Below are 260839 nucleotides of genomic sequence, written 5' to 3'. Positions count from 1 at the left end.
TCTATTTCTAATTACTTGTGGACTGTGGAAGGAATAAGTCTTTTTGCTATGTTAACTCAAAAGTTCTAACTGGACTTACTAGGGTTCTGCGAATCCACATGCTGGCAGAGGCCTATTCGTTGGTGGTGATCTTCTGCGCTGTATTTAATTTCGGTTTACACTGAATGATTAAATTCTTAAGGTTTTTGATATATTGCTTTGAGATGACACCGATGTTTTTATTTTGTAATTGCGACATTTAATAAATTTTGACCAATCCAAACTTTCTTTTTTGCCAAGAACGATTTTATACTGGACTGACAAAGCCCATACAAAAAAACCGGCCAAGAGCGTGTCGGGCCACGCTCAGTGTAGGGTTCCGTAGTTTTCCGTATTTTTCTCAAAAACTACTAAACCTATCAAGTTCAAAACAATTTTCCTAGAAAGTCTTTATAAAGTTCTACTTTTGTGATTTTTTTCATATTTTTTAAACATAATTATGGTTCAAAAGTTAGCGGGGGGGGGGACGCACTTTTTTTTCCTTTAGGAGCGATTATTTCCGAAAATATTATTATTATCAAAAAACGATTTTAGTAAACCCTTTTTCATTTTTAAATACCTATCCAACAATATATCACACGTTGGGGTTGGAATGAAAAAAAATATCAGTCCCCACTTTACATGTAGGGGGGGTACCCTAATAAAACATTTTTTTCCATTTTTTATTTTTGCACTTTGTTGGCGTGATTGATATACATATTGGTATCAAATTTCAGCTTTCTAGTGCTAACGGTTACTGAGATTATCCGCGGACGGACGGACGGACGGACGGACAGACAGACATAGATATACGTTTATTTGTTTGTCACAATACACACAGAATACACAAAAGAAATAAGTTACAAAAAAGAATTAGAATACATAATAAGCAAATTGGAAAACAGGAAATTACACAGATTTTTACCATAGCGTACTATGATACTGTGCGCGTCGCAACAAGACAAAAGGGTTACGGCTCAGTATTACGCTACGCCCTGAGGCAGCAGCACTGATATTCTGCCGGAACCGGATCAGATCACGATAACACATAATTGATTGAATAAGAAATATTGTAAAGAGATGAAATTATATACCTAAAATATCTATAAATAATTGCCTATGAAACGAGTGAGATGAATGCTATGATGAAAAGAAATGTGTGTTTGATCTGTTAGATCGATAGATAGTAAAATAATTGCTACAGCTAGAGCTAAACCTGAAGCTAAATCCGGTAATCTGCAACCAGGTAGCCATAAGGGATACCCAAACTTTGTTTTTCTAAAAGACATGGCGAAACTATAAGGGTTCCTAGTTGACTACGCAACCCTAAAAAGCGTAACTCTGAAATGTACTGGCCTTTTAAGGCTTAAAACTAGATGGGCTGTTCGCAGCCTGGAAGTGGCCAAAATCATATTTTCCCCAAATATTTATGCTTGTTTTTGCTTTTTATAAGAACAAATGACATATTTCCTTATTTTAAAATCATGATTTCACGTCAATACATATTTTGAAAAATTAAATTTGTAGGCATCATGAGTGTATAGTAGGTATTTAATAGGTGGCGCTAAAAAATCGAGGTACGATTCTTAGTATGAAGTATGTAAATCCTATATAAATATTCCTTGGTTTTGCTAACAAACCTCTGTGCTGTGACCGCTTCTCCATTGTAAAATCCTAATTTAACAGAGTATAGCTCTAACTTCACAAGTCTGCTATATTGTAGATGATATTGTATATGATAACTGTATATTTATTGTATATTTAAACGGGAATATATTATTAAGCTATAAATGTCAATATTTTACCAGGAAATCCTCTTTAATCTATATATACAGTGGGCTGCAAAAGTGCATGGCGAATTTATCAATGAATTCATTTATAGTTTCTCCATGCAATTTTGCAGCTATCTGTACGTACTTCGTATGAAAGTATTGAAAATATACACTCCCTGGGGAATTCATATTTAACTGATATCTCTTAAAATATTTCATTGAAAATTCTAAATTTAAACCAAACATCGCATTTCAAAGAACGCTGGGAACAGAAAATTGATTAGAGCCGGCTTATTTACTTATACCCAAAACTCTAAGTCAAAGTATGAGGGTCTAAAATCCGATATTTATGCGTTAAACGTAAGCACGATAAGCCTATCTCATCACAAAGCCCTTCAGGTTCATTAGGCATTTTCGTTTGAAAACGTTTCCCAATAAGCCCACCTCCGAGTGATCCCGCAAATTGCCTATTCAGTAAAGCTACAGGCGGCCTAGCCAAGTGGCAATCGTTGACGCTACGTGGCTCTGTCGCAATACGGGAGAGCAATAGCACAGTATAATAAAGAATACAGTGGGCCAAGAAAGTGGTCTACCAGTTTTGACAAAAGTTTCTGTGAGCTCTAACGATCGCTAAGGTTGACTTGACACATGGCATGACGTAAGTATCATATATAGTATAGACAGAGCAATTGTCACTGACATAATATTATTGCAATGGGAAATCGACCTTGTTGTCTCATGACGTTCAAACGAACCTCAACCGTAGGGTGGTAAACCACATTTTTGGTCGACTGTACCCTACAGTATGGCCACTCCCGCTCCCCGCTGAAAGTGCCACCCACCCGTTCTCGGTTAGCTCAGTTACCGCCTGCCAAAATCGCGACCAGTCGACCTGTCATATCTCACTCATACAAGCATGGTACGCGTTCACCTACACGAGCTTCGACTGTGTGCGTAGGAACGCGCCTCTTTCATTATATGATCGCCATTATCCGAGGTGTGGCGATATGGATCTGAGTGTTTTTTTTGCCACTTTGTTTAATGTGATATTTTTGATTTTGTTATGTATATTTAGAATCATTAGATTTCTCAATCCTAATAGGTAAATAAAGTGTCCCCAGTGATTTATTCTTTTTTTTAATAATTATTACCTAATTAATTACCATTCTTGAAGCATTTTGTATGTGGTAGTTAACAAAGGAGGAAAGTAACAAAAATGCATGGAAATTCTGGGACACTTTTTGTCTCCTATTCAGAAAGTGCTCGTGATTCTGATTAAAATTGACTAAGTTCCCTAAAAATATCAAAATAAAGAAATAGCAAAAAAAATGCATATCTAACTAAAAATGCTTGACCTACAATCCACTAAAAATATCAAAATTTAAAAAAAGAAAAAATACTATGAATGTATACAAAGCGTAAGCGATTGTGACGTTGGCTAAGTCCCCTGTGCCTGTCATCTGTGATAACCCTAAAATCCTCACAAATATAGCCTCTAATAACAAGACATTACGAGTCAAAGGAACCGTCTTTGTGAATGACACAGTCACGCATCATCAACGATTTTCATGACGGCGCTGAAATTGTATGGAAATTCTTTCCGGTTAGGTTTGGGGAAATTGTGATATTGTTATCCTCGTCCCCTTACTGCAAATACCGACTATGTGCAAAAAAGTGATTTTGAGATAATGCGATTTTAATGTTTGAAGGTACGATTTCATATGAAAACATGAAAAAAATTACTATTTGTATACAGCATTCTACAGCCCGTATTGTGTTGTTTAATACTTAATCGTAAACAATATCCAGGCTTGATTTGATTGCCGATAAAACTACGATTTAAAAAAAATAGTAGCAAACTTAGTTGGTTTTTCCTGTAGAAATAAAAATTTGTATATTTCTCTTATTAATACATATAAAGCAGTGTTTCCCTTTGATTAAGCTTTGCTTTTAATACACTTTACTTATGATTTGCAAAAAAAGAAAAAAATATACAAAAGTTTTGAACTTATTTCAAAATATATTAAATATTCTCAATGACATAGGCGGTTTTAGTTGCAGGAAATATAGCTGCTCTAATTTTATGTTACAAAACTTCACTTATCATTGTTAATTTAACTGGTACATTTGTAATTAAAAGTTTTTTAACATTACTAACCATTAATAATACTTTATTTATGGTTTTGAAGAGTTATTCTCAAAAAAAATTTTGAAAAAAATCCTCTTCAACCGGTTTTAGGAGATTTTTCACAAAATACTTTAACCGATTTCAGTAAAATTTAACAAGAAGTAACGCAATAGCATTCCCTTGAAATCACAAAAAGAATTTTACAAATCGGTTAATGCGTTTTTGGGTAATAGCATAATATGCATAGGTACTTACTACATACTAGTTCACTGTCTCAGCAATCCGAAGTCCGCCATAATTTATGTTCGAAATTTCACTATCTACACTGTTACATTTAGTATAGGTAAATAGTTTTTGTACGCTCAATAACCTGAAGTAATAGTTTATTTAAAGTTTTGTAGTATTTACGCCAAAGTCACTAAAATGTAGGCGTAGATGAGGTAATAAGTAAGAAAAAGTAATGTGTAACGGTAATTACATAGGTTTCTGGGGCGATTTAAAGCAATCATGTTTGCAATATTCTTACGCCCCCAGTTACATGCAGTGTTTTTCATCACACTTGCAATAAAAAGATAAAAAAGTATTTATGGTAGTCCAAAATACAAATTTAAACACTCTTTTGGGAAAAAGTTTTTTCTTTTACTCCTGATACGCCTTCGTGCGATTGCACACTTACTGCGCAAGAGTGATAAAAAGTTATTAAACAACATCTTCATCGCTGGTGGAATTGGATACAAACACGTCCGTAACACGGCTGACAATGCTAGACTAACTAGGTATTAAGTGATTGGAAGCACTCATGGTACTATTTAGTTACGATACCTTTGTCAAAAAGTCTGCGTAAGTCCATTTTCTTGAACGCAGAGATAGCTAGTTGTTTATCGAGCTTTAGACCGAGATAGAAATATGATATGATACATTAAGAGGTTTGAGGTGGTTCTACTGAACTGGAGTTTAATTTGTGGCGTTGATTTTCTTGCCTTGTGCTACGTCCAGATCTCGACATGAACTTAAGCCTAGTGCCCACTAAGCTCGCCGAGTCGAATCTCATTAATTCGCCTTCTGCATTTCTTATGAAACTACGTCCATTAGCGACGCGTCGAATCGGATTCATCGTTCATTGTAAATGTATGCAGGGCTCGATTCGACGTGCCTCGACTCCACCTAAGTGTCCTCAAGACTTTATTTAGCCTTTGTGACAGAGATTTAATACCTAAAGGGTACCATGAGTGGTTTCAACCACTTAATACTGCAGTTGGTGAAGTGGTACACAGTTGTGACATCTGAAGTCTACTCGTACCGTAGGTATGCTAGTAAGTAAAGTAAAGTAAAGTTTATTCATTGTTAACTGTGTACATAAGATGGTATGATATACAGGAAATACAGTATCAACAGTGCCCATTTCGAGCGTACAATATTCTTAAAAACTACTGACTATATTAGCTTACTGGCTAACTTATAATTATTACCCGGTATATTTCAGAAAAAACTCATTTAGTTTGTAGAACATCGTATGAAAAACGAAGCTTTATTTAAGACAAACAATGGGTTATAATTATGTATAAAGAAGAGAAATATGCAAACATTTATTTCTACAGGAAAAACCAACTAAGTAGGTATTCGACTGTTTCATTAAATCGTATTTGATCGTCAACTAAATACATTCTGAATATATATACGACAAAGTAGTAAACAAAAAAATATAGGGTTTAAAATGCCATACACATAACGTAAATTTCTTCATGTTTTCATATAAAACGTGCCTTCAAACTTTCAAACCGCATTATCTCAAAATCGCCTATTTACACATAGTCGGTATTTGCAGTAATAGACCGTTATCCTTTCCTTCGTCACACCACATGCAAAACTAATTATAGTCCCTATACAACTTTTTGGTAGAATGAAATTGCTGATGTTTGTAAACAAACATCTTCTGGAAAAACATCTTAAAGACATTTGGTGTATTTAGCCTGGCTTAAAATAAAGAATTTTGTTGATAGTTTTATTTGCAAAAATCAAATATGTACACATTAAACTTTTTTGTAGAACATAAGATGGCTACTTTAACAAAATGTTTAAATGCAAAAAAACACTATACACCATTAAAAGGTTCTACTTGGCGGATAAAGCATAAAAGTTTATATTAAATATTCATATTACATTCTGGCAGTTTATAATGCAACAAATTGACCATTAAGTAACTTTATGCGGAAGCTATCTTTTGAATGCAGCGTCGTATCAATACATGGGTTTTAACATATTGTAGCCCTTGAAAACCTTATTCTATAGGTGCTAAAAACTCGATTTCGTCAAAAAGTCACTTAGTCGGTATTTGCATTAATGGGACGTCCTTACAGTTGATTTTTCATCTGTGAAGCTTTTTTCGTATTTGTCAAATGGCGTTAGGGATCATCCATAAATTACGTCATACTAAAAATCATGATTTTTGACCCCTCCCCCAGACTATCGCCTACTTTCGTCTTTTTATCCGGTTACCGAACATCCTGTGTTTGTATATGTTTATGAGGTTTTCATAAAGTAACAGTTTAAAGTTCGTGTTTTAACCCTTAGAAATTTATGACAGATTTTGAAATGTGACGTCACCAAATTTAGGACCCGTCACCAAATTTAGGACCGTCGACCCCCTCCCTCCCCCCTAACCTGTGACGTAATTTATGGATGAGCCCTAAAGTACAATTGATTTAAGGTACATCGGGGCAAATCTCGACCGGTTTCTCATTTCCCATCATTCCTCATCTCCGTCGAACTTACCCCGCTGTACCTTACCTAATAACTAATTTGCGATAAATTGATAATAACTTATCACAATTCTGTTGTCTTTTGGCAACCGGTCAGCTTTTGGCAACCGGCTTAATCGGTAGTGAGGAGTTAGTGACCCTGGCTCCTAAGCCGATGGTCCTGGGATCGAATCCCGGTAAGGGTATATATATTTTTTTTTTATACTACGTCGGTGGCAAACAAGTATACGGTCCGCCTGATGTAAAGCGGTCACCGTAACCTATGGACGCCTGCAACTCAAACAGTGTCACATGCGCGTTGCCACCCCATTAGAAACTTGTACACTCCCTTTTGCTGTGTTAAGTACTGTTACAATTTTGGGGAATACCTAAGGGTAAATAAAGTAAACTAGGTATTTATAAAGAAAATAACTTTTTTAATAAACTTTCTTTTTGAAAATGATTTCGAAAGTAATAATACACTACTTAGTAACGCCTAACTGGTAGGAAATAAAACTACCTTTATTATACTACTTATTGTAAATGATATCGCTAGCTCAGTCTATTTACTTAAAAAAAAACAAATACCTAAAATTTAGAGCATAGGGGTGAGTCAGTAGTTCTGGTACTGGAAGACCGGGTAAAGGGTAAATATATTAATTCAAAAAATAATTTATGTTGGGCGCCTTTAAAAAAAACGAGGAACGCTCTGACCTTGGTGATGCCTAACCGAATTGAGGAGAAGTGGCCGCTGCAGCCACGGAATGGGAGCTCTTCCATACCGGTCGCCACAGCCTCCTGTCCACCGGTCCAGGCTCGGGAAGCATCAGCTCTGCTCTGTCTTCGAACGTTAACCTCCAAATCTGAGGACCCTGAAATAGGTTGAAAAAAAAAACAATGACCCTGAGGCTTTCACCAACCCTTAGCGAGGGTTAAAATATTACTCAAACGAATGTGAAACGTACCCATTCCAGAAAAGAAGCCGGCTTGTGGTTCCGTGCATTCATGTCAATGGAAGGGGTCCTCAGTAATTTTATAAAAATAAAATCATCTGAAAATAATGGACACAAGAATTAGCACTGAACGTAACACAACAAACTGTATTCGAAGATGGAAGAAAATACTTACGATTATGCGATTAATTCGCGATTTAAAATTAGAATGTGGCGCATTGGCCCTTGGAAGAATTTTGAAAACCACCCGTCTACATCTTTTCCAATATGCAAAGTGTCGGCTGACAGCTCGGCCCACAGATACGTAACGAGATGCATTCGCCTATAGACAACAACTTTAACTTCTGTCTTAAAGAGGGTAATAAAATATTTCCAAAAAGGAACGAAAACTAACAATACAATAATAAATTGGGTTTTATTTTTAATAAATGAAAATTAAAAAGGGATTTTGGAAGGAAATAAATTAACGACGATCGACACGCCATCTTTTGTCATTCTAGCTAACAGCAAACTGGGAAATCAATACAATCCTGCCGATAGATGGCTCTGCCTGTATGAAACCAATAGTTACTTGAATATAATATCATCTAAATAAAAATATACCTACGAGGTTTGAAAAAATATTGTTACAGTACTCCCCTCCCCAGAGAAAATTTTGACGCAGGCAAAATTTTGAGCTGGTCCCCAGCTCCAAACTACAGGAAATATAGGTAACAGCTACAACTCGAAATCTAAAATCGATAATAAAAAAACACCATCAAAATCGAACCCACGCACTAAACCAGATAAGAATAGCTTTTTTTTTAAAAAAAGTAAATTACTACATAACGTCGCATCGTCTATATTTCTTGGCGGCAAACCGAGCTATACCAGACAGCGGGCGGTACGTCCAAGCGATATAACGGAAGACGGCTTATAGCTAAAAGAAATTTCCCTAACAAATATCGGTGACAGCTAAGAATACAAAGAACAGACAATAACACCAGAACAACGAAGCGTATATACCGGCTGCGTCTATGTACGACACAAGACGGAACGTTTCGACACAACATTAGACATAAGTACAAGGGTTGACTGTACAGACCACGTCTCAGGCGACGCAAGTCTGTCGGTCCGACAACACAAAAGAACGCCAACGTTCACGCATATGATTTAAGTCATATCGCAAAGCATCAACAAGGGTACAACACTGCTATTAAGAATTCTCCGTTTAAATCCGCAAGAATCCGACCAGCCAGTGAAGCTGGAATGCTGGTTTAAAACGCCAGCACCCAGAAAACTACGTGAAGAGAACTTTTAAATCGTCCACTCACCACCAAACATCGAAAAGGTAATACTTGTGTACGGACGTATTAGTACCATCCGGACACAATGTACTTAACTCCCACTTCCAACACATAAAGAAAACGCCTACTATACATCAAAACAAAAAAACTACCTATCACCGATAACTGCTAATAAATGAATACCTACTCCTTAACGTAACAACAATATGGAAAAACTCGTGCTAAATCTAACCCACCGGAAAGTAGGTAATAAAGATAACGCCTCGTAAACAACTTAGATCACGATCACTTTCACAACAAAATATTTATTCTAAAGTATTCTCAACCACAAAGGAAACCCACGAATAATATTAAATGTGCACGCTGGACTAATTTAAACAATAAAAGGTCCAAACGATCACCCAATTATTTAAATATAAAAGTTAGGTTAAATTATTATTTTTAACATTTTTTAGAATCATCCTGTATGCTCTTTACATGTTTAACTTTATGTAGTAAAACTCAATTAAAATACCTACATAAATATTTGTACTAAATTTACAACATCAAACTTCAATATCGTTAAGGTAGGAAGAATAAAATAGGTAATTTAGAAAAGAAGACACCAATTCTTACGACTGGCTGTAGGTACTTTAAATTACTTCAACTATTATCATTAGGTAAGAACTATGAACAATTAAAATTAACCACCTTCTAGAAAAAGAGTATGTAGTCTAGTTAAATACAATGTAAAATAAATTTAATTTGCTAATCACACCTTTCACATCAAAATGTAAAAAAAAAATCCTCATTTACGAATTACAAAATGCAGTAGGTACCAAGCGTGTGGTACTATTTAGAATTAAATACAAGCATAACTTCTTACTTTTCACTAAAATAAAGAGACAAAATGGTTTTGTAGGTATATATAGTACTGTTGGCAATGAATAAAAATAACCAGATTTGGTACCCACCAACTAACAAGAGGTAATAATATCTATATGGTACTATACATTTAACACACAAAGAAAGTACGGAACGAAAGTAAATACGGAAACCTTTCCTTTATTTTTAGTAAGGAATTTGTTATTTAAAGTAATGTTTAACATTGATTTTGCCAACAATCTTAGGTAGGTATGTAAATAATCTCTAATACTATGTTTAAGAAAATTAATAAATAGGTAAGCAACTAACGGTCTTCCAGTCTGAACTCTCTAAAGCCCCACGTTGGGCGCCACTGTTACAATTTTGGGGAATACCTAAGGGTAAATAAAGTAAACTAGGTATTTATAAAGAAAATAACTTTTTTAATAAACTTTCTTTTTGAAAATGATTTCGAAAGTAATAATACACTACTTAGTAACGCCTAACTGGTAGGAAATAAAACTACCTTTATTATACTACTTATTGTAAATGATATCGCTAGCTCAGTCTATTTACTTAAAAAAAAACAAATACCTAAAATTTAGAGCATAGGGGTGAGTCAGTAGTTCTGGTACTGGAAGACCGGGTAAAGGGTAAATATATTAATTCAAAAAAAATAATTTATGTTGGGCGCCTTTAAAAAAAACGAGGAACGCTCTGACCTTGGTGATGCCTAACCGAATTGAGGAGAAGTGGCCGCTGCAGCCACGGAATGGGAGCTCTTCCATACCGGTCGCCACAGCCTCCTGTCCACCGGTCCAGGCTCGGGAAGCATCAGCTCTGCTCTGTCTTCGAACGTTAACCTCCAAATCTGAGGACCCTGAAATAGGTTGAAAAAAAAAACAATGACCCTGAGGCTTTCACCAACCCTTAGCGAGGGTTAAAATATTACTCAAACGAATGTGAAACGTACCCATTCCAGAAAAGAAGCCGGCTTGTGGTTCCGTGCATTCATGTCAATGGAAGGGGTCCTCAGTAATTTTATAAAAATAAAATCATCTGAAAATAATGGACACAAGAATTAGCACTGAACGTAACACAACAAACTGTATTCGAAGATGGAAGAAAATACTTACGATTATGCGATTAATTCGCGATTTAAAATTAGAATGTGGCGCATTGGCCCTTGGAAGAATTTTGAAAACCACCCGTCTACATCTTTTCCAATATGCAAAGTGTCGGCTGACAGCTCGGCCCACAGATACGTAACGAGATGCATTCGCCTATAGACAACAACTTTAACTTCTGTCTTAAAGAGGGTAATAAAATATTTCCAAAAAGGAACGAAAACTAACAATACAATAATAAATTGGGTTTTATTTTTAATAAATGAAAATTAAAAAGGGATTTTGGAAGGAAATAAATTAACGACGATCGACACGCCATCTTTTGTCATTCTAGCTAACAGCAAACTGGGAAATCAATACAATCCTGCCGATAGATGGCTCTGCCTGTATGAAACCAATAGTTACTTGAATATAATATCATCTAAATAAAAATATACCTACGAGGTTTGAAAAAATATTGTTACAGTACACAGCAAAAAGGAGTGTACAAGTTCCAAGGAGGGTTCGGGTTGCCGACGACTCAAAGGACAATAGACGGAACAAGTTAGTTCCGTAAGTCCTCCCGTCATCAGCACACCGCACCCTCGTTGAGCTCTGGCAGCCTTACTCACCGGCAGGAACACAACACTATGAGTAGGGTCTAGTGCTATTTGGCTGCGGTCTTCTGTAAGGCGGAGGTACTTCCCCAGTTGGGCTCTGCTCTAGAGATTCGAGCGAGACGATATCCGCTGTGCTGTGCCCCACCACACAAAGCGGAATATCATTCGCTATGCCCTACCTCCTACTTTTGAAATTGCACGGAGATAATGTACCAAATAACAATCACAGAAATAAATTCGAATAAAACAGACAACCTGAGTAAATAACTATTTAAACGACAAAATATTGTTTTCTTTTTTGTTTTTTTAATTAATATATTTTTCTATTAGTTATGAAAGCAAAATATTGTATAACCTAACCACAAAATTAAAATTTTGAAAAAATCCCCGACTGCGACATAGTAGACCGATTTTCATGAAACATGGCTAAGAACACTCCCGACTAACTCTTTCAGGCAAAAAAAAAATCTAAATCGGTTCATCCGTTCGGGAGCTACGATACCACAGACAGACACACACACCGTCGTTTTTGCGTCGGGGGTTAAAAACACAGGAGCCTGACTTGCCAATTGTAATTCAATTAGTAAGTAATAAAGTACCTCATTTGAAATGCTTTTGATTGACTTTAGCTACCTTTTTGGTTCCTTTATCTTTCTGAAAATATTTCAGAGGAAAATCTTCATGGTTCTGACGTGAAAAGAAAGCGGTGGTAAAAGTAATAATGAATGATGACCTATATTGTCCAAGAAAACCACTGTCGGAAAGGCATTTTGGAATTCATAGTCTGTATTTTTTGTTGGACTTAATGTAAAATCCGGATCGGTACCTGTACAAGTTAGAAATTATCCAATAGACAACCCGAGATATATAATGCGATTTTAAAAAACAAAGTTAAACTTATTGGGTTTGACCACTCACCCCTCAAACCTGTGTTGGTTTAAATCTTATTTTCTAATATACCAGATTATAACAGGAAGTTAATCAGTTTTAACAGTCTTGTTCGTAAACAATTTGACCACTATAACAACAGTGTAACATATGTACTTATGTAGACGCTATAAAATTTGTGCAATAATGGCGTCACTTTGTGGGAAAACTACGGCCTAGTAAAAGTCCCTTTACGAAGTATTTATATAGGTAAGTAATTGGTACAAGTGTCATCACCACGATATCAGTTATTTATCGCCTCCTATTGAAAAATTGCTAGGCCTTATTAGATAGGCCTATCTTCTAGTACGCCACTCGTCCCGGCGGGTTAGTCTCTAGAAGAGACCAGCAATTTTTCAATATTGCCTACCCAAGAAGTAGGTATCATGTATAGTTTTCATAACAAGGTAAAAAGTGTGTTCAAAATTAGAAAACTGTCCAATAACCCTTAAAAAAATCCATTACAGTCGGAATCTAATTGGAACACGAGTAATAATGTAATAAATAAAAATCGATATCACCCCGTGCTCGATTTTATGGATATGATTCCGTAATTTGCAAAGTACATTAGCGGAGCAGGTGCGACGTTGCAGTCTTTGCACTGCAATTCTGTGCACCTCGATGCATATTTTTCAGGATATTAAATATAATGTAAAATTCATTTTTATAATTATTTATAATATATATTTTTCAAATTAGAACTAATATTACTTTGTCGTGTTGCAGCGGATGTTCTGCGGGTTCTGATGCACGAGCAGATTATTTAGTAATTTACATAACGTACATCGTGGAAGACATTTTGTCCTATAATTTCAATTGTTATTTTTCCCTATGTTGCTATAGCAACCAAACCAAATAAACTATTTACCAACTTGATACACTTACTTCTGTGAGACTTTCCAACATTATTTTTGTAATGGAAAACATGATTTAATTTTATAAGAATACTAGCTTTTGCCCGTGGCTTCGCTCGCGTATAAAGAGACGAAAAGTAGCCTATGTCACTCTCCATCCCTTCAACTTTCTCCACGTAATAAATCACGTCAATTCATCGCACCATTCGCACCGTCTTGCCGTGAAAGACGGACAAACATACAAGACACACTTTCCCATTTATAATACTAGTACGAGTAATAAGTATATTATATGGATAAAATCACGTGTCTTTAGTGAAAGACATTCCCCTTATTCATAAACGTACTCTAAAGTTATCAAGCCGATAAAGTTCGTTTGTCCTTTTCTATCACACTAATATTTCGGAAAGGGACAAACGAACTTTATCGGCTTCATAACTTTAGAGTACGTTTATGAATAAGGGGGATAAATATTATAAAAGCATTCTAGTTCATAATTTATCAGCAACATGTTTCGCGTTGCCAATTTCTGCCAGCCTGAATTAAACAAAAACTGAGCGCGTCGTGTTCAGCAATTCAGTGTGTACAGAATTCAACACCCTTGCATATTTTAATACGCAGCCAAATGCGACGGAGCGCGAAATGGGAATCTTTCTGGATCGTAACTGCCGGGATGCAATATCGAAATATTTCCTTTAAAATGAATTAAAACGATGGAAATTAATTGACGACCACTTTTGGTCCGTTTTGTTTAAAGTTTGGGAGGAATGGGAATGGCCACTTTTCGATACAAACTTGGTCATTATTTTCCTTTCTTGGACGTTGAGTTATAACATTATCATAAATAAGTATTAAGTATAGTTCGATGAGTAAGCATATTAGAGCAGTTTCGCACTACGACCGATCCGAATCCGATCCGAACGCGTGAAAATATTGCCGTGGAGATCGGATCTAGCGCGGTGCATGCATTACCATAGAAGTAGTTCTATGACTACTACGTACCGGTAGTGCGAAACCGAATAACAGTTAGTACATGGAAAAATGTAATCCCTAGATTAATCTTGATCCCTATAATAATCCCTCAGGTCGATACATGTACAAAATACATGCAATTAACCTGTCAAAATATTCTTCAAAATCTACGGAAGAAAATAAAACGTTTCACGATTATATGAAACGACGGAATCGCGCGTCTCGTCGACTTTCGTCTTCACTTCAATCCAAACTCAAGAAGTTTTAAACTGCACACACAAACAGTTACTTCCATAAAGCTGTAAACACTCCATATGCAAGTTATAAAGCCGGCAGTCAACGCTCAGACCGTAATGCACGCCATAACCATAATTCTGAAGTGGTCTAAAATCGGATGTTTTAGGAAGTTGCATTATTGTTGATATGTAAATTTTATTGTGATGCTTGCGATATTAATATATATCATAAATCAATAAGATATAGATACTTATTGACTGAATCCTACGGTATGCTACGGAATTCAAGCATGATATTTATACAAATAAATCTATGTATTGATATAGAAAACATCCACGACTCGAACCCAGTGACATCGACAGGCCTTATCACACTTGCGATTTACAAGCGAGGCGAGAGCGAAGCGAGCGCGCAGCGAGTTCGTCGCGAGCCCGTAACTAATTCGCAGCGAGTGCGTCGCGAATTCGTCGCGAGCGCGTAACGAATACGCTGCGTATTCGCTGAAAGTGATCTGCGTCTTAGACAGTCACTTACATAATGGATTCCGACGATGAAACACTTCTGTTAGCTTTATTGCTTCGAAGAAGTAAGAAACGAAAACTAAAACAGAAACGGCGTGTTTGGGAGGATCCATTTTTAAGTAATCGACTGCAAGAGAGCGACTATTATGTGCTGTTTTGTGAACGAATCAAAATTTTTTTAAATTTTATAAATGCCTCGATATCGATTCCAACAGTGTTTGATTGTTCCCGCCATTATTGTTACTGTCCGCTCACACTCGTAGATAATAAACTACTACAAATGATAGGATGAAACTAAAGTGGGTAGAAATGAATTTTGCTGACGAAGGTACAGCATATCTAGACGCGGCGAACTCGCTACGAAATCGTTGCGCGCTCGCGGCGAAGTCGCGACGCACTCGCTGCGAATTGGTAACGGGCTCGCGACGAACTCGCTGCGCGCTCGCTTCGCTTTCGCCTCGCTTGTAAATCGCAAGTGTGATAAGGCCAACAGGCCGGGTCCACAAGACAAGGCCAGACCAGCTGTTGTCAACTCGTCATCATATTTATGATGAATAAAATTGATGATTCACTTTCCTCCTTTATTGATAATGTTTTCCACTTCGACGGCCAATCGTATCATCCAATCAATCAATACCTAAAGATTATGTGTGATGTTGAGACGAAATTCAAATTAACCCAATACGATGGTGTGGTAAGATATGTTTATTGGTTTGCTTGCCGAGATGCCTAAAAAGGTAATTTATAAAAAACCGGCCAAGAGCGTGTCGGGCCACGCTCAGTGTAGGGTTCCGTAGTTTTCCGTATTTTTCTCAAAAACTACTGAACCTATCAAGTTCAAAACAATTTTCCTAGAAAGTACTTATAAAGTTCTACTTTTGTGATTTTTTTCATATTTTTTAAACATATGGTTCAAAAGTTAGAGGGGGAGGGACGCACTTTTTTTTTCATTTAGGAGTGATTATTTCCGAAAATATTAATATTATCAAAAAACAATCTTAGCAAACCCTTATTAATTTTTTAATACCTATCCAACAATATATCACACATTGGGGTTGGAATGAAAAAAAATATCAACCCCCATTTTACATGTAGGGGGGGTACCCTAATAAAACATTTTTTTCCATTTTTTATTTTTGCACTTTGTTGGCGTGATTGATATACATATTGGTACCAAATTTCAGCTTTCTAGTGCTAACGGTTACTGAGATTATCCGCGGACGGACGGACGGACGGACGGACAGACAGACATGGCGAAACTAAAAGGGTTCCTAGTTGACTACGGAACCCTAAAAATAGTCGCTGACTCAGGGAACAAAACAATTGTCCTAACTCCTAGGTATTTCATTATATGATCGATTTTACAATTGGCCGTAATAGTCACGAAGACGACAGGCGCTTATAATAGTATAATGTCCATTTAATGCCGCGGCTTGTGTATAGGTGGCGCTATTTGTAGGTATGTGGCAATTGTTTGTATTAATTCTCACGTTTTTAATTTTCTTTAGGAATTTATTTATGCTTAAATATTGCGTTAATTTACTAATCAAACCTATTTCATTCCACTTCTTTTAAGAATTCATGTAAGTTAAAATATTTGAAGGTGAAGTGATTCAAGTGATATATGTGTCAGGGAGTTATTAGAAGTACCCTCAAAGTGTGTTATAGTTTGTTAGTTAGTTATATTATGAACATGTTATAAATAATTAATTAAATCACATTCGAGGTTTTCAACACGGAACGTAAAGTCAGACCTAATATAGATAAACAATATTATTAAGTCGTTGGTCGGCAAAGTTGTGTTATCAATGCAGTGATTAATTAAATAAATGACAATATTTATCAGTTATGCAAACAGTTATCAATAGAAAGATAAAAAAAACGTTATCGCGAGATACTTGAATTTGGGGCGTGGTAAATAAATAGTTAATAGATTTATTTACTCCTACGTTCATAGTTACGAGTAAGTACGCAAAATGTTTTAAGGACTGTTGATTTGATATACTTTATAACGTAGGTATTAGATTTATTTAATTTTGACTTTTAATCATGTATACCGCTCCACCGTCTGTCGATCTCATAAAACGTTGATATGAAATTCATTACAAAACAAAGGTATCCCCTGTAACGGGCTTATCTGTGTCTATGTGTGCATACAGAAGCTACTACAAGCGTGGACACCCCTGGAGACATATTCCAACCAATAATCAGGTCAGACCAGTCGATTTCTTAATAAAACCAGCTTAAACGAGGTTGCCGCATCCCGTGTAGATGATATGGATGTTGAATCTCAAGTTATACTGGTTAAAGCAGCTATAAGCTTCTAATACGTTTGCAAACAATGATAATACGTGGCCAGGGCAGTTCGGGCATGCGCAGAGGGTAGTAACCACACCGATCAAAACAAGACCCGACGTGTCACTGTCCTAAATCAGTCAAAATATCAGCGAACACTGGAAAACTGTGCTTGGTTTGATAAACAAGATACTTTCGGGAACAGACGTGTGTATTTCAGCTTCGAATCTAAAAAAAACAGTGCTTCTACTATGTAAACATGATCGACCATAAAGCATTGGTTTTTATCGCGTTTTTGATACTCTATTGTTTAGATTGCCTCCACAGTTGGTTCTGGCCTGAGAATGTTATAAAAGAAAATGATTTGCCGCCAGAATTCTCTGAGATTCCAGTCCCTGACACACTTCTCCAGGAAGAGATTAAAGTAAAGGCTAAAATAGCTAAAAAGACCATTCCATTGTTTTTCTACAATGCTTGCAGCATCTTGGAAGTGTTTACGGAAAAGCCAGCGACTATACAGAAAAACAAAACAAGACCGAAAGAATTAGACAACAGCAGCAACGCTATAGCGGTCATTGGTATAACAGTATTCTTAGTGGCTTTAGGCGTTAATGCATTTTTAGACGCACTTAAGGCTAAAGAAGAAGAACGGGAACGGAGAAAATTGAATCCTAGTGGGGAGAGAAGGCAGTCATTGGCAGAATTTGCGAATAAGAAACAGTTGCGACGAGAATCTAGCAGATTCGGAATTCAGCTCTTTCAAATTGCAGAGTCTGTGGTCAGTGGAGAGGAAAAGAATAGGCGCCAAAGTCGTCCTTATACCCGGGGGGACTCCACTAATTCCTACTTATCTGATAGAAAGGTTCAGAATGAGAGTTCGACCCCTACAGAGACAGCGGAGCCGAGGCTGCTGAAGAGACAGTCGGTTGCTAAGCTCTTTGGTATGTTTTTATAATTTTGTAATGGTTATTTTTGCTCAATATTCGTTGTTTTTGCGGTTCACTCACAATGGCAAGTATGCTGAAGCGATTTTTTGGTTACTTAAAAGTTTACGAGTAGGTACTTAGATAATTAAATTTATTAACAATTTACAGTAGGTAAATATCTAGTATGGATTTTTCGATTTTAATAACATTTTTTTGCTTGGATAATTTGTAATTAATTGAGTACCTATAAAAAAATAACACAGAAAAAGGATTATGTAAAAACTAAAAACTTCCATTTTAGAACTGTTTGGACTATAATATTATGGTGTGAAAGTCATCTAGGTTTATTTATTTTACCTATGTAATAAAAATAAAACAAAAATATTATCTTCAAGATTGGTTAAATAAATTTTTTTATTGTTTTCACTTTGAAATCAATCATCAAGAAAATATAAATAAACCACACTTCAGCATATTTCATTTAATGTTGATTGAGAATGTTGATGTTTTTAACTATATACATACAATAAACCAATCGGAACCCTAGACCACTCTACAATCATGTCAAAATGACAAGCAGTAAGAGATTTCTTACAATCTGATTTATAAAGTCACCATGACATAGTTCTACAGTGGTCTAGGGTTCCAATTGGTTGACTGTACCATAAATTAAATATATCAAGATCATACCATCCCATATATTAAAATGCGACCGCCTACGAACGCGCTTACACTCCACCACACATAGATGGCGCCACAAAAAATGCCTTGCTGCCACCGATTATTTGTAGATTGGCATTAAGTGTCAATTCCGAGCCGTAAATCTATGTCAAAAGTGACACTTCGCCATCTACAAGTATAATCGAAAGAAACAAGACATTTTTTTTGTGGCGCCATCTATGTGTGGTGGAGTGTAAGCGCGTTCGTAGGCGGTCGCATTTTAATGTATGGGATGGTATGATCTTGTTATATTTAATTTATGACTGTACTTAACACTACATTTTGATTGTTATGACTTACACTGATTACTGTTATGACTAACTTGTTGTCTATGACTATATTTATTGTGATCTATCCAATCTATATCTTCTAAATGTTTAACTTATTTCACTGTTTCAAAACAAGGTCTGTCTGACGACTGAAAAAGATTTTCAGGTAAATATTCATGTAACATTTAACTTATGCATGTTACCTTCACTGCCTTCACAATACATTATACCCAGTTACCATGGCAACCGTATTCTAACAGGCTTTTTTGACAGCTTGCGATATTGCTAATCTTGTACAGTCAGCCAAAAAAGTGGTTTACCACTTTTCGACCTTATGATTTATGAATTATGATAAACACAGAGTCGAAAAGTGGCAAACCACTTTCTTGGCTGACCGTACAGTTGAGTTCACAAATATAGTTACAAATCATACATACATACATACATACATACATACAATCACGCCTGTATCTCATGAAGGGGTAGGCAGAGCACATGAAACTACAAAACGTTACAAATCAACATTCCAAATACATCTATATACACTGGTCAAAAAGAGAAATAAAAAAACAAAGTGTGATGTAAAGCTGCATTTTTGGTATGTTATTTGGGGTCCTTGGGGGAATGTAGGACTATATTTTGCAAGCAAAAAAATGGTGTGCTAACTTCGTAATTTAAAAAAAAAAGTAAAAAAATCAGACTTTTTTTGGTTTTTATTTTTTTATTAAAAAACTATGCGTTTTTGGTCAAAAGTTGCTTTGTAATGTTGAAAGCGCATTAAATTCCAAACAGTTTGACATCTTTTTTATCAATGTCCGTCAAATAGTTTTCGAGATATGAAGCGTCAAAAAAAGAGCATTTTTCCCCTTTCTATGAAAATATTCGTTTTGCTCATATTTTGAGACTGATATATTATCAGCAAAACAACTCAGGCTATTACATAAATTGTAAAATAAAAATGTAGAAAATTTCACTAGCTTTCATTTAAGACGAAAAGAGTGCCAGTTATTAAAAAAAACCGGCCAAGAGCGTGTCGGGCCACGCTCAGTGTAGGGTTCCGTAGTTTTCCGTATTTTTCTCAAAAACTACTGAACCTATCAAGTTCAAAACAATTTTCCTAGAAAGTCTTTTTAAAGTTCTACTTTTGTGATTTTTTTCATATTTTTTAAACATATGGTTCAAATGTGAGAGGGGGGGACGCACTTTTTTTTCCTTTAAGAGCGATTATTTCCGAAAATATTAATATTATCAAAAAACGATCTTAGTAAACCCTTATTCATTTTTAAATACCTATCCAACAATATATCACACGTTGGGGTTGGAATAAAAAAAAATGTTAGCCCCCACTTTACATGTAGGGGGGGTACCCTAATAAAACATTTTTTTCCATTTTTTATTTTTGCACTTTGTTGGCGTGATTTATATACATATTGGCACCAAATTTCAGCTTTCTAGTGCTAACGGTTACTGAGATTATCCGCGGACGGACGGACGGACGGACGGACGGACGGACGGACAGACGGACAGACGGACAGACAGACATGGCGAAACTATAAGGGTTCCTAGTTGACTACGGAACCCTAAAAATAGGATTATATCATAAGTCTAGTATAACTGGATCAGAAATAATCGGTGGATGGTAATGGCTAAATGGGATAGTTTACATAATATTTACAGGAGGCGTAGCGGAGAACGAATTATTATTATTTGGGGGCTGTTCAAGTATTACTCAGACACATATTTGCGTATATCAAATCAACATTTATTTAGTAAGTTAAGTTTACGGTCAGAAAGAGCTCAGGATCGCCGCTTGGCGGAAAAAAATATTTACGAGTAGAAAACCCTCATTAATTGAATCAGATTGTTCCGAAATTGTTCTTGTACGGACTGGTTTTTAAAGCATATCACTGAGGGTCAATAACATCGATGCAATCTCACGAGCGTTGTCGTGAACGTGCCCGAATCATAGTATTCTCCGTTTAACGAAATATGAGTACATAGTATGTGTTGTATTGCACGCGCAGGTCTCTCACCGCCGCGCAGGTGTAGTCGGACCATAACTCGACAGTATACACGCTTGTACAAAAACCGAAGTACAAAAACTGAGGAACTGAGGAGCTGCTGAAGCTGTCTTTTTAGGCAGTCACTACATTTGGCGAATCTTCTAACCAACATGTTTGCCCTTACTGCGGTGGCTCGCCTCTGCCTTTCTATGTCCTCCTGGTCTTTTAAACTGGACAACAAGATGTGGCCAAGATATTTGACTTCGTGTACTCTCCGCAATTGAACTCCATCAAGCAAAAGAGGTGGTACATGTGTGGGCATATGTGCTGCCTCCATGAGCATAAATTCAGACTTGTCCGGATTGTATCTCATGTTATGCTGGCTGGCGTATCTCTCGCATTCTGCAAGTAACTTACGCATAGCTCCCACCGATGGTGCTAGTAGGACCATATCGTCTGCATATGCGATGTGATTTATCATTTGCCCATTGATGGAGCAGCCAACCTCGGTACTGGTCAAAGTCTGCGACAGCCCATCCATGTACACGCTGAAGAGAGCTGGAGACATACTGCCTCCTTGTCTCACGCCACAGTTTAGCCCGCTGGCTGTGGACAGAGTTGACTTCCATCTTACTACGTTCTTCTGCTGGGAATACCACTTCTCCAGTATCTTAATAATTGGCGTGGGCGCTTTCCCTTCCCGTAGTTTATTCCACAGCAATTGGTGGTCAAATACAACTCAAGTGGACTTTCTATCACTACAGGAGTTGTGCCATCAAGATGCAGAACCAGGACCCTCAAAAAGGAAAAATTAAAATGTAACAAATTCTGTTTTGTTTTTCTAATTTACTAAACTTCAAAATTTTACTGTATTTTATTTCTTCATTATCAATAGTCAAATCGATGCAAAGTTAGCTTAGACAATTTTTTCAGATAAACGGATATCAAAGAAAGTAAGATCGAATAGATAGCTGCACTTTCAACCTAAAACTTATAGCGTAAACTATTTTACCTTAACCAATCGACCAGACTCTTGGCTTCTCTATTTATAGATTTTTTTTTTGTTTACCTAAGTAACTATTCGTCTTACTGACCTTTATTTGCACTAAAACTAAAGCAAAATAAATTTTATACAATGTTATATTGCAATATATATCATATCATGAAGTATTTTTCAGATATTTGTCTAAAAATATTGGCAAAACGCTACATTTTATAAATGCGTCAAAAATTAACCTTTTTTGACGCTTCATATCTCGAAAACTATTTGACGGACATTGATAAAAAAGATGTCAAACTGTTTGAAATTTAATGCGCTTTCAACATTACAAAGCAACTTTTGACCAAAAAGGCATAGTTTTTTAATAAAAAAATAAAAACCAAAAAAAGTCCGATTTTTTTACTTTTTTTTTTAAATTACGAATTTAGCACACTTTTTTTTTGCTTGCAAAATATAGTCTTACATTCCCCCAAGGACTCCAAATAACATACCAAAAATCCAGCTTTACATCACACTTTGTTTTTTTAGCCGATTTTCATGTAAGATTTGACCGGTGTAATACAGCGCCTTATTGCCATTGTTTCAGAGACCTGTATATATATTTTGCCATGTTGACTTAAAAAGATGTTTGTGGACTCAATCATACATACCTACTAAAATCATGTATTTAATTATCATTTTGACAATAATTAACCTACATCTATTGTTAAATACGCTGATGATGCGCTCATATTTACTTTATTCAATGTAATAAATTAAAAAAAAAACACCACATGCATACACCAGAAATGTATAGGTTTGTCATGTCACGAGTTTTCATTAAACCATGTCGAATAGGGCCTCTGTCGGGCGGCGAAAAGATAAAAGTAAATTAACTGCGATACTGGCAACCTGGCAAGAGAGGCTTGGAATATGTTGGCGACATATCGTTCCGCTTTCACTGTCATGACATGTCATTTTCCTTGTGGCTGATTCTGTTCTAACAATTCGACATCTTCCTTAAAATTTAAATTTACATACATATAATCACGCCAGGGTGGCTAGCCGAATGGCACAATCGCTCACGAAACGCTCACGAAACGAAGCGCTAGTAGATATCTATCTCTATCGCGCTTGCGTATTGGCGCGACAGAGCCAGCGGCGTATCGCTTTCGTTTGGCGTCGGAGAAATGCCATTCGGCTACGGGGCCAGGCCCCGTAGCCGAATGGCATTTCTCCGACGCCAAACGAAAACGAAGCGCCGCGCCAGTTAGTCGGGCTCTGTCGCGCCAATATGCAAGAGCGATAGAGATAGATATCTACTAGCGTTTCGTTTCGTGCGCGTTTCGTGAGCGTTTGTGCCATTCGGCTACGCACCCTGTATCCTATAAAGGGGTAGGCAGAGCACATGAACTACTAAGTTTTAGTGCCACTCTTGGCAAAAAGGGGTTGAAAGAAATCCAAATTGTGAATCCAAATTTAAATTTGTCTCACCAAAATACCATTTTGATCTCTCAAAGTCATGCTGACTTTCCTTATGGTGTTTCCTTATAAATGTTATATTATTACTTACATAATAAGGTGTGACAGGGACAGCGCGCCATCGCGCCATAATAACGCTGTCCCTGTCACACCATGTTATATAACATTTATAATGCCTGAGGTTTTGTGTGAGATTGGATGCTAGGCCTTCATCTGTTATTTAGTATATTTAGTGTGTTATGTTATGTTTAATTTTGCTGTTTAATATTTTATTTTGTGTTACTTGTTGTAATGTTTATTTAAAATTCACGGTGCTTTAGTTTTATTTACTGTCATACTGTGTAATTTTCTTTGTGTAAATAAATAAATAAATAAAAATAAATAAATAAGTATAACAGCATGTTACCTACGGGAGATTATAGATTGTCTCCTTCAAGATTCACGAAGTCCCTCAGAATAATTCTGAGGGCCCAGAAATGATGACATACACGGACTTCACTGTATTTTAGCTTGGTAGTGTTGGCACCATTAACCCTTAAATGCATGGTGATGTATATATGCATCATATATTTGATGGCCCGTGGCTCGAAATGTAGCTATACAAAATCACATTTATTGCTTAATTATTATTCATTATTTATTATTATTTACTTAATATACAATTAAACAAATTAAATAATATAATGATTTTCTATTTATTATTTAAGGATTAAGATGAAATGGCGGAAAAGTGTGAAAAAACAGGACGATGGCGATTTTTAGTATGTGATTTAGGCTGAATTTTTCGGAGTTAGTAATTAGTTTATTTTTAAATATTTTATCATAAAGGTTTCGCAAATAGTGTACCGTGTACCTATTTAATAGTAATATTTTTTTTTAAATAAAACTTACCAATTACGATATATTTGTATAAATAAAATTTGGCCTATTTAACTTCTAACACTGATTTAGTATAAAAATCGATCTTAAATATTTTTTTAATTATTTTTCCCAGGGTCAGAAAATCATTGTCTATCACACATATTAATATCTCGTTAAAAGAAAAATTCATGCATTTAAGGATGCAAATTGGCTATGTTGGCAAGACTGCTGAGTCGTCTCATAACCGCTTGGATTTTATAGTGATTTAAAAATGTCAGAAAACTCGACGTAACATCAAAACAAGATCAAAATGTTTTTGAAATTGTTAAAACACAGTCAGCCTCCTCGTGATTCACGTTATTGCATAACCCTAAAAATATTAATTTCCATAAATAATTTCTTGATTGCTTTAATTTCTTTGCTGCTATATTTATTGCTTTTCAAGCCCGGTAAGCTTATCTTTTTAATTTATTCTCTGGAGCATCGAATATTCGAATAATTCTTCTTTATCTATAAGTATTTTGTATTGACTAATGAATAATTTGATTATGAGATAGAGTTTATTATTTAGCATTTTTAATGCCTGATTGATAATTCATAGGCATACAGGGAACATTATTATTCTGTTAATTCCTAATAGCTATGTTATCCGAGGACTTAACTTACTAAATGACCGACCAAACCCAAATTAAAAAAAAAATCTGGTCAAAGACGCCTTTTGAAGATAGCACACTAGAAATTTAACGCCGTGTCTTGCGTGGGCGACGGTCGCGCGACCGTCGCGCGACCGTCGCCGACGCGTCTCATACTTCCATATCGATAAGGTTTGATTCCGTATGCGTCGCATCGCCGTCGCGCGACCATCGCAAGCCACGGCGTTAGAATTAGAGTAGGTACCTACTGCCGTGGTTGTGGTCTAGTGGTCAAGAGTGCCAGAAGTTTAGGACGTTACCCGCGGTAGTTTAAGGTGCCAGTTCGTTTCCGGCCTCCGCTAACCATATAATTAGTCACATTTTCTTTTTATATGATTTCTGTTTGTATATTGGTATTTCAGTTTATAATTAAACCTATATGTGGTTACGTAATCAGTAGCCAGTAGCTATCATTAACGACTGATTAGTCTCCTAAATGATGTTCCAAATGAGTGATCAAAGGCCTCATATCGTTTCACTAATTTCCACAGCTATAATTATGGTGCTCATTAGGTACGTATTTCTGAATATATCGGTAGGTACTTAATAAATTGAACTGGCAACTACGGGAACAAATCAAATTATTTTAACAAATATTTTGATTTGTGTTTTTATGTAGTCATACTACTATATATATAAATTAAAAATCGAAATAAGATGTCATAATATATTAAAGAAAAAATGACGAGCACCACCAGTGGTGAAGGCCGGATTCGAACCGGCGTCTTTTAGCAATCCGGGCCAAACGCCATGAACCCCTAGGCCACCTCGCCACAGCGGAAGCAGTCGAAATTTCTCTTCTATATGTCATATTTGTAAGACTAGGCGTCTTTGACCAACTCTAAGGGCAAGCAGTAGGTGCTTGCACCTCTTATACGAAACCTTTACAGGTTTACGATATAGCTAGAGAGACTGGTGCTGCCATCTATACGCAACTATGGGAACAAATCAATTTTTTAAATTGAACTGAGTTTAAAATTATAGTACAAAATTTGACAGACAAGGCTGACCCAGCGAATTTTTATGGGATGTGTATGACGAATGACATTGTGACATTGAAATTTTTTTGAATTCTATTGACTTCAACATTTCAACAAATAACAGACTTCATCATCCTCCTTGCGTTATCCCGGCATTTACCACGGCTCATGGCCTGGGGTCGGCTTTTGACAACTAATCTCAAGATTTGGCGTAGGCACTAGTTTTACGAAAGTGACTGCCATCTGACCTAACCCGTAGGGTAACTAGGCCTTATTGGAATTAGTCCGGTTTCCTCAACAATATCACAGACAATTATTATCAATTAATGATTGATTAGCTGTGTTGGTTGGTTTTATCTGGGCCAGCCATGAAAAGCTTCGTTACTTTTTCTTTATCCATACTTCCATACTAATATTATAAATGGAAAAGTGTGTGTGTGTGTTTGTTTGTCCGTCCTTCACGGCAAAACGGAGCGACGAATTGTCGCGATTTTTTAAGCGAAAATATTTGAAGGGATGGAGAGTTGGAGAGTGACATAGGCTACTCTTTGTCTCTTTCCAACGCGAGCGAAGCCGCGGGCAAATGCTAGTTTATTATACATTTTATTCATTTTTATGCCCGCATATATTTCACAAAAGGTGTACCTACAAAATGATACTGTTATATTCTGGTAAGAGAACAATTAAAACAAAGCATGTCGCTTCTTTAGCTAATAGCATTTAGGAATACCTCTAAGTTGAATAGTAGAATACCACAGAAATAGACGCGTCTAGGAATTAAATTAATTCATGGGTATGCTTTTCGAGATTATAAAGTGGCGTTCACATAGGTTGGGGATCACACAATCGAAGATCTTTCTGGGACAAAAGTGGAATTTATAAAAATTGGATCAAAATCTGGCTGTCATATGTTTACCTATAAATTTTGAGGCCTTTTTCATTATTTTCCCGAGTTTTTGACCTTTGCTTGACATGAAAAAAAAACACGATTATAAGGTAACATGCTTAGGTTTTTCTAGAGGTTTAAGATGAAACATATTCCATATAACGAATCACTACAGCGGCTTTCTATCGAGAGGTAAAAACAGGCGGTTTTACGTCTAAAATTGAATTGAATAAATTATAATTCATATTTCACAAAATATCTTACTTGAAGAACTTACTTTAGTAGTTCGTTTTTTAATTCGTAACTAATTTTTGTAGAAAATTAAATATATTTTTTTAAACAGGAGACCTGCGTAAAATTAACGATACGAAAAAAATTGTGTCTGCCTCTATGTGCACGAATATGCAAAAATATGGAACACAAAATTGATGCATTTGGTTTTCTTGGCGTTCAAACGAATATGCAAAAATATGGAACACAAAATTTCCGCCTTTGTACAAATGAGGGTCTCAGAGCAGTGTATCCCAGCAGTTCTCAAAAACTTTGTAGAAAAATCAAGGAAAAAGTTAAATTTGTTTTTTTTTTGATGAATTGAGATTTCAGTAAGTTTTATTCCGTCATTAAGGTTCGCTAGTATGTATCTATATTTTCTTAATTATAACAATTATCCTGTATATATCTTACGAAAGTCGACTTAATATTACTATATTATGTTAGTAACAAAATAGGATCAATTAAAATTTGCTGACGGGGCTATGTACAAACTTTTTAAGAACTGCTGATCCAGTGTGTACCGTGCCTAATAGGTATTTCCGGGAATGCAATAATAGGTGCTGGCAGTATTCGTGCACTTTGTTCATTAAGCTATTACAGCTGTGTAAAGAAAAGCCAGTTTTGTGTTACGGGTAAGTCGGGGAACATAATATTCGTAGATAAATACTAAATTTGCAAGTGAAACTTAAGTTTCACTTTTAGCAATTTGTTAGTAAAAAAAAAAACAAAATCGTAACATGCATGGACATTAATGACAAATTAATGCAATTAAATTTAAAGAGACAAAATCCTTTAAGGTACAGCGGGGAAAATCTCGACTGGGGGGCAAATGTAACTGGTATTTTTTTTCCATATTTTACAATGTTTGCTCTATTAAATAGAGTGTAAACCAGTTATACAGGGTGTAAACCTAATACGGGCGAACCTCTTAACGGTGGTGAGTATAGGACCTATAAAATATAATTAGATAACCTTTACTTAAAATTGAAATATTTTTTTTATCCATACAAATTAATTCGGCCCGCAACGTAATGCAAACACACTCCCGTTAAACGCTCGTTGACAGTTGTCATTGATTGTCATCGCAACCACGTTTACGGTACATTGCTGCTGAGATTTTTTTCAAAAATTCATTATGGGGTGAAAATTAAGAGTAAATCAAAAACACCTCATAATTAATGATAACAATATCGAATTATACGCCTGGTTTCATTTATCGCCCTTATTACGTTTACGCGCTGTATATGGTAGGCGTGTTCAGTGGATACATGTATGTCATAGTGTAATAATGGAAGTAATAGATTAGTTACAATTGCCCCCCCAGTTGAGATTTTCCCCGCTGTACCTTACATTATTAGTAGAGAAGCCTTTACATTAGTAATAATTTGACTACTTAGGTGCTTAATACTAATTGAGTTAGTTCATCGGCTTAAAAAGTTAAACCATTTAACGTTCACGATGCTTAGATACCCTGTGAATCATCCTAAAGTAAACATATAATAATTCCCAGCTTAACAATGAATGTTCTATTATATTTTACCTTAGCCTGTAAATAATCCATAAAATCCTTTAATTGTTGTCGAGTAATACAAGCAAATCAATTATCCTTAGGGGCCATTAACGCGGCGCGCGAACTCGCATGCGGTTTTAGTTACATTGCGGACTGGTGAGGTTATATACAATACAACACATTAATGAAACAACGCAATGTAACGAAACTCGCGATTGCGACTGACCGCGCGGAGCGATTCGCACCGGACGGACTAATATACCTCTGCCACACTATGCTCCTCGCGCTGCTCCTCGCGCTGCCGCGATGTTGCCCTCATCGGCCACACACTGCCCTACTCGCGCGATGAATCGCACTAGGTTGTTGCCGGCCCTTTGACTCGCACCAAAAAACCGACAAAATAGGGAGCGGTGGGCATGACGAGGAGCATGACGAGCGGCATGTCGAGTAGCACGGCCACACTATGCCTCTGCCTACTTCCCTCGCTACTTCCCACGCCGCTCGTCGTGTGGCAGAGGTAATATGTATTTCGCGCGGACGACAACATCAGCTTCAAACAAATCATACGAATCTAACCATCTCTTTTTATCACAGGACGTCGCCCAGTGCCGATGGTGAGGCGATCCTCTTTCCCCGCCCTGCCCCTCAACCCCGACGTGCAAGCAATCATGCTGAGCCACCGGCAGCCATCATTCGACAGTGACGATGAAGATGGGAAGGGACGACGCGTGAGGATCATAAGAAGATATTAGATCTTAAGTCCTATGGAACTGTTTACATCAGGAGCATCGCCAGGTCGCATAAAGTTTAAATTAGAACGCAGGTTTTAAATTAGGACGTACGCCAAGATGCGTCATCAGATAAAGGTCTACTGCGAAGTCCAATTAAGGAGCATTTAGAAGAGGGAAAGAAGTGGTCCAATTGCGAAAAACGGTGTTCGTGGTAGGTGCCTCTTCTCTGATAAGCTAATGGGGGGCTACGGGGGGAGTTGGTACAGCTACTCACCAAGGGAGTGGAATAGAGTACAATTGGAAACAAATGTTATTCCCCTGACATTTTGACCCCCTTCATAGTGAAGTTTGCGCCTTTGCGCTTCGCGCATTAATTGACTTTTTTTGACGGTCTAACCGTCAGACCTCATAAAAACAACGAGTGAATAAAATGAATGAAGAGACAAAATAAAAATTACTTTTACATTAAAATGTCAGTCAGATGCCGCTGCACTCTTGTGACATGTTGTATAATCACTTGTTTCCATTGGTAATAAGTTGTAGCCACTACTTAGAAACAATCTTTCCATCTTGTACAAGCAACCTTAGTTGTAGGAGGACAATTTAAAACATAACCCTTTCAAGCGAGCAACGTTTATAGACGTCGCCGCATAAGCGTTAACTGAGTGTTTTTCAAAATAAATCTCGACAATCGAATTTCGCCAAATCTGGACGTGTTTGGGCTCATTCTTCTCAGAATCATCCATATTAAAAATAAAATAAAAGTTATTTAAACAATAATTAGAACTTTCGTTACTTATTATGAATGCTGTAGATATCAATGAATAATTGGTAATTTTGTCAAAAGAGTAATCTCGGAGTATTTATTTACTATTTATATAGAAATACTAGAAGAAAGGAAATGCCTAGTGGGCAATCGAATTTTGTATAGCAAAAAAATAACTTTATTGTTGAATTATTAGTTACTTAATGATGTTCTCTTATTAAAGTAGGTATTTTCATATTTACTCTTACTAAGAATACATTTATTTTGTTTGTGATTGACCTATACTTTTATACGAGTATATGAGCGAGTCTATGAGTGTTAAATATTTTTGAATCCTAATTATGCACTGTATGTTTTATCTTATTCAGTGTTGTTATTCATTTATTTATATAAAAAAATAATTATCGTTGTGTGATAAACATAGGTCTAAAAATGTATATAACGTTAGTAAAGAATTTAACATATCTTTATCTATTTACAAGTCTGATCCTGAACTGCGAATTATAATTGCGATGTGATAAGCAAAATTGTATTATTCTTTGGCGCATCCACTTTTCAGTAGATGAAAACGGCAAATAATAAAATGTAAGAACGTTAATTTAAAATGATTTAATTATTTATTTATGCCAGAGAAATTTCCTAGTTTCAGACTGGTTGAAACAGTTTTTTTTCTATCTAGGCACCTTTATAATAAATTAAGAATATTTAAAATAATTCAGGGTAATGTTGGCCGCTTGAGTATTTAATCTATGTAATAAATGTAATAATACAATACCATATACAGTAAGAAAATAATGAAATTCTTCTAGTAGGTAGGTACTTTTTAATACCTATTTTTATCTTTACATATTATAGGTACATAATAGCAAATGGTTATTAATAGGTAGATATTCAAATACAAGATATATCTATTTATACACAACACATATAGGTACCTATCTGTACTGAATGTATGTATACTACTCGATTATGTCCTATATTTCATAATGATTACATTGTATCTTATCTAATTGTAATATGTACATATGTATTTTCCTACTTAGAAGACACGTTTATACCTTCGTAATTACCACAGATTCTAGAGTAAGTACATAATCTGATTCCAATTATGTAATAATAATCAAATAAAAAAAATTGAAAAATATTTTTGTTTTATTCAAATTCGTAAAGGCCATCTCAATTCTTCAAAGACGGATCATCAGGGCATTCAGTTCAGGGTTACGTAGCTGAATGACACAAACGCTCACGAAACGAAACGCTGCCCTTGCGTACTGGCGCGGCAGAGCCAGACTACCTTTCGCGGCGTTTCGTTTTCGTTTCGCGTCGCAGAAATGACATTCGGCTACGGCACCAGGGCTAGAAAATTATTGGCGCGAGATTTTGTCGCCAAGAGACAGACTGCACGTCCTTATGCCACTAATACAATTAGAAAAAGACGTATAATGTTTGTCGCAGCGAGATACTGTGGTACTTCGTAAACGTCAAACAACACTGATATTATAAGATCACAGAGCTACTATATATATTCGTACGGGGCCTGATGAACTTATTCATCCGAAGAGCTGTCGTAACTAGGCCTACATGAATAAAGATATTTTGAATTGAATTGAATTGAACAGCGCGCCAAGCGGAACGAATGGCCACGGCTAAAAAAATCACTAATGGCTCAAAGACAAAGTTTCTCAAAGTGTTCCCGTTACGTAGTTACGTTACGAAAGATGACGTGGAGTGTCTGGCGCGGGCCCAACTCGCGCGAGGTCGGCCGAAGGTAAACAAACACACGCCACTGGCTAATGGACGAGACACACAGAAAATGTACGGTACAAGAACGAAAAAGAAGAAGTCACGAGTTACGAATTTCCTTTTCGCAAGTGTATTGTCTCTTCTTCCTCGGTTCCTCATGGCTGAGGGTCGCGACCACATGAGGTCGTTATTTTCCGCACCAAAGCTCTCCACTCCGCACGGTCTTCTGCAGTCCTCATAATAGGCGCCTGTGTTAATCCCTAGCAGGCCTTCTTAACGCTGTCCACCAGCGGGTCGGTGGATGGTGGATGGGAAGTGTATTGTAGGTACGACGTTGTTCAGTACGGATGGCCGTCTGAAGTTCCGTCCTGACAAGCAATGAACCACTTCGCGCAATCTTCATAGTGTGGTCTTCGCTTTCTGCACTGAAAAAGTTTGTATTCAATGAATTCCGGAATTCAGAGATAAATTTTTCAATTTTTTTATAAGCCAGGAAGCAAACGAGCAGACGGGTCGCCTGACGATAAGCTATTGCCGTCGCTCATGAAACACCAGAGGAGTTGGAAAATGAAAGTACTTTGCCCGTCATAAGGATGGGAGTACGACTTTTTTTATAGTTTGAAGTTGAAGGTTGAAGGTCATCACCCGCTTCGGTCCAGGGGGCGTAGCCGAATGGCATTCTGCGACGCGAAACGCCGCAGAAATGTAGTCTGGCTCTGTCGCGCCAATACGCAAAAGCGATAGAGATAGATATAGCTACGAAAGAGATATTATCGTGAGCGATTCGTAAGCGTTTTAGCATTTAGTTACGCACCAAGAGTCCACACAACAAACTCAGGTGTAGGTATTTTTTTTTTTTAATACTACGTCGGTGGCAAACAAGCATACGGTCCGTCTGATGGAAAGCGGTCACCGTAACCTATGAACGCCTGCAGCTCAAGGCGTGTCACATGCGCGTTGCCAACGCATTAGAAGCGTGTAACACAGCAAAAAAGAGTGTACAAGTTCCAAGGAGGGTTCGGGTTGCCGATGACTCAAAGAACAATAGGCGGAGCAAATTAGTTCCGTAGAGAAGCAAGTTTGTGCGTTTTCCGCAAAGAAATCCCCATTCGACATAGCGCCTAAATTCCAGGACATTCCCCTTACTATCTCTAAGAGTATCGGGATACTCGGTGTCGACATTACAAAGGAGGTCCAGTTTCGGGGTCATTTGGAACTCAAGGCCAAACTGGCCTCTAAGAAGCTCGGGGTGCTCAACAGAGCGAAACAGTGCTTCACATCGGGTCACCGGCTTTTGCTATACAAAGCACAGGTTCGACCGCATATGGAGTACTGTTCTCATCTCTGGTCTGGAGCACCGAAATACCAACTTCTTCCACTTGACTCTATCCAACGTCGGGCAATTCGTATTGTTGGCGATCCCGATCTCACAGCCGGTTTAGATCCTCTTAGCCTTCGGTGTTCCCCTTGCGCTATGACATGGGGTTCTTCAAGAAGCAGGTATTTAGGGTTCTCAAAGGTCGGCAACGCATAAGTGGCTCCCATGATGTTGCTTATGTCCATGGGCGGCGATGACTGCTTACCATCAGGCGGCTCGTCTGCTCGTTTGCTGCCTATTTCATAAAAAAAAAAAGCCTTCCGTCACCAGCACACCGCACCCTCGTTGAGATCTGGCAGCCTTACTCACCGGGAGGAACACAACACTATGAGTAGGGTCCAGTGCTATTTGGCTGCGGTCTTCTGTAAGGCGGAGGTACTTCCCCAGTTGAGCTCTGCTCTAGATTCGAGCGAGATGATATCCGCTGTGCTGTGCCCTACCACACAAAGCGGAATATCATTCACTATGCCCTAACTCCTACTAAATGCCCTACCTCCTACTAAATAAAGATTATCTGTGTTATGTGCAATTGCAGACTCTTGAGAGTTCAGACCCTGTCAAACTTTTGTAAACAAAAATATAGATTCCACGCCAACGAGACCTTACATTTTAACCCGGTTACCTCATGTAATCAAATGAAACAAGTTCATTATACATGTAGAATTTACTAATAGACGTACTATTGCAACCGGCAATGTTTCGCGTGCGTATAATCGATGCATGACCTTAACTGCAATGAGTGGGTGCATAGGTAATGTATGAACATTTTCTTTGTTAACGATATCCAGATTGTTACAACTCATTGTTAAGTACTTTTTAGACATAATGTATTTGTATGAATAGACTTTCATACTAAAGTAATGTAAATATTTGGATAGTTTTGAAAATAATCGAAAAATTTGATTTACCATTGGTAAAATTGTATTTTATGCAACCGGTGTTTAACCCTTAAAAGTCAAAACGGGCGAGTGGCGTGGGTAACAATTTATTGCACTGTAAATGACAAGTAAAAGTACGGAAGTAGAAGAAATAATTAATCCTTGTTTGAATTTTGGGTGATGTTTTAAACTATGCGGTTCCATTTAAGTATTTGTTTTCATTTTTTCTACTTTTATTTTGACAACGAATTATTTATTTATCACAATTAACGCCAATACGATAATTTATATATAAACATAAATTGATGCCATACTTAATAATTGATTATAATTAATTTACATAAGTAACATACATACAATCACACCTGTATCCCATAAAGGGGTAGGCAGAGCACATGAAACTACTAAAGCTTCAGGGCCACTCTTGGCAAATAAGGGGTTAAAAGAAAACGAAACTGTGGCATACATAAGTAAATACTTAAAAAACAGCAAACAAAAGTTAGTATTTTGTTTTATACAGAAGGCACCTTAATGCAATTAAATGCACGCAAACATTACTAAAATCTTTACATTTCTTAAAATTTAGGTCAGTTATTTCACTTTAAAAACTCAATCAAATGTTTTATCGTTGTTAATAGGTACGTTGTTTCGCCTATATTCTGTCTGGCAGAATAAATTCTTATGCCGACCTTGCTATAGTTTTAAAAATATCACGCTTCGCGCGTTCGCAACCACGGGATGCAGTATTCGGCCGACGGGATCAAAGACAACATCGTTTTGTTTTTAATTTTAGACTAAGGCTGCGCTATTCAGCCAAAAATAAAAAAGTGTGAAAGTGATGATATTTAAAAATGGATTATAGTGATAAACAGATACAACCAACAGTAGTTCTCCATTGGAATTACAGAGGCTTCACTGAGTTCCCTTTACATCTACTAAAGGGTGAAGAGTCAGAAATAACGGATATATATCTAAAGGAGAATCTAATATCTCGTCTGCCGAGCGACATCGGTAGATTGGAGCATCTAGAGAGCCTTTACTTAAGCGGGAACGATATATCGGCGTTGCCTCGAGAGATATCGAAGTTGCGGAGTCTAAAGTGCCTGGATGTTAGCGGGAACAGATTGACGAGCATACCGGATGAGATAGGCGAAGTGAGGGGCTTGAAGTTTCTGATATTGGATGAGAATGAGCTAACTGAGCTGCCGCTGAGGGTAGGGGAGTTGAGAGCGTTGCGGTATCTATCGGTTTGTGGTATAGTCCTGTTTATTATAGTATACTATGTTGATGTTGTGGTGCAGCTTTTTTAACTGCAAGTACTAAGGCCCTTTCCAAATTTTCGAATAAAACTTTGCTATGTGATAGCATAAATTAAATATAACAAGATCATACCATCCCATACATTAAAATGCGACCGCCTACGAACGCGCTTACACTTCACCACACATAGATGGCGCCACAAAAAATGCCTTGTTGCCACCGATTATTTGTAGATTGGCATTAAGTGTCAATTCCGAGCCGTAAATCTATGTCAAAAGTGACACTTAACGTCATCTACAGGTATAATCGAAAGCTACAAGACATTTTTTTTGTGGCGCCATCTATGTGTGGTGGAGTGTAAGCGCGGTCTTAGGCGGTCGCATTTTAATGTATGGGATGGTATGATCTTGTTATATTTAATCTATGGTGATAGATATCAAAGTTATGTAATATATTTAGCTGTCATGATCTGATCACACATGCATTTCGCTCGTAGGTACTGTTGTTACTGAATGAAAACTTTAACAAATTAAAACAATACATAACGATATCTTTTTGATTTCAAATTGCCATTTAAATTAGACCCCTATTTGTATGTATGTAATAAAATAACACCAATTTTTCGTAAGAAAGAAACGCAAAATTGAATTAATCTAAGTACCTATTATACAAATATATTATTATTTTGAGTTTTAACTCTCCCAAGAGTACATAAGGTCGCAGAACCAGCGTGTGTAGCCGAATGGCATTTCTCCGACGCCAAACGAAAACGAAACGCCGCGCCAGTTTGTCTGGCTCTGTCACGCCAATACGCACGAGCGATAGAGATGATATCTACTATTTCCGTGAGCGTTTCGTGAGATTCGGCTACGCATAGGAATCCTAATTAAATGATAATATCCTCAGATACATTTTTTCTGTAGGTTAAGCCAAAAAGGTGACATATGATAAGAACCTTTTGTTGTTTTGTTTAGTCGATTTATTTACTTCACATACATAGACATGATATACACCGTGAGCCCAAAAATACCCAAAAGATTTGACTGTGAACTACGTATATTGTTAAAGGTTTTTTTTTTAATTAAACTACTATTCTAGTACAAAACAAATCAAATCAATTCAGATTCAGATATATTTATTGACAAATGTACATCTCATTTACATGTCAAAAATAAATTATTATAATTAAATTAAAATTAAAATAACAACAATATTACAATTAGAAATAAAATTGACCGCTTCTTTGGCTTCAATATTCATAACCAATTAATAACAACTTTTTTTCAAATTAATAAGATATTTTGGAACATTATTAAACCCTTTAAATAACCTACTAGAGTTAGTAAAATGGTTGTGAACTTGTTAATAATAATTACTGCGTCGTTTTCTTTACATTTGTGGTCGCGTGTTGTCACAAAATGCTAATAAAATAACGGTTTTAATCTAATGAGAGTATTACAATTGCGTGTGGAATCTAAGTACTTACGACGCTACAGGAGCGAAAATGCTAAAATGGAAAGGAACCCCCTTTCAATTTGGGAATTTTAGTTAAATATACTAGTGTTATTAACTAGATTTATCGAAAAAAAATCCATTCCATTCAGAACAACTCAGTTAAATTAAAAGATATTGCGAAAAAATCTTTAAAATCGAGGTTCCGCTCTCGACTGTTTCCTCCTTCAAAACTTAATCAATCGTAACGAAATTTGAGAATCTGAATAACAATGAAAATATCTGTGTCAGATCGTTTAGTTTTTTGGCTAATTGTTACCAATTTTCAATACCACACCTTTTTTGGCGCCGTAATCAATAAGGCCGTTTATAGAAAATTTTGATGGGCTTTAGCGTCTTTAAAAATAAGAATATTAAAAAAAAATCAAAACGGTCCGACAATATAAAAATGATAATAATCTGTGTTGAAAAAATCAGTGCTCTATGTTCAAAAACCAGGGAGGAAATAGTCGAGAGCGTTTGTATGGAGAATTGACCCCTCCTGTATCGTCTTAATAATTTAGGTAGATTACCTTGAAATCGTTGGAATTTTTTTTTCTTCTTGTTTTTGCTTCCAATAAAGTTTGTTTTAAGTACAATAAGTTCATTCTCATTTTTTTTGCTTCCAATAAATTTTATTCTAAGTATTCTTAGTACTTAAAATAAACTATATTGGAAGCAAAAAAAATAACTTATACTAGCAATGGGTCCTATTTTCCAAAAAATTGCAGGTTCGTATCAATCGTGTCTTGATGGAGGATGGATACTACTAAAGCTCACCACTCTTGGCAAGTGATTTACAATCGTGTCTTGATGCAAATGCATGTCATTTTACATATGTAGGTCAATCGGAAACCGCGAAATGGGTCAAATTTAGCTTCTACGTTTTGACCCAAACTAACATACTAAAAAGACAAGACAATAAAAGCTTGTATGTAATATTACTTGGTTGCTTGCTGTATATGCAACAAAACATCATCGTCATTATCATCATTATTTGCAAGTAGTGTAGAGGAGATATAATTTTTTTATGTATTCCGGATTCCAAATTACAATTACAATTAGAATGTACGAAAGTGATTCGATATGCTAGTTACTAATATTATTTTGAAATATTCATCAAAGTTTGCAAAATATAACAACCGGTCCATGTCCGGCACCTGTATTAAATGGCCAAGAGCGTGTCGGGCCACGCTCAGTGTAGGGTTCCGTAGTTTTCCGTATTTTTCTCAATTTGTGGGGATTTTCTTCAATTTGTGGAAACCGGAAATTTTTTTTTGGTTCCATACTAGCTTTTCCTGGATGGAAATACGTCAACTACTGAACCTATCAAGTTCAAAACAATTTTCCTGGAAAGTCTTTATAAAGTTCTACTTTTGTGATTTTTTTGCATAATTTTTAAACATATGGTTCAAAAGTTAGAGGGGGGAAATAATTCACGCACTTTTTTATCCTTTAGGAGCGATTATTTCCGAAAATATTAATATTATCAAAAAACGATCTTAGTAAACCCTTATTCATTTTTAAATACCTATCCAACAATATATCACACGATGGGGTTGGAATGAAAAAAAAATCAGCCTCCACTTTACATGTTATTTGTGTGCAGTCAGAGACAACCTCCTCCCACCACGCGCAGAGACTGACTGAGGCAACATAAGTCCACTGGACTTATGTTTGTGGCGCAAACTTTTTGGGGGTAAGTACCCTAATAAAACATTTTTTTCCATTTTTTATTTTTGCACTTTGTTGGCGTGATTGATATACCTATTGGTACCAAATTTCAGCTTTCTAGTCCTAACGGTTACTGAGATTATCCGCGGACGGACGGACGGACGGACGGACAGACAGACATGGCGAAACTATAAGGGTTCCTAGTTGACTACGGAACCCTAAAAAAGGAAAAATATACTATTGGTCAATGTTTTTAACAACAGTGTAAACATTCAAGTATCGACAATTTTGATGGAAATGTATATTTATTTAAATCCGATACAAAAACACAGCAGTAAAATATTTGATAGTATTTGCTATAAACTCAATAGTTAGATACAGCGGTTTACGGTAGTCAAGTTTACTCGCCCCAGTTACTTGCTTGCTTTTTACATCGATCGTAAAATTCAACTAAATTTAATAGTGAAACGTATACCTTTCGTCCATTAACTTTCATTTAAGAATACGGGTCAAATTGTCAAAACTGTGGACCGTGTCGAGACAGAGCAGAAAATGTACTGTGATTAAATGTTTTTCTCCCCCTAAAATCCGTATATTTATTCGTAATAGGAATATACAGACATGGAAACTGTTATTCATGAAGTCCACTACAACCATATAAACCATATTATAATGAAAGTTACAATTTAAAGATTTAGGTACAGTCACCGGCATATATATGTGATGATTTCTATACCTTGTCACATTAACGTCTTGTTTGAAATGTCATACGAAATTGTCAAACGTTTTAAAGCAACAAGATACAGAAATCATCACTTATTTATGCCGGTGACTAAATGTACCTTGCGTTACCTACCTGTAATAAATAATAATAAGGAATATCATGGCAATATTCTGCCGCTAGTGTACAGCATTAGCTTACACATACATATGTCATCACGTGAAAACATAAACATGTAATTTACTTAATGAACGATTTGGATATTTTTGTTTTTCGCTGGCTCTGTCGCGCCTATACGGAAGAGGCAACAGAGATAGGTAGAATATTATCGTAAGAGTTTTTGAATGTGGCTACGTAAGTAAGTACGTACCAAAGAGGATCGAGTATTATAGAGAGTTACTGTCAAAGTAAAATGTGTAATCACAGTGCATAGACTGCCATCCCTCGACACAAGCTTAAAATTTTTGAACCTCAGCTTCAACATACAGCAACAAGGAGATCAAGATATGCTGGTAAATAATTTTAAATCGAGCACTAAACGTTTTATGGACAAACCAGCCATTTCACCGACGAGACCGCCACATTCTACCTTGAAGATATGGACTAAGGTTGAAGTTCGTATATTTGTTGTAGTGGTTTAATGTTTGGCGCCTCGGATAACTATAACTGTCTGAGATAAATCAACGTTTCCTCATTGATTTGGTTGACCTGTTTCGGTGGTGATCGATTTATAACATTTGTTGGGTAGCTACTTGATACTGGAACCTTATCGGGTTTTGGATAAGAGGCCTTTGGGTAGGACAGTAGGGCTACCACTAATTCTCGCATTTGCTTAAGTAAGTATATAGATTTCTAGGGGAACATAATTATGTACTGTACATTTCAAACGTTAATAATTAGGGGCGGCCATTGGAATAATTTAGACTTCATAAGATTTAACTAAAATAGCCTAATAAGCTGCAAAGTGAGCGTAGCACGAATCGACTCCCATAGTGGGTTTATTAAAAGAGATACATACCTATTTAAGCTCATAATCTTAAGTGATGTAACATTACATGAGATACCTCTATTTAAGGGTTTTTCTTGAGGAGTAATATGAAAAATTGACATCCTTTATTGCGAAGAACCGCTTAATAAGAACTGCTTGCTTGTTGCTGTAGCTTTATAAGAACTGCCGGCCCAGCTGAAACCGAAGTTTTTTTTTTTTTTTAATATTGGGGGAGACCTTACACAGATCAACCTATAGCCCCAAACTAAGCAAAGCTACGCTACTAACTATGGGTGCTAGGCGTCGATATACATACTTATATAAATAAATACATAGAAAACATCCATGACTCAGGAACAAATATCTGTGTTCATCACACAAATAAATGCCCTTACCGGGATTTGAACCCGGGACCGCGGCTCAGCAGGCAGGGTCACTACCAACTACGCCAGGCCGGTCGTGACAATCAAAACGCAGTTTGGTTCTGTGGTGCCACTACAGAAAAGCAACAGGGGGACCTAGCCACGGAACGTTTACGAAGCGTAAGCGATTGTGACGTTGGCTAAGTACCCTGAGTTTGAAGTTACCATTGAAATAGTTATTTGTTATACAAGGGGGCAAAGTTGTATTTTAACGCCGAGTGTGGAATTGAAAAACGAGCAAGTGAAAGGATTCTATAGTTGAACCACGAGCGAAGCGAGTGGTTCCAGAATAGAATCCTGAACTTGCGAGTTTTTCAATACACGAGAAGTAAAATACGTTTGCACCCGAGTGCAACACAAAACTTTTCCCCTCACTATAGCGAGGAAACTACAACGCAAAAAATGCGTTTATCACTGCTTCCAGTAGTTCCACAGGTGGTAAATCATCTTCATTACTAGATTCACCTACTTTTATCAATTTTAAAGCAGTTAATTTGACTATATTCAAGGTCAAATTACTTTACCCACTAGTGGATAAAATGCGTTCTTACCCGCTGTTATTAAAGGATAAAACACGTGTTTCCGAGCTGGTGAGGGGAAAATAAACATATCATTTTCTTTCTCGACCAGTCTGGCCTAGCCCGTAGTGACCCTGCCTGCTAAGCCGCGGTCCCGGGTTCGAATCCCGGTATGGGCATTTATTTGTGTGATGAGCACAGATATTTGTTCCTGAGTCATGGATGTTTTCTATGTATATAAGTATCTATTTATCTATATAAGTAAGTATATCGTCGCCTAGCACCCATAGTACAAGCTTTGCTTAGTTTGGGGCTAGGTTGATCTGTGTAAGGTGTCCCCCAATATTTATTTATTTATTTCACTTCCAGATAACAATTTGCAATGGCTGCCCCAACGGCCCGTGTACAACCAGCACCACTGCGAGTTCCGTTTCTGGAGGAACAACCTGAAAGCCATACCTTTCTCTCTGTGGTACCACATGTTCAGAGACCAGCAGACCAGGAGCTTCGCGGTGGGGTACGTCGCCTTAGTCATTTCTAATCGCTAAAGTTGTAAGCATATCGTTACAACTTCTTTTCACCACCCCAAACTGGTAAAGGCTCACTTTGCTATTCGAAAACAGATAGAAAAATTGCATTACAAATTTTAACTTGATGTCTGAAGCGGGCTGGTAGATTTTACTTATAAATGATGATTTTTAAGCATTTAGTTTTATGTTTTATAGTCAGTATTTCGTTCGTGTTCGTGTGGTGAAAAATCTTGTGTTTCACTCGGTGGCAAAGTTTGTTTAACCTTCGTGACATTGAAACCATCGCAATGCTCAAAACTTCCACTTTTTAAACCACTCGCTACGCTCGCGGTTCAATACCTATTTGAATCTTTCGCTTGCTCGGAGGTACCTCCTTGTAAAACAAATAACTACCTATTTCACCACAACAACTGGTAAAGGCCCTCTTGAGAGCCTTGAGTCTTTCAAAATGGCTGAAAAAGTTGCATTTTATCGACAAGAGGGCAAAGTGATTCCATAGAAATTCTAACTTGTTATCCCGAGGTGACTGGTAAAATTGACCTTTAAATAGGCGAGACAACTAAAAAAACTAATTTTCACCACACCAACTGATAAAGGCTTTCTTTGCTATTCGAAAACAGATAGCAAAATTGCATTTTATCCACAAGAGTGCAAAGTAATTTCATACAAATTTTATCTTGATGTCTAAAGCTGGGTGTTGAAATTCACGTATAAATGATGATTTTGAATCATAAACGTTAAATAAATTTAAGTATTTTATTAATTTTGATGTTTTACAGTTCATATTTTCATAGTGTTGGTGTGGTGAAAAATTTTGTGTTTCACTCGGTGGAAAAGTTTGTTTTCCCTTCACTAGCTCGGAAACACGTGTTTTGTCCTTTAATACCAGTGGGTAAAAACGCATTTTATCCACTAGTGGGTAAAGTAATTTGACCTTGAATAAAGTCAAATTAAGTGCTTTAAAATTGATAAAAGTAGGTGAATCTAGTAATAAAGATGATTTACCACCTGTGGAACTACTGGAAGCAGTGATAAACGCATTTTTTGCGTTTGTAGTTTCCTCGCTATAGTGAGGGGAAAAGTTTTGTGTTACACTCGGGTGCAAATGTATTTTACTTCTCGTGTGTTAAAAAACTCGCAAGTTCAGGATTCTATTCTTGAACCACTCGCTTCGCTCGTGGTTCAACTATAGAATCCTTTCACTTGCTCGTTTTTCAATTCCACACTCGGCGTTAAAATACAACTTTGCCCCCTTGTATAACAAATAACTATTAACCTTCGTGCCTTGATACCCTCGCAACGCTCAAGATTCCACTTTTTGAACCACTCGCTACGCTCGCGGTTCAATATTGGAATCTTTCTCTTGCTCGGGTATCAATATTGGCACGTGCGGTTAAACAACAACTTTGCCCCCTTGTAAAACAAATAACTATAGTCCGTCAGTTAGATTATCAAAGAATTTTAGACACGTATTTTTTTATTTTTTCTCGTCAACGAAAAATGACGACGGTACCTATACACTGGTCAAAAAGAGAAATAAAAAAACAAAGTGTGATGTAAAGCTGCATTTTTGCTATGTTATTTGAGGTCCTTGGGGGAATGTAGGACTATATTTTGCAAGCAAAAAAATGGTGTGCTAACTTCGTAATTTAAAAAAAAAAGTAAAAAAATCAGACCTTTTTTGGTTTTTGCCGTTTTATTAAAAAACTTTGACTTTTTGGTCAAAAGTTGCTTTGTAATATTGAAAGCGCATTAAATTCCAAACAGTTTGACATCTTTTTTATCAATGTCCGTCAAATATTTTTTGACATATGAAGCGTCAAAAAAGAGCATTTTTCCCTTTTCTATGAAAATATTCGTCTTACTAATATTTTGAGACGGATATCAGCAAAACAACTCAGGCTATTACATAAATCGTAAAATAAAAATGTAGAAGATTTCACTAGCTTTCATTTAAGACCAAAAGAGTGCCAGTTATTTAAAAAAATAGGATTATATTATAAGTCTAGTAAAACTGGATCAGAAATAATCGGTGGATGGTAATGGCCAAATGGGATAGTTTACATATATTTACAGGAGGCGTAGCGGAGAACGAATTATTATTATTTGGGGGCTGTTCAAGTATTACTCAGACACATATTTGCGTATATCAAATCAACATTTATTTAGTAAGTTAAGTTTACGGTCAGAAAGACCTCAGGATCGCCGCTTGGCGAAAAAAAATATTTACGAGTAGAAGACCCTCATTAATTGAATCAGATTGTTCCGAAATTGTTCTTGTACGGACTGGTTTTTAAAGCATATCACTGAGGGTCAATAATATCGATGCAATCTCACGAGCGTTGTCGTGGACGTGCCCGAATCATAGTATTCTCCGTTTAACGAAATATCAGAACATAGTATGTGTTGTATTGCACGCGCAGGTCTCTCACCGCCGCGCAGGTGTAGTCGGACCATAACTCGACAGTATACATACACGCTTGTACAAAAACTGAGGAACAGCTGTCTTTTTACGCTGTCACTACATTTGGCGAATCTTCTAGCCAACATGTTTGCCCTTACTGCGGTGGCTCGCCTCTGCCTTTCTATGTCCTCCTGGTCTTTTAAGCTGGACAACAAGATGTGGCCAAGATATTTGACTTCGTCTACTCTCCGCAATTGAACTCCATCAAGCAAAAGAGGTGGTACATGTGTGGGCATATGTGCTGCCTCCATGAGCATAAATTCAGACTTGTCCGGATTGTATCTCATGTTATGCTGGCTGGCGTATCTCTCGCATTCTGCAAGTAACTTACGCATAGCTCCCACAGATGGTGCTAGTAGGACCATATCGTCTGCATATGCGATGTGATTTATCATTTGCCCATTGATAGAGCAGCCAACCTCGGTACTGGTCAAAGCCTGCGACAGCCCATCCATGTACACGCTGAAGAGAGCCGGAGACATACTGCCTCCTTGTCTCACACCACAGTTTAGCCCGCTGGCTGTGGACAGAGTTGACTTCCATCTTACTACGTTCTTCTGCTGGGAATACCGCTTCTCCAGTATCTTAATAATTGGCGTGGGCGCTTTCCGTTCCCGTAGTTTATTCCACAGCAATTGGTGGTCAAATACAACTCAAGTGGACTTTCTATCACTACAGGAGTTGTGCCATCAAGATGCAGAACCAGGACCCTCAAAAAGGAAAAAATAAAATGTAACCAATTCTGTTTTATTTTTATAATTTACTAAACTTCAAAATTTTACTGTATTTTATTTCTTCATTAGTAATAGTCAAATCGATGCAAAGTTAGCTTAGACAATTTTTTCAGATAAACGGATATCAAAGAAAGTAAGATCGAATAGATAGCACTTTCAACCTAAAACTTTTAGCGTAAACTATTTTACCTTAACCAATCTACCAGACTCTTGGCTTCTCTATTTATAGATTTTTTTTTGTAACCAAAGTAACTTTTCGTCTTACTGACCTTTATTTGCACTAAAACTAAAGCAAAATAAATTTTATACAATGTTATATTGCAATATATATCATATCATGAAGTATTTTGCAGATATAATATTGGCAAAACGCTACATTTTATAAGTGCGTCAAAAATTAACCTTTTTTGGCGCTTCATATCTCGAAAACTATTTGACGGACATTGATAAAAAAAATGTCAAACTGTTTGAAATTTAATGCGCTTTCAACATTACAAAGCAACTTTTGACCAAAAACGCATAGTTTTTTAATAAAAAAATAATAACCAAAAAAAGTCCGATTTTTTAACTTTTTTTTTTAAATTACGAAGTTAGCACACTTTTTTTTTGCTTGCAAAATATAGTCTTACATTTCCCCAAGGACTCCAAATAACATACCAAAAATCCAGCTTTACATCACACTTTGTTTTTTTAGCCGATTTTCATGTAAGATTTGACCGGTGTACTAGAGTGCGTTGAAGTTTCGCGTGACGTCACGCCTAGGTACAATTTTTACTTAGAAGTGACGTCACAAGCCCCCACTCCGGAACTTTGATGCTCTATATCTTTGTATTTTTTCATTAATTATAAAAAGCGAAAAATATGTTTTCAGTATTTTTGGACGATCTAACTGTCGGACTAAACAGAATGCCATTTTTTTTATGTAGTCGCCATCCCTATTATGACGATGTTCCTGAAGAATTTCATTTAGTTTCATGTTTTACTGAAATGCAACTTTCTCATCCGTTTATGAAGAATCAAGAGTACCTTAACCAGCAGTTGTTATGGAGAAAAATATAATGTTACATATGTGTACATTTGTATACATACTATAGATCATGAGCTTTGAAACTTGTTCCGCCTCGCTTGAGGAACGTTACTTTCCTCAGTAATGGACATGTTTATGGCACCCGCAAACATCCATTATTGCATGTTTTGTTTACTTGATACGCAACATTAGCTGGGAATAGATGTGTTTAGAGTTGCGTAAGAGTCGTTACTGTGTCTGTATCATCGATAATTGAGGATGTAATAAAATACGCTTTTCTTAACAATAGGTACATAACATAAGTATGCATCAAAGACACATGCAACTCCGTATAGACAGCTACAGTCTAAGAAAAAAACGTACCCCATAACCATATAGAAAAAGGTACGGTGGCCTAGATGGCGTTACACCTTTGGGGGACGCTCGGTGGTAATATTAATATTTGACATTTTAACACATATCAAGCTAAGAATGGGCCAAATTGTCAAAACTGAGGTTTAACAGTTTTACTCGTAAGCTTGTGTCGAGAGATGGCAGTCTATGCACTGTGATTACATATTTTACTTTGACAGTAACTCTCTACATAATTATAATACTTGATCCTCTTTGGTATGCATTCACCAATACACAGTGGGGTCTTTCGAGATACATACATATGTACCGATTTTTCCAGTAATGGTGTTTTATGCCCGCACTAGTGCGCAAAATATTTCATTGTTTGTCAGGTGGACACTTCAGAAGTCTCTCTGTACTGATAAACCTCGTAACTCGTTTCGAACTTCCTTTTTTCCGTAATTGTATCGTAATACACTAATTAATCACAAATAATAACTTTTTATCCGGTTTTTGCCCTCATTTTTTTTTTACTATTGTAACCCCTAATTTTGTACATCAAGGAATATTTTGAATAATGCATTATTTTATTTTTTTCAGAAAACCTCAAGCAAATTCTACAAATCAACATGTATGCCGACTGACCATAAACAATGAGAATGGTTCCCAAAAAATAGATATCCAGTGTCCACCGCAACACCAAAATATATTAAATAACACATATTCGCCGCCAAATCTATACGAAATATGCCGAAGAAGACTGTACCAAATAATATCAGAAACTGCCAAAAAACTTTCAACAGACACACCAAGCATTTATTCAGATTATTATAACAGAAATGTGTCAAATATTCAAAATAACTTCTTAAATTTTAATCTGAATACCAAAAATATACCAAGCGAAGACAAAAATGGGAATTACGAATTCAAAGTCATACCTTCCATCTTCAAGAATGGAGTTAAGACAAAAGAGCAAAGAATCTACGCACCATCGGATATAGTGGATAAATACTACAGTTTTTTACCAAATTTTATGAAGAAGGAACTACGTGTTGGACCTATATCGAGCTGTGAGAACGCCGCGTGCAAGAAACCTGTCTTTGACTTCGTGTTATATGAATTTTGTCTTGGGTAAGAAATTGCCTGATTTACATTTTGGAGGCTCATATTTTGAGTAGGGTTAGGATTCACATGAACTAGGCTAAACGAGATGGATAATACGTGTCCTATTTCATAATAAAAATTGGAAGAATTTGATATTTAAACATGTAGGATAAAAATGTCTATTACGTGCACGACTGGTACTGCCCTCATTTTGTGGGCTTTTCTATATTCAATTGTATGGTGTCAGTTCAGCATGTTGGACATGCCCATAAGGGGACAATCAGCACCACTCTGCCAAGCATATTTCCAATAGGTACAGTCAACCAATTGGAACTCTAGGCCACTGTAGAACTATGTCATACTGACGTTATAAATCAGATTGTAAGAAATCTCTTACTGCTTGTCATTTTGACATGGTTGTAGAGTGGCCTAAGGTGGTTGGCTATACTCGCTTTTCCAATCACTATATCTGAATGAGGTACATACTCGTATAACACGCTTGACAATAAGGGGAAAAGTCGTCAAAAATATCTTGGTAAAATATCTTAGGTTTGGAAAAATGAGACTTGAGATTGTCAGAACGCAACGCAAACAACGGTTTAGCCTTACCTTATTCAAGAATTTTCAAATAATTGGTTAACGAAAAAAAAAAAAGATATCAATAGGTACTTACCGATGTAGGGAACAAATCAAATTATTTTATTAAATACTTTTTGATTTGTTTTTTTTTAAGTAGTAACACTACTATATATAAATTATAAACTGAAATAAATACCATACACTAAAGAAAAAGCGATCCAGCCCACTAGTGTCGCCACTAGTCGCCGGGAATCGAACCCGGGTCTCCAGCTATCGCGGCTGACGTGCTAAACCGTTACACCACCTCGACCGCCGAGGTACCCGTCGAAATTTCTCTAGTGTATGTTATCTCTGAAGGCTAGCCTTTGACCAACTCTAAGGGCGAGCAATTTGTGCTTTCACCTCCTATATGAATCCTTTTGTCACCACCAGAGGGTTTGATCGCTTTTTCTTTAGTGTCTATTTCAGTTTATAATAGGTACTTACTTTTTACTTCCTGTGGCACTACAACCCGATATCAATACCTGCAGAATATATTTAGACGGTGGATAATCAAAATGTTAATTTCTTCTCTTTGCAGGGAAATAATCCTCATTGACAGAACGGAAACTGTCATTCTGAGTGCTGTGTTCTGTTCAAAAACCTGTTCAGAAATGTGGAAGCGAGGCAGAACAAATATTATACCATGGACCTTAGTACAAAATAATTAAAATACAAAAATTATACAATTATTTTGCGTTTTATTGCTTGCTTAGTGGATATCTACTTCTCTCCAATCTCAACTGCCTGTTAAAGTCACAAAGGTAGGCCGTAGTTATTGCGTAGTTAACCTCTATGATCCATACAGACATCATCATCAATTTGACAGCGGATTATTTTTAACTTCTGAAGTATGGAGATTATTACCTCTATTCTCCCTGTTTGAAAAGATCAAAACATGTCAACTGAAAATAAAACTGATAAAGAAAACAATAAAAAACCCGATGAAAGAGGTGACGAGGAATGGAAAAAATATTATAAGGCACACAAATGTTCTCTGCATAGGGATAGGGTGAAAAATAAATATGAGATTAAGTGTAATGGCCTCAAAAGAATCATTATGGAAATAACCACGGTCGACTTTGAGGATATAAGAGCAATCACTATGTTTAAGTAAGTAGCTTATGTATGGTGTAAAATGTGAGGATCGTCTATGATGTCTTAGTGTTCTGAACAGTTCTGTTCTGAGCGAGCATCCATTCGTTCGTGCACCGACAAAGGCATATTTTTTTGATACAACGTCGGTGGCAAACAGGTATACGGCCCACCTGATGGAAAACGGTCACCGTAACCTATGGATGCCTGCAACTCAAGGGGTGTCACATGCGTGTTACCGACCCATTAGAAACTTGTACACTCCTTTTTTGAAGAACCCCATACTGTAGTTCATCGGGAATCCCTCGACGTTGCAAGGTGTGTGGATGAGCGCCTTGTCGATGGCGACCGGTGCGATGATGAAAAGTGGCCGTTGGCATCATGTCAAACAGTTCTTCAGAACACAACCCATTGTACAGGCGATAGAACACACATATAAGGAGGCGAAGTCTCTCCTTAGACTTAAGGGTTCAATACCGCCTGTGAGTTTGGGATCGTCGACAATTCGTACAGCGCGTCTCTGGATCGAGTCAAAGGGTCCAAGCTGGTATCCAGGTGCTCCTGCCCAAAGGTGACAGCAGTACTCCATGTGGGGTCTAACTTGCGACTTGTACAAGAGCAGTCTTTGCCCCGGAGTAAAGTATCCCCTCGCTCTGTTGAGCACACCGAGCTTTTTGATGCCAACGCAGATAGATAGATCCATTTCGCCCTATCCTGTGCCTACTTATGCCAATTAGGTACTTCGAGCAATCTGGGACGCACTCGTGTCCATAAAAATATCAACCGTATCTTTAGTTTTTCTTAAAATTCTTTTTTAGTTTAGGTTTTTTTAATATTAAGCGGGACCAGAATACAGCAGCGCATAATGCCCTGTCCGTCACGTCCAGTAGATTTTCCACGAAGCATGTGTGTGGATTCGCTGGACAGCTCAGCATGATGTGTGTCATGGTTTTGGGGAGCCGTGCTACATGTGCATATGATTTCTGAGCAGCTTAGGCTGCCCCATTTTCCAAGCTCTCTTTACTCCGGCCAAGTCCTTAAAATTTCAATTTCAATTTCAATGGTTTATTTGCAGAAAAAGGGTTAGTATTGGACTGAGAGCCCAGGGCCGCCAGACCTTCCTGAAATTCTCAAGGATGAAACTTTGGGATAATGTAGAGTTCGTATCGACGTTTAACGTCTGCATATTTTCTAGTTCTGCCCATCGGCCATCTTTTTTGCTATTGGATGCTGAAGATGAAAAAAAAAGTGCTAACTTTCCTTAAATTCTCAAGGCTGATTTTTATGTATCTGTTAGAGCATGTTGTTAGAAATTGGTCAGACCGTTTGCGCCGGCCGTAACTTGTACCAGACGCGAAAAAGTTGACAAAAAACGACTCTAACTTTCCTCATTTTCTCAAGCCTGATTTTGATATATTTATGATACACAGGGAACTATAACTAGACCGTTTGTAAGCAGCCAGACCAATCGGATGGACCCAACCATCCGCCAGACCGACTTAAAGTTTCGCTATGAACATCAGTAAAATTGTGATTATAGATAGTTAGCCGAAACTACAAAACCTAAGAAGTTGAATTTTGCACAGCAGTTTACGTTTATAATGTACATTATAAACGTAAACTGCTAATAATAAAATGAGGAAAGTTAGAGTCGTTTTTTGTCAACTTTGTCTCGTCTGGCAAAAGTTACGGCCGGCGGAAACGGTCTGGCATTGATGATAACCAACTTCTAACAACGTGCTCTAACACATACATAAAAATCAGCCTTGAGAATTTAAGGAAAGTTAGCACTTTTTTTTCACCTTCAGCACTCGATAGCAAAAAAATGGCCGATGGGCTGAACTAGAAAATATACAGACGTTAAACGTCGATACGAACTCTACATTATCCCAAAGTTTCATCCTTGAGAATTTGAGGAAGGTCTGGCGGCCCAAGGCTCTTTAGTCTATATAGGTCTTAAAATTAACCTTTATCCGCTATCAACCATAACCCCATATCTTTATCGCCATAAGACCTACCTTGTTACCATATTCAAGCAAATAAAGATATTTCATTTCATTTCATTTCATTTCATTTTATTTCATTTCATTTCATTTCATTTCATTTCATTTCATTTCATTTCATTTCATTTCATTTCATTTCATTTCATTTCATTTCATTTCATTTCATTTCATTTCATTTCATTTCTCAAGACAGCATGCAAATGTATAACTCCTTAAAATTGAATAATGAATAAGTACACGTATAGGTCTTATGCAAGCCTCTGCGCAGAGAGACACCGTCAGTACACCAAACACCCGTTCACGATGCACCCGTTCAGTAAACTACGCTTCTGGGCTGAGGTCGTCGTATTCCTGAACCTTCTGGTTATGGTGCTGGGGGAACCCGTGTGGCTCTCCAGCACGAATCCTAAAGAACACGTGAGTATTTTCTTTATTCGGAAAAAAAATTGACACTAGAGAAGTATTCTTTATTATACTGTGCTAGAGAGCAATACCACAGTATAATAAAGAGTACTATCGTACAGCATGGCCACTCCCGCTCCCCGCTGAAAGTGCCGCCCACCCCCTCTCGGTTACCTCACAGTTACCGCCTGTCAAAAACGCAAACAGTCGACCTGTCATATTTCACTCATACAAGCAAAGTACGCGTTCAGCTACACGAGCTTAGACTGTGTGCTAGGAATATCCGGATGTATTGTAAATTAATTATATAAAAAGCGAAAAGCGCACCCTAGCGGCGACTATACGGAGGTCCCGGGTGTAAACCCCAGCTCGTTCCATAGTTTTTCAGAGCTTATGAGTGGAATGTCGCTTTTCGGTGAAGGAAAACATCGTGAGGAAACCGGACTAAGCCCAATAAGTCCTAATTACCTACCCTTCGGTTTGGAAGGTCAGATGGCAGTTGTTTTGATTGAGATGGCAGTTAAAACAAGTCCCTACGCAAAATCTTGGGATTAGCAAAGTCAAAGTGGAGGAGTCCCCATGAGGCGTGACGAATCCCAGGATAAGGCAAGGAGGATTTTTAAGTTTATACAAAATAGTCCGTGTGTAATCTCGTTGCTTTTTTTTAATTTATTCAGAAACCACATAAAAACATTACATATTGGCAATACAAAAATGTACTACAAAAAAGAAAACAGTACCTAACAAAAGACCTGGGAGGTTCATAATTGTATACTAAATAATGTTCACTTAATGAATATAAGACAACATAACGTAACGTAATACAAGAAAATTAAACTGCATATAGAACATAACATTACCTAACGAAATTATGCTATTAAAACAACTTACGTTTAACAATATTTTTTAGAATAGCCAACGAATTTTGGAAACAATCAACATCAAAAAGGTGTTTGTTTAGTAGCTCGTCTGAAAAAGGTATGTCTAGAGTTCTTTACACAAAAACTGATGTGAAACAGCGATCGAGGGCGCAAGGCAGACAACTAAAAGTAACTCGACTTAGCAGATTAGGGCAATTAATACTACCTTTAAGAAGTTTGAACAAAAACATGACATCTAAATAAATTCTACGGTCAGAAAGGGAGGGTACACCGAAATGTTTCGCCGACAAGGTGGAATTAGCGAAATAGTTACCGGTTCTGTAACAAAGATTTAATTAAACTTTAAATAAACTACTTTTTGATTTTAATTAAACTTTGTGATTTTCTAGGACTCGCTCCACGTTATCTTAGAAGGTTGCCACATCGGCTTTGTGGCCATCAATATACCTACTAACCTCTTCACCGGATTCATCGACGGTAAAAACAAACAACGCGCAGAATTCAACCACTTCAAGATTGCAAAGAACTATTTTTTCTCGTGGATGCTAGTGGATTTTCTGCATTTATTCTATTTGTTGCATGAAGCGTTATTTAATGACATGAGCCACGCTCACCTTTTGCGATCTATTTGTGCCATTTTGCCTGATGAGTACTGGGTTATGTTCAAGTATCATAGCAACATATGCACGGTGTTGAAGTTCACGGTAAGATTTTTCGGACTACCATGCAGTTAGCCGGTTAGAAAATTTAGTGTGGTCTTGGAATTTTTGTTACTTATCACCCAGGGTCCGTAAACATAGCGTAGTAGTGGTCAATCGCTAGTAGTCCGTAGCGAGGGACATGCAACTTTCTCTGTTGCTTTTCTAGGCTACTACATTTATGATGATTTTAGTACATAAAGCAAAAAATCAGTATGTTTCTATCCTCAGGTGCCCACAGAAATATTTTTAGAGCTCTTACTATACCTGACCACATTTCTGTCCTGGAATATGATAATCCAATTTGGCATAGAGTTTTACATAGAAGGGAGCTACAAACCAGTACGTCCGAGGACAAGCTCCTGGATTACTATTGGAGACTTGTGGGACAAACCGGGGGAGGTGCGGCTCGCGTATGCTTTGACGAGGGCTGGTGAGTATACATTAACGGCTCAGCCACGACATTGGTCTAAGCGCGACAGCGGTGAGCGGCGGCCATACATTGGAGCGAGACACAGCAATGGGACTTTTCATTCGCACGTATGGCTGCCGCTCACCGCTGTCGCGCTTAGACCAATGTCGTGGCTGGGCCGTAAGGCTGGTTTAGTGTTACGCTGACCATCACCATCCTCCTTGCGTTATCCCGGCATTTGCCACGGCTCATGGGAGCCTGGGGTCTGCTTTTGACAACTAATCCTAAGATTTGACGTAGGCACTAGTTTTTACGAAAGCGACTGCCATGTGACCTTCCAACCCGAAGGGTAACTAGGCCTTATTGGGATTAGTCCGGTTTCCTCACGATGTTTTCCTTCACCGAAAAGCGACTGGCAAATATCAAATGACATTTCGTACATAAGTTTCGAAAAACTTATTGGGACGAGCCGGGATTCGAACGCGCGACCTCCAGATTGAAAGTCGCACGCTCTTGCCGCTAGGCCACCAGCGCAGAGTTACGCTGACCATCATCCCAGATAGTCTGTCCGCAGCTGATCCAACTATCGTCAATAGAGCAGGCTCCAAGAGGATGTTCGTTTGCAAAAATAGCGCACCTCATTCTGACTTCTGATATATATTGTATAGGTCCCAGACATCATATAAACAGATGTTGCCAAGCAGTTTTGTGGTCCCCGTCCCCCCACCCTGCCAATTAAAAATTGTATACAAACAAAAAAAATATTTTCATCAAATCATGCCGTGTAGGGTATCAAAAGAAAGGGCTTATTTAGTAGTAGCCTCATCTACAACGCTCATCTCTCAGCCGACCTAGCCGGATTTTTCTTTGAGTTTTATAATCCAATTCGGTATCGAGTTTTTCGTAGAGAGGAGCTACAAGCCAGTACGTTCGAGGTTTGGTAGTATGATATGAAAGTTTGACGTGAAATCTATTCGACTATCACCACTATTGTATATTGTATTGAATCTGTATAAACAAGTTTAAAAAATACAATCAGTAATGAGAATTGTTTAGCTTTCTCTCTAAATAATTGACAGGAAATTTCTGAAAATATCTACACGTTTATTTTACTTACAGTGAACATGTTAAGAAAGAATTCAAACTTACATCTTCTTCTGTACGACGGGGATTTCGAGATTTTTACTACAGTTTCCTATATTCTAGCTCAAGTAAGTTACACTGGTCAAAAAGAGAAATAAAAAAACAAAGTGTGATGTAAAGCTGCATTTTTGGTATGTTATTTGGGGTCCTTGGAGGAATGTAGGACTATATTTTGCAAGCAAAAAAATGGTGTGCTAACTTCGTAATTTAAAAAAAAAAGTAAAAAAATCAGACTTTTTTTGGTATTTGCCGTTCTATTAAAAAACTATGCATTTTTGGTCAAAAGTTGCTTTGTAATGTTGAAAGCGCATTAAATTCCAAACAGATTGACATCTTTTTTATCACTGTCCGTCAAATATTTTTTGAGATATGAAGCGTCAAAAAAGAGCATTTTTCCCCTTTCTATGAAAATATTCGTTTTGCTAATATTTTGAGACAGATATCAGCAAAACAGCTCAGGCTATTACATAAATTGTAAAATAAAAATGTAGAAAATTTCACTAGCTTTCATGTAAGACCAAAAGTGTGCCAGTTATTTAAAAAAATAGGATTATATCGTAAGTCTAGTATAACTGGATCAGAAATAATCGGTGGATGGTAATGGCCAAATGGGATAGTTTACATATATTTACAGGAGATGTAGCGGAGAATGAATTATTATTATTTGGGGGCTGTTCAAGTATTACTCAGACACATATTTGCGTATATCAAATCAACATTTATTTAGTAAGTTTACGGTCAAAAAGACCTCCTTGGCGGAAAAAAATATTTACGAGTAGAAAACCCTAATTAATTGAATCAGATTGTTCTGAAATTGTTCTTGTACGGACTGGTTTTTAAAGCATATCACTGAGGGTCAATAACATCGATGCAATCTCACGAGCGTTGTCGTGGACGTGCCCGAATCATAGTATTCTCCATTTCACGAAATATCAGTACGTAGTATGTGTTGTATTGCACGCGCAGGTCTTTCACCGCCGCGCAGGTGTAGTCGGACCATAACTCGACAGTATACACGCTTGTACAAAAACTGAGGAACAGCTGTCTTTTTACGCTGTCACTAGTTCACTACATTTGGCGAATCTTGTAGCCAACATGTTTGCCCTTACTGCGGTGGCTCGCCTCTGCCTTTCTATGTCCTCCTGGTCTTTTAAACTGGACAAGATGTGACCAAGATATTTGACTTCGTGTACTCTCCGCAATTGAACTCCATCAAGCAAAAGAGGTGGTACATATGTGTGGGCATATGTGCTGCCTCCATGAGCATAAATTCAGACTTGTCCGGATTGTATCTCATGTTATGCTGGCTGGCGTATCTCTCGCATTCTGCAAGTATCTTATTACGCATAGCTCCCACAGATGGTGCTAGTAGGACCATGTCGTCTGCATATACGATGTGATTTATCATTTGCCCATTTATGGAGCAGCCAACCTCGGTACTGGTCAAAGCCTGCGAAAGCCCATCCATGTACACGCTGAAGAGAGCCGGAGACATACTGCCTCCTTGTCTCACGCCACAGTTTAGCCCGCTGGCTGTGGACAGAGTTGACTTCCATCTTACTACGTTCTTCTGCTGGGAATACCACTTCTCCAGTATCTTAATAATTGGCGTGGGCGCTTTCCGTTCCCGTAGTTTATTCCACAGCAATTGGTGGTCAAATGCAACTCAAGTGGACTTTCTATCACTACAGGAGTTGTGCCATCAAGATGCAGAACCAGGACCCTCAAAAAGGAAAAAGTAAAATGTAACTAATTCTGTTTTATTTTTCTAATTTCCTAAACTTCAAAATTTTACTGTATTTTATTTCTTTATTAGTAATAGTCAAATCGATGCAAAGTTAGCTTAGACAATTTTTTCAGATAAACGGATATCAAAGAAAGTAAGATCGAATAGATAGCACTTTCATTACTTTCAACCTAAAACTTTTAGCGTAAACTATTTTATACCTTAACCAATCTACCAGGCTTCTCTATTTATAATTTTTTTTTGTTTACCAAAGTAACCATTCGTCTTACTGACCTTTATTTGCACTAAAACTAAAGCAAAATAAATTTTATACAATGTTATATTGCAATGTTATAACATATCATGAAGTATTTTGCAGATATTTGTCCAAAAATATTGGCAAAACGCTACATTTTATAAATGCGTCAAAAATTAACCTTTTTTGACGCTTCATATCTCGAAAACTATTTGACGGACATTGATAAAAAAGATGTCGAACTGTTTAAAATTTAATGCGCTTTCAACATTACAAAACAACTTTTGACCAAAAACGCATAGTTTTTTAATAAAAAAATAAAAACCAAAAAAAGTCCGATTTTTTTACTTTTTTTTTTTAATTACGAAGTTAGCACACTTTTTTTTTGCTTGCAAAATATAGTCTTACATTCCCCCAAGGACTTCAAATAACGTACCAAAAATCCAGCTTTACATCACACTTTGTTTTTTTAGCCGATTTTCATGTAAGATTTGACCGGTGTAAGTGTCTAGTTAGTGATATTTTTCAACTGGGATGAGTTCTGTGACACATGAAAATGTTCCGAATACCCATATTGTGTCTGATGTTTTATTTTAAATTATAATATTCTCTCGTATGTTATGGAATCTATTTAATAAGTACACTTAGACGCTAATAATCCTATTTATTCTAAAAATTGAAAAATACTATAAGCATATGAAGACGGCCAAAGTCTGTAGACGAATTAAGAGTCTCTTAGTGTTAGGCCTGAGTGGACACTGGGAGCGGAACGTTCAGCGACGCATGCATACTCCCTCTACTTAGGACACTTGTATGAACTTCACTTGTTTGATATGCACGCGCCCGATTGGGCGTGCACTCAGGCCTTACTCTCCTTGATGATCGAAACGACACTGTCACAGGCCCACTATCACATTATTCTGATTACAGTTCATAAGATTCCACTGCTCCTTCAAGTACATGATAGCTCTTTTCGGCACACAATCGTCGAAAGCAAAATACTACATGATGTCGCATCAGATACAGACTTATATGAACCAGAGAAGATTCCCGCCGTGGATTAAGAAGAAAGTTCTCAAGTTTTATGCGCTTCGGTTCAGATCCAACTTTTTTGTGGTGAGATCTATGTGTAAAATTTAAATACTTCAGTAAATTCTTAAAGTATCAAAGAAGTATTCTTTTGTTACCTTAAAGTCTTGAAAAGTGTAGCAAACTGATTAAGAACAAGAACGATAACGTCGCGTCGCGAGGAAATGTTCTTGCAAGGCTCTGTCGAAGCACGTCTAAATAAGCCTTTTGCACTTTGACATAGGCCTTATTTAGCCACCCAGCGATATGGCTCGCTTCAAGCCGACTGCCTAACGCGGTCCAAAGCCGGGCGCCTAAAGCGCCCTCATAACTTAAGGCCTACGATACACATAAGTAGCTTGCATAAAAAAATCCCGGCAAATGAACTGGCACGCAAGTATTTTGTACGTGGCTTGCATGCCAGTCGTGCAAGCTACAGGCATATCTAGCTGAGCGAAGACCAATTTACGCAGCCCAAAGCCCAGTACCGAAGGCGCCCTTATGTGGATCCCATTAACAATGATATTTGAAAAGACATTGTGTGCGTGCTCCCTCCCCCAGGTCCTTATATCCATAATCCAGTTACCTTTGTGTTTCCAGGAGTCAACCATGCTCGAGTGCATCACCGGCCAACTACACGAAGACATCATAATGCACACCGGGCGCCACATGGTACGGGAAGTGACGTTCCTCAAACAGCTGCCATGGCCCGTGCTCATAGAGATATCTCTCAAGTTCCAGCTAGCTATATTTACAGAGGGGGATATTATTTACCAGATTAATACCTTGGGTGAGACAATGCAACCACTAGTACAGTCATCAAATGTGATACAAGTGTGCTAGGTTGGTCATTAGCGACATTACACACGAGGCGGTATTAAGCGAGCGAAGCGAGCGCTCATAATTTTGCCCTCCTAAGCTGAAAAGCGCTGTCTCAAATGAAAATCCATAGCTAACTTATACTTAAGTATATAATATATCCATAGCTAACTTAACTTATAGCTGACAGTTCGATTTTCAAAATCATTTGGTTTTGAGATAGCACCACTCGGCTTAGCACGGCAGAATAGGGTAGTTCTATCATTTCGTGCAAATCGGCAAAATTTGGGAGAATTTTTTAATTTCCATTTTTTTGTGTGGTAATGGAAAAAGAAACATTTATCAATAATGCATTTTCTATTATACGCAAAATTACCGATTTATGAACAAAAGATTTTTCCAAAAGAAATGGTAATGAAGTATAGAATATGGTAATGATGATAGATATTTATGGGAATGAAAATGCGATGATGGTAATGAAGTGTCAAATAAAAAAGCCAAAAACACAAAAAAGAGAAACAGTAATTAATAATAACATGCTCTATTTTAAATATACCTACTGAAAACGTAGTTTTGAATATTTACTTGTTACTTTCAATAGTCAGGAGCAGGCTAATAAACGAGAATGGTAATTAACATAAAATGATGGTAATGAATTTAATACTGCAATTCATTACCACAGTTTTATGTTCATTACCATTCTCTTTATAGTAAACAGTAAATTACGGTAATGAAAAGAATGGTAATGAGTTTTCTTTACTTTTTGTCGATTAACTCTTTAAAAGCAAATGCTATTCTAGGTATAATTATTCACTAAGCTTTCGAATAGAATATTCATTATTTAAATATTCATAGTTCAATAAAACACGTAACAATTAAATAGCAAAACAGTGCAAATGGTAATGAAGAAAAAACGTACCAAACCCAAATCTCCGGCGCGATATATTTTTTTAAAAAAATGGCACACGTCAGTCCTGTTCACTGTTTACTGGCCGACTGACGTGGTGATCGCGGTCAGAGCGAACGTCGTATAGAATAACACTTGCAATGCCTACTGGCCAATTCCATTGTTGCAAATTAAACTTATGGTAATGAAATTACAGTGTAAACTCCATGTAACGTCACTCGATTTAACGGCACACTCTCTAAAGCGTCGAAACCAATTGACTTTGGTTGGTTTCGCTTGTCTACCATACAATGATACACTCTACATAGCATCACACCCACTCTCAATAACGGCATTAACGGCAACAATTAAGTAATAAAAAGTACCTTTTGAGTTGCAAAAATTAGTAAAAACTGCGCAGCTGTGTACGTTCTTTTGTCGCTTTGTTATCCTAGCCGGCAATAAACTCGACGTCGGCATCAAGCAACCCGAACTTTCTAAAAAAATTGGTTCTTTTGTTTACAAATTGGGATTGCTTCCATGTGTAGGCTGTTTTTGACCATGACTAACTTTTATTACTACTAACACTATTCTGAAATAAACTTTTTCTTTTTCTAATTCCGATATTTCTTCTCTCCACTTAACGGCAACTCTCTATAACGCCATAAAATGCACAGTCCCTTCAGTGCCGTTATATAGAGTTTATACTGTATTTTCTGTACAAAAATATTTTGAAGCGGTGGATATAAATATCAATGTTAATACTGTATAAACCACCAAACTTTTTTTCCCTTATAAGTACTTCATCTAAATTAAGAGGTTAAATTAAAGCAGTACATGTAATAGTTATGTAATTTGCTCTCGAATCTATAAATCTAGGTTCTAACTGGTAATGGTAATGAAATTTTAGCATGTTTATATTTTATTTATATATTTTATATTGCAATAATATAATTCATTTTAGATGCAAAGTATACCTATGAACCTTACGCAACATATAAAAAATATTTGAAATAAATTTAGGAGTTAGTATATGTTTTATATCAACAAACATATGATTTGCACGAAATGATAGAACTACCCAATAGTGCCGATGTGTGTAATGAGTAATGACCAATGCACACTAGTTTCATACGACGTTTTTAACACATTTTTAGAAAAAACGAGCACTGGTTTGTCATTTGACTCATAAGTCTAAAAGCAGTTCAATACGATTCATGTTACCAGCAAGTGTGTTGAAAATGTATATTATAATTTACACAAGCGAATATTTCTATTGCAGGCGATGATATGTACTTCATCAACAAAGGCACCGTTGCACTTTACACATCATCCGGCTGCGAGCTAGAACACCTAGAAGACGGCGACCATTTCGGCGAAGTGGCGCTCGTGTCGGAACACAAGAAGCGATATCTTACCGCCGTAGCCGTCACCAACTGCGAACTGTTTAGTCTATCTCGCAAGAACTTCGATATAATCGAACGGTATAGGATGGCATATGATGAACTCAAGAAAGTTTCTGTTATGAGAAGACAGTGGGCGCTGGTGAGGAATGAACAGTTCAAAGCGCAATTGAGGGAGCGGAGGAATGATAGATATAATTCTACTAGTGAATAATGTAATGATTAATCGTACAGTATGGCCACTTTCGCTCCCCGCTGAAAGTGCCGCCCACCCCCTCGGTTACCTCACAGTTACCACCTGTCAAAAACACCTCGGTTACCTCACAGTCGACCTGTCATATTTCATTCATACAAGCATAGTACGCGTTCACCTACACGAGCTTAGACTGTGTGCTAGGAACGCTCCGCTTATATAATATTTGATCGCCAGTGTCTGATATAAGTAGTAGGGTACCCCGTTACCAGCCCGGGTCTGGGGCCTGCTCCCAGGACCCCACCACCGCCCATCCATGGTCTTGCTAAACCTAAAAAAAAAAAAAAAAAAAAAAAAAAAAAAAGCCCCCATTTAGATTCATTGCGCTGGGTCCCGACGCTCTCAGAAGCCTCCTTCTAGTATTTACAGAATACGTTCTTTACACAATACACCTTGTGCACGACGGTTACAAAAGGATTACCGACCCTTTCTATTGTTCGATCTGGACTCTGCGCTAGACCATTGTTACCCTACCCAGCTACCTGGCAGTGTCATGCACACCTTTTCCTTGTGTGTCATACTGATAGGTATTTTATAATTAATTTTTAGTATAACTTTGTGATCATATGGATTGCGATTCTAACCTAACCTAACCTAATTAAAATACCTAACTTTTCCATTCGTAACCTAACCAAATTTAATTAAAACCTACTCTTAGTTAACCAAAGTAGTCTAGACTTACCTTTATGAAACCTAACTGAGTTTCACCTACTTTTACTTTATTTCTATAAATGTAGGTATTTATGAAATGTATTATAATTACGTTTTAACTTAAGAACTTCTGAGTTACATTTAAGTTTATCCAAATACCTAAACTTAACGATCCTATCTAGCGTATCTTTCTTTTTCTCGAATATTTATGATATCTTATACCTATTTCTATCATACATCTCTTTGTTGTATTACCAAATTTGTACATATGATTAATAAGTCAATTTTATTGATTACGTCTTAAAATAAAAGTTACTTTCCCATCTTATCAAACTTTTTTTACATATATTTCAATGTTTTGTATCTGAATAAACCTCGATAATTTTGTGAAGTTGCATTTTTGCTTAATTGCTTTATTTATTGTACCTTCTTTGAATAATTTACTTACCTATGTCTATTATTATTTTTTATGACTTGTGTATTGTTTAAGAGAATGCATACTTTCAATAAACTTGTTAAGACGTGAGAAACTGAGAACCGGTTAAAACATGTTTAAGGCTAATTCTATGTGAAAAAAAAATGTCTTTTGTGTATTTTTATAGATAATATATATTTATTGTTTCCGTTTATTTGAATAATTCGGGTTTTGGGTAAAGAGATCCTTCGACGAACATGTCAAGGCATGATACTTTGTATTCATATTTAACAAAGAGCATTAACTGGTGTAAACATGTTTTAGACTAACGCACCGGTAATTCTTGTGACTTGAATTTATTATTGTAACAACTTAGGTGCTTTATTATAGATGTTTATTGTATTGTAAAATGACAAAAAGTTTATTGTTTGCGTTCAGGTATAAGATGAACTGGTTGAAACAAGATTTATGGTACGTTCCCCTGCTCTCTACCATATTACGAGTATAAAAGCCAAAGAGAGTCGAGGCTGAATTAGTATTCCTGTAGAGGCAGCCTTCTGTACCAGAGCTCCTTGTATCTAGTGTGGTATATAGAGAAGTGGAGTGTGCGTTCAAAAGTGAAGTGTTTATAGACAGATCTAACAATGGACGTGAGTATGTTTTTCTTTTTAAATTACTGTAACCCATATTGCCTTTTTATAATATTGTTTCGTCTAGTGTTCTTTGTATTTAATTAATAGAATTGTTAATAGTGTTTAAAATATTGTCTTTCATTGTTTCAGTTCTCTGAAAATACTTTCAAGAACTATTACTACCCGGAAAATCAGGGTGATTCAACCGATGAGGAAGGTACAGCTGGTTTCAAAGTTAAGCAAGCCCTCGCAAAGAAACGTCCTGGAAATAATATTGACAGCTTCTTTGAACGACCTAAAAAGCAGTGTAAAACCTTGAAACGGTCTTCGAATGTAAGCAAAGGTTCGCCAGAAGGCGTGGCTAATTTATCATCTGGACAAGATGATGGGGCGTATTCATCTCACTTAATTAAAATAGAGATATATGATATGCAAACAATCAAAAACATCCCAGCCACGGAACACTGGAAGCACGCGGACGTCAGACTGAAGTATTTTGCGTTGGAAGACGACTTGGAATTACAAAATACGCGAAATATTGTATATAATATTACAAAACAATTAGCTTCTAAGGACACATGTGTAAAATATTTTATAGATAATAAAAACAGTGATAAATATAATTTTTAACGATAGCAGTAGGATAGTGTTAAAGTGTTTCACATTTCTTATCTTTCCTTTTTATGATTTAAGTAAATTTCCTTGTAAGATATTCTTTTGCATTGTTTCACATTCCAAACAAAATAAATAAGAAATAAAATGGTGTCAAATGTCTGTAGTTTTATAAAGGTTACTATGTGAGAATTCAAAATAAAAATCATTATTACCAGTACACGTATTTTTATTTATTTCACAAAAAAGGTCTTAAACATATTTCGTAATACTAGATCATTACATAAAGAATTATCAGAAAACAAGTTAAGCATATGTTTCATAGATTTTCCATGAAACTTAAAATACAAATAAACTAAACAATATTCACCACAAACAGAAGTGAAATGGTTTTGAAGTGATTTATTATTGTAAAACCACCGTCTCGTATTTCTATCTAGAAATGACTTATGATAACCGGAAGGTTTCCTGCCAAAGGAGTCAAAATATTCACCTACACCATTTACATCAATGTGTATAGCAACCCAATGGGAACCCGGTTTTGAATCAGGGTCCAAATTACTGACAATAAAGGTAGGTAGATTAACCCGAATAGGTATTTTGTTGGCAGCAAAAACATTTGAATTAAACAATGGGTTTAGTTTCCTCATACAAAATTGAATTTCTTTAGTATCCATAGTTAAGTAACATATACAAATTATTGATGATCATGCAAACAATGATGAATTCCAAATAAAATAAATTAAAGAGAACGGGGTATTTATATGTTTCTTAACTATTGTAATCTACAGATACATCACGATTTTTATTTATTTCAATTATATTATCAAATTCTGCATACACAATACAATTAATGGTACTAGTTAGAGCGGAATCAAAACGTACTTCTATCCGAACGCTACCATGTCTAACAAGATTCCAGTGTGAAGTTGAATTAGCAGATAAATCAGGAGTTAAATCAAAACACAATAAACAATAACCTTGACCAAAATCTGTTCTGCTTATTCCATTACCCTCGTTATGGAAATGAATACCAGTTCCAGAAAATAGAGTGTGATATGCTGCTGCTATTGTACCAGAACTAAATGAAGGTTGTAATGTTTTAGAAGGAACTTCATGACCATCTACGAACAAACTAAATGAATTCATATTATAATGTTGAAAATTAAACGGATTTAATGCTAAATTACCATTAAAACCTGAATTTGATACAAATCCAATAATACATCTTTTAGGAATTTGTCCGAGAAATATATTATCTAATGTTTTACCCTGAACCCCCGTTGGTATTGTGAGAACCTTAACTTCTGCCCTCGTAATGGGGTACTTCGCAGTTGTTGTGGCTAATACTTTTTGATGGGCTAACAAAACACTAGGATTGATTCTCGTTCTCCTTACAATGAGGCTGGCATCCATTATTTGTACTTTGAATTTTTTATCTTGGTGGCAAATAAGATTGAATGATTCTTTTGAGCGAACTAACTTAATACGTAGTTCTACACCATTTATTAAGAATTTCTCTTGATTAAATATATCACCATGTAAATGACCAATCATTTCTACTTCCTTACTCTCCTTGATAAATTCCAGCCTTTTGTTAAACCCTTTGTTGTTAACGTCAACAGTATCCATATAGCCCGGCGTATCTTCATACCACAATCCACAAGTAAGATGAGTTGTTTTGGCTGCTGGTCCGTAGTTGAGAAGATTTTCCATATAAGCACGGTAGGCATATGTATTGTTTGGTGGTGATATGAGTTTTTGATTTAAATATACATCAAGTTGATTAAAAAGAGAATGTAACCAGTTATTGGTGGGTCCAACTGCAGCATCTGCTTTTAATTTAGTACCATCTTGGTTCAACACTTTAGCAGTAATGTGTATCATTGTGTGTGATAGATCTATGTAGTCATCACCTGATCCAGGTACTTGAAATTCGATTGGACCGTCATCGCTTAAAGATGAAATTGGTTTATAATGAATCCACTGTCCGCTTTCAATGCTTGTTTGAGTTGATGGAAGGGCAAATATATCTAATTCAGATTTCGCACACTCACATGAATGATTATGTAAAAATGACATTATTTAGTTTGAAAATATATCGTTATTTATATCTTTTTTATTTTTTTTACTTCCTCTTCGTCGCGATGCTTTTAGAGCAATGAGCGGTTCCCTTCTTTTATTGGACATTTTATACCCAGATCCTGACATAAGGGAATCAATTTTTTCATCGGCCTTTCTTTTCAGGTTTGCACTTGCTTCCTTGAATCGTGATCGTATGGAACTGTCTATAGGGCGAGCATTTACCATATCAGATAAGAGTCCAACTCCTGCTCCTAAAGTTTCTTTTCCAATGGTTCTTAAACCACTAGATAATAAAGGGAGTACGGATCTAAATAGTCCTCCCAAAAAACTGCCTATACCATGTCCTCTTTGATATGGAACTCCCTTATAGACAATTCCTACACCAGAGCCGGCTTGGTGTGAATAATAATGTTCGTAAGGACAAGAGGTTGATGATCTGTTATACATCATTTTACACGTTGAAAGTGTAGTTTCACGCAAGAAGACCCAAATTGAAATGGTACTCTGACACCGGTTGTTGTTCTTATATCTATTTCAATTGTATCAAACTCTCTTCGTAAAACTGGTACATAGTGAGCAGGTGAGAAAATATGTGTTTTATAAGCTCCATAAATGAACTTAGTTGGATCTAAAGGTATTATTCTAAGTAACGATGTTATAACATCTCCAACTACTTGTGGATGAATGATATCTGTATAAACAAATATTTGAGATGGTAAACCTAAATATAAATTTGCTGGGTTTTTTCCCAATGTGATTTGTTTCAAATTTGTTCTTGGTTTAAAACCCATTTGAAGACTTAGTATTGGAGTTGTTATGATAGAAGTGATATCTTTATTTGATGTTGTTACTCCTATCATTTTTGTTAGTTCATCATAACGAAATTTAACATTATTTTTTAACTGAGGTTTTTCATTAAACGCTTGAAGAAAGTGATCTATATTATCGTAAGTAGTGGCTGGTATATGAGCTTTTATATCCACAATTTTTGAAGTCTTGTCAGCAGGCGAAAATACTTTTTCTTTATATAAATTATGTTTTCATGCTCTTGTACATTATACATAGAACAAGGGTATTGAAATTCCACCAAACCAACTACCCATTCTCCATCCAATTTAATGGTCTTTGGTAATTTTGTTAAAAAATGTGCAGTCGTATTATCTGTGTAATAATCGGATGAACTATTACTTAACAAAGTTAAATAAAAGCTATTATCACTCATATTTTCTTTAAGCTTGATTCAGGTATCCAAGAATTAAATTTATTAGGATAACCTTGCCACTTCACTAGTATTTCCTTTCTGCCAGCAACTCGACGTGAACGTAATATTTTATCAATTTTATACTCGTTGGAGGGGAGGTAAGTTACTTTTTGTATTTCTTTTGAATAAAACGTCCCAATTATGCGTTCGCCTTCCAAATCCCTTAGTGTATAAACAATCCGAGGAGATCTTTTAATAATTGAATTAATTATAAATATTTCATCACTCCAATTACTTTCGTAACCTTTTTGAAATATATGTTTGTATTTAGTGATTCTAACATGATCTCCTACGTTTAGTTTTGCAGTTTCTGGTGAGATTTGTCTATCTGTATTGCGATCATATAAATTACACCAAACAGTCATAATATTATTAGAGTTAACATCAACTGGACACATTTTTATGCTTGAATGATAGCTGTGGTTGTAAGAATAAAGAAGATCTTGTAGAACATTTATGTAATTATATGTATTCTTATGAGTGAAGTAACGCCACATTTTCGTTTTAAGAGTTCTCTGGAACCTTTCTACTATACTTGCTTTAATATCAGGGTTATTAGTGGTATAATAATTAATATTTTTACTTTTGAAATAATCTCTTACCACCTTTGAAACGAATTCCGTACCTTTATCAGATTGGATATGACGAGGAACTGAGTTGGCTTCAGTAAATATGCTTTCAAAACATTCTTTAACTGTTGCTGAATCCTTCTTCTTCATGGCTCTTGCAAAAGCATATTTACTGAATACATCGATAACACAAAGAATATATTTGTAACCATCATTAAATTGACTATATGTACTCATGTCACTCAAATCAGCTTGCCAAAGTTCATTAAAGTTAGATAGAATGTATCTATTTCTAGTAAACCGCCTATGAACAGGTTTATGTAGTGTATACGTGTCTTGAGATTGTAACCATTTTTTTACATCTTCTTTATTCATTTGACCTTTCATTTCCTTTGTTAAATTATTTAAACTGCTATAACCAGCGGGGTGAGAGATATCATAGTAGATTCTGTTAATATCTAATAAGGAGTCCATCTTTCCCAATTTATAGTTTTTGCAGATGATTTTTGTACTCGTGTAGTAAGAGGAGTAGATGTGTTGTTTTCTTTATCTAACGAGGCTCGTGTTCTTATAGAAGTAGAGGGGGTAAAGGGCTCAATCAAAGGAGTGTCATTAATAAATGCTAAATTTGTAGGATTACCTATGCATGACTTAGGAACTTTGATATCTTTTAAAAGTAAAGCAAACACTTCCCAGCCAATTGGTTTAGGACGTTTAAGACATCTAACCGTGTCACTCACCAAATCAGTAATATTGCTATTTTGAATAGTCTGGTTGTTTATAACAACTTCACCAGTCTGCTTCCACCAAATTTTAGGTTTACTTAAAACAATGTAATCTAATAGCGTTCTAGCTTTTTTTCATAAGATTTAGGTAATATCTCTATTATTTTTGATGGACTGATCGGCATTGATTCTTGATTTATTTCACCAGGTGTCGTGTTAAACAAAGATGGTGCAGCTATCTCAGTTACATCACCTTTCGCTGATTCCTTATATTCTGTCTCCTCCTTTTTGGGTATCTTTGAATTTATGATATCATTACTTTCTTTGTTGAATTGATCGAAACCCTCCATTACTATAGGTATCTTAAACGGTTTTCGATCTGTTTCAATAAAATGTAGAAACCGCTGCAATGCTTGAGAATAAAGCATCCATTTTTCACGATCGTTCATTTTACTTTTGAGAATTTTTTGCATCTCTTCATCTAGCCGAGATGAGGAATTTTCAGGAGGGTTCTCATTGCGTTTTAACTTTTCAATAAAGTCCGATTCAACTAATAACATTTTTTTCGTGTTTTCCATTTTGTTTATTTATGATAAAGAGTTAACTAAGGCACTTAGAACTGCTCCTAAAATAATAGGTAAAAAGGCACCTCCTTTTTGAATTATAACCGTTTTTCTTAATTTATGTTTACCTTTTGAAACTAATTTCCTTAATATGTCTTTGTACTTTTTTAACTTTGTTTTTTCCTTTTTTCTAAAGGAATTTTCCCATTCAGAACGTTATAAATGCACTCGCATATAATGTTGATCTCTTCATCATCACAAGATTTAAGTAATGCAGTACGATATTTGGGTTTAAGCAAGTGCAATGCTTCTAATAAATGTTTATATGTGTTTACTCTTGCATGCATCATGTAGAACTGACTAAAATTTGTTGATTTTTATCATATTTAAATCCTTTTTTAGGTACATACACTGTGCAATGTCCATCAAATGGAAATATTTTTGTTTTAAAACGACATATGTCATTTGTATTTTGTTTCAGATCAATCATAAGGTAACCATGAGCATCCTTTGTAGCATCTTTGTAGGCTTCATCCACGAATTTTGAATTTTCAGGACAAACTTGTCGTGACAGGTATCGTATTTGAGTTTTATCTCTAGGGTTCTTAAAAAATACAATGTAGCTTGTGTTCAGTGAAATATCACGTTGACCTCTTCCTTGATGAAATATGTTTTGTGTTATATAAAAAACACTTAAATTTCTATGATGACTTCCTTTAGTAAAAATATCAACAACTCGTCCATCTGATTCTCTCATTAAATCATCTATTATTAGAAGTTTAGGTTTTTTCCCATCGAAAATTGAAAAATCTGGTATTCCTTGACTATAATTTACATTTTCTAGATTATAAAGAGGTTGCATTTCATCATAACACCAAATAATTTCATCAAATTCTATGTTACATATCTCTTTAGTATTATTCAAAAAATTTGTAACAAATTGAGTTTTGCCACACCCACTGGGACCTGCGACAATGGTAGTGAAAGGATGATAAAAATGAATCATCTTTGAATGCTGTAATATGTTTAACAGTGTTGATATGAATGCGGATAGACATTAAATGGTGCTATTCAATAAACATATTACTATTTAAACTAAAGTAGAGTAAAAAAAAAAAAAAAAACTGATAAAAAATATGTATATTTATTCTGATATTAACACTTTTCTTTATAATCTATTGTTACATTTTATATACCCAACCACCAATTTAAATTTAAACATAAAAAACAATAAATCTATGTTTACAATATTCTTATTACCAAAACACGAATAAATGTTAAATTAAACAATTAATTAAAATATAATTTACAATTAAATTTAAGTTAACTATTCAAATTTACATACAAAATATATATTACAAACAATAATTCGAATTTGAATGTTCTGTCATTTACATGACAAAATTTAAATTATTTTTTTATTTTACAATGTCCCCACGCAAGGGTGTCACAAGTGTTTTCTAATAAGTAACGTTTTGTATCATCATGAGATAATGATATTTTATTAATTTTTTGAGTGAATATTACATGTTTTATAGATTTAAATCTTAGCATTTGAGCACGTTGCACATTTTTGTTAAATAAACATGTTTTGAAATTATTTAGAGTAAATTTCTTTGTAACACATACATTGACTCCTTTAGCTTTTGATAAAACACCATATTTACCTTTTTTGTCATCATTCTCATCATATTTTTCAACATCTAAGGCATACATTTTAGATTTTAGACCAACGAACTCTTTTAAAATTCTACCATTATTTTCATCTTTGAAAAATCCTAATCGCTTTTTATTTATAAGTGGGAAATTATATTTATTGATAGGAGGATAGTCAGATGTATCAAAATAGAAATTAAGATCTTTTTTTATATCTGCATAAAAATTTTCAGTGAAAATTTGATAAATTAAACTATCCGTATCTGTATAAAGAAGTTTGAGTTTGTTAGGATATTTGATTTTCATGTAGTTGTAGTGAAAGTCATACATTAAAGTTTTTGATATATCTAATACACAAAACCCCAAATAAATCGGTTTATTATAAAAGACTTTAGTTTTATTCAATTGAACAGCTACTAAATTCTCTGAGAATATGGATAGACTGTGGAACTCAGGTCTAGCTATCAAAGACTGAACCCCTGCGATTTCCCTCGATTTTCCCAGTGATTTAATAATTTGACGTTTACACGTTTTGCAACATTTTCCATTGTCTTACCGAACACTGAATTGTTCATTAGTTTAAAAAAATCTTTTTCAAAATCAGATGATGCCAGCGATCTCATGTGGGTATTTAAATCTATGTAACTTTTTAACCACATAGACTGCTGAAATTTAAGAATGCGATGTATTTTACTTAATACCAAACCATTCTTCAAACACTGTTTTAGATTTCGATAATGAATTACATAATTAGTTTTTCTATTTAAATTAGGAATCAGTTTTTTTCTTTACAATTACCCAAACAAACGTTTTCAGGACAGAATGGTAAATCTGAATGTGAGTCATGAATTTCGTTAGGGTATTCGAGGTCAACTTCTAATATGAAACCATGATCAGCGTCATCGGCTATATTGAAGTCTGTATCTACATGAACCCATTCAAATTTACCTGTAGGGAGACATTGAGACATAGCCCATCCGTAAAGGTTGTTTGCATCAAAATACATAAGATAGGACGATGGTATGTTTGAATCAAAATCATCCATAAATTTATTATTAGCTTTCGCATATCTGTTACTACACTGCGATATGCCACCTCGAATATTTTTTGCAATGAATGATATTTTATCTATATCAGTTAGGAGTTCTAATTTTATTTTTGTCGTAAATAACATTGCATCCCAACTTAATCCTGGAGCAGTATAATAATGCGCGGGATCTAAACCATACGTCTTAAGACAAAGGTTTCTAAAATTTTCAAATACGTCAGCCAGTAACAAAACATCTGTTTTTAGATATAAATCGGAATAATCGCCCATATTTTTGCAACGAAAATGGGACCAAACATCTTTTGCATGATTATAATCATCTTCTGAGATGTGACTATCAGTCAAAGAACTAAAAAAATTGTCTTTAGAGGGAAGATCAGTTAACTTTAAAGAATCGTATGATGTCATGTATTCATACGGATACACACCCTTTCGTAATAAGCGTTTAAAATCGTCCTCACAAGTGAAATTCAATTTTAATTCATGAAATTGTTTAGGGAACAAGTTTTTTGCTAGTTTATCAAGACTGCTGGGCATAAATTTAAGTGAATCTACAAACCTCAATTTGATTGTGCGATTATTTATTTGTAACTTCTTAGAAAATGAAATGTATTTTTCTTTGTTCTGTGGAATCAATTCAATGTCCCCTTCCACCAAACCAAGTCCATGTACTATGAAATGACTATCATAGTTACTCAAATTATGAAAAAATACAGGTATAAATTGAGGTGCTTTGTATTTTTCAGTACAAAATGTATGTGCTACGCCTTCGTAAAGACCAGTATGGAAATTATAGGAAATGATAGAATCACTATTTAAATTTCTATCACAAATGTAACATGTCCTACTCTGAGCAATATGTTTATTATTTTCAATGGATAAAGGCAATGGAGTTTTTCCGAAAGTATTCCTCTTACAAATGCTTTTTAAATCTTTTTCTATGTACTTCATAAATACCTGGGTGCAATCTTTACCTTTGTATGTTCTATACACAGACAATTTATCATTATAAGAACACTTAATATAATATCCAAAACTATATACCTCATGTTTTTGAATATTTGTAGTAGAAGATGTTGTAGGGTTATTTGACTGTGTTGCTATTGGGTTTAAAAAGGCTTCAAAATCAGCATAAACAACAAAAGGCACCCTTAATTTACGTTCGTAATTATCGAAGGTAACTTCATTGGTGGGAACGTTTTCATTGAACCAGTTTTTCTTTTTATCTTGTTCTGAAGGTAAATGTGTGCAAACATGGAAACAATCGTTTCTTTGATGTTTCATTAAATTTTCGTGAGTTGTGAAGTTGGATAAGCATCCATCGCAAATATGAACAGCATGCTGTGTATTTGATAATTGCTTAGATACTAATCTAGATAAGTTTTTGATAAAGCAATAATGTCCGTTACTATTTTTGGATATATACAATAAGTTCAAATGGATATCTTTTCTACACTTTGTTAAATGCAATGGTCCTACTATATCATGTTTTTTATTTTGAGAATTGTATTCAATTCCAAAAACGTTTATACTCATATTATTATTATTTTCAAATTTTGGAATATCCCCCAATTTTATTGGAAAAGTTAAATCTCTAAAATTCAATTTATTTATATGAGCAATATACGATTTAGTACAGTTTGAACGATGGTTTGTTGGGGGGTATAATCCTGACAATACTGCCCATCTAAAACATTCTTGATCACTATTTTTTACATTAATAACTGCTTTTTTATTTTGAATATCTCGTGGTAACTCAATATAAGAAGAACCGCGCAACGGATTAAATTTGTTAACATTAACATCTAGATAGTTAAATTTTACTAAACCCCACCCACTGTCTTTTCTTTCAAAGTTAGATAATTTTGTTAATATATCCTTAACCACGGACTCGAAAATTTCATCCTTGTCGCTACTAGTATCAATAATATTGTTACATAATTGGAAATCAAAAGTATTATTGATTTGTTTGCTCTCTTGTGTAAAATCGGCATTTAGAATAAAGTTAACTTTCAATGCAAAATGATTACTAAGGGAACGATCCAATAATGCAAAGATTTTATCTCTATTCTTTTGTAAAATAGTTTCAGGTGTAAAAGGTTGGTAAACTTTTTCATTAAGTAGTATTCTATAAGTGGCCACCCTATTCTTAAACGCATTCTCAATTAATTGAACATCAATCCATTCTAAGTCAGATCTTATAACATTATTTTTATGGAGATTACTGTTTAAATGATTTTTAAAATATCTTTTAGACACTAACTTTTTACATACAGAACATTCAATTTCAGCATTATTATTTGTACTTACAATGACAGAAGGGGTTGGTTTAGATGACGTTGATGATGTAGGCTCAACAGCTAGGCGACTTTTCTTAACAGATACTTCTTCTTCTGTCTCTAAAACTGTAGCCGACCTTTTCAATCCACCTCCTATTTGAGAAGATCTAAAACAACGAAAACATATACATTTATAAATACTCTGATGCGAGATATAATTAAAAATATTTAAATGTTACTTCATTTATACTAACTCAAATCTTTTCGACACTGCTGACAATAGGCTTGCATCATTAAAACACCGTCAATTACATCTTCAGATACAGTTTTCTTCTTGGAATCGTTGATATAATGACCACTACATGGTGTAAAGTATGGTTTAATATCAAAATCATCCACTAATGTGGAAGGTAACTTATTTTCTGTGTACCAGAGCCTTATACTGTTATGGAAACATTTTAAAATAAATTCTTTACTTAATTGTGCAATCTTGTCACGAGGTAAAGTGGGACCAATATGATAGTAAGTAAAAACCATTTTGGAAATGAACGTCACAAATAAGTATTACAATTATTGAAGCACGGTGGTAAAACACTGAATGATAACAATCTCAGATACCCCGTTTATATATGTGGGCTCTCCCACCTCACCATCAACGTAACAATAAGATCAAGTATCGTCTCGTTAAAAAACTATCCTATTGTTCAGCAGGTAATGGAAATAATCGTTACAAGTAGAAACAAGATCCGGTCATAACAAGTTGGAACTCAACATGAAGCAGGTATTCGTTAAATGGTTTGAACATGCAGGAACATGAATATTATAAGTGAAAATAACTTACGTCTCTCCGTGACATTGGCTCACAAGTCGGGCGGCTTCATATAACTCTTCATCTAGTTCGATTACTTCACAGAGTCTTATAAGTTCCGCATCAAAAACATCACAGTTCAGAGAATCCATTGTCAAACGAGGCCGCCTCCCCACATTGAGTTTCTGCGTTCAGTAATTCAATAAAGATTATACATTTTATAAAACAAAGAGGGTTATTACATATTAACAAATGTAATGGATCGACTTAACACTTTTCGTCATTTTTAATGTGAAACAATGCAAAAGAATATCTTACAAGGAAATTTACTTAAATCATAAAAAGGAAAGATAAGAAATGTGAAACACTTTAACACTATCCTACTGCTATCGTTAAAAATTATATTTATCACTGTTTCTTATTATCTATAAAATATTTTACACATGTGTCCTTAGAAGCTAATTGTTTTGTAATATTATATACAATATTTCGCGTATTTTGTAATTCCAAGTCGTCTTCCAACGCAAAATACTTCAGTCTGACGTCCGCGTGCTTCCAGTGTTCCGTGGCTGGGATGTTTTTGATTGTTTGCATATCATATATCTCTATTTTAATTAAGTGAGATGAATACGCCCCATCATCTTGTCCAGATGATAAATTAGCCACGCCTTCTGGCGAACCTTTGCTTACATTCGAAGACCGTTTCAAGGTTTTACACTGCTTTTTAGGTCGTTCAAAGAAGCTGTCAATATTATTTCCAGGACGTTTCTTTGCGAGGGCTTGCTTAACTTTGAAACCAGCTGTACCTTCCTCATCGGTTGAATCACCCTGATTTTCCGGGTAGTAATAGTTCTTGAAAGTATTTTCAGAGAACTGAAACAATGAAAGACAATATTTTAAACACTATTAACAATTCTATTAATTAAATACAAAGAACACTAGACGAAACAATATTATAAAAAGGCAATATGGGTTACAGTAATTTAAAAAGAAAAACATACTCACGTCCATTGTTAGATCTGTCTATAAACACTTCACTTTTGAACGCACACTCCACTTCTCTATATACCACACTAGATACAAGGAGCTCTGGTACAGAAGGCTGCCTCTACAGGAATACTAATTCAGCCTCGACTCTCTTTGGCTTTTATACTCGTAATATGGTAGAGAGCAGGGGAACGTACCATAAATCTTGTTTCAACCAGTTCATCTTATACCTGAACGCAAACAATAAACTTTTTGTCATTTTACAATACAATAAACATCTATAATAAAGCACCTAAGTTGTTACAATAATAAATTCAAGTCACAAGAATTACCGGTGCGTTAGTCTAAAACATGTTTACACCAGTTAATGCTCTTTGTTAAATATGAATACAAAGTATCATGCCTTGACATGTTCGTCGAAGGATCTCTTTACCCAAAACCCGAATTATTCAAATAAACGGAAACAATAAATATATATTATCTATAAAAATACACAAAAGACATTTTTTTTTCACATAGAATTAGCCTTAAACATGTTTTAACCGGTTCTCAGTTTCTCACGTCTTAACAAGTTTATTGAAAGTATGCATTCTCTTAAACAATACACAAGTCATAAAAAATAATAATAGACATAGGTAAGTAAATTATTCAAAGAAGGTACAATAAATAAAGCAATTAAGCAAAAATGCAACTTCACAAAATTATCGAGGTTTATTCAGATACAAAACATTGAAATATATGTAAAAAAAGTTTGATAAGATGGGAAAGTAACTTTTATTTTAAGACGTAATCAATAAAATTGACTTATTAATCATATGTACAAATTTGGTAATACAACAAAGAGATGTATGATAGAAATAGGTATAAGATATCATAAATATTCGAGAAAAAGAAAGATACGCTAGATAGGATCGTTAAGTTTAGGTATTTGGATAAACTTAAATGTAACTCAGAAGTTCTTAAGTTAAAACGTAATTATAATACATTTCATAAATACCTACATTTATAGAAATAAAGTAAAAGTAGGTGAAACTCAGTTAGGTTTCATAAAGGTAAGTCTAGACTACTTTGGTTAACTAAGAGTAGGTTTTAATTAAATTTGGTTAGGTTACGAATGGAAAAGTTAGGTATTTTAATTAGGTTAGGTTAGGTTAGAATCGCAATCCATATGATCACAAAGTTATACTAAAAATTAATTATAAAATACCTATCAGTATGACACACAAGGAAAAGGTGTGCATGACACTGCCAGGTAGCTGGGTAGGGAAACAATGGTCTAGCGCAGAGTCCAGATCGAACAATAGAAAGGGTCGGTAATCCTTTTGTAACCGTCGTGCACAAGGTGTATTGTGTAAAGAACGTATTCTGTAAATACTAGAAGGAGGCTTCTGAGAGCGTCGGGACCCAGCGCAATGAATCTAAATGGGGGGCTTTTTTTTTTTTTTTTTTTTTTTTTTTTTTTTTTTTTAGGTTTAGCAAGACCATGGATGGGCGGTGGTGGGGTCCTGGGAGCAGGCCCCAGACCCGGGCTGGTAACGGGGGTACCCTACTACTATTATAGAACCGTATTTAACCCTAATAATTGCTTTGAGCCAATTGGATCCGTCTTATTAGGATATTTTTGTCCTGGGTTATTCCAGCTTTATAATTAAGTAATGTATAGATTTGTAAGAATAGCGCTGGTGGCCTGGCGGTAAGAGCGTGCGACTTTCGATCCGGAGGTCGCGGGTTCGAATCCGGCTCGTACCAATGAGTTTTTCTGAACTTATGTGCGAAATGTCATTTGATGTTTGCCAGTCGCTTTTGGGTAAAGGAAAACATCGTGAGGAAACCGGACTAATTCCAGTCGCTTTCGAGAAGCTAGTGCCTACGCCAAATCTTGGGATTAGTTGTCAAAGCGGACCCCAGGCTCCCATCAGTCGTGGCAAATGCCGGGATACTTAATGCGAGGCGCTATGACAATGTCAAATGAATTTAATCTATAAAACAGTCATTAAGCTTTAAATCAAATTGATAGCATAAGTAGTTCTCGAGATATTTAGTAATGTGACAGACGGACAGAGTCTCATGTCGCATCATAAGAGTTCCTTTTGTACCTTTTTTGGTACGGAACCCTAACAAGGCCTTCGCGATGCACCGGAGGATAGCTGGAGCAGCAATACAAAGAGACCAGGTGAGCCGAATAGTACAAATGCTCACGAAACGCTTCGTATCGTATTAGATATCATAATATCTATCTCTAACGATCTTTCGTATTGGCGCGTCAGAGCCAGACTACCTTTCGCGGCGATTCACAAACCGTACATTTGCCCGTCGTCGATTGACTCGATTGAGTGATTTATGTTTGTGTACGGAACGAAGTGTAGGCGACCTGCAAAACTTCCCACAGATTCAACTCCTACCACAGAATATACCTCTATAATAGTACAAGTACAGAAGGCCCACTGCTTTGATGTTCGCGAAATGCCGCCTTTTTAAATGCCTACAAAATTCTAACTATGGAGATTAGAAATATCTCTAGTCTCCCTGATTCTAACAAAGAAAAGACCCGCACGTGCGCAGCCGCAGCGTCGGACTTCACGGCGCAGCGCAGCGTCGCAGGGTCGGATAGGGTTGCCTGTGTATTAAAACGAATTAATACTCAGATAAAATGTTATACCATTATATTCAAGTCTTGGGTACTTTCTAGGTAGATACAGTATTTATACATTTTTGTTTAAGTGCCAACGTCACAAGCCTTACTGAACTTTTCCGTGGGACTTAATAGACTTAATCAATAGTAGATCTGTGTTAGATTATCCTATTTTATTTATGATGTCTATTTAACTAAGCATTATTAGCCATCAACACGCGGACATCGCATTGAACCTTAAAAATAAGTCACGACATAAAGTAACACTAGAAAGTGCGAACATGCGTTCCGTGAGAACGCGCGCCACCCCTGATTAGGCCGCGAACTTGCGGTCGCCAGTATGTACTTGTAGCGCGGCGACAGGATCGCGGAGTGAGCCGCCCCTGCTCCTACACGATTCAACGTCCGATCCTAAAGCCCGCTCTAAACTATGCGATCGAATCGTGGCGCCGTGATTCGCGCGCATAGTCTTGATCGGGCTTAAATTGCTATCAAACTTCGATTTTGTAGCAAGTGACCTTTTTGCTCGCATTTTTGCAGTAAGTACTTAGGTACCATAAGTATTATATTATTCTTTGGTAGGTACCACATATATATTATACTACTTTTTGAGGTACCAGTTGGGTATTAGGTACTATTATATTTTATTCTGTACCACATGTGTACCACAGACCAAACACTGACATCAATTTGACAGCTTCCTTTTACATGTTGTGTGACTTTGTCAGTTATTCCGCATGGAAAAAAATCAAAACATGTTTTTTGAAACTAAAACTGAAAAACCAACTAATAGAATAAAAGAAACAATTGTATCAAGTAAGGAACAGGAGGAATATTACAAGTCACACAAATGTTCTCTGAATAATGTGCCAAATAAATATGCGATTCAATGCAATCGTTTCAGAAGATTCATTATGGAATTCACTACGGTCAACTTTGACGATATAAGAGCCACCACGATGTTTAAGTAAGTAGTAGTCTGGTGCCGTAGCCGCGAAAGTTAGTCTGGCTCTGTCGTGCCAATACGCAAGAGCGATAGAGATAGATATCTACGAACATTTCGTTTCGTGAGCGTTTGTGCCATTCGGCTACGTACCCTGCCCTAGTCGGTAATGAGCCTGCCTGCAAAGCCTCAGTCCTGGGTTCGAATTTAATTTATGTGTGTATGAGCACTTTTAGATAAGACCATCTCGAAGCCCTTTGCTGCTTCTAAATCTTGCGTTCCGCTGTGGTAGGAAGAAACACTAGTTGTTGGACATGAAGCATTTCTTTTTCTCGATGATAACTTTTTATGGAGTTAATAAATTTACAAAGATCGCACATTTTAGATGTTTCTGAGAAGATAGCCAAGAGCAGTATCAAGTTGCATTGATTCTGCCCAAAAATTAGAATGGCGTCCACCCGCTACTAATGTAGGCACACAATCACTTACCTGCTACAGAAAGTTGGTAGAGTAAAAGGAGCGTAGCTGTTGCTTTTTGTGTCTAAGCAAAGTGTGGAGTTTTTTTACCTATATTTATACCTACCTGATGGTATATTTCAACCTCTGGAATTGTTTAACTTGGTTCACTAGAGGACTTTGTCACTTTTCCCTTGTCCCACATGATAATTAGTTTAATTTATAAGTGGGTAACATTAATATTAAGTATTCTTAAAATTAAATATACATAACATAGGTCCTACGCAAGCCTGAACGCTGAGAAACATCGTCAATTCGAGAAATATCCGTTCACGATGCATCCGTTCAGTAAACTGCGGTTCTGGGCTGAGGTAGCCGTTTACTTGAACCTGCTGTTTATAGTGCTGGCGGAACCAATATGGATCGCTCGCAGGAACCCTAAAGATAACGTGAGTAGATCTTAATATCATTTTCGAATAAAGCTTTAAGTACTACAACCATGTCAAAATGTCAAGCAGTAAGAGATTTCTTACAATCTGATTTATTACGTCACTGTGACATAGTTCTACAGTGGCCTAGGGTTCCAATTGGTTGACTGTACGTATTTAGGTATGTGCATGTGCAACCATAATCGCTGTGAACAAATAAGCTAACAGACGACTAATAAAAATTAAAGAAATTTTTCTGAGAATGGCGTGGAAATGGCAACGGTGTGTTTGTAGTAACTACAATTATTTATGGTGTGAATATTTTAAACTATGCAACTTTTATGAACAACTCCGAAATCACAAAAAAGAAGTTACGCTAAAGAAATATCAAGATCACGTAGGCCAATAAATGTTTGGGTATAATAAGATTTGGTTTACACGTTATTAAATCAAAAGAGGTGTCCTGTCTTTTTTTTTAACGACCTTGAATAAAGTCAAATTAACTGCTTTAAAATTGATAAAAGTAGGAGAATCTAGTAATAAAGATGATTTACCACCTGTGGAACTAACTGGAAGCAGTGATAAATGCATTTTTTGCGTTGTAGTTGCCTCGCTATAGTGAGGGGAAAGTTTTGTGTTACACACGGGTGCAAATGTATTTTACTTCTCGTGTGTTAAAAAACTCGCAAGTTCAGGATTCTATTCTCGAACCACTCGCTTCGCTCGTGGTTCAACTATAGAATCCTTTCACTTGCTCGTTTTTCAATTCCACACTCGGCGTTAAAATACAACTTTGCCCCCTTGTATAACAAATAACTATTTTTTTTTTATTATTATTTTTTATGTTTGTTCCTCGATATCTCCGTCGTTACTGGACCGATTTTGAAAATTTTTTTTTTGATTGAATGTATATGCATACAGATTGGTCCCATTTTTCTCAGAACCCAGTTCTGATGATGGGATCCTGGAGAAATCGAGGGAACTCCTCAAATCTGAAAGGCATACATATGGTGATTTTTGTGTTTTTAAAGGAACAGCATGCATTTAGGTACGGAACAGTGACATTTGGTGCAGTGGAACTGCTGATGATGGCCAGAACGGAACTCTTCAAATCTGAACGGCACGCTTATAGTGACTTTGGTATTTTTATACGAACAGCATGCACTTTCGTCCAGAACAGTGACATTTGGTGCAGTGGAATTTCTGATGATGGTCAGAACCGAACTCCTCAAATCTGAACGGCACGCTTATAGTGACTTTGGTATTTTTATAAGAACAGCATGCACTTTCGTCCAGAACAGTGACATTTGGTGCAGTGGAACTGCTGATGATGGCCAGAACCAAACTCCTCAAATCTGAACGGCACGCTTATAGTGACTTTGCCATTTTTATAAGAACAGCATGCACTTTCGTCCAGAACAGTGACATTTGGTGCAGTGGAATTTCTGATGATGGTCAGAACCGACCTCCTCAAATCTGAACGGCACGCTTATAGTGACTTTGATATTTTTATAAGAACAGCATGCACTTTCGTCCAGAACAGTGACATTTGGTGCAGTGGAACTGCTGATGATGGCCAGAACCAAACTCCTCAAACCTGAACGGCACACTCATAGTGACTTTGGTATTTTTGTAAGAAAAGCATGCATTTAAGTTCAGAACAGTGACATTTATTTAGTTATGTTTGTTAAGCATAAGTTTTGAAGTCAAAGTTTGTCAAGCTTCGATTTCTTATAATATAATCGGATTCATGAGGAATTGAGGAAACTCCTCAAACCTTAACGTTATACGTATATTCATTTGTGTTGCCATCTAATAATTAAAGCATTAAAAGCAGTTTTAAAAAATACTTACACATTTCTACATAATCCAACATTCGCAAGTAGCTTTCACCAGAACCCGAAAGGCGACGGTTTTTTTTTTCTTAAAAATTATTTAAGTACACTTTTTGATATTTTAGGATGTACTCAACATGTACTTAAAACGTAGCCACACCGCCTTTGTCTTCATCAATATACCTACAAATCTCTTCACCGGATTTATCGACGGCAAAAACAAACAACGTATAGAATTCAACCATTACAAGATCATAAAGAACTACTTATTCTCATGGATGGCAGTGGATTCTTTGCATCTGTTCTATATAATACACAAATTACCAAGCCACGATCACGTTTTACGAAGTATATGCTCCGTGTTACCTGTTGAATACATGGTTATGTTCAAGTATCATAGCAACATATGCAAAGTGTTGGAACTAAAGGTACGATTTATCAGTCTCTTTATTACAAGCTTTTATTTAACTTGCCTTGTTTGTATGTTAGTTTGGGTCAAAACGTAGAAGCTAAATTTGACCCACTTCCCGGTTTCTGATTGATCTAAAATTGTGCACACATGTAAATCACGTGACAATGCAATATTATGTTATGATGGAGCAGAAAGGTGGTCATATGAACTCTATAATGAAACGTCGTATCCCCATCGAGTTAGGGGTTTTTACCTCTAGAAACGCCTCGGAAAGTAGCAGATGACTGTTGAAGGAAAAGTACAGTCGGCGATAAAAGCTTATCCCAAAAATTATTTTTTTGCAAAAAAGTTATAATTTTGATTGCTACATTTGCTGTTATATCGTTTATAACGAAACGTCTTTCTCCATTATCCATCCACTGTACATATCAACGACAATAATCTACTTGCCTCCTAGTCAAATCAGCTCCTTTTTAAGAACTGTCAAAAGGAATTTGAACGACTTGACTAATATGGACCGATTTTCATGAAATGGCTAATTGAACACGTCTAACTCAGCTTTCAAACAAAAAAACTAAATCGAAATCGGTTCTACCTGTTCGGGAGCTTGCCATAAAATACACACATTGATTTACAAACAGACTTCAGACATGACAGACAGACATTACAGACAGACTTTATTTTGACAGAAGACAGACAGACATCAAACTTTAAAGCTTTTTGTCAGATGTGGGCAAAATGTGTCGAACGACTCTAATATGGATTTATATGTCTCTTTAGTCACGGTCAAAAGTTACGATGTCTTTCGGACATTATACCATAAATCGTCTGAAATAGACGCTAAGGCTTTTTCTTATATATATATATATAACATATTTTATTTTAACTACAGTCAAGTTCCCTATTCATTATATTTTTTATTCACAGGTGCCCTCAGAAGTAGTTTTAGAACTCTTCCTTTACATAACCACATATTTGTCCTGGAATATAATAAACCAATTCGGCCTCGAGTTCTACAAAGAGGGGGGATATACCCCGGAGCAACCAAGGAACAGCTCCTGGATTACTATTGGAGATTTGTGGGACAAACCGGGGGAGGTTAGGTTCACGTATGCTTTGATGAGGGGAGGTGAGTGACTCGTAATTTAAACTTACTTATAAGCAAAGTCCGGATGACGGGAGAAATTATGTGTTGACATCTCAATAGTGCGAGGAAACACATTTTATAAGTCGATAAAATATCGATAAAGAGCACGATGTACTCGACCACCATTACGAAATAAATAAAAAAATTGGTTGTTGTACACAATTTTAAAAAGATCTGTTTGTATTTTTATTTTCAATTCTTTATATAATTTTCGTAATAAACAATTAGTATTTTTTTAATATATATTTTTCAATTATTGATGATTATTATAGTATGTAATTAGTTTACTGAAATAATGAATAATAAGCTTAACAATATGACATGTAAGATAATAACTATAATAAAGATCAATAAATTTCTGATTCAAAAATTGTTTCTTATGGATGTCGATAAAATAGTCGATATTTAATTAAGCACTACTTATTGTAAAGTGCATTTTTGCTCCCGTCGTCCGGGCTTTGCTTATAAGTACTGCTTGATTCGAACTTCATATTAGTGCGTATTCACATTATCGGTTCTAAATCTTGCGTTTCGATATGGTAGGAAGTAAGGTATTGGTAGAGACATCTAGCGTCAATCATGCGTTAAATTATCAGTACTGCTACTTGCCAATAGATGTCGCGACGAACAAAAAGTGTAATGCTCAACAATGTTTAGCTAATATTACGTTTTTTTTATTTAATCAAAAAGTAACACAGCATTACATGTAGGACCGATATCCCATACATACATTAAAGCCGCCATCTTTGATTTTTGCCTTTGAAATGCTTCCGACATCCGATATCGGATCGGATAATTATGTGAAAACGCACTTAGGGTCAAAACCATCTGTTACCGAATTTAGCATAGGTACGTAATGTGTGTGTTTTATATCTGTTTCCTATAATTTACCTAACTATTATGACGAAGTTAACGGAATTCAATAAAAACATGGTGTATATCGCTTTCAATAATCGTTTGCACATTATATGTCATACTTAAAATCGGTTCTAAAACATTGTTCATATCTGTTTTTTTTTACAGTGAATATGTTAAGAAGGAACTCAAACTTACATCTTCTTAAGCGTGACGGAGATTTCGAAATTTTTACCACACTTTCCTACATCATTGCTGAAGTAAGTGTCTAGTTAGCGATAGACGATTTTCCACTAATAAGCGCATGAAGATGGCCAGTATTCGTAGACCAATGGCCAATCTCTCACGCTCCGAGACGATCGAATCTGTTACTGTTCCACTAATATAGAAGAGTGATAGACACCAAGGTTTCGTTGTTGAGCGATTGTGACCTTGACTAAATAGGCTAATAAGCGACAGGTCACAATTTTCACATAAGCGAGGCGAGGAGGGAGAAAATGGCCGCCGCTGAGGCCACCATTTGTGGGAATGACAGGTGGTGGAATTGCAGCGTCATGACAGCCACAGACTGGACTCAAGTGGCTTCAGTCCGACATTTTGTCGAGCGATTGTATTCTAGTAGGTGAAGTTTGCTGCGCGCTCCTTGCGTCAAGTCCGCGACCTAATCGTAATATTATTCTGATTACAGTTCATAAAACTCCACTGCTCCTTCAAGTACATGATACTCTTTTTCGGCACCCAATCGTCGAAAGCGAAATATTACATGATGTCTTACCAGATACAGACTTATATGAACCAGAGACGATTCCCCTCGTGGATTAAGACGAAAGTTCTCAAGTTTTATGCGCTTCGGTTCAGATCGAACTTCTTTGTAGTAAGTATTATGTTATCGGGTTTTTGGGAAGTAATTTGAAACGATAGGGTTGCGTGGAGGAAGCAAGGGCAGTGCTTTGTCCAGCATTGGGACACCAAAATAATACCTATAGGCGGCTAATAAAAAAAATCTCTTCCAATCTTTCTGTTTGTCCTAGCGCGTAGTGTCCCTGCCTGCTAAAACGCGGTCCCGGTTCCGAATCCCTGTAAGGGCGTTTATTTTTGTGATGAGCACAGATATTTTGTTCCTGAGTCATGGATACACACAACACAAGTCTTCTTGAGCTTACTGGGGGACTCACTTAATCTGTGTAAGAATGTCCTATAATAATATTTATTTATTTATTTTCCAGGAGTCAACCATGCTAAAGTTCGTCACCGGCCAACTACGCGAAGACATAATAATGCACACTGGGCGCCACATGGTGCGAGAGGTGACTTTCCTCAAACAGCTGCCGTGGCGATTGCTCATCGAGATCTCTCTCAAGTTCCAGCTAGCTATATTTACAGAGGGGGATATTATTTACCAAATTAATTCCATGGGTGAGATAGTGCAACCACTAGTACAGTCATCATTAGCGGCATTACACACGAGGCAGTATTAAGCGAGCGAAGCGAGCGCTCATAATAGTGCCTATGTGTGTAATGACCAATGCACACTATATATCAAAATGTATAGTATCACTTTCTTACACAGCAGAGTATGAGACCAGTAGTAACTCTTCTAACAAACGTACGTCGCGCGGTATGTATGTGAGCGCGCCGTGTACGTACGCAATACATGTAAAGAGATGAGAAAGATTCGTTCTTATCCGCTTACATGTGTTGCGTACGAACCCGGCGCGCATACGGGTGAATCAACTTTTTCTTGCCTGTTATTGCTATGGTTACGGTCCCCTGAGTCACGCTGGTTTTATGCAAAATTATGCTACTTAAACTATGCAAACATGCATTTTTCTGGCGTTAACAAACCCTTTCCTTAAGTTGCCACCTACAAACAAACATGGACTACATGCATACTTGCATAATTTTGCATAAAACCAGCGTGACTCAGGGGACCATAACCATGGCAATAACAGGCAAGAAAAAGTTGATTTACCCATACATCATTACCTTGCGTCGTAGATTTGTTAGAAGTTATTCCTGTTCATGCATACTATGACATGTGACGAGCAAATATTTATATTGCAGGCAAAGTTATGTATTTCATCAACAAGGGCACTGTTGCACTCTACACATCGTCTGGCTTCGAGCTCGAACACCTAGAAGACGGCGACCATTTCGGCGAAATAGCACTCCTATCGGAACACAAGCGGCGATATGATACCGCCGTGGCCGTTACCAACTGTGAACTGTTTAGTTTATCGCGCGAATACGTAGAGATAATTGAACGATATAGAATAGCGTATGATGAACTTAAGAAACTTGGTGTTTATAGGAGACGGTGGGCTCTAGTGGTGGATGAGCAGTATAAAGCGCAATTGAGAGAGCAGAGAAACGACAAATATAATCGTTATTCTAATGTATAGTTAAGTATAAAAATAAATATTAAAAAAGATGACGTGAAACGTTGTGAATCGACCACCGCTATAGAGAAGGCCAAGCACAGAGAACCTCCTATAGAGTGGCAGTCTTGTATATTTGGTTCGCGATACGAGTCACCAGTGTTTGGGGTGCGAGGAGCGGGCGGGGAATGTGTTAAGCGCGCTGTGATTGGCCGTTTCAAGGACGGCGGGCAGTCGCGCCAGATGAAAAGGGACAGAAGTATGACTGTCCCTCTACTGACGCGTAAGTGGCCAATGTAAGTTGACCTATGCCGGCTCTGAATAAATTATAAATATGACTTATTTGTGGAATGTAATGCCGTCTGTTTTTAAATTTGAGCTTCTTGTTACCTTTCCACACCATTTCACACTACAGGTGGACATCTTTAAGGCATCAAAATACCCTTTTCCAATTTTTTTGTGCGAAAAACACGCGCTGCTTTCGGGTCTGTTACTTGGTCGATACTGATCGGGCACGGCGAGCGCCCGCGCTTATATCAGTGCAAATACTAGGAAGGCTGGCCACCGCGAGTCGTCTTGTAATAGATGTCTATAGGAGTTGGTCTGTGAGGCCAAGGAACGAGATCCGTGTAGGGCCGAAGTCAGTGCTCAAACACAGAATGGGAAATGGTAAATGTCTAAAGGACCTCCACGTACTGCAGAATGTATAAGCGCGCTTGAAATGTTCGAATGCCCTGCTGGTGTGATACTATACAGCACGACCACGGATGATTTTATTAATTCTGATGCGGTACAAATTCACGAAAAAAATGTACTTTTTTGTACTGACGTTTAAAAAAAATGTACCCTTATGATTTTGGAGTTTCGACATAGGGCCCGTGGTCGTGCTAGGTAGGTACTCCCTGGCACGACCACACTATATTTAATGAGATTTTAAATTTCTGTTGCAGTACAAATTCACGAAAAAAAATGTACTTTTTTGTACTTACCTTTTAAAAAAAAATACCCTCATGGTTTCAGAGTTTTGACATGGGGTGTGGTCGTGCTAGATAGGTGGTACTTCCTGGCACGACCACACTATATTTAATGATTTTTTAAATTTCTGTAGTGGTACAAATTCACGAAAAAAAATGTACTTTTCTGTACTTACCTTTTTATAAAAAGTACCCTCATGGTTTCGGAGTTTCGACATGGGTTGTGGTCGTGCTCGATAGGTACTCCCTGGCACGACCGCACTAAGTTTTTGAAGTAATTTACATAGTACAATTTCAAAACGCTTGTTTAGTATTCATTTGACCATCAAATTAAACATAAATATAGTGTGGTCGTGCCAGGAAGTACCACCTATCTAGCACGACCACACCCCATGTCAAAACTCCGAAACCATGAGGGTATTTTTTTTTAAAGGTAAGTACAAAAAAGTACATTTCTTTTCGTGAATTTGTACTGCAACAGAAATTTAAAATCTCATTAAATATAGTGTGGTCGTGCCAGGGAGTACCTACCTAGCACGACCCCGGGCCCTATGTCGAAACTCCAAAATCATAAGGATACATTTTTTTTAAACGTCAGTACAAAAAAATACATTTTTTTTCGTGAATTTGTACCGCATCAGAATTAATAAAATCATCCGTGGTCGTGCTGTATAGTATCACACCCCTGCTGAATGTAAAAGAACGCGTCGCTTACTTGGACTTTATACTCCTTAGTGCATAGCTCTGTTCAATCCGTATCCTATTTATATAATCCCCTTCATCCACAATCCACATACGTAACCACCAGTTTATAACCAGTCGCTATAGAAGATTTTTTATCCTTATACGAAACCAGCACAACTAACTGGTGGTTCGGTACGCGGCCGAAGGGCTTAATTTTTAAGGTGAAAATAGGTATTTTTAATTAATATTATGAATAAAACAACTAATTTATTTTTGTCTTTATTTAAATAAAAATGATTGGAACATAAATAAGATGAAATGACTCAGTCATGATCAGTTCGTATGCAATAATAAACAGCAAGTTATTGTACATATTTTACATTTAAAAAACTGCCCTCCATTTAGCCGGTTGAAATAGATGGCACTAGATAGCGCTATGTTTCGGGATTTTTTGTCAAGAACACGTTTTGGTATTTCATTTTACAATTACTACAATCAATGACCTCTTGGTTTAGGTAAGACTTAGTTACATAGTTACATAGTAATCTCTACAGTCTTAAACTTATCTCAACCTAAGCCTACATTAAAAATACCGGGCTATACCTCAATGAGGAGGCACACTGACATTTTATCCAGCCAGGCGGCGCCTGTGCAAGTGTCTAGGCATTATCACTGTCATTCATATGTGAGAGAGAGAAAAAAATATCATCTTCTCGCTCTCACGTATGAAATTCTTTATCTGTGCAATGGACTAATAAGGTGCCGCCATCTGTCATAAACTTTGAGTGTGCTTCCTCATTGGACAAACAAATGCCAATGTATGTATTAGAACAAAGACCAACAACATTGTTAAAATCACAACCAAATATCGTGGAGCAAGTAAGGAGATCTCAGAAAAAACGCTTGTCATTTCGATTATACACGTAACTTTAGGATACCCGCGATTTCTCATACACAAAATGCGGCTCATGCTGATAAATGTGATTTCACCCTAACTCGCCCAGAAAGTAGGCTTGTGCCGTTTCGTTCGTTGATCGGAGCGCTCCGATCTCGTTCAACCGCTCCCACGAACTAGTTCGCTCTTTTAGGTCTTTTGCTCATTTAGTTCAGCCAGACCAGCAACAACTACGGTCCGAATAGTGTCAAAATAATACAAATAGTCCACAGATAGTAACATTCCGGGCCAAAAGGTTGTAAGTAACCGAAGTTTAATATGAAAACTTGACGTTTTTTTGTAGCTCTGCTAAGTAGCTCTCGCTCTCGGTCAGCGCAGTCACACGCTCGTTCTCGATCCAAACCGCTCGCGCTCGCCGATCCTATACTGAACTAAATGAGCAAAGACCGATTCTCAGAGCACGGAAAGATTCAGTTCATTTCGGTCATTGATGGGATTTTATTCCTAACAGTTCATAGTTTGTGAACGGCACAAGCCTACCAGAAAGTGTCTACTTATTCACACCTTCTGGTAGGCTGATTTGAAGGGTGTATGAAACAGTGGGAAATTTTCCAACCAGGGAAGCATGGTTGGCACTTACGAATAGTGCGATAGGGACGGCCTGATGTTTTATCATTTATCGCGCGACCATGCTTGCCTGCCAGGGATTGTCACTGTGACAAGGTACGAAGTTGCACAGAATTTAAATTCCTTTAACATATTTATAAAATCATGAACATGGTTGAATTAAAGCGCTAAGGGTGCAAATGTAAACATGTACTAAACAAAAGTCAGTGTTTTTGGCATGTTCTTGTAAAAATATTTAATTTTGTATTTTATCGTCCAAGATATTAAAAACATTGCAATAGGTGTAAAGAGCCTAAATAATAACTTTCTTTTTGCAATATAACTATTAGCAGCAATAAGTATATGATAGTTTAGATTTTATGTTGTCATATTTCAATGTACTTCGCTATTTATTAATATTGTAAATACATTTTTGTATTCTAATATTCGTGTATTATTTTCATAAATAACACTTTAAATAGCTTTAGGTATGCAAAAATAATAAATACGAAACCAACTTCACATATATATCTTCACCCTTGTAACGCATAAGATTTAGTATGCTGCTTTTTCTCTGAATTGTATCCCTAAGTGCGTTTTCACATTATACGATCCGATATCGGATGTCGGAAGGATTTCAAAGGAAAAAATCAAAGATGGCGGCGTAAATATATGGGATATCGGTCCGATATCGGATCGGATAATGTGAAAACGCACTTTTTTAGGCTAGCAACCTTTGCCTACCCTTTTTGGAAATAGAGGCGTGAGTTTATGAATGTAACAATTTTGAAATCTTTCCAATAATCCTACTACAATGACGTATCTAAAATATCTTCATAATTTACTTCACTTGATTCTAATTTTCCTCTTACAACGTTGTGTCATTTTACGGCAAAACGCCCCACTTTGGCGCTTGCCGTAAGGTCATTTCCTCGGTTACTCGTATAAAGATACAAGCAAATATCGTCCTTATGATAACGGTGCATTGCAGTAATTTCGAGAACGAATATACTCGGTTAATTTCGAAAGGGGAATCCTGATATGATGGAAATATGTAATGGTGATTTTATGTGACTTTAAAAATTAGCCCAATGGGCCCTAACCGACAAAGTGGGACGTTTTACTAAACTTTTACACATATTAAGAGTCAATATCGGCTAAGACTCGTTGTACATACTGTAATGTCCTTCAGCAATTACTTGGTAGAACATCTCGTTCATGTTGTATGGACCTATAGCCCTGTAACAAAAAAAAAACGGTTATAAAATGTCCAACATGTCGTGTGATTGTGCAACATTGGGGTGAAAGTTGAACATTGCTAACGAGAGTAACATATATTTTAAATTAAAGGAAAAATTCACACCTCCGGCAGGACTCGAACCTGCGACCTCTGGCCTTGCCGGGGCCATCTCGCTTCCAACTGCGCCACGGAGGCCTGCTGGATGAGTGCGAATTTATCCATGCCTTCCCTCAATTCTCAACCGCCTCGCCTTAGGGTGGCGTTATAGCAAACATCTACCCGTAAGATCTTAACAGACCGATCTTAACAGGCAGATCGCTCGCAGACGTTTCTGCACGATAAAAAATCAATTTAACGAGAGTAAGTTAAATTTAAAGACTCTAATTTGCAATATTCTTACGCCCGAGACACACAATGTTTTTCATAACACTTGCGAATATTGCAATATAAAAAATACTAGCTTTTCCCGCGGCTTCGCTCGCGTTAGTAAGGGACAAAATGTAGCCTATGTCACTTTCCATCCCTTCAACTATCTCCACTTAAAAATTCACGTCAATTCGGTTTGGGACTAACCGGCTCAGCCACGACATTGGTCTAAGCGCGACAGCGGTGAGCGGCGGCCATACATTGGAGCGAGACACAGCGATGGGACTTTTCATTCGCACGTATGGCTGCCGCTCACCGCTGTCGCGCTTAGACCAATGTCGTGGCTCGGCCGTGATTTCTATATGAGCCTCGCCGTTCAGTAGAGGAGCAAATAAGATACACTTGTTATTGAGGCTCGCCGTGTAGTAGAGGAGCAAAAACTTTTTCTTTTGGCTCGCCGTCCAGTAGTGGTGCAAATGAGATACACTTATTTTTGAGGCTCGCCGTGTAGTAGAGGAGCAAACACGTATTTTTTCGGCTCGCCGTCCAGTAGAGGTGCAAATGAGATACACTTATTTTTGAGGCTCGCCGTGTAGTAGAGGAGCAAATACGTTTTTTTTTGCTCGCCGTCCAGTAGAGGAGAGAATGAGATGGTTGTCTATGATCTCCTGTGCGAGGCTCGCTGTCCAGTATGAGAGTAGGTTATTAATAAACAAGGTAATTTCACTCACTCGTCGCTATAAGGCCCATACTCGGCCGGCTATGAGTCCTGCAGGCTCGCGGACGAGTAGAAGAGCACGCAGGGAGTTTTCCACCACGCGCTGAATTGGACCACCTCGGACGCCGGGACCGGGGTTATACTGTAAATACATACATACAAATATATTAATAGCAATGAGATAATATATAACTCCGACACAGATAAAGTCTAAGAAAAAAATGTACCTCAAAACCATACAGAAAAAGGTACGGTGACCTAGATGGCGAGACACCTTTGGGAGACGCTCGGCTAGATGGCGCTAATATTATAATATTTGACATTTTAACACATATCAAGCTAAGAATATGGTCCAAATTGTCAAAACTGAGGTTCAAAAGTTTTAAGGCGATATATTTCCGTAGACGCTGCGCGCACTCGTTTTTTGAAGCCGTTAAAAACATAGGAAAACGCAATGGAAAAATCTAAACACGATATATGTTAAATTTCAGCATCTGGTGAGTATGTTATGGAGTTGAACAACATGAATGTTACAACTTCGCTCGATAGAAAATGATCCCAAAGTTACCTCTTCTTTAAACAATAAATCGTTCCCATAGCTGGGATAAAAACTTTTTTGACTTTTTTTTTACTTCAATATATAGGTAATACGATTATCTAGACGAATCTGATGAGTTTGTGCCGGTAGCGTCATTAAAATAATATAATATTTATCAAATACTACCAAATCCGCAAAGGAAAGATGGAACAACTATGAACCCAATTTTAAAGATCCGTTACTAATCCTGTTTTTGCAAAAAAAAAATTTTTTTGAAAAATTTTTTGAAATTGAAAACATTTTCGATGGCACTTATGGCCTCTTCAGTCGCGCGGCGGCGCTTTCAGAGGACGGACCTGTGTCAGTTTTCTCCGCGTGGTCACGTGTCATTGAAACAATGGGGAACAAAGCTTTGAGGATACAGAAAAAATAATTGCGTGCTAGAAAACAAATAAATAAAGAAAATTCTAACCAAAGACTGTGAAAAGGTAAGAAAATGATAATTTATATATACTCTTAAGTATTTCATTTTCATATGATGTTATCAAGTGACATTTACGATATCTAAACATCATAGATTGTAGAAACCCCTAGATGACGCGTCTGTGACGTCATTACAGCACAACTTTCCACTTAGAAAATATATGACTGATGTCCAACTAGTGAACAAACTTACGTATAATTTTCATAAACATATTGAGTTGTTCGAAAGAAAAGGCGGCGGTCTGATTGAAGATCAGGTAGGGTAGGTATTTCTGTCTTTCAAAATTTGGTATAAGGTTAATTAGATCGTGCTACCCTCCGTCTATATTTTTTCTATGTCTATGCCAAACATGTGGCCAGCCTGACAGAAATTTTGTTTGTCAACTGTCGCCATTTTTCCATAATAGTTAAAAGATTTCAGTATTTTAACTTCTCAATAAATTTTGATGAAAGTCCATAATCATACATTGATAAAGCTGGACAATTTTTTTTATTTTTATTTGGTGGGTATGATTACGGTACTTTATATTTACAGATATTTGTCTAATTTGCAAGATTATACGAATCCTTCAGCAAGCTGTCTGACTCCTTTGACAAAAGTTGATACTTGATTTGAATATACTTGAGAATTCGAGGTAGGCATAGAATGGTATTGATTTATCAATAAATTATTATGAAGTATGATATTTTATCTTGTGCTGGGTTGTATTTTATTTGGAGATATTAGTGGCGGTAGTGCCCCCACCAACACGAGTCAAGCGAAGAGAAAAGCTGTTTTCTTGAAGCATTTTGTCGTTCTTCTGAATCCTCGAATTTGGGGTCTGGTTTAAACCAGATAAATATAATTGTCAGGATATGATATCAATAGCAACTTTATTCAATAGACAAAGTTTCAATTGCATAGTTTTCATACTTTAGATTTTATTCATATCTTAATATAAATAGCACAGATTTCATCAGTGACTGGATGAGTGATTTCATCATGATCATCAAAATACGTTATACGAGTAAGTAACCTGCTATTAGTAGGTTCATGAACAACAAGAATAAAATTCGAAACTTTGGCATGTATACAGGTTAAAGGCATTCAATATGAAAATGAAAAAGCGTTATTTATTCACGGCTGAAAAAAATAATGTGTATTTTTAAACAGCAGTGACATGACATAATATCTTTTTACATAAAGTTTATGGTCAAAGAAGCTGACGGTTACTGTGTTCTGTTAACAATAGGTTTATAAGAAAAAACTTTAAAATGAAGTAGAAAACTCGCCGAGATGTTAATCTTCACCCTCCTCCCCATTTTTATGTCCCCATTTTCAGTTTTTTTTTATATATTCAGGAAAAGCTACAGTTATGATGTTTAGGAGAAGTAGGTATATTTCCATAAAATTCTCTACACAGTATATATTTGCAGGTAAATAGTTGTAACTCGTAATTTCTAATTAAATCAAATTGTGCTTCTATTTGCTGTGGGACTAATGCTGAAAACGCAAAAAAAAAATCTATTTTATACATTTCGACTGTCATGATACAGCTCATTTCTATGGAACATCCAATTTTTTTTCGTATATGTTTCAGCATTGGACCCTTAATAAAAGTTGTTCATAATGACCTCAAAAGTCACTATGCAAAGTTTGAATGGTCCTTTTTATTTCACCCTGTCGATCTGTAAATAAGTGCGATTACTAGAAGTTCGATAAAATTAATTGTACTTTAGGTACGTCTTTAAAAGCTCCGACAACGCTGACCAAACACACTGTAACTATAAATCATTAGTATTACTTACACAAATGATGAAACCTTTTTTTTTTTATCTAGCCTATAGTGGTGTCCCACTGCTGGGCAAAGGCCTATGAAACCTAATAAAAAAAAAGGCGGTAAAGGCGGTGATCGTTTACCATCAGGCGATGAGCTGCTCATTTGCCTCCTATTTCATGAAAAAACTAAGAAAGCCCAGTTAAAATACGGCGATCATTATGACTGCGATCCGTCTGTGTCATGCTGCCGCGCGAATTTGAGTTCCCGCGTGCGACAAGCGGACATCGCCGCGCGGGCGGGGCTGCCCGGACGCCGCGCACCTCACCCCCTTGGATTGGTTAGTTTGACAGATCATCTCGCCTTAAGCCTGTATCGAGAGATGCCAGTCTATGCACTGTGATTACACATTGTTGACAGTAACTCTCTATAATACTTCGATCCTCTTTGTTAATAGTAAGCTGTAAGACTTTGATTCAAATTCAATATAGTTACGTAAAATATCTGGAGAACCGAACTCGTTTACAAAACATCAAATTAATGCTCTTTTACTAAAATTAAAGTAAAATTTCCCCTGTGGTGACGGGTTAAGAATTTCATCACCCCCTTTCTGCCCGTGGGTGTCGCTGAAGTCGACTGTACGGATATGGGTTATAATGTGGCGTGTCACAATTTAGTGTTCTTTAAACCCCTTCATTGGCAGGAGTGGCACTAAAGCTTGAGTTGTTTCTTGTGCTCTGCCTACCCATTTGGGATACAGGCGTGATTGTATATACACACGAAAAAATAATCAATCTGACACATCTAGGATATTTTTTGTCATCATATGGCAGTCAAGATTTAACCTCCTCATGAGAAGTGCCAATATGTCTGGGATACAAAAAGGACAATAACCCTAAATGACGGGGTAAAATAATAACCCACCTAACGTCGTTGAACATATGCCACTCTTCCCGTATCTGCACGTAGGCGACCAGGTTCTTAGGGTTGTCCTCGACGCAGATGACTGCAGCTGAGAGATTGTATTCCTCTTCAGAAATCGTTGTTACTTGCTTCTTCTTGTGTACTATTTAAGAACTATTTATGTACTACTGCAGTACTATTAGTACTAATGTAGTACTATTATTGTACTATTTCTCACCTAACGTCGTTGAACATATGCCACTCTTCCCCTATCTGCACGTAGGCGACCAGGTTCTTAGGGTTGTCCTCGACGCAGATGACTGCAGCTGAGAGATTGTATTCCTCTTCAGAAATCGTTGTCACTTGCTTCTTCTTGTGTTTGTCTCGGTTGTCGTTTGGTGCTTCGTTCTGTGGGTAGAAATAAATGAAATATTGAAATAGGTAGGTCTCTTTTCTTAACATTGAGTTTTTTTGTTGTTCCCTGATTGCGAAAATAATATTTACAAATGGGAATAAAATACAAAAAAATCTATTTATAAGCATTTTTTACAAACTTTCTGTACCCCAATAGTCTTTAGAAGTTGGAAAAACCATTTTTAACCCCCGACGCAAAACGACGGGGTGTTATAAGTTTGACGTGTCTGTCTGTCTGTGTGTGTGTCTGTGGCATTGTAACTTCTGAACGGGTGAACCGATTTAGATTTCGTTTTTTTTTGTTTGAAAGCTGAGTTAGTCGGGAGTGTTCTAAGCCATGTTTCATGAAAATCGGTCTACTATGTCGCGGTCGGGGTTTTTTTCAAAATGTAATTGGATAACTTCTTAAGTCCTGATATTGACTCTTGGCTAAATTAAATTGCAATATCCATAGGTACCTGATAAAAAAAAAATTTAAAAAATACCCCGACATAGATGACTGCATTCCATCAAACATGCTAATTTAGCTTCCAAACAAAAAAAAAGTAAATCTAAATCGGTCCATCTGTTCGGGAGCTACGATGCCACAGACAAACAGACAGACATGTGAAACTTATAACAGCCCGTCGTTTTTGCATCGGGGGTCAAAAAAGGATGAATACTTTTTTGTTTCAGTCAAACTTTTGGTGGTTTCAGTCAAACCGAGGTGTGATCAGGTAGCGAGATTTGCTGGTTAGTTTGAAGTAGGTACCTTATCATTGATAATGACGTCACCATCCGACTGCAGTCTTATCAGTAGCTGGTGCGGCAATACGCAGTGAGAGTCAGGGCTTTTGGACGAACTTTGGGACGGACTAGGTCTGAAAATTTACGAAATATAGGTGAATCAACTGTTCTAAACTAAACATAATTGGTTTTAGCCAAAAAAAATTAGAGTTAGATGAAAACTGGTAAAATTACATGAAACACATTGATGACGGTAATAGGCTAGTTTCCTATATTTAAAATAAAATATTGTATGCGGTGCACGAAATAAAGCACCACATAATTAGAAGAAGAGTATGGACAATGGTTATGTTTAAACATAATTTCTATTTAATAAGTCAAAGAGAAAGTTATAAAGTAAATGAATTGACCGTGACGTCACTCCTCAGTATTTCATAGTAATTCCATATTAGCAAATCGTTTTGACAGTTCTTTAAAAGAAGCTGATATGACTAGTAGGAAACTATTAGCCTACTGTAATTCTAGGAACACAATCTATAAGGTACAGCGGGGCAAATGTAACTGGTCCATTTTTTCCGTGTTTTACAATGTTTGCATTATTAAATAGAATGTCCACCGGTTATATAAGGTAGGTGTGTTCAGTGGATACATGTAGAACTCAACATCATAGTGTAAAGCTGAGTTTAGACGAGCAAGTTATTGCTGCAAGTTTTGAGACAGAAGTATGTGCAAGAAAGAGATGCAGATATTTGCCACTCACTCTTACATATAGTTGCGTCTCAAAACTTGCAGCAATAACTTGCTGGTTTAAACTCAGCTTAATAATGGAAAAAATGGACTACCGACATAATCTGATATGTACTCATCACGACCCACCACAGACCAACCCCTATAGACATCCATTACAAGACGACTCGCGGTCACCAGCCTTACTTGTATTTGCCATGATATAAGCGCGGGCGCTCGCTGTGCCCGAAAAGTAACGACCAAGTAACCGACCCGAAAGCAGCTCGTGTTTTTCGCAATAAAAAAAATTAAAAAGGGTATTTTGATGGCTTAAAGATTTCCACCTGTAGTGTGAAATGGTGTGGAAAGGTAACAAGAAGATCAAATTAAAAAACAGACGGTATTACATTCCACAAATAAGTCATATTTATAATTTATTCAGAGCCGGCATAGGTCAACTTACACTGGCTACTTACGCGACTCCCTTTTCATCTGGCGCGACTGCCTGCCGTCCTTGAAACGACCAATCGCAGCGCGCTAAACACATTCCCCTCCCGCTCCTCGCGCCCCAAGCACTGGTGATTTGTAGCGCACACAAAATTTACAATATTGGCACTCTATAGGAGGTTCTCTGTGCGACCCACGCACATGACGGATAAACCGCAGAGTATACCCAGCTTAAATTGTGCCCAGATAAATCATTTTTCGCGATTTTTCTTTTCTTTGTGAATTTAGTGAAGACCACAAGAACAACGACGTCCTCATTACTTGGGACGTAAATACGCTATTAAATAGGTCCCGTCGTGTTACAAGATATAATGTGGCCAGGCAGTACAGATGTAGTGCCAAAAGATTTGCCTTGTATTGTTACGGAAACGTACGAACGTGTCATGCTATTTCAGTCAGTCTCAGTACTAAATGTACTGACATTGACTGAACTAGCATGACAAATACGAACGTTTTCGAACCTTTTCGTACTACATCTGTATAGCAGAATTTCTTTCTTCTTCCGCCCGCGGGTACTTGAAGTCGCGCTTGATGTATGGACTTGCGTGATAACGCAAGTTGTGCTAGACCACCGTAAGTCCGTTTTCACATTATCCGATCCGATATCGGATGTCGGAAGGATTTCAATGAAAAAAATCCAAGATAGCGCCTGTAATCTATGGGATATCGGTCCGACATCCGATATCGGATCGGATAATGTGAAACGCACTAAGGCACTGGTCCTACCGCGAGCTAGCAAACTATGAGCTATCGGCTATAAAAACGAACAAAAGATAAGCACTGCTGCGTAAATAAAAGAGACACGGCGATGTTTATAGTTACTCGCCCAGCGGTGAGCTATCAAAATCGCCGTGTCTCTTTTATTTACGCAGCAGTGCTTATCTTTTGTTCGTTTTTATAGCCGATAGCTCATAGTTTGCTAGCTCGCGGTGGGACCAGTGTCTAAAGCTGTAGAGTGTAGGTGTATGTGTTATTTACCTGTCAGGATGTTTGAATCTGCAACCCGGTCTCGCACAGTGCATGCCGTATCGACACGGCTTACTGCTGCTACCGCGTTTCGTCGAGTCCGGCTAGAAAATATAAATTGAGGAGCTGTCCACGCGCCTCATAGACGCATTTGGTGACCAGAGGGCTGGCCAGTATTTCGCTAAGTGGATAAGTATAGCTATCCAGCGTGGCAATGAGGCCAGCCTTCTGGGCACCTTACCCACTGGCGACGATTTGAGCCATTTTTTTTATTTGTAGATAAGTTGTAGTTGTAGATAAGTAGTATAAGTTTTTATTTGTAAGATTTTTAGTATAAGTGTTTATTTGTAAGTTTTTGCTATGTTGTAATTAATGAATTGATTTTGAATACATTTTTAGGAAATATAATTAAGAGGTTATAAAAAATATAAAAGAAAAAATTAATAAAAAAATGTAACTGTTGTCATTTGTGCCTTTTACGACTATGAATTAAGGATAAGAATGTTAGTTTGTACGCCCGGATCGTTTTCCATGATTAACCAAAAATAGATAGAACGATGAGATGACGGGCGATAGCGAGGTATGGAAGGGAAGGACATGCTGCGCCGATCCCAAATGACTGGAATAAGGGCAGGCGAATGATGAATGATGGATCGATTTAAACGAACGATTTAGTTGAAATGTTTGATTCTTAGACAGTCTTACATAAAGATGACGATGTACTAAGTCTGGCGAATTGGTAATTAAAAGGTAATTTAAGAAGTAATTACCGTTTCTTTCGGCGTGCCTTTAGCCCAGTAGGCCTTCTCGTGAGAAGTCACACCGCCACAGTTAATCGCCAGTATCGGTGGTAGCCTGTAAAAATAAAAAAAGCTAGAGGCTAACATGCTCGCTGTTTCCGTGTTCTCGTTTAAAAAAGCATAGAGCCACGAGGTGCGGTCCAAAAGTTTCCGGCCTAACAAAGAAAGGGATTACATATCTTCACAATTTTATTTTTAATTTTTGATATAGTCTTCCCTGACCTCTGTGCGCACTTTTCAAATCTCTTTAAAAGCTTCTCTATCACCTAATAAAAATAATAAAGATTTTTGTCCTTAAAATCGGCCTAAACCGCACGGGTCACGTCGTCAACCGAAGATTTTTTTCTACTTAAATAGAACAAATAAGTTTGGGCACTAACCTAACACTAAACACCGTAATTAAACCTACAGGAAACAGACACCTAAAGAAGCTATACACCAAAAAAGTGGAATAAATTACGAACACAATGATATCCATACTTTTTTTTTTAAATCTTCCGACATATTTATCGGGCCGAAGACTTTTGTACCGCACCTCGTACTAACAAGCTCAGCGAAGTCAAGTCACGTTGCGTTGCGAGCCCATGGGGCATTAAAAATAGTCTAAAACAACTTATGAACATTCATGATACGAGTACAGTGTCCAGTATAAGACATACCGTATGACCCTGCCCTGTTGCTGTGTGGGGGTGAAGCGTGAGCACTGCTCGCACCAGGCGGGCGGTGCGAGAGACGCTCGCACTGTGTACAGCCTAGTACAGGCTAGTATGTATGAACCCTGCTAGTGTCAAGTATAACATACCGTGCCCTGTGGCTGTGTGGGGGTGAAGCGAGAGCACTGCTCGCACCAGGCGGGCGGTGCGAGAGACGCTCGCACTGTGTACAGCCTAGTACAGGCTAGTATGTATGAACCCTGCTAGTGTCAAGTATAACATACCGTGCCCTGTGGCTGTGTGGGGGTGAAGCGAGAGCACTGCTCGCACCAGGCGGGCGGTGCGAGAGACGCTCGCACTGTGTACAGCCTAGTACAGGCTAGTATGTATGAACCCTGCTAGTGTCCAGTATAACATACCGTGCCCTGTGGCTGTGTGGAGGTGAAGCGGGAGCACTGCTCGCACCAGGCGGGCGGTGCGAGAGACGCTCGCACTGTGTACAGCCTAGTACAGGCTAGTATGTATGAACCCTGCTAGTGTCAAGTATAACATACCGTGCCCTGTGGCTGTGTGGGGGTGAAGCGGGAGCACTGCTCGCACCAGGCGGGCGGTGCGAGAGACGCTCGCACTGTGTACAGCCTAGTAGCTAGTATGTATGAACCCTGCTAGTGTCAAGTATAACATACCGTGCCCTGTGGCTGTGTGGAGGTGAAGCGGGAGCACTGCTCGCACCAGGCGGGCGGTGCGAGAGACGCTCGCACTGTGTACAGCCTAGTACAGGCTAGTATGTATGAACCCTGCTAGTGTCAAGTATAACATACCGTGCCCTGTGGCTGTGTGGGGGTGAAGCGGGAGCACTGCTCGCACCAGGCGGGCGGTGCGAGAGACGCTCGCACTGTGTACAGCCTAGTGCAGGCTAGTATGTATGAACCCTGCTAGTGTCAAGTATAACATACCGTGCCCTGTGGCTGTGTGGGGGTGAAGCGTGAGCACTGCTCGCACCAGGCGGGCGGTGCGAGAGACCCTCGCACTGTGTACAGCCTAGTGCAGGCTAGTATGTATGAACCCTGCTAGTGTCAAGTATAAGACATACCGTATGACCCTGCCCTGTGGCTGTGTGGAGGTGAAGCGTGAGCACTGCTCGCACCAGGCGGGCGGTGCGAGAGGCCCTCGCACTGTGTATAGCCTAGTGCAGGCTAGTATGTATGAACCCTGCTAGTGTCAAGTATAACATACCGTGCCCTGTCCTGTGGCTGTGTGGGGGTGAAGCGTGAGCACTGCTCGCACCAGGCGGGCGGTGCGAGAGACCCTCGCACTGTGTACAGCCTAGTGCAGGCTAGTATGTATGAACCCTGCTAGTGTCAAGTTAGTATAAGACATACCGTATGACCCTGCCCTGTGGCTGTGTGGAGGTGAAGCGGGAGCACTGCTCGCACCAGGCGGGCGGTGTGAGAGGCCCTCGCACTGTGTACAGCCTAGTGCAGGCTAGTATGTATGAACCCTGCTAGTGTCCAGTATAAGACATACCGTATGACCCTGCCCTGTTGCTGTGTGGGGGTGAAGCGGGAGCACTGCTCGCACCAGGCGGGCGTGGCGCGGCGAGGTGCGAGAGACGCTCGCACTAGTTCTGCGAAGCCGCGAGCTGCGTTTGAGCCCATTGGGTATTGGAGAGCGCAGGCTAGGACTACTGATGAGCGTTCTTCCTGTGCACAAGTTTTAAAGGTTGAATAGAGTTCTTGAGACGACCGTGTGGTGGCCGGTTAAAATTTCACCACCCCCTTTGTGGAAATCGACCGAGGGATATCGGTTCAATTGTAGCATGCGAGAGTAAATATACCTGTAGATTGAAACCAATTTCGCGTATGGAGATGTGTTACAAATAATACAAAAACTAAAAATCATTGTTGTATTTCCTTGACATATTTATCCTTTCATATGTTTATTTATTTATTTTATTATCTTGCAATGTCCATTGAATTAAATTTAATACCTTTATAATAATCATTTCACTACACTTGTTATTGTTTAATGCATGTTAGATATTAAGAAATATAATGCCAATTAACATGTAAGGTTTAACCGTACTTTAAGAAATTTTTTTACCACGTCGGTGGCAAACAGGTTTACGATGATGGTACAATAAGTTTTTATCTGTTTTTTACCTCTTTGTTGCATTTTAAGCAGCGGTTCAGCTGGTGTCGGCCGATGGCGAAGAGTTGGGATATGTCCGACTCTTCTCTATCCACTTGTTGGTTTGGCAGCTCATCGTTCACCTTGTTTAGCTGAGGATCTGGGGTCACTACAAAAGACGTTTATTTATTTTTCATCACACTCGCCCATAAACGGTGTTATTACATGCCTGCATACTGATTCGTAATGAGCTATTTTGTGGCCCACAGGCGGTAAAGTTTATACCTGGGTGGGGCTTAGGGTTGCAAATAGAAAAAAAAAAACAAATGTTTTTTTTTTTCAGAATTAGAGTTTTTCAGAGTTAGAGTATTAATTATACACAAATATCTACCTATAACGAAGGTATTTTTGGTCAACAACATATTTGTTCATATCGGTTCAGTATAAAATTTTACTATGTCTACAAAGGAAAAAAAATGAAATGTAATTACCTGAGTATTCCACAGGTCCAAATAAGGCTGCATGTACAAATGATAAACATTTATTTTTTAAATCGATGGATTGATTGATTTATTTATTTATTGATAAAATGTTGTTTTACATGTCAATATTTACATTATTAAATTAACATACATACAATCACGCCTGTATCCCATGAAGGGGTAGGCAGAGCACATGAAACTACTCAAGTTTCAGTGCCACTCTTGGCAAATAAAGGGTTGACAGAAAACGAAACTGTGACATTGCAGTGACAGGTTGCCAGCCTCTCGCCTACGCCACAATTTAACCCATATCCCACAGTCGCCTTCTACGACACCCACGGGAAGAAAGGGGGTGGTGAAATTCTTAACCCGTCACCACACAGGCAATATTACATTATTAAATTAAACACTAAAATATCCACAATGTATCCATCACAATGTTCCTATTGTATTGACGTGTACCAGTATGTACAGAGTGTAACAAAAATGGTGGTGATCCGTTTAAGGGCGTACTCAGTATCGTATTCTTATCAGGAAAAAGTAGAAGAAAATTTTTTTTTCGCTAAAAAAATTTTCACTTTTGTATGAGCCGGGCCGCGCGAATCGGTCGAATCTCCATACAAAGATAAAAAATTTTTTTGCGAAAAAAAATTTTTATCCTACTTTTTCCTGATGAGAATACGATACTGAATACGCCCTTAAACGGATCACCACCATTTTTGTTACACCCTGTATGCTACCAATAAGGATTAGCTTATCTATTTCGTTTAACGAGAAGCATGTCGATCATTTTTCTACTTTTTACATGTGAGTAACCCGGTTTCAATATGTTTTCATCACATTTGTTGTTTAAAGGTGAATCTACGTGTACTGAAGAATAATGTACTATTTTATTCCCAAGGCAGTTATGGACAGTTTTAAAAATTAATACTATCCGTACAATACTTCAGGCAAAGGATGTTTCAATCAGCCAAGGATTTTTGTTGCACTACCAGACTTTGACTACTAAGCTATTAAAAATATTATACATAATAAAAAATGCATTTTATTTATGTTTTACAATTATTTCAGTGTGTTTTACATTTATTTCGTAAATTTCACGCAGATAAATCGTTATAATTTGCAATCTGACAGGAAATTGTGACGGCCATCTCGATTCGAGCTTGACCGCGTTGTCAAAGCAACGGGCAGTACAACAGAAACTTCAGAAAATATTGACAAAATATTTCGACGGACACGTAAAATTAGTTCAATTGTATGCTTCTTTGAACATTGCATTTAATTTATATGCAGTAGTTTAGTGCTTGTTTGTGCTCACAAAGCGTTTGTAATCAAGAAAAATGGATTTATATGAAGAATCCGATATAAATGAAGATGGACTACTGGTCGCAGCGGCGCCGCCATCCTTAGAAGGTTTTGCCTTATGACTTTTTTTCCTCTGTGTTTTTTCTTTCAAATGTGATGAAAAATATTGTGTGTAACTCAGGAGGTAAGAATTTGTAAACTCGTGTCTATAACTCTCTCCAGCCTGTGACTGTCGCGAGGTATTAACACTCGTTGACAAAATCCCCCTTACCTCAATTTTTGCACAATATTAATAATTATGTCAGTGTCTCATGGTAGTTTATGTAATACTTGGAAAAGTGGTGGGCTCGTAGGTTTCCTGGAGGTAGTATATTTTCTGTTTCTTTATAATATAAATAGAGGCTGGTGGATACCACAGGGGACCCCAGGGCTGGCGCGTACTTTCGCAGCGTATTGCCTTGGCAATACAGCAAGGAAATGCTGCTACTGCTATTAGTGATGTAGTGAAGAATATTTATAATTTAATTTAGTTTTAGTTTATTGCATGTGTTTGTAATTTTTTTTTAATATCTTGATTGACTGAAATAAAACTATTATATAATAATAGCGAAGAGTCTCGACCAACATCTTGAGAGACTCTCGCTAGGTGGTTGGATCAAGGGCCAGATGCGTGCGGCGGTGATCTTGGACACGGCGCGGATAGTCCGACGGTTCCTCTCTCTGCAGCCCTAACCACCGGCAGCTTGGGCCCTGCCCTGCTGCTGGCGGCACCCTAGGTTAGGTTTTTTATAATATGTTTATATGTTTTTATATTGTTTTGTAAATGTATTTATATTTTATTTTTAGGTATATACATATTGTAAAATACCTAGCCTGAGAAGGAAAATAAATACTTTTTTGACGACCGGTCTGGCGCAGTCAGTAGTGACCCTGCCTGCTGCGCCGCGGTCCCGGGTTCGAATCCCGGTAAGGGCATTTATTTGTGTGATGAGCACAGATATTTGTTCCTGAGTCATGGATGTTTTCTATGTATATAAGTATTTATATATTATATATTATATATATCGTTGTCTGAATACCCACAACACAAGCCTTCTTGAGCTTACCGTGGGCCTCAGTCAATCTGTGTAAGAATGTCCTATAATATTTATTTTTATTTATTTATTTTAAATACTGAGGTTTATAATTTAATGTAGTTTTAGTTCATTACATGTGTTTGTAATTTATTTTTTATAATACCTTGATTGACCGAAATAAAAATATTACATATAATTGATATAATAATAAAATTATTATATATAGCATACGAACGTAATATAGATACCTTCTTATTTAAAATTGCAAACGGGACTTAATCGCGTATTTACTATGTTTTAAACACTAACCTCCGACGTTTCAAGGACGGCATTGCCCCGTGGTCTCGGAGCAGACTGGCTGAAGTTGACATCAACATCTTCTAGCTGTACGAGTTTTTCAAACTACCCGCACTTGGTTCTGACTACCCACTTGAACAGTTTGTGCACTAGGGATGTCACCTTGTCGACACACAACACGATATTCGGTTTTTCAACCTGCGATATCCCTAAGATAACTATAAGTCCCGTTTGCAATTTTAAATATGTGTAAAAATCGTGAAAATTTGAATCAGATACCTTCTTCTTGGCTCAAGTTATGCCAGCCGTCTTCCCTGGGTTCTCCGTCTTCGAACTCCGTGCTGGGTCCGAGGAACTCTAGCTCTGCGTACTGGTATTCTTCTGGGTATCCGTTCACCTGGTTGTGAATTAAGTCATTATCACAGAAAAATACATAAAGTTGAAAATCGATACCGATCCTCTCTTTTCCAGAAAAAGCCTTTCTTGTAATCCTTTTGTATCCATACTAATAATATAATAGTATTTTATGCAACAGGCGTTTAAAGGAGCTCAAAAAAGACGAGTGGCGTGGGTAACAATTTGAGGCGAAGCCGAAAATTGTTATTAAGACGCCACGAGTATTTTTTGACTCAGTTAAACACTGTTGCATACAATACTTTTTCTACGACCATGCACTTACTTTTGAATAGTTTTCTAGAATAACTTTCGTGAAATTCGCACTGTTTCCTATAAGTATTTTGACTTGTCCTCTGCAATGTTTCTGCACTCACCCTGTCGCTCGCACTCCCCCGCGCCGCCGCCCGCCCCCGGCCGGCGCCCCGCGGCCCGCTATATCCCTTAACGGCTACCTAACAATGCTGTAAGAGCTATATCGTATGCGTGGGTACGCGGGGCGCCGGCCGGGGGCGGGCATCTTTTATGTAGGGTTTTAACGATCTATGCACGACACGGTAAATGACGAATAACGACACGGGAGTAGAAAAACGATATAACGAGCGATATAGCGATATAATATAACGAGCTCTTAAAGGCTCCATCGTGTGTTTGCGATTTTATCCATAACCATACTAATATTATAAATAGGAAAGTGTGTGTGTCTGTTTGTTTGTCCGTCTTTCACGGCAAAACGGAGCGGCAAATTGACGTGATTTTTTAGGTGGAGATAGTTGAAGGGATGGAGAATGACATAGGCTACTTTTTGTCTCTTTCTAACGCGAAAACTGAATTCTAATCATTCTAAAATTCGATGACATTACAAAACGTTCGTCCACCATATTGTAATTTTTGACAGGTCAGGCACCGAAGGCACAGGCCCATCCAATATGGTTATTTTTAAAAATTTAAACATCAGGTTCATTTGATTTGACTCCATGAGTTTCAGATACCACAATACAATCCAATTCAATAAAATCTGGGTAACGGAATGGGAAAAAAACTTTGGGAAAAAAGAGTTCGCGATTCTGAGTGGTAAACACATAAAAATTTCCAAATCAAAAAAAAAAGTATGGAAACAATTTTGAAAAAAAAAATGGCGAAAATAGTAAGTATGGAAGACTTACCTGTGTGGCGGGTGCTACTATGGGAGCCGGTACATTGCCTCTGGTAGTTTTTGGGGGAGAGCTGTTAGCGAGTAACGCCATCTCCTTTTCCTTCTTACGAGTTTCTAGGATTTCGTAGTGCATTTGGTGGAGCATGAAACGGTTCCAACTCTGAAATAAAAACGAAATTATAAAGTTTACTATCTTATTCCTGCGGCTTCGCTTGCGTTTAATTTGTAAACTGCGGAATGTTCCGTACAAACTTCCATCCCCCATTTTAGCGAAGTGTCACTCTTCATACATACTTACATACAATCACGCCTGTATCCCATAAAGGGGTAGTAGGCAGAACACATGAAACTACTAAAGCTTCAGCGCCACTCTTGGCAAATAAAGGGTTGAAAGAAAACGAAACTGTGACATTGCAGTGACAGGTTGCCAGCCTCTCGCCTACACCACAATTTAACCCATATCCCATAGTCGCCTTCTACGACACCCACGGGAAGAAAGGGGGTGGTGAAATTCTTAACCCCTCACCACACAGGCCGTATTATACGGTCCTCGATATTAGTATAGATTGTACCTACAGTGTGTTAACCCTGTTATAAAAAGTGTAAGGCAGTAATTAGAACCAAGGAGTAAATTTTCAATCAGTTCCAATATTTTCCACTTGCTCTTCACAGAGATTTTCAATATAGAGTGTGCTGGGGCTAAACGTATATTACCTGTATTAAAGCTTGCAAATCCTGTCTGTCAGGTAGGATAAAACCGAAGGAAGCGGCCTCAGGTACAGTGCAGAACTGCAGAACTGCAGAAGGCTCTTAGGGCCACTTGCACCAACGAAAATGGAGGGTTAACCCACCATTTTATATGGAATTTGACAGATGACAGCCCACTAACCCTGAGTTAAGTGGTTGGCGCAAGTGGGCCTTAGAAAGTTAGCTACTTGACAAGCCGCGCCGAATGAAATATCTATTTTTTTAATTATTATTAAATGGGCTTTCTCTTGGCAACAGACTAGCCAAAGGCAAAGACGTGGCCTACGATGGAGTGAGCTCGCCCAGATCACTGTTTCACGCCCTTTATTTGAAGGTTGCCGGGTTATATGCTTGTATCTGAACTGGAGTTTTTAGGCAGCGGCCTCAGGTACAGTGCGAAAGGCTATTAGGAAGTTAGCTGCCTGACAAGCCGTGCTAGTTTTTTTATATAAGAAGTTATCACTATAGGTACCTACCTGTTTCTGAAGTTTCTTGCACGGGTATCTTCTTAGGTCAATGGTATAGTTATAAAATTACATTATACCTGTATCAAAGCCTGAAGATCTTGGGAGTCCTGTCTATCAGGTAGGATGAGGCCTAAGGCAGCGGCCTCTGGCATGGTGCGAAAGGCTCTTAGGAAGTTAAGTAGCTGCCTGACAAGCGGCGCCGAATGCAATCTAATCTCATTTTTAACCGACTTCAAAAAAAGGAGGAGGTTCTCAATTCGACTGAACGTTTTTTTTTTAATTATTATTAAATGGGCTTTCTCTTGGCCACAGACTAGCCAAAGGCAAAGACGTGGCCTACGATGGAGTGAGCTCGCCCAGATCACTGTTTCACGCCCCTGATTTGAAGATTTGCCGGGTGTATATGCTTGTACTATGAACTGGAGTTTTTAGGCAGCGGCCTCAGGTACAGTGCGAAAGGCTCTTAGGAAGTTAGCTGCCTGACAAGCCGTGCTAGTTTTTTTTTTATATAAGAAGTTATTACTATAGATACCTACCTGTTTCTGAAGTTTCTTGCACGGGTATCTTCTTAGGTTAATGGTATAGTTATAAAATGACATTATACCTGTATCAAAGCCTGAAGATCTTGGGAGTCCTGTCTATCAGGTAGGATGAGGCCTAAGGCAGCGGCCTCAGGTACAGTGCGGAAGGCTCTTAGGAAGTTAGCTGCCTGACAAGCCGCGCCGCCAGATGAGTCGAGCATTCGAAACAAGAAACCTGTAATAAAAAGTACGTCAAAATAAAGAACAGACCTGGGTGACTAGAAGGAGATGCAAATTGTTTGGGACTTGGGACAAAATAAAGGACAGAACTGGGTAACTAGACAAGATGCCAATCGTTTGCGCCGAATAGCGAAAACTTAGGTACAGTACACACAGCTGTGACTACAGAAGAAGTTCCAAAAATAGGTATACACACCTTAATGTACAGGTAATAAAGTTCTTTATACATATTTTTGGCACTTTGTATTCACAGATGTGTTGTTCATTGTACCGAAGAATCTTACTCAAATAAGGGCTTGAAAATTGGAAGCATATTACTAAGTGATCTTTAGGGCCGGTTGCATCAAACCGTCTGTCACCGTTAAAGCGTTCGTTTAATTTTATTGAATGGGAAGTTCGATATAGACATCTGCTGCGTGACGATGATGTGTCTGTCAAATGTGATTGATGCAACTGGCCCGTATTCGAAGATCTTAATTCTACCAACCAGTGTTTTAAATGTGAATCAGAGAAAAAATCGCAACTTTTTTATAAAAATCCAATGAAATTATTATTTGTGACAGTGTGTCATGCTAAAGGACAATATACGTAAAATCTGCATCAAACGACGTATAGAGATGGATACGTACCTAATTCGCAACTGAGACAGAACTCTTTAGCACAAGTGTGGGCTAGCAACGTTGCTTTCACGGCTGGAGTGTAATACAGAACCTAAAACAATAATGAAGATAAATATTTTTAATCTGTATTGCAAAAAAACATAAAGTTGACTTATTATTTAATTTTGACGACCGGTCTAGGCTAGCGCGTAGGTAGTGCCTGGAAGGGGCCTGCTAAGAGTGCTAAGCTGCGGTTCCGTATTCGAATACCGGTTAGGTTAGGGCATACACCTATTCGTGTGACATACACAGATATAAATTTGTTCCTGAATCATGGATGTTTTCTATGTACATATATTGGCTTTGTGCGAAGTGCATGGAGGGGGTAAGCAAAGCGATCGCAGTGCTTGCGGTGGTCAAAATCGACACTGATTGTGGTTGTCATCTATCAAAACTCATAAAATATAATACAATGTGTAATGTTTGATATGGGGCATCAATGTTGTTTCGTTGTTAATTGTAAAAATAATGGCATAAATAGTCGTTGCACGTTCTATGCGTTTCTTAGAGCCCACTGGAAATTGGATCAAAGAACTAAATGGATAGCTACGGTGAAAAGAAAACGTAAGTGACATGTCAAAACAAAACATTATAATAAATTATATTTAAGCTTTGTTTACCTAATATTGTTCAATACGCTGTTAGTATTTTTCCTCCCGTAAAAGATTATGCTTAAAGATTCAGGCCTAGCCTGGGAATGGGCCCGTGTCGGATATTTCTGCGGCCGCGGATATGACTAGGTACTTACGTTTAGATTTGTTTTATATGGCATTAACGGGACGGAGTTTTAGCGAATACCATATCACTAGCTCGAAGAACTTGTACCATTACTCCTATGGTCTTCAAGATTCCTTATATGCCCTGCCAGCACCAATTTATTGACTCTTTCTGTAGTCTGGGGTTGGAAGTTTATACCGTGAGTAATGCTTTGGAAACTGTTTTTTGGTATTATATCCATGTCTTTATAATCTATCTACCTAAATTACACTTGAAATAGTAGCTCTTGTTATTCGATTTATTTAAAATTAACGAAAAATCGTTAAAATATAATGTTTGTTTACATGTCATTTTTTGACATTTTCCACTTCAAGTTCACATGGGAGTGAGCGTAATTGTCGTGCACGTAAGGAAACTAACTGTTGCCCGCGGTTTCGCTAGCGTTAGAAAGAGACAAAAGGTAGCCTATGGCACTCTCCATCCCTTCAAATATCTCCACTTCAAAAATCACGTCAATTCGTCGCTCCGTATTGCCGTGAAAGACGGACAAACAAACAGACACACACACTTTCCCATTTATAATATTAGTAAAATATTTGTATATTATGTATATCTTTGTCTGGGTACGCAGACGACAATATACATAATATACAATTACATCACAAGTCTTCTTGAGCTTACCGGCCAGACTCAGTCAATCTGTGTAAGAATGTCCTATAATATTTATTTATTTGTTCTCTAAAGTTAATACACAGATTACGAGAGATGATCGTGCCTTGGGTTTCGCAGTTGAAAATGATACCGCTTTAAAACTCCATACGTTTTGTGCCATAGGTAATAAGCAATAATTTTGAGACGGCAGAGGATTTGCACTTGAAAATTAATCCAATTACCTGAAGCATAGAGTTGCAGTAAGAATTTGGTAAAATAGCCTCCAATCCAGGGAGGCCGGGCTTGTTCCCTGTTTCACCGTCTTGCTTGTTGTAACGACCATCAGTCTGAAAAGAAATGTATCATATACTTGAGAAAATTTTATGAGCCATACTGCCGGGTGGTTTAGTGGTGATGACGTGTGCCGCGAATTTAGACGCTGAATTTAGAACTTTTTGACTCAGGTAAAGAACGTTGCATACAATACTTTTTCTACTACCATACCACCATACTTCTTTAATCATTTTCTAGAATAACTTTCGTGAATTACACACTGTTACCTGGATTTTGACACAACGTTTGGTGAAAAAGCATGTATATGGTCCACATGACTTTTTTTCTGGGATGTTAAGTTGGTAGCAATGTAACGCAGTACGTTAAACCCCAAAAACAAGTCCCCCCCCCCCCCATTTTACTTCTCGTATGTTAAAATACTCGCAAGTTCAGGATTCTATTCTCGAACCACTCGCTTCGCTCGTGGTTCAACAATAGAATCCTTTCACTTGCTCGTTTTTCAATTCCACACTCGGCGTTAAAATACAACTTTGCCCCCTTGTATAACAATAGTACATTACATCAGAGGCCGGGAAAATGAGGATTTCCGGCCAAGTGGGTATATAGGGATACGAGGCCGGGAATCCGTTTTCACGCCGAGGCATGTATAGTGCTTTTCTCAAACATACAATGAAATAAAAAAAAATGCTCTAAAGGACAATATTTTATAAAAAAAAGTTACTTTGCAGGCCTAGGCCTAAAAAATAATATGAAATCCCTTTACAGTCCTCTCGAGTTGTTGCGCCCAAAAAGCGATACTTCCCAGCCCATTTTAAGGAACGTAAAGACAATATTTCATTGCATGTTTGAGAAAATAACTATTAAGTATCTGTGCACGACCCTGTAAATGACAAAATAAAAGTAGGTACGAGTAGAAAAAAGAAATAACTTACGTTTGAATATTCTGTAAGTCGGCCGTATCTTGAATGTCAATAGCGTACCTTTTGATAGTGCTTGGGCACCGGTTGGTTCGTGAATTTGTTCTCGGCCACTTTTGCCGTAAACAAGTCTTCTAGGGTATCTTCTATGTAGGGAATCTGAAAAAGATACAATTTTCCCTTTGCAGTATATGTGTGGGAACGGAACTTAAGATGATGGCGTGAAACGGAACGTTGTATGATAGTAGTGACAGGTGTGAAAGGCGATGGGAGAACGGTTTGAATGGGGAGCGAGCGAGCTTGTGAGAAATTAATATAAAATTGTATAAATTAGTTTTACTTGGCGAAATAAAACTACTGAAGTGTTTTCCTGGTTTTCTTATTAGAGACATAACAATATCCCACATATGTTATTTATTGCATTTATTGATATTGAACTCATAGTTTTAGAAGCGAGTGGTAGCCGAGTGGATAAGACGCCCGACTTTCAAACCGGAGGTCGCGGGTTAACACCATTGTACACCACATTTAGGGCCGGTAGCATCAAACCCTCTGTCACCGTTAAAGCGTTCGTTAAATTTTATTGTATGGGAAGTTCCATAGGTGTCTACAACTCTACAGCGTGACAATGATGTGTCTGAGCATTTTCAGAATTTGGGGCCCCCCAATTAGCTTGTTAACAAAAATTAACTCGCTGTCAGTTTTGTGACGACAATTAAGCATAAAATCTGTTTAAAAATTTTATTTTTTCGCATTCTGAATGTAGATTATCGCAACTATGGGAACAAATCAAATTATTTTAACAAATATTTTGATTTTGTGTTTTTAAGTAGTCACACTACTACAAGCACCTACTGCTTGCCCTTAGAGTTGGTCAAAGACGACTAGTCTTACAAAGATGGTATATAGAAGAGAAATTTCGACGGCTTCCGCTGTGACGGGGTGGCCTAGGGGTTCATGGCGTTAGCCCGGATTGCTAAAGATGCCGGTTCGAATCCGGCCTTCGCCACCACGGTGGTGTCCGTAATTTTTTCTGTAATATATGACATATTGTTTGGATTTTTGTAGATTATCGCTTAAAGTTTATGCAATTAACACAAAAACAATATTTGTAAAGAAATTTCATGCTCAATTATCGTCACAAAACTGACAGTGAGTAAATTTTTGTTAACAACTTACGCTAATTGGGGTGTCCCAAATTCTGAAAATGCTCGTCTGTCAAATGTGGTTGATGCAACTGACCCTTAATGGCAAATAAATAATTTCATTTCATTTCAAATCCCGGCTCGTTCGTACCAATGAGTTTTCTGAACTTACGTACGAAATATCAGAGTATTTTGCAGCCAAGGATAACAATGGTATTAAGTAATAAGTGATTTCCGTAAGTTAAAAGTAAAATTTAAAATAAATTTACCTGGTTCCTTTTAAAAGTCCTAGGATTTGGTGCGTAGCCAATCGGACCCTGCATTTTCATTGTGTTCAGGACCTCTGGGTCGATCGGCTTTGGTTTTCTGTAGATCAATTTAATATTTAAGTTGTCATATCAAAATACAGCGCTGATGAATCAAGTCCGCAAAGCGAAAAAAATATTAAGAAAAATCAATAAAAATGCTTAGATGCTTACAACTTTGGTTTATATTTGGTTAGATGGTTTAATATTTAACAATCTTAACAGGTACATACTAGTAAGTAAACATGGGTCGATATATATTTATCTAAAGCTTTATTCCTGTGTCGAGAGTTGACCGTGAACATTTTGTGATTATAAAATGCAAACAAGTAAGCGTACGTAATACTCCATACTCTTAAAACTTTAAGTAAAGGCACATCTCGGACACTGGTGATCAAATATATGAAAGAGGCGCGCTCCTAGCACACATTCTAAGCTCGTGTAGGTGAACGCGTACCATGCTTGTATGAGTGAGATATGACAGGTTGACTGTTCGCGTTTTTACAGGCGGTAACTGTGAGGTAACCGAGAGGGGGTCGGTGGCGCTTTCAGCGGGGAGCGGAAGTGGCCATACTGTACAATAGTATTCTTTATAGGCTACTTGACCTTTTTAAAAGTCTGTCTTATATGATTAAACACTGTCCAATTAACCGAAATAAAATATTATCATATTTTATTATGACTTAAAACAGCAAAAAATATATTTAAAATATACTTTTATGTAATCAGGCGAAAACAACACAGCCCTGTTAATCTATTCTGTGTATCCAGGTCATTCTATTCGAAAACAACATTTTCTGACTTTTTAAGTATGAAGGCATAAAGTTCAATATGTCAGTGATTGTTTTGACATGCAGTAAGGTTCGAATTCGATGACGTCACTACATCGCTGACAGCGTTTTCGGTGGCCAAAATAAATAAAAAATTACACACAATCATACACTTTTAATACCCAAAATCTACAAATATTGTTATTTTATGTCAAATACTACAGAAGACAATCATTTATTGGGCCAAATTCGATATGAGTCTAGTAGCCTATACTATGGTAAAGGTTAGGTCTTATGTGTAACCGCGGATCATGCATGCATCTTGTATTTAAGGTGGTACATACCTGTACCCCTTCTTAAAGAAGGCTGGAGGTAGTTCGTTGAACCATCTCGGGCCAGCCGCCAGTGACGGTAGGGGTACCGATGAAAATTGGAATGTTGACTCGTTGGGACCCGCGAACGGAATGTTTGGGGGGGCGTCGGCGAACTCAGTAGCTCTGTAAGAAATAAGGTGTGTCGTTCACGAACTATGAACTGTTAGGAATAAAATCCTGTGATGTAGTATGTATTTACCTATGTCAGTAGTACGTAAGCACTGCCTATATAATCGTGTACCTTGCCTAATATCAGTCAGAATAAATCATATATTCATCGAAGCTGTTGTTTCTCTAATGCCATCCGTACATGGCTACCCTGCCAGTGACCGAAAGGAACTGAATCTTTCCGTGCTCTGTGAATCGGTCTTTGCTCATTTAGTTCAGTATCGGATTAGCGAGCGCGAGCGGTTCGGAACGAGAACGAGCTAGCGCTACTTAGCAGAGCAACACAAAAACGTCAAGTTTTCATATTAAGCTTCGAGTACTTACAACCTTTCGGCCCTGAATTATTATTTGTATTATTTTGACACTATTCGGTCCCATTCGTTCTGATCTGTTCGATCGTATTGGTCGCTGGTCTGACTGAACTAAATGAACAAAAGGCCTAAAACAGCGAACTAGTTCGTGGGAGCGATTGAACGAGATCGGAGCGCTCCGATCAACGAACGAAACGGCGCAAGCCTAGTAAGAAATGATAAAACAATACACTTGTTTATTGGGATGTGTAATCAATTGTACATTTATTTGTTACTAGCTCGCGTTAAACTCGAAAACTGCGAAATGCTCCTTACAAACTTCCACTCCCCATTTTAGGGAAGTGGGGGGTTAGGAAGACACAAAACTAGCTATGTCACTCACCATCCCTTCAACTATCTCCGCTTAAAAAATCACGTCAATTCAGCCGTGATTTTTGCCGTCAAAGACGGACAAACAAGCACACACATACTTTCCCATTTATAATTTAAGTATGGATTACACGTAGCAAATGGAAATACGTAATCTATGCCTAGGCCTAACCCCAATGGAAAACAGGCATAAATATACGTACGAACTACATACGTTCGGACTTCTTAGGTAGGGTTTTAAGGGGCTGACAACACCCAATTGCGCAAAATTGATGTTACTTGCGTAGTTTTTTTAGACAAACTATTAGTTTTAGAAAGGCAAGTAAATTATATATTTTTATTCATTATATTTCAATGAACATATCCGTACTCGATACACGATTTAATGAAATTGGCTCGATAGAAAAAAATTGCAAAGATTAGTTCGTCATTTAACGGTTCTAAGTCGTTCAATTATTCACTTAATTGTCTTTAATTAAAATTACAATAACAAAAATATGCATACCTAAAACGTTAACGAAACATATTGCAAAAATAATGCATCTTTCTATTTTATTTTAATTATTTTCCGTTTTTTTCGTACCTAGCCGCCCTCTTTTAGTGACATCGCGTTCTCACTTACTCCCATACGAATAGACAGTGTCCGCTAGCGTCAAGGTCATTGGGTGTTGTCAGCGTCTTAATCAAGCAGCAGAAATAAGCTTACCTGGAGAAATTATTGAACACCGGCTCATGGTTATGCTGAGGTGAGAACAGATGTAAATGGCCCGCTTGGTCTCCAAAGACGAGCGCCTGGCTTGTGGCCGACACGTCCATTACACTGCAGAGAGAAGATTGCGTGTCGACCTGTAAACAAATAATAGGCAACTTGACTTTACTTAAAATAAAATATTTTATACCATGCACGGAATAAAACATCAGATAATTATAAGAAAACCGGCCAAGAGCGTGTCGGGCCTCGCTCAGTGTAGGGTTCCGTAGTTTTCCGTATTTTTCTCAAAAACTACTGAATCTATCAAGTTCAAAACAATTTTCCTAGAAAGTATTTATAAAGTTCTACTTTTGTGATTTTTTTCATATTTTTTAAACATATGGTTCAAAAGTTAGAGGGGGGGGGGGGCGCACTTTTTTTCCTTTAGGAGCGATTATTTCCGAAAATATTAATATTATCAAAAATCGATCTTAGTAAACCCTTATTCATTTTTAAATACCTATCCAACAATATATCACACGTTGGGGTCGGAATGAAAAAAAAAATCAGCCCCCACTTTACATGTATGCACTCACCTGGAACACGGAGCGGTCGTCGTGGCTGGCGTTGACGTGCAGCAGCGTGACGTGGCCGTCCCCGGACAGAGCCACCGCGCGCCCGGAGAACGCGGGCAGGTAGTGCAGGAGCAGCGGCGCCCCCGGGCTGCTCGCTGGACTAGAGGGCTACTCAGCCACAGGTGACTAACTAGAGCGCTGTCTCTCTCTTATGCGCGAAGCGCATATATCATTTAGAGCGCTGTCTCAGTCACTCTGAGCTCTGTATGCTCTTGCAATAAGCTTGTGTCTGTGTCGTTCTGGCATTTTGACAGCGCTCTAAGTTATATATGCGCTTCGCGCATAGGAGTGACAGACACAGCGCTCTAATTGTTATATGCGCTTCGCGCATAAGAGTGACAGAGACAGCGCTCTAGTAGATCATCTATTGGTCAGTAGCCCTCTAGAGTGAGTGCAGGTGTTCAGACGGCGGCGTGCTTGTGTCGGCTCCTACTCCCAGCACTCACCTGGAACACGGAGCGGTCGTCGTGGCTGGCGTTGACGTGCAGCAGCGTGACGTGGCCGTCCCCGGACAGAGCCACCGCGCGCCCGGAGAACGCGGGCAGGTAGTGCAGGAGCAGCGGCGGCGCCGCCGTGGCGCACGACCACGCCGCCTCGCTGGCCGCGCCGGCGCGCAGCCGGCGCACGTCCCACACGACCACGTACGTCTCCGCCACTGCTACGCCGTTCACACTGGTGACAATGAAAACATTCAGTATGGTAATGACTAATGACTATCAAGTTGCTTTCGTAAAAACTAGTGTCTATTATTAAATTAAAACGGGACTTAAGCGCGTAAACCTTCTACATTTATATTCAACCCGCTTCGGACGCGGCATTACCGTGACCAGTTGACCACGGACGTAATGTCACGTCCGAAACGTCGGGTTAAATATAAATGTAAGTTTTACGCGATTAAGTCCCGTTTGAATTTAATAATATGAGTGGAGATCGTGTTAGTTTAAATCAATACAACTAGTGTCTACGCTAAATCTTGCGATTAGTTGGTGACCCGCAGGCTATCAAGCAAAAAAATTGTCCGGATAAGATAACGCTAGGAAGAAGAGCAGAAAAGGTGGAGGGGTATTATTGCACAGCATTCCGCAGCGAGGTCCATCACGTGGATGCACGTGATGAGCATGTCGCCCTTTTTAGGGTTCCGTAGTCAACTAGGAACCCTTATAGTTTCGCCATGTCTGTCTGTCCGTCCGTCCGTCCGTCCGTCCGTCCGTCCGTCCGCGGATAATCTCAGTAACCGTAAGCACTAGAAAGCTGAAATTTTGTACCAATATGTATATCAATCACGCCAACAAAGTGCAAAAATAAAAAATGGAAAAAAATGTTTTATTAGGGTACCCCCCCTACATGTAAAGTGGGGGCTGATATTTTTTTACATTCCAACCCCAACGTGTGATATATTGTTGGATAGGTATTTAAAAATGAATAAGGGTTTACTAAGATCGTTTTTTGATAATATTAATATTTTCGGAAATAATCGCTTCTAAAGGAAAAAAAAATGCGTCCCCCCCCCTCTAACTTTTGAACCATATGATTAAAAAATATGAAAAAAATCACAAAAGTAGAACTTTATAAAGACTTTCTAGGAAAATTATTTTGAACTTGATAGGTTCAGTAGTTTTTGAGAAAAATACGAAAAACTACGGAACCCTACACTGGGCGTGGCCCGACACGCTCTTGGCCGGTTTTTTGTTTTGTAACGGTGGAGGAATATTATTCCAGCACTCGGTCGCTCGGTATCGGCAACTCACGACTGGAACCCGCAGGTGATGAGCAGGTCGCCCTGCATGTCCAGGTCGGAGAGGCAGGCGGAGTGCGCCCGAAACGTGTGCTGCGCCGTCGCGGGGCTCCGCAGGTCGCGGAGGCTCACGGAGCCGTTGGCGCTGCCGCAGGCGACTATGGAGCTCCCGCCGCCGCGGAGTACGGCGCAGCCTTCTTCTTGTATCGGCTGTCGAGATAAAAAATATTAGTGTTATGTCTGTGTCCTTATGTGCGAGATGTCATTCCCACATGTCATTTGATATTTGCCAGTCGCTTTTCGGTGAAGGAAAACATCGTGCGGAAGCCGGACTAATCCTAATAAGGCCTAGTTATCCTTCGGGTTGGAAGGTCAGATGGCAATCTCTTTCGTGGAAATAAGTGTCTACGCCTCACGAGCCGTGGCGAAAGCCAGGATAACGCAAGGAAGGACGATCATACCTGTGTGTCTCGCCAGATAAATATATCTATGACAATGACAGCTAACATTTATCTGACAGATATTATTTATCTGGCGATTGAAAAACAAGCCCTTAAACATAAAAACTACTTACTAATAAGTTTAAAACATTACAAATGAATAACTAATTTAAATGGTAATAATTCTACCAGTCACTCAAAATAAAATACAAAAAATAGTTGAAATTTCTTATGCACACAACAAACAAAACCTAAAATTTGTGGATAATGTACTTTCTGTCATCCGTTTTTGAAGTATCAAGTGTGTCACTTAACTTCAAACTCGGGTAAATCCATTCTGCTATAAGTTTGATTCTGTTTCAAAATTAAAGCAGAATGGATTTAGGTACCCAAGTTTGAAGCTAAGGAAGACAAGAGTTTCTTTACCAATTGGTGTGTCAATATGTTTTTTTTTTTGACAGAAATCATAAAATACTTATTACTCGGGTTTTCAGCCAACACTCTTATTCCCTCATTCATAAAAAAAGTTACTGAACTGATTAGTTAAAAGTGTTTTGTCCCAGTTATGTTGACTAACATATCTGTGAGAATAATGTGTTTTGGAAACTACTTACAATGACAGTTTCCACCAGCTTCGTAAGGTCCAAATCTATCAGTTTGTCTTGATGTCCACCCATCATCAGTTTGGTTGAATTCACTTGGTATAGGCACTGCATGTCTGTCATGTTGCGAGATCTGTGGAGCAACTGGTGAACTTTTATGATGTCTAATCTGGTTACTAAAAAAGAGAGAGCCTGTCATAGACATACAGTCACCGGCATAAAGAAGTGATGACTTCTGTACCTTATTGCTTTTAATCATTTGACAATTTCGTATGACATTTCAAACAAGATGTTAATATGACAAGGTACAGACTTTACTATTTACTTGATATCTAATGTATCATATGTATTAAGAAAAATGTGTAAGTATTGTTATAGACACACCAAGTCAAGCATTGAATGGCAAAAAGCTGTGTTTGGTGTATTATGGCATGTCTTACACGATTTTATTGAGTTTACGCATAGACATATGTAACTCCGTATAGACAGCTACAGTCTAAGAAAAAAACGTACTTCAGTACCATACAGAAAAAGGTACGGTGGCCTAGATGGCACTACACCTTTGGGCTATGCTCAGCTAGATGGCGCTAATATTAATATTTAACATTTTAACACATATCAAGCTAAGAATATGGGCCAAATTGTCAAAAGTGAGGTTCAAAAGTTTTAAGCCTGTGTCAAGAGATGGCAGTCTATGCACTGTGATTACACATTTTACTTCGACAGTAACTCTCTATAATACTTGATCCTCTTTGGCTTACGGAACACTTTGAGGATGGGTAAAGTTTTTACCACATATAAAAAATCACATTATTGTCCCAGAGCTGTAAGAACCTCTTTTTGACACATGACAGCGTCCACAATACGTAAACTCGCGCAACCTAATGACATTTTAAATAAAATTCTGTAATAACATTTTAAATAATATATTTAAAAAAAATTATACTTTCTATTTGTAGAGGTTTACAATGTTCACAACTATTCCAAATTTCAAGTTGATAGCATTAGTAGTTCTCGAGATATTTAGGAATGTGACAGACGGACAGACAGACGGACAGAGTTTTCCTGTTGTAAAACAAAAATCAATCTTAAAAAACAATATTTCGCTTATTTAAACATAATCTAACACATGTTACATTTTTGCGGATCTTCGTTAGTGAGTATTTTACGATATTAATTTATCTTGCAGGATTTACTTATTATGTCATTTATCATTCATTTTTATTTTTAAACTAGTGCTGTGGCAGAGTCTGTCATTTCGATTCAAATGACATTTCAGTAAGTTGATAGAAATCGTATATTTGTTTAAGCGCCTCCTTGCATATAGGGCCTAATCGATTCAACCAATTCGAAATTAATTGTTAGATTTGGCAAACGATTTGTCTTAGCCACATCGCAACATACTTCAAAACAAATGTGTCAAAAATGTGAACTTACAGATCCAGGACAATAATTACTAATAAAGTTTTTAAAGTTTAAAAAAAAATCAGCCTTGTGTCACTTCCCGGGAACACATAATCTTGGTTTAGGTTGGATTTCTTTTGATGAAATTTAGTATTATCTACTTTGTGTTTTCATTCTATAATAAATGAAACTTTGTTAAAACAAGATTATACATTTAAATATGTTTTGCACCCCTGTTTCATCAAAAGTTTCATTCAAAAGAAAATCTTTTTAAGTTTTTTAAATGTAAAAAGTAGCAAAATAAATTATACTGACCTGTGAGTATGTTTTGGTACTCCTCTTCTTATCTGATGGCGGAGCGACGTTTTCGTCAAAGCGTAAATACCATTCTCCATCGTGAGTATGTCTCTCACTTCTTCAGACTCGTGAACTTGGAAAGATGTGTACTTTTGCATGGCTGGGCCATAGTAAGATGTCACGTGACCCTAAAATATGTAAATTTGTGTTAAAATTTAGTTTTCTACAAGATAACAAATGTGACATGGTATTTGGGGATAGGCTGATCATCTAAGGGTAGGTATTCTGTGGATTATGGAGGTTTAAACCTGCAGGCTTGTTTCAATCAACCTACACATCAAACACAGTTCTATAAAAAATATACATATTTATTAATAATAACATAATTATTACTATATACAATAAATCATACATAATTATTACTATTATATATTAGATATAAGTAGAACATAAAATTGACTATGTTCCGAAGTGGGCGTAAATAGCTGCGACACAGTTTATACTAATGCAGCTGATTACGAACAATTTTGTTACGAAATGTATGTTATTATGTTCAATAAAAATCTTTAAAATAATTAGTAATATGCAGGCTGTTGTAAAAACTGGTATGGCCTGAATGCAATAATAAACATGAAAATTGTCATAAATAATCTTTTATATTTGATTTGCTTGTCTAGTTTATTTTTAAATTAAGTCACACTTTGTGCTGGGCCCCATTTTCTAAAACACTTGATTACTTCTTGCTTGCTTATGGAACATTTGGTGACAGTATGTAGGCTTAACCACGCTTAGCTCTAGTATTGGCAGTGTAAGGGTTAAGCTGTGAACTTGAAACTGTACAAAATAAACAAATATGGAAATATACTAAGATTCTAAACAAAATATACTCACCCCCTGGTTCCCCATCCAGATTAACTCCTCAAACTTGTCAAACTGCACAGCAGAGACGCCAAACCTGTCTCCACCATCCACCAGGATAGTGCTCCGCACTTCATACTCCCCTTCTTGAGACGGCATCATGTACTGCGGAGTGTATTCTGCTGCGTAGGGATCTAGAATAAAGGAGATGCTTGAAGATCTTGGATTTATTAGAAGTTGACAGTGATTTTGACAGCCCATGGCCCATTTCTCAAAGCTGAAATTTCCAAGTTACAAGCAGAAGTCTCTAATCATTTTGTCATATTAGACATTGACTACCACTTGTAACTTGTAACTTGTAGCTTCGAGAAATGGTGTACATGTTTTTTGAACATCAAAACTTCTTTAAAATGATAATGTCCTTGCATGGGAAAAATTCCTGTTAGCTTGTTATGAGGTATTGTGTCTCAGTTGAAGTGAGTACCTATTGGAATAGAACATGCACTTAACAGTCAATCAGTATAATCATTTTAACTTAAAAATATGATAATACAAGACCATCAAGAATTCCAAAAAAATATGGAATATAATATATATACACTGAACTAATGTATATACACTAGAATGCCCTGGTTGGTCTGAAGCACTCAAAGCTCTTTATGCAGAGGGTAGACTCTGGATGGAGCAAAAAGCTAGGAAAGCTAGGCATAAGACACCTCCAAATTATAACGGGGGTGTTCACAGGCCATTACGGGGTCAAAGGAATTTTGGCCAAGATGGGACACGCCGACAACACTGATTGTCGCATGTGTGGCGAAGAGGAAGAGACCGTCAGACATTTAATGTGTGAATGTCACGCCCTCGCCAGACAAAGAATGAAGAACTTCAGAGCAGGCTACCTGGCACCGAAGGACTTCAGAGAGCTACCCATGAGCCTCATCACCCGATACGTGGAAATGGTCGAGAAGCTCCTGAATAGCTGAAGGATCTTAGGATCGTAGGGGGTAATTGCACAAAAGATCCCGATGGGTCGAAGTGTATCCGTAAGGGCCCCCGCAGATTTAAGATAAGATAAGATAATATATATACACTTATATAGCCCAAATATGCACGCTTCTATGGTTTTAATTTAAACTTTAGAATAAAACAAGTAAACAAACAAAAATCAAACCGAAGGGCATGCTGCTTTAATACTCATTCAATTCTTACAAGCCACTTTCATATTGGTATTTGTAAAGACGTGATTTTTAGGCAATATTAAAGATTCAGTAGGTAGTATTGGCAATTTCTAAAGAGGGTAAAATAGATTTTTTTTTTATTACAACCTTCTGTCAACTTCAAGTATGTATCACTATGAATTACTTGGGGTATTGAATGTGTAAATATTCATATAAACATCCCATACGCATGATTTAAAATTACCTGTTAAAAGGTGATCGGCTGGCATACACAAATCGTTAAAATGGTACTCCATTTTCAGAACGTGAATGCGATTTTTATTCAAACACGGGGGTAAGTAAGATCAAAACATTATGTTATTAACACATAATTTAAATAAGCTACCGGCTTTAACGATAAATTAGTGATTTCATTACCCGGTGCAGAATACGCAAGCAAAATCGCATCACAAACCAACGCAAACCACTTAAAATAGTACAGTAAACAACAGTGCATAACCGATGTCGGGCGATGTCAAAATGCTAGTAATTTAATTACACTCGAAATTCTTCACAAATAAGATCTAAAATCTGTGTTTACGTATACAATAGAGCATGATCTGTGTCGCCTACTGTACGTTAGTGACATGGCGTACCGAAGAGACAACGGAATCTTTACGCTATTGTGCACTTATGCAACAACTGTTGCTAAACGACAATGAAGCTTATTACATGTTAGATAGGTTTTAAAATTCTGTAGTATTTTTGGGTCTAATTGATATTAAAAAGAAGTGTCAGCGGCAGCACAAGACCTGCATCGTATGTCAATTGCGTTAGACATTTTTTAGGGTTCCGTAGTCAACTAGGAACCCTTATAGTTTCGCCATGTCTGTCTGTCTGTCCGTCCGTCCGTCCGTCCGTCCGTCCGTCCGTCCGTCCGTCCGTCCGTCCGTCCGTCCGTCCGTCCGCGGATAATCTCAGTAACTGTAAGCACTAGAAAGCTGAAATTTGGTACCAATAGGTATATCAATCACGCCAACAAAGTGCAAAAATAAAAAATGGAAAAAAATGTTTTATTAGGGTAGCCCCCTACATGTAAAGTGGGGGCTGATTTTTTTTTTCATTCCAACCCTAACGTGTGATATATTGTTGGATAGGTATTTAAAAATGAATAAGGGTTTACTAAGATAGTTTTATGATAATACTAATATTTTCGGAAATAATCGCTCCTAAAGGAAAAAAAGTGCGTCCCCCCCTCTAACTTTTGAACTATTATTATTATTATTATTTATTATTATTTATTAATCAGAACAACAACTATAGTTTGTAAAAATTCTTTCATATGTTTAAAAAATATGAAAAAAATCACAAAAGTAGAACTTTATAAAGACTTTCTAGGAAAATTGTTTTGAACTTGATAGGTTCAGTAGTTTTTGAGAAAAATACGGAAAACTACGGAACCCTACACTGAGCGTGGCCCGACACGCTCTTGGCCGGTTTTCTGATTTTTAAACGCAAACGTGTTGGAGTTTAACTTAAATAAAAGTTGTTGACGTAAGTTTATTGGTGTAAGTTTTTATTGTATGAAAGTGAATGTACTTTTATTTCCAATTTTCCATTAATTCTCATCGAGACAATTCTTGAAACCGCAAACACAGTTTGCGTTGTTTTTTTTTTTCAGAGTTCTTCCTAATTCCATCATCAGATCGAGGTCGGATCAGCTCAATAGTCGCATAATATTGCAATGTCTCCCCATTTTGATAACTTGCAAATTTTCAGTTCCATTGGAAGTTGAGAAGGGGGTCAAATTTAACCCGTACAAAAATTACTTACAATTTATTTCAGGATTTGTCATACTCAATCAGTTCCTAAAAGTCATCATATTATTCACATGACAAATAAATGAAGCAGGATTACATTTCGGCCAATTTTTTGGAAAAGTGTTCATATTCCTTATTAAATTAATAAAATAACAACTGTGCTGAAGCAAATATATTTAATGATGATAAGTTACAATAAAAAAAATCTATAAAATATTGGAATTAAATATTATTAGCTGCTTATGTCGAAACTTAATTAACAGTGGTCGGTAGAAAATGCTGGTAGTAGCCCTTGGTGAACTCTGTCATGAGGTCAGGCATCGCTTCGGGCAATGTGGTGACGAAACGGGCAGGGCTGCCGGAGTATCTGGCGAATGAGGGTACTACTGTCTCAGCGGGCAGTACGGAGTTGTCTTCGATCATACAGCAGTCTTTTAGGACACATCTTCTGCCCTGTAAATAGAAATAAATAAAATAAAAATTCCTTTTATTCTAATTACAAGTAGGTAATTAGGTATTACATTTTTTTTACATGATTTTTTATTTAATTATGCTGGCGCATTAGACCCTTTTTGGGTGAAGGCCTTCTCCATCGATTATAGAAATATAATTGTAAAACTCGGTGGACACGAAATGCCTATACGAGTAATCCCATTGTTTTGTCTGTTGTGTCTGGAGTAGAGTTCTGCAAGGTGTTAAATAGAAACCAATGATAGTGAAATAAGTCATTATTCCATCATAACAGCAAGTTTGGCTATATTTTACAATTTTTTTAAATACATCTTATTTCTACAAAGTATTAGGAATTTGTTATTAAGTTGATTTTGTTAAATGATTGTAAGTATAGCCCAAAGGACAGAAAGTCTGAACTTTCTTGTGGCTGACAACATAGTCACTTGGCTATAGTTTCAAAACGATTGAAAAGTCAACAAATACTTACTATAACTACATTTTTCCCAATGTAAACATAAGAACCAACCACTGCGGCATTGACCACAGTATTTTCCCCAACGTAAACATGGTCACCCATTTGAAGCGGGAAGAACGCTACTCTGTAACAGAAAACAAATAATTATTACACACCGTGTTTTTGTTGTTTTCCGTTAAGTTCGTCACGCAGTTGGGTTCATCATCAGGCACCATCCTGTATATTGCTTTTTGTTAAATTCGAAAAAACATTTTTTTTTTCGTTTCCATACATAATAAATGGATTAATTAGTGTGAGAGGACCTTTATCACCTTATGTGAACATTAAAGTCATTGTCAAGTGTCTGACGGCACATTAGGAAGTGATAAGGGATGCCACACACATCTTCAGTAATTAATTTTTTTTTTAATAATTCAATAACCGTAAGAGTTAAGAGGCTAATTTCTTAGAGAAATTGATTGTATTTGAACTAAAAAAATCTTCCCTTAAAGTTAATGGAATTCAATAAAAACAGGGTGTGTAATGAAATGACTTTTCTCATACAAAAATAACTAAACAAAATTGGTGTGGGTTAAACAAAACACCTTGATGGTAATGAGGTTTGTCTGTTAGTTCAATTTGTACATGTTTGTTTGTCCGGACTTGTTTGTACACTCATGAACTTTAATTGTTGAGCCATTTAGAGGCCACAATAATTTTGCTATGTCATAGTTAAGCTATGGCGTGTCCAGTATAAAATGAGCTAGAAGTGGATAAACAATTAAAGTCCGTGACTGTACATAAAGGTTTTGATGCATGATCCTTGACTTATTTATTACTCTAATTGTTTGTCCATAATTTCTATGTCTCTTTTTAAAGACCGCATAGTAAGTAATCAATTAAGTCAATTAGAGACTAGGTATAACAAATCTATAAGTAGGTAATCGTCAAAGTGAAATCAAAGTTTAGAAACAAGTAGAAAGATCACCAACCACCAATTTTGTAATGTTTGTGTTTCCAACATGTGTTACGAATAATATATACAGAAACCAATACCTTAAAATACGTAATATATTATAATAGTTACCAAATAACCTGTCTTCTTTTTTTTGTATTCAAATGTAGGTGGAATTTAATGGACCGGTATTAAATTATGTACTTATTAGGTAATAATAAGTTTAGGTATTGCATGTTTAGTTGTAGTTCACTGGTAAAAGACACCTATGTAAGTTGTGGTTACCCATAATTAGATAAGCATCAGTTAAGACCTTTTGTAACTAGATTTAAAAGCAAGTTGGTAATCCTAAATAAATAAATAATAATAATTCTCAATAAACCCTCATAAGTATTTATGTGTCCCTTTGTTCCTCTAACATAGTTTGTACTCACCCTTTACTGAACTTCTTGAAAGGTGGTCGTATAACAGACCCTTTACTGATGATACAAAAACGTCCTGTCTTGACGTTCGCCAGGTCGCCCCTTATGATTGCTTCGCTTTGAACGATAACTTTGCCGTGAAGAATGATATTTTGCGAACCACATAGCACTGTTTGTCTGCTCACTTTGTTACCAGAAGCCTGCGAAAAATAGTTTTATGTTAAAACTGAGTTTTATGAAATAATTGTTGGAAGAAAAGCGAGTTATGCTCTCTTACTGTTTCCACATATTCAGATTTGTTGTAATAAATGTCTTGAAGCTCCATTTTGTAAGATTTATATTAAATAATTAAAGTAAGTTCCTAATTTGTCGAAGAATTACTCATCAGGCATCAACAAATACGAGTTCAGTAAGTGTCAACTAACTGTCAATGTCAGTGTCAGACATGCTGTCAAAATGACAATTTGTGCTATCTGAGCTACTGTTAAAACTGATGCGAAGTGGAAGAGTTATCTTTAAATATTTAAAAGTTCATATTAATATTTTTAATAATCACACATAGTGTCAAAATTCAAAAATATTACACTTTTTATTAATTATTTTTATATAATTAAGGGTATTTTTTTTTTCAATTACGGTTCACTCGTTGCTGGCAACTTAAAACAAAAAATATTGTATAGCAGCCATTATCTCAAGCAGAAAAAAAAATACTTATTTTTTCCTATGTTTTAATGGCATCCAATTTAGTTTTTGGCTTTGGTTGCCATTACTAGAAGCTATTAGAATTGAATTTATTATTTAATTTAAAATTATTGCATTTACATGTTTAACAAAATAAACCGAATTACTCGTGTATTTATTACCATAAATATATTTATATAAATTATTTTATTAGATTAAAATGTGGCTGACAATATATTCAGCCCAACTTAAAAACCTAGTATTCATACAAGCAAAATAATAATAATTGGCGCCAAAGCAAAACTTTTTGTAACGGTTTTGGAAAACTCAAATTCAAAGTTTTTCATGAATAATTGTTGTCCAAAGTGAATAATTTAAATGGATAGATATATTATTAGAGAGACACGTGGGGCTGGTGAGACAATTATTTCATATTTCAGTTAGTGATCTATAATAAATAAAAACGAGAACAGATATCGTTAGAGTACAATTATTTTTTCAGAGTGTCTACAGGGAAATCAAATAATAGCTTTCCCAACGAGTCCTTCAGGGAATAATATGATGTAAGTATTTTTTTAGGTCCCTTTTATGTAATGAGAGTGGATTTACATACATATTTCATTACGTAGGGAAAGTAAAGTTAGCAAGTGAAAATGTCTCGCCGACGTTCCGTTTGGAAAGTAGCGTGCCGTCTTTAAATTATGCATTTTCTGGTTTTTATTTTTTGTCTTTTTTCATGTTATCGTATTAGGAATAAATCCGTAATCGTACTTTTCTAAGTTTTTATTAACGTATCTGCCTACGTATGAAATTGGTTCTAAACTTTGGAAACTCATATTGTTCATTTTAATTTAGTTGGGAACAATAAAGTTCCTCCTTGCAGCTAGTTAGACCGACACATCAGTTACCATAATTTACATTCCTAAAACCCTAGACCGGTGTGCGTAACGAAATCTGCATAATTATCATATTCCTCTTATACCAGAGACCAGTTATTATTAAATACACAACGTGGACGTACTTAGTACGAATCAAAAGTTTTAATAATATCTACGGTAAATATTGACTAAGAATAAAACTTTTAATGAGAAAGGATGTAAAATATAAGACAAATCGGCTTAATAGTAAAACCATCGCATAGCCAGAAATGCATGCATGTTTCCAGAATTCAATGCATTAAGTGCCGGTAACATGCATGGCGAATTTTTTGCTCGAAGTCGCTTCTTTTTGCAAATTGGCATCGGCAGTCGGCTACGATAGTAGTAAATGCGTTAACATTGATGATACTTATTCTTGAAGGTTTGAGCTCGTACGTATAGGTCCGGCAATATCAAGATTATCAACAGTCTATTTTTTTTATACGTAATCTCTGACACCTTACATTTTCCCAGCCCCGAGCAATTCTACACGCCTTACGGCTCAGAATACCAGAATCTGCGAGAAAACAGATACAGTGTGCCACCTGTGCCACAGAAGTCTTACGCTCCACCGCCAGCTAATGTAAGTGCATCAATTGTTTAGAATTGTTTAGGAAATGACTTATATTTACTGTTAGACGCCTTATAGCTTATATCTGATTAGGTATATCAGAAGTTACAAATAACAGAACACAGTATTAGGTACAGTACCTAACCTACAGCTTGTCAAAAAAAGCATAGAAATTAAAAAGTGTCATCTTTTCTACCAATTTTTGTGATACTTTTTTATTGCCAGGTCCTTACTAAATAGGTTTTGACGACCGGTCTGGCGCAGTCGGTAGTGACCCTGCCTGCTGCGCCGCGGTCCCGGGTTCGAATCCCGGTAAGGGCATTTATTTGTGTGATGAGCACAGATATTTGTTCCTGAGTCATGGATGTTTTCTATGTATATAAGTATTTATATACTATATATATCGTTGTCTAAGTACCCACAACACAAGCCTTCTTGAGCTTACCGTGGGCCTCAGTCAATCTGTGTAAGAATGTCCTATAATATTTATTTATTTATTATTATTTAGGTACAGTCTGCCACAGAAGTTGTTTATTACACTCAAACCGCCTTCTCCTTTTTTGGTCCCAAAAACGATTTAACCTTGAACTGCATTAAAATAGCTATAGGTAAATGTAATCAAACAAATAATTTACTACAACATTAATTTCAGATGATGCCAGGCCAGACTCAAATGATGTCTGGGATCGATCCTAATTACTTGGCAGCGTATTCAAGCTCCAATGTTCAGTACACACCAGGTATGCTTGCTTGACATACCTAGTTGCTTATTAATTGATCGCCTTCCTTGTGCTTGAAACTGACCTAACCTCAGGCTATAATATTATTTAGTTTCACAAATTTCACCTGAAACTGCATTTTAAAGGTACGTAAATTGGATGACTATGCGATATTATGATAACATGCAGCTGATCTGATCATGAAGACAGGAACTGGCTTTAGGAACACTTTATTAGTTATTCGTTTTACAAGGGGGCAAAGTTGTTGTTTAACCGCACGTGCCAATATTGAAGCCCCCGAGCAAGCGAAAGATTCCAATATTGAAGCGCGAGTGTATCAAGTGGTTCAAAAAGTGGAATCTTGAGCGTTGCGAGGGTTTCAAGGAACAAAGGTTAAACAAACTTTGCCGCCGAGTGAAACACAAAATTTTTCACCACACCAACACGAACAAAATACTGACTATAAAACATCAAACTAAATCAAATCTATCACTATCAATTTATTCAATATTTACAATTCAAAATCATCATTTGTAGGTAATTTCTGCCAGCCAGCTCAAGATATCAAATAAAAATTTGTATGAATTTACTTTGCACTATTGTGGATAAAATGCAATTTTGCTATCTGTTTTCGAATAGCAAAGTAAGCCTTTATCAGTTGGTGTGGTGAAAAGATTATTCCCATGTGTAGGTATTACTAAGTAAGGTCAGTGTGGGGAAGACCGTCTACCCGGAAAGACCGTCTATTGACAATAACTTTTGTGTTAATATATCTACGCCTCTCACACCACCGAAGGTATACCGGTTTTTCATCCTTAAGCCATTGGTCTTGAATACATACCCCTAGGACGAACACTAGTTAACAATAAACTTGATTCGTGTTTCGAACTCGAGCATCGAGTTCAACATGGTTCCGCAAAAAATTAAAATAAAATAGAAGCAGTCGGAATATTTGTATATCATGTATGTAACGTAGTCATTTAATAACCGTTCTTTCTGGCTAGTACTATTAATCCACTCAAAACGCGTTCAATTTCTTGTTTTATGTTCTGAAATATGTAACTTAGAAATTGTGCCTACTCAGAAAGTCCGGCATAAAAGAGAAAGGCAAGACCGGCATACGATAAACAAGGAGTTGCCAACCTTTTTTAGGCTTTATTGGAAATAAGTCGAGTGTAAACAATATCAATATATAAGTACGTTTTTGGCTTATGATAGTTGTACCGTTTTTAGGGTTCCGTAGTCAACTAGGAACCCTTATAGTTTCGCCATGTCTGTCTGTCCGTCCGTCCGTCCGTCCGTCCGTCCGTCCGTCCGTCCGTCCGCGGATAATCTCAGTAACCGTTAGCACTAGAAAGCTGAAATTTGGTACCAATATGTATATAAATCACGCCGACAAAGTGCAAAAATAAAAAATGGAAAAAAATGATTTATTAGGGTACCCCCCCTACATGTAAAGTGGGGGCTGATATTTTTTTTCATTCCAACCCCAACATGTGATATATTGTTGGATAGGTATTTAAAAATGAATAAGGGTTTACTAAGATCATTTTTTGATAATATTAATAGTTTCGGAAATAATCGCTCTTAAAGGAAAAAAAAGTGCGTCCCCCCCCCTCTAACTTTTGAACCATATGTTTAAAAAATATGAAAAAAATCACCAAAGTAGAACTTTGTAAAGACTTTCTAGGAAAATTGTTTTGAACTTGATAGGTTCAGTAGTTTTTGAGAAAAATACGAAAAACTACGGAACCCTACACTGAGCGTGGCCCGACACGCTCTTGGCCGGTTTTTGATTTTAACTTCGAAATACAGTTTTGGTAATGATTCGTATGGTGTTACTAATATCATTCGAAAGTATTAAATAAAAATGACATAGTTGTGAAGAATGGTGTGAACAGAACTAAGCCTACTTACACTGCATTACTCATCATCATATTTAAGTTGGTAGTTTTGTATAGATTGTGCAATATGCGGCGACAAATATTTCAAAAGAGAGTTATGTATTTTAGAAATAAAAGTAAGCATTTTGAATCCAATTATTTATTTAAACAGAAAACATAATATTTGCGCACCCTTGACAAAACATATTTGATAAAGGTTGTTCGTCAGACGGCAGAAACTGAACCCTGGAGGCACAGAGGGTCACATCGAAACTATGACTAGTGGCACAAACTGTGCACTTCTCAAGCAAAATCATTTCGTCTTCCTCGTGATATATACGCTGGCGTTAGGAAGTGCATCAAAAAAAGATTCTATCAATACATTCTTCGGAAGATGTAAAGACATGACTTGTATATTGTTTGCTATTTTTAATAACTGAAACAAATATTTATGTATTAAGTATACAAATATTTATGTAAATATTTATGTATTAATGACATCTGAATCTCTACTATGAGTTTTTGAAGTCGTAATCGAGCAAAATGGGGCAAAGGGTGTTTATTGAATCCTGAACGAAGTAAAGGAATCTCTAATCTCGCTACGCTCGGGATCCAAAACTAGAATCCTGAGCGTAGTGAGGGATTCAAGTATTAACGCTCAAGGTGGAAATAATTTTGCTACCATGTGACATATACAATTTTTCACGTCACCTATGAGGAAATTACCAAAATATTAATAATGAATATACCTACTGCAAATCAGTAGTACGAACTTAATCTACAACAATTTATAAACGATCATGAAATATAATGTCAAAACTCTTTTCATTGAATTAATTTAATATGTTATACTGGCAAAAGAACCACTCAGCTCCTCCAAGACTCGAGTTTGTAATATTCATACTCCCCGAGTTACACACAATGTTTTTCATCACACTTGCAACATAAAAATATGTAAAAAGATAAAAAAAATTGAATACGGTACTAGAAATTTCATAACTCCCTTGGGAGAACGATTTTTCTATAACTCACGCTCCGCCTGCGTGTAAAATCACATTTAGTGTGCGAGTGTGATGTAAAAAATTTCGCATTCATTCATACTGTAGTGACTATAGCAAAACCAAGCATTGCTAAGAAATGTTACCAAACTAATTCACGTATCTTAATATCCTATTACGTTTTCTTAATTAACATAGTTTCAAAAACAGATAAGTAGTTGGATTTATATGAGCCTGTAATATCGTGACTAAATTGTATTCGCAGGTGTTCGTTGGAAAAACAGTATTATGCAATATCATATCTGGACCAGGCCCCGTAGCCGAATGGCATTTCTCCGACGCCAAACGAAAGCGATACGCCGCTGGCTCTGTCGCGCCAATACGCAAGCACGATAGAGATAGATATCTACTAGCGCTTCGTTTCGTGAGCGTTTCGTGAGCGATTGTGCCATTCGGCTAGCCACCCTGAAAAGAAAAGGTTATGAACCCCATCTACGACGGGACATATGCCAGTCTTGCCTTATAAATAGAAAAATGCTTAATATGTTCAAAATTTTAACGTTATTTTAATAGTTATCTAGCACATTCTGCCCCGTTATTACGTAAAATAACAATGATCATGATTTTGGAACCTAGTCTCATATGAAATTACGCGACAACAAGCACTAGACGGTCTTTCCGTGCTCATCGCGGGAGGACGGTCAACCCGCCGAGCCTTAAAAAAAGTGATTTTTATCACTTAAAAGTACCTTACTTCACCAAAATACTGTAAAAGCTTTGTAAAATATAATATTTGCTATCCCATAGGACCATGCGTATGTGTGAATGCGAGATCCTCTCTCGAATTGGGCTATACATAAAGCCATGAATGCTAGACTTCTAGTGTCGTTCGTATGCTGCTTAAATCATCTGCCCCTCTACATCCTGTAAGTCATAATGCGCTTGATGTATGGATGTTGTGCTAGGTCTGTAACAAATGATGTATGATTAGGTATTTAGTATATATAAGTAGCCTACGGAAATAAACGTATAGTCAGCTATAAAAAACACACCGACTTATATCAACTTTAAAATGACTGATCAGGTTTCCAATACACTTCTCGATTTGAACAGCTATCACAGAAAATGTAATTTCATAGGGCATCAACATATGCAAAGAGAGGTGCAAATGGAAAGGCAAATGCAATTCCGATCCGAGTCGACGTTCGGAAGCGACTATCAGAATCGCAACTTGACTGGCGTTGAAAGGAATAAAAGTTTTGCACAAGCTCGTAGTGGTGAGTACCTATTTAATACTATCTTCCTTTGGTATTCATTTATTTTTAAATGTTTCGTCATCCTCCTTGCGTTATCCCGGCATTCGCCACAGCTCATAGGAGTCTGAGGTCTGCGGTGACCACTAATTCCAAGATTTGGCGTTGGTTTGTTAGTTTTTACGAAAGCGACTGCCATCTGAGCTTCCAACCCAATGGGTAACTAGGCCTTATTGGAATTAAATAAATATTGGGGGACACCTAGCAAAGCTTGTACTATGGGTGCTAGGTGACGATATATGTATATACTTAGATAGATAAATACATACTTATATAAATATAGAAGACATCCATGACTCAGGAACAAATATCTGTGCTCATCACACAAATAAATGCCCTTACCGGGATTCGAACCCGGGACCGCGGCTTAGCAGGCAGGGTCACTACCAACTACGCCCTGACCGGTCGTCAATTAATCCGGTTTCCTCGATGTTTTCCTTCACGGAAAAGCAACTCTGGCAAATATCAAATGACATTTCGCACATAAGTTCAGAAAAACTCATTGGTACGAGCCGGGGTTCGAAGTTTCGGACCCTCAACCTCCGGATTAGAAGTCGCACGGTCTTACCGGTAAGCCACCTGCGCTTCCGAATTACTTACGAATATGTTTTAAAATGTTTATAGGTAAAATTACTTACTCTTTGTATCACGGATTCATATCAGTTGCCCGTTTCTCGAAAGGTACAAGTCTTGTATTGCAAGTGTGTTTCCATGTTATTTTTGAATGTGCCAGCGATTTTGTTCAATAAAGGCTTGTAATTACTACTGATACTACTACTACTACAAGGTACGAATTTATTTTCCAAAACGATGTTTAAACTAAACTAATGGGATTAGACTCCGTGATAGCTGATTGGCGAAGTCATTTGCTTTTATGCAAGCGACTACCAGTCATTCTAAGAACGGGAACTATTAGGTTCAACTGTGGCTAATTTACGTCGTATAGCTATTTTAATTCGCGAGGTAACATCAGGTGTTCATCAGTTTTATAATATGCGTTTTCTACTCAGATTTAATTTCGTAATCATATTTTGAACATCAGAATTCAGAAATTATGATGATTAATTTGAGGCCGATTTCAATCATGTAGGTTTAGGAAACAATCTCAAAGACGCCCTTAACTCTTCTATCACATAGAAAGTTGACATTTAAAAATACCGTCTTAGAGCTAATTTATATGTACTTATTTAGCCCAATGTTCGGTAAGATTGTTGTGGGCCATTTCAGATTGTTCTTGCAATAAATTCACAGTATAGCCATCAACAAACTTATGCAATAAATAATCAGTATAGCCGGGTATCTAGTATCTACACCATTCCCGTCTACAGCCTGCGAAAGTAAATTCGTGCCTGTTATTCAGTCGTCTGGATAAGACGGATAAATAGCCTGTCCATCCCTCTTGATGCCAATCTCGATATTCTGAAATAGCTAATTCTATGGGAAAATAGTATAAATACTTTAATGAAAAGGTTGTCATTTGAGATTTTCAATTAAAAAAGAAACAATTTCGTCTAGGTCGATCTAAAATAATAAGTTTGATAATAACTATAATAAGAAATTTAACTTAGAACAAATTCGAAAGTGGAAAACCGCTTCCTTGAGTGAGACTTGAACTCACAGCCTCAGGATCCGTAGGCCGTGAGATCAAGACTTATCCAGGGCAGTGGTTTCCAATTTTAAATTTGTTATAATTAATAAGAAATCATAGTAATATTATATAGTGGGCATTATCATAATTTGACTGTTAACTGTATACCTTAACAACATTACGTTTACAAAGACTCCCTCACTTCGTTGTAAACTTGACTGCAACTTAGACGGACTATACCTACTCTAGGTAGGTATATTCGATTTATCAGACCATTTCGTCATCTGTCCAATGAAACGACGCATCAGTCATCACACATCATAGGTAGAACAGAAACACCAACAATCGTCTGCCATAGACGATGAGGCTAATAATGAGTCTTTTAATCTTTTTCTTTTCAGAAATTCCGCGCGGCTTTGAAAGCAAAACGCCGAGGGTGAACAGCAATTGCGATTTCAAGCCAAAGCAACAATCCATGAGCATGCGGAATGATATGAAACCTAAACCACAGACGCCCACTCAGTCGATGCCGCCTCGCAATTCTGGAGGTAAGTTTTAATATTAGCCGAATGACATCCATATATTTATCCATAGGTATCGTCTCTGATATAAACATAAATTCACACCTATATTTTAAAAAGGTAATGGTGGGTTGGGTGGTAAAGGTAGATATTTTTAAGTTTCCAGTCCAGTTTCGGCAATTGAGATATTAGCAAAAAGGTTTTTTCAATAAATTATTCTTACTTATTATTCAGAGACAGACTGCTATCCGAAACCATAATTGGACCCATATTCAACCCACAGTTGACTTCTACGACACCCACGAAAAGGAAGGGGGTGGTGAATTTCTTAATCCGCCGGCGCACGCGGGGGGATTTATCTGTCTGTATACAGTTTAATGAAATAACATCTAATCTTCTAAACATTTTCAGCAAAACGGGGGAAAAAGATAATGAATTAAATTTGTATATTGAATATATCGTTTTACCCACCCACAACACAACACAAGCCTTCTTGAGCTTACCGTGCAGGGACTCAGTCAATCTGTGTAAGGATGTCCTATAATATTTATGTCTGTATTAATTACCCATACGATAACTAATGACATCATTACTCTCATTAGACAACAACAATTTAATATCAAGCATATTAGACTTCTTAAAATAGAACCGTTTTTCCCCCGAAGGGTAAAAACGGATATTTAGGTTCCTGCCGAAGCTTGAACCACTAATGAGATTAACACCTTCATAACTCGGCCCTAATCGAGTGAATTCCTCGACTAGTAGCGCCATCTGGCGCGCCAGTCAAGTACTAGTGTCGCCCGGTTACCAGCGCTCGGCTGCTTTTTCCTCAGTACCTTTAGCCGGCAAGGCCCTTAAGGGTGGTTCAAGCTTCGGCAGGAACCTAAATATCCGTTTTTTACCCTTCGGGAGAAAAACGGTTCTATTTAGGTGTCCGTGCCTTCGCTTGAACCACTAATGAGACGTGTTTAAACCTCTGCCGGCGCTGGTTAGGGCGTACTGTGACTGATATAATTTATTTATACAGAAATGTCATAATAAGAAATAGGAAGGTATACAAAGGGATGTTTCAAAATTTAGCTACTAAGGTTTCATGAGTTGAAACTGATAGCACAGCACAGTTATCCATTATGACTCTATGATGGTGGCGAATCACTTAATTTATGTATAACATAAAACCGACAGGAAGCCAGTAGTTAATAGATCGGTATTACAATATTTACGGAAATATAACCTGTTATTTCAATAACATTTTTGTGAGAAAATATCTGTAGCAACCCAAACTCTGAAGAGCTTCCCTTCATCAATGGGTGTTACATCAACGTCGGCAAAATTTGTCTCACGTTTCCCATACAACAGTCCCTAGTCAGAACAAGATCATATACATGTTTTTGTCTTATAAATTCACCAAGATACTAGTCTTCTTCTGCTTAAGATAACTATAATTATATCATGTAACTATGATACACAATTATATCATAGCACTGCCATGAGCATTATGACATTATGTTGAAATTTTTATTTTTCATGTATATTGATTACTGTACCATAAGTAATGCGCCTATATGTATATCCGAATATGCACATATTATTGTTAGTATACTGAGTAATAAGCAATATTGACATAGCTTAAACATTGTCTTACATAGCCCACTGCCAAATGTCAACATTTCCCATTGCATAATGTGTTATGAATTCTGTATATGAAATATATATTTGCCAAAACAATTGAAATGGACGCTTGAGTTGGGAGAAATTGCACGCTATCATATGTTAATTTGTAATGTATACCCACATCACGATAATGTATGCGTTACTGCTGGACTGGTAGCAAAATTGCAAATAAGATGATAATACATTTTCGGCTTCTGACTGAATTGACAATACCATGGCCATGATTAGCTAAGGATCCATATAATAAAAGGTAAGCTCCTACTCAAAGTCTTTACGAGAACGGAAACTATGCAAATTTTTTCCTATTAAATTAAAATGGGTCAACTGAGCAAAAAGCTTTGGGATACAAGCGATTGAAACGAATCAATGATCTAATGAGTCACACATACTTAGGCGAAGATCAAATGAAGGCAATTATTTCTAATTAAATTGACTTTGATACTTCCATGAATATACATTAATGTTAATGCGGGAATCCTCTCTACACTGTACTCGTCAATTTTATTTAGTCTTTTACTATGTCTAGCTAGTATGCTTTTTTCGATATTTGAAATATTTAATTTGTATTTGAATAATTATGAATATGTGATGCATATATTTTTAGGCTTATCATTTTTATGACTTATGTGCTGACTAGCCGAATTTATAAAGGGAAAATTGTACGATTCGTGAGCTAGTCAAATTCTAAAACATTACGACTTATGGCTCTTTCGTCCATTTCGATATTCTAATAAGAATGTAAGACGACAAATAACTCTTCAAATAAGGGTTAATGATGTACGATTACCCATTTATAATTAAAATTAAGTCATCAGCTTAAGATAGTAAATAGTTTTCTTTTCAGAACTTTCGTAATTTATCACCAAATTGCAAAGCAATATATTCTATATTGCTCTTTTGTGCGAATAATATAAATGTCTCACGTTCTTTATAAACTGATGTATACACATAAACATACGGGTTAATATTTACTGTATTCTTGCTTATTTCCCAAAATCCATATACAGCGGGACTTCCCATAAACAAGATGCAACTGTTATGTAGGGTAATACCTGATTCTACAATTATATCGAGATGAAAATTATTTATTTATCGTATGGCATATAATTAGAATTTTCTTAAAAGTCGTAGGTACGCACGGCTGTAGCATGTAGCGCCACGGACGAGGACAATGGTATTTACACTTGCCTGTCATTCGAGACCAATAGGTCAAAATATCGTAGCTATAAGTACCTACTGCGTACCTTAAGCGCTGAGCTTTTATTTTTCATTTAGGTTTCTAGACCTTACTTCTGATAAATATAGTTCATCAATATCTATTTAAACGGCAATAATTTTAAGTTTTCTGTTACCACTAGAAACCCATTTTGCCTAGAATCTGCGCTCCCTTTTATGAGTGTCCTAACAAATTCTTGTATGTCAGGTATATTAGGAGTCTGAAGTCTTCTAAATTAAGTCATAAGCACAGTAATGTTATAAACATCATATTTCTAGTTCCTTACACTAAATTCAATTGGGACTGGGACTCGTCCTCTGACCTTACGAACCGTTTTTGAATACGTTGTGGCGTCTCCTCTGTTACTGACAAATAGTCGCGCCGCAAAATTCTAATAAATGGCGCTTATTAAGCAACTGCGGAAATGTGTATCGATCCTACAACGCGCTAATGGAGTTCCAAAAGTTAATTGTAAATATACAACTTCTGTTAATCTCTCTAGGCCCAGAAACCTATTCAGAAAACATTTGTCAAATGAAATAAACGGGAACTTTCTGTTAGTAATACCGCAGTAGCGGGCGATAATTTTAGGATGCGAGCGCCTCTTTATTTGTAAGAGGAAACTGTGGTCTAAAATCGAAAGAGATTCATCCTTCAATTTCCATTTAATTTATTATTTCCGAAACAGGTCTCCACATTTAGTGACTACCTTTCAACATTTTATCCATAAGAGTGCCTTAGCAAATTGTGAAAATCGGCTTCTCTCGGAAAATGTATTGCCCTATTGGTTTTAATGAGCTTAAAGTGTTTTCGATATATCATACTCATACAACAAATAAGCACTTTGAATACAATTTACCTACACGGTTTCTTGCTTTGTTTTGTGTAGTTGTTTAAGTTTAGGAGCAACTTCATTTACTTCGGTCTAGAGATGTAAGCCATAGTTCTTCGCTGTAAATAGTTTGAGAATATTGTTCGGTCGTCTCTTTAATCTAATTCGTTAGTTATATAGAAACATAGGATTCGTAATATTACGCCATCGAACTGGGCAACCGACAAATCCTTTTACGACGAGAGTCCGTCCTGAGTAACAATGCAACAAGGCATACTAAAATGCTATTGTACTAAATAACATATCCTTTAAGTCATTTTGCCAAACTATCCACAAAATATCGTATATATTTGGGAGTCAGTTTTCCGGTACGAGTTTGTTGTCTTTGTAATTAACCTCTTCAAGGATTGTCTGTAACCTTGGTCTAGCTAACGTTAGTAATAATGCATGATTGAGTATTCTAACCGTTGGTCGATTAACGGTAGTTTGAGGTCAATTTGTAGTACATATATGTATATATCGTACTTAGAAAACCTTCCGAGCTGTAGCTTTTTATTTCTAAATGAATTGGTTCAGAAGTCTCTACTGGGTCGATTGTTACAGAAGTAATACTTTTGTCAGTTCGGTATACTGAACAACATATACTGGAACATTATCCGCCATTAGTCCGATTGGATGTTTCAGCCGGACAGCTATAAGTTTGCTGAAATACAGACGAATATCCAGGTTTCACAGAGTAATGAGCCTAGTACAAGAATTTTCCTTTGCGGTAAGTTATTTTGTAGCTAATAGTCAACATTTGCTAAGTACCTGAGTGGTTCTTCTGCATTTCTAAAGTCCGTATCAAGACCCAAGACCATGCGTCAATTATTGACGCCCGAGAGTTGATGAGACTAGAGCTCTAATCATTCATTTAAAAGAATCTGCACTCTAGGAATAGCGTAAAACAGTGGCATAAATTAATGGATTTTCTTTTTCCCATTGGTATCTTCGCCGCCCCCTCTCCCTTTCTGATTGGGCAAGAAGGGCTTTGTAATATAAAGTGGTTTTTCATTCTGTTTAGCATCACTATTATGTAAATTTCTTAATTCGCTTAGTATCTGGCAACAAAGTGCTACTTAATTGCTACCGAAGCTCCACCCACACGTTTTTAGATGTGGAAGTGTATTTTCACAACGTCAAACCTGCTAATAAACCTCTATCATGACGAGCATTCTAACAGTTGACATGACAAATTAGGTTGGCAATAACGGCGTTGCTTTACAGTAATTGGATCACACATTCGTCATCATTATGGCCGTTCAGATATTCACGAGTGAGATCAATTTGGACATTCCTCACAATCATTCATCTGTTGGTCAGGTGACCACGCTGATTATGTATTAGCTAATTAGGCAATTGAGACGACGCCGATGTAGTTCACTTTACCTGTCTAAAACGACCCCACTTATGGGAACCCATCACGTGATGATTTTTGTCTAATAAGACAATGACTAAACTGTGTAATTGTGTATGTCTCAGGTTAACACGTACGCTGTGGTTCTGATTCGAAAGACCTTCTACGAAGTACATATGTTTAGAAATACCTTCTACAAAGTATGTTTAGTTAACAGTTGTGCTAATTACCGCAAAGTAGATGTTAAAGCGACATAATCTCATTGAGATTCGAGTACAAATACAACATTTTGCCTCGTGATCATAACGCTCGTCTCATGACACGAAAGGTGAATTAGTGCATAGCATGTAATAACCCAATGGGTTCTCACAGGATGTCGTAAATCATCGCATAGGGCAACGAAATCCAAATTCCAAGTCGCTGCAAAGTTTAATCTTTTACGGGGCGACGCTTGTCAATTTATATGACAGTGTACTTTTTCGCACAGCACAACTTTACTCATGTTGTCTCTAATGACGAATCATGTCTGCACAATGAATGATCTCCTTTGTCATATCACGAGGCGATGCCCTATCGGATCTTGGGCCCTATCTTTTCATAGGCCAGGTTATCTAATGGGACCTCATCTGTCGTTTCAAGACATCTCTTGTGTCCTGTCACCTCACGAGGCGACGCTATGACTTTTCAAGGGACGAACCTATGTCGTCTCACGGGACGTCGCTCTGTCTCGTCTTACGTGAGCGTAGCATTTGTCCCTTATATTCTTTATGACGGTGCATAGGATTACACTGCGTCCCATCGCTGTCAATTTTCTTCATCGTCTCCATGCCACCACACAGGAACAAACCTGTCGTCTCGCGGGACAATGCAATGTCGTCTCATTGGACGACGCCTGTCGTGTCACGGCACGACGCCATGTCGTCTAACGGGGCGACACCAGTCGTCTCACGGGACGACGCTTGTCGTCTCACGGGACTACGCCATGTCATCTCTCTGGACGACGTCATGTCGTCTCACGGGACGACGCCTGTAGTCTCACGGGACGACGTCTTTCGTCTCACGGGACGACGTCTGTTGTCTCACGGGACGACATCTGTCGTCTCACAGGACGACGTCTGTCGTCTCACAGGACAACGTCTATCGTCTTACGGGACGACATCTTTCGTCTCACGGGACGACGTCTGTCGTCTCACAGGACGACGTCTGTCGTCTCATGGGACGACGTCTGTCGTCTCACAGGACGACGTCTGTCGTCTCATGGGACGACGTCTGTCGTCTCACAGGACGACGTCTGTCGTCTCACCGGACGATGTCTGTCGTCTCACGGGACGACGCCATGTCAGTCTCACGTGAGTGAGGCATATGTATCCGCGTACTTATGACGGTGCCTACAGGAGGTCACTGCGTCTCGTCGCTGGGCCAAAGGCACCGAGCGGAATATCACGAAGTTAGAAGTAATCATAATCTAACTTTTTAAGACTTGCTTTTGTAAACGTGTTGCTCGGCCGAGTTACAAAAGCGTACTGAGGAAAAAGCAGCCGAGCGCTGGTAACCGGGCGACACTAGTACTTGACTGGCGCGCCAGATGGCGCTACTAGTCGAGGAATTCACTCGATTAGGGCCGAGTTATGAAGGTGTTAATCTCATTAGTGGTTCAAGCGAAGGCACGGACACCTAAATATCTCACTGGTGCCAATTATTCCATTTGAGTACTTTTAACAAATTGTAGTGAAAAATGCTTAATACGGTTGAGCGGCTTCCAACTTTAGGTACTAACTCGCCCTAACAAGCTCATTACAGTATTTCGTGAAAACTTGTAATGACAAACTTTGTCATACTTTCGAATTATAGATTGTGCATCACTAGATCCCGTATCAAGAAGATTGATGATGCTATAATATAATATAATGTTGAAATTGCTCGGAGTCTGGGCTAAGGCTCCTGACATTCATTTAGGTACTCGTTTTATGTCAGAACTCTCGGCTCGAACCGGATGGATAAGACGGACTATGCATGAAATAAATATTTGTTTTACAAGAAAGTTTGTTATTTCAGATCGTGCTAATATTAATATTATCAAAAAGTGGAATCTTGAGCGCCTTTTGGTTTTGGGTCACACCACACGAGGGCTAAATACATTTTCCCCTCACTAGCTCGGAAACACGTGTTTTGTCCTTTAATACCAGCGGGTAAAAACGCATTTTATCCACTAGTGGGTAAAGTAATTTGACCTTGAATAAAGTCAAATTAACTTTCCCCTCGATGAAACACATGTACTTTTTCACAACCCTAACTGAAAGACATCAATAAAATTGAACCAAATCAAAACAAACGTTATTTAATATTTATGATCCATTGGCAAGTAATCATCTTTTAAAGGGAATTGTACCAGAACACATGAAAATAAAGTCAAAATTTACATCATATTACTTTGCCCCACATGAGGATCAAATGCAACTTTCTCATCATTTTAACTACCACACGAGTACCTAAATATAAGTTTTATGAATAAGGCACCCCTTATTTATGAACGCTGTGCAAGTGTGCATGCTCCATCTAGAGGGCCCACTCACCGTGATCTCTGTTTCAAATATTCCACAGTTTTACTCCATTGGGTTTTAAGTTGGAAAAGTCAGTATCACGGCATTAGCAACGGATAAAACTTAAATGGCGTACTTAGACGTGAGGAGAATAAATATCATTTATCGTGATGACACCTCATTTGGGTCGTTTTAACTTTTGAATCTTTTGATGCCTATTGTACAGTCGGTTATTTATTAATAAATAGTAGTGGATGGAATAACGTGCAAAATACTAACAAATAGAGATACTTATGTCGGTACAGCCCATGTTCAGCCCATGTTAAATTGTTCTACATTTAGAGATATTATATTAATTATCTTCCTTTCGTCGAAAGTTTTTAAGTAGGTAGTAGGTATTATGACTGTACGTACGTACATTTTGATTTTGATAGATGGATAGATATATAAGTAATTTATTTGGCAGACTGCAAACAGACACAATACAAAATCCTGCTCTCCTTTGTTTCTTAAGAAAGTATATATTTGTGTATAGATTTCATATTATTATAATCTCATATACAGGTTGCAAAAATCAAAAAGTAGCATTATTCGTCATTCCCTTCTTATCAATTTGTGTGAGAAAACGAGACGACACGATGATGTCGCCACTATTTACATTATCTGACAATGCTGCGCTTCAGCGTTATCTTTTAAATCACAGTGTACCTACATTGTGATCTTTTCTTTACTGAAGAGTGGCGAAAACTCAAAATGATCACAGGACCATAAATTGTCCTTTTAAATATATCTTAGTACCTACATTTTCTTAGGCCTGATTTAGACGACGTGCGAACTCGCATGCGATTTTAGTTACATTGCGGGCTTTTGAGGTTTCATACAATTTTGCACAGCCATCAAATACCGCAATGTAATTAAACTCGTATGCCAGTTCTCGTACCGTCTAAATGGGCCCTTAAAGTTATTCCAGATTACTTCCAAACACTAGAAAAGTATTTCTCAAAACGATCTTAACTTAAATTGAATTACATTTTCCCTCCCAGTCCCTCCGAAGAAACCGACCGAGACGGAATCTCCCAAGAACGAAAGCCAAGTCTTGACACGGATTGACAAACTTAAGGTAAGTGCCGCAAGTTTACGGATCCTTTGATAAGAAGTTGCGGGAAATGTGATTTGGGTACTTTGTGTAACTTTACGTTTAATTTGGTGTGTCGCAGTTAAGCATACAGTAACACGGTTTACTGGTACGTGCTTGCATTATTATAGCTGCTATCTTCATCATCATCATATCAGCCCTTTATCGCCCACTGCTGAGCATAGGCCTCTCTTTTACGCCGCTTGTCCCGGTCCTGAGCTAGTCTCATCCAGTTGTGACCCGCAATTTTCCGGATGTCGTCCACCCAACGAGCTAACGGATGCCAAGCGCTTACATCTGTGAGCGGCCACCATTCTGTTAACATTTTAGTCCATCTGCCATCACTCTACCTGGCAACATGTCCCGCCCAACTCCATTTTAATTTGATAATGACGAAACCCACGTCTTGGTGTGACGACGGATCTCGGCATTCCTCACCCGATCTTGAATCTTGATGGCGCGCTCCATGGCTCTCTGTACAACTCGGATCTTATGCACAGCCTTTTTAGTGAGCGTCCATGTTTCGGCACCGTAGGTCATGGTGGGCAGGACACATTGGTTACAGAGGCGAGTCTTCAGGCATTCTGGAATGTTAACAGGTTTGAGGATGTGGATCTTACGGTGCTCTTACACGGGCATCACAATTCCAAGCAATTTACATACCATTGCCGCGTTTGCTCCATAGTTAGTTTGTGTGTATTGAACAAACGCGGCAATGGTAGGTATTTGAATTGCTGGCAATTGTGTTGCCCGTGTAACAGCATCGTACAGTACAGTAATACATTTAAAAGAGCAATTCTTGTATACCAGCATTCGGAAACAGCTCTAACGATTTCGCTAAAATTTGTTATGTATGGGTTTTCGGGGGTGTAAAATCCATGCAGCTTAGTGAGCTTAGTCTTAGTTCCCGAGAAACGTGAATTTTCGAGTTTTCATGCGTATTTATTTATAATAACCTAATCAAATAAAAAACCCCCGACATAGTGGACCGATTTTCATGAAACTAACTGGCTAAGAACACTCCCGACTAATTCAGCTTTCAAACAAAAAAAACTAAATCGAAATCGGTTCATCCGTTCGGGAGCTACGATGCCACAGACATACACACACACAGACAGGCAGACAAACAGACAGACACACACAGAGACAGACACGCCAAACTTATAACACCCCGTCGTTTTTGCGTCGGGGGTTAATAAAATAGAACTCCGAGCGAAGTTCGGTCGCTCAGAAGGTAATTAAATTGGGTAATTTCTGCGGCAAGAGTAACATGAGTTTCGATTTTTTGGCATGTTCAATTTATTCACGATGCAAGTTCAAGTGAAAATCTATCTATAAGTCTTACTTTTCCGATATATGCATATCAATTAAGTCGTGACTCACGTTACTTTTCACCCATTCACCCATTAGAATCAAGTAACTTATGTAATTAAAGTTTGGCGTATGAAGGTATCTACTATTTATTAATAGTTTTTAGGAAATATACTATCTGAAACTGCCATCTTCCAGCCGAAATCTAACTAGGCCTTATTAAAGCGACTGGAAAATACTAAATGACGTTTTTGCTCAATAAGTTCCGCAAAATTCATCGCACACACTTTACCACCAGAGCCCTTCTAAAAAATCTCATCACTTCTCGGAAAAATAATGATCTCCAAAAATCCCGAAACGTGTCAAGACAGTGGGCTCATAAAATAAAAACTTAAAGCAATGGATCGTCATAAAAGTAACGGGCCATCTTCCCCTTTGTCTCGGCGGTAATGGCCGCGATTTCGAAAGAGTAAATAAAGTGGCCCTCATCGAGCCATAGAGTAATTAGAGGTAAGATTGACCACTAGCTTGAAAAATATGTTTTAATTTTAGTTAAAAAAGAAAAGTAACCATCAAAATAAGTCACCTACTACTTGTAACAGTTGTAACTATCAAAGTTCCATTCGGGATTAGATGATTATAATATTTGCAAATGGCTGCCACCGGCAGAGCTTCTACATGCCAAAGAGCAACAGTGTACGGTCACGGACTTTAATTGTTGATCCACTTCTAGCTCATTTTATACCGGACATCTCATAGTTAAGCGTAGTTAAGCTATGACGTTCCAGTATAAAATGAGCTAGAAGTGGATCAACAATTGAAGTCCGTGACTGTACGTTGCCGAAATCATTATAATTACGAGATAATTAGATATGCGGAGACTGACAAAATGTATACCTAGCACGGGATATTTTGTCACACATGTGATTAGAAAGTATTTTTGCAATAATCAATATTATGAATACCACGGTTTATCCTGCCAAAGAAGCGCAGGTCGCATCTCCCGCCATGCGTCCTTGAATGATGTCATCAAGAGGGCGCTTGCCTCCGTTAGCGTGCCGGCTATCCTTGAGCCGAACGGTGTCGCACGCGACGATGGCAAGCGCCCCGACGGGATGACACTCATTCCATGGACGCAAGGGAGGACGCTTGTGTGGGACGCCACCTGTGTTGACACGCTCGCGCCGTCCCACCTACAGGTGACCTCCGTCAAGGCGGGAGCTGCGGCTACAACAGCAGAACAAAATAAGCGGCGCAAATATGCTGTCCTCGGCAAGGGCTATATATTCGCGCCGTTCGGCGTAGAAACTCTAGGACCGTGGGGCCCAGCGCGAAATCTCTTTTTAATGAGATAGCCCAGCGCCTCGTAGACGCCTCTGGTGACCAGAGGGCTGGCAGCTACTTCGGCCAGAGATTAAGTCTGGCTATCCAAAGAGGTAACGCTGCCAGCCTTCTGGGCACCATAACATATAGTGACGACTTAGGGAGTATTTTTTATTTATAAGTTAATTTTAAGTTAGTACATAGTTTAGTTTAGTTAATGTATTTTCTTTATTGTATATATTTCTTATCTTTTAGTATTTTATAATTTTATGTTATTATGTTTAAGGTTGGTATATAGGTATTTTTTATGAATAAAAATTGAGTTTAACCTATACGGCAGATAAAAAAAAATATTATTTGGAATTTGGATTTTATTGGAAATCTAGATCAAATGCTTCTCTTGTTATTACAGCCATATCTATAATTTAAATATACCTATTTAGTTTGTTGACAGAACTTTCTTTATATTGTTATTTCTGTAGGCGCAATGTTGAAGGCCGAGCCTTCAGTTGGATGCAATATCCGTTCTTTGTCTTGAGAAAAACGAAGTTTTTGTATTGAATGAAGAAATCGTTAGCTTTATGTCTATGATGATTAGTTTTGTTACCTCGACCAAAATATAGGTCTTTCAAGTTTTTCACGGAAGATAAATAGATTATTTACAATTAATAAAATAAATATTAGTATTACTATTTAGAGTTCATCTAAAAGTATGGTCTCAAGTAGCAAAATGTTACTATACAATACGTTTTATTTGTTTTCACACGACACGAATAAGGTATAGAACATACTGTACAGTAAATACATGGGAAAAGCGCCTCCAAACGGTTACTGTAACTAATACGTTTATGTAATTCAATGGCCCAGGCCCCGTAGCCGAATGGCATTTCTACGACACGAAACGAAAACAAAACGCCGTGAAAGGTAGTCTGGCTCTGTCGCGCCAATACGCAAGAGCGAGAGAGAGATATATCTACGAGCGTTTCGTTTCGTGAGTGTTTGTGCATCAGGCTACGCACGTAGGACTCTTTTAGGCTTTCTTCTAAAATGTTCTTAAATAGTAGAGACCTAGATTTAAATTATTGGTTTCTTTCTAGGCATTACAAAGGAGCGGACCTAGGGCTTTTTCAGGACCCGTCGAAAAGGTCCTGAAGTGGCACAAGGCGCTACAAGATATTGGAGTGTTGATTATCTTCGAAATCGTTGGTAAGTGTCTATGATTGATATCTATATACTAATATATACTAATTTATACTAATATTATAAATGGGAAAGTGTGTGTCTGTTTGTTTGTCCGTCTTTCACGGCAAAGCGGAGCGACGAATTGACGTGATTTTTAACCGACTTCAAAAAAAGGAGGAGGTCTTCAATTCGACTGAATGTTTTTTTTTTGTATGTATGTTACTCGATATCTCCGAGAATCGTGGACCGATTTTCAAAATTTTTTTTTGATCGAACGGGTATAACCCCGAGATGGTCCCATTGGCACCAAGTCGGGGTCTGATGATGGGATCTTGGAGAAATCGAGGGAACTCTTCAAATGTTATAGGCACATGTAATGTTTTTTTAGTGTATTTTTCAAAGGTACACCAGGTAATTCCCATCAGGTACGCCTGATGGTAATAATTTTATGTGGCTGAGCTGATGATGGAAGGTCAACTCCTCAATGGTTAGGAGTTAAAGGATAATTCTTTCACTACTGTACATATATTCGGACTGATACATATAATATCAATAGGAACCACTAAAAATCAACAAATAAATAAACTTTTTAACAAAAAAAAACCGCCTTCAAAAATAAGCGCGTTACAAAACACGGAGAAACTAAAAAGCAAAAAACATTCAGTCGAATTGAGAACCTCCTCCTTTTTTGAAGTCGGTTAAAAATAATAAACCTTTGAATTCAGATTTCTTATCGTATTGCAATAATGTAAACATCCAAATTATAAACAAATCAATTATTTTTGGAGTCGGGGCCAGCCTGGGTATGGTTGGGTGGGGGCAAACAGGCAATAGCAAGGCGACGAACAGGTCTGGTACCGACTACAAAAAAATTGATTTGTTTATAATTTGGATGTTTAGATTATTGCAATGCGATAAGAAATCTGAATTCAAAGGTTTTTTGCTTTTTAGCTTCTGTGTTTTGTAACGCGCTTATTTTTGAAGGCGGTTTTTTTTTGTTAATTTAGGGGAGATAGTTGAAGGGATAGAGAGTGACATAGGCTACTTTTTGTCTCTTTCTAACGCGAGCGAAGCCGCGGGCAAAAACTAGTACAGTATATAAATACATTAACATTTATGTAAACACATGGGCATTCTTACTAGTATGGTGTGTTTTTGGTAGTAGGAATTGTTTTGAAGTGCATGAGCATGACTTAATTTAATACAGTGCGGAATAAAATAATTGGTCTTGGATAAGGTTCCTTAACACCATACTTTGCTAAATTTAACAAAGGGAACTGATATTTGTTACACTTTCACGATGTAGTTTGGAAATCTATATTGAACATAATTTCAACGTGATTGTGACATGTATTAAAGGAACGAGTTTTTAAAACTTTTTTTTTGTGGTGGTGCTCACATGAAAACGTGTTGTTTTTTACGGTGTGGTGAAAAAGTGTAAAAACCCTGTGGTTATGAAAACTCGTATATTCAGGTAGATTTTCCTAGTGCTATTAAAACTAGTGACTGTATTCCCGGTAAAAAAAAACACAAACAAAACGAAGTATTTTCCAGAGGTGGCATAATAGCTGCCCTGTCAATTCCTAGAATTAGTGCCAAACTCTTTTTTCCCGGATTTTGTTTGTCCTGTCTCATAGAAAAAAACATAAAATAAATAAATATTGAGCGAAACTTTACACAGATCAACCTAGCACCAAACTAAGCAAAGCTTGTACTATGGGTGAGGCGAGATATACTTACTCATATACATAAATATTATAAATATTATATAAATATTAAATGTAAATATTATATATGTAAATATTATGATATTCCGCTTTGTGTGGTAGGGCACAGCACAGCGGATATCGTCTCGTTCGAATCTAGAGCAGAGCCCAACTGGGGTAGTACCTCCGCCTTACAGAAGACCGCAGCCAAATAGCACTAGACCCTACTCATAGTGTTGTGTTCCTGTCGGTGAGTAAGGTTGCCAGAGCTCAACGAGGGTGCGGTGTGCTGATGACGGGAGGACTTACGGAACTAACTTGTTCCGTTTATTGTCCTTTGAGTCGTCGGCAACCCGAACCCTCCTTGGAACTTGTACACTCCTTTTTGCTGTGTACTTAACACAGCAAAAGGGAATGTACAAGTTTCTAATGGGGTGGCAACGCGCATGTGACACTGTTTGAGTTGCAGGCGTCCATAGGTTACGGTGACCGCTTTACACCAGGCGGGCCGTATACTTGTTTGCCACCGACGTAGTATAAAAAAATATAGGACATAACTTACACGGATTGACTGAGCCCCACGGTAAGCTCAAGAAGGCTTGTGTTGTGGGTACTCAAACAACGATATATATAATACACGGTGTTTCCGGTACCACTCAAAACCTCAGACACCCCAACTGATTTTTATTTTTTTAAACTCATCTAGAGTATTCATCTTTTAATCTGATCGTTACTTTTTTTTTTATTGAATTTTTAATTTTCTGTACAGCTCTACTTGACTTTTAGCTCTACACTCAATAAAATAATTGCTAACTACCATCATAAACCATAAGACTATTTATTTGTGTACGTTACTGCAACGACATAAGGTTTACCAATAGACAGCTAAGATGTCACTGTAAAACACTTTAAAGCTTTGTCACAGTAAACTTCAAATTGGACAGGTAATAGCAGTAAGCAAATAAACTCAATATTCAAACTGACAAGGTTGTAATTAGGTACGAGTTCAATTTGTTATGACTTATGATAAACATTAAGATTAAACTGACAAACAACGTCAAACTAGTAGCGGAAAAAATAATCATCCAAGTAACCGGCCAGTATTAATACCCCTAAATACTGAAAAAAGGTAACCGACCTCTAGCAATGCGATATACACAATGTTGTATTACGAGTACAATAGAATGGGCACGTAAAAAATAACTAATAATACTAATTTAAATAAAAATATTACCCCCATCAAGATATAGCTCAATCGATTCTACTCTCGATTCTGAACAAACTGTTTTCAGGTTTTTAGTGTTAAGTGAAACACGGTGTATATTAAAATACTTATATACATAGAAAACATCCATAACTCAGGAACAAATATCTGTGCTCGTCACACAAATAAATGCCCTTACCGGGATTCAAACTCGGGACCTCGGCGTAGCAGGCAGGGTCACTACCGACTGCGCCAGACCGGTCGTCAAATAAATACATACATTTAAAACATCCATGACACAGAAACAAATATCTGTGCTCATCACACTAATAAATGCCCTTACCGGGATTCGAACACGGGGCCGCGACTTAGCAGGCACTAGGCGACTTAGCACACTACGCACTACGCAGTAGGCCAGACCGGTCGTCGATATAATAGTGATAATCTATGATGGCGCAGTCTATACCATACATTTTGACAGAAGCTAACCCCATACACTAAGAATATCAGACCCTTTAGCACAACTTACCTTGACGCGCGGGTCTTTACATCAAGCGCCACTTCAAGTATGGACTCGCGCGCGACAAGGCAAGTTGTGCTAGAGGGTCAGGTTTGTCAGTCACAATCGCTTACGCTTACTACTTAATATGTATTCTGTGCTTACGCTTCGTAAGAATTTTGTAGCCAGCTCGCTTTAAAGTCTCCAAGTCCCTATTCTTATGCAGTGACGCGAAGATTGTTACTTCGGCTAGACGAGCTGAAACCTAGACTATTAAGAACGTTCGTTAGTGAAATCTATTGTAATTAAGTGCGTAATCTAAGACAACACTTGTCCCAATCTCTATCCCAAATTACATGGGGTAAGGGTGTAACTATTTGATCCCAGGTTTACTATATTGAAATAGAATACCTAACTATTCGCAGAACTCCGTTGTAACCACTAGGTACTAGCGACTAACGAGTTAAATTTAGGGTACTTGATTGAGCTAACTCCCTTATCTTTAAATTCATTATCATATTATCAAGGATGATTCTAATTTGGAAAGAGGCTAGATCTAAAATTACACACAATTTATATTATTACACTAAAATTTAAAAAAAAGAGAGAGTTGAGTAAAATTAAAATCTTGCCATTACTAGTACCTTGTTTGTACACAAAATTGTGATGAATGTTTCTTTTTATTCCTTTATTTAAAATAATATTATAGGTTTTTAGAGAGCATTCTAAAAACTCCCATTTAGTGCTCTTATACATGAGCCTACTATTTGGTCTCGGTCCAAATTAAGTATGGTCTTTGCGGCGTGCATTTCAGAAACTTTTTATTCTTAGTATTCTTACATAGTGAAAGGGCCCTCAAATTTTAAATTCATATTAGTAGAGAGAAAAAAGTAAACCTATCCCGATAAACACGGATGCGGCTGATGATCGCGACTGAATGATAAGTGTGCACAGACTTAAAACATCCAGCGCGCCAGATGACGTCCTGAGGTCCGTGCACTCAAGGCCACATCCACGGCTTAGGCCGGCAACAGACAGTCTTAAAAATTCATAATCTTAAAAAAAAATTGTATGCAAATTGACAGTTCAAACTGACACTGACAGATCTGTACGTGTCAGTTTGCATACAATTCGTCCGATAGTTTGCACACTTCATTATCGCATCGCGGCAGTGGACGCGCGTCCGCGGACGCGTCCCATAATTTGTTCCCAGCCTTATGTGCGTTGTGTGGTGGTCATCTGATCAGAGGTCACCCTTTTCGACTCTGGTGGTCATAGGTATTAGGTCTATAACCAATTTACCCTGCCTGAATTTTATAAACCAGCATAATTATATACATTATACATTAAAATGTGTCCTAATAATTCTCGAAATACTTTCAGCAAAATGCGTAAGCATTCAGCCAGGAACATCTTGCTCCAAGAATCTGGTGATCAGAGACGACAACGGACCGGCCATGCAAGTGGTTTACTATGAAATCGACTTTCTACTGCCAGAGCTTAAGCCTCCATGTACAGTTCGGTAAGTTATGGCATCGAAATTTAAATCATAATAACGAAAGTTTAAAAACTTGGCAAGAATTTAGTGAGAAGATATGACAACGGTCGGTCATGAAGGTGATTTATTTAGGTACTTACTATGATATTGACCTTGCCAGAGAACATAGCAATGAAGAAACTCACCTAGATAAAATCGGTAACAATCAATTTGACGGCAGCGTATTTACGGTTGAGTGACAATTTTGAAGCAGACGGGCGAAATATTTTACGTTAAAAAGGCAATGCGAGGCAGCCAAAAAGGAAATGACCTGGATGCATTCTACCCAAAGTGGTGGGAAAACGCCGACGACAGGATCGAGTGGAAAAACGAGGGGAAGCCTTTGCCCAGCAGTGGGACACTAAAAGAGGCTAAGAAAAAAATACGCTGTCATTAAATTCAACCGTTATTACCGATCACTAGCTACAGATTTCCACCATTCAACGCTAGAGGCATCGGTATCCTTCAAAAGCTTCACCCACAAATCTTCGTGCCAGTCCGAATTGAGTTGCATCCCAATATCAGCAAATCCTAGCACAGTCAACACCCCAGGCCGACGCAATTGCCGCAGCTCATTTCATTTGGGCAGCGAGTCATATTTCACTGACCTACTTCCATTTCTGATGCCATTTAGATTGCTAACAGAATATGGGTTTCAGACTAAAACATAAAGTAAAGTAAATGTGGGAAGAGAATAAGAGAAAAACAATGAAGAACTTTAGAACATGAGTCTCATCATCAAACACATGGAGATGGTCGAGAAGCTTCTGAATAGCTGAAGGATCTTAGGATCCTAAGGGGTAATTATGCAAAAAATCCCTACGGATTGAAGTGTATCTGTAAAGGCTCCCACATATATAAGATGAGGTGTACCTTTTTGTACCAAACCCTAATACTTAAGGACCTCTTGGGTAAGGGCCACTTTGGATAGATAGGTGTCACGACATAGGCAGGTTTTTTGTTATAACTAAATAGTCGAGGCAAATGCTAGGTAAGCAGTAGAAATAACCATCTAGATTCCAACTCACCACAGCACACAGATTAAAAGACCGCTGCATAGTGACAGTACTTTATGCACAAAGAGGTTTTACTTGCGACTCTCTAACTTGTACCCTTTTAATTTTATTTGTTAAAGTTCCTTTGAACTTGGTTTACTATGAGTTAAGAAAATTGCTTTTGTGTTTGCACAAAATAAACACTGATTTGAAAAGCTGCCAGACGGGCTAGCGTAAGTTACATTCTCGCGTGCGAGTCCTCAAAATCAACTTGAATTCGTGAAAGACTGTCTAGTTGCCATTATGTTCAATGACTGAGTCAAGGTGCGTAGTTCACGAAATATCGCAATATTTTGAACATGATCCTGTCCGGTCCAAACCAAAATTCAATATATCACGACCTATATTATTCGAAGAAATCGAGAATTGGGATTCAAATAATAATGAGGACAAACACAAGGTCGTTTCATGAGATTATTCGAAAATATCGAGTGTGTACAATCTCATTTTAATTACGGTTTGGTAATTATTTTGAAATGATCAAGGATCTCAATACCTATGCTCAGTCGTTCATCATTAATAATCAATTTGCCAAGCAACATCAATCTGTGTGCTACAAATGTACGTTGCATTTTTTAGGCGCTTTGGGCCTATTCGTCTCAATGAACTGGATAACATTGTTTAGTCGATATCGACTATATCGAGTTACGGCTGGCTGATACGATTCTCACGTATATACTTCGTATAAATATATAGGGGGTACTACCTAAACATATCAACTATCATAATGTACAAACATATTTTAAACGACTTTGACTTATGCTGATAATTCTGCTAATTCGATAAACGAGGCCGTCCTTTTCGCAATGTTTGTAAGTGGTGGTTAAAATTTCATCAAACAAGTTTTTTGTAATGTGATTATTATCGTCCCTATGAATGAATACTCGTACAAAAGAAGTTACATTCTCGGATAATAAAGGGGCTTAATAATTTTTAAGAAAAAAAAACCGCTTCTTTTGGGGTTCTGGTGAAAGCTACATCATGTGAATGTTGGATTATGTAGAAATAGGTATTTTCTAAAACTGCTTTTAATACTTTAATTATTTGATGGCAACACAAATGAATATACGTATACGAGTTTCCTCAATTCCTCATGAATCCGATTATAAGAAATCGAAGCTTGACAAAATTTGACTTGAAAACTCAATATTTTTAACAAAAATATCTAAATAAATGTCACTGTTCTGAACTTAAATGCATGCTATTCTTATAAAAATACCAAAGTCACTATAAGTGTGCCGTTCAGATATAAGGAGTTCCGTTCTGATCTTCATCAGCAGTTCCACTGCATCAAATGTCGCTGTTCTGGACGCAAGTGCATGCTGTTCTTATAAAAATACCAAAGTCACTATAAGTGTGCCGTTCAGATTTGAGGAGTTCGGTTCTGACCATCATCAGCAGTTCCACTGCACCAAATGACACTGTTCTGGACGCAAGTGCATGCTGTTCCTATAAAAATACCAAAGTCACTATAAGCGTGCCGTTCAGATTTGAGGAGTTCCGTTCTGACCATCATCAGCAGTTCCACTGCACCAAATGTCACCGTTTCGTACGTAAATGCATGCTGTTCCTTAAAAAACACAAAAATCACCATGTGTGCCTTTCAGATTTGAGGAGTTCCCTCGATTTCTCCAGGATCCCATCATCAGAACTGGGTTCTGAGAAAAATGAGACCAATCTGTATGCATATGCATTCAATAAAAAAAAAATATTCCAAAATCGGTCCAGTAACGACGGAGATATCGTGGAACATTTAAAAAAAAATATACAGACGAATTGAGAACCACCTTCCTTGAGAGATTTGAGGCGGCGGCTAAAAAGTGTGTAGGATTGTTGCAATTTTTTTTAAACAAAAGTAATTTCAATCTATCTGTGTACAGAGTGGTGGGTCGCATGATGGCGGGCACGTGTCGCCTGCAAGCGTTCAGCGTGCGGCCGGCGACGGGCGACGACGTGGCCACGCTGCCGCGACGCGCCGCCGTCGCGAGCCACCACGTCGCCAAGCTGTGCAAGGAGTACGCCAACTGAATGTAGACTGGTTCATCTAACCTTTTAATATGTATTGATTTTGTGTTACATTATTCAATTCCATGATTTCTATTTGCAACTTACTTCAATGACTGTGACCTGTGTTGTTTCAAACCTGTGTTTTATTGAGTGTTATTAAAGTATGATACTAAGAAAAGTAAGCAAACGTAACTACGCAAGTTAAACAGAGTGATAGGTCGCATGATGGTGGGCACGTGTCGTCTGCAAGCGTTCAGCGTGCTGCCGGCGAGGGGCGACTGCGTGGCCGCACAGCCGCGACATTAAAATTCTTGAGACGGACAAGAGTTTTTAGACCATGGTTGTTACAGTAACGAATTCCAAATTTCATAACCATTTATTTAGTAGTCTTACGTAAACTGTAGATTATAGATGAATTGTTCTCTAATATAAATATGTATAACTTAAAATCTATCCACGACTCGTACAAAGAAGCAAACCTAATAACCATGAACACAAAGCTCCTTTGAGATATGATAGTATTCTCATTTGGTTCAATCACGCAATGCAGTCGATACTTCTCGATTGAATGGGGCTGAATGACATCTGTGAAGTATACTGGCTTTCATTAGCGCGAGCTAATTTCAGTCTGGATGCGGGGCTGAAGAAACGAGATGAATTCGAGTCGAATACAAGTTTTCGTGCATTGTTATTTACTAAGGTCATTGAATGTCTAGTGATATTGATTTAAACGGTAAATATATGCTTAGGTAAGTAAACCTGTTAAAGGTGCATCAACATTGTTAGTGTCTTGCGTGTATGCAACATTAATTCATAACTTTTGATAGGTACTTACTTTACTGTGGTGTGTTCAAATCACGATAAACGTAGAGGCGTAGCATGCCATAAGTGAGTGCTACGCAAATCAGCATTTTTCTTTATGCAGCAATGGTTGTGCCTCCGGTACTCTATCAAATGTGACATCGCTGTAGCATTGTTTGCATTATGGCCTTACAACGCGATTGCATGTAATGAGATGTTGTAGATACTCTGTCGTCTCCTTTTTAGGGTTCCGTAGTCAACTAGGAACCCTTATGGTTTCGCCATGTCTGTCTGTCAGTCCGTCCGTCCGTCCGCGGATAATCTCAGTGACCGTTAGCACTAGAAAGCTGAAATTTGGTACCAATATATCAATCACGCCGACAAAGTGGTAAAATAAAAAGTGGAAAAAAATTTTTTGTTAGGGTACCTCCCTACATGTAAAGTGGGGACTGTTTTTTTTTTCATTCCAACCCCAACGTGTGATATATTGTCGGATAGGTATTTAAAAATGAATAAAGGCTTACTACAATAGTTTTATGATAATATTAATATTTTTGGAAATAATCGCTCCTAAAGGAAAAAAAAGTGTCCCCCCCCCTCTAACTTTTGAACCATATGTTTAAAAAATATGAAAATAAGACAAAAGTAGAACTTTATAAATTCTTTCTAGGAAAATTATTTTGAACTTGATAGGTTCAGTAGTTTTTGAGAAAAATACGGAAAACTACGGAACCCTACACTGAGCGTGGCCCGACACGCTCTTGGCAGGTTTTTAGTACTTATAGGTAGTAATACTTTAGTAATGAGTGCATCGTTTGGCCTCCACTCCACCCAATCGATATAGAGCAGTTTATGAACGAGTCCCAATAACGTATTACCTACAGCGTTTTAAATTGCCGAAAAACACTGCAAAGCATTTCCGAATGACATTAGAGTCCGAAAGAAGTACTTGAAAAGCTGCCAAGATGCAGATGGCTGTTCAAGCCGATTTTGAAAAAATACGAGAATTTTTTGCATAATAACTTTGATAGCATGGTTGGGGCCGACTTTTGCATTTCGAGTGCTCGATTTAATCACGCAAAAATCTGTGGTAAACGGTGACATGTTAATAGCGATAGCAATTGAGAAATAAACTAGCCACTCGTTCGCAATTTGGTTTATTAGTACAATTGATTTGCTAAAAGAGAGTATTGAACGGCGAAAAACAAAACATACTTAAACAGAGGTGGCCGAAATAGTTAAATCGGAACCTCAGGGGCCCATTTCTCGAAGTTAGAAGTTACAGTTTACAAGTGGTAGCCAATATCTAAAATGACAAGTTGGAAAGAGACTTCCGCTTGTAATTTGTAACTTTCAGTTTTGAGAAATGGGTCCCAGAACTTCCTTCTCTAATTTTGGGTCTTATTACAAGAACTTGGTCCCGTAAAACCTCACGCTACCTCTATTCATCACCAAAAATTCGGAACAGTTTTTCAAACGTTCAAATTTCATTGCAATCAATTCCCGTAGGATATAAATTTATCAGATACTGAATTCCGGATGCATTAAAACCAAGCGATTTATCTGTTGGACGGATGATATATCGTGTCGCGTGGTCGCTTTGCTCGCTTTATCTGCGAACTCATTCCGTGAGATAAGGTAGTGCACGTGACAGATTGACATAATAAAACTCGTGTTGACAGTTGCTAACGGACTGATTTATTATTCAACTTAATGGCCGCTACCAGAGATGGCAGCACTGGTAATACAATTCTGATTTTGTTACAATTTTAACACCACCACCTAACAAAATCAAAAAATAAACTTATATTTACTACACAGCTGTAATGCCCAGTAATTTAACAAATTTGTGGTGCTTTACAGAGCATAAGCTTTTTGTTAAAATATCTGCTGGCATTTCAGCTGTAGGCATATACTTAATTTTAACAAAATTATTTGCCACAGCTTCACGGACAAAGTGACATCTAATGTCAATATGCTTTGTTCGCCTGTGGAAAATTGGATTGATAGCCAATTTCTGCGCACTTTGATTGTCATTATATAAAACAATAGTGTCGCAGTTACCTAATATCTCTGTTACAAGGTTTTTAAGATAAATAGCTTCTTTGCACGCTTCTGACATAGCTATAAATTCCGATTCCGTACTTGAAAGTGAAACTGTTCGCTGTTTCCTGCACTCAAAAGAAATTACACTATTTGACAATGTAAAACAGAACCCGGAATAAGACCGTCGGTCATTGACATCTGACCCCCAATCAGCATCAACAAAACATTCAAGAACGGAATTATCTCTTTTATATACAAGACCAAAATTTTTAGTTTTATGTAAATATTTCAAAATTCTTTTAGCGTGTTTCCAATGACTTTCATCATGACAATTATTAAATTGACTTAAGTAACTCACACAATATGAAATATCAGGTCGAGTCAAGACTGACAGGTACATTAAGCTACCTAGCAATTGTTGGTATGGATATTTCTTATCTTTACAGAAATTTTCAGCCTTTTCACACTGCAGATTTATCTCCATAGGAGTGTCTGCTAGCTTGCTATCAGTCATATTAAATTTATGGAGTAATTCAGTTACATACTGTTCCTGATCTACAGTTATCATGCCATTTTGAACGTTCACTCTCATCCCTAAACATTGTTTTAACTGACCTAAGTTTTTGATCTTAAAATTAGCACTTAGCTCCTGTACTAATTGATTAGTAGCCAATTTACTGTTGGAGAAAACAAAAAAGTCATCAACAAACAGAGCTATGATAATTTTAGTATCACCATCAAACTTAGTGAACAAACATGGCTCAAATTTAGATTTCTTATAGCCAAGACTATGCAAATACTCCTCAACTCTTTGATACCAAGCCCTAGACGACTGCTTGAGCCCATAGATGGCCCTTTTTAATTTTAAAACTTTATTATTATCATCACTGCAGTCAGGAGTGACAGGCTTATACATATACACTGTTTCATTTAAATAACCATTTAAAAAAGCAGTAGTAACATCCAAGTGACTTACATCTAAATCAAGTTTTACAGCAAGAGCAAACAATAGTCTTAAGGTAGAGTATCTAACTACCGGAGAAAATGTTTCATGGAAGTCGACACCTTCCTTTTGGGTGAAGCCCTTGGCAACTAAACGCGCACGATATCTCACTTTATTTTCTAAGTCTATTTTCTTTTTAAACACCCACTTACACTGAACCACTGTGCTATTCTCAGGATAGTCCACTAATTCCCACGCACTGTTCTCTTCAAAAGATTTTAGTTCGTCTCGCATAGCCTCCTTCCAAAATGAAGATTCAGGGCCATTCAGAGCTTCTTTCAGACTAATCCCTCCTTCAACTGAGCTTTGACTGGACTCCACACACATATTTGTGAAACCGTACCTATCTGGTTTCTTTCTCAGCCTCTTGGTAGGTGTGGCACTGGTTGCTTGAACAGGGGCCTCTTCAGTCGCTTCAACGCTTACCTCGCTGGTGATAGGCTCATGATCATCAGGACCACTTTGCACCTCAAAAAACTCTGCCTCATCAGAATCAACTGACCTATTAAGTTCCTGTTCACCTTGATCTGAGGTCTGGACTAAAGGCTCCTTCTCAGTCTGAACTCCTTCTTCTACAGAATTCACCTTCTGTTCAGGACATGAGATATCAATCTGCACACTGCTGTCCTTCTCAACTCCCTCTTCAATTATAATTACATCTCTACTAGTAATTATATTATTGCTGTTAGGATCATACACTCTGTATCCTTTGACATTATCAGCGTAGCCAACAAGTATGCACTGCTTCGCTTTCTTGTCCCACTTTAGACGACGTTCTTTTGGGATGTGGACCATAACTTTGCTTCCGAAGATGCGCAGGTTACTTACATCTGGCTTCTGCCCCGTCCACATTTCATATGGTGTTTTGTCTTTTAAACCTGATGCTATAGACCTGTTTTTCAAATACACAGATGTATGAACGGCCTCTGCCCAAAACTTTTTGTCTAAACCTGCATCAAACACCAAACTTCTAGCCTTCTCTGCTATCGAACGATTTTTCTGTTCCACTAAACCATTCTGTTCACTGGTATATGGGTTGCTCTTTTGATGTACTATGCCTGAATCTTGTAGACATTTTTCAAAACTTTTATTACAAAATTCTAATCCATTGTCAGTCCTAATGGACTGAATTTTCTTTGAGGTCTGATTTTCTACCAATAATTTGAATTGTTTGAAGTATTCAAAGGCTTCATCTTTTGTTTTCAAGAAATAAACAAATGTCATTCTACTGAAATCATCCACTAAGAGCATAAAGTACTTAGAGCCCCCTATAGATTTTTCCTCCATAGGCCCACATAAGTCTATATGTACCCTCTGAAGTACCTCCGTGCTTCTGGTACCAACGTGAGAAAACGGTAGGCGAGCTTGCTTAGCCTCACAACATACCACGCAGTTTTCTTTGGTTATATTTATCTTGTCTTTGACTGACATTCCTGTAACTGCACCTTCATTCATTTTATTTAGATCATTACTGTTAATATGACCATATCTGCGGTGCCAAATACTTGCCGTCGTCGATGACAAAAAACAGCTGTTCGATTTAAGAACATTCAGCCTATAAACACCTTCCACTAAGTCTGCTGTAGCCACCAGCACTTTATCCTTGTTGTAAATATTACATCCGTTCACCTCGAATAAAACTGTATTGCCCTTGCGCATGAGCTCGCTAACAGACAATAAGTTTGTTGCCAAACACGGTACATATAAGACGTCCGTCACTGGGATCTCGTACTCGATACCCTCGGCTTCTGTGGAGATGCACAAATCACCACTGCATTCAACTGGTATTGTGTTTTTATTAGCAACCACGATCTCATTTACTCGAGGATTGTTAGACACATTTGCCAACCACTCTTTGTTTGGACTCATGTGACTGCTGGCTCCAGAATCCACGTAAAAATCAGACTCGCTGAATTTCGCACTCAAAAATACTGCACTAAATGCGTTTGATTGCTTTCTTTTTTCAGGTTTATCAATCATTTTACACTGATTTCTGTAATGACCCGGTTGGTGACATGAATAACAGGTTATATTTTTCTTGTTCGACGACTTGACATTGACATTGACGTTTCTAGCCATAGACTCATGCTTAGTGTTGCCAGGTTTCTGTTTCTGAAAACCTTTCGCTGCAAACGCTCCGCTAGACTGCGGTTCACTCGATTCCATATCGAGCAGTTTCGACTTAATGACATCTGCGTCGATAGGAATGCCTGAGTGCTCAATAGCCATGATCATTGGCGAAAACTTGTCCGGCAATCCTGCCAACAGTAGCGATCCAATCCATTGTTCGTTTATATCGAATCCCGTACCTTTCAACCGCTGTGATGTTTCAACAACCTGAGTTACGTATGACGTCATTGAATCACAATTTTCCAGCCGTATTGATATCAAATTACGAAGTAGGGTAATTTTTCTGGAAAAACCTCGATCATCAAACATTGATCTTAACTTGTCCCATAATTCCTTCGTGGTCTTCGTACTTTTAATATGGACGTACAAGGTCGGGTCGATTGTTAAAACTAGCTTCGCTCTGGCTTTTGCATCCAACGTCTGGGCTGCCGCAGCCGCTGCCGCCGTAGTCGCTTTAGTCTCCTCGTCTTCTTTTTTGCTTAAAAGGACCTCGGTCATTCCTTCTAAGACGAGCAAGTTTTCTGCCGCAAACGCCCACTCATCGTAGTTTTCACGGCCCTTCAACTTCGGCACATTCGCGATAAAATTTGAAGCCATTATTTAAACAAATGAACACTACACTAACTGAACAATAATTCTGGATTAATCTGATCGTCTTTACTGTATTTTTAGTGAAAATATGCACTGGGACACATAACCTAATAAAACTCGTGTTGACAGTTGCTAACGGACTGATTTATTATTCAACTTAATGGCCGCTACCAGAGATGGCAGCACTGGTAATACAATTCTGATTTTGTTACAATTTTAACAAGAACGATTGAACATTTTAGTATACATATGTGACACCTATGATCCTAAATATTCGTGCAAATAGAACTGTTTATATAGACTTTTTTGTACTAAATTTTATTTGGGTAGGTATAGGTGGTCCTATTATTATTATTTCTTGTTAAGAATCGGAAATACTTAGTTGTTTTTTTGGGAGAACACTTACGATTAAGAGGCCATTCAACGAAAACGTCGTAATAATGTAAAATTGATAGTTTTAGTCGGCAAAATGCTATACTTTCCGTCATCTAACAGACTTATTAAGTTCAAGATTCGATTAGGACATCTTCTTAACTTACATGTTGTGAGACTGGATTTTTGAAAACTAACTCACTTAATTAATTATGATTTTTTTTCTGGTGCATGTTTAGGAAAACCCGCAAAAAGTGCTGACTTAGTCCGTCTAATTTGTAAAATTTGGATAGTTTTGAATGCTTCAAGTGATAAATTTGTATTATGTATATCCTGTACTACAATCTTCTGAGACTACTTCTTTGTTATAAGGCTTTAGAATAGAGTAAATGAGGATATGATGAATCCAATTTGTTTCAGAAATCACCTCAGAATAAGTCTCAATTTCTTCGAAAACTTACGTGTTTTTGAAGTAGTTTTAATATAAAAATAATCTGCAACGCTTACTTAAACAGATTTTATGCAAAAGTTTTCTATTACTTGCAATTTAATATTTTTGACGATTTTTTAAAAATGCCTCCTTATTACCGGTTACGCGCGCTTGCTATGTCAGTACCGCGGCAGAGCTTGTAGAGGCAGGACGTATGTCAGTCCGCTCCGCACGCGGCTCGACGATCGCGAAGTTATTTTGTCATTGTGTGCGGCACCCGCCGTGTCCAAAACCGCACTTGTGTGCATGTTTGGCTGCACTGTTGCATGTATACTGCGACCGAAAACTTTGATCCTTGGGTTGACGACTTTGGTAACTAACTAATTAACTTGACTAATATTTTTAGTAAGTATTATTTATTATTGAATAATTATCATTTTAGGTTAATGACTCGTGTCAACAAAATCTTTGACAATAGATGGTACTCAGGATCTGATGATGAAGTCAGATGGTAGTCATGAGTTCTCATCAACCAGGTCTTGAAACCATTTCGTGTTTGGGCTCGTTTGATTCGCCTCAACAAGATCTTTGACAAGAGGTGATGGTACCCAGGATCTGATGATGAAGCCGGAAGGTAGTCAAGAGAATTCAACAACCAGGTCTTGAAACCGCTTCGAGTTTGGGCTTGTTTGATTCGTCTCAACAAGATCTTTGATAAGAGATGGTATCCAGGATCTGATGGTGAAGCCGGAAGGTAGTCAAGAGTATTCAACAACCAGGTCTTGAAACTCCTTTATGTTTGGGCTCGTTTGATTCGTCTCAACAAGATCTTTGACAAGAGATGGTACCCAGGATCTGATGATGAAGCTGGAAGGTAGTCAAGAGAATTCATCAACCAGGTCTTGAAACAACTTCGTGTTTGGGCTCGTTTGATTCGTCTCAACAAGATCTTTGACAAGAGATGGTACCCAGGATCTGATGATGAAGACAGATGGTAGTCAAGAGTTCTCACCAACCAGGTCTAGTAACCACTTCGTGTTTGGGTTCGTTTGATTCGTCTCAACAAGATCTTTGACAAGAGATGGTAATCACTCTTTTATACTCTGGCTCATCCACTGTCTCAGTGTGTCACCAGTCAATTAAAGCAGGTAGGCGTAGCGTAGAGTTGTATTTCCTTACAAAAATCTAATACATAGATGTGGACCTTCCTGTGCTCCATGCAATTAAAACAACATAATATTTAAGAACCGGCCAAGAGTGTAGGGTTCCGTAGTTTTCCGTATTTTTCTCAAAAACTACAGAACCTATCAAGTTCAAAACAGTTTTCCTAGAAAGTTTATAAAGTTCTACTTTTGTGATTTTTTTAATATTTTTAAATATATGGTTAAAAAGTTAGAGTGGGGGGGACACACATTTTTTTCCTTTAGGAGCGATTATTTCAGAAAATATTAATATTATCAAAAAACGATTTAATAAACCCTTATTCATTTTTAAATACCTATCCAACAATATATCACACATTGGGGTTGGAATGAAAAAAAAATATCATCCCCCACTTTACATGTAGGGGGGGTTCCCTAATAAAACATTTTTTTCCATTTTTTATTTTTGCACTTTGTTGGCGTGATTGATATACATATTGGTACCAAATTTCAGCTTTCTAGTGCTTACGATTACTGAGATTATCCGCGGACGGACGGACGGACGGACAGACAGACATGGCGAAACTATAAGGGTTCCTAGTTGACTACGGAACTCTAAAAACTGTGATAAGTTTAATAATTAAACTAAAAGGTCAAGTATTGATGCACGAAATCATGTATGCAAATATGTAATACATATGGTGGTATTTTTACGCAAGTATCAATAATGGTTGGTCCGCAACGCTACTGACGGCGTGGCGGTACCGACCACGAATGCTATCCCTTTCGCTCTAGCCGCACGTAAGGTTGGTTCGAAGAGGATCGCATGCTATGTCTGTACCGCAGGCTACAATCGTTATGCTTCTGGTTATAGTGTGCGTCTGCACACAGGCGCACGCCAGCGCCGCCGGCGCCGAAATGCGAGCAAGCAGATTTTTTGAAAGCGCTCTTAACATTATGTCAGTGGCTTGAATTAACTGCAAAATCGCTTCAGCAATATGTTCTCGACATTATTTAAAAGTATCGTCACTACTTTTAAAAAACCGGCCAAGAGCGTGTCGGGCCACGCTCAGTGTAGGGTTCCGTAGTTTTTCGTATTTTTCTCAAAAACTACTGAACCTATCAAGTTCAAAACAATTTTCCTAGAAAGTCTTTACAAAGTTCTACTTTGATGATTTTTTCCATATTTTTTAAACATATGGTTCAAAAGTTAGAGGGGGGGGGGGACGCACTTTTTTTCCTTTAAGAGCGATTATTTCCGAAACTATTAATATTATCAAAAAATCATTTTAGTAAACCCTTATTCATTTTTAAATACCTATCCAACAATATATCACACGTTGGGGTTGGAATGAAAAAAAATATCAGCCCCCACTTTGCATGTAGGGGGGGTACCCTAATAAAACATTTTTTAATTCACAAAAACTTTTCAGATTTTTACTTTTAATTTACCCACCTTTGCGGATGTATATAGTACTTCAAATTAATACGAGATGTTACGTAAATCATCTTCTTTCCAATAAAGTAAAAATTGTTTAAATCGGTTAACATTATAAAGAATAATCCCTGAAAAACCAACATACTATGGTCGCGCAAATTAGTTAGCGAATTCACCGAGAGATGGCGCTATACACAATAATACTCATTAGTACCTATACTTTTGTCTTCTAGTCAGATTATTTTAACTGGAGAGTTTGAAAGTTTGTACGGAACCCTCGGTGGGCGAGTCCGACTCGTACTTGACCGGTTTTTTTTAAAAGTAGTGACGGTATTTTGGAAAGCTGATATGAAGTTTGAAAATTCAACCTTTCAGGAATAATCATTCCAAAAGTTTTAAACCGTAATAATTTAAATCGCCACTGTCACCGCGAGTGAGACAAATGCCGCGGGATTCCATTCCATTATTTACAAAAAGAATTCAAAAGAAATGGGACGTCACTCGGTCGAGATGCAGCTGTGGTGTTACCATTGCACACGAGCACAGGTGAATGGAGAGTTCTGATGGTGATGATGATGAACCAACGCTATGTGAGCTCGAGAAGAAATAGATATGTAGTAATAAATGGTAATTAGTACCATCTCTCGCCCTTGAAGAAGCAAGGGTAAACTAGTCTTTCAAATATAATCCTTAATTCATTATAAGTAGTGAGTGTGACTATACAGTCATAATTAGTGTAAGTCTTGTGTAAGTTACTTTCAAGTACTTTCGACGCATCTCGCTCGTACGTGAAAATGAGTTACAGAAGTAGTGCGAAAAGATTTGCCTTCGTAATTGTTACGGAAACGTACGAATGTATCATGCTATTTCAGTCAGTCTAGTACAAGATGTATTGAGACTATTGACATCATTGACTGAACTAGCATGACAAATACGAACGTTTCAGGAAAACTAGTACGAAGGAAACCCTTTCCGTACTACGGCACTGGTCCCACCGCGAGCTAGTAAGCTATGAGCTATCGGCTATAAAAACGAACAAAAGATATAATAGTCGCTCCCGTGCAAATAAAAGAGACACGGCGATGTTTATAGTTACTCGCCCGGCGGTGAGCTATCAAAATCGCCGTGTCTCTTTTATTCGCACGGGAGTGCTTATTTTTGTTCGTTTTTATAGCCGATAGCTCATAGCTTACTATCTACGCACACTCAACCGAATACGTCAATGTTATGTCAGTGTTTAGCTCTTGGGTGTCACACTGTATGTCAGCCTCTGGGTCGTAATGTGAATATTATTGTCTTTTGGGAATACCAGCTCGATTTTACACTGGTCTTGCTTCTCGCAAATGCTCGGGAAGCAATTTTAAGAAGACTCGTTCTTGTGTAAAGGCTTCTTTTCTTACGTTAATGCTTTTAAAGAAAATACTTTCCTTGCCAGTTAACTCTACTCCTAGAGTTTTTCATTGTCTGTGATGTCATTGAAATGCTATTATGATAACGGTTTTACCCACTGCACTATTGTCGATTCTTTTAATGGAAAGTTTCTTTCTATTTGAAGTAAGAGTTGGTTTTGACGGTTCTTGTCTGAGAAAAGAAAGCTTCTACTTATTTTCTTTAGAACATGTCGAATAATCTTGTGTGTTATTTTTTTATGTATCCAGGAAGCAAAGGGCGAACTACCTACTAAGAATTGGTGTCTCAGAAACTAAGAGAAAATACAATTTTCGATCCAGATGTACCTATAACTCTTTTTTCTACTCCCGAACTGTCATTCGTCATTTACAGGGTCGTGTATAAATATTTAAAACACTTCTTAAAAGTTTATTCTCCAAAGCCAGCGCCCGCCGGCTCCCCGCGCATGCGCGCAGTAACGAAAAAATTGAAAACGCATTGTTGGGCTCTGTAACCATGGCAACGCATTGTTATAACGATACTGCGCGCGTGCGCGGTAAACCGGCGGAGGATGGCTTTGGACAGCTGCGCTGGCAGTGCAAAATACAGGAAACAGTGTGAATTTCACGAAAGTTATTCTAGAAAACTATTAAAAACTAAGTGCATGGTCGTAGAAAAAGTATTGTATGCAACGGTGTTTAACTGAGTCAAAAATACTCTTGGCGTCTTTATTAATCCACACCACGTCTCGTCTTTTTTGACCTCCTTTAAACGCCTGTTGCATAAAATACTATTCCCTACTTCCAAATAATGCTCTTTGATATTCATTTTGTGTTTTTAGCATTGCATTTATGTAGATCTAAATATTAACTACCTTTCCACTATTTTAATTACCATCCACTTACTAAATAAAAGCAACATCACTCATAGTATCCTTATGTACCTCCACAAGTTTTATTCCTTGCAAAACACGTACAACATTTGCATACGCGACTACTTTAAGAGAGACACCCAAACATGATTTAGCATTCATGATATGATTTCCCTGTTTTCGCTATTACCCAGAGCGCCTACATCAAAATCAGCTAATCAATTAAGCTGTTTGTGCGATAATTCGAGCACCAAGGGCGGTGAGCGATTCTGAATAATGTAGGAGCAAACACCGAATCCGGGTTATTCACCAAACATTTTGTACGCGACAATCGTACTTCTTTTATTTATACCTGTTATATCACAAACACTTTAAACTATCGAGCGTGTATAGGAATGTTATGAAAACGAAAGAAGCGAAAGTTATGTTGGGACTGATGCAAGTGGAAACCTAGGCTTTACCTCACCAGACCCAAACAGGAGAACCAAACCAGAAAACCATGCCAGCGGTGGCATATCATCGCCAAAGATTAGCGGAAAACGTGTCTAAGTTACACCAAAGTGGGCGGAGAAAATCAGAAAAGCGGACCGAATCACAGAACGAGTTCTTCGCTCGGAGGCTGATGGTAGCACGTGGAAATCCATGGTCCCTGCCCCCTCCACCAAGAAACTATCAAATCTCTATGCCCTCAATCAAGAAGAATATGTCAAAGTGGCTTGTGTAATGTTTATACGTTTATACAATAATTGTATGGTGACTGCTGATGCGATTATGATCAGCACAACGTCGTCAGCAGCACGACGAAAATGTATTTTAACAACAAGCACACATATATCGAAAGCCCGTGACGTCATCGGAGATCAAGTTATACAGGTTTATCCAAAGATGCGAAGCCTTATGCCGAAGTAAACACAGTTCAGGTGGCTATAGGATTTGCCTCGTTACTCTAACGACACTATTGACGCGCATTATTTGCTGCTAACTTTCTACAATACACACACAGAGGAATCAGTGAGGGTTGAAATATCATCAAGTAGCGTTGTATTGTATATCGTCACTACTTTTAAAAAACTTGTATCTTCGTCTGTTAATGAAAAGAAAATTTTAGTAAGTATGTATGGAATGCATATAGACTTACTGCGTTTTAACTTTGAGGAACAGCGTGAGATACGAGATTTTTTAAAAGTAGTGATGATATCTAGTACAGGCATATTCGAATTTTAGTTACCTATTAAACCTGGTTCGAACGTGACTGATAAAATTTGGCTGACAAGAAAACATTTCATACCAATTTAGTAAATTTGACGAATAAATCATTTCTTAAAAGTGCGCAATTCACAAAAATGTATTCAATAGGTACAAATATCGGAAAAACCCAATAAAAAAAGAACTTTTGTTAGCTCAATCGACAATAAAACGGTGTACAATAAAATACTAACTTACTTTTATTACACCATACCAGGATGAAAAATTCAACAAGCGGAATTGCGTTCAGAGATATGTATCTTTGCGCTTACCCGGAGCTTGGAGCTTGGAGACAATTGAAAAATTGTGAAACTGTGCTTAGGACGTGATATGAGAGCTGATGTTACTTAGAAGCTAACTCAGATTTTTAAGTCGCTTTGAACAATACTGAGAAGATTTTAAAGAACTGTTGAACCGTTGTAAATGGTAAAGAAAATTACTCATTGATTGCAAATTACGACATAGAATATAGAAATGGATCGGATCTGCCTCGATCTGTAGCTATATTTAGGTATGTACCTATTCCTAATGCGCGATGAAATCTCGTTCGTTAAAATAATGCGTAATCAATATAAGAATGTAGACCGTAAAGGTAGTCAAAGAAAATCCAAATGCTTCCCGAAACGCAAAACCCTGAGTCGAAACTGGTAACAAATGCGGCGCTATTTGCTCAGTGGACTGTGGGTTCTTCAGCACCGCGAAACAATACGAGTACCTCATGGATACATCTTACACCGTTCTGTAACGAGGCACATTAATAGATTTACTAGCCGAAAAGTTAGCCGTATTTATAAGCAACTTACATTGAAACTGTAAGAACAATAAACGTGTTTTCAGCATGAGCAAATTTCCCTTTGACACCTCATCGCATGGCGACCTTGACAGAACAATATTCTTATGTTGTTCAAGACAAAAGGTGACGCTATTTGCTCAGTGGATTACTAATTTTAACCCACTTTACCAAAAAAAAAAGTACCTACACGGACATATTTTTTACACAGTTTTGCACACTGAACGTTTTTGAGATTGTAGTGTGAGTGCAACGACTAAAATCTAAATGTGGGACAAATTAAAAAAAAAGTTCACAACATTTTATTCTTGTACGTAGCAGTGTAACGACCTACAATTTGGTAGAAACCAGGCGGTTCAGAGTCCCAAGCAGATCGTGTTCCCATTTCATCCCTATACCACAGTATAATATACTCGCCTATCTTTATAACTGTCAAAAACGCCATACCTGTCATAGTTTTGGTCAAAAAGTTTACTGTCCGAGGTGTGCCTATACCTTCATTCGACTACGACAGACCTTTATAACTTCGCCATACCCGCATAGTTTTTGTCAAAAAGTTTACTCATTGTGAACAATTTCTTCCTTGGACCTCTTTTTAGGTTGATAGATATTCGTGCAGGACATCTAGCAGTACAATCGAAGTCGACGATTCTATACACCGTGTTTTTTTGTTTTCCATTAAATTCGACACGTAGCTAGGTTCATTATCAGGAACCACCCTTATATCACTTTTAGTTAAATTCGCAAAAAAAAAATTTCACCGTTTTCATACACATAATAAATTAATGTTTTAGTGTGGGAGACCCTTAAGAATAACATTCAAGTTAGTGTCAAGTGATTGACGGCACATGTCAAAACAAATAAAATTAGGAAATGGTAAAGGCACACACGTGTTCAGTAATTATCTTTATTTTTTTAATAACTCGATAACCGTAAGAGTTAAGAGGCTAGTTTCTTAGAGAAATTAATTGTATTTGACCTAAAGAACCTTCCCTTAAAGTTAACGGAATTCAATAAAAACAGGATGTATAAAGATTGCGTTTGGAATATAAAGGCCAACACTTTCGTGGCTTTGGCTAAAACGGTGCGATTTTGTTGTCGTGCTACTTTTTAGCAAAGCAATTTTTGTACGTAACGTAACTCAGTGTGTCTATCCAAACGTAACTTGGTAAACGGGAATTGCAAGCAAATTGACTAAAGCAACATCACGCAATCCTTCATAGGAACTTTTTCGAACTGATTTTCTAAAAGATTTATGAGTAATAATGGATGGTAACTTTAAATTTTTTGTCATGCTTTGAAGAAAATAAAACGATAGAAACTAATTGAGTTAAAAAGTTAAAGAATTATTCAGTAAAATTCCCGAAGATTGAAATCATAAACAGACCCTCTAACAAGATAATTTCAAGACAATCGCGCCGCGAAGGAGTTAATTTCCCAATCTTCCCTTTTGTAATCCACTACCAGAGTTTTATGTCCAAATTATCCCGCTGTTTAATTAAACTGAAAATATCAAATAGCAAATAAGAAAATATTATAGTGTTGGTGTAATGTTTAAGAGGCGAGCGATGAGGATCCATTAATAATTAAGACTTTCCAATATACTAACTATACTCTTGATGTTTTTAGCAAGTAGATACCAGAGATGGGCAATAATCGATTAACTTTTTATTCGACTAATTATTCGATTAAAAAAATTAATAGTCAAAATTAGTCGACGATTAATTTATTTATTCGCGATTAAATTAATCGACCTAACATACGATTAAAATTGATTTAATCCGTATCTTAATCGATTGATTTCACGATTAATTTTTGATTAAAATTTGACAGGTAGTCAATTTCTACGAAAAGTCGGGCTAAGCTAACTCTGCACTTAGGATTTCAAGTTGCTCATTATTTTTATAATAAGCATTACCTAACAGGGACCGTAAAGGTACCCTTAAAACGGTTTTGACCGGCTATTTTACGGGACTGTCACTTTGACACAAAAGTCGTCATGGGTGTCGTCAAATAGGTTCTCGGGGGTGCTGATTCCAAAATTAATGATCAATCTGGAATATGACATTGCTGACTGTCACTTTGATACAAGAGTCGTCATGGGTGTCGTGAAATAGGTTTTCAAATGCTGATTTCAAAATGAATGACCACTCTGGAATCTAACATTGCTGACTGTCACTTTAAAACAAATGTTGCTGCTGATTTCAAAATTAATGACTAATTTGAAATCTGACATTGCTGACTGGCACTATGACAATAGTCGGCCATTACTTTTTGCCCAACTCTGGTAGATACTTTATAAATAAATAAATATTGGGGACACCTTACACAGATCAACTTAGCCCCACAAACTAAGCAAAGCTTGTACTATGGGTGCTAATCGACGATATACATACTTAAATAGATAAATACATACTTATATACATAGAAAACATCCATGTCTCCGGAACAAATATCTGTGCTCATCTAACAAATAAATGCCCTTATCGGGATTCGAACCCAGGACCGCGGCTTAGCGGGCAGGGTCACTACCGACTGAGCCAGACTTTACTCGTGTGTATGTGTTGAAAAATGTGGTGTTTCTGTTGGTAAGAAAATTTGTTTCCTTTTTAACCTTCCTTCACTACCCTTGCATTGCTTGAGATTAAACTTTTCAAACCACAATGTTGATTCTTGCGCTATCTCGGGAATAGTTCATCATTTGTCTCATAATAGGTGCTGTTGAATCAGGAATCCTGAATCTCAAATATTTTACGGCGTAAAATGAATGTATAAATACGATACGACATAAGCGATTTTAACTATAAAACTCCCGAATCTCAAATATTTTACGGCGTAAAATGAATGTATAAATACGATACGACATAAGCGAATTTAAAAAATAGGATTACGCACAGAAAACATTTCATCAAATTCCAAATCAGAATTTGATGCGAGTAACTCGACGCGCCATGTGACCTTTTGAGTCTCACTTGAGCCAAACGCAAAGGTCGCGATTCACCATCGAGTTTAATTCGAAGCTCATAACAGGAATTAATAAGGCGAAGATTGCACTGGCTGAAGTATGGCGGGATCGGATAACTCGATTAGACGTGGGAACGGATGGATTTCGCTTTTTAACGCGAAATGGGGTGTTGAACGCGATTGGTTTGTTATAACATGTTGTATTTTTTAGCCTCTAGTCTAGACAAATATTACAAGTAAGCCATGCAGTTGCTTATAAAATATTAAGTACCTACTAGGCTATAAAATGAAATAGATATTTATAGTAGTGTTACTACTTAAAAACAAATCTGTTTTAGGCAGACTCAAAATCCTTGGGCATATTTACAAGAGGAGCACATGTTCTAAAACGGGAAACAAAAATATGCTGAACAAATAGATTATAATGATATCGTAAATTCCAAAAATTCTGTTGCGATTATAGAAATATATTGTAAATACCGAGTTAGAAGAACATTACCAACGCGTGTGATGATAAATCGATACAAATTAGCACTCGTGTACATTCCAATTAGGCTGGGAGATAAATGTCAGTCTAGATTAAGAACTAAGAAGATTAATTCTAAATAAGACAGTGTTAGCTAGAAGGTACCTAAATAATTTAAAAGATAACAGACATTTCTAAAATTAAATTATAATATGACGTGGTGACGGGTTAAGAATTATATATATCACCACCCCCTTTCTTCCCGTGGGTGTCGTAGAAGGCGACTATGGGATACCTATGGGTTAAATTGTGCCGTAGGCGAGAGGCTGGCAACCTGTCACTGCAATGTCACAGTTTCGTTTTCTTTCAATCCCTTATTTGCAAAGAGTGGCATTGAAACGAGTAGTTTCATGTGCTCTGCCTACCCCTTCATGGGATACAGGCGTGATTGTATGTATGTAAATTATAATATTAGATTAAAAATTGCGACCTTTTGGAACACCGGTCCAATCGCTCAGACCAATTAAGACACGGAGACAAGGCTACCAAAGGCGTACGATTCCTCACCTTCCCTAAATGTTTAGACGCCTTATTAATAAAATTTTAGTATCGCTCGCAGTCTTTTCTGTTTGATAGAAAAGCATTAGGGTCTGCAAAATTCAACTCCGATCTGAATCTGCTAACTTGCTTATTTGCTTAAAGCTGAATTTGGCTGTACTTAATAGAAGGAAAGATAAATTCAGTACAAATAAGCAGTCGCATGTTCAGCAGTAACGGTTGGCACTAATTTTGTTTAGCACCCTCGTGCGTAATCCTACCATAAAAATATTATGAAAAGGGGACGGTTATTTCTCCATACAAATGCAGACCCCATTTTTCTCTGTAGATATATTACTTATTGACTTTTTAACATTATAAATGGGCTTACTCTTGGCTACAGACCCCCTCGAAACCCTCTTCTTCTCCCAATGCTCAAGATTCCACTTTTTGAACCACTCGCTCCGCTCGCATATTGGAATCTTTCGCTTGCTCGGGATTCAATATTGGCACGTGCGGTTAAACAACAAATTTGCCCCCTTGTAAAACAAATAACTATTGAATTATATTAATTTAATTATATGGGATATGGGTTAAATTGTGGCGTAGGCGAAAGGCTGGCAACCTGTCACTGCAATGTCACAATTTGGATTTCTTTCAACCCCTTTTTGCCAAGAGTGGCACTGAAACTTAGTAGTTCACGTGCTCTGCCTACCCCTTTATGGAATACAGGTGATTATATGTATGTATGTATCTAAAAAGAAAAATAAGGACTACGTTGGTATTTCTGGCTATCGTCTACTTCCTCTTATTCCCGCGCAAATTGCCGATGTAAATGTAATAAAGGCCTCCTTGGAGCGTTAATAAAAAGGCGTTAATGGTTATATTATTTGGATAAGACATTCAAAGGAGAATTATCTCAAATTATTTCAGTACGAAGGGGAGCGAATTGAATTCTGTTTTGTTGAAGAGTTGCAAAATTCCATTGCTACAAAATTGGACTTGTTGACTGCTAAATTGGTGTAATTTGGTTATTTTAAGTAATTTGATATTTTCGGAAACAAAATTGTAATCTGCGATTAAGTACCCATATAACCATAATCGGTCGCCGTTCCTACGCAAATCCTCCTATTTTGTGTACACACAGGTCTTCGGGTCTCAATGCTGAGTCGCAGTACGGTCGACGTTTAGTCGCGGCGACCCAAATGGGGACGATTGGTAACAGGCACAAATGGTCACAGAAGTGTGCACTACGCGTGCACACATTGTTACCGTTTGGCGACTACTTTCCCAAAATCATTCGTTCATTTCATTCTTTTCAAATGGCGACTGTCAGAGACGTCAAAGTAAAAAAGAAATAAAATCATTTGACATTAAAATGTAATGGCGTAAGAATTTGTTAAAGATAAATATTGTTTGCATTTGTAATATAATGTGGGCTAATTACCATGGCCAATTAAATTGCTCGAGTGATTTCATAAAATAAGTCTAAATTTATCAACGCGCCATCAATTTACCTCAGTTTAACCAGTAATAATATTATTGACTACTCGGTGTTTGCGTGTTATGTATATTGATTGGTGAAGTTTTAGTGCTCTGGTGCATATACTATACTGAAATAATAAAAATAATGCCTAGAAAACCAATAAAGTTGTTAAAATATGGATTAAGACGGTAATATTCTATGTAAAAAACAGTCGCCAAACGGTCACCAAACGGTCAACAAACGGTCGCAAAATGGTCGCAGCGTACACGCGTGACCGAAAGCAGAATGGCTTCTTGTATTCATTTTTTTCAGGTATCCTCAAACTTTATAAACAATTAAATATGCCGTCGTACTCAGTTGCCCTCACTAAAGAAGATTAAAAAAAAATTGTAACGTGCGTACCGAGCTGCTGGGTTGTAAAGGATCGGGGATCATATTATTATGGTCTTCTATAGAGCAACTAGTATTGTGCGGCATTTCACAATTGACACTCGTTGAAGTAGTCTTCATTAATATTACTATCAACATTCATTTCAGCGATCTGTACTTCTTTTGTCAAGATTTTTGTATAGATAAGTGTCTACAAATTTGTAATGTTAAAGAGACATAAATAAAACGTAGTAGAGTAAATAATGTGTTTTTTTTGTAACCCAAACAAAATACTTGTAGATACGAGTGCGGAAAAGAGGAAAATCGATACGAGTAGTAATAAATTAATACACGAACGAAGGGAGTGTTTTAAATCGACACGAGTTGTGAATGTCCTTTTCGCACGTGTATCGTACGACGATTTTCAGTACCTAAATCTAAGCTAAGAGTTTCGACCAGACAAGAAATGAATCATTGCTTGATTTGCTCGCACTACTGCGTTAAAAAAAGCAGCATCTGTACTGAAAAAAACTATCATTGCGCAACAGAAATTCTATTAATATCACAGTAAATACTCTATTTCATTTGATTCCTACTTTTATTGTGTAAAGCAACACTACACTTCATTTTTATCAATAAGAATTAAAAATTATATATTTAATACATTAAGTAACTATAAAGTGCTTATCTATTTGTATTATCATTCTGCACTTTTCTTAACTTTCCCACATTTCTATAAAATGTCGAAGAGTGCTTAAATGGTCGTCGTCGTTTATTATTATTTAGTATTTATGGCGCGCAGCTGTGAATTGGCATTTGGACATTTTAACCTAATTATTTATTTGAACATTTTTACATAATTATATTTATAAGAAACTAAGCTAGCTAACTTAAAAGCTAGCTAATGTCTAAAATAGGCCCTTGAGGCATTGTACCAAGGAAACTGGCGACATTTCCTCGCTGTATCGCAATGCTGATACGCTCTGCGAGGAAGTCGCCAGCTCTTCGGTCACCAGTTACCTCAACCAGATGCTTCGCGATTTCTGTGAACAACTTGTTCGCGCTGGGATCCTATGGACTTAGAGTTTCATTATTTATTTTAACATTGCATCTAAATTATTAAAAGATTGAGAGGAATAAAACAATAATCTGAATGTAGGTACTTATATTTATTTTAAGATAATGAAACTAATTGTAATAATATTTAATGGCATATGATACTTATATTTAAATTTCTTCATATACCAGTAACCTATCTACTAGCTACTTCCACATCTACCAACTAGAAAATACAGCTGAAAGCGACCCTAACTGGAAAGAATATAACAAGAAGTAATTATAATTGAAATAATAAATAAACAACACAATAATATTTTTTGACAAACGGAAAAACATAAAAATTCATAGGTATTCTTGGTTGTTGCGCTTTTTGTTTAGGTTTCAGTTTTTTTTAAGAGGGATTCTTTTATTCGGCATACAAACCTACCTAATATAATGACGAACGTCAACAGACAGGTTATTTATGGCCATCAGCAACCTTCTTCAAGTGCTTGGCCGCGGCGTAGAGGTCCCGCTTTATGTCCGGGTACCCTTCCAGTAAGTCCCTCCAGTCTCTGTTACGGAGGAACACCATGTCTACCACCTGGAAGAGTGTAAGGACAAAATAAATAGGTAAGTGTGGTTAAATACATTAAAGTTAACCTTGGTCTCTGGTGTGCATGCTAACAAATTTAATAAAGTATTGATAAAACAAAAAGAAAAAAAAAAAATTTCATGATAAATCACCTAGACATGTAGAATAGTAGGTACCTTACCTACATAAGTACCTCTATATTAAGACGCTACAGGAGCGAAAATGTTAAAATGGAAAGGAGCCCCCCTTTCAATTTGGGAATTACAGTTAAATATACTAGTGTTATTAACTAGATTTATCGAAAAAAAAATTGTCCATTCAGAACAACTCAGTTAAAAGATATTGCAAACAAAAGAGCGTTTGTATGGAGAATTGACCCCTCCTGTATCGTCTTAAAACTGCCACGAATGGATCCGTGTCTAACATCGTAATATGGCATGTTTTGTATCGCACGGTAAGACGTTCGCAAGATATGGAGTCGACATAAGACATAGTCATACTCATTACTTTATTCCAAAAAAACTAAAAAAAGTTTTGTGCCAGAATTAGCTTAAACTCATAAAACATTTTTTGTTTCTTTTGGCCTCAGAAGTGCACGGTTAAAATTATTCGATTTCCTCATTTCCACAGTGTATACACGTGTTACACATTTAATTTGCAACGTTTCGGCTCGTGTAAATATTCGAAGCACGGATAAAACCACACGTAGGGGAGAGTCGGGTAATGTGAGAAACTATAAGCACATTCAACACAATAATTTAGTATTTTTAGTAGGTAAAATACCATACATACATACATACATACATACATACATATAATCACGCCTGTATCATAAAGGGGTAGGCAGAACACATAACTACTAAGTTTCAGTGCCACTCTTGGCCAAAAGGGGTTGAAAGAAATCCAAACTGTGACATTGCAGTGACAGGTTGCCAGCCTCTCGCCTAAGCCACAATTTAACCCATATCCCACAGTCGACTATCATATCAATATCCATACTAATCAATATTCATACTAAAAAAAAAATAAGTTTCACGGAGAAACTCTTGGCCAAAAAGGGTTGTATTGCAAAGAAACATCCAAACTATAACAATCAATTATTTTTGCAGTCGGTACAGACCTGTTCGTCGCCTTGCTATTGCCTGTTTGCCCCACCCAACCATACACATTGGTACCAACTCCAAAAATAATTGATTTGTTTATAATTTGATGTTTCATATCAATAAGAAATCTGAATACTAATTTTTGGCCATACTAATATTATAAATGGGAAAATGTTGATTTTTAGTGGTTCCTAGTGATATTATATGTATCAGTCCGAATACATGTACAGTAGTGAAAAACCTTTAACTCCTAACCATTGAGGAGTTGACCTTCCATCATCAGCTCAGCCACATAAAATTATTACCATCAGACGTAAATACTGGTGTACCTTTGAAAAATGGACTAAAAACATTACATGTGCCTATAACATTTGAAGAGTTTCCTCGATTTCTCCAGGATCCCATCATCAGACCCTGACTTGGTGCCAATGGGACCATCTCGGGGTTATACCGGTTCGATCAAAAAAAAAATTTGAAAATCGGTCCACGATTCTCGGAGATATCGAGTAACATACATACAAAAAAAAAAACATTCAGTCGAATTGAGAACCTCCTCCTTTTTTGAAGTCGGTTAAAAATGGGAAAGTGTGTGTGTCTGTTTATTATCCGTCTTTCACGGCAAAACGGAGCGACGAATTGACGTGATTTTTTAAGTGGAGGTAGTTGAAGGGATGGAGAGTGACATAGGCTACTTTTTGTCTCTTTCTAACGCGAGCGAAGCCGCGGGCAAAAGCTAGTATGGTTATAGTTTCTCACATTACTATTAACATTAACAATACTATAGATAGAGGGAGAACCGTGTTAAATAATTATAATCGGCTTTATTTAGGTAGGACTTCGCTAGACATGTGTCGGAATTGTTAGATTGGGTCATATCTCAAATTGTACCAAGTCCAGTGACTATAGACGTCGATACAGTGTATAGTAATGAAAATCATAAAAAAAATGTGAACATGCCTGCAAAGCACACAATACAATTTTGAAGTGAAACCAAGATAATAGTTTTCACGCTACTTTTCTTTTCTTATTCAACTACAATTTTTTTTTATTCCCCAATCTCCCCTAGTTACATAATAGGCAGTTCGCTAATAAGGCGACTTGTTCAGAACTTAAAGTAGTTACGCCGTAGGCGTCTCGTCGACGACTGGCATCTGAATAACAGGCCGATTCAAACGTAAACCGATATCAGAAAGATATCAGTTATAGTGCAGACGCCTTGTTAAACTTTTCATAGTGACTTTTCTGTTCATAATGAACAATGCTGAAATCGCAATTTTGCGATTTCGAAATCCAAACAAAAACCGTTGTAATAGTTATTTGTTATACAAGGAGGCAAAGTTGTATTTTAACGCCGAGTGTGGAATTGAAAAACGAGCAAGTGAAAGGATTCTATAGTTGAACCACGAGCGAAGCGAGTGGTTCGAGAATAGAATCCTGAACTTGCGAGTTTTTTAACACACGAGAAGTAAAATACATTTGCACCCGAGTGTAACACAAAACTTTTCCCTTCACTATAGCGAGGAAACTGCAACGCAAAAAATGCGTTTATCACTGCTTCCAGTAGTTCCACAGGTGGTAAATCATCTTTATTACTAGATTCACCTACTTTTATCAATTTTAAAGCAGTTAATTTGACGTTATTCAAGGTCAAATTACTTTACCCACTAGTGGATAAAATGCGTTTTTACCCGCTGGTATTAAAGGACAAAACACGTGTTTCCGAGCTAGTGAGGGGAAAAATACATTGTATAAAGGTATGCCATTGTAAGAAACAGCCAATTTTTTTACGATTTTTGCATAAAAATTGTTGATTATGGCCTCCAAGCGACCTATGCAAAGTTTGGCTATTGGTACTTTTTTTTACTTTGGCAAACAAGCATATGGCCCGCCTGATCGAAAGCTGTCACCGTAGCCTATGGACGCCTGCAACTCAAGGGGTTGTACATGCGCGTTGCCAACCCATTAGAACCCTTGTACACTCCCCTTGCTTGCCTAAGGTGTCTGTTCGTTCACCCTTGATTTGAAGGTTGACGGCAAAGGAATTCCACTTCTTGGCAGAGCGCATAAGAAAAGAAGAAGAAAAGCGCTTGAAATATCGACCAATAAGGAACGGTCTAAAAGTCTGATTGGTAGTTAGCAAAATGAAATGCACGATATCCAAATGATATCCTTCAGATGTCCGAATGATGTGTGTAAGTTTGAATTTTCCTGTGGGACAATGTTTGCTGCCCTTTCGTTACATTTGAGCAAGGTGGGACGCAGTACACAGACGATAGCAGTGGGATATCTTATTTTATCTTACCGATGTTAGCGGGATTTTTTATTTAATACAAATCAGAACCATTGCAACCCCTCAAAACTCTGTTGCCTTGAATTTTAAAATATACTTACCCCCTTCAACTTCATCCTTATTCATAAACGTTCACTAAAGGTATCAATATCAACCCGATAAAAATCGTTTTTCCCTTTCTAATACACTATATATGGGAACAGGAGGCGTATCATGCTTCCAATTTTATCACTTATCTATGTAGATAAAGTATGCGTCACGCTTTGGCAAGTATGTCAGTGTGATAGTGATAGATGTCTTATCCACGTGGATAAGTGATAAAATTGGAAGAATAATACGCCGGCTGCAGGCTGGTCTTTAAGTTTATTATAACGGTAAGTTTACCATTGCTTACAAAGGTGTGTTACGATATATTTGGCGCTATCCTCCTCAGTCCTCATGCCCAAATTTTTGTGCATATTCCATAAAATGTTTTTCAACGTTTATTGAATAATTAACAATTAAATAGGTTCCAAATTCAAAACAAAACAAATCCAGGATCCATCAGGAGGTGTGTGTCTGTTTGTTTGTCCATCTTTCACGGCAAAACGGAGCGACGAATTGACGTGAGCTTAGTCACAGTAAAATCCATGAAGACTACTGTGTACATAATCTGTTGACCGTGCCATCATGAATATGTAGGAGATGATTGTTAGGAGTTTTGGTATCGGAAGCAACAAGTTGGCGCCGCCATAACTAGTTTTCGTATTATACTGATTTTAGATTTCACCTTACAATAATACAAATAGTTTAGGCTATTTTTAGACATTGTAATTATACATATTATAAGCAACCACCTATATCCTCGGAAAGGGTCTAATTAATCGTGTGTCCCTTGATTTAAGAATAAGGGAAAGAGTGGTATAGTAAACCAGGGTCTAAGTGTATTGCAGTGTTAGTGGCCTTTTTAGTCTCTGTGTTCGTCGTAATAGTTCAAAAACAAGTTGTATACCTACTTGCATGTAATGTAAAATTTTGCGCGACAGCTCCTGCACTATAAAAATCATCGACGGAAAGTCGCTAGAGTATTTTCCAGGTGTGCAACCTTCGAGGAGTTTTCTGAAGAGCTATACGAGATACGAGCGTATTCCATCGTCCGTCCGTGTTCTATCACTGGACTTCTAGACGCACGGCCGGTTTCCACCCTCACTTGGTAGATATTTCACCGGATTTCTAAACGCACGGCCGGTTTCCACCCTCACTTGGTAGATATTTCACCGGACTTAACCCCTTTACCTTAGATTTTTCGGTCACATTATGCGATCACCAATGCATAATATGGAGAAGTGTATCATCTTGGGACGAATGAATGGTAAAACGCGCTTGGGGTGGGGCTCGTAAGAGATGGTCAAACTGTGTGAAGAAGTCGACTGGCGACGTAATATGCAGTCCACATGACTTACATGACATGACATGGCTTATGACCGCGTTCAATGGAGACACGATACTTGTGGTCGCGATTCTCAGCATTGAGGGAACGAGGAAGAAGACATTTCACTAACCCAATAGGCTATTATAGACAATCGAATGTGGCACAATAAGTAATCACTTACCGTTCTGGTCTTAAAAGTGTACAGGACAGGAGTCTCCGGGAACAGACCAGAGATGAGTCCGAAGAATCCATTCGTCGACAGCACTGATACCAGTTTCTTTTCACCGCTGTAACAGTTTGTTTTAAATAAGTATTAATTTGAACGATGGAGATGAATAGATTACCTAGTACGAAACTACACGGAAAGTGGTTAAGACGCAACAAAAGGGATCTCCTACGCTCTCGTCTATTTCTGAAATATCTTTCACCTGAGTAAAGTTATGCACAACATCCTTGTCGCACCATTTTCTTTAAAAGTCAGTACCTATTACCATATTTTTACTAAGATTTTGAAGGAGGGGCTCCTTTCAATTTCACTATTTTTAGCTCCTATTGCGTCTTAAGAAAATGTTACATGATTTCAAGGAATAAAATATATACAGCTACGCAGTGTAGCTAAAGTAAACCTGAATTAAAAATACAAATAATGTAGGTATTGTAGGTAGATTTATTTTATTATTGAGAATCCCTATCGAGCTACTTAGGTAAGTACGTTCATATTTACAGTTTGTGAATATTGCATATTCTTCGAAAGAATACTGTAAATTAAACAGAATGGAAAATGTTCCAGACATTATAATAGGAATATAAAAACAACTGACAACGAAAGAATGCATTTTACAAAATAAAGGCGCAAAGCATTTCTGTAAAGTATTCGATGCGAGGCGGAAAATCCACAGCTTACTCATATATACCAGAGACATAAAACAAACAGAGTGACAGTTTATTTCTTCGACGGATAGATTTCGTGACATGGTATAGATTTATCTACGTTAGTGCAATATGAACACCAGTCACGAAGTCGACAGGCGTCAGTAACATAAATACAAAAAAAAATATTGCAAACGTACGAGTATTACACAGGTAATGTAGAGGTAATACGACCCTAAACCGAATCGCTAAACTTAAGTGGCAGTGGGCGGGGCACTTTGCACGTAGAACCGATGGCCGTTGGGGCGGAAAGGCTCTGACGAGTGGCGACCGCGGACCGGGAGGCGCAGCGTGGGTAGGCCCCCCACAAGGTGGACTGATGACCTGGTCAAGGTCGCAGGAGTCCGCTGGATGCGGGTGGCGCAGGACAGGTCACTGTGGTAATCTTTGGGGCAGGCCTATGTCCAGCAATGGACGTCTTTCTGCTGATATGCTGATGTTGATGATGATGATGATGATGAATACGACCATGCAAGGGCGCAATCATACAGAGCTGGTAATACAGACGAGATTTTCCCCGACTTACTGATGAGATTTTGTGGAAAACATCTGAAAAGTTCTTGGAAAAATAAAAGTATGAAATCGACGATCACATTTACCGCCCGCCAAAAACCCAGTCGACCCATCATAACTCATTCATACAATCATGGTACGCGTTCACCCACACGAGCTAAGACTGTGTGCGAATTATCAAAGAGGATCGAGGATTATTGAGAGTTACTGTCGAAGTAAAATGTGTAATCACAGTACATAGACTGCCATCTCTTGACACAGACTTGAAACTTTTGAACGTCAGTTTTGACAATTTGGCCCATATTCTTAGTATGAGTTAAAATGTCATATAATAATATTAGCGCCATCTAGCCGAGCGTCCCTCAAAGGTGTAACGCCATCTAGGCCATCTAGGCAACTTTTTTCTGTATGGTACTGAGGTGGCCATTTTTTTTCAAAGTTGTCCACCCCACTTTTTTTTGGATTTGGAAATTTTTATGTGGTTTCCAGTCAGAATCGCGAGCTTTTCAATTCTAATAGGAGAAAAAAAGTGTCCCAAGGTTTTTTCCCATTCTGTTACCATTTTTTCATACATTTTGTATGGCGGTAATGGAATGGAAGGTTCGAAAAATTGTATAGAAATCTTGAGACATTTTTTTCTCTTATCAGATCGAAGAGCTCGCGATTCTGAGTATTAATCGCGTAAAAAATACCCATGTTACAAAAAAAGTGGGGTGGACAACTTTGAAAAAAATGGCCCAGTACGTTTTTTTCTTAGACTATCTGTCTATACGGAATTACATATGTCTTTGGTATTAGGAGCGCCTCTTTCATATATTTGATCGCCAGTGTCCGAGGTATGGTCCCAGTGAGGTTGTTACACTTGTTACCCTGTCACGCTTGTTTAGTCGTACCTTGCGTCCATAGTCAGAGTCTCGACTTCGCCGTCGTGTATAAAGTAAAGTATATTTGATCGCCAGTGTCCGAGTTATGGCCCCAGTGAGGTTGTTACTCTGTCACGCTTGTTTAGTCGTACCTTGCGTCCGTAGTCCATTTCTCGACTTCGCCGTCGTGTATAAAGTAGATGCAGGCGAACACATCGCCCTCCTGTATCAGCTCTCTGCCTGTAAAGGATTTTGAGGAACATTTGTTTTGAACTAGGTAGTACAGTACCTAAGCAACAAAGCTATCGCCGTGGCTTGTGTGGGCGACGGCGATGCGACGCATACGAAATCAAACCTTATCGATATGGAATAGACGATATGAGACGCGACGGCGACGGTCGCGCGACCGTCGCCCACGCAGGAACAGCGTGAGAATATGACTGATTGTAATTAAGTGTATACATATTTTTGGCACTGTCTGTATTCACAGCTTGGTTGGGGACTTACATTATCCGATCCATCGGATGTCGGAAGGATTTCAATATAAAAAATCCAAGATGGCGCTTGTAATGTATGGGATATCGGTCCGACATCCGATATCGGATCGGATGATGAAAACGCACACGAACAAAAGACTGTCACTCCTGTGTAAAAAAAAAATTCTGAAATTTTCACAGAAACCTTCGGAAACTTTCCATACTTTGATGGACAATTTATGGTTTTCCATTTCATAAATTTAAATTCCCGTGAAAGTTTCGATTTTTCAAGAAATTTAAGATTTTTTTGGAAAGTTTCCGCAACTTGCACATCACTACGTATTTTTGTGTAAATAAAAGAGAGAGCGAGCAATTTATAGTTAGTCGCCGAGCGATGAACTAATATATACACCGTATTTTTTTTTCCGTTAAATTCGACACGTTCGTTATCGCTCCATCGTAGGCCAGGGCCACGTCTTTGCCTTTGGCTAGTCTGTGGTCAAGAGTAAGCCCATTTATAATACATACAGTCATACATACATACATACATACATACATACATACATACATACATACAATCACGCCTGTATCCCATAAAGGGGTAGGCAGAACACATGAAACTACTAAAGCTTCATCGCCACTCTTGGCAGTGCCATTTATAATAAAAATAAAAAACACCTTGTATAACACTTTTAATAAAATTCGCAAAAAAAAATTTTTTCATCGTTTTCATACATAATAAATTAATTAATTAGTGTGAGAGACCCTTAAGAATAATATTCAAGTTAGTGTCAAGTTATTGACGGCACATGTCAAAACAAATAACATTGGGAAGTGGTAAAGACTGTCACTCACGTGTTTACTAATTATTTTTATTTTTTTAATAACTCGATAACCGTAAGAGTTAAGACGCTAGTTTAGAGAAATAAATTGTATTTGATCTAAAGAACCATTCCTTAAAGTTAACGGAATTCAATAAAAACAGGGTGTATGTAACTCACTCGCGCTATCATCGATCGTGTCTCTTGTACAGGTATGGACATCTCTATTAATAGAGATGGAGCGATGCACTGAATAATAAAATCATGTAATGAGGTGACAGTTAGATTTCAAAATGAATATTCTTATTATTATGTGCTCAAGCTACGTATTAATAGTTATTTGTTTTACAAGGGGGCAAAGTTGTTGTTTAACCGCACGTGCCAATATTGATACCCGAGCAAGCGAAAGATTCCAATATTATATTGAACCGCGAGCGTAGCGAGTGGTTCAAAAAGTGGAATCTTGAGCGTTGCGAGGTTATCAAGGCACGAAGGTTAAACAAACTTTGCCACCGAGTGAAACACACAAATTTTCACCACACCAACACTATAAAAATATGAACTGTAAAACATCAAAATAAATAAAGTACTTCAATTTATTTAACATTTATCATTCAAAATCATCATTTATACGTCAATTCCAACACCCAGCTTTAGACATCAAGTTAAAACTTGTATGAAATTACTTTGCACTCTTGTGGATAAAATGCAATTTTGCTATCAGTTTTCGAATAGAAAAGAAAGCCTTTACCAGTTGGTGTGGTGAAAACATATTTACTCATTTTGAGATAAGTACGTATATTTATATTGGACTTAAATGATGAAGGAAATATAACAATATTAAGAAAAACCTGTAATGATACCTGCGCATATAACGACCCTATTCAGTCTGGTAGCTAACTGCCTCGTGAAGTAAGCTGGTTGCGATCTGAACAGGGGGATATCCTGAAAACAAAATACTGATGTGCCGACGGAAACTTTCCCAAATAGAGATTTAAATTTCCTCATTTTATTGGAAAGTTTCTGCAACTTGCACACAATCAATACAGCACAATAGCATTCCGTGATCATAGCATTTCTTTTTTTTTTGCCACTTTTATGAAGTGTGATATTTAAAAAAAAAAAGTGCTATTTCTACTCAGAATTACTAGCCTTTTCAATCCTAGTAGTTAAAAAAATTGTCCCATACGATTTTTTCTTATTTTGTTACCATTTTCCGTAGATGTTGTACGGGGTAACAAAAGAGGAAAGTAAAAAAAATGTATGGAAATTCTGGGATACTTTTTGTCTCCGAGTGAGATTGAAAGTACTCGTGATTCTGAGTACAATTGACCTAAAATTCCCTAAAACAATAAAAAAAAAATTATTGGCAAAAAAAAAGAAATGCTCCATGTGCAACTGCGTCGAAATATCGGGAGGTCGACAAAAACCAAAAAGGTAATCACGGTCTATATCCCGGTCACTATAAGTCTAATGACATTTATTCTCATAAAGATAATAATTGACATGAGAACATATTTACATCTAATTTCATCGTCGCAATCAACTGCTATCTACATAGAAGCGGGCAAACGCACACGGGTGTCATGATAGGTAACATAGTGGATACCCCCTCCAACTCAGGGGGGACTGAAATCTTCTCGAGGTTAGAGCCGGCGTAGCTTTATTTGACGTTCATATACGCATTCTGATATGCCTACTTGGAAAATATATATTTCATTTCATTTCATTTCATTTCATCTATCACGCGTCCGCACCAATCGGCGATCCGGACACTAAACTTTTTTGATCACCAAATAAGTAATAAAAATAAAATAAACAAATAAACTTTTCGGTAAATACATGCAAATGGTAGGAGTACAGCGCCACGTAGAGATCCTCTCTAAGGCACAGCGGAGCTTCCTTCACTAGTTCGGGCATCCAGTTGCCTGTGGAATATTATAGTACATAATAGGCGAGATGACTAAAAAAAGTAGTCCATCAGTTAGATTATCAAAGAATTTTAGACACGTATTTTTAATTTTTTCTCGTAAACGAAAAATGACGACGGTACAGTGCGTTGAAGGTTCGCGTGACGTCACGCCTAGATACAATTTTTACTTAGAAGTGACGTCACAAGCCCCCACTCCGGAACTTTGATGCTCTATATCTTTGTATTTTTTCATTAATTAGAAAAAGCGAAAAATATGTGTTCAGTATTTTTGGACGATCTAATTAACGGACTAAACGGAATGCCATTTTTTATGTAGTAGTCGTCATCCCTATTAGGGATACAAATGTTATTTGATTGAAACGCTCACGATAATGTATCTTTCGTAGCTATCTATCTCTATCGCTCTTGCGTATTGACGCGACAGAGCCAGACTACATTTCTGCGGCGTTTCGGTGGCGTTTCGCGTCGCAGAATTGCCATTCGGCTACGCACCCTGAAAAGTAAATTACAAAATAGCAACCCACCTCTTTGCCTCTGCCAAAGAAGGGCCGTATATTGTTTCACTCGCTCCAAAAGCGTCAGGTTCAAACCGCTATGTTTCAAGTAGTTATATAGATTGGTAACATTGTAGTCGAAGTTCAGCAATTCCCGATACTTTAGGTACATCTCTCTGAACGCGGAACTACCTATCCATATACATACGACATGGCATATGTAACACATGAAGACTTCGTAGTACATTTCTTGAAGGGTGGTGGAGGCATACTGAAATAGGAGTGGGTGTGATGCATACTGAAATAGGAATGTTGACTGTTTATCTAGAGCGGCTGATTTCCCCACCGAGACCAAACTCGAGTTGAAAGAAACCGACGGGAAGTCATAAAATGATGTACACCCTCAGAAGTCTCAGGAAGACCTCTACCATCTAAGACTTGACACCACTAGACATAATTATGCCAGTATATAAAACTACACGAATTCTTTCTGCAGTTTTTATTTTATTTTCTTAGGTTAATACTCACATTGCCAGAGTTAGTTCTGGTAATAAGGCTGAAGATGAAGCCCAGTGCGATCGCGTAATCATCTTGCCACCTCATTGGTACTAGGAAACTGTGGTTACCGGAGAATTTCCTTTTCTTAAGTAACACCACCGTGTGACAACCTAAAATATAATATAAATAGAAATCATTTATTGGCAAACACACACAAATGTAATACTATACAAGCCACGATACATAAAAAGGAGAAAACGCCACGAAATGATGTCATCTCCGCATGTGACTTCCAGGACTGCGCTGATCTTCCGATGAGACTATCCGATTAAACAATCACATCTTCAGCAATCTTTAGAAAATACAAATAATAGAGAACTTACCTAAGAAAATATACAAAATAATAATATACTAAATACTAATGCTCCGAAAACAGCGTACGGCGTATTACGCGAAAGCAAGCATCCAAGCATTGGAGGCTTTCACTTTTTCTTTGTATCACTGGCAAGTTTATCACTGGCAAGTTTAGTATGCCAGTGTGAGAGTGACAGATGTCTTATCCATAAGTGATAAAATTGGAAGCATAATACGCCGGCAGGTCCGTTTGGACGTGCACTGACGTCAACATGATATGAAAATGATCAGAATCATTAAAATCAGCAGGGTTAGCACATGATTGGCGTGAAATTATGACGCCGCGACATAGACTACCCGATTATGTCAAGAATACAATAGAAAAAGTAGTGCGTGATGTCCCTCCGCGCGGAATAAGTGAAACTTCGTAATGTGTTGTTTTTCAAAATTCGAGTTGGCAACACTGAGCGTTAAACCGTTTAACGTCAGTTGGAAGTCGCATTAGACGTTTCACTTCAAAAATACATTATCTATAAAGCGGTGAGATACTAACTGCGGTGAAATACTGTCACGCCAATCATGTGTTAGCTGATTCGTTAGCTACTCGTAATCCACAACAACATACCTTCTCCTCTTATATCAGGATCTATCCATTCGTTGTAATATTTCTCGTACTTATCTAGATTTTCGACGGGTTTCGGTATATAGTAAGAATTAAGCAATATTGACGCTGAGAACAATATAAATAAATTATGATAGGTACCTATAAATGTTCAGTGTGATCATTTAGTAAGAGTTCATTTTGCCACTAAAAGCATGAAAATTCTTGATACATTTATCATGGACCTAGTTAAAATATTGAAAAACTCACGTCTACAGGCAATCACGATCCACCAACAAACCATTGCTTCGATGATCAAACTGATGATCGCCACATCAATCAAATTGTAAAATCTTTGACTCTGAAACAAAAATAGATATTGAGCAATTTTACGGAGCCTATTGGTTGAAACAAGTTAAGAACAGGACCAGTGTGCGTAGCCAAATGCCCAAACGCTACACGAGTCGCTCACGATTCGTGAGCGTTTCGTAAAGCGTTTGTGCATTCGGCTAAGGCACACAGGTAGTTTGGAGAAGCTGATAATGACGGACCGTGTGTCAAAGAAGACGTAGGCAGAAGAGGAGTATGACTGAAGGACGGAGCCATCTTATACTCGGCAGAAAAGAGGCATTCCACGAAATAGTCTACCGTTGTCTCGTACATACGCGACTTTTCTGACAGTTCTTTAGTGTAAGAGGACCTTCATGGCAATGTGCAGAATTATCTATAGAAAAATGATCGCTTGCTAAACTCTCAGCAAAGTAAAATCGCTACACAAGAAATATAAATGCGTTTGTACGGGTCAGCCGGTGGAATGCTCAAAATGCCCAGTCTAGGAGATGGATTCGCGCTTTTCATGACCACACCACACGATGTCTGTCACTGATACCAGCAGGCAGCATGCATTGGGCCATTGGGCTAAAGATTTCTAAAGCGGCTTGAAGAGCACTGGTAAAGAGTATCCACTGTTGTCACGTCTCTCATGAGAATAGGGCGAGGAAGAAGATTGGTTGAAACACAATACTTGGTACCTACATCGGACGCATCAACCTATCGTACTTTATAATTGTAGAAATCCTCTTCTATACTGCAATTACTGCATTTTGTCAACAGAACATTCTAGTATCTAATACCTCCTATTGAATTAATAGTTTTAATTATGATGCAAAATTACCTTAAAGTCCTTACAGAAATGTTTATAAAAATTGTAAAAGAAGCGCAGACGAAGAAGTCTTGCCAGCTGATAGCCCCAGTTATTAGTAAACATAGTTAGTAACGGCAGAATAAGTGAAAGGATGTCAATATACGTTTGCACTTTCTTGAACCTTCTGAGTTTAACGTGTCGGTAAACAAACTTTTCGCCTATTATAACTAGCTCTATCTGAAAAAAAAAGTAAACGATTAATCTCATCGTTGGTGTCATTACGAATATTCGTAATCAGGAGATCATGCTGAATGTAACGACACCATTTTAAGTTTGAGGTCTCTCTGTCTGTCTGTCTGTGTGTTTGTTTGTCTGTGGCATCGTAGCTCCCGAACGGATGAACGATGAACGGATTTCCATTTAGTCTTTTTTTGTTTGAAAGCTGAATTAGTCTAAATAAATAAATAAATATTATAGGACATTCTTACACAGATTGACTGAGCCCCACGGTAAGCTCAATAAGGCTGTGGGTGTGGGTTATACTCGGACAACGATATAATTATATAATATACAAATACATATACATAGAAAACATCCATGACTCAGGAACAAATATCTGTGCTCATCACACAAATAAATGCCATTAACGGGATTCGAACCCGGGCCCGCGGCTTAGCAGGCAGGGTCACTACCCTACACAGACCGGTCGTCAAATAAATAATATGTCTTACAAATAAGATTGTGCTAGATATTTTTGAGACCTTCGTTGTGAAACATAATTGTTATTGAAGGAATAGGAGATCCCATAAGATTTTCGTGTATATGTGGCAATAAATGGCACTTTTCTTGCCACCGACTTTGCAAATTAAAAATAGTAACTATATTTTATTTTAGGTATCGGTCATGTTTACCTAAATCATGTTCCATCTGTCATTTGCACTCGATCGTCAGATCCTTAGTCATGTTACAATCTTGCTTTATTTCAGTATCATTTACCCAGTACATTAACCATAGTTAACCAAAATATATATGCTATCAATACGAGTAGAATCAAATGTCAACTGTTAATTGATGCTCTTTGAATATTGTCGATGCAAATGGTCATCAGTTCTCGTTAGAGCTTTGTTTGCGAATTGATGGTAAAATGACTCCGTGGGGTTAATTATTCGTCGATACGGCCAGTGCTATAGCTTAGTGTAGCTTGTTGCGACTGTGGATTTGCGTTAACGGATATTGAATGTTTTGTTTTTGGGTACATTTATGTTTTGGGTTATAGGAGTTTTTATATTTTTTAGTACAATTCAAACTTGAATAACCATTTTGAAGACTATAAAATGGTTTTACGTTTGGATTGCACTGTTACTCGTAATACAGTCTGGTGGATCGCAAGTTGAGTAGGTAAGGTACTGGGGGACGATTTTTGAGTCTCACTGTCACTAAAATACCGGTTGAAAACGGTGAATTGCCTATTATTTTCAGTGACAATTTTCTGAATTCGAACGCCGTGAGACTCAAAAATCGGCCCCCAGACCTGGCGTTGGTCTAGTCTGTGAATTATTTACCCAAGCAGTGAAACCGTTGCGGCTAACCCGGCTACACCGGCTTAAAAAATTATACTTGGCTTATAGGTACATTTATACTTACCTAGTACAGTCAAGTGCAAAAATATGTATCGAAAAAATCGTCTCAGAAATATGTTACCTACCCACTACGCTCTTATTACACCGGACTAAGATGCTATGGGACATATTTTTGAGTAAGATGTGTACACCCATTTTTTTACACTTGACTGTAACAAACACAAAGTTTTCGTCCGTGGAATGAAAAAATGTGACAACCTTTTGGGCGTCAATGGACATCTTTATATGGCTCTTTTATATACGAGTATATTGCAGGTATATTCATCTCTCTCTCGTATCTCTCGTACCGTACGCCTATTTGCCACCGACGTGGTATAAAAAAACGTAAACTCACCGTATAAAACTCCGACACAAAATGCGCGAGATGTAAAACGTCAAGAAGAGCCAAGATCATCATCAGCTGATGTATCGTCTCCAATGGCAAAGTGTTCAAGATCAGGACGATGGCTGAAGAGAGGTACGGTCCGACAAACCAGACCAGGGCCAGCCACAAGGTGTACTTGCGGGTCAGGTGCGCTTTTACTGGCTGCGTCATCCACTGCAACAATATTATTTTCCCCTCAGTAGCTCGGAAACACGTGTTTTGTCCTTTAATACTAGCGGGTTACGCATTTATCCACTAGTGGATAAAGTAATTTGACCTTGAATATAGTCTTTTTTCTGCTTTAAAATTGATATAAAGTGAAGTGAATCTAATGTGATGATAAAGTAATTTGATGATTTACCACCTAGTGATGACGATGAACTACTGTGGAGCAGTGATAAATGCGTTTTTTGCGTTGTACTTTCCTCGCTATAGTGAGGGGAAACGTTTTGTGTTACACTCGGGTGCAAATGTATTTTACTTCTCGTGTGTTAAAAAACTCGCAAGTTCAGGATTCTATTCTCGAATCTAATCTACAGGGAGCGTACTTTTCATGCCGATGACATTAATCTGACGTCACGCTCCGTATAGGGTGATCCCAAATAGTTTTATTGTAAATTATTAATCATTAGTCGTCAATTATTTTAATCGTGTACAAATTACTTCAAATACAGTAGTCCATTTACATGTGGCATAAATAATACCTACTCGAAATGTGAAACGTGAATAAAATTATTTGATTTGTTTTATACATAAATTTAATTAAATAGTATTGTTAACAACACATTACAGTAAATACGTAGAAAAGAGAATTCCTCTCTAACGTAAATCACACCATCCTTCTTGCATTCATTACCATGCAAAGAAATTCATAACTTAAAATGATTAATGACTAATGATTAATAATTTACAATAAAACAATTTGTGATCACCCTATATGGAGCGTGACGTCAAATTGATGTCATCGGCACGAGAAGTACGCTCTCTGCTAATCTATATAGAATCCTTTCACTTGCTCGTTTTTCAATTCCACACTCGGCGTTAAAGTACAACTTTGCCCCCTTGTATAACAAATAACTATTGTACTTTATTCATCAGACAGGTCAATAACACTTACCGGAAGCTGAATCATTTTCCCATCTCTAAGCAGGTATTTGATGGAGTTGAATGGGTTCTCTTTAGGTGGTTCCTGCACTTGCATGTAGTCCAAGGCTGATGTCGGGTGCCGGTGGATGACAAAACGGGTCTATACGAAAAGGAAGTAAAATTTAACAGCACACTTGGGCGATTCTTTAGCTATACTTAAAAGCGAGACGCCTTTGATCTAGTAGGTTTGATATTAAAACCTAACCTACATAGGTTAGGTTTTAATGTTGACTGATAAATTAAGAAAATGACATGTAAAATATTTTTATTAATAAATGATCGTATCGTATCGTATCGTAAAACCAAAAACAAAAATATAGATATATGGCAGTATTCTAGGTGTATTATAGAATAGAATAGAATAGAATAGAATAAACATTTATTCGTGAACACAGACAAGACAAAGAATACATAGACGACCGATCGTATCCGGAACACCACGCTGCGTTCAAAAACCCGCATTGCTGATGTCGGCGAGAGGACTGCCAGGCTTAAATGGGACTGGGCTGGTCACGTCTGCCGCATGCACCCTGACAGGTGGGCTAGTGTAGCTAAGCTACAAAAAGAGCGCGGACGCGGCAGGCATAGCAGGAGATGGAGGGACGACCTAGAGACCTTTCTCACTGTCAATAAACTGGGAGTCATGGAGGTCACGGAGAGAGGCTTTTGCCCAGCAGTGGGACACCATTAAAGGCTAGTAAAAGAAATAGGTATATGGAATATTTTCAAATGTTCCCTATTCAAATATAGTATACGAATCATTTGAGATGATTTTTTCGTCTCGAGCCCTAATCCGTAAACAAATGCCCTTTTGTTTTAATTATGCACATTGGCTAGCCTCCGTTTTCAGGGCTCGCGACAGAGCCACAGTATCGATAAAAACAACTATCGTAATAGCATCAAATTTATGTTACAGGTAATTAATTCATAAAAAAACCGCAACACATGTGGTAATTTTTGCAGGTACTTGTTTTAAAGATGACAAGACGTGTTACCTGCGAATAGGCTTTTTAGAACTTTGAACTATATTTTTAGAACAGTGAAGTTTTTCAACGATTACTGCACAAAATGAACAATAATTTTTGTTTAACAAATCAGGGCAAAACACGAAAAAATCATCTTAGAAAAATCTTGTAGGCGATTTTTAGTGACGTCAGAAATACGGCTAGTTAGGTATCGAGATTAGACCGGGATGGATATACCTTGTCGTCAATATTCTCCTGGAAAGCGCCCACAGGTAACTTCAATATGTCCGTGTACTCAGTGGTGTGTGCGGACACTCGCACGGGCCGGTGCTCCGTGCCTTCTAGCTGCCCGAATATTGAGCCCTGCCGAACGAGAATGCAGTTTACAAGCAATCGAATATGACGACCGGTCTGGCGCAGTCGGTAGTGACCCTACCTGCTACGCCGCGGTCCCGGGTTCGAATCCCGGTAAGGGCATTTATTTGTGTGATGAGCACAGAGTCATTCCTGAGTCATGGATGTTTTCTATGTATATAAGTATTTATATATTATATATATCGTTGTCTGAGTACCCACAACACAAGCCTTCTTGAGCTTACCGTGGGCCTCAGTCAATCTGTGTAAGAATGTCCTATAATATTTATTTATTTATTATTATTTATTTAATCCTTTGGCCTGTCCCGTACAAACGCATGACTAATTTTTTGGACATATTCTACACAATGCTTTAGAGAATGATCCTTTTAGACTAGCCAATTTTTAGAAAATTCACGTTTGTACGGGACAATGGTAGACTATTTCATGAAAATCTAGTCTGAAAATCAGCGCTAGATAGCTTTAACTGTCCTAGTTATTGCCATAACCATCGCCTAGTTATTTAAGTGAATGTACTTTCGTTTATTTTTTCTGTAAATGTAAATGTACACGTAGTATTAAGTTGTACAGTCTTCTTAGTTGTGGCAATAATATTTTTTTTTAAATGCTTGTTTGGTCACTGGAATAAAGTTCAGGAGTATTGGCGGTAGCAGAGATATAGAAGAGAAAGTGTTTTTACAGAATATTTTATATCCTAGGTCGAATATTGGGTATTGGCACTTGGCAGCCAATCAATCAAGATTTTGGAGACCTTGCAAAATCTTACAAGTAGTATACAACTTTTTACTGAAATAACGAACTTACACGTTCGTGAGTTTCCGAAAAAATGCGAAAGAAAAATATCTTGCACTACATCTGTAAGTGCCTAAAGTGAGTAGGTACTCACTTTAGGCACACCTCGGACACTGGCGATCAAATATATGCGCGTTCCTAGCACACTTGCTTGTATGAGTGAAATATGACAGGTCGACTGTTCGCGTTTTTGACAGGCGGTAACTATGAGGTAACCGAGAGGGGGTGGGCGGTACTTTCAGCGGAGAGCGGGAGTGGCCATACTGTATGATAGTACTCTTTATTATACTGTGCTTTAGGAATGAATAGCGTGACATAGCGTGGTTACTGATTGATCAGGTACTACAGAAGATGTTTTTTCTTAGTCTACACTAATTTTAGGAGGAAAATTAACCTTCTTAAGAATAGCCAAGGTTTTCCCCTCATGAGAGATGACTACTTCGCCTCGATGCACTATAAACACCCATGGGTTGAGGTCCATCTCCCTCATAACTGGGACATTAGGCAGCAGATGTAGAAGGAAACCAACGCAGGACAGCTGCTTCATCATCTGCTCGCCTCCTTTTAATAATGTGTTGACACCGCCGAAGGTTCTGCGAATATTAACAGGTTTAAAACCGGCCAAGAGCGTGTCGGGTCACGCTTAGTGTAGGGTTCCGTAGTTTTCCGTATTTTTCTCAAAAACTACTGAACCTATCAAGTTAAAAATAATTTTCCTAGAAAGTCTTTATAAAGTTCTTCTTTTGTGATTTCATGATAAAAAAATGACCCAGAGACATGGTGAAAAGAGGGTAGGTAACTTCGTGCCTCGCACAGCTAAACTATGGAATATACTTTCACCTGCAGTATTTTGTTCGGACTCGAGCGAGATGAGTAGATGACCCGACATAATACTACAAGGGGCGGCACATATGTTTAGCGCTGAGGGGGATAACTGCGCATGGGGACGCATACCCTTCACCCCCTGTAATTCCCTAAGAGATCTGTTTTTGTCTTCTGCGCAATAACTATCAGCGCTAAAGTTATGTGCCGCCACTTATATTTATATGTATTTTAGGCATAATTACATAAGTTGATACATACTGTTTATGAAAGAAATGAATGATATCCTGTTTGAACATGGAGCTTACACGCTTGTGTATAAAATGTTCGTATATGTTGACGCCATTCGTTCTGTAAAACGTAAAACTAATATAAGGGCACTTTCAGAATTTGGGACCCCCACAATTAGCGTAAATTGTTAATAAACATGATCTCACTGTCAGTTTTGTGACGATAATTTTATTAAACATGAAATCTCAATAAAAATATTGTTTTATTTATTTATTTATTTATTTATTTATTTAAACCTTTGGGAAACAAACAGGCAAATACAACACATATAGTCAAATCACAATACACATACAAAAGCCACACAGTTTCCACTAATGTATAACACATGTATCTCTGTTGCTCAGAATTATTACTAATACATACTAAAGGTAAAATTTTAAATCTATCAGTTCTAAGTTACATGCAAAGAGAGTGATTGTTGGTTGCTAAGGTACAGTTATGAAATGAAATGAAATGAAATGAAATATTTATTTTCCAAGTAGGCATATTACAATGCGCTTATGAACGTCAAATAAAACTACGCCGGCTCTAACCCTACGCCTCAGCCTCGAGAAGATTTCAGTCCCCCCTCAGTTGGAGGAGGGTATCCACTATGGGACCGGCAAGAAACTCGGCGGGCCACTTCTTTTCAAAACATTACATCTTATATTTAACATGCATTAAAAAAAAACAAGATACAATTTAATAAGCAAAAGTATTCATAAAAAAAAATATTAACACAAGAAATTATACAAAGTACAAAGCTATTATGATTATTAATAAGAGATGTTAGAGATGTATAGAGTCTCTAAGTGTCAAAGTACATCTAAAAAAATTATACATGAAGAAAAAAACCGAATAACTAAAATAACTTTAGAGTTGTAAAAGACTCTTGTTGTCTTAAGCAAAGGAAAAAAAAAATATATGTATACTTAATCTACTTTTTTCCTTGGAGATGTATATGGTCTCCAAGAGTCAGAAAGAAAAATAAACAAACAAGGACCGAACAGAGTGCCTCAACGTAATCTCATTCAAAATTAATGTTACATAGAATAGCATAGCCCCTATTAGCTGAAACAGACCGGTCTTCACAAACAGCACCCGTTCACGAATATGGCGCGCATCTCAGCCATCGCCTCCCTCAATCGGGAAGGTGGCGACCCGATCAACGACGTCACCGTAAGCAAAGACTTTTTAGCGAGCATGACATGTTCAAGCTGTCCGGGCTGTATTAAATATTCCAATAATAAGTGAATACGGTATACCTAGATGTAAGACACAACATTCCGTGCTTGTATGTTACATAGTTTAAATTGACTTAATTGAAAACAAGATCTTGGGAGATGTAAAAGGTCCCCACAGTCAATTATAATTAATGGGATATAATAAAAAATAAAAATTTGGAGGTGTAAAGGTTCTCCAAGTGTCAAAAGAACTAGAAATAGAAAAAAAAAAATGCGTATGAAATACAAATTTCACGTCAAGAGACTGTTAAGCTAGCAATCTCCAACTAATTCTACAGAATACATAACTAGTATGTACTCAACAAGTCAATATATATATATACCAAATTATAATTATACAATAATAAGGATCAATAATTTAAACAGCCAGTAGCAACAGCGCCTTAAGCATGACAATAATTTAATTGCTATTTCTACTTTTATTTCTTATTGCGGAAACAAATTGATTTAAGGTTAAATGAAATATATCAATGTCGCCAAATTTTTCGTTATAAATCTTACATGCTCTAGGTAAGAATTTATTTCTTGCATAAGTAGTTCGCCCAGATTGAATTGCAAATAAATTTGTGGAACGAGTTCGCCGATCGGGACATCTAATAAATATTTTTGAAAGTAGATCGGGAGCATCAATAAGACCGTGTAAAATCTTAAACAAAAATATCTGGTCACGAATTTCTCGGCGTGCTTGAAGAGTGTCCAAGTCGTTAGGACTATAATTATTGAATTTATATTTCATACTTCTAATAAATTTATTTTGAATCCTCTCTATTGTATGAATGTGAACCTTGAAGCAAGGATTCCAGATTGTTGTAGCGTATTCCAAGTTCGACCTAACAAATGCGTTGAATAGAAGTTCTAAAGTTTTGTACAGATGGTCGTTTTTTTACGCACTAGTTCGAGAAGTTGTTCATTATATGCCAGGTCGAAACTTGGGAGGCTCATCTGTACTGAAAAACGTCGTACGATACACGTGCGAAAAGGAAATTCGTAACTCGTGTCGCCTTCGGTCGTGTTTTAATTTATCGCCACTTGTTTCGAACTTCCTTTTTTACGCACTTGTGTCGTAATGTACTATTTTGTGTTAGTAATAAACGCATAAATGCATTAATCTACACTCACAATGTGAAAAAAGTAAATCTTTAGAGATATTTTATTATTCATTGTCGTCACAAAACTGACAGCGAGTTAACTTTTGTTGACGACTAACGCTAATTGGTGGGACACAAATTCTGAAAATGCCCATAAGTAAATTATGGAGTTTCACATGACAATTTGTATACGGTTCTACATCAAAGATCCATCGGTTTTTTTTAAATATTTTTTCAGTATTTTTTTATCATAACAGCGAACATAATTATACGAAATTACACATCACACATACAATCACGCCTGTATCCCATAAAGGGGTAGGCAGAGCACATGAACTACTCAAGTTTCAGTGCCACTCTTGGCAAAAAGGGGTTGAAAGAAAACGAAAATTGTGACATTGCAGTGACAGGTTGCCAGCCTCTCGCCTACACCACAATTTAACCCATATCCCATAGTCGCCTTCTACGACACCCACGGGAAGAAAGGGGGTGGTGAAATTCTTAACCCGTCACCACACAGGTAAGAAAGGGGGTGGTGAAATTACAAATGCATTCAAAATAACGAAAGTAAATATTTATAGAATCCACGACAATGCTTGGTTTGCGGCAATCGCAGGTAAGCGAGCCAAGCGTTATGAGCGCGATACCTCTTCGCCAAGGGTACTACACCTACCAGAGTTGTGGTCGTGTTTGCGGCTCCCGTATTTACACAGCCAAGAAAAACGTTGTAGCCCCGCCTGATACTGCTTGAATAGTCTGCTAGAGACTTGAAGGCCGATGATGTATAATGCAAAAAAGACCTTGACATGTAAAACAGTACATTACATTTTTATTTTATTTTTTATTTTATTTTATTTCATAAGGTACATAAAACAGACAGTAATCGAAATAACAAAAGGGATACAGGTTAGAAAAGCTTAAGAACTAGATTACAGTCCAAAATTATATGTACACAACATGACTATGAGTTATACTTATTATAATTTATAGCATGTTAATACAATTTTTATATGACAATAATAAAGAAATTTAAAGAAGAACAAGATACCAAAATTTTGAAATTAATTTAAATTAAAAGAAGACAGAAGGTAATTACAAACGCGCTTAACTATACTTAATCAAATATTTTTTGTGACCAAATAAACAGACTTTTTAAATTGAGATATCTTGGAAACATAAATATCAAAATCCTTACAGACTCGAACCATATCGTTAAACTCCCGACACATGCGAACTATTGGATTATAGTATGAGGTATTATTTTTATATACAGCCAAAGCAAACGTATTCGGCGATCGAAATCTGTAAGCTGTGTTGATATTCAGCAGCGACAATAGATATGGAGAATCAATATGAGAATGGACAATTTTGTACAAATGTAGAAGGTCAGATTGCTTACGTCTTACTTGAAGTGATGTGACATGAAACTTTGCCATACGTTGATTATATCCCGAGACAGACCGCCCATAATGGCATCGAAAACACAAGGTTCTAAGAAACTTCCTTTGTACAGCTTCGATTTTATTAGAGTGTACAGCATAGAAAGGTGACCATATAACAGACCCATATTCTAAAACACTGCGTACCAAACTATTATACAATAGCAGCATACTTTGAGGGTTTCTGAAGTTTTTAGTGATACGTATAATAAATCCCAGAAGACGGTTACTTTTATTAATTATGTACTCATAATGCTCATGAAAGGATAGCTTATTATCAAAAAGAACGCCCAAATCTTTAGCTACAGACTTCCTTTCCAATACATGGGACGATAATTTATAAGAATATTGTAAAGGGTTACATTTACGAGTAAACGATATTACAAAACATTTAGCAGAATTAAGGGACATTCGGTTTTTAAGACACCACTCATGAATCACATCTATATCGTTTTGCAATTCAATACAATCTTGAATATTTTCAACAGTTGAATATACTTTCAAATCATCAGCATATAGCAAGCTAGGACAAGACAGATGACTCACAAGGTCGTTTATAAACATTATGAAAAATAACGGCCCCAAATGAGATCCCTGTGGTACGCCAGATGTAATTTTCTGAAGGGAAGGGAATTTTAAAATTCATAGGCACGGATCTGAAATCCACGTGGTTTGGATACGGACCTTCGTTGACGTATCAAAAAGTCACATTTCTGTTGAAGAGACTGCCCATACACAGATTATACAATTTGAGAGAAAAAAGAAAGTTACCTTATCCACCAATAGCTAAAATGTTCCAAAGACCTCTTGATTAGTGCCTCGTCTAGTCGTTCTGCGATGAGGAACTTATTCAAAGAGCTGAACGCGTGTTGGAAGAGGGTGCTGCCTCGTCTACTCAGCATCAAAATCGCTAAAGAGTAGCACAGAACACACCTGGGAGGATAAAATAGAATAACATTTAGTCGTGAACTAAAAGACTATTTTACACATTACAACACAAACAGAAATATTGATAAATGATGCATCATACGTTTTTCTGTCTGTTACCTTCCGTGAATCTTTCTCACTTGATGGTCTCATCGGAAGATCAGCGCTGGAAGTCACCAGCAACACGCTAAGATGAAGCCATTTCGGACATCCAGAAACTGACGCGATATGCCATATCACGCGAACGTGCTTGCTTGCCAACGTGGATCAGTTGGTCAGTACGATTGTACTGGTGTTCGGTGTTTCAAAAGGTTAGAATCCTGGCGGACGGTGAATTTTGCATTTTTCCTACAGCTTCAAACAGTTATAGAAACTCCTACTTATTGTTGTAATACAATAAATGTTTTACCAATAAACTATATTAAGGGAGTACAACACGACTCCCAACAGCATGTCCGTGTCCTTGACATTAAACAATCCGTAAGAGATGCGCAGGAACCCAAACAGTGCCACGCTGTAACTCTGTCCAATCAGCTGAAATAGTACATTACGATGTTAGTGTTAAACTAGCTTTTTTCCGCGGCTTCGCCCGCGTACCCTAATCTTGTTTTCCCATACAAACTTTGGACCCCCATTTCAACCCCTTAAGAGGTGATATTTGAAAAATCCTTTCTTAGTGCTCCTCTACACCTTATAAGGAACCTATGTGCCAAATTTGGGATCTCTAGGATCAGCGGTTTCGGCTGTGCGTTGATATGTCAGTCAGTCAGTCAGTCAGTTTCTTCTTTTATATATTTAGATGGACAGGAAAAAGGAAATTCAAAACTAGTGGCGATAAATGAAATGAACCGAACACGGCTCAGATAGCCGGGCAATTTTGGCACCCCCATACTAAAAGAGGGCTACGCACGCGGTTCAAAGAATCCGAAGGCGTCCTGATAGTCGGATGGTGGCGGCCATACATTGGAGCGAGACACAGCGCGGCGATGGGACTTTTCATTCACACATATGGCTGCCGCTCACCGCTGTCGCGCTTAGACCAATGTCGTGGTTGGGCCGTAATGTACACTTCAGTTTAAGGCCTGAGTGCACGCTCATATTAACACTTTCGCTACCAAGAACCCGACTGTCGGGCACACCGCTCGTAGAAGCGTAGCCGATTACATGGGTTTCCCCGTATGTAGCGAAAATGTCGTAGCGCCGCGTAGAGCCCGGTTTCGAAAGTGTTAAGCGTGCAGCGGGGCGGAGACGAAGCGTGAGGCGAGCATGTCAAAATTTTTTTTTTTGAAGCTCATACAAAGTCGACGTTGCATAAACTGTATTTAAAGACTTAAAGACGTGCTGAAGATGGAATGTTGTGGGTATATCATCATCACCACATAGTATAAAACAAAGTCGCTTTCTCTGTCCCTATGTCCCTATGTATGCTTAAATCTTTAAAACTACGTAACGGATTTTGATGCGGTTTTTTTTTAATAGATAGAGTGATTGTAGAGGAAGGTTTACATGTAGGTATAGTACCCGTGCGAAGCCGGGGCGGGTCGCTAGTAAGCTATAATACTCACTAAGTCCATCTGATCTGGCGTGGGAAAGTCATCCAGCTCTATATACGTCGGTAGCCAGCAGCCGCCCCGTTTCGCAATGCTGGTCAGATCAAACTGATCATTCCATTCATACACGACGCATTCCATTACCAGGTAATGGCTGACTGTGAACGTCAGTAGTATAGGAAAACATTGCCATTTTAGTAACTGAAATTAAAGATACTTCGTTATTAATTGTTTGCTAATCTTTACCAAACGTAAATAAATAAATTGTTTTTAATCATTATTATTTGACATGTTTCTATTTGATTATGATCGCTGGGCATAACCTGGGAGATTCACACGTTCCTGGTAGGTTTCCGTAGCTGAGTTGGTTAAAAGCAACTAGCCGGTTCCCGAGGTGAAGTTTCTCCAAAAAGCGCTAAAGTGCATTAGGGTCATTCCGAATGACAGAAATGCTCGGATAATTCCGAAAGGAGAATCTTGATATTATCAAAGATTTATTGAATTCTATGATATGATGGAAATAATGGTGATTTTTATGCGACTCTCGAAACGAGACGTCTTTCGGAATTATCCCAATGCACCTTAAAACACTTTAGTGATTATGAGACCATTAAAAATAACTTTTAGTTATAGCCTGGCAAAAAAGAGTAGAAAAAAATTGGGCAAAGAGTAGGTAGTATAATATGAATTGGGACACCACCGTGTATGAGAACCGTCCCATATAACCATAATCGGTCGCCGTTCCTACGCAAATCCTCCTATTTTGTGTACACACAGGTCTTCGGGTCTCAATGCTTAGTCGCTGTACGGTCGACGTTTAGTCGCGGCGACCCAAATGGGGACGATTGGTAACAGGCACAAATGGTCACAGAAGTGACAGAAGTGTGCACTACGCGTGCACACATTGTTACCGTTTGGCGACTACTTTCCCAAAATCATTCGTTCATTTCATTCTTTTCAAATGGCGACTGTCAGAGACGTCAAAGTAAAAAAGCAATAAAATCATTTGACATTAAAATGTAATGGCGTAATAATTTGTTAAAGATAAATATTGTTTGCATTTGTAATATAATGTGGGCTAATTACCATGGCCAATTAAATTGCTCCAGTGATTTCATAAAATAAGTCTAAATTTATCAACGCGCCATCAATTTACCTCAGTTTAACCAGTAATAATATTATTGACTACTCGGTGTTTGCGTGTTATGTATATTGATTGGTGAAGTTTTAGTGCTCCGGTGCATATACTATACTGAAATAATAAAAATAACGCCTAGAAAACCAATAAAGTTGTTAAAATATAGATTAAGACTGTAATATTCCATATAAAAAACAGTCGCCAAACGGTCACCAAACGGTTGACAAACGGTCGCAAAATGGTCGCAGCGTACACGCGTGACCGAAAGCAGTGAATATTTATAGGATTTTCAAAATGGCTATATATTCATTTTTTCCAGGTATCCTCAAACTTTATAAACAATTAAATATGCCGTCGTACTCAGTTGTCCTCACTAAAGAAGATTAAAAAAAATTGTAACGTGCGTACCGAGCTGCTGGGTTGTAAAGGATCGGGGATCATATTATTATGGTCTTCTATAGATCAACTAGTATTTTGCGGCATTTCACAATTGACACTTGTTGAAGTAGTCGTCATTAATATTACTATCAACATTAATTTCAGCGATCTGTACTTCTTTTGTCAAGATTTTTGTATAGATAAGTGTCCACGAATTTGTAATGTTAAAGAGACATAAATAAAACGTAGTAGAGTAAATAATGTGTTTTTTTTGTAACCCAAACAAAATATTTGTAGATACGAGTGCGGAAAAGAGGAAAATCGATACGAGTAGCGATAAATTAATACACGAATGAAGGGAGTGTTTTAAATCGACACGAGTTGTGAATGTCCTTTTCGCACGTGTATCGTACGACGATCTTCAGTACCTAAATCTAAGCTAAGAGTTTCGACCAGACAAGAAATGAAGAAAATGAATCATTGCTTGATTTGTTCGCACTACTGCGTGTAAAAAGCAGCATCTGTACTGAAAAAAACTATCATTGCGCAACAGAAATTCTATTAATATCACAGTAAATACTCTATTTCATTTGATTCCTACTTTTATTGTGTAAAGCAACACTGCACTTCATTTTTATCAGTAAGAATTAAAAATTATATATTTAATACATTAAGTAACTATAAAGTGCTTATCTATTTGTATTATCATTCTGCACTTTTCTGAACTTTCCCACATTTCTATAAAATGTCGAAGAGTGCTTAAATGGTCGTCGTCGTTTATTATTATTTAATTCGCTCTTATTTAAATGATTCAAAGCAACCAGTCCACAACTTCACAAGAAAGTTTGAGAAACCTTCGTATTTCAGATTGTCATTTGCGGATACAGTGGTTTAGGAGCAGTTCGGTAATCAGACCTACACATGTGTGTACAAATTCTGTCAATGTCACTGTCAGAAACCGTTCTGACAGTGACAATGACAGCCACAAATTCGTCCACATGTTGTTACCGTTATGTGTGCAAACGTCGACTAATAAAGTGTCGTTAAAAGTCATTCTGACAGTGACATTGACAGCCACAAATTCGTACACATTTTGTTACCGTAACGAGTGCACACGACGACTACATTTTGTTATTGTAACAATACGGTCGCATTGTTTGCACGACGTTACCACGCGTTATGTCACATTTGACAGTTAGTTACTGATTTGAAGATTTTGCGACTGAAATGGTTGTATGGGGTTGCGCATGTCGCAACTATTCTGACACTTTCCTGTGTTGCTATGATAAAAAAATAGTTCCATTTTATACTCTTTTTCACCAAATTGTAAGTCAAAATAAAATAAATAATGTATTTGAAGAACAGAATTTAAATACACACCAGCAGCAAAGAGACATTCGCCAAAGGAGTGTTAGCCAAATAATTGAAATAACCTAAAAACAGGTGCAGGCGCGCATATTTGCTAGCAGCATATATGAGCAAGGCGGTGTCTTGTGAGACGTTTATGGGTGACAGAACGGGTAGCATGTACCAGGGAATCAGGGCTATAATGTCGAGGACGAAACCACGTTTCAAGTAGCGGTAGAAACACATCCGGAAGGAGTAGATTAGGAGACCTCTCTCGTCATAATAAGGTGACTGAAAGAAATAAAATAAATAAATATTCTGGGGACCGTTACATAGATCAACCTAGCCCCAAACTAAGCAAAGCACCGACGGTGCTAGGCGACGATATACATAGGTGCTTATAATAGATAAAAGTAAAAAACATCCATAACTCAGAAACAAATGTCTAGTCTGTGTTCATCACACAAATAAATGCCCTTACCGGGATTCGAACCCAGGACCGTCGGATCAGCCAGCAGTACCAACTACGCCAGACCGGTCACCATATTCGTAGTTCTATCTATCATACAACTGCGGGTCCATCATAATCATCATCATTTCAGCCATTAATCGCCCACTGCTGAGCATACGACTCCCTTCGTGTATAGTCAACCAATTGGAACCCTAGGCCACTGTAGAACTATGTCATAGTAACGTTATAAATCAGATTGTAAGAAATCTCTTACTGCTTGTCATTTTGACATGGTTGTAGAGTGGCCTAGGGTTCCAATTGGTTGACTGTACGCGGGTCTATCGCCTAGTGTTTAGTGCGGGTTCAAAAACTAGTGCTGAATTAGATCCATCTTCACGTGTATAACATTTATCTTAGTATCCTAGTTACATTATTTTGAAAGTGTGTGCGCGACATAGGTCGTAGATTACGGCAAAATGGAAAGGGCCTCCGCTCTGAATCGTTTTTGGTGCAAAAGTTATCCACAACCATCGAAAAAGGGTAACGCCATAAGTATTATGGGTACGTTTGTACCAGAAACAATAAAGGAGCCGGGTTTAACCCCTTGTATGCGGCCTGTCAATTTTGATCATAGAAAAAAGACCTTGACATTTAAAACAATACATTAACATTTCCACGCACGGGTCCGCGTCAAAGCATGATGATGATGATGATGATGTATTCCTGTTATCCCTCACTAGGGACATAGGGCTCTCAGAAGAATCTTCCACTTTTCACGATCCTGGGCGACTGCTTCCAAATCCTTCCAGCCTAGTCCACTTGCGCCAGCCTCCTTTTCCACTGACCGCCTCCACGTGGTACAAGGCCGTCCCGACCGTCTACTGCCAGGTGATTGCCAGCAGAGACCCTGTTTGGACAGGTGGTTATCTGCTCTGCGTAGCACGTGCCCTATCCATCGCCACTTCCGTGCGCGTATTTCCTGGCCTACGGGCTTTTGTCCCGTCAGCTGCCACAATCTAGCGTTTGAAATAGTTGTCGGCCAGTAAATACCCAAGATGCGCCGGAGACACTTGTTAATAAACACCTGCAACCGATTGGTGATGTCCTTCCTCACAAGCCATGTTTCGCAACCGTACAAGAGGACCGACTTGACGTTAGAGTTGAACATTCTAATTTTAGTACCACGAGTTATTACGGTGGACGTCCAAACAGGCTTCAGCTGGGCATACGCTGCTCTCGCTTTGTTGATGCGCGTCTCAACATCGCTCTCCGCTCCCCCTGAAGGATCGACCACGCTCCCTAGGTACGTAAAACGATTGACCTGTTCCACTGCTTCACCCCTTATATTTATTGGAGCTGCATCCAAGGTATTAAGACGCATGTCCTTCGTCTTCGAACAATTTATGCGTAAGCCTTCTTCTGCAGCGAAACGGGTAAGGTCATCGGTCTTGGACTGAAGGTGTTCGCGTGATGTTGCGAAAAGACATAGGTCGTCGGCAAAATCAATGTCTTCGAGGCTTTTTCCATTGACCCATGGCAGCCCTCTGATCTCTTGGCTCGTTACTCTGCGCATCACGTCATCCAAAACAAAGCGTCAAAGCATACGAGGGGTTAATTAACAGTTAGTTTATTTGTAAATATTTATCTTAAGTTACTTTTAATGAAATTGTAGTATTTGTATGTAGAGGTATATTGTAAATAAATAAATCCAGTCAAAAAAAATATTAACTCAAAAAAAACTCACGCAGCTTTTCACTATAATATCTAATAAAATAAACAAGTCAATCAGCGTATTTATAGGGAACAGTATTTTTCGTTGCCCCGCTAAACTGCCGCCTGTGAAATATAAAATACCAATAATTAACTTCTTGTTATAATTGACTTCTTGGTAATATCATAGATCAAATAGAAGAAGATCATACCATCCTTTACATTAAAATGCGACCGCCTAGGCGCATACACTACACCACACATAGATGGCGCCACAAAAAATGCCTTGTTGCCATCGATTATTTGTAGTTTGGCCACAGTATAATAAAGAGTACTATCGTACAGTATGGCCACTCCCGCTCCCCGCTGAAAGTGCCACCCACCCCCTCTCGGTTACCTCACAGTTACCACCTGTCAGAAACGCGAACAGTCGACCTGTCATATTTCACTCATACAAGCATGGTACGCGTTCACCTACACGAGCTTAGCCTGTGTGCTAGGAACGCGCCTCTTTCATATATTTGATCGTCAGTGTCCGAGGTGTTGTTTGGCGTTAAGTCACTTTCGAGCCATAAATCCTGCATAAATCTACGTCAAAAGTGACACTTAATGATATCAAAGACATATATAACTCCGTATAGACAGATAAAGTCTAAGAAAAAAACGTACCTCGGTGCCATACAGAAAAAGGTACGGTGGCCTAGATGGCATTACACCTTTGGGGTACGCTCAGCTAGATGGCGCTAATATTAATATTTGTCATTTTAACACATATCGAGCTAAGAATATGGACCAAATTGTCAAAACTGAGGTTCAAAAGTTTTAAGCCTGTGTCAAGAGATGGCAGTATATGCACTGTGATTACACATTTTACTTCGACAGTAACTCTCTTTATACTCTATCCTCTTTGATGATATCTACAGGTATAATCAAAAGCTACAAGACATTTTTGTGTGGCGCCATCTATGTGTGGTGTAGTGTATGCGCGTTTTAGGCGGTCGCTTTTTAATGTATGGGATGGTATGATCTTCTTATATTTAATCTATGGTAATATTGCGTACAGCAAATAGATAAGAAGCGCTAAAAAACCTGCATAAATCTATTTTCAACTGTAACCACATACAACTGTCCCAGCACAATGTGGTCATGCTAGTTTATGTTGTAGGTCTGTAGTTGTCGTGATTTAACCAAATACTATGTAAACTCTACGAGTTAATACGTGCAGCTTGGTGCCAAAGTTGGCAACATGCGATACTAGCGCCCCTAGCGGCATGAGTTGATCAAAATAGTTTAGTTCATACAGTATAAAATTAAAAAAAGTCACACATTCTTATTTTTTGTTTTATTCCGTCTAAAAATGTTAAAGTAGATCAAGTAATCGCATTTTCTATTTTAATTTACTAAAATAAAAGTCTGACAAACTACTTTGAACAACTCGTACCGCTAGATGGCGCTAGTAAAATTGTTGCCGCTCCATTGTATGGGAAACGTCAGAAGCTGCACGTATTAACTCTAGAGTTTATATAGTATTTGATTTAACCATACTATATTAGTCGTAATGCGTTCACACTAACGCGGACCTTGTACAGAGTAACATAAATGATGTATTGTAGTTTGTAGTAGATAGTAAAAGGGGGCGCCATCGCCATCATGCACTTTTCGTAGCTGTCACATTTTTGACCTAAAATGCTTAAACATAAGCAACCGTTTTGTTTAATTTAATTTTGACGAATCGATAAGCTTTGCAACAAGTAACTTAAATACTATAGAGTAAATATATTCTTGTATAACACGCAGTTAGCTTTTCCTTCTAATGAGATTTCCAGGAATAATTCCAAAGGGATTTGTTTTATTTTAATGGAATAAAGTATATCCGCTAAATTCAGAACCGGGTTGTTGAAACAATCAGAGCTGAGAAAGTTGGCTATGAGCGATTTTTTAACCCCCGACGCAAAAACGAAGGGGTGCTATATCTTATCTTATCTTTAAATCTGCGGGGGCCCTTCCGGATACACTTCGACCCATCGGGATCTTTTGTGCAATTACCCCCTTCGATCCTAAGATCCTTCAGCTATTCAGGAGCTTCTCGACCATCTCTACGTATCGGATGATGAGGCTCATGGATAGCTCTCTGAAGTCCTTTGGTGCTAGGTAGCCTGCTCCAAAGTTCCTCATTCTTTGTCTGGCGAGGGCGCTATAAGTTTGACGTGTCTGTCTGTGTGTGTCTGTCTGTGACATCGTAGCTCCCGAACGGATGAACTTTTTTCTGAATGTCTGAAAGCTGAGTTAGTCGGGGGTGTTCTTAGCCATGTTTTATGAAAATTGGCCTACTATGTCGCGGTCGGATTTTTTTTTGTAAGAAGATCAGAAGTTAGCATTATTACTTGTAGCATCAACAAGAACGTTATAAATGTCATTTAGACCCAGATTTTTGAACATTGTTGTTTGGAATTGTACGTCCTTGTTTAATGTCATTGGCATGCTATGATAAAAAAAAAATAGTTGTGACCGCGTTTTACACTTTAAATTTAATGTTTAATTCGGTATGGCCCTGACGGAAGATCAGCGTTGGCCACCCAGGCTAACACCATGCAGAGTCAGGACCATCTTCATGGCAATTATGTGTACCTACTTACCTTTTTGTGATGTTATGTGTGTAAATAATTCTCTGTTGTTGATCTGTATTTGTGTGTGTCTTTTTTAACCGTCGCCTCAAATCTCTCAAGAAGGACGGTTCTCAAGTCGTCTGTATGTTTTTTTATTTTATTTTTTATGTTTGTTCCTCGATATCTCCGTCGTTACTGGACCGATTTTGAAAATTGTTTTTTTGATTGAATGTATATGCAAACAGATTGGTCCCATTTTTCTCAGAACCCAGTTCTGATGATGAGATCCTGAAGAAATCGAGGGAACTTCTCGAATCTGAAAGGCATACAACGTAATGCTGTTCAGTGGTAGGTGCGTCACGGGCGCGAGTATTCAGTGTCCAATACCAATGAACGATAAGTGTAGGTTTTTAGGTTTTACACTTGACCCTAACTTAAATTGGAAACACCACGTGGACTCGCTGTGTGGCAGGCTTGGTAGTGCAGTGTTTGCACTACGTAAGCTCAAGCCGTTGATTTCCCGTGATGCCTTAAGGCAGGTGTACTTCTCACATTTCCACTCGCTTATGGCTTATGGTGTGATTCTGTGGGGAAACTCGACTGATGCTGAGAGAGTGTTACGCATGCAAAAACGGGCGCTGAGAGCTATGCTTGGCCTCAATCAGAGGCAGTCCTGCAGAACCTTGTTTTCAGAACACCAAATAATGACACACTACTCTCAGTATCTTTATGAGGTAATAATGTATACGCGAAGAAACCTGGGACAGTTTAGGCGAGTGGAAGTGAAGGGAAAGTGCCTTCGAAGCACGGGAAAACTTCGTACAGTGCCGCGTCGCACAGCACTACAAGCAAAAAACGCACGAGTCATAGGGCCCACCTATTATGAGCACCTACCCGCTGACATAAAAAATGAAAAAAATGAGGAAAGGTTCGGACGAAGACTGAAGAACCTTCTGTTGGAAAAGGAACTATACTCAGTAAAAGAATACATGCAAATAATAAAATAAATTATGGACGATTTTTCTTAGACATTAATTATTTTCTATTATAATTTTAATATTGACATTGATATGTACTAATTATAGTACTACAACTTTACTCTTACATTTCCGTAATTTATTTTTTATTATTTCTCATTATTCATTATTCATTATTCTATATTGTATTATTGACATTGGATATTTTTGATTTGTACTATGTAGTACTAAACCTGTATTTATTTTATTTTTACCAATATGACATTTTAATATTTTTTTGTTCACACTGCTTTTTTCCAATTTTATTTGTAATTCTAATTTTATTATTTCTTTTGTAACGATCGTTATATGAATAGTAATATAAGCTGAAATGTAAATTTTAATTGTGTGAAATTTGTATAAACGAGATAAATAAACTAAACTAAACTAAACTAACTAAACATATGGTGATTTTTGTGTTTTTAAAGGAACAGCATGCATTTAGGTACGAAACAGTAACATTTGGTGCAGTGGAACTGCTGATGATGGCCAGAACGGAACTCCTCAAATCTGAACGGCACGCTTATAGTGACTTTGGTTTTTTATAAGAACAGCATGCACTTTCGTCCAGAACAGTGACATTTGGTGCAGTGAAATTGCTGATGATGGTCAGAACCGAACTCCTCAAATCTGAACGGCACGCTTATAGTGACTTTGGTATTTTTATAAGAACAGCATGCACTTACGTCCAGAACAGTGATATTTGGTGCAGTGGAACTGCTGATGATGGTCAGAACCGAACTCTTCAAATCTGAACGGCACTGTCATAGTGACTTTTGTATTTTTATAAGAACAGCATGCATTTAAGTTCAGAACAGTGACATTTATTTAGTTATATTTGTTAAGCATATTGAGTTTTCAAGTCAAATTTTGTCAAGATTTGATTTCTTATAATCGGATTCATGAGGAATTGAGGAAACTCCTCAAACCTTAACGTTATACGTATATTCATTTGTGTTGCCATCAAATAATTAAAGCATTAAAAGCAGTTTTAAAAAATACCTACACATTTCTACATAATCCAACATTCGCAAAGTAGCTTTCACCAGAAACCCAAAGGCGGCGGTTTTTTTTTCTTAAATAAAAAATATTTTTGTATTATTTTGCCATGAATAAAAAATATTTCTATTTCTTATTAAATTTACCTTGCAGAGCAGAGACGATGATGTTTGCAGCCACCAAGAAGGCGCGCAACGCCATCCAGTACTTCGTGAACCTGAAAAAAAAATCAGTTTTACTATTCTTGCCTACGGCTACTATAGCACGATAAATCCCTATTGACAACGTTTCAAAATTTCCAATGTTCCTAAATCGAAAACCATTTCGAGATATAAGCCTGTAGATCACAAAAATATATTTTTTCCTTATTTTAAGTAAAAAAATCTAAAAAAATAGTTAGGCGGTCGCATTTTAATGTATGGGATGATTTATGATCTTCTTATATTTAATCTATGATACAGTCCAGACACAGTTACCACTTTTGTCTTTTAATTCACAGAAATTGCGAGATTTTTTCAAAGTAGTGATCATATACAGAGAAGGCAATATTTTAATAATACGAAAACGGAACGATCCAGGCCTGCAATGTTAGAAACGCTTACGCTCAATATCGTTATCTTAGCTACGAGTAGCTGGCTTTGTCGCGCCAATAAGGGAGAGCGATAGAGAAGACCTATGCTAATTAAATATGGGTATAAGTAATAGTGACGTTGGATCGGTAACGTGGAGACTATAAAATCGTCACCATAGCAACGAGAGCCAAGAGAAAGTGGAGTCTAACTCATTAAAAAATAATTAGGTCCTTACTTAGATCCTGGATGTCTCCAGTTAGCTTTAGATATTCCTTTAGTTTGTTTTAACAATTTTTCCTTCTCTTTAGAGGGTTTTGAGATTTCATTCCAACTGTCCTAAAAAAAAAACATTAAAATAAAATAAATAAACCATAACAACAATAAAACATTAACAACCTAATTTACAGATGTACTGCAAATACCACATCTCGGACACTGGCGATCAGATATATTAAAGAGGCGCGTTCCTAGCACATATTCTAAGATCGTGTAGGTGAACGCGTACCATGATTGTATGAGTGAGATATGACAGGTTAACTGTTCGCGATTTTGACGGGCGGTAACTGTGAGATAGCATTATTATACTGTGACAATACCAAGGGCAATCTTTTCGCACTATATACATCTGTAAAGGTTAATGAATACGTACCACCCTCCTGATAGCCTTCTGTGCTTTCAGCAGGTCATTGAACAACCCCTTAAACTTTTCCGTGCACGACCGAATGTGCTGCCTTTCCAATGGGTATTGGCTTATGATGCGGAAAAAATCCACCGTACTAATGCATAGCATCTAAAAATATGAGAGTTATTCATGAAAAACCTGATGAAAACAAACAAAGAGAGATTTTTTAATTAGTGAAATAACTAACACAGCATTAGATTAAGAACCAAGGCACCGTGAAACTACAATTAAATAATAGGGAACTTGACTGTAGTTAAAATAAAATATTTTATACCATGCACGAGATAAAGCATTAGATAACTATAAGAAATACATGGACAGAAGTTAGTTTTAAATCCAATTTCTGTTTGATAAGTCAGGTAGAAATATATAAAGTAACTGAGTTGACCTGGACGTCACTCAATTCGATTTCATATATATTCCATATTAGCAAGTCGTTCAAATTCGTTTTGACAGTTCGTAAAAAGAAGCTGATTTGACTAGGAGGCAAGTAGCCTATATCCGTGTATAAGATAAATACAAAAAAGTAAATAAAATAAAAAATGGATCAGAGAACAATATTAAAATTAAACAATTGATTTGGGCAATGACATCTTCTCAGCTCAGCTCAGATCATAATTCTTATCTTGATATATTGTGTTGAAATGTCAAATATTAATTTCTTTATGGTTCTGAGCAAGGACCATTTAATACTAGACTGATATAGCCCATACAAAAAAGCGTACCCCTGAAAAAAGCTTAGTTTTTGCTTTAAAACTAGATGGCGTTGTTTCGTAACCCGGGAGTGGAAAAAAACATATTTTCACACATATTTTTACTTGTTTTTATATTATACTATGAATAACTATCAAAAAACTTTATTTTAATATCAAAATATTGGCTCGAAACACAATTTTTACAAATTATATTTTTTGGTCGGCCTCGACGTAGTTGTGATCGCTTCGCTGGCTAAGTTTGTTCGCATGTTGTCTAATTATTGCCAAATAAAATGACTAGATGACGTTGGTGGACTAGGAAAATGTCACATCCGTTTCGTTGTTCATTAATATAATATACTTTGTGATAATAAACCTATATGTTGAGCTCAAATACGTTCAACAAAACGCAATCATTGTGCCAACAGATGTGACATCTGACATCCATGTCACATCACAAATGTCATTGTATGATTTATTGAATATTCATAATATATTATGGATATTAAATATTTTAGAATCGCAGCAGCAATGCGAGTAGAGATACAGAATTAATAACTGTATAAATTAATAATTGTATGACCAATGACCTCATACATAAAATTACCAGTTTAGGTGACAGAAGGCGAATCCAATTTGTAAACATTAAATGTGCTAAGGAAAAGAATCTTTCCGATTTTCAACGGGACACGGCTGAGGGGGCGAGCTGGTTTCGACTGCGCCCATGCATCTCAATTGTCCAGAAAGTTCATTCGAAGATCATTTTGCTTATAATAATCTGAGTAATCACTATTTCAGCTAACATGTAGAGAGACTTGCTAGCTTCGTCGGTCAGGATTCGTCTTGGACACAACGCGGATAGTTAGATTAGTTAGGCCTCCAGGTGTGGCATTTTGGATTACGTTTTTATAATAAATTAATGATAGTTTGTATTGTTTTGGTAATATATTTTCTACTCGTATACTACTCGTTTGGTACTCGTATAAACCTAAACTGAGATAATAAATGAATAAAAGGAAATAATTAGTGAAACTCTGACATAAGTAATAATTAATGAGACTAAATGCGTTTTCACATCATCCGATCCGATATCGGATGTAGGACTGATACCCCATACATTACAGGCGCTATCTTGGATTTTTTCCATTTAAATCCTTCCGACATCCGATATCGGATCGGATAATGTGAAAACGGACTAAGACAATAGATACCTTGTTAGTGTTATATACCTATGCCTATGTATATCCCACCAAAAACATTCTGTAAAAAATAGCCGTCTCGATGGAGCTGCTTGTTTATCTCTAAAAAGTAATGAAATCTACATAAAGTTCCTTACTGCGATTTCTTTATTATTATAGTTAACTAGCCTTTGCCCGCGGCTTCGCTCGCGTTAAATTCGAAAATCTCTCCACAAACTTCCATCCTCCATTCTAAGGAAGTGGGGGGATATAAAAAGAGACAAAAAGTAGCCTATGTCACTTTCCATCCCTTCAACTATCTCCACTTAAAAAATCACGTCAATACGTCGCTCCGTTTTGCCGTGAAAGATGGACAAACAAACAGACACACACACTTTCCCATTTATAATCAATATTAGTATGGATGTTGTGTGACTTGGCCGTTGAAGTGTAGCGGTGCTGGTGACAGATCGGTGCAATGGTGTCATGGAGCACCTGGTTATAAACTTCTTTATACCCTTGTGTATAAAGAAGTTTATAAGTTTCATATTCGATGGTCCGAGCTAAGGTTCGTAAAGCCATGAAGCCGAGCTGATGATCATTGTCGCTAAACGCCGATCGAAACGCAGTCTGAAGTGGGTGATAAACGTACGATACGAGCAGGTATGCGTACTTATGGCTCGACGACCTTTTTCGATTGTGTGTCAGTGTCACCGTAAGTACGCGTAAAAACCGCCGCGCATAGTAGTCGACCATCCAACGCGTACTTGCTCGTACGCCTATCACCCACTTGACGTCGCGCCAACACTTTATGGAAAAAGCGGGTTTTCGACAACTACCAATAAGATTTTAGAAAAATCTTCAATAATACTCAACTGTTTCGGTCGCACTCGTTCAGATATAGGATAGGATTGGTATGAGCGAGACGGCCAGGAGATTGATTGTCAACATGATATCTATCATAAACACCGTTCGAAATGGCCTCATTAAAATCTAAATTTTAAATATATTGAAAGTAATATTACTAATCATTGACGTCACGCTCAAAATGAAAGAGATAGAAAATTTGACAGTATGGTACTCTTTTGCATGATTGTCATAATCAAAATAAGAACGATGGCTTGCGTTGTAAACAGGGACTGAAACATGACACGGGCCCCTAGCGTCATCTATATACTTTTCACTGTATCACTTGTAATGCCGTTGAACTACCGCGTGCGTATTTAAAAAAAAAACGACATTTTTATTCAAATGACACTCTAAGTGACATCTAGCGACGTAGATTTACGGCTGCCAACGGGGTACGGTATTTAGTATGGACTCTGCTGGTCCTTTATAATCGTCCTTGGTTCTGAGGTACAGGTCGATTCACGAAAGCTGGCACGAATGAAATGAACGAAACTTTGATTGTGTGAGTGACACCTGTATTGGTATACAGTCGTAACTGTCAAGAGCCACCATTTTATTGGTTAATCTGTCACACACATGCATATTTTCATTCAAACATTCGTTCCATTCGTGCCAGCTCTTGTGAATTGACCTATACGTGTTTTCTTAGAATCTGTCTTTACACAGTCATGCCTTTGGTATTACATACCTCACATTCCGTCAACGACGTGCATGTCACCATTGATGCCTTCCCAAAAAACACGGCCGAGCACGAAACCAGTCTCTCGTCGGGCCCGTAGATTGTCTCGGCGACCACTCCTGCGTCCGTCTGGTACTCTTTTACTATCACTCCCTGGTGACAAGTTTATTCATTAACATTTTTGGATGAAGCAAAAATGTCTACTTCATTTTTATTATTAATATATATGGAATGTATGAACGCAAGGGATGTACCTACTGTCTACAAGAAGACTAGTTTTATTATATTTTTCACAAAACTGTGTACTTTTGAGCTGTATTTGAGGAAATCGGTACGGCAAAGCTGAACCGTTTAGCAAATAAATTGTTCCAGAAGTGTATCTAGTAAATTCAATAACAGAATGTAGTAAGTGATCAGAACAAGCAGAAAGATACTTACATTAACAAGCCAGCAGACATCCTTCACTGTCACACCTGTTAACAATATTGTCGAGTTTTTTGGTAAAATTGTGAACTTGGCAATATGTGCAAGTTCCTTTATGAGAGCAGGATTGGCCTTGTCGAAAGCCTTACACATCATTATGGTTTTGGTAGCGATCTCACCGTGCGCCTTCCAGTAAATATCATAAGGTTCATGTCGCAGCAGGGTTGTATCGGTCATCTCTAAATTCTTGTTGTGTCTCCAGTGACACAGTACGTACTTGACCAGGCGATTCCACAGGTGCGGATGAACATTTTGTCGGTTAAATCTATTCTTCAAGTGAATCGCAACAAACAAGAAATTTGAAGTGTTTATGTGTCTTAAATAATTTACTGCTATCAAACGCCCGGAGCAGTATGTTGCTATTATCAAGCTCAGGTAATCTATAATTACTCTGGTCCCCAGCTCTTCGAGCGAAATAGGCCATGCTTTAATATACAAATCCTTAAAGACCCATGTTAAACAACCGGTAAACATGTGAAAAGGTGTTGGGTCACAGTCGATATCATATCTACAAAGTGATTTACCAAAAAAGTACCGCATACGTAATTTTGGTGTAATTTTTGTAAGCGCGAATACAAAGAAACCACATACATAATGGAACGATGTATAAAGGCACATAGGTGTATAAACAACTAGGCTTGGGTCATAATTGACATCCGTAATAGTGTCGTCCATGAAAAATACTAAATAAACTTTGATCAGCCTATTAAACTGACATATTGAGTATAGTTCAGGTTTTCCTATAATAACGACGACATCCTCCAACCAAATAGTTGCCAGAAGGTTAAGAATGAATTTCCAACTCTTGCAGCGCTTGAACATTACTGACGCAAAGTTGGATAACAAGTGGCCTTGTTCCTCTATGGCCGTCAATAAACACAAACAAACGTCAGCAATGTATATCAAATTTGTCCATGCTTGGAATTGAAGAAAATAATCCGGCTTTTTAGTCAAAGGCAAGTGTGGGGGATACAGGATTAAAACAAGAGTAACCGTGACACGAACGATTTGATTCCAAATTCTTATGAAATTAGAATCGGGCACGAGTATCCATGGAAACTGGCAGTTAGCGAACATGGACTGCCTTTGCAATTGTACATCAGGACATAAGACCAGTTGGCCGATATATTTGGAACAGTGATAAACCGCCTCCTCGGGGGGTATTACAATATTTAAATCAGACTTTTTCGTAGCAGTTTTCCATTTTGAAATGGCTTCATGTAATTCCCACCAGCGTCGTTTGATCCAAGCAATGCCCTCATCTTCTGCTCTATCTAGTCCCCTCACGTGCTGCTTACAGGCATGAAGTGTCCTAGCATGGTGTATTTTACTCTTTATGAGTTCCATGATTTTTCTACGGTCGTCTGGAAACTTGGTCAAAGCCTTCAAAATGTCATTCCGAGTAAAGAAATATATTTCGCAGTAAGTCAAGCAGCGGATGATTACAGTTTTTGAAGCCATTGGAGGTAAGAAGAAATTAATGTCTCCAAATATTGTTCCTCCCGACACGGAAAGCAAAGAGGTGGTGCCATCCTCTGCAGATATGAATTGAACTATTCCAGATTTGAGATAGAACAAATGAGAGCGAGAGTGAGGGCTCGCAAAAAAAACTTCTGTTGCTAATTTGAATTCCAGGTGTGTCACATCGCAAAGCCAGTGAACGAAAGGCAAAGAAACGCGCCTCAACGTGGGACTGTGGTGGAAAATGGGCCACGTCAGATCCTTCTTGATGTCAAGTCGTAAATGTCTAGGAAATTCAAGTATGAGATCTGGAGTTGTCGTGATGCCGCTGCGTTTTTTCCACACAAGGTTGTAAAAGTTGCTCACGTCAATATATGCTCCTGGGAGATGACTTTTTCTCTTTGTTTCTGCTACAATTCTTTGGACTCTAGGGAAAAATTCAAAGCTTTTTCGTAGTTTTAACTGCTCCTCGGCAAACGACTTGGGATAAGCGATGAAAGTGTAGATGGTAAATGTGATTAACATAAACATAGCCACAGTGTAGTAGGTGGTCACGTTGCTGGGCTTGGTGTCGTTAGATAGATCGCGTAACGTGTAGGATAACACCAATAACACCGCGCTCATATATCTCGCTGTTTCTGTACTTGTCTTATTCATCTGCAAGGAAACACTAAACATGTTATGTATATGTCGCAGGGAAATGGCCAAAACAGAGATTTGATCAAATCTCTAAGGGATTTGATCAAATCACGCAGGATGTCAAAATGGCGAATCGATTTCATCATTTCTCTAGAAACTTCAGTCATTTGACTAAATCCCTGACTCTGTTTAGTGAGATCACAAAATCGGCCAATAGACCCGCCACGTTTTGTCATTTCACTAGATTTGTTTAGGGATTGGATAAAATCCCAGAACCACGACAGTGGGTTGAACATTGAAGCTATAATTAATCATATATTTTGTAACTAGGAAACAAATTAAATAATAATATATATTAAACAACAAAAGTGACTAAACGCTCTATTGGCTGAGGTCAGAATCCGAACCAGCGATATCAGTTTCTGTTGGATAGAAATCAAATCCTTCGAGTCCTATGGTTTGTATACGTAATTTACGCATTAAAACACTCGTGTAGAGTCTTCATTACGCACCATTCACATAAATAGCTATTAAAACTTAAATAGTGTACAGTTGATAAAACACGACTAATTCAGCTTTCAAACAAAAAACAAAGACTAATCTAAATCGATTCATCCGTTTGGGAGCTACGATGCCACAGACACACACACAGACAAACAAACAGACAGAAGGACACGTCAAACTTATTACACCCCGTCGTTTTTGCATCGGCGGTTAAAAAGGACAAGTACCTACAGAGTGTAACAAAAATGGTGGTGATCCGTTTAAGCGTACTCAGTATCGTATTCTTATCAGGAAAAAGTAGAAGAAATTTTTTTTTTTTTAGATAAAAAAAATTTCACTTTTGTATGAGCCGGACCGCGCGAATCGGTCGAATCTCCATACAAAGATAAAAAATTTTTTGCGAAAAAAAATTTTTATCCTACTTTTTCCTGATGAGAATACGATACTGAATACGCCCTTAAACGGATCACCACCATTTTTGTTACACCCTGTATACAAACTTGACGTGAGGAAACCGGACTAATCCCAATAAGTCCCTAGTTACCCTTCGGGTTGGAAGGTCAGACGGCAGTCGCTTTTGTAAAAATTAGTGATTAGTTGTCAAAAGCGGACCCCAGTCTCCTATGAGCCGTGGCAAATGCCGGGATAACGCAAGGAGGCTGATGATGGCCCAGAGTAGAAAATAAGTAAGTAAGTTAAATAAATACATACGTCTCGGATCAATTTTTTCCGCCAATCCATTAGATCGTTTACGCCAACTGCGTATGGCTTCCGGTAAGTTATTAATATGAATACACATGATATGACATTAGTGAAAACGATTACTAATATACTGTAACCAATAACCAAGCTCCAAAAACTGTGTGTTGTTGACAGTGAAAAGTACTCACGGATCCTGTACACTCTGAAAATGAAATTTAAGTATACAGATTATTTACTTAGCCACTTGCGATATGCATTCGTCATATCATAATTTATACTGGTACAGTCAGCAGTAGAGGTTCCGTAACGGGCAAGGTGTTCAAAATGAACTTAACACGATCTTATTTTTAAGACAATAAGAGCGTGTTAGGATCATTGGGAACACCTTGCCCGTTACGGAACTTCTGCTGCTGACTGTAGGTAGACGTATGGACCAACCCCGATAGAGTACGTATTTTGAAATTGGAATTGCTTCCATAGTATTAATAATAATAAATAAGAAGTTGCTAAGTTTGACTTGAATAATTATTCACTCTGAAGATTTGATAAAATTAACAAAAGGAAAGGAAAAGTAAATAAGTTATTTATTAAGTACTAGCTTTTGCCTGCGGTTTCGCTCGCGTTAGAAAGAGACAAAAAATAGCCTATGTCACTCTCTATCCCTTCAACTATCTACAATTAAAAAAATCACGTTAATTCGTCGCTCCGTTTTGCCGTGAAAGACAGACACACAAACAGACACACACATTTTCCCATTTATAATATGTACACTCGGGTGCAAAGAAATCGGACCACCTCAGCATTTTTAACGTTTTCTCAATTTGTGTAAAAACTATAAGCGTGACTGAAATAATTTTAATACCACGTGTTAGATAATTTTCTGCCCTATCAAATGACATCAATATTCAAGGGTGGGGGTGGATATTGAGTAAATTTTGGGCGGGGAATTCAACCCCCCTCCAAATGTCTCGTTGAGACATGTACTGACAAGAACTTGCAATTAGGCATAAAACCAGTAATTGTCAATGTGTGTGCATCATTCCTGATTGATACGTCATCTTGAATACTGCTCTCATCGAATTGCCCCGGAAAAACTGAAGAAAAATGGATACCACCGAGGCTGAAGCTGGCCAAGCAGTTGCCCTGTTGCAAAATGGTCTTAGTCAGCGTGAAGTGGCTCGCCAACTCAACCTATCGAAATCATCAGTTCAACGTGTGTACCAGAGGTTCCTCAACGACCACATTCTCTCCAGAAGACCCGGATCAGGCAGACATCGCATCACTTCAGAGAGAGATGACCGATTCATCGTAACATCCTCGCTGCGAAACCGTCGACTGAATGCTGTTCAGCTTCAGCAGAAGCTACGAGACACCCGGAATGTGGTTGTTAGCAGATGGACCATCAGAAGACGACTGCTAGAGAAGGGATTGACAGCTCACAAACCTGCCAATGGCCCAAAGCTCACCCCAGACCACCGAACTGCACGACTTGCCTTCGCTCGGGAACATGAAAATTGGACCGTTCAGCAATGGAGGCCTGTGCTTTTTCTGACGAGTGCAGGATCACTTTGTTCGGCAACGATGGGCGGACACAAGTCTACCGAAGACCTGGAGAGCGGTTTTCGCAATGCTGCATCGAAGAACGTGTCGCCTATGGAGGAGGATCAATAATGGTCTGGGGAGGAATTTCTTTGGAAGCGAAGACGGACATCGTTTTCATCACAGGGCCAGGTACCAGGCCAAATCCGGGTGGTTTGACTGCTCGTCGGTACATCGAGGAAATCCTGGATGAACACGTGATCCCATTTGCGGGATACATCGGCGACGAGTTCATCCTGATGCAAGATAACGCTCGACCACATACGGCCCGGATCACTAAGGAGTACCTGGAGGAGGTCGGCATCGAGGTTATGGATTGGCCAGCACGAAGTCCAGACCTGAACCCGATCGAGCACCTATGGGACGAGTTGAAGAGAAGAGTTCGGGCCAGAAATCCCGCCCCTGAAACCTTGCTGCAGTTGCGGCATGCGATTGAAGAAGAATGGGCGGGCATCCCTCAAGACGTCGTGGTGAAATTGATAAGGTCAATGAAAAACCGAATGATTGCTTGTCGTAAGGCTAGAGGAGGCAATACACGTCGCTCCTTGAAAAACATAGTGACACTATCCAAAAACAATAGGTTTTTAGTTAACAACGCCATCTAGGTCGCGCGTTCATAACGAACGCAATGCAAAGACACCTATCAATTTAGCTCGCTTAGAGGCGACAGGGGGCGCTAATGTCACTATGGCGAATAGTGGAAATAGACGCGTGGGGGACGGGAACAATGTCATGTTTGCAATAATGACCTGGACGCCGATCAAAATGTAGTGAACTCTAAGACGAAAATTGTCATTTTGTGTTTAGTGACGGTGTTCCGCGAGATTGAATGGTAAGTATGACAATTTTCTTATGGAACATTGTATCAGTCCTTAAAGTGTCACTTTGAACTTGTAATAACTATTCAATATTGAGTTTCATTTTAAAGTAACAGTGTCATTTTTGCTATAATGACACTAGTACTTTAACAACTCTAAACGTTTTGAGATAGGTATAGTGACACTGTGCACGTAATGACGGTTTGGCTTTAAACTATTAGGCTTAATGCAGGTTAAAAATAAAGTTGTACTGTACTTTTACTTAAAATGACGTTATGGTCTTAACTCGCTAAAAAGAATTTGCATGAATGAATCGTCATTATCTGTTTAGTGTCATTTTTGATTGTATGAATTACCATAATTACGCTTGCAAAGAAATGGAATACCGCTGTTATGAGTTTAAAGCCACTTTAACTGGTAATGGTAGCTTTAAGCGCGTTGACTGATTATTGTCACTTTAAGTTTTATGTCATGCTTTGCGGTAATTAAAATTACAAAACAGTTAATGATTAACATGATTAATTACCTTCTAGACATATTACGTTTAATACCATTGTTCCATTTAAGTTTAGCACATAAACCTACACAATTTTGATAAAATCCTATGAAAAAGACATTTTACTCTATTTTTTTGTAAAATAATAAATGTAAAATCATTTTTTACGAAGTAATTGCTATTTTGTGATCTACAAGACACAATTATTAATTTAAGATACAATATAAAAAATATGATTGCTAGTGGATAAATTTCTTGTGCATTAATATAATTAAATTATTAGCCATAAATAAGTATATTTGTTTGTTACAGTAAAAAATTGCTCAACGATATTCAAGGCTCAAAAATTCAAAGCAATCATCAATAGTATAAACACACCAGCATCTACAGATCAGTAGATCACCTATTTGCTACATCGCCACGAGCATGCACATTTCAAGCGGCCGACTAAACTTCGCATAAGTTAGGGTATACCACGTTCAAAAAAAAATCGCACCTCGCGCAAAATCGTTTCAAGCAAAAATATCTCTAATCTTATTGACTGTAATCTATCAATATTTGTATTATTTCAAAGTACAATTAAAGCCCTTTAAGAGAAAATGTGTACAACTTTCTTAAAAACAATAATCGCCAATCTGCCGTGGTTTAAAAAAAAAAAGGTATTGATGCGATTTTAATGGGACTCTAGGTGTGCTACCCCAGGCGGTTTTTAAAGGAGCTGTAAAGGTGTCATGTGGATCTTTTGCACTCCAAAGGTCACTGAGGACGAACGCCTGCAGAAAAAAAAGCCTTGAAGGCAATAGGGGTAAAACACCAGAAAAAGCAGCTCAAGTGGTACTGCTCCTAAACGGACTACGGCAGTAGCAAGTTGCTGAACGCCTAAGCATAATCCGTTTCCGGGTGCGACGAGTCTTGTTGGGGTTTCTGGAGACCAGTAACTATATCAGGAGGCCTAGATCTGAGAGAAGACGCTGCACCACCGCTAGAGACGACCGGTACATTGTATCGGCCTCTTTGCGGAACCGCTGTCTTATCGCTCCTGAGCTGCAGATACTGCTTAGAACAGCTCGAAGAACTGTAGTGAGTGTCTTCATGATCAGAAGAAGATTGAGGGAGAAGAAAATGTTACCCCGAAGAGCTGACAGGGGCTACCAATTGAAGCCAGAGCCAATACCCCAATCGAATTGCCATAAGGCTTAAGGATTGAACGTTGCAGCAATAGAGGAAAGTTTGTTCCCCAACGAGACGAAGGAGATCATTTATACCAATTATAGACGCAAAAGGGTGTACAGGAGTCAAGGAGAGCAGTTTACACCAGTCTTCACCGAAGAAACAGTCAGTTACGTGCATGTTCTGGGACGGCATTTCCATCGACGGCAAAACGGATCTCGTCTGTGTTTCCCGCACTGGCTGTGGTCGGTTTGAGGGGTCCTTAACTGCAGGCAGTTACATTATGGAGATCTTAGAAGAAGGCATGGTCTCGTACGCTGAGTTTTTTGGACCTGATTTCCAATTCATGCACGTCTACGCCCGTTGCCATACTGCCGTGATAGTGCGGGACTCCCTGCATGAGGTCGGAATGCACCGTAATGGAGTGGCAGCAACGAGCCCCGACCTGAACCCCATCGAACATCTCTGGGATGAGTTAAAACGGCTTGTTTGGTCACGGGATCCTGCTCCAGCCACCCTCAACGAGCTAGAAGCCGTAGTTATTGAGGAATGGGAAAATATTCCTCAAAAACTGATCGTAACACTGATCAGCCCCTCTAGCACAACTTGTCTTGTCGCGCGCGAGTCCATACTTGAAGTCGTGCTTAATGTATGGACTCGCGCGCGACAAGGCAAGTTGTGCTAAAAAGTCTGGTCCATAACTGATCGCATGGAAGCTACACGAAGGGCCAGAGGGAGGAACACTGGGTTTTAAGGTTAGTTTTAAGTCATTTTTTTCGATATTTGTTGATTTTATTGCGTTTGATTTTTTTTTAATTTTAACCTGAATGCACTTTGGTTACTTTTTCCTGACAATATTAATTTTTTGTATAAAATGTCATGAATTTTATGGATATTAAAATAAATGTATTACTAACGCAAATGTCAAGATTGAAAGTGATTTTTGTTTCTAATATTTTTTTAGTTATATTTTATTGTTTCAGAGGGCAAGCCAGGAGTGTTTCTAGTTTTTAAGGGCAGTAATGCTAAATAGATACAGGGTTTGAGACCGAATGTCATTTAATTCAATAAATTTTAATGTATATACATAAAAGGTGGTTTGATTGCTAATTATTCATTGAAATAAAAGGTAAATTTCATAAAAAACTGGCTATAGTGTCATTTTTCCACAAAGTAAAACGAAGATATAAAATTGTCATGTGTCCCTAAACAAAAATAAATGGAAAAGTGTCACTACCATTTTGTTTAAGCTTAATTATCTTAGAAACAAAATAAAAAAAATACAATTTACTATTATATCTATCAGGTTTAGTCACAAAACTAACAAGAACTGCCAAAAAAATTACAAGTTTGTTGTAAAAATGGCAATTTTTGACAATTCAAAAATTTCAAAACTTTAAACCATTGTACCCAAAAAAGACGTTTTTCATTTAATGACACTATGTTTTTCAAGGAGCGACGTTATTGAAAAGCTGAAAATTGTTTTCATTTTTCCTTATTTTCCCTGCAACCCCACTTTTCCCGTTAGGCATAAGTTTAACTCCAGTACGCATTTTTAGGGCAGCAACGTTCGAAGCCCTGAAAATCTGAAAATGTTAGGCGGAAACTTTTAAAAAGTATATGAATGTGTAAAGGAAAGCCGTAGCTTTCATTTGGTATATAACACATCGCGGTGTTGCTTACAGTTTTTACAGAAATTGAAGAAATGTTAAAATTGCTGGGGTGGTCCGATTTCTTTGCACCCGAGTGTATTAGTATGGATAATAATATTGAAGACAAATAAAAAGATAGAGAATAACCCCCTTCTAAAAATGTTACTAAACTGATTACTTAAAAAAATGTTTTGTTTCTTTATCTCAAATACAAAAATCAATATGACAGATTATAAAGTGTTTATAAAATAAGAGTGTACTCACGCAATAATGTCAAGCAAATTGAAGATGTTGGGATAAATACTTATAGGAGGACAGAGTTCCGAAGTCAGAAGTCTATGGATCGGGAGTAGGGAGATAATATCCAGCATTATGTATAGTTTTGGTTTTGGAGGAAACTCCCGTTTCTTAGAAACATCAGCAATTCTGAAAAAAAAAAAACCGGCCAAGAGCGTGTCGGGCCACGCTCAGTGTAGGGTTTCGTAGTTTTCCGTATTATTCTCGAAAACTACTGAACCTATCAAGTTCAAAACAATTTTCCTAGAAGGTGTTTATAAAGTTCTACTTTTGTGATTTTTTTTTTAACGGTTCAAAAGTTAGAGAGGGGGGGGGACACTTTTTTTTTCTTTAGCAGTGATTATTTCCGAAAATATTAATATTACCAAAAAACGATTTTAGTAAACCCTTATTCATTTTTAAATACCTATCCAACAATACATCACAAACATGTTGGGGTTGGAATGAAAAAAAAAAAACAGTCCCCCACTTATGTAGGGGGGGTACCCCAACAAAGCATTTTTATCCACTTTTTGTGTTACCACTTTGTCGGCGTGATTGATATACATATTGGTACCAAATTTCAGCTTTCTAGTGCTAACGGTCACTGAGATTATCCGCGGACGGACGGACGGACAGACAGACATGGCGAAACTATAAGGGTTCTTAGTTACGGAACCCTAAAAACAGGATGACATTTTAGTTTCGACAAATCAAAGTTGTATTCGTTTTGGCAAGATTTCACAATTTTTGGGTGGTTTATAACTCCTAATTCCTTCTATACACATTTTTGTACATATTCCAAAATTTATTTTGAATTTTTATTGAGTAACAATTTCTTATTTCAAAAATTCCGGGGTACAATAAATGGTACAAGGGCAAGCGAATAATTATTATCTTCAATTTGTATTTGGTCTAGATCCTTCTTCACACAGACCCCAGCGGTAGCGATACATGTACATACTTATAAATAAATAAATATTATAGGACATTCTTAGACAGAATGACTGAATCTCACGGTAAGCTCAAGAAGGCTTTTGTTGTGGGTACTCAGACAACGATATATTTATGTCGTAGGGAAATGGCTAAAACAGAGACCTGATCAAATCTCTAAGGGATATGATCAAATCACGCAGGATGTCAAAATGGAGAATCCATTTCATAATTTCTCTAGAAAAATTCAGTCATTTGGCTAAATCGCAGACTATGTTTAGTGATATCATAAAATCAGCCAATAGACATGCCACGTTTTGCCTTTTCACTAGATTTGTTTAGCGATTTGATAAAATCCCTGAATCATAACAGTAAGTTGACGAAGGAGCTTATAAAGACAACTGTGCTCATCACACAAATAAATGCCCTTACCGAGATTCGAACCCAGGACCGCGGCTTAGCAGGTAGGGTCACTATCCGCTAGGCCAGACCGGTCGTCAAATGCTCCCATGCTGTGGATGTATGCTCTCTCTTGACATCCCGAACAAGAAAATGATGGCAAAAATGTGACAAACCTGTGTATGATATGAAGAAGAGTGTCCACCCCATAGATGATGTCACAAAAATACTCGTGGAGGTGCTTGATCACGATCAGGTAAACGTGTGAGTTCATCACATCACTGCAGTAGATCGGATAGAGGGCCTCTATAGCAGTCTGTAGAATAAACGTTTGAAGCAACAATAGCATTAAAGTGTTTGTTTTTACAGATTAAGCTAAGCTAAGCGACGATATACATACTTAAATAGATAAATACATACTTATATACATAGAAAACATCCATGACTCACGAACAAATATCTGTGCTCATCACACAAATAAATGCCCTTACCGGGATTCGAACCCAGGACCGCGGCTTAGCAGGCAGGGTCACTACCGACTGAGCCAGACCGGTCGACAAACCCTGGATTTGAAGGATGCCAGGTTATATGAGCTCGGAAATATAGCCACCGGCAAGGAATTCCACTCCTTGGCAGTGCGCATAAGAAAAGAAGAAGTAAAGCGCTTCGTGCGAATTCGCGAAATATCTACCAAGTAAAGATGGAACCCGGCCGAGCGTCTAATAGTCCGATAGTAGATTGGGGACTGTGGAATAAGCTCGTGTAGTTCTTGAGCACACTCCCCGTAAACCTGTGCAACCTGTGAAACACCGTCAGACTGGCGACTTTCCGCCGGCAGACTTACCAGATTGATCCTCAAGATGACAGAGATGAGGACTACGAGACGGAAGACCGGGTGAAAGGGAAGGAAGATGATGTTCACCCAGTCTAGGTTCTCAGCCTCGTCTTGGTCTTCCTCATCATCATCGGGGTCCTCAATGTATGAACTTCTTGGTATTGTTTGCTAGAAGATGTTTATTTTATACATTCACGATTATCCTTTCAATATAAATAATACTAAGTTCTCGCGCTTTGTACACATATTTACAGTCACATACAGGTCGAATGCGATTAATTAACATTATTTTACCTTTTTTCCCAACGTTTCGGCCAGGTTGCACTGGCCGTAGTCGCGGAAGACTGACGTCCCAGCACAAAAAAAGTAAAATAATGTTAATTAATCGCGTTTGACCTGTATGTGACTTCAAATATCCTTTCAATAACTGACCATCTAGTACCTACTAATAATTTTAATAACCTTTGTGCTTGTGCTCTGTGCTAATAATTGAGAGGTGGGCAATACCAGAAATGTTATGTCAAAATAAACAGCGCACATGAAATTGCTCAAGTTTTAGTGCCACTTTTAGATAAAAAAAACGAAATTGTGATATTACATAACATACCCACGCCACAGTATAATAAAGAGTACTATCGTACAGTATGGCCACTCCCATTCCCCACTGAAAGTGCCGCCTACCCGCTCTCGGTTAGCTCACAGTTACCGCCTGTCAAAAACGCGACCAGTCGACCTGTCATATCTCACTCATACAAGCAAGGTACGCGTTCACCTACACGGACTTACACCGTCATGAATCGGGAAATATAGATGTAGTACAAAATGCTTGTCCTTACTTTTCCGGAAACGTTCGTATTTGTCATGCTAGTTCAGACAGTGTCAGTACGTCTTGTACTGAGACTAACTGAAATCGCATGACACGTTCGTACACTGAGAGAAAATACAACCAGTTTTCATGTTCGTTCAACAAGTTTTTTGGTTAAAATAGCGCCTACGTGCTCTTTGCTCTTTGGTTCAAACAACAAGCTACTTGTCATTTGAACCGGCAATATATTTGAATCAACAAGTCGATTTGCTACGTGCTCTTTGCTCTTTGGTTCAAACAACAAGCTACTTGTCATTTGAACCGGCAATATATTTGAATCAACAAGTAGATTTTATAAAAACAACCTGAAACATATTGTTTTAAACATACGTTTGGCTGATTCAAACAGATAAACGGCAACAAGTCGAACTTGTTAAATTCACAATGCAAATTTCTCTCAGTGTATGTTTCCGTTAAAATACGAAGGAAAGGCTTTGCGCACTACATCTGAATTTTGTGGTCATCCGCTCCGTGCCCTAACCCATGTGGTGACCGGTTAAGAATTTCACCCCTTTCCTCCCGTGGGTGTTGTAGAGGTCGACTGTGGGATGTAGGTTCAATTGTGGACGATGAGCTAGCAACTTGCCACTACAGTGTCACAACTTCATTTTATTTCAACCACATCAACAATATCAACATCGTTAGCAGGTTCGTGTGATCAGCTTACCTGTTTTCAAATACAGGCGTGTGTTTGTATATATCCAGCAGGGTTAGCACATGATTGCCGCGAGAGTATGTCGCCGCGAGATAAACTACCCGTCCTTATGTCATTAATACAGATAGAAGAAGACGTGTGATCTATCTCGCGGCGACATACTCCCGCGGCAATCATGTGCTAGGCCTACAGGTACGGTCAACCAATTGGAACCCTATGCCACTGTAGAACTATGTCATAGTGACATTATAAATCAGATTGTAAGAAATCTCTTACTGCTTGTCATTATAACATGGTAGAGTGGTCTAGGGTTCCAATTGGTTGACTGTACAGATGCCCTAAACGATTCACATAACCGTAGCATAAAAACAACTTAGGTACTCACATGTCGCAATGCCATATTCACTCCTTAGGGTTCCGTCATATAACTACCATAAATAGTTTAATCAGTTCTGGAATAGACAAATGAAATTAAAAACGTTTTTAGTGGCACCTATGAAACGAAAGCAAGTGAATGATGAGATGACGGACGATAGAGAGGTGGAAGAGGAAGACATGCTGCATAGACGCCAAATGACTGGGAAAAGGGCAGGCGAATGATGTTAGTGTGAAATTAATTATATTAATGTCTTGTACTGAGCGATTTTTAGTATAAAATATGTTATATCCATACACCAGCACCTACTCGAAACTGCTGCAACTTTTTATATTGACAATGATTTCTCCTATGCTTTTTGAGAAAACATTTTTTCTTAGCGTTTTGCTCTCAAGCTGTCTACTTGATAGTTGACAGCTTTTTTTTTTATTCAACATGTGTCCAGTATTCAAGTTCTAATTAGGTTTTATTTGATTAAGACTTAGTTCAAGAATGTTATGTTTTTTGTAAAATACATTTCATGTTATGGTTTGAACCTAAACTCACTTATTACTTAGTCTGCTGCTGAATTTACACAGATATTTTAAACCGCCTTTAAAAAAAATCGAAAAACGCATCTATAGGCTACGGTGACTGCTTAGCATCTGGTCAACCACATACTCTTTTCATACTAAATTGCATTAATTTCACTCCAAAAAAAAAACCGACTTTATGATGCAATTAAAATTCTCTGTCCACAATCAGCCCTCGACATTCAAACGATTCGAGTCAGCGATAGAAACCAAAACAGAAAAAAAGTTAATTAAGTTCCTTTGAGAGGAGTCTTTTGTCCTCAAGTCAATTAGGCTTTGAAAAAAAATGCAAAGCCTCCCGCGGCCGGCACTTGAAGTATTAATTTGTGTATAATTTCTGTTTCTCACCTACGTTTCTCGTTTGTAAGTTTGTTGGAGTTATCAAATATTTTTATAACGAACTAAATGAGATTTTACAGATGAAATCAAGGATTATTTATATAGGATTTACATATTTCATACTAAGAATCATACCTTCACCCCCTTCACTTATTAAATACTATCATAACGACACTGAAGATGCCTACAATTTTTTTTTCATAATGTGTATTGACGTGATATCATATTTTCAAAAAAAAAAAAAGTTATTTGTTAAATTTGTTTTTTATCATGCAGAAACGTCTGCGAGGCCAAAGGTCGCAGGTTCGAGTCCTGCCGGAGGTGTGAATTTTTCCATTTTTCCTTTAATTTATAAATATATGTTATTTGTTCTTATAAAACATAAAAACACGCAAAAAGGCTGCGAACAGCGCCATCTAGTTTTAAACCTAAAAGGCTCATACATTTCAGGGGTAAGCTTTTTTTATGGGCCTTGTCCAGTATTAAATCGACCTTGACGAAACTTTAATAATTATTATTATTATGTCGTATGGCTTTATTCCTGTTAAAATTTAAATTATTATACATGCATTAAAGTAAAATTACAATTTAACATCCAATTTTAATAGCCAATCCCTTGCTTCCGGTGTGATTGCCAGGAGGTCCTGCATATTTCCGGGGAACCTCCTTTCAGGACATTCTTCAGTTATGTGAGAGATGGTTTGGATTGGCTCCCCACAGTCACAGGCCGGCGACGTCGAAATTCCCCACCTGTAAAGGTTTTCATTGGAGCGGCCTACTCCCGTTCGGATGCGGTTTATAGTGACCCAAATCTTGCTTTGGTCTCTGAACCCGGCCGGCAGGTTAGTGGGGTCTATATTCGGGTCACCGTCATGTGCCTGCCACTGCTTTCTCCACTCTGCAGATACATTAAACGGCTCTTGGCCTTGAAGCTGGTGGTCAGACCAAATAGGTTTGCGAGATGGCAGGCGCGCTTGAGGAAGGTGGTTCAGCGTCTCTCTAATTGGTAGGGCATACGCAGATGCTTTATGCCACTCCCGCGCAGCAGCCTGAGTTCTCCTGATGTCCGGAGGAGCAATGTGTGATAACACGGGAAGCCATCTGGAGGGCGTAGGTAAGAGGCTGCCGGATATTGTTCGCATCACTCGATTCAGCTGAACATCCACCTTGCCGGTGTGCGCGCTTTTATACCACACAGGTGCGCAGTATTCCGCCGGAGAATATACAAGGGCCATAGATGAAGTTCGCAGCACGTCAGCCCGAGCACCCCATGAAGTTCCGGCCAGCTTACTTATAAGGTTTACCCTTGTTTTAACCTTTTGGGATAGGGTCTCCATGTGTGCCCTGTATGTGAGTGACCGATCCAACGTGACCCCCAGATATTTTGGGTTAGAATTGTGGCGAATTTTTTGGCCGCAGAAGGTAACATCCACCTGCCTATCCGCCAGGCAGTTAGTCAGATGAAAAGCGGCAACCTCTGATTTTGAAGGATTCGGGTAGAGTCTCCATTTGGAATAATACTGCTGTAGGGTGTTTAGATCCTGCGTGAGCACAGCTTCGCCAGCCTCGAAACTCTTAGTCTGAGTCGTGAGCGCAATATCATCGGCGTACAAGAATTTCCGACTCTGAGTGGGAGGCATGTCGCTGGTGTAAACGTTAAATAAGAGAGGAGCCAGGACAGAGCCTTGAGGGAGTCCGTTCTTCAGTAACTTGTATTTACTAGCTTTATCACCTAGTAACACAGTAATCTTTCGTGGCCCCATCATGTTCCCTAAAAGGCGAAGGATCTTTGCAGACGGAATTATCTTGCCCATCTTATGGATCAGTCCGCTGACCCAGACTGTGTCATATGCAGCACTTAAATCCACGAAAGCCGCTAACGTTTTCTGACCCCGTTGAAATCCCGCTTCAATGTGGCTGCTTAGCGCTAGAACCTGGTCGCAGCAGCTTCTACCGGCACGGAAGCCTGCCTGCTCAGCGGGAATATGCTTGTCCACTTCATCTTTAATTCTGTTGTACAGTATGCGCTCCAGTAACTTAAAGGTAACGCTAAGCAATGATATAGGCCTGAAATTGGCCGGATCATCGGGGGTCTTTCCGGGCTTAAGTATGGCGATGACTTTGTACTTCATAAACACGGTGGGTAGCGTGGCTGTTTCAAATATGTTGTTGAAAAAGTCTGTTAACCATCGTACTGCACGCTTACCCAGATGGGTTAGGAACTCCGGATACATGTCATCTAAAAACTTTAATAATCGTTTTATTTTTTATTTTTTGTAACTTTTAATGATATAAAAATCTTCTTTTATTATCATTAAGCTTGTAATGCCGATACTCGCGTAAAACAACGATATTCTGATACCACCCTTACAGTAAAGTTACTCAGCTAAGAAATCTGTCACAAAGTTAAAACTAAGTCGCACACAATCCGATGTATCCGTGCTAACAAGATTATTCTCGTGCAAACACACAATGTTTAATTAGTACTCCACAAACAAGTTGAGGACGAAACAGAATTGTATCAGAATGCAGCCAATCACAAGATGTGTCACCACACAATAAACATTTGTAAGTAGGTACCATTATTTAGATACCAAAAATAGAAATATAAAATACATTAAAGGATTTTTCACCACACCAACTGTTAAAGGCTTATTTTGCTATTCGAAAACAGACAGAAAAATTGCATTTTATCCACAAGAGTGCAAAGTAATTTCATACAAATTTTAACTTGATGTCTTAAGCTGGCTGGTAGAATTTACCTATAAATGATGATTTTGAATCATAAATATTAAATAAATTGATGGATTTGATTTAATTTGATGTTTTATAGTCAGTATTTTGTTCGTGTTGGTGTGGTGAAAAATTTTGTGTTTCACTCGGTGGCAAAGTTTGTTTAACCTTCGTGCTTTGAAACCCTCGCAACGCTCATGATTCCACTTTTTGAACCACTCGCTACGCTCGCGGTTCAATATTGGAATCCTTCGCTTGCTCGGGTATCAATATTGGCACGTGCGGTTAAACAACTACTTTGCCCCCTGTAAAACAAATAACTATTACAAAATCTGCTGTTGTAGCATCGCAACGTAGCACAAACGTAAGTCTTCAAATAACTGAGGCAGTTGCATATCCTGTGGGTGCACAAATCTCAGACAGTGTGTTCCTTTTTGAAGAATATTCAAGTAATTAAAAGATATGGAATCCTCTATATATATAACCGATGTTAAGTAGAAAACCTCTGTACATACCTAATAAGTTTAATTCATGACAAACATTCTCACATCAAACAGTTTTGTAACTTCCACAAAATGCCTAGAAAACATCAAGAAACAACCACTAATGTAACCTTTTAATTAGGATAATGGCTTCACAGCTTTTGACTCGAGGGAAAAAAGGTTTCTTTTCACCATTGATATGCGTGCGAATCACTATTCATTAGCACCATGGTTAATTACTTAGAGAGTCCGATGTGGGCTTTGAGTTTGGGCAAAAAAGGGTTAAGATGTTGACTAAAGATACGTGTTAGATGATTTTGATTCCACACTTTCGGTTTAAATATCTACAATTTTGCAATCTTATTTAACAAATAACTATTAAATTAACCCCCGACGCAAAAACGACGGGGTGTTATAAGTTTGACGTGCCTGTCTGTTTGTCTATCTGTCTGTGTTTGTGTCTGTCTGTGGCATCGTAGCTCCCGAACGGATCAACCGATTTAGATTTTGCTTTTTTTGTTTGAATTCTGAATTATTCAGGAGTGTTCTTAGCCCATGTTTCATGAAAACCGGTCCATTATGTCGCGGTCGGGGGTTTTTTCAAAATTTTAATTTTGTGGTTAGGTTATATTTTATTTTATTGGGGGACAACTTACACAGATCAAACTAGCCCCAAACTAAGCAAAGCTTGTACTATGGGTGCTAGGCGACGATATACTTACTTATATAGATAAATACATACTTATTATACGATACATAGAAAACATCCATGAGGAAGAAATATCTGTGTTCATCACACAAGTAAATGTCCTTACCGGGATTCAAACCCGGGACCGCGGCGCAGCAGGCAGGGTCACTACGCGCTAGGCCAGACCAGTCGTCAAATGATAACTAATTCCAAAGACCTATATAACTTCGTATAGACAGATAAAGTCTAAGAAAAAAACGTACCCCATAACCATATAGAAAAAGGTACGGTGAGCTAGATGGCGCTAATATTAATATTTGTCATTTTAAAACATATCAAGCTAAGAATATGGGCCAAATTGTCAAAACTGAGGTTCAAAAGTTTTAAGCCTGTGTCGAGAGATGGCAGTCTATGCACTGTGATTACACATTTTACTTTGACAGTAACGCTCTTTAATACTCTATCCTCTTTGCTAATTCTAATGAACTAAAATAGATCTTAAGGATACAGTTATGAAATTATGATGTAGTGTGTAAGTAGATTGTAGTAGCATTTGGGGACCCAATTATATTGTGTAGGTTGTGTAGGTGTTGTGTGTGTACCTCCTGAGCAAACTCGCTCCATTAAAATTAAAGGCAAAAATTGAAGAGAAAATATGGAACAAGGAGAGCAGATGAAGACCGTGAAGTGTGGCTCTCTCAAACTATTAATGATGATGATCAAATATCGGTCAATTACACACTCCTAAAAGCTATACCCTAAAAGTTTTCAACATAAACTTTTATGTTATGTCCGGTACTCCTTGCAATGTTCAAAATGGTTTCCTACGATATTCAAAGTGCTTTTACAATGTCTCTATTGTAAAGTAGGATGTCGTAACAATCATCGATATCGTAAACTAGTTGTATTCCCATTGCTTGTGGTGTTGTTTCTTACAACTGGTCCGAATCATCGGAAGATCAGCGCTGGAAGTCACCAACAACATGCTAAAATGAGGCCATTTTATATACGAAGTTATGGAAAGATCTAGTCTCCAACACGACAATTATGTCCTCAGAATTAAGGGAACAATATACTTTAGATACACTTTACCAGTGTTTCAGCAAGGTCGAATTTCTAGAGGGCAGGCTCGGAATCTAGTCCCAAAAGATCCAGGCTTAGGGCCCAAGGCCACTTAAAAAAAGTCATCATCATCCTCCTTGCGTTATCCCGGCATTTGCCACGGCTCATGGGAGCCTGGGGTCCGCTTTGACAACTAATACCAAGATTTGGCGTAGGCCCTAGTTTTTACGAAAGCGACTGCCATCTGACCTTCCAACCCGAAGGGTAAACTAGACCTTATTGGAATTAGTCCGGTTTCCTCACGATGTTTTCCTTCACCGAAAAGCGACTGGCAGATATCAAATGACATTTCGCACATAAATTCCGAAAAAGTAATTGGTGCGAGCCGGGGTTCGAACCCGCGACCTCCGGAACGAAAGTCGCACGTACTTACGGCTCGGCTGCCAGCGCTTAAAAAGTATTGAGAATAAAAAGGAGGTCCTTGACTATCTGAGTACCTACCTAAATCCGTGCCTGCACACTAGTGCACGCTTCAAAGTCCTTAAACTTTTCAAAGTAGGTAAGTAATGGATCTAAGCTCTTTGGTAAATAAATGCTCGATTTTCTATTGGAATACTTTAAAGCTGTTCGAGTTCTTTACGATTGAACGTACTTTTGATTTTAAAGTTATTCCGAAAGATAAAATGGTTTACGACATCCGACTCGTAAAACGACATTGAGACGATGTTTGAAGTTTTGTAACTGGCTTGAGTATTTGTTATGTAATTAATGTACTTATTTTCATACAACCGTCATACAATCATTTATTAAAAAGTGAACCTATAGGCACTCACGGCTCTTGCCATAATTATATAAAATCACCGCCAAAATTGCGTGTCACAGATAAAGTATCTAATAAGTTTTTTTTTAATTATAAATGGGCTTACTTTTGGCCACAGACTTGCCAAAGGCAAAGACGTGGCCTACGATGGAGTGAGCTCGCCCAGAAGATGCGGCCCCGTGGCCGAATGGCATTTCTACGGCGCGAAACGAAAACGAAACGCCGCGTAAGGTAGTCTGGCTCTGTCGCGCCAATACTCAAGACCGATAGAGATAGATATCTACGAGCGTTTCGTTTCGTGAGCGTTTTGTGAGCGTTTGTGAATTCGGCTACACAGGATGTTCACCCTTGATTTGAAGGTTGCCGGGTTATATGAGCTCGAAAATATAGCCGCTGGCAAGGAATTCCACTCCTTGGCAGTGCGCATAAGAAAAGAAGAAGCAAAGCGCTTCGTGCGAATTCGCGGAATATCTACAAAGTAAGGATGGAAACTGGCCGTGCGTCTGAATCCGACAAGTATTAGAATAATTTTTATTTTATTTGTAGACTTAATTAGTTAGTTTAAATATTTGCATGTTGTGTTTACCTGTAATAAGTTATACATTAAGCATTTTTTTTTATTATTATAAATGGGCTTACTCTTGACCACAGACTAGCCAAAGGCAAAGACGTGGCCTACGATGGAGTGATCTCGCCTGTTCACTCTTGATTTGAAGGTTGCCGGGTTATATGAGCTCGGAAATGAGCATGTAGGTACTTAATTTTTGTATAAACTACATAAGATTCATTGTAATAACTGTTGGTAAACTTTATATAAATAAATAAATTAAAAAAATTCCATGAATCAGTTTTATTAGTTTTGTGGATGTCCTTGCATGTTCAGTCGAATTGTAATTATACTTTCTACTAACGTATATTTAGTTTAGTTTTTAAGTTATTACTAACATAATATGGATGTGTTGTTGTCCGAAATAAATGCTTTCATTTCATTTCATTTTTCATTTACCTACAATAAAGCCAGGAATAGTTTTAAAAAGCCTTTTTTTCCTTTTACTACGTAAAAATACGGATAAAAATAGCAGTGTAACCAAATATTATAAGGGATTATAACAGTGAACATTAAACAAACAATAATCATGTATTTTTAAATTAAAGGAAAAATGGAAAAATTCACACCTCCAGCAGGAATCGAACCTGCGACCTTTGGCCTTGCCTTGCCTTTGGCCAAAGGTCGCAGGTTCGAGTCCTGCCGGAGGTGTGAATTTTTCAATTTTTCCTTTAAATAAAAATTAAAGGAAAAATGGAAAATTCACACCTCCAGCAGGAATCGAACCTGCGACCTTTGGCCTTGCCTTGCCTTTGGCCAAAGGTCGCAGGTTCGAGTCCTGCCGGAGGTGTGAATTTTTCCATTTTTCCTTTAATTTAAAAATATGTAATATCGCTCGCAGACGTTTCTGCATGATAAAAAACTAATTTAATAATCATGTAGTTCCTAAAACATAATTATAGCCGACATATATAACGTCCCCTTTCATTTGCGTCAAAACTAACAATAATAATTCTACAAACACAACACTACAAATTGTATTCTTGCGTGACAAAAACCACTAGGGATGCGCAACAGAAGATTAACTTCAACCAGAGACTAGTTTATCTAAAGACTTACAACGCCCTGCCAGGCAAAGCATGGCCTATTTCTATTTCTATAAACGATATATCGTCAGGCCGTCCCTATCGCGCTTACAAATAGTGCGAAAAGGACGGGCCTTGGGTCCAAATTACGTTCGGACACAGCGATTTAGTTGTCAAGCCAACTAAAGGCTCCCATGAGCCATCTCTATAGTCATGCTGATTGGTGAAAAATACTTGGTGGAATTAGTGGAAACGGCTTGAAAAAAATGTGAAATTTCTGAATGGTAAAAATCGGAAAATCTTGTTTCTAAAGAGGGTCTAGTTATTAACACGTAACAAAAAACATACTTTCGTTTCTTGTTAAATATTAAAGTGTAGGACGGCTTTGGTCTGGTCTTCCGGGAATGGCGTTTTGCGTCAAGGTTTTCTAAACGCTGTGACTCAAAAAGGCCAACACAAGCCGTCCTACACTTACACATATAACACAGCTGGCCAGCTATATTGTGCTCCGTGTAATCGCACGTTTAAAACCAAGTTCGATTTTGCGAGTCATTTAAGACCCCACCAAAACCAAAACTCAGACCACATGGACTAACAAGGAGTCGCCATAGCCGGATACGGTTTGGACGACGACGATGATGATAAATATTAAAGTGCTTACTTTTTCACAGCTTTCAAACAGTTTGGAAACACTGCATATCTGAACTAACAACTTTGTTGACGCACTCAGGTGGTTAAAAGCACGGTGTTTTAAGTCAAAGGAAATAGTAAATCCGATGTACTTTCGATATGTTTAGGAAAATTAACGATAGAGGGCGTGAAAAACAATTATATGCCGTAATGAAAGTTGTTCGCTAGATGTCACTGTAAGCCCCGCAAACTGGGTAATGACTTGTTGTCGTAAAATGTATAAGTATTTACATATTTTAATAAACTATGTATTAAATTATATATTTTATTCATGTCATCTTTTTTGGCAAATAATTTGGCATTCGAATATTTATTTATGTGACTGGTTGATGAATTACCTACTTAGAAATCCCGCCATAAATATGTGGCGTTCCATGTTTAAAGGTTCCACATGCTTTATGTTCTAAAAGGAACCTACAGGCATGGAAAGTCACATGAAAAGTTGTCGTAACTTAATAATAGATGGCGCTGCATTCGAAAATCTTGACTGATAACTCTATACCGTATTCAATTATACTCTATGGTTAAAAGTACTTAAGTTGTAAGTCTTTTTTATTTCGTAGTCTATGTGTCAACAAACCCTGTTGCTACCCTTATATTTCTATCTTTCCCTATAATAATAAACCAGAGAAATAAAATCTTCCTCTATTGTGGTGCAATAAATCGTACCAATTTCCTATTATGGGCATAAAGCGGTGCATGCAATAAGTCATAAAATTTGTACTGGTCGGCAATCGGAAAACCATTTCATTTTTCCGGGAGTTATGGACTTATTGGTACTGAAAGCGACGTATTTTGTGATTAAATCCGACACAGAAGAGCATTTTCTCGAGCAAATCAGGACAAGTATCGAATCAAATGACGCTTAGTACCATCAAAGAGGATCGAGTATTATAGAGAGTTACTGTCAAAGTAAAATGTGTAATCACAGTGCATAGACTGCCATCTCTTGACACAGACTTAAAACTTTTGAACCTCCGTTTTGACAATTTGGCCCATATTCTTAGCTCGATATCTCGATATGTTTTAAAATGTCAAATATTAATATTAGAGCCATCTAGCTGAGCGTACCCCAAAGGTGTAATGCCATCTAGGTCACCGTACCTTTTTCTGTATGGTACTGAGGTACGTTTTTTTCTTAGACTTTATCTGTCTATACGGAGTTATATTATATGTCTTTGGTACCATTAACCGCTAAAGAAAAAGAGACATGTGTCTATAAATAGAAAAATAATTAAATTTTGACAGTTCAGAACGCGAACTGTACAGATTTGTCTATATTTAGAAAAGTTATTTAGGATGGCAGATAATTTTGGTGCGTTGTTCCATGTTATTGATGCTGACTGTACCTACCAATCCTTTTTAGTGTCACGCGGCGCAGACCGATCCGCACGACTAATTTATACGAAGTTGATGTTGTGACGCGTTCTCTTTACTCTAAAACACTCCCTGAACTTACAACTTAGTCCGGTGCGGATCGCTCCGCGTAACACTCTAAAACCAGCCTAAAAGTAGAAATGCATTAAAAAACGTTTTACCTTAACGTTGACGTCAAATTGGTTTACATTGTGCACTACAATGACCGGTTTGATCGCATCGCACGGCTGAAGTTCCTATTGATAGATATTCGACATTTTCATCACAAATGACTTCACACGTTTTGCACAATGAATACTTTAATATTGAATAGGTGGTACAAATACGAGTATTTTGTTATTGCTCAAAAAATGGATCGAATGGTCGACTGGTAAATAAAGACAATAAGTCCACTATTTAACTAAAATGAGCGCTATCTCGTCAACAAACTGCAAGACAGTTTGGCGAGAAACATAAGTGTGAATAATATAATGTACTTATTTGTTAAATAAAAAAAAACTTGTTTTCATTGTATTAAATAAATAAATACGAGTTGAGCTTGTGCCATCAGATTTACAGGCCAAATTGTTCACAAATATCCAGCAAGTTGTATAATAATATACATCGTTGTGTAAATGCCCACAAACTAATCTAACCTAACCTTCATGGACTTAGTTTTGGGCTTGAAAACGTTAGAGAGGCGAACAAACACATGATCCTCATGGCAAACAGTCACCGTCGCATATTGACTCCGGAGGTGTTAGTGTGTCAAATATTATGCACGCTTATTATTAGTTTATGATTAAATAAGTAGTTATTAATTTGTAGTTTACTTAGCTTCACTGTTCAGCTCGTATTTCTAACAGTAACTTTGTTACTTTAACATTTTAGCGATTCTATACGGCACCCTAGTCCTGACCTGGCCCCGTAGCCGAGTGGCATTTCTGTGACTCGAAACGCCACAGCCGCAGAAATGTAGTCTGGCTCTGTCGGGTCAATACGCAAGAGCGATAGAGATAGATAGCTACGAAAGAGATATTATCGTGAGTATTTAGTTAACGTTTGTGCACTTCGGCAACGCACACAGGTAAATATTTGCACCTCCTTATCCCTTTGCCACGTCCCGTGTACGTTCCACTCAAACAATATCCCGTCACAGAACCAATATCCGATTTAAGCGCGATTCGTTTTCCCAGTCATAATCTTTTAATTTCACTGAAGTTTAGCTTTTGAGGAAAGGGGACGATCACTTGAACTATGAATATGCATGTAGGTAATATTTTAAGGCCTAAGAAAATATGGATGGACTTACGATTGTTTTCGTAATTTTGTTGCACTATTTAGTGTCTAAATATCGCGGTAACCGAAGACAATGTTCTGTTTTCATAAAATTGTCGGAGATTATTTTTTTAGTACAAGATTCAATTTATTATGTACAACAGATGTAAAAGAATTTAAAGGAATAGAGGTAGGTACATATACTTTAAATACCCAAAAGGGATATCTTTCAGATAACCTTTGAGTAAATTATCGTATTTTATTATTCTTGAAAGTAATAAAAACATCCACAGAAAAAAGTTTTATCAAACTAAAGAAGATACTTAGCTATATTTATATCATGATATTCCGCACGACAAAATACCATATGATCCATAAAATATCACTAAAGAAAAATTTTCGCCAAAATCAGTTAGGAGCCTCGAGCCGTTTAAGCCAATTCTGGAAAAATAATTCAGCAGCATCGATCGCGTATTACTTCCACCCCCATTGTCGGACCGTTTTGCTTTTTTTGATATTTTTGTTTTAAAAGGAATTAGAGCCTCTCAAAGTTGGCCAAAACGGCTTAATTGAATTTGCCAGAAAGAAAGGCGTGGTATTCAAAACTGAGATCAATTATCCAAAAAAACGAAACGGTCCGACACAGATAATTTCCTTGTCATTCTGATTTCCAAATTTCGTAACGATTGGTTAAGTTTTGGAGGAGGAAACAGTCGAGAGCGGAACCTCGATTTTTGCAGTTTTTACGCGGGATTTCGCGCCTGAGCTGCAGTTGTCCCTATCGCACCAAATTTAGGGGCGGGGCTAAGTTTTTATATACGTATACTGAAATAAAGTGATGGGAAATACTCGACATCTAATGTCGATAATCTAGTGATGTGAAAAGTTATCGATATACTACGTCGAAATATCGACATACCGTGTTTGACGAACTTTTTAGTTAGAAATACGTACTATTATATGTTCATATTTAAAATTGGTGGTCCAAAAAAGACCAGTCTGCTCCGAGACCACGGGGACAATGCCGTCCTTGAAACGTCGGAGGTTAGTGTTTAAAACATAGTAAATACGCGATTAAGTCCCGTTTGCAATTTTAAATATGTGTAAAAATCGTGAAAGTTTGAATCTGTATTATATATTCTGTGGAAATACTGTCCATGTTTTTATAAGTATAGGTATGTAACAATTGCATACAGGTATAGGTTTATTTTATACATGCATAACTTTTCTCGTCATTGGTTTACTAGTAACAATTATAAAGTTATGCTATATTTTACGATAGATTCCACGAATATTAGGCAACTATTTGGTATTCGGTCTTTTCAGCCATTTTGCCGAAAATTTGGTATTCGGTCATCATTGTTTATTTATTACTATTCTGCCGAACACCAATTAGGTAAGTAGTTATATTAGTCATATTATATGTACTTATTTACACACAATAAAACAGACATAATATTAATAATTTAAGTCATGTTTTAAAATATTTAAAAAAACTATGGGCCTTATTTAGTAATACATAGTTTGTTCAGGTTGGTACCAGTACCTACCCTTAATAAGGCCCAGTGCTTATATTTCTTCTAAGTTTTATCAATCATGGCGTTTTGTATATTTTCTTCGCAGACATAGAATCAAAAAATACCCTAAATAGTTACTTCTCTAAATAAGGCCCATCGCTCGCTTCTTAAGTTTTATAACTTTGTGTAAACATTGTGTTCATGAATTCAATCATCAATTTTTGTGATAAGTATTTATACTACGGTCTGTCGTCTAAAACACATTTATTCAGGACTATGCATTTAGGATATGGTACTCTAAATTAGAGGGGTTCAAGTCTTAACAAGCAGTGCGTCAAGGTCAATGTGGTCAAGATAGGCAGACTTTATTTCATATTAAGTTTAAAGGGACAAAATTAGGTACTTAATTAAACAAGTGTGGGGTAGCCTGCTGTCCTACGGGGCAATAAATATTATAACGTATTCTGTTTATGTGTATTGTGTATAAGTACTGGGCGTTTGCGGGGTCACCTTCCACTCTGAGGCCAACACTCAAATACTGGCGCTGTTGATAGCTCATCTTTGAAGATTATATCCGATCCATCTCTATTTCCGCAGCGCTACTTCTTGGGTATCGAAGGTTGTGAACATGTGGACACATGGGCGGCATGGGCCTTATTTCATACCTGCATCAAATAAGACCCATAGTTTTTCTGTTTAATAATACTTACTTTTTACTTTTTTACTTACTGCACGAAATTTTTGAACCATTTACACTTATCAAGTTATAAAATGTACATAACATTTCGAAACTTAATAGCCGGGCCTTGTTTGCACTTGACATTACATATGCCATTAGTAGGTAGATGAAATGAGTATTACCAACGTTTTAATTCTGCGGTAACAAAAATGCTTTGCCGAAAAGTATAAATAAGATCTAAATAATAAAAGTATATAAAGTATCTATACGTTTAAATAGCCTAGGTTTAAATTTAGCTGGCAAATTAGTTAAGCATTTTTATGGTTGGTATGCATGTTGGTAACCACGAAAACATGCGCATTTTATTACATTATGATTATTGTAAGTAATTAAATAAATATTGGGGACACCTTACACAGATCAACTTAGCCCCAAACTAAGCAAAGCTTGTACTATGGGTGCTAGGCGACGATATAGCGCAGGACACCAATGCGAGCGCAGACTTCTGGCCGAAAGGTGTGGTTTTTCGGCGATTCCGGGGCAACTTGCCGAATCCTACACCGGGGCAAACGACGCAACGGAGCCACGCTGTTACGTCATCGCCCAAATAAATTGTTTAGTTTTAAACTTTATTGTTTTTTTTTTCATGTTCTTACTTACTGTTTTTTTTTCTTTTTTGTTATCTAAGTTTCGTGACGCATTGGTTTTACTGTAATGTCATGTAAACATGTTTTTACTAATAAATAAATAAATAATACATACTTAAATAGATAACATACATACATACAATCACGCCTGTATCCCATAAAGGGGTAGGCAGAACACATGAAACTACTAAAGCTTCAGTGCCACTCTTGGCAAATAAGGGGTTGAAAGAAAACGAAACTGTGACATTGCAGTGACAGGTTGCCAGCCTCTCGCCTACGCCACAATTTAACCCATATCCCATAGATAAATACAAAACCATACCAAATATATACTTATATACATAGAAAACATCCATGACTCAGGAACAAATATCTGTACTCATCACACAAATAAATACCCTTACCGGGATTCGACAAACGACGAACGACGACGGGAACCGAAGACAACATTAAAATTAGGTAGTTAATTAAAGTACTTTGAAGTAACCTGCTGTCCTACGGGATAAATATTATAATATATATAGGTATCCATATATTTTTATTATTTTCCTTCCGGCGACCGTCCTTTGTCACCCATGTTTCACAACTAAAGAGTAAGACGAAATTGACGAGTGAAGATGCTCTGACTGAAACAATTACTTTTCATATTATTAATGTTTACCATTACACACAGAGCACAATCTCATCGGTAAATATTGTCAATTTTACTTTATTTCGACGTGCGTTTATCATAGCGCTCTTGAATAATACGATTTTGTAAAGAAAATATCTCCTAGATACATCCTATCAATTGTGTCGCTTAGTTTCAAACTTGGGTACTTAAATCCATTCTGCTTTAAGATTGAATATATAAAAAATATATATTAACCTCGTAGCAGAATGGATTTATCCAGGTTTCAAGTTAAGCGACACAATTACGCTTAATTCGGTATGTAAGAAATACCTTATTTTTTGTTAAGTTACTGATGGGCCTTATTTCATACATGCAGCAATTTGGGAAAAGTGCACCTACTTAATGCACAATTGCACATGGACCCAATTTTTTGACCCATTTACACTTATCTAATTATAAAATGTACATAACATTTCGAGACTTAACCGGGCCTTATTTGTATGTAGATTACATGCCCTTAGTTGGTAGATGAAATGAGTGTTATATACGTTTTAATTCTATGGTAACAGAAATGCTGATATGTAAGTATAAATAAGTTTTAAATAATAAAAATATCAAAAGTATCTATACGTTTAAGTACCGATACCTAGGTTTAAATTTAGCTGGAAAATTAGTTAAGCATTTTTATGGTTGGTCTTGTTCTGTGCTAAGCCTTGTATTTCTAATGCTAGGTAGGTAATATGTATACACAACCCTAGAAAATTAAAAATATAAGATGCATATGTAGCTTTCCATCTGAAAAAGGTCCTTATGCTTCATATGCAATAAGATTTTGTTTGGCAGATTTTTTGTTAGAATTATGCTAAAAAGTTCTAATTACCTTGGAACATAATCCGGTGTCTGGTAAGTATAATAGGTACCAAATTGTTACCTAGTTAAATTTTCCTACGCTGTCACTTCTGTCAAACATATGCAAAAAAAAAGAATAAGATTCACATACATTTTTGGTAGGTAGATACTGTCCACCAGTTATGTAGAATCCTAGGCCACTCTAGAACCCTGTCGTATTGACACCGTCCTTTATTTGCTACAGAAGTCAGTTTTACTTTTACTGTGAAAGGGTCTACTCCTATAATATGGCTTCTCTTTGAAATCGAAAAGGTTTTAGCTTTTTACATACCGAATAACTTTATTTCGCTAACAATGTGACTATCTTAAAAGAAATCATCTTTTAAGATAATCACATTATGTATAAGATAAGGAATTGTTTCTACCATTCCTTAAAACATTACAAATTTGCATTTTAGTCAAATCAGTACACTTAATATCTTCACGGAGTCCAAAACATTATGCATCAGAAGTCCGAAACTAGAGAAATATAGAGAGCGCTTGAGCGCGAGTAAGTACTTGTGCCGGCGGCGGACGCGGGTGTGTGCGTGTGCGTGGCGCACGCACACGCACACAGGGCCTCTCTGTGGGTTCCACCCCCGTCAGCGCGACGGCGATAAAGACCTAAAAATCTCAAATTTGAATTCGTGCTTCGGTATCGTATCCTCTTAAAATATACATATCTAAATAGGGACCCCGCGGCATTGTGCCAAAGACATAGTTATAATACATATCGTCACTACTTTTAAAAAAACTTGTATCTTCGTCTGTCAATGAAAAAAAAATAGTAGTAAGTATGTATGTAATGCATATAGACTTACTGCGTTTTAACTTTGAGAAGCAGCGTGAGATACGAGATGTTTTTCAAAGTAGTGACGATATATATAGTTCTGCTGGGTACATTCCGCAAATCGACAGCCATATTTTGTGTGAAACAGAGCAGTATCCAAATCTTATCATGGAAAGCGAAAGATACAGTGTCAGCAACAATTATGCATCTCCCGGTCTAACTAAAATGACAATCGCTGACGTTACTTGACGATCGAGACGCAGTCTGGCTCTGTCACGCTACTACAGAAGAGCGACAGAGAGAGCTACGTACGATACTCTTACGAAGCGTAAGCGACTGTGACCTTGGTTGATGTGCACCTGCGCAGACAGGCATGCAGGTGCGGCGGAAAATATCGCTGGCCTAGTTAAAGTCTTGGTGGCTCAGTTGGCAGAGGAATGGAGAATCGATCCAGATGCCGTGAGTGAAAGTCTCACCCAAGGCAGACATTTTCCACTTTTAAAATTATTCTAAGCCTACGAAGGGTCGTGTCAAAACAAGACAATACTCATATCAAATGGTGGAAACGGAATCGGTCTCTAGGGGAGCGAATAAGGCGAATAAGGCTGAATGGGTGCTCCTGAGGAAATAGCTCGATCTCTCATGCCTGATTGCTTCTGAGTTATGGAATTGCGAAGCATAGGTGGAACCTTCGGTAACAGGAAGTTTGTGAAAAAGACAGGTAAAGGAATGTAGTATAAGTTATGATTAAGTACTTAAGTACAATATTGTACGGAATGTTGTATATGAATGGTTGTAGAATTGACTAGTAAACTACACTGCTAAAAATATACAATCATCGACTTCAAAAAAATGCGAATGAGAATTATTTGGTTGGTAAATGTTATTATGATTATGGCAATATTTTGCCTTTTCGCTAAATTAGGTACACTTATTTTATTTATTTTATTTTATTTTTATAGTTCACTGAATAAAATATGACGAGAATGAATGACGGTAAAATAATTAGGTAATACCTACTAGTTATATTTCAAATTTGATTGTAACTTGATTATCTTAAACCATCAATATCTTGACGATTATTCCTACAGACAGAAGAAAAATTCATATCCTGCAATGAACAAATAATTATTCGCTTTTCCTAGTTCAACTTATCGAGGTCCCACTGCCACTGTATAAAGGATCGCGAAGAAATATTTATGCAAGGTAAGCTAAGCTCTAGTTTTAACAATAAAGCGGATAAGGGCCTTTGTTAGACCAATTTCCTTGAGAGGTTTCACGTAATTTGTGTCCTGGAATGAATTTGTCTGAAATTGAGGGCAAATGGTTTATTATTTTATGGTTTAATCCTTTATTCAGTTACTTTTGATGGACGGTGCCGTTGGGAAATTGTTTCTTTTAGTAGAGTGTTGGAGTGGTAATAAAGTTATCGCACAAGTAGGTACAGTCGTATAGTCAAGGTTTTAAAATATGGATATTGACAAAGTATTACCAAAAATATATACACACAAACCTTAATACGATGGACACATATTTTAAGCGTGTCCAGTGTGCGTAGCCAAATGCACAAACGCTCACAATAATATCTCTTTCGTAGCTATCTATCTCTATCGCTCTTGCGTATTGGCGCGACAGAGCCAGACTACCTTTCTGCGGCGTTTCGATTTCGTTTCGCGTCGCAGAAATGCCATTCGGCTACGGGGCCAGATGTTAAAATGACGGTGTCTATTTTATGCAAAACTATTATTACAGTTTCCCTAGTACGGTTTAATGAAAATTACCCTTAGCCTTAGAAAAAGTCATGATATTTTTGTCAAATATTTACGAAGAGGTATGAAAAACCCCAATAAATGCGATAAAGATTCTTTCATCTAAGTACGAGGTTCTTTATAAAAAAAATTACAATATATTTAGCATAAGTGACATTGACATCCTATAAAATTCTTAGCATAGTTTCTTAGTACACAATAGTAAAATATAAGTTTAAGCACTGCTTACGGGACAGTAAAAGTCGTAAAACTGATATTTAGATAACAGCGGTCCAATATGAAGCAATAAAAGTGACCTATAAAGACTGCGGGAAATCCCGAGTCAGCGGTTACGCAGAGAGCGGCCGAGAGTTATACGATACGAATAATAGTTTTAATATTAAATAAATGTCATATACAAATAAAAAATTACCAATGCCAAGTGCCAAGCTGGATCCGAACCAGCGTACTCCGTTAACCGAACGGATGGCTGAACCACTCGGCCATCGGTACACGAAAGCAAGGGTCGAAATTTTCAAGTAAATATATGACACAATTACCGAGAGCTTGGCGCCCCCCGCCATCTCTGAGATAGAACCGAAACTAGTTCGACCTCCTTACTGAATCAAAACATGTGATTACGAGCTAGCTTCCAGCTTGGAACACTTGGAGGCATTGGTAATTTTTTCTTTGTATATGACATTAATTTAATATTTATAGTACAATAGTAGTGAGATGAGACTACTCAAAAAATACAAATTCAAATATTTTCTATGAGAAAATAGTTTTGTTTGATCTAAGTTTTAACATTTTTTTTGTATACCTAGTGATTTCCCCGTATGTGTCAGGGCCCGCTTTCCAACTCAAACTTCTCCACTTTGCCTGATCTTTGGCGCAGGTGTAAGAAACTATACAACATCCCATACTACACTATTCCATACTATCACTTTTAAACAAAGTTTTAAAAAGTCGTGTGGTAAATAAATAGTTACCATCTACATTATTTTTAAAGTTAAGGCTTAAACTTACTTGTAATACAATAATTGCATTGCTTCAATAGCATACGCTATATATTATATCAAACGATACCTACTTAATTGTGTTCAAATAATTCTATCTGAAATAATCTAAGGTTTATTGTAAGAATCAGTATAATACTTGACTTGGCTTTGTTTAAATAAATAATGCACCTAGTCGTTCTCAAGCCTCAAAAAAATAAAGTACCTACATTGCAACTCCGACGTGTCGACTTTACCTATAAAACCCTGAAATTTTAATAAAAACAGCTTCTTTGGAGTGAAGTAGCACAGTAGGTTGTAAACAATCGTAAACTCATTCACTTTCTAAGGGCCACTTGCACCCACCATTTTGTATGGAATTTGATAGTTGACAGCCCACTAACCCTGCGTTAAGTAGTTGGTGAAAGTGGGCCTTTGTAAAGTAACACGACTTCAACTTAGGCAGCCCATGGTAACCGTACTGTTTCCTACACTCTCTCATGACCTCTCTAAAAGGTAGACAATGTCAAATGGGGATTTCCCGCAAATCGTAATGAAACCGGACCACAATACGGACAGGTCCGGACTTTCCGGCCGAAGTTTAATTGAACTGGCCCTAAACTTGACCCGCCGGACTTGCTTTAGCACTTTTCTACTCAACATTACTCGCTGACCGCACTTTGTAATAATGGTTGATGAAGATTTTGAATAAAAAGGGGCGTGTGTTTTTAGGTTTTTTTAAGTGGTCGTTAGGCACATGTGATTAAACTGTACTGCGTTCCTCGATCGTAGGGTCCAGCTAGTTTATGAGTAATAGGTAATAATATCATAGTAAAGATACCGTTTGGATTACGACTCCATAAGCTTTAGATACTGCTGCAGTTTTGTGGTGTTGCAGTGCGAGTAAAGTAGAGAAAATTTTGAAAATATTGGGTTGGTAAGAAAGTAATGAGCGAATCATAACCAATATTGTAATTTTTATTTAATTTATTATTTTAATCATTTATCAAAAATATAACGGCCTTCGTTATCTACTACTTGTCTCCATCGTTCTGGTAAAGAATGAATAGCATCGGCGAAGAAGTTTTTAGGTTTAGATTAAAAAAACTCAGCTATGTACTGTCGTAGATGGGCTTGATCATCGAACTTTTTTTCATTCAAGGCATTGCTTAGCGATCTGAACAATGCGTAATCCGTAGGTGCCAAGTCTGGAGAGTACGGTGGATGAGGTATCACTTTCCAACCTAGCTCCAATAGCTTTAGCCGAGTCACTTTTGCAATGTGTGGGCGAGCATTGTCGTGTAAGAAAAAAACTTTAGCATGCTGTGGACGATTCTGACAGATTTTTTGGTTTAAATTTTCAAGTTGATTACAGTATACTGATGCGGTAACAGTCATTCCACTTGGTAGGAGTTCCCAGTGAATAATACCATGAATATCCCACTAAACGGACAGCATAACTTTTTTCGGGTGAGGCTCTGTTTTTGGAGCCTCTATTCCTTTTTCGTTTGGAGCTAGCCACTGACGTTTGCGTGTGTGATTTATATATAAGACCCATTTTCCATCTCCAGTGATAAGATGGTCCAACCAGTTGAATGTGCGGCGAAAAGACAGAAGTTGTATGCAGATATTGGCACGGCGGTTTAGTTGATCTCTATCAAGTTCGTGCGGTATCCAAACACTGTATTTGTAGTTTTTTCCTAACTCGTGTAAATGTGTTTCTATGGTGACATGAGAGCCGCCTAACTCGGTAGCAAGAGTACGACTCGTTAGCCTCGGATCTCCTTCAATTAAGGTTTTTAATTTGGGTACATCAATCTTCACCGGTCGACCAGACTTAGGTTGATCTGATAATGAAAAGTCGCCACTACGAAACCGCTGGAACCATCGTTTCGCCGTGGCCTCAGACACAACTTCAGGAGCAACACGCTGACATATATTACGCACTGCTTCGGCGGCTAAAACGCCAGACTGAAATTCATATAGTAAGCAATGCCTTACATGCACTTTTAATTCGTCCATTTTCTTCCTTATATTAGCTCGGCGACAGCTAGTGAATGACTGACGAGAAACTGTGCGACTCGCCCTTTATATACTTTCGACCATGGAAGATTCTAGAACTCTCTCAAAAATTTTATGTGGAATTCAATCGATCGCTCATTACTTTCTTACCAACCCAATAGTAAATATCTTTAACAACGCTAAACGTATTACAAGCGCTTACCAAGACGTCTTTCTCTTTGTTTCTCCAGGAAGAGAAAATACTTAATTTATAAATACATAATTAGCTTAAAAAATACCATTTATAATTTAAAAAAAAACATTACCTACTCGTATCCATGATAAAAATGATCTCGGAGCGTGACGTGGGTGGAGCTAGTTGAAAGTATTGAGAGTGCATGATATAGGCTACTTTTGTCTATTTCTAACCCCCTACTTCCTAAAACGGGGGGGTGGAAGCTAGTTAGTAGCAAAAGCTACTTTCCTATAATAAAAGACAGTTGTTAATAAATTGAAAACACTGTGTTTGCAGTGAATGCAATGGATGTAAAAACTGTGGTCCTCGAAAATGGACTGGCAGGCTTTGTATTTGCGGAGGCTTGATTGGTGGAAAACAAAGATTGCACAACGTTTGCTTAACCCCTTGTACAACATGTCAGATTGTTATAGGTATTTTGTTTTATTGAAGTAACCTCTTCCTAGCTCGAGTTCTAGCTTATTTACATCAGTTTTATTATAGATTATAATACCTATAGTTATTTGTTTTACAAGAGGGAAAAGTTGTTGTTTAACTGCACGTGCAAATATTGATACCCGAGCAAGCGAAAGATTCCAATATTGATCCGTGAGCGCAACGAGTGGTTCAAAAAGTGGAATTTTGAGCTTTCCGATGTAAACTTTGCCACCGAGTGAAACACAATTTTTTCACCACGCCAATACGATCAAAATACTTGCTATAAAACATCAAACTAAATCAAATACATCAATTTAATCAATATTTATGATTTTAAATCATAATTTTATTTAAAATCTACCAGCTAGAAGACATAAAGTTAAAATTTGTATGAAATTACTTTGAACTTGTGGATAAAATGCAATTTCACTATCTGTTTTCAAATAGCAAAGAATGCCTTTATCAGTTGGTGTGGTAAAAAGATTATTGATTATACTCTGGCAGTAGGGACATTGTTAGATTTGTGAATGTGTGTCATGTCACTGCTGGCTATGTTTGTAAGGCTTGATGTGATGCGTTAACGCATGTCGCTGGGTTCGAATAACTAGGAGAGATGATGAATTAATTATTATAGGACTACCGTCTAAAACCACCAGCAAATGCTCCCCCTTGTATCGACAAAGAGGAATGGAAAGAAACAACGGAGTATCATCACTACTTTGAAAAAATCTCGTAAGTATATCTCACACTGCTCCTTTTTTATTATTATAAATGGGCTTACTCTTAGCCACAGACTAGCCAAAGGCAAAGACGTGGTCTACGATGGAGTGAGTTCGCCCTTCCTTGCCTGTTCACTCTTTGATTTGAAGGTTGCCGGGTTATATGAGCTCGGAAATAAAGCCGCGGGCAATGAATTTCACTCAAAAGTTAAAACGCAGTCACTTTATATGCATTTCATACACCTACTACATTATTTTCTTCATTGCCAGAAGAAGATAGGTACAATCTTTTTTTAAAGTAGTGACGGTATGTTTAGTGGTTAGTGCCAAGTTTCCTCCCTCTTACTTGGAGAAGGGAAAAAATCGTGCGTAACTGCATTTCCACTCTGTCCAAAAGAAAAAGGTTCAGCCTCTAAAAGCATTCGACGTTACCTCCTCGTAAGAACCAAGTTATATTTTTTCCGATTCTGAATTTGGAAATTTCTTTTATTTCTATAAGATTAATAAACTCGAAGAAAAGTGCGCTTGGACTTCTGAGTTTAAGAATAATTAACCCTATTTTCGCTGTATATCCGCCACTTTTGATCCTGATTTTACATGGCCTGAAACCTAACAATCTGTTTTAAATGTTACTCTGATGTCAAATGCACGTCCACGTTCTAATGTTGCCCGGCGGGGGTTCAACATCAATTTGCTGCCGATTAATCGGTAATACTGATCCAAATACTGCAGTCAACATATTCCCGATGGTTGTCAGAGGTATTATATTGGAGAGCAGTTTGAAGTCCTTTACAAGTATGTGACATAAGGTTGATTGACCTGCGCACAGCATTTTATTTTCCTAGTGGTGATGGCTGTAGGTGAAAAAATATGGTATTGGTTACATTTGACATAATAATGACATGCTGGTTGTTGCAGATATTATGTTAGTGTTAAGCAATTATGAAAGGAGCATGTTGCGAAAAAAAAAGAGACTCTGTACTTACATCACTTCATAATTTGTATACTTACATGTAATAGTCTGCAATGTCTTTGAATGAAATAGTGGTCACCTGAGCCTCCGGTAATTGCACCGGCACTCACACGTCATTAACGGTATAATCACTGCCACGCGTGCTTCTTGCCACTTTTATACTATACTGGTCACCCGAGCACTGTGCTAGCTCGCACTCAGTAACACATTGACCGCCGGCGGGACCCGCCAGTAATTACACTGGCCCTCAATGTCGTCATTAACGGCGTAATCACTGCCACGCGTGCTTCTTGCCACTTTTGGATATGCTGATTGAGTTTACAGTCTGAATGGAGAACTTAATTTATGGTTTCACTTTAGGGACTCAAAGATTGAGTATGTAATTTTGCATATTTTTTCTCATTCACTGATATTTACATAGGAAAGAACCACGCTTCAAAAACAGGGAAGAAAAGCGTGTTTGTCATACAAATAAATGACTACTGCAGGGATTTAACACAGGACTATCCACTTCAAAACAGAGCCCCAGATCTTAGATTGGCGCTATGATATGAAGATTTTGAACGTTTGAATTTTAATGATATTTATGTAGGAACTCGCTCTTAATTCGATATTTAAATTTTCTTATACATACTCGTATAAGTAACGCTATTATTATCAGTTTCAATTTCTAAAGTTAAAGGACAGGAAGGGACCTTTAAGATGGGGAATAGACAAAAAATTTGGAGCTACATAAAACAGATTTGTTTGTGTAACCACCGAGGCAACGCCGTCTGGCGAAATATGGAGACTATGGAGAGTAAATTTAAACCCAGCGTGCTTCGAAAACCGCAAAAATGACATACTTACAAAAAAGAGAAACCTTTATCACTATCGGCCTATTTTGTACAGAAGTTCTACCGGTATGGAAAATAAATGAAAAAAAAAAAGTTGTTTTTGCCAGCCGCCTAAAATTGTCAACTTTTTAGTTAGAAATGTACCCTTTGAAATGTACTTAGTCTAGTTTTCATATTTCTTTTTAAGTTTACTAGTACTAGTAAACTTTTTGCCAAGTCTTGGTGATCATTATCATTAGCTTATTGTTTACGCTATAATGAGACGTCTCCTTAGTATATTATCTTTGTAACTGACTTAGTCAAGACTTAGTGTCCAAATTTTTAGAGCCAGCATGTTTACCACTGAATTCCTCCTAACGCCCGCTGCAGAGACAAAACTTTGAATTAAATACAAGGAGCGACACACCTGCAGGTTTTCCTGGTAAAGCAACAGATATACCGCGCAAAGGCTTTGTTTGTCTCTAAACCAAAGACAAGTGGAAAATGGCGACTGTAAATCATGTCAGTATAGTTTAATAAGACATGATTTTCACACGATCTTGTATTTTTGACATTTGTAAGATGATAGTATTACTGCTTTTAAAAGTATACTGATAATTTACCGACAGCAACAAAAAAACAAGTCATAATAACAGTAAACGCTGCTGTGTGTCATCTGTATTGTATCTTTTTTGTGATTTCGATATTTCTGATTGTGATATTCTAGGCTATATTTATTTCACTTATAATAATTGTTGTGTTTGTTTCATTATATTCTGTTGATTTTCTTGTGTGACATTTTATAATTGTATTTGCATTCATTTAGTTATGTTCTATTGCAAATAAATAATGATTGATTGATTGGCTGATGACATTAAGAGCACCTCTTACGAGTAGGTATAAATAAGGTACAGCGGGTCAAATCTCGAGTCGCCTCGTAGGCAATTGTAACTGATCCAGTTTTCCCATTATTACACTATGGTGTTGGTATCCACTGAATACGCCTACCATATATAACACTCTATTTAATAATGCAAACATTGTAAAACATGGAAAAATGGACAAGGTTACATTTACCCCCCCTCTCTCCCGGCGGGATTTGCCCCGCTGTACGGCCTTAGTTTAATTTATTAAAGCTTTCACCTTTTCTGTATTACTATGCTTTGTATTAAAGTACTTACAATCCCTTAGTAATTTCTGTAGATTAAATTATAAACCGAGAGTCTACAAAAAAAGAATCCCAGTAACTTTGAAATATTTCGATTGAAATGTTAAGAATCGCAAATTTTAAGTCTCAAGTACGCCAGTAATAAGAACAGTTTAAATATTATCTTTATTTAAACTAAGACTAAACTTAAAAGCTAGCTAATGTCTAAAATAGGGCCTTGAGGCGTTGTACCAAGGATACTGGCGACATTTCCTCGTTGTATGGCAACGCTGATACGTTTTGCGAGGAAGTCGTCAGCTCTTCGGTCACAGTTACCTCAAGCAGATGCTTCGCGATTTCTGTGAACAACTTGTTCGCGCTGGGACCCCATGGACCTAGAGTTTCTACGCTAAAAGGTACAAAAAGATATTCTTAGCCAAGACTTTGGTATTTATTACGTTTCAAGAATTGAAGATTAAAATAGTTGTACACTAGCAGCGTCTTCATTTATTGGTCTCTTCCCCGAAACCAAACAAACTGAACAGGGCAAATAAATACGCTACGGAACGAGCTCACACTGTTGCAACTGTATTTTACTTTACTTTTCGTAAATACACACCAATAACACAGTAAGCTCTAATAATCTTTTGGGTAGATCAACTACAATTTTGTTATTCTGTCTCAAACGCCAGACGAAACTGCTTATAGTTTAATAGATATCATTTCATATTACGTTCTGCTGCCAATTATTTATTTTTTTATACTACGTCGGTGGCAAACAAGCATACGGCCCGCCTGATGTAAAGCGGTCACCGTAACCTATGGACGCCTCCAGCCCAAACAGTGTCACATGCGCGTTGCCACCCCATTAGAAACTTGTACATTCCCTTTTGCTGTGTTAAGTACACAGTAAAAAGGAGTGTATACAAGTTCCAAGGAGGGTTCGGGTTGCCGACGACTCAAAGGACAATAGACGGAACAAGTTAGTTCCGTAAGTGCTCCTGTCATCAGCACACCGCACCCTCGTTGAGCTCTGGCAGCCTTACTCACCGATAGGAACACAACACTATGAGTAGGGTCTAGTGCTATTTGGCTGCGGTCTTTCGTAAGGCGGAATGCCAATTACACTGAGAGAAATTTGCATTGTGAATTTAACAAGTTCCACT

The 260839-nt window shown here is 37.6% G+C and overlaps 9 protein-coding genes and 2 long non-coding RNA genes across 12 annotated transcripts; 5 read left to right on the top strand and 6 right to left on the bottom strand.

Annotated features, from left to right (window-relative positions):
- Positions 1 to 7418: 7418 nt before the first annotated feature.
- On the bottom strand, positions 7419 to 7900 carry LOC125230477. Its single transcript, XR_007177522.1, has 3 exons — positions 7785 to 7900; positions 7622 to 7707; positions 7419 to 7528 (listed from the first exon to the last, which is right to left on the bottom strand). It is a non-coding gene; the product is annotated as an uncharacterized LOC125230477 (long non-coding RNA).
- Positions 7901 to 10508: 2608 nt separating this feature from the next.
- Positions 10509 to 10990, bottom strand: LOC125230717. The gene is made up of 3 exons (XR_007177551.1): positions 10875 to 10990; positions 10712 to 10797; positions 10509 to 10618 (listed from the first exon to the last, which is right to left on the bottom strand). It is a non-coding gene; the product is annotated as an uncharacterized LOC125230717 (long non-coding RNA).
- A 5711-nt stretch (positions 10991 to 16701) lies between these two features.
- LOC125230376 lies at positions 16702 to 31431 on the top strand. 2 transcript variants are annotated; one of them, XM_048135514.1, is made up of 3 exons: positions 16702 to 18211; positions 19322 to 19351; positions 29446 to 31431. In XM_048135514.1, exons 1-2 carry the CDS (start codon positions 17530 to 17532, stop codon positions 19336 to 19338), a joined length of 699 nt encoding a protein of 232 aa, XP_047991471.1. In that variant the 5' UTR covers positions 16702 to 17529; the 3' UTR covers positions 19339 to 19351; positions 29446 to 31431. The 2 variants fall into 2 exon arrangements, with proteins under 2 accessions (XP_047991471.1, XP_047991470.1); XM_048135513.1 differs by lacking the exon at positions 19322 to 19351.
- Positions 31432 to 35108: 3677 nt separating this feature from the next.
- Positions 35109 to 48923, top strand: LOC125230451 (leucine-rich repeat-containing protein 28-like). Its single transcript, XM_048135589.1, has 4 exons — positions 35109 to 35601; positions 41791 to 41938; positions 47110 to 47640; positions 48773 to 48923. Exons 1-4 carry the CDS (start codon positions 35199 to 35201, stop codon positions 48900 to 48902), a joined length of 1212 nt encoding a protein of 403 aa, XP_047991546.1. The 5' UTR covers positions 35109 to 35198; the 3' UTR covers positions 48903 to 48923.
- An 8894-nt stretch (positions 48924 to 57817) lies between these two features.
- Positions 57818 to 61326, top strand: LOC125230676 (cyclic nucleotide-gated cation channel alpha-3-like). Its single transcript, XM_048135913.1, has 3 exons — positions 57818 to 57963; positions 58516 to 58705; positions 60903 to 61326. The coding sequence occupies exons 1-3, from the start codon at positions 57853 to 57855 to the stop codon at positions 61235 to 61237; spliced, it is 636 nt and encodes a 211-aa protein (XP_047991870.1). The 5' UTR covers positions 57818 to 57852; the 3' UTR covers positions 61238 to 61326.
- Positions 61327 to 82238: 20912 nt separating this feature from the next.
- LOC125230429 (cyclic nucleotide-gated cation channel alpha-3-like) lies at positions 82239 to 86677 on the top strand. The gene is made up of 6 exons (XM_048135566.1): positions 82239 to 82289; positions 83201 to 83402; positions 84444 to 84535; positions 84964 to 85149; positions 85502 to 85691; positions 86340 to 86677. The coding sequence occupies exons 1-6, from the start codon at positions 82239 to 82241 to the stop codon at positions 86675 to 86677; spliced, it is 1059 nt and encodes a 352-aa protein (XP_047991523.1).
- A 2946-nt stretch (positions 86678 to 89623) lies between these two features.
- On the bottom strand, positions 89624 to 124410 carry LOC125230542 (PAN2-PAN3 deadenylation complex catalytic subunit PAN2). The gene is made up of 24 exons (XM_048135723.1): positions 124188 to 124410; positions 122799 to 122959; positions 121926 to 122095; positions 120219 to 120339; positions 119178 to 119374; positions 117876 to 118101; positions 116810 to 116949; positions 115226 to 115378; positions 114076 to 114172; positions 112725 to 112820; positions 111693 to 111797; positions 110053 to 110134; positions 109267 to 109418; positions 107459 to 107608; positions 106179 to 106296; positions 103231 to 103257; positions 102772 to 102908; positions 102137 to 102312; positions 99927 to 100011; positions 99169 to 99260; positions 96983 to 97091; positions 96056 to 96225; positions 92150 to 92278; positions 89624 to 91051 (listed from the first exon to the last, which is right to left on the bottom strand). The coding sequence occupies exons 1-23, from the start codon at positions 124237 to 124239 to the stop codon at positions 92179 to 92181; spliced, it is 2916 nt and encodes a 971-aa protein (XP_047991680.1). The 5' UTR covers positions 124240 to 124410; the 3' UTR covers positions 89624 to 91051; positions 92150 to 92178.
- Positions 124411 to 125901: 1491 nt separating this feature from the next.
- LOC125230509 (dynactin subunit 5) lies at positions 125902 to 128436 on the bottom strand. The gene is made up of 4 exons (XM_048135684.1): positions 128304 to 128436; positions 128039 to 128226; positions 126683 to 126794; positions 125902 to 126195 (listed from the first exon to the last, which is right to left on the bottom strand). The coding sequence occupies exons 1-4, from the start codon at positions 128349 to 128351 to the stop codon at positions 125995 to 125997; spliced, it is 549 nt and encodes a 182-aa protein (XP_047991641.1). The 5' UTR covers positions 128352 to 128436; the 3' UTR covers positions 125902 to 125994.
- An 829-nt stretch (positions 128437 to 129265) lies between these two features.
- LOC125230428 lies at positions 129266 to 157932 on the top strand. Its single transcript, XM_048135565.1, has 9 exons — positions 129266 to 129270; positions 130099 to 130207; positions 130848 to 130935; positions 134935 to 135072; positions 137098 to 137244; positions 145919 to 145995; positions 149742 to 149850; positions 154619 to 154757; positions 157708 to 157932. The coding sequence occupies exons 1-9, from the start codon at positions 129266 to 129268 to the stop codon at positions 157853 to 157855; spliced, it is 960 nt and encodes a 319-aa protein (XP_047991522.1). The 3' UTR covers positions 157856 to 157932.
- A 21209-nt stretch (positions 157933 to 179141) lies between these two features.
- Positions 179142 to 220032, bottom strand: LOC125230706. The gene is made up of 23 exons (XM_048135963.1): positions 219960 to 220032; positions 216457 to 216597; positions 216043 to 216143; positions 215382 to 215452; positions 210649 to 210740; positions 208487 to 208744; positions 205606 to 205791; positions 204450 to 204574; positions 203885 to 204046; positions 199334 to 199423; positions 198645 to 198843; positions 197321 to 197446; positions 196090 to 196218; positions 194943 to 195146; positions 192095 to 192185; positions 191849 to 191953; positions 190900 to 191039; positions 190402 to 190642; positions 189787 to 189872; positions 188808 to 188889; positions 186800 to 186887; positions 184523 to 184628; positions 179142 to 179546 (listed from the first exon to the last, which is right to left on the bottom strand). The coding sequence occupies exons 1-23, from the start codon at positions 219990 to 219992 to the stop codon at positions 179421 to 179423; spliced, it is 2982 nt and encodes a 993-aa protein (XP_047991920.1). The 5' UTR covers positions 219993 to 220032; the 3' UTR covers positions 179142 to 179420.
- A 7499-nt stretch (positions 220033 to 227531) lies between these two features.
- On the bottom strand, positions 227532 to 233871 carry LOC125230427. Its single transcript, XM_048135563.1, has 4 exons — positions 233823 to 233871; positions 231927 to 232085; positions 231259 to 231398; positions 227532 to 227610 (listed from the first exon to the last, which is right to left on the bottom strand). Exons 1-4 carry the CDS (start codon positions 233835 to 233837, stop codon positions 227532 to 227534), a joined length of 393 nt encoding a protein of 130 aa, XP_047991520.1. The 5' UTR covers positions 233838 to 233871.
- Between the last annotated feature and the right edge of the window lie 26968 nt (positions 233872 to 260839).

This window comes from Leguminivora glycinivorella, chromosome 10, assembly GCF_023078275.1.
Source record: "Leguminivora glycinivorella isolate SPB_JAAS2020 chromosome 10, LegGlyc_1.1, whole genome shotgun sequence".
NCBI lineage: Eukaryota > Metazoa > Arthropoda > Insecta > Lepidoptera > Tortricidae > Leguminivora > Leguminivora glycinivorella.
This window is presented reverse-complemented; position numbering and strand designations above follow the sequence as displayed.

Coding starts and splice junctions, on each gene's coding strand:
- LOC125230376 (XM_048135513.1), top strand. CDS start 17,530: ATGATCGACCATAAAGCATTGGTTTTTATCGCGTTTTTGATACTCTAT. Junction 18,212..29,445: donor GTCGGTTGCTAAGCTCTTTG/GTATGTTTTTAT, acceptor TTTTTATCACAG/GACGTCGCCCAGTGCCGATG.
- LOC125230451 (XM_048135589.1), top strand. CDS start 35,199: ATGGATTATAGTGATAAACAGATACAACCAACAGTAGTTCTCCATTGG. Junction 35,602..41,790: donor GCGGTATCTATCGGTTTGTG/GTATAGTCCTGT, acceptor TTTCACTTCCAG/ATAACAATTTGCAATGGCTG. Junction 41,939..47,109: donor ACCAGGAGCTTCGCGGTGGG/GTACGTCGCCTT, acceptor TATTTTTTTCAG/AAAACCTCAAGCAAATTCTA.
- LOC125230676 (XM_048135913.1), top strand. CDS start 57,853: ATGATGTCGCATCAGATACAGACTTATATGAACCAGAGAAGATTCCCG. Junction 57,964..58,515: donor TCAGATCCAACTTTTTTGTG/GTGAGATCTATG, acceptor TTGTGTTTCCAG/GAGTCAACCATGCTCGAGTG. Junction 58,706..60,902: donor TTACCAGATTAATACCTTGG/GTGAGACAATGC, acceptor TTTCTATTGCAG/GCGATGATATGTACTTCATC.
- LOC125230429 (XM_048135566.1), top strand. CDS start 82,239: ATGGTTATGTTCAAGTATCATAGCAACATATGCAAAGTGTTGGAACTA. Junction 84,536..84,963: donor TTTCCTACATCATTGCTGAA/GTAAGTGTCTAG, acceptor TTCTGATTACAG/TTCATAAAACTCCACTGCTC. Junction 85,692..86,339: donor TTACCAAATTAATTCCATGG/GTGAGATAGTGC, acceptor TTTATATTGCAG/GCAAAGTTATGTATTTCATC.
- LOC125230542 (XM_048135723.1), bottom strand. CDS start 124,239: ATGGAGTACCATTTTAACGATTTGTGTATGCCAGCCGATCACCTTTTA. Junction 122,960..124,187: donor AGCCGATCACCTTTTAACAG/GTAATTTTAAAT, acceptor CCTTTATTCTAG/ATCCCTACGCAGCAGAATAC. Junction 119,375..120,218: donor AGCTGGTGGAAACTGTCATT/GTAAGTAGTTTC, acceptor TTATCTCGACAG/CCGATACAAGAAGAAGGCTG.
- LOC125230509 (XM_048135684.1), bottom strand. CDS start 128,351: ATGGAGCTTCAAGACATTTATTACAACAAATCTGAATATGTGGAAACA. Junction 126,795..128,038: donor TTCAAGAAGTTCAGTAAAGG/GTGAGTACAAAC, acceptor TTTCTGTTACAG/AGTAGCGTTCTTCCCGCTTC. Junction 126,196..126,682: donor TTGGGAAAAATGTAGTTATA/GTAAGTATTTGT, acceptor TTCTATTTACAG/GGCAGAAGATGTGTCCTAAA.
- LOC125230428 (XM_048135565.1), top strand. Junction 130,936..134,934: donor CAATGTTCAGTACACACCAG/GTATGCTTGCTT, acceptor GTAATTTCATAG/GGCATCAACATATGCAAAGA. Junction 137,245..145,918: donor GCCGCCTCGCAATTCTGGAG/GTAAGTTTTAAT, acceptor TTTCCCTCCCAG/TCCCTCCGAAGAAACCGACC.
- LOC125230706 (XM_048135963.1), bottom strand. CDS start 219,992: ATGGTGACATGCACGTCGTTGACGGAATGTGAG. Junction 199,424..203,884: donor TTTAGCTATTGGTGGATAAG/GTAACTTTCTTT, acceptor TACGTTTTACAG/AACGAATGGCGTCAACATAT. Junction 197,447..198,644: donor CCTTGGCTATTCTTAAGAAG/GTTAATTTTCCT, acceptor CTCGTTCGGCAG/GGCTCAATATTCGGGCAGCT.
- LOC125230427 (XM_048135563.1), bottom strand. Junction 231,399..231,926: donor TCATCTTGAGGATCAATCTG/GTAAGTCTGCCG, acceptor TTTATTCTACAG/ACTGCTATAGAGGCCCTCTA. Junction 227,611..231,258: donor CTTCTTCATATCATACACAG/GTTTGTCACATT, acceptor GTCTTCTCTCAG/ATCTAGGCCTCCTGATATAG.